Source organism: Engystomops pustulosus, chromosome 9 (assembly GCF_040894005.1).
Source record: "Engystomops pustulosus chromosome 9, aEngPut4.maternal, whole genome shotgun sequence".
Lineage (NCBI taxonomy): Eukaryota > Metazoa > Chordata > Amphibia > Anura > Leptodactylidae > Engystomops > Engystomops pustulosus.
Genome location: NC_092419.1, coordinates 4,247,289 through 4,535,646, shown reverse-complemented (window position 1 = coordinate 4,535,646; position 288,358 = coordinate 4,247,289). Strand labels below are relative to the sequence as shown.

Sequence of the window (288,358 nt, the reverse complement as noted above, 5' to 3'; positions counted from 1 at the left end):
TGTTTACAGCCTGATCTCCCAGGAGACCTCCCCGCTGGACATCTTCTCTCACTTCCTTGGAACCTCGCAAATTATCTATAACTGCACCTTCAGCTCCTGAGATACGACCAACTATACCCTGGTCTCTACGTACCTACTTCCAGACTGCTACTGCAGCCCCTGCGGGCAACCTGAGTGCTTTCTCCAGCCTAACCCCGTAACACTATTATTGTGACACCCTGTACCATGTATCATCCATAACATGTGATATTATTACACTGCAGACATCCCGACCCCTCCTGACCCTGTACCATGTATCATCCATAACATGTGATATTATTACACTGCATACATCCCGGCCCCTCCTGACCCTGTACCATGTATCATCCATAACATGTGATATTATTACACTGCAGACATCCCGTCCCCTCCTGACCCTGTACCATGTATCATCCATAACATGTGATATTATTACACTGCAGACATCCCGACCCCTCCTGACCCTGTACCATGTATCATCCATAAGATGTGATATTATTACACTGCAGACTTCCCGGCCCCTCCTGACCCTGCACCATGTATCATCCATAACATGTGATATTATTACACTGCAGACATCCCTCCCCTCCTGACCCTGTACCATGTGTCATCCATAACATGTGATATTATTACACTGCAGACATCCCGGCCCCTCCTGACCCTGTACCATGTATCATCCATAACATGTGATATTATTACACTGCAGACATCCCGGCCCCTCCTGACCCTGCACCATGTATCATCCATAACATGTGATATTATTACACTGCATACATCCCGGCCCCATTTCTCTGGGTCTCATTTCAAAGCTCAAAATCCATCTCTCTGGGTCTCATTTCAAAGCTCAAAAATTTTTTTACGTTCATGTCTTTTAAGCATAAATCTCCTCTCAAATCGTCCGCTTTGGCCGTTCTATATATATTTGCATGTGCTCTGCATGACCCTGTCGTATTCCTGATCATCCTCCTTAAGACTGGGATCCCTCCTGGGATCTTTCACAAGGTGAATAATGCGGAGATCTAGAGCAATAGTGGCAAAAGAACAGAAAAATCTAGAATTCCGGCTGCCTCCATGACCCCGTGCCTGTACCTGTCACAAGCCATATTCCCGAAAGTGGAATTCTAACATTCTCCATAACATTTGGAACGATTATGACCCTCAGGTGGGGGAGGGAGAGTGCAAGATGGTGGTGAACACAAAGCGGGACTCTCCGCAAAGACCTTCATACTGGGCACGTAGGGGTCATCACTCAAAACTTCGACAAGAGAAATTGTAATAGAAGGAATTCAGGAAGTAGCAGGAGATTCCAAAGCAAACACCCGGAGTAGAGGTGAGGAGCGAAGCCCAAGAGAAATTATGGATCTTTCAATATATAAAGCTCAGCAGAAGGTTTTCTTCATGAAAGCAGATGATAATACAGATGCAGCCAGAAGAAAGGATAATATTCAGTCCTTCTATCCAGATTATAGGACAAGATCTTCTCACCTGGTTCTCCGTAGAGTCATCCAACAGCCACTTTCTTTCTCTCCCGATGACACGGAATGGGTGACTCTCCATCTAACACTCCAGTCCATAAATCTGCCATCTAAACTGGAACATTTCCTTGTTTCATACAAATTAACAATGAGATCACTTCAGGCAGCAGAGTAATAATTCTTGGGAATCAATTATCCTGGACTGTAGAGTGGAACGTGACATTGTGTACAAGACTTTCCACGGCTTCTACAAGATGAAGTCTGGAGATTAGAGATTAGATTACAAAGAGTTAAATACGAGAGTGGTGCCAATTACTCGCCGGAGTGGCGGGTTCCAGGCGCGGTAACAGAATCTCTGATTGTTGATGTTACGTTTATGTAACCAAACATCTGTTATCATGACCGTGACGCCAAAATTGTCATTCCAATCTTGTCTCACCTACACATATCAGGAGCTCATAAAAAGTGGAATATCATTTACCATAAAGTATTCACCCCAAATATAAGGAAAGTAATAAAAAAAATAAAAGGCTGGTGACCTCATCGCTCCACTGATATCATTGTCGTGAGACCTCACGATTCCCCAGAAAGCTGTTGCTTTCACCCATTGCTCTTTGTAGACAACTTTGCAGCTGAGGGTCCTGAATGGAGCTGGATCTTACTGTATTTGCACCGATGGCTTTTCTCCTCCTTCGAATGGACGCGGATCAGGATAAAATGTATCGATATGTTATCATAGGGGCACATTTACTAAGGGTCTGCACATCACATTTCCGTCAGGTTTCCTGACTATTTCTGTTTTGCGCTGCATTTAACAGGGGTTTTGGTGCACACAATTGGATTTTGGCGCTATCGCGCCAACTTTAATGGAACACAAGTCGGGGTGCGAAGCGTGGGATGTAAAATTCAAATTGTGTCGGAAGACAATACACTCACATACACCGGGAAGAAGGTGAACTCCGGGGACCTGAGCGGGGAAGCGACACATTCAGGATATCGGGTGCACGATCTTAGTGACTCCCCGCACAGCGCATTATACACGGACCATGCACTTACATGCACCAGGAAGAAGAAGGTGAACTCCGGGGACCTGAGCGGGGAAGCGACACATGCAGGATATCGGGCACACGATCTTAGTGACTCCCCGCACAGCACATTATACACGGACAATGCACTTACATGCACCAGGAAGAAGAAGGTGAACTCCGGGGACCTGAGCGGGGAAGAGACACATGCAGGATATCGGGCGCAGGATCTTAGTGACTCCCCGCACAGCGCATTATACACGGACAATGCACTTACATGCACCAGGAAGAAGAAGGTGAACTCGGGGGACCTGAGCGGGGAAGCGACACATGCAGGATATCGGGCGCATGATCTTAGTGACTCCCCGCACAGCGCATTATACACGGACAATGCACTTACATGCACCAGGAAGAAGAAGGTGAACTCCAGGGACCTGAGTGGGGAAGAGACACATGCAGGATATCGGGCGCAGGATCTTAGTGACTCCCCGCACAGCGCATTATACACGGACAATGCACTTACATGCACCAGGAAGAAGAAGGTGAACTCCAGGGACCTGAGTGGGGAAGAGACACATGCAGGATATCAGGCGCAGGATCTTAGTGACTCCCCGCACAGCGCATTATACACGGACAATGCACTTACATGCACCAGGAAGAAGGTGAACTCCAGGGACCTGAGCAGGGAAGCGACACATGCAGGATATCAGGGGCAGGATCTTAGTGACTCCCCGCACAGCGCATTATACACGGACAATGCACTTACATGCAACAGGAAGAAGAAGGTGAACTCCGGGGACCTGAGCGGGGAAGCGACACATGCAGGATATCGGGCGCAGGATCTTAGTGACTCCCCGCACAGTGCATTATACACGGACAATGCACTTACATGCACCAGGAAGAAGAAGGTGAACTCCAGGGACCTGAGTGGGGAAGAGACACATGCAGGATATCGGGGGCACGATCTTAGTGACTCCCCGCACAGCGCATTATACACGGACAATGCACTTACATGCACCAGGAAGAAGAAGGTGAACTCCAGGGACCTGAGTGGGGAAGAGACACATGCAGGATATCGGGTGCACGATCTTAGTGACTCCCCGCACAGCGCATTATACACGGACAATGCACTTACATGCACCAGGAAGAAGAAGGTGAACTCCAGGGACCTGAGCGGGGAAGCGACACATGCAGGAAATCGGGTGCACGATCTTAGTGACTCCCCGCACAGCACATTATACACGGACAATGCACTTACATGCACCAGGAAGAAGAAGGTGAACTCCGGGGACCTGAGTGTTGAATCGCGGCATACTTCCTGTTATGTTTGAGCCCCACCTAATATTACAGGGGTCCTGTAGTGCTAAGGTTAGAAACTTATATTTCCATTGATTCCGCTAGAAAAACCTTCTGTATAAATTGGTCAGAATTGCCTTAAAACATATTTATAAAAGAAACAGTTTCCACCTCATCGATTTACTGCTTCTCCTGCTGCAAAGTCCGTTCACCAATCACTAGGTGGATCTTTTCCCATAAAATTTCAAGAATCTAGGGACTGAACGTAGACCTGTTCTGTGCCTGGAGGGAGGATGTGTGAGATGCCTCACATGGGAGCTGAGCTGCAGTGTCTTCTCTTGGCCACTATGTGGCTTACACCTCTCTATGGGGTATCATGGGAAGGCAGGATCGGGAGGGTGGAGCATCAGTCCAAGCGTCGGAGACCCCAAGGTGTCAGAACTAGTGATGGGTCGTTAGAGAACGAGTCGGCACAAACCCCACCCCTAAACAGCTCACCACGCCCTTTTTAACCCCGATAATATCAGGTTAAAAGTGGAGTGGTGTGTGGCGTCTGACTGGCCTGTGGCTCCCTATTATATATTTAAGGATCCAGAAGAGCCGGCTGTTCTTAGTGAGCGGAGCCTAATGAGCCAGATCACTAAGAAGAGCCGGAATTCCCATCACTTGTCAGAACCATGCTCCACACCTTAGAAATGTGTCTGTGTAATGCTCCTTAGTCTCTGAGTCTAAATCTGATTTTATCTGAGCTATTTGGGTCAATGGACGATAAAAGATCCCCCACCCCTGGGCGACTCTATCCTTAAAATAGCTCAATATCACACTAGTGGAGGTCCAACCCCTGACCCCCAGAGAGATCAGCTGACAACAGCTACAGCGCCCCCTGGATTGCATCATATGGGGAGTCCGAGAAAGAAAGAAATCCTCTCTTCCTTCAAGGACTCAATGTAACATCTGATACAAAGGGGCAGATTTACTTACCCGGTCCATTCGCGATCCAGCGGCGCCTTCTCTGCGGTGGATTTGGGTCCGGCCGGGATTCACTAAGGCAGTTCCTCCAACGTCCACCAGGTGGCGCTGCTGCGCTGAAGTCCGGTGAAATGCACTGAAGTTCACCGGCCTATTCCTAGTGAAGGTAAGTGCAAGCTCCGTGACACATTATTTTTTTTAAATGCGGCGGTTTTTCTGAATCCGTCGGGTTTTTGTTCGGCCACGTTCCCCAATTTCCGTCGTGTGCATGAGAGCGCCGATGCGCCACAATCCGATCGCGTGCGCCAAAATCCCGGGGCAATACAGGGAACATCGGCGCAAATCGGAAATATTCGGGTAACACGTCGGGAAAACGCGAATCGGGCCCTTAGTAAATGACCCCCAATGTGTTCATCTTCCAGACCTGATTCACGACTAATATATTATTTATTAACTAATTATTCTATATTAATTATCAAAGAAACTGATTGATGTGGATTCCTGACTTTGATATAATTAGAGGATTAGACGCGCCCAGAGACATAAATAGGATGATTCATATGAGAATCCGGAAGGTTCCACGATCTGGGAGCTTCTCCTATCAGTGGCCTTGAGCTGAGTTATTTATGAGAGGATTGTCACTTGGGTCTGACAGTCCCGTCCTGCGCCAGATTTATAGCGTTCTCTGATACTGGTGGATAGATCGGGTGCAGAGATTTATCAGGGCTTTACTGCAGCTTCCTGACGTTCAAGCCTTGAAATAGTCACAAATCCTTGCACATGGCTAGAAAGTGCGGCTATTTACCCCTTTATGCCCCGGCCGATGGCGGAATGGTGCGGCACACTGGGTGTAGCCTGCGCCAGGACCTGCTGCAGCTTGTAGCGCAATAGAAACTGACGCTCTGCCGACTGATAAATTAGGCAAGGTGGGGGGGGGCGGACATCCCCCCCTTACATACCTACTGTAGGTGCGAGACGGGTTTATTTTATTAATGTTGTCATTTGGAGTCGCCTTCAGCTAATTCAGTAAAAATGGGGAAAAAAACTCCAACTCTATTTGTTATAAAAATGTATTTTATTTATCTATCTGGTTATGGGATCTCGATGGGAGACGTTTGATGGGACGTTGATCCTGGGAGTCATTCTGGCTGCTGAGCATTTTCCCCACTATGGGCCAATCTACAACAACCGTATAGAATTTGCACATTTTTTCTGGATGAACAATAGGTTTGTCTTCTCCCTGTGCTGGGGGGGGGGGGGGAGAGGCACTTTTCATTCTGTGCACCCTTCTGGACAATCGCAGCCTGTTACTGTTTGCTTCCTCTATGACCCCCTACGTGGCTTTCCATAGAGCATGATCTCTTTGCTTTTTATTATGTGATCAGGATGACAACTTTTAGCATCTAGCAATGTATTTCTAGACAAAGCTTCACAATACAATGGGGTTAGTACTTGTCCAGACCGGGGCTCCCCTGTGGATCGTATGTCAAGGGAAGGGGTTTCCAATGAGTTACAAGTAAAAGTGAATTGTAAGTTCATATCATTACAGTTCTAGAAGGAGAGGAAGTCGCTGATTGACCCTGGTCCCGAATTCCAGACCAAGAAGCTGCCGTCAACATATTTCCCGTACCACACTGCGACATTTCCAAAACGATTGTCATGTATTGTCATTATCTGGATACAGATCACTTTCTTCCAAAAAGCCAAGTATACAATGGCCACCATGGGTAAGAATATTGCCACCAGGGGGCAGCCTTATCTGTGCACAAAACATTAATGGTAGACTGGATCCCGACTCCCCATTCACGAAAGAAGACCTGACCGGGGGTGCACAGGTGGAAACTAAAATTAATTAAAATTGTGAAAATGTTCCCCAGGGACTTGTATGACCTCATGGGGGGAAGTGCTCGATGTGTACACAAAACTTGCTATGAAAAGGAGACGCAACGCCGGTCATACGAGCTAAAAATGGACCCTTATTCCGGCTCAGGTCCTTGATCGGAGGGACGTGTGATGATACGGGGATTAGTTTGTAGCTGTTTGATGGCTTTATGTTCACGTAAGGTGAGGTCACCAGGGACCGGCACTTTGTTGCATCCTGGAACAATTCTATTTCAGGAGTTTCTGGTGTTAATGGGATAGAACGAAGGGTTCCTGACCGTGACCGGAGCAGAGGTGCTCAGGGAAGGTGCTGAGATGGGTCCATGTGCTGTATCCACTTACAACATATTCGGGGAGATCTATCAGCACCTTGTCTGGTTTCTCGCGCTGCTACGTCTACTTTTTAGTCTCAGTTCAGACTTTAAGCCACAATTATCACGGCTCGCACGCCTCAACACAATTGTGCATGGATTTACCAGAGGCTCGGATTTCAGATTCCTCCTCATCCAAACTGTAACAGAAGAAATGTCTCCACATCGTATTGTAAAGAAGTCATGTCCTGGAAGTCCTGGAAGTCCTGCGAGAGAAAGGCTGTGATATAACAGCAAGGATCAGCGCTCAATGCCAATCAGCAGCTGCGAAAGCCAATACATTGACAGCGACTGTCCACTCTCTATAAGGAGGGGAACAACCCCACCTCCTACACACCTCCTACACTATATACACTATATACACTACCTATACTGAACCAGACTGCCCACTTTATGATGATCACTGCCGTTTAAATAGGATACAGAGACTGCTTGAGATAATAGAAAGTTTCTATCTAACCCCTAGTGCTTCATTACCATCAGTACAGGCCAGTCCTTAATCTACACTGTTCTATATGATTCTGCTTCTGAATGAGAAGGAGGAGTGTCACAGGCAAATACAGAAGCTACTGGAGCGAGTAGTAAGCTTCTATCTTACCCCAAGTGGATTGCTCACACCCAAACAGATGAGTAAGTCTCCGCAATGTCCTATATAATCCTGCTGATGATTCGGAGGACGGATAGGGGCTACAGGAGTTAAAAGTAAGTTTCTATTTCACCCTAAGTGCTTTATACACACCAGATCACGTCAGCTATACTGCCCTACGTATCCTGCTGATGATTCTTAGGGCGGATAGAGGCTACTGGAGATAAAAGTAAGTTTCTATCTCGCCCGCAGTGCTTTATACACACCAAATCATGTCAGTACTTAGCTATACAGCCCTACATTTCCTGCTGATGTTCGTGAATGAGAATGAGGTGAGTCACATGCAAAACCAGAGGCTGCAAGAGATGATAGTAAGTTACCCTAAGTGATTTATTCCCATTAGCACACGTCAGTGATTCTCCATAATGTCCTTTATGACAATTCTGAGTGACTGTGTAGAAATGCAGGAAGCTTCTATCTCGCCCCTTGTACTTATCTATATCTATGTCCTACATGATCCAGCTGATGCAAATACAGAGGCTACTCTAGATTATAGTATCTATCACGCCCCAAGTGATTTCCTCACCCCAGTACATTGCGCCTCTCCATAGTGTCCTACATGATTCAGCTGAGTGAGGAGAAGTGCAGGCACGGACAGGGGCTGCTGCTAGGAATAGAAAGTTTCTATCTTACCCCCAGTGCTTTTCTGCTATCAATGTAGGTCAGTCCTGTAAATGCATTGTCCTACAGACCCTTCTGATGGAGAGGGTTATGTTACAGATTATCCTCTCCGTGTGCAGTGTATGGGGGACATGATTGTAGCCGGTCTCCAGGTGGAGGGAGGACTGTAAGTCTTCTGCTGGTGCTTGGTACCTTCCTCAGGCACAGACATTGTGATCCTCCAGTCACTCTCACAAGACCTGCTTGTTTTTGCCCTCGGGAATGTTCCAAAAAGTGACTCCTGGAAGGTGCGGTCCAGGATTTATGGATGTGATTTATCAGGTTGTTAATCTGTAATCTGCATGTAATTAGCCGTATGACCTCTGACATTAACATACACAGGATACACAGGATACAGACGTCCTGAAATACTCTGCGCTGCTGGGGGAAGCCTGAGCCTTACACCGTCCACAATGCAGAGATATTATAGATATATTACTTAAATACTCTGCGCTGCTTTTTCTTATGATCTCGGAGCGAGCTGTGTGACTGCGGATGTCATAGACTAATAATTCATCTCTCTCATCGCAGCAGCCGGACAATGATCAGCGGTTACTCCGCACTACAGATCCCCGCTGGTAACGTCTGTCATCACCCCCCCCCCTCCACCTCCACTTATTCACTGTTACTAGTAGAACGTGTCATGGTGTGGGGGCCGCTGCCTTGTCACGTGACTTGCGCTGCGACTGAATGGGTTAATTTAGCCCACTCAAACTTATGATCACCTTTCACTCAGGACACAAATTGAGCATAAATCCCCCCCCCCCCCCCTCATAAATCTCCAGCACCAGATGTTACCCACTGTCACCACTTACTGTATTTATACTGGGACCAATAAGTATCTACAACCATTCTTGCTTCTCAAGCAGACACCTTGTTACACCACTAGACATGCACACTCAGCTCTCTAGCAGTCACCTTGTCACACCACTAGACATGCACACTCAGCTCTCACCTTGTCACACCAATAGATATGCACACTCAGCTCTCTAGCTGTCACCTTGTCACACCACTAGACATGCACACTCAGCTCTCTAGCAGACACCTTGTTACACCACTAGACATGCACACCCAGCTGTCTAGCAGACACCTTGTCACACCAATAGATATGCACACTCAGCTCTCTAGCAGTCACCTTGTCACACCTCTAGACATGCACGCTCAGCTCTCTAGCAGTCACCTTGTTACAGCACTAGACATGCACACTCAGCTCTCTAGCAGACACCTTGTTACACCACTAGACATGCACACCCAGCTGTCTAGCAGACACCTTGTCACACCAATAGATATGCACACTCAGCTCTCTAGCAAACACCTGGTCACACCACTAGACATGCACACTCAGATCTCTAGCTGTTACTTGTTACACCACTAGACATGCACGCTCAGCCATCTAGCAGTCACCTAGTTACACCATTAGACATGCACGCTCAGCTCTGTAGCAGACACCTTGTCAATCCACTAGACATGGACACTCAGCTCTCTAGTAGACACCTTGTTACACCACTAGACATGCACACTCAGCTCTCTAGCAGACACCTTGTTACACCACTAGACATGCACACCAGTCCTTTCTCAGGAAATGCAGCTCACCCTTTTGTAATGTTGTTCCATGGCATCTGTGCCGAAACAAAGACCCGATGAGGGTTGGAGTGCTGTTCGCGATATCAGCTGGGTTTTGCCGAGGCTTAGGAGATTCAAAAATGAAGAGGTGATCGCGGCACATCCATTAAACGTAAATTCTTCTTTATTGGTAACTAGTTAAAAGCATGAGAAATGGTAGGGGTATCACCTACGCGTTTCAGGCACTCCCGTGCCCTTAGTCATGGCATATACTCCCATATACAAATACAACTCCCAATCCCAAACCTTAGGGGGCGTGTTCCTCCATGCCGCGGTGACGTCACGTGACAAACGGAAATCCGGTACACCACGGCAACGGGACACGCATCCTTCAGGTGAGCCTAATTAGGACTTCAAGTTACACAAATGTTATTGCATGCATCAATTAGAAAGACACATGTTCAAAGTGACATCGATAATCGAGTATACATAAGATATATCGACAAATAACGCGATTACATATGTAGGATGATAGTGTATGCGAAGGGACTGAATCTAAGTATTACATGTATAGATATGAGGTGGAGGGGCAGGGAACAGGTCACGGGCGAATAGTCCAGACCAAAAACCAGAGAAAAATAGATGGCAATCTATCCACGTGACGTCACCGCGGCATGGAGGAACACGCCCCCTAAGGTTTGGGATTGGGAGTTGTATTTGTATATGGGAGTATATGCCATGACTAAGGGCACGGGAGTGCCTGAAACGCGTAGGTGATACCCCTACCATTTCTCATGCTTTTAACTAGTTACCAATAAAGAAGAATTTACTTTTAATGGATGTGCCGCGATCACCTCTTCATTTTTGAATCTACACTTTACAAGGCTATGAGTTCGCAGAGCAGACAGGGACCAAAATTAAAGTGAAGTCTTTAATACAAATAAAGCTTGTTCACTGCTTCTAAAAGATAATAAAGGAAAAGAATCACAAAATAAAATGACACAATGCGGCAAAACAGAAATTACAAATAAAAGTAAATCCTGATTCCCTGGAGGTGGGGGAGATACGGGACCCCCCAGCTTGTCCGGCCGCCCCCATAGAGTGACCCCCATTACCTGCATCTCATATTCTCTTACATCTTCTCAGTTTGGTTCAAGTTTGAGAACCTCCTATTGATTAATTAGTCCACAGGGTCATTCAGGATTGGACAAAGTGTTAATGAGGGGGAGGGTCCAGGAATATTTAAACAGTACTTAGTGCTGAGGTCAGAGGTCATCAGGCTCCAGGATGTTGTAAAAGCTGCCGGACGCTTCCAGAGATGCCGATTGTCATAGAGTTCAACAAAGTTAATAATTGCCTAATAGTTAAACAAATCTTATACATTACAGATTAATATTTCCGTGAAAAGGCTCAGTACAAAGATCCTTCAAGCTCAGCAAAGAAAACAGCGGGTTGCGTAAGTATTGGTTCCCCTGGTATAATGAGGTTATTATGGGACTGAGGACCTAGGTCTGGTAACGACATGTGGACTGCAGGGACTAATGACATATAATAATATAATTCACACAAATAAAGTGCATCCACAGGACCTGCCCAGCAGGTGGCGCACACGAGGCGATGCACCGGGAGTCTCACAACCGCCCAAAACATTTATATGAAAGACAAGACTAAGACAAGAAACAGAGAAAAGAGGACCAGGGGTATAACCACCGTGATGGCAGGGGCTGCGACCACAACCGGGGACGGAGGGAGATCACTGTCACCCAGCTGACAGGCTGACGGTCATTAAGAGGGGAAAAGAATCCACTGATAACAAGGACACACAGGCAGAGGAAAGGCTCCGGGACATTTCATTATTTAGAGGAGGCTGCTGGACATTTTATTAATGAGGGGAGGCTGCTGGACATTTTATTAATGAGGGGAGGCTGCTGGACATTTCATTAATGAGGGGAGGCTGCTGGACATTTCATTAATGAGGGGAGGCTGCTGGACATTTTATTAATGAGGGGAGGCTGCTGGACATTTCATTAATGAGGGGAGGCTGCTACTGGACATTTCATTAAGAAGGGGAGGCCGCTACTGGACATTTCATTAAGAAGGGGAGGCTGCTACTGGATATTTCATTAATGAGGGGAGGCTGCTACTGGACATTTCATTAATGACAGGAGGCTGCTACTGGACATTTTATTAATGAGGGGAGGCTGCTACTGGACATTTAATTAGGAAGGGGAGGCTGCTACTTGACATATGATTAATGAGGGGAGGCTGCTACTGGACATTTCATTAAGAAGGGGAGGCTGCTACTAGACATTTCATTAGGAAGGGGAGGCTGCTACTGGACATTTCATTGATGAGGGGAGGCTGCTACTGGACATTTCATTAATGAAAAGATGCTGCTACTGGACATTTCATTAAGAAGGGGAGGCTGCTACTGGACATTTCATTAGGAAGGGGAGGCTGCTACTGGACATTTCATTAATGAGGGGAGGCTGCTACTGGACATTTCATTAAGAAGCGGAGGCTACTACTGGACATTTCATTAATGAGGGGAGGCTGCTACTGGACATTTCATTAAGAAGGGGATGCTGCTACTGGATATTTCATTAGGAAGGGGAGGCTGCTACTGGACATTTCATTAATGAGGGGAGGCTGCTACTGGACATTTCATTAATGAAAAGATGTTGCTACTGGACATTTCATTAAGAAGGGGAGGCTGCTACTGGACATTTCATTAGGAGGGGGAGGCTGCTATTGGACATTTCATTAATGAGGGGAGGCTGCTACTGGACATTTCATTAAGAAGCGGAGGCTACTACTGGACATTTCATTAATGAGGGGAGGCTACTACTGGACATTTCATTAATGATGGGAGGCTGCTACTGGACATTTCATTAAGAAGGGGGGGCTGCTACTGGACATTTCATTAAGAAGGGGAGGCTGCTACTAGACATTTCATTAGGAAGGGGAGGCTGCTACTGGACATTTCATTGATGAGGGGAGGCTGCTACTGGACATTTCATTAATGAAAAGATGCTGCTACTGGACATTTCATTAAGAAGGGGAGGCTGCTACTGGATATTTCATTAGGAAGGGGAGGCTTCTACTGGACATTTCATTAATGAGGGGCGGCTGCTACTGGACATTTCATTAATGAGGGGAGGCTGCTACTGGACATTTCATTAAGAAGGGGATGCTGCTACTGGATATTTCATTAGGAAGGGGAGGCTGCTACTGGACATTTCATTAATGAGGGGAGGCTGCTACTGGACATTTCATTAATGAAAAGATGTTGCTACTGGACATTTCATTAGGAAGGGGAGGCTGCTATTGGACATTTCATTAATGAGGGGAGGCTGCTACTGGACATTTCATTAAGAAGCGGAGGCTACTACTGGACATTTCATTAATGAGGGGCGGCTACTACTGGACATTTCATTAATGATGGGAGGCTGCTACTGGACATTTCATTAAGAAGGGGAGGCTACTACTGGACATTTCATTAATGAGGGGAGGCTACTACTGGACATTTCATTAATGATGGGAGGCTGCTACTGGACATTTCATTAAGAAGGGGAGGCCGCTACTGGACATTTCATTAATGAGGGGAGGCTGCTACTGGACATTTCATTAATGATGGGAGGCTGCCGCTGGACATTTCATTAAGAAGCGGAGGCTACTACTGGACATTTCATTAGGAAGGGGAGGCTGCTACTGGACATTTCATTAATGATAGGAGGCTGCTACTGGACATTTCATTAGGAAGGGGAGGCTGCTACTGGACATTTCATTAATGAGGGGAGGCTGCTACTGGACATTTCATTAATGAGGGGAGGCTGCTACTGGACATTTCATTAATGATAGGAGGCTGCTACTGGACATTTCATTAATGATGGGAGGCTGCTACTGGACATTTCATTAAGAAGCGGAGGCTACTACTGGACATTTCATTAGGAAGGGGAGGCTGCTACTGGACATTTCATTAATGATGGGAGGCTGCTACTGGACATTTCATTAATGAGGGGAGGCTGCTACTGGACATTTCATTAATGATGGGAGGCTACTACTGGACATTTCATTAATGATAGGAGGCTGCTACTTGACATTTCATTAATGAGGGGAGGCTGCTACTGGACATTTCATTAATGATGGGAGGCTACTACTGGACATTTCATTAATGATGGGAGGCTACTACTGGACATTTCATTAATGAGGGGAGGCTGCTACTGGACATTTCATTAATGAGGGGAGGCTGCTACTGGACATTTCATTAATGAGGGGAGGCTGCTACTGGACATTTCATTAATGAGGGGAGGCCGCTACTGGACATTTCATGAATGAGGGGAGGCCGCTACTGGACATTTCATTAAGAAGGGGAGGCTGCTGCTGGACATTTCATTAATGAGGGGAGGCCACTGCATATTATATATATATATTATAGTAGTAATATTCTTGTTCATTATAAGTAAGTAATAGTCATTTTAGTGGTTATACTTCTGCACTTGATAGACTTGTTATTATTGTAACTGAATTATTAATTTATATTCTATTATGTAACAATTGTGTAACTTATATTCTGTTCTTATCTTTCCTTCTGTTTTTATCTTTGTATTTATTATGTTCCTCTGAGCAGGTAGTGATGATGCGTCATACGCTGTGTGTAATCTTCAGTAGTTATTGCTGTACACAGCGCTGGCAGATTCCTTCTCTCACGTCATGTACCCTCAGTACTGTAATCTTCACATCCCGTGTTTCCCCAAATATAAGGCTGTGGGGCTCATTTACTAAGGGTCGCAGATCGGGGATTGCACGGCTTGCACAGGTATTTTAGAGATGTCTGCACTGGGATTGTGTTGCACGCGATCGGATTGTGGCTCAGCTGCACTGCTTTCATGCGGCAGAAATCGGGGGTGGGCTGTGGAACGATCCAACAGATTCGGACTGAGTGCAGGATTTAACTTTCAAATTGTTGTTGCAAGCCAAGCACTTACTTGCACCAGGAAAAAGAAGGTGAACTCCGGGGACCTGAGCGGGGAAGCGACACATGCAGGATATCAGGCACAGGATCTTAGTGACTCCCCGCACAGCGCATTATACATGGACAATGCACTTACATGCACCAGGAAGAAGAAGGTGAACTCCGGGGACCTGAGCGGGGAAGCGACACATGCAGGATATCGGGCGCAGGATCTTAGTGACTCCCCGCACAGCGCATTATACATGGACAATGCACTTACATGCATCAGGAAGAAGAAGGTGAACTCCGGGGACCTGAGTGGGGAAGTGACACATGCAGGATATCGGGCGCAGGATCTTAGTGACTCCCCGCACAGCGCATTATACACGGACAATGCACTTACATGCACCAGGAAGAAGAAGGTGAACTCCAGGGACCTGAGCGGGGAAGTGACACATGCAGGATATCGGGCGCACGATCTTAGTGACTCCCCACACAGCGCATTATACACGGACAATGCACTTACATGTACCAGGAAGAAGAAGGTGAACTCCGGGGACCTGAGTGGGGAAGTGACACATGCAGGATATCGGGCGCAGGATCTTAGTGACTCCCCGCACAGCGCATTATACATGGACAATGCACTTACATGCACCAGGAAGAAGAAGGTGAACTCCAGGGACCTGAGCGGGGAAGTGACACATGCAGGATATCGGGCGCAGGATCTTAGTGACTCCCCGCACAGCGCATTATACATGGACAATGCACTTACATGCATCAGGAAGAAGAAGGTGAACTCCGGGGACCTGAGTGGGGAAGTGACACATGCAGGATATCGGGCGCAGGATCTTAGTGACTCCCCGCACAGCGCATTATACATGGACAATGCACTTACATGCACCAGGAAGAAGAAGGTGAACTCCAGGGACCTGAGCGGGGAAGTGACACATGCAGGATATCGGGCGCACGATCTTAGTGACTCCCCACACAGCGCATTATACACGGACAATGCACTTACATGTACCAGGAAGAAGAAGGTGAACTCCGGGGACCTGAGTGGGGAAGTGACACATGCAGGATATCGGGCGCAGGATCTTAGTGACTCCACGCACAGCGCATTATACATGGACAATGCACTTACATGCACCAGGAAGAAGAAGGTGAACTCCAGGGACCTGAGCGGGGAAGTGACACATGCAGGATATCGGGCGCAGGATCTTAGTGACTCCCCGCACAGCGCATTATACATGGACAATGCACTTACATGCACCAGGAAGAAGGTGAACTCCGGGGACCTGAGCGGGGAAGCGACACATGCAGGATATCGGGTGCACGATCTTAGTGACTCCCCGCACAGCGCATTAAACACGGACAATGCACTTACATGTACCAGGAAGAAGAAGGTGAACTCCGGGGACCTGAGTGGGGAAGTGACACATGCAGGATATCGGGCGCAGGATCTTAGTGACTCCCCACACAGCGCATTATACACGGACAATGCACTTACATGCACCAGGAAGAAGAAAGTGAACTCCGGGGACCTGAGCGGGGAAGCGACACATGCAGGATATCGGGTGCAGGATCTTAGTGACTCCCCGCACAGCGCATTATACACGGACAATGCACTTACATACACCAGGAAGAAGAAGGTGAACTCCAGGGACCTGAGCGGGGAAGCGACATATGCAGGATATCGGGCGCACGATCTTAGTGACTCCCTGCACAGCGCATTATACACAGACAATGCACTTACATGCCCCAGGAAGAAGAAGGTGAACTCCGGGGACCTGAGCGGGGAAGTGACACATGAAGGATATAAGGCGCAGGATCTTAGTGACTCCCCGCACAGCGCATTATACACAGACAATGCACTTACATGCAGCAGGAAGAAGAAGGTGAACTCCAGGGACCTGAGCGGGGAAGCTACACATGCAGGATATCGGATGCACGATCTTAGTGACTCCTCGCCCAGCGCATTATACATGGACAATGCACTTACATGCACCAGGAAGAAGAAGGTGAACTCCAGGGACCTGAGCAGGGAAGTGACACATGCAGGATATCCGGTGCACGATCTTAGTGACTCCCCGCACAGCGCATTATACACGGACAATGCACTTACATGCACCAGGAAGAAGAAGGTGAACTCCAGGGACCTGAGCAGGGAAGCGACACATGCAGGATATCGGACACAGGATCTTAGCGACTCCCCGCACAGCGCATTATACACGGACAATGCACTTACATGCACCAGGAAGAAGAAGGTGAACTCCGGGGACCTGAGCGGGGAAGCGACACATGCAGGATATCGGGCGCAGGATCTTAGCGACTCCCTGCACAGCGCATTATACACGGACAATGCACTTACATGCACCAGGAAGAAGAAGGTGAACTCCGGGGACCTGAGTGGGGAAGGGACACATGCAGGATATCGGGCCCAGGATCTTAGTGACTCCCCGCACAGCGCATTATACACGGACAATGCACTTACATGCACCAGGAAGAAGAAGGTGAACTCCGGGGACCTGAGCGGGGAAGCGACACATGCAGGATATCGGGCGCAGGATCTTAGTGACTCCCCGCACAGCGCATTATACACGGACAATGCACTTACATGCACCAGGAAGAAGAAGGTGAACTCCAGGGACCTGAGCGGGGAAGCGACACATGCAGGATATCGGGCGCAGGATCTTAGTGACTCCCCGCACAGCACATTATACACGGACAATGCACTTACATGCACCAGGAAGAAGAAGGTGAACTCCAGGGACCTGAGCGGGGAAGCGACACATGCAGGATATCAGGTGCAGGCTCTTAGTGACTCCCCGCACAGCGCATTATACACGGACAATGCACTTACATGCACCAGGAAGAAGAAGGTGAACTCCTGAGACCTGAGCGGGGAACGACACATGCAGGATATCGGGCGCAGGATCTTAGTGACTCCCCGCACAGCACATTATACACGGACAATGCACTTACATGCACCAGGAAGAAGAAGGTGAACTCCAGGGACCTGAGCGGGGAAGCGACACATGCAGGATATCAGGCGCATGATCTTAGCGACTCCCCGCACAGCGCATTATACACGGACAATGCACTTACATTCACCAGGAAGAAGAAGGTGAACTCCGGGGACCTGAGCAGGGAAGCAACACATGCAGGATATCGGGGCAGGATCTTAGCGACTCCCCGCATAGCGCATTATACACGGACAATGTGAACTCCAATGGCCGGGTATGTAAATGTGCCCCAATGTTTTATTCATCCTTGAACAAGAATTCACAATTATTGTTTATTGAACATTATATTTCTCCAGACTCTGAATTTCTTGTGACTCCATTTCTATTGGAATCATTGGCCCTGATCTCTCATGTTTTGCGATAGAACTTTCCTACAATGACCCTTTTTGTCCGTGCAGCTGCTTTTATCGCATTGGGGGGATTGACTAATACTGGCGCAAGCACGACTGTCGGCATCGGAGATCAGTCTCCGGAAAGCACAGCCCGATGTATTAAAGTGGCGCACGGCTGTAAGTAAATAATGGGTAGACGTAATAATCAGTCCATAAAAATGCCGACATCAATGAGATGTGCGCCAAAATCTTACATGGACTGCGCCTTAAATTTGCTCTCTGACCATTTTTTTCCTGGTCTACCGTGCGGCGAAATTTGCGCCTAAAAATTTGACAAAATACACACAAATGTGACGGATAATGTGGAAAAGTTAGGCCACGCCCTCTTGCGCCAAAAATAGACAGAGGAGTCGGGATAGTCGGAAACTGCTGTTCTTTCTGGCGAAAACTAATTATAAATGATCCGCAACAATTCTGCGCCAAAAAAAAAACAAAATATCCCGGCATTTTTTAGGCGCAGAGACGATGATACATCTGCCCCCTTGTATCGCAGCGGTCAGGGTTTTTATCCTATGATTTCTTCCCTCATGTCAGAACCTCTTGTAATATCTAAATAATCTACTAATCCTAACGTACGGCGTGCGGGGAGCGGCAGCAATGGCGGCCGCTGGGTCTTATTTTCGGGGGAGACCTTATATTTCTAGATCTTATTTTCGGGGAAACATTGGAAGTTGAACTATTTAAATAAATTGTTTTAATTTTGTGAATTTTTCATTGGTGACTTTCACCAAAACGGACTTCCCCGGATGCATCCTAAACTCCTGACCCCGGTCTGTAGTGGGAACCAGAGGTTTTCCGGACCGAGAAGTCGCTGAAGATAAGATCTCACCGATACGAGACCGGAGATTATCCTAATCCCGTCTTCAGTCTGATGGGAGCCGCTGATTGGTCACGTTCCTCCACGTCCTCTTTTTTTTAAATAATGGCAAAGTTTGGGTGAGTTTTTTAAAACATCACGATGATTAAAACTAAAGCCTCTAAAAATACTTGTAACTGTAAAAAACATACACAATGAATATATATAATACATAACGAAAACTTCCTCCCTAACTCTCCCCTCTCTATGGTTTTTATTATATTTGCAAATATGCACTAAAATTCCCCCAATATATACAGGCAGTCCCCGGGTTACATACAAGGGAGGTTCTGTATACTGTATATATTCGGAACCGTATACTTTATAATTGTAGCCCCAGACCAAAATTTTTTGGTCTCTATGACAATTGGACTTTAAAAATGTTGTGTTGTCATAAGAACCAGGAATAACAATGAAGCTTCATTACAGACGCCTGTGATAACTGTTACAGCTGATCATTGTAGCCTAAAGTCTAAATTATAGTTACTTACCAACATCCAGAGGTCTGTTTGTAACGAGGGGTCGTCTGTAAGTCAGGTGTTCTTAAGTAGGTGTCTTCCAGTATATATATATATATATTCCCCTTCGCAGTCAGTTTTTGGCTTCTCCGACCTGCGCACCATTTTGGGCGTGTTGGGGGGGGGGGGGGGCAATCAGGGGCATGAACACCCGTCCCACATCTCTTACTATAATTACTAGAATCTCCTCAAGAAAACCAGCGGAGACTAAAGCCAAAAACTCAGACAGTTCGGGCCAATAGAGTCAACAGGGGGGACTTCAAGACTGGCACTCAAAACGTCAGTCTAAAGGAATTTCGTGCAATGGGACGGAGATCTGTGCTACAGCCTCTGCCAGTTTTCCTGCAGAATCTATAGTAGATGTGGTGGGCCAGACATTCACGCCCGGACACCAGCCGCCCCTCACCTGACACACCCAAAGGGATGTATCGGGAGGGGGAGATTCATGCGCCTAGGGAAGGACTAACACAGGTCAAACAGCGGCCATTTTTAAAGACGCCATCTTAGAACCAAGTTGGAACCAAGGGCGACATATGACACTGCAAGGTGTCTCCATACTGTTGGACCATACATAATCAGATGTCTCCATAATTCAGTGGCTTACATATTCATGCCTCTCCACATTTTTGATCTATAGATATAGTGTCTCCAAACTTTTGGGCCGTTCATATTATAACCTCTGTCAACGTTTGCAATATACATATTGTGATGTCTCTATAATTTTGGACCAGAAATAGTCGTGTCTCCCTGTTGGACCATACATAGTCATGTCTCCATGTTGGACCATACATAGTCGTGTCTCCCTGTTGGACCATACATAGGCGTGTCTCCATGTCGGACCATACATAGTCGTGTCTCCATGTCGGACCATACATAGTCGTGTCTCCAGGTTGGACCATACATAGTCGTGTCTCCAGGTTGGACCATACATAGTCATGTCTCCAGGTTGGACCATACATAGTCGTGTCTCCATGTTGGACCATACATAGTCATATCTCCCTGTTGGACCATACATAGTCATGTCTCCATGTTGGACCATACATAGTCGTGTCTCCATGTTGGACCATACATAGTCATATCTCCCTGTTGGACCATACATAGTCGTGTCTCCATGTTGGACCATACATAGTCGTGTCTCCATGTTGGACCATACATAGTCGTGTCTCCCTGTTGGACCATACATAGTCGTGTCTCCATGTCGGGCCATACATAGTCATGTCTCCAGGTTGGACCATACATAGTCGTGTCTCCATGTTGGACCACACATAGTCGTGTCTCCATGTTGGACCATACATAGTCATGTCTCCATGTTGGACCATACATAGTCGTGTCTCCCTGTTGGACCATACATAGTCATGTCTCCAGGTTGGACCATACATAGTCGTGTCTCCCTGTTGGACCATACATAGTCATGTCTCCAGGTTGGACCATACATAGTCGTGTCTCCCTGTTGGACCATACATAGTCGTGTCTCCATGTTGGACCATACATAGTCATGTCTCCAGGTTGGACCATACATAGTCGTGTCTCCCTGTTGGACCATACATAGTCGTGTCTCCCTGTTGGACCATACATAGTCGTGTCTCCAGGTTGGACCATACATAGTCGTGTCTCCCTGTTGGACCATACATAGTCGTGTCTCCATGTTGGACCATACATAGTCGTGTCTCCCTGTTGGACCATACATAGTCGTGTCTCCGTGTTGGACCTTACATAGTCGTGTCTCCAGGTTGGACCATACATAGTCGTGTCTCCAGGTTGGACCATACATAGTCGTGTCTCCAGGTTGGACCATACATAGTCGTGTCTCCAGGTTGGACCATACATAGTCGTGTCTCCAGGTTGGACCATACATAGTCGTGTCTCCAGGTTGGACCATACATAGTCATGTCTCCAGGTTGGACCATACATAGTCATGTCTCCAGGTTGGACCATACATAGTCATGTCTCCAGGTTGGACCATACATAGTCGTGTCTCCGTGTTGGACCTTACATAGTCGTGTTTCCAGGTTGGACCATACATAGTCGTGTCTCCAGGTTGGACCACACATAGTCGTGTCTCCAGGTTGGACCATACATAGTCGTGTCTCCAGGTTGGACCATACATAGTCGTGTCTCCAGGTTGGACCATACATAGTCATGTCTCCAGGTTGGACCATACATAGTCGTGTCTCCAGGTTGGACCATACATAGTTGTGTCTCCCTGTTGGACCATACATAGTCATGTCTCCAGGTTGGACCATACATAGTCGTGTCTCCCTGTTGGACCATACATAGTCATGTCTCCAGGTTGGACCATACATAGTCGTGTCTCCCTGTTGGACCATACATAGTCGTGTCTCCATGTTGGACCATACATAGTCGTGTCTCCCTGTTGGACCATACATAGTCGTGTCTCCATGTTGGACCACACATGGTCGTGTCTCCCTGTTGGACCATACATGGTCGTGTCTCCATGTTGGACCATACATAGTCGTGTCTCCCTGTTGGGCCATACATAGACGTGTCTCCCTGTTGGACCATACATAGTCGTGTCTCCCTGTTGGGCCATACATAGTCGTGTCTCCCTGTTGGGCCACACATAGACGTGTCTCCCTGTTGGACCATACATAGTCGTGTCTCCATGTTGGACCATACATAGTCGTGTCTCCATGTTGGACCACACATAGTCGTGTCTCCATGTTGGGCCATACATAGACGTGTCTCCATGTTGGACCCCACATGGTCGTGTCTCCCTGTTGGACCACACATAGTCGTGTCTCCATGTTGGACCACACATGGTCGTGTCTCCCTGTTGGACCATACATAGTCGTGTCTCCATGTTGGACCATACATAGACGTGTCTCCCTGTTGGACCATACATAGTCGTGTCTCCATGTTGGACCACACATAGTCGTGTCTCCATGTTGGGCCATACATAGACGTGTCTCCCTGTTGGGCCATACATAGACGTGTCTCCCTGTTGGGCCATACATAGACGTGTCTCCCTGTTGGACCATACATAGTCGTGTCTCCATGTTGGACCACACATGGTCGTGTCTCCCTGTTGGACCACACATAGTCGTGTCTCCATGTTGGACCACACATGGTCGTGTCTCCCTGTTGGACCATACATAGTCGTGTCTCCCTGTTGGACCATACATAGTCGTGTCTCCATGTTGGACCATACATAGTTGTGTCTCCCTGTTGGACCATACATAGTCGTGTCTCCGTGTTGGACCTTACATAGTCGTGTCTCCAGGTTGGACCATACATAGTCGTGTCTCCAGGTTGGACCATACATAGTCGTGTCTCCAGGTTGGACCATACATAGTCGTGTTTCCAGGTTGGACCATACATAGTCGTGTCTCCAGGTTGGACCATACATAGTCATGTCTCCAGGTTGGACCATACATAGTCATGTCTCCAGGTCGGACCATACATAGTCGTGTCTCCGTGTTGGACCTTACATAGTCGTGTCTCCAGGTTGGACCATACATAGTCGTGTCTCCAGGTTGGACCATACATAGTCGTGTCTCCAGGTTGGACCATACATAGTCGTGTTTCCAGGTTGGACCATACATAGTCGTGTCTCCAGGTTGGACCATACATAGTCATGTCTCCAGGTTGGACCATACATAGTCATGTCTCCAGGTCGGACCATACATAGTCGTGTCTCCGTGTTGGACCTTACATAGTCGTGTTTCCAGGTTGGACCATACATAGTCGTGTCTCCAGGTTGGACCATACATAGTCGTGTCTCCAGGTTGGACCATACATAGTCGTGTCTCCAGGTTGGACCATACATAGTCGTGTCTCCAGGTTGGACCATACATAGTTGTGTCTCCAGGTTGGACCATACATAGTCATGTCTCCAGGTTGGACCATACATAGTCATGTCTCCAGGTTGGACCATACATAGTCATGTCTCCAGGTTGGACCATACATAGTCGTGTCTCCATGTTGGGTCATACATAGTCGTGTCTCCATGTCGGACCACACATAGTCGTGTCTCCAGGTTGGACCATACATAGTTGTGTCTCCAGGTTGGACCATACATAGTCATGTCTCCAGGTTGGACCATACATAGTCGTGTCTCCCTGTTGGACCATACATAGTCATGTCTCCAGGTTGGACCATACATAGTCGTGTCTCCCTGTTGGACCATACATAGTCGTGTCTCCATGTTGGACCATACATAGTCATGTCTCCAGGTTGGACCATACATAGTCGTGTCTCCCTGTTGGACCATACATAGTCGTGTCTCCCTGTTGGACCATACATAGTCGTGTCTCCAGGTTGGACCATACATAGTCATGTCTCCCTGTTGGACCATACATAGTCGTGTCTCCATGTTGGACCATACATAGTCGTGTCTCCCTGTTGGACCATACATAGTCGTGTCTCCGTGTTGGACCTTACATAGTCGTGTCTCCAGGTTGGACCATACATAGTCGTGTCTCCAGGTTGGACCATACATAGTCGTGTCTCCAGGTTGGACCATACATAGTCGTGTCTCCAGGTTGGACCATACATAGTCGTGTCTCCAGGTTGGACCATACATAGTCGTGTCTCCAGGTTGGACCATACATAGTCATGTCTCCAGGTTGGACCATACATAGTCATGTCTCCAGGTTGGACCATACATAGTCATGTCTCCAGGTTGGACCATACATAGTCGTGTCTCCGTGTTGGACCTTACATAGTCGTGTTTCCAGGTTGGACCATACATAGTCGTGTCTCCAGGTTGGACCACACATAGTCGTGTCTCCAGGTTGGACCATACATAGTCGTGTCTCCAGGTTGGACCATACATAGTCGTGTCTCCAGGTTGGACCATACATAGTCATGTCTCCAGGTTGGACCATACATAGTCGTGTCTCCAGGTTGGACCATACATAGTTGTGTCTCCCTGTTGGACCATACATAGTCATGTCTCCAGGTTGGACCATACATAGTCGTGTCTCCCTGTTGGACCATACATAGTCATGTCTCCAGGTTGGACCATACATAGTCGTGTCTCCCTGTTGGACCATACATAGTCGTGTCTCCATGTTGGACCATACATAGTCGTGTCTCCCTGTTGGACCATACATAGTCGTGTCTCCATGTTGGACCACACATGGTCGTGTCTCCCTGTTGGACCATACATGGTCGTGTCTCCATGTTGGACCATACATAGTCGTGTCTCCCTGTTGGGCCATACATAGACGTGTCTCCCTGTTGGACCATACATAGTCGTGTCTCCCTGTTGGGCCATACATAGTCGTGTCTCCCTGTTGGGCCACACATAGACGTGTCTCCCTGTTGGACCATACATAGTCGTGTCTCCATGTTGGACCATACATAGTCGTGTCTCCATGTTGGACCACACATAGTCGTGTCTCCATGTTGGGCCATACATAGACGTGTCTCCATGTTGGACCCCACATGGTCGTGTCTCCCTGTTGGACCACACATAGTCGTGTCTCCATGTTGGACCACACATGGTCGTGTCTCCCTGTTGGACCATACATAGTCGTGTCTCCATGTTGGACCATACATAGACGTGTCTCCCTGTTGGACCATACATAGTCGTGTCTCCATGTTGGACCACACATAGTCGTGTCTCCATGTTGGGCCATACATAGACGTGTCTCCCTGTTGGGCCATACATAGACGTGTCTCCCTGTTGGGCCATACATAGACGTGTCTCCCTGTTGGACCATACATAGTCGTGTCTCCATGTTGGACCACACATGGTCGTGTCTCCCTGTTGGACCACACATAGTCGTGTCTCCATGTTGGACCACACATGGTCGTGTCTCCCTGTTGGACCATACATAGTCGTGTCTCCCTGTTGGACCATACATAGTCGTGTCTCCATGTTGGACCATACATAGTCGTGTCTCCCTGTTGGACCATACATAGTCGTGTCTCCGTGTTGGACCTTACATAGTCGTGTCTCCAGGTTGGACCATACATAGTCGTGTCTCCAGGTTGGACCATACATAGTCGTGTCTCCAGGTTGGACCATACATAGTCGTGTCTCCGTGTTGGACCATACATAGTCGTGTCTCCAGGTTGGACCATACATAGTCGTGTCTCCAGGTTGGACCATACATAGTCATGTCTCCAGGTCGGACCATACATAGTCGTGTCTCCGTGTTGGACCTTACATAGTCGTGTTTCCAGGTTGGACCATACATAGTCGTGTCTCCATGTCGGGCCATACATAGTCGTGTCTCCCTGTTGGACCATACATAGTCGTGTCTCCGTGTTGGACCTTACATAGTCGTGTCTCCAGGTTGGACCATACATAGTCGTGTCTCCAGGTTGGACCATACATAGTCGTGTCTCCAGGTTGGACCATACATAGTCGTGTTTCCAGGTTGGACCTTACATAGTCGTGTCTCCAGGTTGGACCATACATAGTCATGTCTCCAGGTCGGACCATACATAGTCGTGTCTCCGTGTTGGACCTTACATAGTCGTGTTTCCAGGTTGGACCATACATAGTCGTGTCTCCAGGTTGGACCATACATAGTCGTGTCTCCAGGTTGGACCATACATAGTCGTGTCTCCAGGTTGGACCATACATAGTCGTGTCTCCAGGTTGGACCATACATAGTTGTGTCTCCAGGTTGGACCATACATAGTCATGTCTCCAGGTTGGACCATACATAGTCATGTCTCCAGGTTGGACCATACATAGTCATGTCTCCATGTTGGACCATACATAGTCGTGTCTCTATACTTTTAGACCCCTGTCTATTCTTCCCAATCTTAATATGTTGTTCTCTACTTTTCCTTCTTAGACTCTTATCAGCTCTACGTAACCTTCTCCCTCCTAAATGTTCAGCAAATATTGACAAAGTACTAAAGATTTTCTTATTCTCCTCCATTAACTCTATAAAAGAATATAAACTCTTGATATGTGACAGCTTGTGAATCCGGTTTATCCGACCCATCCCTTTAAGGATCGGCCCATATTCCCTACATATCCCAGAATTACTGCAACTGCAACTTTGTAACGTTAGAAAACTGATCACCTCACAAATGATTAGATAACCGGTGTGGTCATCAGGCTCGCGTTATATAATAATCAATATCCAATCAATGATTTCTATGTAACAGCCCTAAATGTTCAACATTTTCCCCAATCATACACTTGGGACAACCTCGTCTCACCCATAGACCAGGTCTTCATCTCTCCATAGAAATTACATACCAGATTGACTGAACTAGGGTAAACTCATGGACTTCTGTGGCAGTCGGAAAGTAAATCGGCTCAAAAAATTATAAAACAAGAAGTTTTAGTTTTGTATTTGCCGTGGATACAATATTAATTTCATATAAGTTACATAAATATCAGGATTTATAGGTACACAGTGATCTTATGCAGTAACAATAAAGTTATTTCATGGAGCTTTTAGTTTAAGTTGGGTTTTTACCATTGTCTTTGCTGAGTGGGCTTCTATGGTGGTTGGGTGGTCTCTCGTTCTCGGACCATTCGTCCTTTATTATCTCCAAAGTCATATTTCCCTGTTCCTTCTTGGATCTTACTGGCAAATAACCAAACACACTCATGGCTTCCTTACATAATAGCTGAATTTGGTGGATAAAATTGAAATCTGCTTTAGTCCTCCACCTCCCGATAACCTTTGAGGACTCTCTGGAAAAGGTCATGAATTGACCAACCCCCCGAACCTCTTCATGAGTGATGTTATACATCCATTGTTCCATCTCCTCTGTTAGTGGGAGCTCTGAAAAATCATAGATTTGTTTTATACTTTCCACTGGAAATCTTGCCAAATCCTCATGGCGGATGACCATGTAGCGGCCGCTTAGGGACACCCTGGCCAGTTTATTCATGGCGACTTGAGCTTTACAGATCTTTCTCATGACTTCGTTTATGCTGCTCATGCCCTTGGAAATGTTTTCATTTTTTAGTATGATACGGTTATCGATATCAAGTGGGAAGCTCTTCCTTGATAAGGCGACTGCTCGTGGGTCCCTCACGAGATGGATAATCCGGAGATTGAGCTCAGGGTCTCTTAAAAGTGGAAGAAGGACGGAAAGATCCAGGATCCGAACAGTTTTCATCACAATATGAGTATATCTCCGACAGGCCTCCGCCATTTCATCCAGTGTAGAGTTGACACAACGGTAAAAACACGATTCCCTATCGTAACCCTCAAATGGAATAAAGGCGGAGCAAGACGGAGGGCTACAGAGAGCACGACTTTCCGCAAAAAACTTCATCTCAGAAATGTGCTTCCCGCCCTTCGGGAGATAATGGCGGAGAGGAGACACATCACAGGTCAAGAGAGAACGCAGGAGATCCCTCACTGGATACGCAAGAAGTTCAGCACTCTGGTCCCGCAGTTTCATCCAGACGCTATGACCCGGCTCGAAGAGGTAGAAGACATCCTTGTGGTGATTGAAGATCTGCCCAAGGAAAGAAGAGCCAGATCTCCAGGAAGAGACGGCGATGACATGGACGGGCTTTGATTTGATATAAGAGAGGGAAGAGGAACAAGAGGATTTGCTCGACAGGAATTGTGAGACGTATAACAGGAAAAAAGGAGTGGTGAGTAACAAGAAACTAAGACGAAAGCGTAGAGACATCTCCTGCGAGAGTCAAGGAATCACGGACCCTGAAGAAAACGAGGAGCAAGAAGAGCGAGGCATGAGAAGCTGAAGAGACTGCGGCACCAGAGACACCCATGGAGAGAAGGAAGGAGGAGACAAGTAGGAAGAAAAAAATCCACAAAAACAAAGAATTAGTGAAGCAATCAAAATAAAAAACTGCAATAAAAAGGTTTTGTAAGGAGAAAATCCAGACTTTACCTTGAGATGTCAGAGCGGGCAGATGCAGGCGACTCTGTGTGCTGACAAGTGTCAACTGCAGGAGCGCGAGATAGGAGGACGGGCAAGGACACCCGGACACATATTGCTCTGTTACGTCACACTGCGACTTTGTTATCTTTTTTATAATGGATTTACAGTCAGTAGGGAATGATGCACACCATCAGATCCATAAAAAGTGTACTTTTTATTATCACTAGGCAAAGCGTATGTGGGGATTTGTCCCTGGGGAGATGTGTAATCTTATACCTTTGTGTGTGTTGTTAGCAGCAAGACTATAAATTATAGCTGTCCACTCCAGAACTGTAAATGGGGGAGAGTCCTCACACTGCTGTGCTCTGTGCTCTCTGCAGCCAGTGTTATGTATTGTCCCTGGAGAGATGTGTAATCAGACCTCACACTGCTGTGCTCTGTGCTCTCTGCAGCCAGTGCTATGCATCATCCCTGGAGAGATGTGTAATCAGCCCTCACACTGCTGTGCTCTGTGCTCTCTGCAGCCAGTGCTATGCATCATCCCTGGAGAGATGTGTAATCAGACCTCACACTGCTGTGCTCTGTGCTCTCTGCAGCCTGTGTTATGTACTGTCCCTGGAGAGATGTGTAATCAGACCTCACACTGCTGTGCTCTGTGCTCTCTGCAGCCAGTGTGATGTATTGTCCCTGGAGAGATGTGTAATCAGACCTCACACTGCTGTGCTCTGTGCTCTCTGCAGCCAGTGTTATGTATTGTCCCTGGAGAGATGTGTAATCAGACCTCACACTGCTGTGCTCTGTGCTCTCTGCAGTCAGTGTTATGTATTGTCCCTGGAGAGATGTGTAATCAGACCTCACACTGCTGTGCTCTGTGCTCTCTGCAGCCAGTGTGATGTATTGTCCCTGGAGAGATGTGTAATCAGACCTCACACTGCTGTGCTCTGTGCTCTCTGCAGCCAGTGTGATGTATTGTCCCTGGAGAGATGTGTAATCAGACCTCACACTGCTGTGCTCTGTGCTCTCTGCAGTCAGTGTTATGTATTGTCCCTGGAGAGATGTGTAATCAGACCTCACACTGCTGTGCTCTGTGCTCTCTGCAGCCAGTGCTATGCATCATCCCTGGAGAGATGTTTAATCAGCCCTCACACTGCTGAGCTCTGTGCTCTCTGCAGCCAGTGTTATGTATTGTCCCTGGAGAGATGTGTAATCAGCCCTCACACTGCTGTGCTCTGTGCTCTCTGCAGCCAGTGCTATGTATCACCTCTGGAGAGATGTGTAATCAGACCTCACACTACTGTGCTCTGTGCTCTCTGCAGCCAGTGCTGTGCATCATCCCTGGAGAGATGTGTAATCAGCCCTCACACTGCTGTGCTCTGTGCTCTCTGCAGCCAGTGCTATGCATCATCCCTGGAAAGATGTGTAATCAGCCCTCACACTGCTGTGCTCTGTGCTCTCTGCAGCCAGTGCTATGTATCACCTCTGGAGAGATGTGTAATCATACCTCACACTGCTGTGCTCTGTGCTCTCTGCAGCCAGTGCTATGTATCACCTCTGGAGAGATGTGTAATCATACCTCACACTGCTGTGCTCTGTGCTCTCTGCAGCCAGTGTTATGTATTGTCCCTGGAGAGATGTGTAATCATACCTCACACTGCTGTGCTCTGTGCTCTCTGCAGCCAGTGCTATGCATCATCCCGGGAGAGATGTGTAATCAGACCTCACACTGCTGTGCTCTCTGCAGCCAATGTTATGTACTATCCCTGGAGAGATGTGTAATCAGCCCTCACACTGCTGTGCTCTGTGCTCTCTGCAGCCAGTGCTGTGCATCATCCCTGGAGATACCCTTCAATGCTTCTATAGACAGTAATATAATAATAAGGGGAGCTCAGAGATTCCTGAGGATGAAACCTCTGCCATCAGCGGTGATAGAGAGATGTATAGATAGAGGCACAACCATCGCACTGCTAGTGGCCTCGTGCCTGGGGCGCAGCACCTTCTTATGTATACAGCACCCCAGTAATGTCCTAGAGAGATAGGAGATAGATAGATAGATAGATAGATAGGAGATAGATAGATAGATAGATAGATAGATAGATAGATAGGAGATAGATAGATAGGAGATAGATAGAGGCACAACCATCGCACTGCTAGTGGCCTCCTGCCTGGGGCGCAGCACCTTCTTATGTATACAGCACCCCAGTAATGTCCTAGAGAGATAGGAGATAGATAGATAGATAGATAGATAGATAGATAGGAGATAGATAGATAGATAGATAGATAGATAGGAGATAGATAGATAGGAGATAGATAGAGGCACAACCATCGCACTGCTAGTGGCCTCCTGCCTGGGGCGCAGCACCTTCTTATGTATACAGCACCCCAGTAATGTCATCGATAAATTATAGATAATACATAGATGACAGACAAATAGACCATATAAATAAACATAACACATATATTTCTATACCTGTGCCCTGTGTGATATATCTGAGAGGGGCATATAATGGACATATAAGGGAGGAGCAGAACTCCATCCTGTGGCCACTACTGGGCCGTGATGTCTCCGGAGGCCACCGGACCAGACATGAGGTCACCAGGATTACACATGGTACACGAAGGCTGTGACAGAGTTTGCCCTGAATTCATCTTCCACAAACAGCGAAGGAGGGCAGAGGGGAGGTTATAGTGGATTTCCTTCTGTGGATATGCAACATCACCCACCGGGGCCTTTCTTCTGTGATTGTAGACATCCGGGGCCCAGAATACCGGAGTGGCTGGCGGTTGCGGCCTAGGGCACGCTGTGGTCACGGTGCTTGGTATGGGGACCGGAGGGTTGTCCTACAGCCTGGCAGCTCTCCAGCAGGTTGTGTGTGCAAGAAATAAGGAGGGAGAGGCTGATGTACTGGTTTTCCCTGGTGCATCCCCTGAGTGTCTGTAGTATATGTCCCTGGATGACAGATGGGGAGCCCATGATGGTGAAGCAGTCTGATCCAGGGATCACACGGAGGCACATTGTGCACATCAACTCACAGTTCTTTATTGGAACTTCAACAGGAGGCAACGGCCAAACATCAGTAACAGGCTCAGCAGGCTGGAAAGCTGGTAAGAGGTAGCTAGGTTAGCAGGAAGGTGCTCACAGCCTGGTAACAACTTCAGGCTGGGCTGGTAGATGGAGCCGAGTCCGGACAGTGGACCTCTGCTCTGGGGCTTAGTCTCCTGACTGCGCTAAGCTGTCAGGCAGTGGCCAGAGACTCCTCTGCTTTCTGTGTGACAGTGGCTTCTGCCGCACAGCCAGGTGCTACACTCTCCTCTGCTTACTCCAACTGACTCCCTGAGTCTGACCATGAGCTCCCGCCTACAAGGGGTTTTATACTCCCCTAGTGAGGTGGCAACACTTTCCAATCAGCTTCCAGATTGCTCTACAGTAAGAAAACACTAGATCATTGGTTACATACAGTTGATATGTTAACTCTTGCCCTCCCAGGCAGTGGTCTCAGGTGCAATTACAAAGTTCCCCACTTTGGTAGACCTCCTATCGAGGTGATCAGTCTCCCCGGGCAGCTTACATGGAGAGGGCACTATTCGCTATCCAGTCTATGCATTGGCAGGGGTGTTGCAGATATGTCATAGATACCTCTGATCCAGAAGTCCCCACTGCTGCCCATTGGCCTGGCATGGAGGATAGAGACTCTGGATGGGATCTTGCTGCACATTTAGATGTAGGGTCTGTAGACCCTGCACACTTGTAGGTCGGTGAAGCCGGTGTCCCAGCTGCTCTTATAAATACAGGACTGGAGATAACTCTGGGGACCATGCAGACGTACCATTATATGGGGGAGACCTTCTTGGGAAACCCTTGGGAGCATTTTTCCTACAGCTGGAAGCCCGTCCATGAGAGGTGACACATGTGGCCGCAGGACACTGTCCCTAATTTCAGTACTAGGGGTGACCAATTGTCCTATGTCATGGCTCCTCACATCATCACACCAGCAGGGGGCAGTGTAATGGACACTATAATGGCCGAGGTATTGACATAGGAGTGTAATGAAAGGGCTACATACGTCTAGATTGTAGATATTGGGGCACATTTACTTACCCGGTCCAGTCGTGATCCCGCGGCCCGTTGTCTGATGTGGATTCGGTCTGGGGGGATTCACTAATGTGTGCCCGATATCCTGCATGTGTCGCTGCTGCGCAAAGGCCCGCCGGAGTTCACCTGCTTCTTCCTGGTGCATGTAAGTGCTATTCTTGTGACACAAATAGTTTTTTAAATTCCACGGTTTGTCCTATAGCCACCAAAGGTTGTCCAATGGCGCCAATTCGCCACAATCCGATCGCGTGCACCAAAAAAACGGGGCAATTCGGCGCAAATTGGAAATATTGGGGAAAACCCGATGGAATGACGGCCGCAGGACCCCTAGTAAATGAGCCCCAATGAATCCACTTTACTGGTGGTCTCTGTGGCTTTGTGGAGCGGTCCACTACTTGTGTGCCCTATTGTAACCCAGATGGTGGACAGTTCCAGCCGCTTCTCTCTGTGTCCCTTCTTTATCATAAGTAGACTTCACTAAGGACCCGTGGGGTCGATTAAAGCAAGGCCGGAAATACATGGCCGGACCCATCGAGATTGGCAAAACCTTCTGACTCTGACCCAATATCAAATGTTTAGGGAAACTAGGGGGGGGGCATGTTGAGTTTCGAGAAGCCTAAATATCTGCTTCTTGTTTAATCCTCTCCTCTAAAAAAGCCAAACGTCCAGGCGGGATGTAGGGTCCAGGCTTATTTTGGGGTCACCTCATTCCTTGTGATGTGCGGCTTTTGTTGGGATAATTGATCAGTATGAAGGTCAGAATCTGCTCCATGGACACAATGCACTGCGGAGTCCATCCCAATGTAGTCGTCTGTTTGGATTATTTCGAGGTTTTTGGACCACGATTGTGAACATTAGATGTTTCTGGAGCGCGGCTACAGCTACAATTGTATCCAATCGCGATGATTCTGTGTCCGATCTCCATGACAACTTGGGTTCCGTAGTTTTCACACTCCATCGTTTATAAACTTTTCACTCCGTGTTATCAGAAGCCGCAATAAACAGGACACATTATTAACAGCCGCTTTACGCACGCGGGACATTATAGCTCCAAAGGTCCCGACTGAAGTAGATAATTAGCTGGTGGGTTCAGGAGTTTATGGTCTGATATTTGAAAAATGTGTAATTTCTGGTAGAAATGCAGCTGCACAAAAGTCGCCCCTCGATGGATAAAGACGCGGTCACTCACAGGAGCACCTCTTCTCCCCCACTGTGTGCTGAAACCGGAAGCTCTCCTGCACAGTGTAACAGCCTGTGAAGCTACAGCATGGAGGGGCTCTGGTAATGAGAGCCTTCTGGCCCATTAGCATAATTATAAAACTTGATTTTAGAAGGAAGGAGGCCATGTACAACAAATATAAGATAATAGTAATGTCCCTGGTTTATCCAGGATTTATTTTGATGGTAGATTTCCTTTCAAATATTTAAACCTCCTTTAAACATGGGGGTTGTATACATGGGGGGTATATACAGGCTATATACAGGTTATATACAGGCTATATACAGGTTATATACAGGTTATATACAGGCTATATACAGGTTATATACAGGCTATATACAGGCTATATACAGGCTATATACAGGCTATATACAGGTTATATACAGGCTATATACAGGTTATATACAGGCTATATACAGGCTATATACAGGTTATATACAGGCTATATACAGGTTATATACAGGCTATATACAAGCTATATACAGGCTATATACAGGCTATATACAGGCTATATACAGGTTATATACAGGTTATATACAGGCTATATACAGGTTATATACAGGCTATATACAGGCTATATACAGGCTATATACAGGTTATATACAGGCTATATACAGGCTATATACAGGCTATATGCAGGTTATATACAGGTTATATACAGGTTATATACAGGTTATATACAGGCTATATACAGGCTATATACAGGTTATATACAGGCTATATACAGGTTATATACAGGTTATATACAGGCTATATACAGGCTATATACAGGCTATATGCAGGTTATATACAGGTTATATACAGGTTATATACAGGCTATATACAGGTTATATACAGGCTATATACAGGTTATATACAGGTTATATACAGGCTATATGCAGGTTATATACAGGTTATATACAGGTTATATACAGGCTATATACAGGTTATATACAGGCTATATACAGGTTATATACAGGTTATATACAGGTTATATACAGGCTATATACAGGTTATATACAGGCTATATACAGGTTATATACAGGCTATATACAAGCTATATACAGGCTATATACAGGCTATATACAGGCTATATACAGGTTATATACAGGCTATATGCAGGTTATATACAGGTTATATACAGGTTATATACAGGCTATATACAGGTTATATACAGGCTATATACAGGTTATATGCAGGTTATATACAGGTTATATACAGGCTATATACAGGTTATATACAGGTTATATACAGGTTATATACAGGCTATATACAGGTTATTTACAGGCTATATACAGGTTATATACAGGCTATATACAGGCTATATACAGGTTATATACAGGCTATATACAGGTTATATACAGGCTATATACAGGTTATATACAGGCTATATACAGGTTATATACAGGCTATATACAAGCTATATGCAGGCTATATACAGGCTATATGCAGGTTATATACAGGTTATATACAGGCTATATACAGGTTATATACAGGTTATATACAGGTTATATACAGGCTATATACAGGTTATATACAGGCTATATACAGGTTATATACAGGCTATATACAGGCTATATACAGGTTATATACAGGTTATATACAGGTTATATACAGGCTATATACAGGTTATATACAGGCTATATACAGGTTATATACAGGCTATATACAGGTTATATACAGGCTATATACAGGTTATATACAGGTTATATACAGGTTATATACAGGCTATATACAGGTTATATACAGGCTATATACAGGTTATATACAGGCTATATACAGGCTATATACAGGCTATATACAGGTTATATACAGGTTATATACAGGTTATATACAGGCTATATACAGGCTATATACAGGCTATATACAGGTTATATACAGGTTATATACAGGTTATATACAGGCTATATACAGGTTATATACAGGCTATATACAGGCTATATACAGGTTATATACAGGCTATATACAGGTTATATACAGGCTATATACAGGTTATATACAGGCTATATACAGGTTATATACAGGTTATATACAGGTTAGATACAGGCTATATACAGGTTATATACAGGTTAGATACAGGCTATATACAGGTTATATACAGGTTATATACAGGCTATATACAGGTTATATACAGGTTATATACAGGCTATATACAGGTTATATACAGGTTAGATACAGGCTATATACAGGTTATATACAGGTTATATACAGGCTATATACAGGTTATATACAGGCTATATACAGGTTATATACAGGCTATATACAGGTTATATACAGGCTATATACAGGTTATATACAGGTTATATACAGGCTATATACAGGTTATATACAGGTTATATACAGGCTATATACAGGTTATATACAGGCTATATACAGGTTATATACAGGTTATATACAGGCTATATACAGGTTATATACAGGTTATATACAGGCTATATACAGGTTATATACAGGCTATATACAGGTTATATACAGACTATATACAGGTTATATACAGGCTATATACAGGTTATATACAGACTATATACAGGCTATATACAGGTTATATACAGGCTATATACAGGCTATATACAGGCTATATACAGGTTATATACAGGCTATATACAGGTTATATACGGGCTATATACAGGTTATATACAGGCTATATACAGGCTATATACAGGTTATCATGATGATGTCTGCAGCAGTAAATATTATGAAATCCTATTGTTTGACGCGACCAAATCCTTCTCAGGTTCCCCTCTATACAATGCAGGTTACGGAGGATCACACCCATCATTGTACAGACCCAGTCACCCGGGGACTACACTGATACCGTCTGAGGGAGACGTGTGATATCTGGCAGCGGCCGATCACAATGTCAACAATAAGCTCTTATCTGATGTAGAACATGGTAAAGGTGTAATATCCGTGTAAGCGCAGAGAGATGGACGCCGGAGGACGCACCTTCACCCTGATGTGGGGGGGGGGGGTACAGTCAGGACCAGGGGGGCGGCACGTCTCAGGTAATGAAAGTTTATTTATCGAAAGGACAAAAACAGAATAATTTGGCGACTGCTGCCTTTATTTTTATAGTTGGATTATGGTCTCTTTATCTATTAGACCAACTTTTCTCTGATTTGACTGAGGACCTTCAAAGATGGCCCAAATTATGGGAGTCCGAACGCCGCCTTTTCGTCGTGTTTCGCGATTCTTTTCCGTTTTGCTCTGAATTGCCCCAGGTTTTTTGCGCACATGATCAGATTGTGGCGCATTGGCCCCGGCTTGCATGGGACAGAAATCGGGGGGCGTGGCCATCGGACAACCCGACTGATTCGGACAAACCGCGGAATTTAAAAAGCAAATTTTGTCGCTAGAACACGCACTTACATTCAGAAGGTGAACTCCGGCGGACCTTAGCGGGGGAAGCGACACATGCAGGAAATTGGACGCACGGACCTTAGTGAATCGCAGCAGCTCCGAATCCTCGTCGGACAACGCACCGCGGGATCGCGACAGGAGCGGGTAAGTAAATCTGCCCCAATGTCTTTCACTTAGAAACCAATTAAGGAGCAACTTTCATTTTTCAGAAATCTAAGCTGCGTTGTGACTGGATAACAGTTTTATAAAGTTTTCTCAGCTTGTCTGGTCATACGGACTGGGAAAGGGATAGGCAAGACAGGCAGCTGCCTAAGGGGTCAAATCCTTATATTATCGCCAACTATTAACCATATCGAAATGTGGATAATGGTGGTGATTTTGGTAGATGTTTACGGATGCATTGGTGGAGCTGGATGCATGGGGCACATAGGGGGGGGGTCTTCCATTAGCCATGAGGTCTTCTGCTCTACCGAAAACACTGGCCGTTCTTGTCCCCTTTGGTTTAACCCATGCTAACCCGCACCCCACCCTGAAACATCCACAGTGATGGAGTTCAGCCCAGGCCGGAGTGGAGTGACTGACCCGGGGTACATTGCTGCACCTTAGTACTTGCTGTTGATATGACACGGACTTCTATAGAGTTTGTGGGGTGTCATCAATGTGCAGTATATAAGAGTGTGTGTAATTTTACTCTACAGCTGTAGATCACTGTGTATTATTTATTGCTTCTCTTTACCTTTGACTTTATAACCTCCATATCTTATGAAATCAATGTCACTATAATTAACATAAACAATGAGAGCTGCAAGAAACTATAAAACAAGTTCCATTATGAGAACAACATCATATCAGTAAGAGAGGCTGCAAATCTATATAATGTCTTCTTTATAGTGAGGGAGGCAGCACTAACTGTGCCTTTATCACCTACAGGAAGGCAGCACTATCTGTGTCTATATCACTTACAGGAAGGTAGTACTATCTGTGTCTACATCACAGGGAAGCAGTACTACATGTCCTTATATTACTTTTGGGAAGACAGTATTGTCTGTGTCTACATCACTTACAGAAAGGCAGTACTATCTGTGCCTATATCACCCACAGGAAGGTAGCGCTATCTGTGTCTACATCACTTATGGGAAGATAGTATTACCTGTGTCTACATCACGTACAGGAAGGCAGTAATATCTGTGTCTATATCTCTTACATGAAGGTAGTAATATCTGTGTCTATATTTCTTACAGGAAGGCAGTACTATCTGTGTCTATATTTCTTACAGGAAGGCAGTACTATCTGTGCCTATATTTCTTACAGGAAGGCAGTACTATCTGTGTCTATATTTCTTACAGGAAGGCAGTACTATCTGTGTCTATATTTCTTACAGAAAGGCAGTACTATCTGTGCCTACATTACTTATGGGAAGATAGTATTACCTGTGTCGACATCACTTACAGGAAGGCAGTAATATCTGTGTCTATATTTCTTTCAGGAAGGCAATATACTAACAACCACTATAATCTTGTACCAAAATGGAATGAAAAATAAAAAAGTTAAATAAAAACTAAAAAATTGATGTTTCACTAATTATTTAATAAGTAAAAAAACAAGTAATGAATGGAAGTCTATGGTCAACATATCCCCCTCCTATTCTGGTCCCTGCCATCTCCCCCTCATAGTGTTGCCTCTCATCTTACCTTCATATTGTGGCCCCTCATCTCATGACCCCTGTCATTTGCCCCTCATGTTGTGGCCCCTCTCATCTCCTCCAGATATTGTGGCCCCTCTTATCACCAATCATATACTGTCCTCTCTCATCCCCCCCCTTATATTATGGCTTCTAATCTCCCCCTCATATTGAGGCCCCTCTCACCATCCTTCATATTGTGGCCCCTCACATCTCCTCATATTGTGACCCCCCCCCCCAGCATCATAATTGGGTTGGAGTCAGCAGGTGTCAGGTGGGTGGGGATTTAGAGGATATTGGGGGTGAGGTCAGCAGGTGTCAGGTGGGTGGGGATTTAGAGGATATTGGGGGTGAGGTCAGCAGGTGTCAGGTGGGTGGGGATTTAGAGGATATTGGGGGTGGGGTCAGCAGGTGTGAGGTGGGTGGGGATTTAGCAGGTATTGGGGGTGGAGTCAGCAGGTGTCAGGTGGGTGGGGATTTAGAAGGTATTGTGGGTGGAGTCAGCAGGTGTTTCGCCATTACACTGGTGGGTCAGTGCGAGTCTGGACATTTACAAGAATGAACGGCAGTAATGCTTAGAGACTCGTGTAATAACTTACTGTTTATTTAACCATAAAAACTGAAATGCAGACAGAAAATTTACTACATCTGATCCTGTGTCATGTGTGGCCTTTGCCTCAGACCTGGTTGTTCCCGTCAGGGACACGTCGTCCGCGCCGGGACAATGTATATTTATTCTCGGTTTACGAGTCTTACTCATCGCCTTTCAAGGTCTGTAGTCTCCCGCACTCCCGCTCCCGCACTGGGATCTTTTTATGCCACATTTTTTATAAATTTTATTGAAACTTTTCTTATAAAAATAAAGGGCAGAGTAAAATGTAAACACCTGACGTCTCCAAGTAAATTTACTCAGGACGTGTCAGGAGGATCACAGGAGCTTTCACCGATGTCAAACATGTGATAGGATGAGGCCCCCGACCTCCTCCCATTACAACATGTGAGAAGCGAAGGCACCGATCCTTCTACTTACCTCCCCGTAGTGGTAACACCTTAGTCACTGACTCCTGTAGGGAGCAGACCTGACCCCACATTGCCCGGTCTAGGGAGCAGGTCTGTTACTTACACATTGGGGGTCATTTACTAAGGGCCCGAATTGCGTTTTTACAGCGGTTACCCGAATTTTTCCGTTTTGCGCCGTTTTTTCCTCAATTGCCCCGGGGTTTTTGCCGCACGTGATCGGATTGTGGCGCATCGGCACCGGCGTGCACGCGACGGCAATCGGGGGCGTGGCCGAACGAAAACCCAACGGATTTGGAAAAACCGCCACATTTTAAAAAAAAAGTGTCGCTGGACACGCACTTACCTGCACCCAGCAACGGATTGTGAGACCTCGGCGGACTTCAGCGCAGCAGCGACACCTGGTGGACGTCGGAGGAACTGTCTTAGTGAATCGCCAGAAGACCCGAATCCACCGCAGAGAACGCGCCGCTGGATCGCGAATGGGCCGGGTAAGTAAATCTGCCCCTGAATACATTGTTATTTAAAGGGTTTGTGCCCTTTCCGGACTATAAACGGATAATCAGGGGATGACAAGTTCTCAGATCTCCTCCGGACTTTCTACTCTCCTGATTACCGAGGACGAAGTCTCCGAGGAGCCAATAAATCCCGGACCGATCCCCTGCAGCCATAAATATCACTAGCGACACAACCATTTCAGGAAAGACCCAACAGTCGGGATGACTGACGCAAGGAGTCCCAGGAGCAGAGCGGAGCCCCTGGGGGGGGGGGGGCTCTTTATGCCAAACATCATCAAAACTGGGTTTGTGTTGGGGGAAATTAAACTTTGCACCAATGATTCTTCACCACATTTAATAAGAGGGGAGGGGGGCAGAGCCCGCACTGATGTCCCATTATACTCCTCCCTACTACCTGTAGTGACCCCTGACCCATTATACTCCTCCCTACTACCTGTAGTAACCCCTGACCCATTATACCCCTCCCCACTACCTGTAGTAACCCCTGACCCATTATACTCCTCCCTACTACCTGTAGTAACCCCTGACCTATTATACTCCTCCCTACTACCTGTAGTAACCCCTGACCCATTATACTCCTCCCTACTACATGTAGTAACCCCTGACCCATTATACTCCTCCCTACTACCTGTAGTAACCCCTGACCCATTATACTCCTCCCCACTACCTGTAGTAACCCCTGACCCATTATACTCCTCCCTACTACCTGTAGTAACCCCTGACCCATTATACTCCTCCCCACTACCTGTAGTAACCCCTGACCCATTATACTCCTCCCTACTACCTGTAGTAACCATTGACCCATTATACTCCTCCCTACTACCTGTAGTAACCCCTGACCTATTATACTCCTCCCTACTACATGTAGTAACCCCTGACCCATTATACTCCTCCCTACTACCTGTAGTAACCCCTGACCCATTATACCCCTCCCCACTACCTGTAGTAACCCCTGACCCATTATACTCCTCCCTACTACCTGTAGTAACCCCTGACCTATTATACTCCTCCCTGCTACCTGTAGTAACCCCTGACCCATTATACTCCTCCCTACTACCTGTAGTGACCCCTGACCCATTATACTCCTCCCTACTACCTGTAGTAACCCCTGACCCATTATACTCCTCCCTACTACCTGTAGTAACCCCTGACCCATTATACTCCTCACTACTACCTGTAGTAACCCCTGACCCATTATACTCCTCCCTACTACCTGTAGTAACCCCTGACCCATTATACTCCTCCCTACTACCTGTAGTAACCCCTGACCCATTATACTCCTCCCTACTACCTGTAGTAACCCCTGACCCATTATACTCCTCCCTACTACCTGTAGTAACCCCTGACCCATTATACTCCTCCCCACTACCTGTAGTAACCCCTGACCCATTATACTCCTCCCCAATACCTGTAGTAACCCCTGACCCATTATACTCCTCCCCAATACCTGTAGTAACCCCTGACCCATTATACTCCTCACTACTACCTGTAGTAACCCCTGACCCATTATACTCCTCCCCACTACCTGTAGTAACCCCTGACCCATTATACTCCTCCCTACTACCTGTAGTAACCCCTGACCCATTATACTCCTCCCCACTACCTGTAGTAACCCCTGACCCATTATACTCCTCCCCACTACCTGTAGTAACCCCTGACCCATTATACTCCTCCCTACTACCTGTAGTAACCCCTGACCCATTATACTCCTCCCCACTACCTGTAGTAACCCCTGACCCATTATACTCCTCCCTGCTACCTGTAGTAACCCCTGACCCATTATACTCCTCCCTACTACCTGTAGTAACCCCTGACCCATTATACTCCTCCCCACTACCTGTAGTAACCCCTGACCCATTATACTCCTCCCTACTACCTGTAGTAACCCCTGACCCATTATACTCCTCCCCACTACCTGTAGTAACCCCTGACCCATTATACTCCTCCCCACTACCTGTAGTAACCCCTGACCCATTATACTCCTCCCCACTACCTGTAGTAACCCCTGACCCATTATACTCCTCCCCACTACCTGTAGTAACCCCTGACCCATTATACTCCTCCCTGCTACCTGTAGTAACCCCTGACCCATTATACTCCTCCCCACTACCTGTAGTAACCCCTGACCCATTATACTCCTCCCTACTACCTGTAGTAACCCCTGACCTATTATACTCCTCCCTGCTACCTGTAGTAACCCCTGACCCATTATACTCCTCCCCACTACCTGTAGTAACCCCTGACCCATTATACTCCTCCCTACTACCTGTAGTAACCCCTGACCTATTATACTCCTCCCTGCTACCTGTAGTAACCCCTGACCCATTATACTCCTCCCCACTACCTGTAGTAACCCCTGACCCATTATACTCCTCCCTACTACCTGTAGTAACCCCTGACCCATTATACTCCTCCCCACTACCTGTAGTAACCCCTGACCCATTATACTCCTCCCTAATTCCCGTAGTAACCCCTGACCCATTATACTCCTCCCCACTACCTGTAGTAACCCCTGACCCATTATACCCCTCCCCACTACCTGTAGTAACCCCTGACCCATTATACTCCTCCCCACTACCTGTAGTAACCCCTGACCCATTATACTCCTCCCTACTACCTGTAGTAACCCCTGACCCATTATACTCCTCCCCACTACCTGTAGTAACCCCTGACCCATTATACCCCTCCCCACTACCTGTAGTAACCCCTGACCCATTATACTCCTCCCCACTACCTGTAGTAACCCCTGACCCATTATACTCCTCCCCACTACCTGTAGTAACCCCTGACCCATTATACTCCTCCCCACTACCTGTAGTAACCCCTGACCCATTATACTCCTCCCCACTACCTGTAGTAACCCCTGACTCTTACTCTGCTGTATTTAGAGGCTCAGCTGGTTATAAACTTACTATAATGATCTCTTCCTGTAATAACAATTACAATCTTATAACGTCGCTGCTCTGCAAAACATTAACATCTAGAAGTGGACAGTGAGTCGTCATCCTACATGGTGAATGGTACTGATTAATATGGTGCAATGTATAACTGATATAGATACACAGTATACAGAAATACAGGAACCAACCCACACAGTTATACAGAATAAACCTATACAGCTTGACTGTATGGTAAGTAAAAAGCGCCCCTCAAGCCGATCCAACTTGTGGGAGGGGCTTCTGGAAGCAGGGAGTGAAATTTCTCCTCTTGCAAATTACCAGCTATAGGCTAAAGGTCAGCAATGCTGGAAGTGCAGCAAAGAAACATTGGGGCACATTTACTTACCCTTCCCGTGGAGTTCACAGAAAGTGCATTGTCCGTGTATAATGCGCTGTGCGGGGAGTCACTAGGATCCTGCATCCGATATCCTGCATGTGTCGCTTCCCCGCTCAGGTCCCCGGAGTTCACCTTCTTCTTCCTGGTGCATGTAAGTGCATTGTCCGTGTATAATGCGCTGTGCGGGGAGTCACTAAGATCCTGCGCCCGATATCCTGCATGTGTCGCTTCCCCGCTCAGGTCCCCGGAGTTCACCTTCTTCTTCCTGGTGCATGTAAGTGCATTGTCCGTGTATAATGTGCTGTGCAGGGAGTCACTAAGATCCTGCGCCCGATATCCTGCATGTGTCGCTTCCCCGCTCAGGTCCCTGGAGTTCACCTTCTTCTTCCTGGTGCATGTAAGTGCATTGTCCGTGTATAATGCGCTGTGCGGGGAGTCACTAAGATCGTGCACCCGATATCCTGCATGTGTCACTTCCCCGCTCAGGTCCCCGGAGTTCACCTTCTTCTTCCTGGTGCATGTAAGTGCATTGTCGGTGTATAATGCGCTGTGCGGAGAGTCACTAAGATCGTGCACCCGATATCCTGCATGTGTCGCTTCCCCGCTCAGGTCCCCGGAGTTCACCTTCTTCTTCCTGGTGCATGTAAGTGCATTGTCCGTGTATAATGCTCTGTGCGGGGAGTCACTAAGATCGTGCACCCGATATCCTGCATGTGTCGCTTCCCCGCTCAGGTCCCTGGAGTTCACCTTCTTCTTCCCGGTGCATGTACGTGCATTGTCCATGTATAATGCGCTGTGCAGGGAGTCACTAAGATCCTGCGCCCGATATCCTGCATGTGTCACTTCCCCGCTCAGGTCCCCGGAGTTCACCTTCTTCTTCCTGGTGCATGTAAGTGCATTGTCCGTGTATAATGTGCTGTGCAGGGAGTCACTAAGATCCTGCGCCCGATATCCTGCATGTGTCACTTCTCCGCTCAGGTCCCCGGAGTTCACCTTCTTCTTCCTGGTGCATGTAAGTGCATTGTCCGTGTATAATGTGCTGTGCGGGGAGTCACTAAGATCGTGCGCCCGATATCCTGCATGTGTCGCTTCCCCACTCAGGTCCCTGGAGTTCACCTTCTTCTTCCTGGTGCATGTAAGTGCATTGTCCGTGTATAATGTGCTGTGCAGGGAGTCACTAAGATCCTGCGCCTGATATCCTGCATGTGTCGCTTCCCCGCTCAGGTCCCTGGAGTTCACCTTCTTCTTCCTGGTGCATGTAAGTGCATTGTCCGTGTATAATGCGCTGTGCGGGGAGTCACTAAGATCGTGCGCCCGATATCCTGCATGTGTCACTTCTCCGCTCAGGTCCCTGGAGTTCACCTTCTTCTTCCTGGTGCATGTAAGTGCATTGTCCGTGTATAATGCGCTGTGCGGGGAGTCACTAAGATCGTGCGCCCGATATCCTGCATGTGTCGCTTCCCCGCTCAGGTCCCTGGAGTTCACCTTCTTCTTCCTGGTGCATGTAAGTGCATTGTCTGTGTATAATACGCTGTGTGGGGAGTCACGTAGATCGTGCGTCCGATATCCTGCATGTGTCGCTACCCCGCTCAGGTCCCCGGAGTTCACCTTCTTCTTCCTGGAGCATGTAAGTGCATTGTCCGTGTATAATGCGCTGTGCGGGGAGTCACTAAGATCGTGCGTCCGATATCCTGCATGTGTCGCTTCCCCGCTCAGGTCCCTGGAGTTCACCTTCTTCTTCCCGGTGTATGTAAGTGCATTGTCGGTGTATAATGCGCTGTGCGGGGAGTCACTAAGATCGTGCGTCCGATATCCTGCATGTGTCGCTTCCCCGCTCAGGTCCCCGGAGTTCACCTTCTTCTTCCTGGTGCATGTAAGTGCATTGTCCGTGTATAATGCGCTGTGCGGGGAGTCACTAAGATCGTGCGCCCGATATCCTGCATGTGTCGCTTCCCCGCTCAGGTCCCCGGAGTTCACCTTCTTCTTCCTGGTGCATGTAAGTGCATTGTCCTTGTATAATGCGCTGTGCGGGGAGTCACTAAGATCCTGCGCCCGATATCCTGCATGTGTCGCTTCCCCGCTCAGGTCCCTGGAGTTCACCTTCTTCTTCCTGGTGCATGTAGGCACTAGATCTCCTGACACAATTTGAAAGTTAGATGCCGCGCTCAGTCCGAATCAGTTGGATCGTCCGACGGCCCATGGAAGCAGTGCAGCTGCGCCACAATCAGATCATGTGGGACACAATCCCAGCGCAGACACCTGTTAAATATCTGTCAAAGCTGAGCAAATGCCAAAAACCGTGAACAGTCCGACGAAAGTGCGATCTGTGACCCTTAGTAAATGAGCCCCATTCTCTCATGAAAGTCTGAAGGAGAAAATGATTATTTCAAAGAAAAAATAAAGAATTTCGAACCGTTTCTATTCATTTTAAAGTCATTTGAAAAATAGAAGTCTGACTTTTCATGGAAAATACAAAATATATACTGTATATATGTATTTATGATTCATTAGGTCGGGTATTATTCTGCATTGTGTGAGGGTCCTGAGGGGGTTACTATTATATGTAGTGTACCCCATGCAGACTGCACATATTTGCTACTAGTTCTCCCTTTTTGTTTTCATTGTTTGTGACTATTGTGTTGGTGACGGATATTATTGATATGATAATATATTTATTCTTTGTGCTCATATTGGGGGGGGCTCTCTGCAATTTTCTAAACATGTTGCATTTTGTGAACGTCATGTCAGCAAGAGAGGCTGCATTTATAAGAAGGCAGTACTATCTATCCCTACATTTATTTACAGGGAGGCAGTACTATCTATCCCTACATTTATTTACAGGGAGGCAGTACTATCTATCCCTACATTTATTTACAGGGAGGCAGTACTATCTGTACTTACACCATATACAGGAAAGCGAGGCAGTACTATCTGTACTTACACCATATACAGGAAAGGGTGGCAGTACTATCTGTACCTAGATCATATACAGGAAAGGGAGGCAGTACCATCTGTACCTGCATTACTTAGAGGAAGAGAGGGGAACGCAGTACTATCTGTACTTACACCATATACAGGAAAGGGAGGCAGTACTATCTGTACCTAGATCATATACAGGAAAGGGAGGCAGTACTATCTGTACCTGCATTACTTAGAGGAAGAGAGGGGAAGACAGTACTATCTGTAGCCCGAACATTTATAAGAAAATATGGGAAGGTAGCACTATCTGTATCTGCATCAGGATGAGAAAGGAAGGCAGTACTATCTGTGCCTATATTATTTATGTAAAGGATTAGTAAAAACTCATTTGTTGTTGGTTAGAGACTTGGTAATAACTTACTGTTTATTTAAAGGGGTTGTCCCAATACAGAAACTTAATGTCATTCATTTTAGGATAAAAAGTGATACAATTTTCCAATATACTTTCCGTATCAATTCCTTACAGTTTTCTAGATCTCTGCTTGCTGTCATTCTTTGGAAAGCTTCTATGTTTACTTCCAGTGGACAGAAGTCTTACCATGGTCACACAGATGCACGGCTCGTTATATCACACAGGTGCACAGCTCGTTATATCACACAGGTGCACGGCTCGTTATATCACACAGGTGCACGGCTCGTTATATCACAATGGTGCACGGTTCGTTATATCACACTGGTGCACGGTTCGTTATATCACAAAGGTGCACAGCTCGTTATATCACACAGGTGCATGGCTCGTTATATCACACAGGTGCACGGCTCGTTATATAACACAGGTGCACGGCTCGTTATATCACACAGGTGCACAGCTCGTTATATCACACAGGTGCATGGCTTGTTATATCACACAGGTGCACGGCTCCTTATATCACACAGGTGCACGGCTCGTTATATCACACAGGTGCACGGCTCCTTATATCACACAGGTGCACGGCTCGTTATATCACAATGGTGCACGGTTCGTTATATCACACAGGTGCATGGCTCGTTATATCACACAGGTGCACGGCTCCTTATATCACACAGGTGCACGGCTCTTTATATAACACAGGTGCACGGCTCGTTATATCACACAGGTGCACAGCTCGTTATATCACACAGGTGCACGGCTTGTTATATCACACAGGTGCACGGCTCGTTATATCACACAGGTGCACGGCTCCTTATATCACACAGGTGCACGGCTCGTTATATCGCACAGGTGCATGGCTCCTTATATCACACTGGTGCACGGCTCGTTATATCGCACAGGTGCTCGGCTCGTTATATCACACAGGTGCACGGCTCGTTATATCACACAGGTGCACGGCTCGTTATATCACACAGGTGCACTGCTCGTTATATCACACAGGTGCGCGGCACGTTATATCGCACAGGTGCACGGCTCGTTATATCACACAGGTGCACTGCTCGTTATATCACACAGGTGCGCGGCACGTTATATCGCACAGGTGCACGGCTCGTTATATCGCACAGGTGCACGGCTCGTTATATCGCACAGGTGCACGGCTCGTTATATCGCACAGGTGCACGGCTCGTTATATCACACAGGTGCACGGCTCCTTATATCACACAGGTGCACGGCTCGTTATATCACACAGGTGCACGGCTCGTTATATCACACAGGTGCACGGCTTGCTATAACACCCAGCGCTGATTACTCTCTGTTATACTAATGAGCTGCGCACCTGTGTGACCAGGGTCAGATTCTATCCACTAGAAGTAAACATGGAAGCTTCCTATAGGATGACAGCAAGCAGAGATCTAGAAATCTGTGAGGAACTGATACAGAAAGTATATTGCTAAATTGTATAAATTTTTATCATAAAAACAATAACAACAATTTGCTGAAATGGGAATATCCCTTTAACAAAAAAAATCTAAAATGGCAACATAAACATTACATTTACCTTCAGTTATTTATCTGCTGTGTTGGTCTTTGTCCCAGTCCTGGTTCCGCTCATCAGGGACACGTGTGCCCTATGACCTCTGATGGACACGTCTCGGAGAGAGCCACGTGGTTCCCCATAGGTCGTACAGCGGTTTACTAAGACGACCAATCACCATTCAAAGATTTTCGTCTCCTGCAAATTATAGAATTTTATCTCTCAGATTTCCATAGATTTTATGGCCAATGTTCTCATAAAAATATAGGGCAGAGTATGATGATGTCTTCAGGTAAGTACATAGCGATGCACGTACTGAAGATGGCAGTAAACTTTATGAAGGTAAAGCTTGTGATAAGATGCGACTTTCCTGCCTTATTTTATGGGGATGAGCAGACAAATTGCCCCAAATTACCAATCATAAACATGTTGTGTTCGCTGCATTGCCGAGATTACGGGGACAGAATACAAGGTGTAAGTGACTTGGTGTGATACATTTTTAGTAAATACTGAAATACTAAGGATATATTTTCTAGATGGTCTAGAAAAACATCTTGAAAACATCTACAGTTTTTGGTTATAGTTGATGCTAGAAAAGAAGCAGAAAAACCGCGGCCCATCTAAGGTATCTAAGGACGGGATCCCTGAAAAGGTCCAGATCAGGGATTCTGGAGGTCGTCAGATCCTTCTACTCACACCTCTTGGGCAGGAAGGATCTGGATCGGGATGTGATGTCGGCTTTCCTGGCTGAAACTGTCCCTGAGCCAGGAGTAGATCCTTCTCTTGATGTTTTGACAGAGATGATCAGGGAAGAGGAAGTCAGCCTGGCGATTGAAGGGCTCGCCCTCAAGAAATCGCCGGGTCCGGATGGCTTAACATCCGAGTTTTATAAGACCTTTAAGGACGCCTTGGTTCCCCTCTTGACTGAGGTATTCAATGAGTGTCTTTCCTCGGGCGCTCTGCCGAAGTCAATGAGGAGGTCAGCCCTGATCATCCTGCCAAAGGGTAAGGACCGATCTCGTGTTGAGAACTGGCGTCCCATAGCGCTTCTCAATACGGACAGAAAGGTTTTGGCAAAGGTGCTGTTTAATCGGCTGGTGCAGTTTGCACCCCGGCTCCTTTCGGGGACCCAGCACTGCTCTGTTCCAGGCCGCAGTACATTTAGTGCTGTGCTTTGTGTCCGGGAGGCAGTGGAGCAGGGCAGGGCTGGTAACTGGAAGGGGTACTTGCTGTCCTTGGATCAGAACCAAAACATAAAGCGAGGGGTGTGGGCATAAAGTCTCTATCACAAGAACCCCCCCCCCCCCTGCTATTTACATATAGGACAGCCAAAATATTGAATACTAAAAAAATAGTCAGATAAATGCCAGACAGACAGATTTTATTAAGTAAACAAGTAAACGGCAATACAAAAGCAGCAATAAGAGTATAAAAACAGCGAGTGCCAAAGTAATCACAAGATCATAAGTCAATTGGAAGAATCGGACCTGGTACATAGGACATGATAACAGTCAGAGCCTTGTATAGAGATCCCAACAATTATAGGGAAACATAATACCTGATATGGAGTTAGCACTGAGACATAGTTACCTACACCAGTCAGACAGGCACACGCTGTACACCCCCACACGTGTACCGCAAATAGCTTTATCAAGGGGAGTGTCTAAAGTTACACTGGGTGAGGCTTATATATAAGAGTCCACCAATAGGAGAAGAACATGAATTAGGCTAAAGTTATATACTCCTGTGCAGCCACGAGGTGCAGGCAATTGTGAGAGAGTGAGCTGGATGACAGAGATTGCGAGACAACGTGGCATACCACGGGATACTACGGCTGCAGCAGCGAGAGTAGGCTGCGCATGCGCAGTGCCTCCGCAGGACATCGGACCCGGAATGATTCAGCGCTGCCGCAATACAGGAGGAAGGGATTGACAGGTAAAGTATATGGGGATATAAGTGAGCAGAGAATAACCAGTTGTATGGGACAGCAATGGCCAGTAGGGGGAGAGCATCTTATTGTGTAGTGTGCCTTGTATGCAAATAACGCTGGGAAATAGAACCCGAGGCAGCAAAAACATGATTAAAGTGACAAGTGCATCGATTACAAAAATTCTGTATATATATACGATTTACATATGTCTTATATGCAGATAATGCTATAATTACTGATAAAGACGACAGCCTCATAAATAAAGTGACAAGTGCATAAATTACAAGGGATATATATATATATATAAATACAATATCAAATAAATCCATACTGTGCATAATAGCATAACAAATACAATATAAGGCAGCGCAGCCGTCCAAGTGCACATACATCCTAAACTTACTAAAAAGAGCAGATAATGTCATACTGTCATAATTGGACGTAATAACATGGAAATCCTGGATGTGTTATTCAATGTAGACCAGTGATTTTCAACCTTTTTTGAGCCGCGGCACACTTTTTATACTTAGAAAATCCTGGGGCACAACACCAACCAAAATAGCACAAAATGACACTAAAACAGTCATAAAAGGCCTCCCTTTACTAATAAAAAAACCCTAGCACCCTCCCTTTACTAATAAAAACCTCTAGCAGCCTCCCTTTACTAATTAAAAGCCCCTAGCGGCCTCCCTTTACTAATTAAAAGCCCCTAGCGGTCTCCCTTTACTAATTAAAAGCCCCTAGCGGCCTCCCTTTACCAATTAAGAGCCCCTAGCGGCCTCCCTTTACTAATTAAAAGCCCCTAGCGGTCTCCCTTTACTAATTAAAAGCCCCTAGCGGCCTCCCTTTACCAATTAAGAGCCCCTAGCGGCCTCCCTTTACTAATTAAGAGCCTCTAGCGGTCTCCCTTTACTAATTAAGAGCCCCTAGCAGTCTCCCTTTACTAATTAAAAGCCCCTAGCGGCCTCCCTTTACTAATTAAGAGCCCCTAGCGGTCTCACTTTACTAATTAAAAGCCCCTAGCGGCCTCCCTTTACTAATTAAGAGCCCCTAGCGGTCTCCCTTTACTAATTAAAAGCCCCTAGCGGCCTCCCTTTACTAATTAAGAGCCCCTAGCGGTCTCCCATTACTAATTAAAAGACCCAAGCGGCCTCCCTTTACTAATTAAGAGCCTCTAGCGGCCTCCCTTTACTAATTAAAAGCCCCTAGCGGCCTCCCTTTACTAATTAAAAGCCCCTAGCGGCCTCCCTTTACTAATTAAGGGCCCCTAGCGGTCTCCCTTTACTAATTAAAAGACCCAAGCGGCCTCCCTTTACTAATTAAGAGCCTCTAGCGGCCTCCCTTTACTAATTAAAAGCCCCTAGCGGCCTCCCTTTACTAATTAAAAGCCCCTAGCGGCCTCCCTTTACTAATTAAAAGCCCCTAGCGGCCTCCCTTTACTAATTAAGAGCCCCTAGCGGCCTCCCTTTACTAATTAAAAGACCCTAGCGGCCTCCCTTTACTAATTAAAAGACCCTAGCGGCCTCCCTTTACTAATTAAGAGCCCCTAGCTGCCTCCCTTTACTAATCAAAAGCCCCTAGCGGCCTCCCTTTACTAATTAAAAGCCCCTAGCGGCCTCCCTTTACTAATTAAAAGCCCCTAGCGGCCTCCCTTTACTAATTAAAAGCCCCTATCGGCCTCCCTTTACTAATTAAGAGCCCCTAGCGACCTCCCTTTACTAATTAAGAGCCCCTAGCGGCCTCCCTTTACTAATTAAAAGACCCTAGCGGCCTCCCTTTACTAATTAAGAGCCTCTAGCGGCCTCCCTTTACTAATTAAGAGCCCCTAGCGGCCCCCCTTTACTAATTAAAAGGCCCTAGATGCCTCCCTTTACTAATTAAAAGACCCTAGCGGCCTCCCTTTACTAATTAAGAGCCCCTAGCGGCCCCCCTTTACTAATTAAAAGGCCCTAGATGCCTCCCTTTACTAATTAAAAGACCCTAGCGGCCTCCCTTTACTAATTAAGAGCCCCTAGCGGCCCCCCTTTACTAATTAAAAGGCCCTAGATGCCTCCCTTTACTAATTAAAAGGCCCTAGAGGCCCCCCTTTACTAATAAAAAGCCCCAGCCTACCTTTACTAATAAAAAAAAAAGACCCTAGCTTCCTTCCCTATACAAATAATAACCTTATATACTTACCCTTGATGTCTTCTTCCGAGTACCTTCACTCCTAATGGCGATCCGCCCATCTTCTGTAGCTCCTGCACCACGCGGCCCATGTCACGTGACATGGGCCGCGCTACACAGGGGCTCCCCGCGGCACACAGGTTGAAAATCACTGATGTAGGCAATGATGGGACCATCTCTTCCAGAAGGAAACTTCTAGTAATGCTCTTCTACATGCCCAGTCGTCTCACCCATCCCTATTGGGCAGTTCTTACGGATACGACGCATTTGTTCGAATGACTCGACGTTTGAACTCCAGGCAGCAGATCTACGACATCGCTTTGAAGAACGTGGATACTCGGAACGCTCTAAAAGAAGAGGTTATATGAAAGACAAAAAGACAGGACCTCATCATGACAAAATCAGCAAAACGCACCAATGGGGACATCGTCAGGTTTATAACAACTTACAATTCGCAATGGAAGAAAATCCAAGGGACCCTCTCCAAGTATTGGCACCTCCTGAGGATTGATGACACTTTACATGAATTCACATCCTCGCATCCGTCTGTCACGCACCGTCGTTCTCCGTGATCACCTGGAGAGCAGTATTCACAGAGAACCAGCTAACAGGATTTTTGGGTCCAAAGGCCCCAAATGGGGGAGTCACCCCTGTGGTAACTGTGTGGCATGCACGAATATGGAAACAACTTCATGTTTTTTTTTACTCCAACAGGCAGAAAGAGTATAAAATCACACACTCTATTACAGTGATGGCGAACCTATGGCACGGGTGCCAGAGGTGGTACTCTGAGCCCTTTCTGTGGGCACCTGTGCCATCACCCCAGTGCAGAGTTCGCCAGACAGGACTCAAGGCCTCCTGCAGTCCCAGGCAGCCCAGAACCCTAGAAGGAAGCTACAGTGATAATCCAAAACTTCTTCTCCTTATTTCTACTGTATTGGTGTCCTCAGGTGCATATACAATTTAAACATGTAACAGAGCAGGGAGTCATAAGTTACTGCTTAAATTGTCGAATCGGCACTTTGCAAAAGATGTTTGGGTTTCGGTCGTAGTTTGGGCACTCAGCATCTAAAAGGTTTGCCATCACTGATCTATTACATGCACTACCTTTGGAGTCATTTACTTTGCAATTTGCCCGTGTGGACTGATCTATATAGGACTGACCACAAGACAACTGAGACGCAGGGTCCGAGAACACGTACTTGGTATAGAGGTGCTCCAGCACTGAATGGATCCAACGATTAGCTATTTCCATTTCTACTTGAAGAAGGGTGTTCCGCCCGAAACGCGTTTACAGTTTTTGGAATAAACTATTTAAACTTACCAGAAGACTCTCTCCATAATAGCGCCGTGCCAGCCTTTTTCTTGGTTTTCTAACCCCATCTTATACTTGGTATTGAGGCAGCGAAGGATGAACAGGGTTCGGGCAGTCTGAAAACAATACCACGCCATTTCAAGGAATATCATCAGTGCTCCCAATTCAAGGTAAGGGGGATCGACAGGGTCATTATAGACCCTAGGGGGGGGTAACTGGAAACGTGCCTTAGCCCAGGAAGAGACAAAGTGGATTTTCCTTTTAGATACGGTATCCCCAAGGGGCTTGAATGAGAACCTTAGTTTTGTCCCATACTTGTAAAGTATCTACCCTCCATTCCACTTAGCTGTGTTCCTCTTTTAATAACTGTTTAGTGTCTAGGTTTTAACTGTGGTATTTTATTGTAGTATTGTTACTAATATATCTCTTTCTTTCCATTTTTTGTCTATTTTTCTATCTTTCTTTTTGCTTTTTCTTTTCCCTTAGAAGTCTCCACCAGATACCTGCTTGGAGAGATGTACCATGGATGTCCCTTCCATGCTTATTTATCAACTCTGCTGGATATTCTCTCCCCCACCCCCCCTATGTCCCCTTAAACATTAATATTTTTACTTAGTTTCACTGCATGGCACTTTTTGTGCTTTGCACTTTTGCACCTCACGTCACCGAGTTTTATTTGCATTCACATATTTTATTTGTATAAACTATTTTACTATTTCACATGTATTAAATATTTTTTAGTATGACATTATCTGCTCTTTTTAGTATGTTTAGGATGTATGTGCACTTGGACGGCTGCGCTGCCTTATATTGTATTTGTTATGCTATTATGCAAAGTATGGATTTATTTGATATTGTATTATTATATATATATATCCCTTGTAATTGATGCACTTGTCACTTTATTTATGAGGCTGTCATCTTTATCAGTAATTATAGCATTATCTGCATATAAGACATATGTAAATTGTATATATATACAGAATTTTTGTAATCGATGCACTTGTCACTTTAATCATGTTTTTGCTGCCTCGGGTTCTATTTCCCAGCGTTATTTGCATACAAGGCACACTACACAATAAGATGCTCTCCCCCTACTGGCCATTGCTGTCCCATACAACTGGTTATTCTCTGCTCACTAATATCCCCATATACTTACCTGTCAATCCCTTTCTCCTCTATTGCGGCTGCGCTGAATCATTCCGGGTCCGATGTCCTGCGGAGGCACTGCGCATGCGCAGCCTACTCTCGCTGCTGCAGCCGTAGTATCGCGTGGTATGCCACGTTGTCTCGCGATCTCTGTCATCCAGCTCACTCTCTCACAATTGCCTGCACCTCGTGGCTGCACAGGAGTATATAACTTTAGCCTAATTCATGTTCTTCTCCTATTGGTGGACTCTTATATATAAGCCTCGCCCAGTGTAACTTTAGACACTCCCCTTGATAAAGCTATTTGCGATACACGTGTCGGGGTGTACAGCGTGTGCCTGTCTGACTGGTGTAGGTAACTATGTCTCAGTGCTAACTCCATATCAGGTATTATGTTTCCCTATAATTGTTGGGATCTCTATACAAGGCTCTGACTGTTATCATGTCCTATGTACCGGGTCCGATTCTTCCAATTGGCTTATGATCTTGTGATTACTTTGGCACTCGCTGCTTTTATACTCTTATTGCTGCTTTTGTATTGCCGTTTACTTGTTTACTTAATAAAATCTATGTGTCTGGCATTTATCTGACTCACTATTTTTTTAGTATTCAATATTTTGGCTGTCCTTGGATCAGGCAAAAGCGTTTGATCGGTTTAAAGGGGTTTTCCCATGATCCTCACATTTCAATCCCCCAGTGATGTCAACACAATAAAGATCATTTTAACCCCTTACTTTACAACTTTACTCAGTTTTCTCGCGTCTGACAACTTATCTGAGGAAGGGGGCGTGACCCCCAAAACGTCACAGCTCAGGCTCGTAGCACTTTCGGGAGGCGTCTGAAGGAGTAGCGGACTATTACTAGGCTTATGCGAGTATTGGAAGTAAGTTGATTTACCCACGGAGTCTTTTGGTCTAAAGAGTGCAAGCAGTTAGAACACCACTAGGAAAAAAATTTACTGACTATTTACTGAAAATGTGAATGTTCTATGAAGAATTTTCAAGTAAAAAAATATATTTATCGTGATAACTTTTGTGATCAATTTTGCTCTTGGACACTATTCACTTGAAGCGTTATGGGGTAAGAGGAGAACTCCTAGTCCTAGGCCACAGTTCAAGATTATATTATCTCCACTGTTTGCATGTTGCCAGAACCCCTCTGGACTCGGGTCTACAGTCTGTTCCTCCAGCTGTTATGGGGGAATAGGCTGAACCTAATCAGGAGTGAGGTTACTTACCGCACAAGGAGGGTTGTGTATGGTCAACCCTGTGGTGTTCCTAGTGAATACCTTTCTTAAGATCAATGTAGCAAACCTCTGGAAAGAGAGGGCTCCTCCGTGGGTATACTCCTGCAGGGGATGGGCTCCTCCGTGGGTATACTCCTGTAGGGGATGGGCTCCTCCGTGGGTATACTCCTGCAGGGGATGGGCTCCTCCGTGGGTATACTCCTGTAGGGGATGGGCTCCTCCGTGGGTATACTCCTGCAGGGGATGGGCTCCTCCGTGGGTATACTCCTGCAGGGATGGGCTCCTCCGTGGGTATACTCCTGCAGGGGATGGGCTCCTCCGGGGGTATACTCCTGCAGGGGATGGGCTCCTCCGTGGGTATACTCCTGCAGGGGATGGGCTCCTCCATGGGTATTCTCCTGTAGGGGATGGTTTAGGCCTTTCTTCCCGGAATGGGAGACAGGGGGGGCAAGATAAGGATCTCCACACACCGCATGGGCATCTTCCGGCTTACGCTACCACGGTTCTGAAGGTGATTCGCCGGTGGGGTCTGGGATTGTGGGAGATCCTTGACAAGAGGGTTCTGTTGACCCATTTCCAGAAGCCTCTGACCCTCAGGGATTGCCCAAGTCGGGATCTGGGGGTAGGTTTGAGTTTGTTGAATTCTATCAGGATCCCCTTGAAGTTTTGGGACGTGACTTGGCGCTGCTTCCATGGAAAGCTGTGTGTGAGGGACAATCTGAAGTGTAGGAGCTCTGAGGAAAGGGGTTGTCCCCGGGAGGAGTGCGGTGGCCTGCTGGAGAGCATGGACCACTTCCTGCTTCAGTGCCCCTTTAACACAGAGGTGTACAACCGGGTGGGCGCTTCCATCCATTGGCCCGGGTTGGCCGGTCTCTCCTATGCGGAGTGGGCCTATGGAGCATTCAGAGGCCTGGGTGGCCGGGACCGCTGCACGTTATTCCTAGTTAGTCTATTGGTCAGGTAGCACACGTGGAACGCACGGTGTTTAGTATCAACGCAGCGTAAAATCCTCCCGGTGGATGAGGTGGTTAGGAACATTCTGGGTGACCTGGTGAAGGTGCGCTCTCTGGAGTATGAGAGGCTGGGCACGGGGAGGGCCTCTCTCCTTAGTGTCCCTTAGTCTGTCCTCTCCCTCCTGGTGAAGGTGCGCTCTCTGGAGTATGAGAGGCTGGGCACGGGGAGGACCTCTCTCCTTAGTGTCCCTTAATCTGTCCTCTCCCTCCTGGTGAAGGTGCGCTCTCTGGAGTATGAGGGGCTGGGCATGGGGAGGGCCTCTCTCCTTCGTGTCCCTTAGTCTGTCCTCTCCCCCCTGGTGAAGGTGCGCTCTCTGGAGTATGAGAGGCTGGGCACGGGGAGGACCTCTCTCCTTAGTGTCCCTTAGTCTGTCCTCTCCCTCCTGGTGAAGGTGCGCTCTCTGGAGTATGAGAGGCTGGGCACGGGGAGGACCTCTCTCCTTAGTGTCCCTTAGTCTGTCCTCTCCCTCCTGGTGAAGGTGCGCTCTCTGGAGTATGAGAGGCTGGGCACGGGGAGGACCTCTCTCCTTAGTGTCCCTTAGTCTGTCCTCTCCCCTCCTGGTGAAGGTGCGCTCTCTGGAGTATGAGAGGCTGGGCACGGGGAGGACCTCTCTCCTTAGTGTCCCTTAGTCTGTCCTCTCCCTCCTGGTGAAGGTGCACTCTCTGGAGTATGAGAGGCTGGGCACAGGGAGGACCTCTCTCCTTAGTGTCCCTTAGTCTGTCCTCTCCCTCCTGGTGAAGGTGCGCCCTGTGGAGTATGAGAGGCTGGGCACGGGGAGGACCTCTCTCCTTAGTGTCTCTTAGTCTGTCCTCTCCCTCCTGGTGAAGGTGCGCTCTCTGGAGTATGAGAGGCTGGGCACGGGGAGGGCCTCTCTCCTTAGTGTCCCTTAGTCTGTCCTCTCCCTCCTGGTGAAGGTGCGCTCTCTGGAGTATGAGAGGCTGTGCACGGGGAGGGCCTCTCTCCTTAGTGCCCCTTAGTCTGTCCTCTCCCCTCCTGGTGAAGGTGCGCTCTCTGGAGTATGAGGGGCTGGGCACGGGGAGGACCTCTCTCCTTAGTGTCCCTTAGTCTGTCCTCTCCTCCTGGTGAAGGTGCGCTCTCTGGAGTATGAGGGGCTGGGCACGGGGAGGGCCTCTCTCCTTAGTGTCCCCTTAGTCTGTCCTCTCCCCTCCTGGTGAAGGTGCGCTCTCTGGAGTATGAGATGCTGGGCACGGGGAGGACCTCTCTCCTTAGTGTCCCTTAGTCTGTCCTCTCCCTCCTGGTGAAGGTGCGCTCTCTGGAGTATGAGAGGCTGGGCACGGGGAGGGCCTCTCTCCTTTGGAGGGGGTTCTCCTTTAGTGTCCCTTAGTCTGATGCTGCACAGTAGATTTTTGTGTTCTGGGCATGTAGTGATGTAGGGTTTGCAGGCGCCGAACCTGGGCTTTATGTGGTTTAGATTTCTTCATGATAATGTGTGTATCTGGTGTGCAGTATGTATAACTGTATATACTTATATGTAGTATAGTTCATGTGTATATAGGTAGGTTGGTTTTGGGGTGTAGGGATTAGGTTGGGAGGGGGGGTGGAGGGATTTGGACACTATGATCCTGGGCACTGGTCTGGACTATATAATAACTATATATAACACAAACTTTGGATGTTAGATCAGTGTCTGGGTTGGAGGCTGATGGGGATTTAGTTATTTAGATGTATTGTTTTTGCTGTTTATTGTTTAGTTAGGGGTGGATCTGAGTGAAAGTTTGGGCTGTTTTCGTGGCGAGTGTGTGGCTGGGCCGGGAGATGTTTTGTTTATTTTAAGGAAGTTTCTTTTAGTTTATATTGTTGTTTGTATTTATTTTGCCAGAATTTATGTCGATTTATGTTCGTTATTGTAATGTTTTTCTTTTTTATAGAAAATAAAAGATTTGCAGGATCGGTGATGTCATCTATCTGCACAGGGCGGGTCATTGATCAGAGATTTTCCTGGCATAAAAAAGTCTTGAAATAGTCGCATTTAGGTTTTTTGAGACTTTCCAGTGCTAAAACGTCTCGCAGGACGGTTTCCACCTCTTCATTAATCTGATGTAAACATAGAACTACTGCGAGTGCAACCCCGTGCAGGTTCAGGACTTGGGACTTTTGCTGGGACAATTTATGCATTTTGAGACTTTTTGGGGACTTTAAAAAAAAAATTGCAGACAGAAAATAGACCATAAGAACATTTAGGACCAACTACAACAAACTAACCCTGTATTATTATGTATTATTAAACAGGTCTCTAGGGATGATGTCTGAAATCAAGAAATATCGGAGAGAAATACAGGAGGGGCCGTGCACTACAATGATCGGGGGTCCCATCGCTTCTGTGAGGCTCAGCTTCTATTTCCATGAGGATCCGCATCTCTCTGGCGCCATCTACTGACCCAATGGGGTATGACACATCATCTCCAGTCCTATAGAATTCTAATTAAAGGGGAAGTCTTCTCCTTTTCAGAGTCTCAGATATTACAGACATCCACACAGCAGCCCCAATAATATTAGAATTATTGCTATCAGGGGCGTAGCAGCCACGATGGGGCCCACAGTGTCAGGGGGCCGCAGCATCTGGGGCATTGGGTGCATGTCTGTATATGGTATGTATCATCTATAACACTGACCCCCACAACCCCCCATAACACTGACCCCCCCAAAGCCACCCATAACACTGACCCCCCCAAAGCCACCCATAACACTGACCCCCACAGCCCCCCCATAACACTGACCCCCCACAGCCCCCCCCCCCATAACATTGACCCCACAGCCCCCCATAACACTGACCCCCCCAAAGCCACCCATAACACTGACCCCCCCAAAGCCACCCATAACACTGACCCCCACAGCCCCCCCATAACACTGACCCCCCACAGCCCCCCCCCCCCATAACATTGACCCCACAGCCCCCCATAACACTGACCCCCCCAAAGCCACCCATAACACTGACCCCCACAGCCCCCCAGGATTATGTCACCCCCGGCTCCTGTCCCTTCTATTATCAGATATTTTCTCAGATTTTCTCAGTCACTTTTTAGGACATATATTGAGGGTTTATGAGGTGACATTTCATCCAAAACGCATATTTAGGCCAACCCCCCTCCCACTTGCGTTTTGTATGCTTTTAAAAACGCGCCGAAAACACCACATAGAAAACCGTCTTCCTGCGTTTATTTCCCACCTTCCGGTCCCGCCTCCGCACTTCCGGTGTCCTCCGCTAGGGGCAGTGTGAGCCGCAGCCTCGGAGATTCTTTTGCATACCCAGCCGCCATGTTGTGGTTGGCAGAGCCCCGTCCTCCAGCGTGATGACGTCACTGGCCGCGGCGGGAGGTATAAAAGCCGCTCGCTCCTAGACTTCAGATCTCTGCGGCTTCTCCTACAATCCGGTGCCATCAGCAGCGTGGTGTGCGGACAGCGGGCGGCTCTCAGCATGGCGGAGCTCAGGGGCATCTGCTGGGGTTATCTGCCCCTCTATGGACCTCTGCAGGGCGGATGACGTCACACAGGTAGTCCATGGACAGGTCCACCTGGAGCCTCTCTGGTGATGGCAGAACTTACCTGCTGAGCGGGACTTTGAGGGACCTGGTTATCTTGGGTTTAGGTTAGTTTCTTGTGTTTCTGAAGCATTTTTAAAAATTTTGGTTACATCTTGGGGTCAGAACATGTTATGTCCTGGTTACTTGTGGGATTTTGAGTCCTTATTCTCTAGTAGGACACTTGTACATGGAGGGGTAAGTTGTGGTCACCTCCGCAGGAGCATCATGTAATGATGTTGTGTCTTCTAGGTTGCTCCTGAGCCATGATGGAGCCTGGTCTTTCTCTGACATGTCCTGGTGCCAGTAGAGGTAAGTGTCCCCAGGGGTGATCCAGAACATTTGTGGGCTTTGTGATCTGGATACCAGTGTTGGTCCAGTTCTCCGCACAAGGTCCTCTAACCTGAGATCTTGTGTCTTGGGTTTTCTCCTCCTTCCTTGGTCCCGATGAGTAGAAGTCACTTTCTGAGCCTCTTGGAGACGATGTCCATGAGATGACAATCCTGCAATTATGATGGGACCAAGGAACCAGAACCCTTCACACTTGTGTTCTGGTAGGACCTTGTCTCTATGTAATGGTCTTCATGCTGCACTCCTCTTACAGACATCCAGGCTACGAGGGGAACATCTCATAGAGGTCTCAGTCTTCAATCCTCCTGCGTCCGTCACCTTGGACAGTTTGATGAATGTCAGCTGAAGCCTGAACCGAGATGTAGTCACTGGTTGTTCCATCTTCAGCGATGTCCTCAGCTCAACGCTAAGCGAGTGCAGGTCAGTGCCTCCTGATTGACAGTTTTGTACTAAGATGTCTTCCAACTACCAGTCATTCACAAGAAATAAACATTGAGAAGATATGGGATCCTCTAACCCAGCGGTTTTTAACAAGACATGGGGGGGGGTCGCCTAAATCCATCAGAGCCATAATGTTATTGTGCATTGTAGTAGTTATATTCCTGTACATAGGGGCAGTATTATAGTAGTTATATTCCTGTACATAGGGGGCAGTATTATAGTAGTTATATTCCTGTACATAGGGAGCAGTATTATAGTAGTTATATTCTTGTACATAGGGGGCAGTATTATAGTAGTTATATTCCTGTACATAGGGGGCAGTATTATAGGAGTTATATTCTTGTACATAGGGGGCAGTATTATAGTAGTTATATTCCTGTACATAGGGGGCAGTATTATAGTAGTTATATTCCTGTACATAGGGGGCAGTATTATAGTAGTTATATTCCTGTACATAGGGGGCAGTATTATAGTAGTTATATTCTTGTACATAGGAGGCAGTATTATAGTAGTTATATTCCTGTACATAGGGGGCAGTATTATAGTAGTTATATTCTTGTACATAGGGGGCAGTATTATAGTAGTTATATTCTTGTACATAGGGGGCAGTATTATAGTAGTTATATTCCTGTACATAGGGGGCAGTATTATAGTAGTTATATTCTTGTACATAGGGGGCAGTATTATAGTAGTTATATTCTTGTACATAGGGGGCAGTATTATAGTAGTTATATTCCTGTACATAGGGGGCAGTATTATAGTAGTTATATTCCTGTACATAGGGGCAGTATTATAGTAGTTATATTCCTGTACATAGGGGGCAGTATTATAATAGTTATATTCCTGTACATAGGGGACAGTATTATAGTAGTTATATTCCTGTACATAGGCTGCAGTATTATAGTAGTTATATTCCTGTACATAGGGGGGCAGTATTATAGTAGTTATATTCCTGTACATAGGGGGCAGTATTATAGTAGTTATATTCTTGTACATAGGGGGCAGTATTATAGTAGTTATATTCCTGTACATAGGGGGCAGTATTATAGTAGTTATATTCCTGTACATAGGGGGCAGTATTATAGTAGTTATATCCCTGTACATAGGGGGCAGTATTATAGTAGTTATATTCCTGTACATAGGGGGCAGTATTATAGTAGTTATATTCCTGTACATAGGGGGCAGTATTATAGTAGTTATATTCCTGTACATAGGGGGCAGTATTATAGTAGTTATATTCCTGTACATAGGGGGCAGTATTATAGTAGTTATATTCCTGTACATAGGGGGCAGTATTATAGTAGTTATATTCCTGTACATAGGGGGCAGTATTATAGTAGTTATATTCCTGTACATAGGGGGCAGTATTATAGTAGTTATATTCCTGTACATAGGGGCAGTATTATAGTAGTTATATTCTTGTACATAGGGGGCAGTATTATAGTAGTTATATTCTTGTACATAGGGGGCAGTATTATAGTAGTTATATTCTTGTACATAGGGGGCAGTATTATAGTAGTTATATTCTTGTACATAAGGGGCAGTATTATAGTAGTTATATTCTTGTACATAGGGGGCAGTATTATAGTAGTTATATTCTTGTACATAGGGGGCAGTATTATAGTAGTTATATTCTTGTACATAAGGGGCAGTATTATAGTAGTTATATTCCTGTACATAGGGGGCAGTATTATAGTAGTTATATTCTTGTACATAGGGGCAGTATTATAGTAGTTATATTCTTGTACATAGGGGGCAGTATTATAGTAGTTATATTCCTGTACATAGGGGGCAGTATTATAGTAGTTATATTCTTGTACATAGGGGGCAGTATTATAGTAGTTATATTCCTGTACATAGGGGGCAGTATTATAGTAGTTATATTCCTGTACATAGGGGGCAGTATTATAGTAGTTATATTCTTGTACATAGGGGGCAGTATTATAGTAGTTATATTCCTGTACATAGGGGGCAGTATTATAGTAGTTATATTCTTGTACATAGGGGGCAGTATTATAGTAGTTATATTCCTGTACATAGGGGGCAGTATTATAGTAGTTATATTCTTGTACATAAGGGGCAGTATTATAGTAGTTATATTCTTGTACATAAGGGGCAGTATTATAGTAGTTATATTCCTGTACATGGGGGGCAGTATTATAGTAGTTATATTCCTGTACATGGGGGGCAGTATTATAGTAGTTATATTCCTGTACATGGGGGGCAGTATTATAGTAGTTATATTCTTGTACATAGGGGGCAGTATTATAGTAGTTATATTCTTGTACATAGGGGGCAGTATTATAGTAGTTATATTCCTGTACATAGGGGGCAGTATTATAGTAGTTATATTCCTGTACATAGGGGGCAGTATTATAGTAGTTATATTCCTGTACATAAGGGGCAGTATTATAGTAGTTATATTCTTGTACATAGGGGGCAGTATTATAGTAGTTATATTCTTGTACATAGGGGGCAGTATTATAGTAGTTATATTCCTGTACATAGGGGGCAGTATTATAGTAGTTATATTCCTGTACATAGGGGGCAGTATTATAGTAGTTATATTCCTGTACATGGGGGGGGGGGGGGGGGGGGGCAGGATTAGAAAGGTTGAGAACCACTACTATAGGTGAAGATCGTTATGTCTTGGGTTTCTCCTCCTTCCTTGGTCCCGATGAGTAGAAGTCACTTTCTGAGCGTCTTGGAGACGGTGTCCATGAGATGACAATCCTGCAATTATGATGGGACCAAGGAACCAGAACCCTTCACACTTGTGTTCTGGTTGGATCAGGTCTTTATGCTGCACTAAGAATTGATGAGAATTTTTTTTTTCTCGTAGGCTTCAAGAGGAGCTTCTCGAATGACGAGACGCATGTCAACTAAAACCTCATCCAACCCTGTGACACTTGTGAGTTTATAGATTTGTCCCTCTTCTCTTTCCCTCTTGCAGTGATGTGACTTCTGATGCCATCTGATGCTTTGTGCTGAATCTCAGAGGCTGTTACTGAGCAAGACCCAACCCTGCACCCCCTGGCTTCATGGGGAAGTGCTGCCCCCACTGGTGGGATGACCCGGCCACACAGCGGTGAATCCAGGCCATAAACTTGTGCATCACATCTGATCATCCCTGGTGCCTCCCATGTGTCCATCATGAAAGCTTCATAGTTATTGATGTCATATTTAAGGGTTAATTCACATTCAGTTTCGGGTGCATTTTTTGTAGCCAAAATCAGGTGTGGATAATGAGTGAGAATTGTTACTCATCCATTGTCACTCCACTCCTGGTTTGGACATCAATCTCAACCTGTTCACACACAAAAAAAGTAACATTTTAGTAGTAAAGTCTGATCTGTTACTTCCACTGAAATCTTTCTGGACTTTTCCTTCCTAATGTGCTGGTTCTGTTCTTCCAGGTCTGTATCTTGTGTCTTCACCTCACGCTTGGGTCTGGCAGCTTCATCTTCACCGGAGCTGAACTGGCGGCAGAGTCCAGTCCCTTGAATATTCTGTAGCATCGAGGCTTCGCTGAGCCCGGGTCCTGCCCCCGGATACAGATGTTTATGGTTCATGTATCAAATATCCTCAATATTAAAAATACTTTATAACTAATGAAGGTTGTTTTCTTGGATGCTTGGGTCAGGGGTCTGGTGCCTGGTGCCATTGAGGAAGTGTTGCTCTGATCTGATTTATATTGTGCTGCAGAATAGATGTGATGCCCCTGGGGGGCTGTGAGGTGCAGCCTCTTGTTTCGCAGGGATCATGACATGGGTGCACTGTATCCCACGGTGCAGGTCTGACCTATCTGTGAGGCCAGACCCTTGTGTAGGAGGTTTTGGGTGATGCCTTTAAGAGCCGCCGTCCACACATTGCTTTCTGCTAATATCTGCCTCTGGCCGGAGCCTTTAAGTCCTGTTCTGGCTTCAGCTGCTCTTCTTGCCATGGAGGGTTCAGCTGTTGTCTCCCTGTATAACTGGTCAGAAGCTCCATGCTTGGCTGCTGGGACTGGAGAAGTGATGGGGCCCATGTAGTGTAGAAGACCCAGGTAGGTGCCCCCACCCTGTGCCTCATACTAGATGTTATGCAGATCATCTGTATCACAACCAATGTATCACAGAAGTCTAGATTTGTCACGCGTGCGCTCCCCCCATGCCCCCCCCCCCCCCCTTGACCAATTGCATTTAATCTGGAGTTATAAGGTAGCATGCAAACTGCAGGCAGTGGTTGGGATGGAGTTAAATAGCAGCTGCCTCTGCAATCTGCTGGACTGTCTGCAGTTTTGCATCATCTCCAGCAGGTGGCGTCTGTGATCCATCCCATCAGGATTCATCATGTTGACACAATGTTGATAACAGAAGAATGTAATGAAAATAGTAATTATCTCATAAACCGCCGCACATTAATGATGTGTAATTGTTATGATGCGCTTAGCCGTGTCTCACAGGTAGGAAGGTGCAAGGGAGAAAGAAAGCAGAACCCGGAGCTATTAACCAGACTGCAGCTTATACAGACACTGCCCCCTACAGGGATATAACTACTATAATACTGCCCCCTATGTACAGGGATATAACTACTATAATACTGCCCCCTATGTACAGGGATATAACTACTATAATACTGCCCCCTATGCACAGGGATATAACTACTATAATACTGCCCCCTATGTACAGGGATATAACTACTATAATACTGCCCCCTATGCACAGGAATATAACTGCTATAATACTACCCCCTATGTACAAGGATATAACTACTATAATACTGCCCCCTATGTACAGGAATATAACTACTATAATACTACCCCCTATGTACAAGGATATAACTACTATAATACTGCCCCCTATGTACAGGAATATAACTGCTATAATACTGCTCCCTATGTGCAGGGATATATAACTACTATAATACTGCCCCCTATGTACAGGAATATAACTACTATAATACTGCTCCCTATGTACAAGAATATAACTACTATAATACTGCCCCCTATGTACAGGGATATAACTACTATAATACTGCCCCCTATGTACAGGAATATAACTACTATAATACTGCCTCCTATGTACAGGGATATAACTACTATAATACTGCCCCCTATGTACAGGGATATAACTACTATAATACTGCCCCCTATGTACAGGGATATAACTACTATAATACTGCCCCCTATGTACAGGAATATAACTACTATAATACTGCCCCCTATGTACAAGAATATTACTACTATAATACTGCCCCTATGTACAGGAATATAACTACTATAATACTGCCCCCTATGTACAGGAATATAACTACTATAATACTGCCCCCTATGTACAAGAATATAACTACTATAATACTGCCCCCTATGTACAAGAATATAACTACTAAAATACTGCCCCCATGTACAAGAATATAACTACTATAATACTGCCCCCTATGTACAGGAATATAACTACTATAATACTGCCTCCTATGTACAAGAATATAACTACTATAATACTGCCTCCTATGTACAGGAATATAACTACTATAATACTGCTCCCTATGTACAGGAATATAACTACTATAATACTGCCCCCTATGTACAGGAATATAACTACTATAATACTGCCCCCTATGTACAGGAATATAACTACTATAATACTGCCCCCTATGTACAGGGATATAACTGTTACAACATAAAATATTAGATAAATGTGCTTATACTCCTGTGATTTATCTGCAGTGTTGGATCGATGCTTATAACATCTGATCCCTGTATCTGTAATGTTCCCGATGCAATGGAAAGTGCTCCGCTGTCCTCGGAGGTAATTATATCCAAATAGGTGTTCCAGGACCAAGCAGCGGAGTGAAACTTTCTTCTTTGATCCAGTGAGCAGAATCCTTTTTTGCCCTTTTTCATGGACACTAACATGTGGTACAAACAAGATTAGACTCATCAAACATTTGCTTGTACTGTATTTAGAACACATCATTGCCTGAATCTATGGAGAATGTGTGAGCAGTGTACACGATACACTAATACTACATACTCGTACATCCAGTACTAATGATACTCAATCTACTCACTCCTTGTGGTACTTATATTGTGCACACATTGGGGCACATTTACTAAGGGTCCGAATCGCGCATTTTCGTTGGTTTTCCCGAATATTTCCGATTTGCGCCAAATTGTCCCAGGAATTTGGCGCACATGATCGGATTGTGGCGCATCGGCGACGGAAATCGGGGGGCGTGGCCATCGGAAAACCCGTCGGATTTGGAAAAACCACAATTGAAGAAAAAAAATTTGTGTCGCAAGAATAGCACTCGCGTGCATCGGGAAGAAGCAGGTGAACTCCGGCAGACTTCAGCGCAGCAGCGACACCTAGTGGAAATCGGGCGCACGACCTGAGTGAATCCCAGCAAGCTCTGAATCAATGTGGGACAACGTGCCGCGGGATCTGGTAAGTAAATGAGCCCTATTCTGTGCTGTGATCCCAACAGACATGAGAGCAGAACCTCCCCCCTCCCTCTCTGACTCGACTACTGCAGGAGAGAAAGCGGAGCAGCTCCGCGTGTCTTCCATCCTTGTCTGGCGCCCCCTTGTGGTGCTCCCTGGGCGGTTACACGTCCCGCCCAATGGTAGAAGCCGTGATCACACATCACATTTAGTCTTTGCTTCTCCTTTCTTAGTATTGATGTTATTGGGAAAGAATGGAAAAAGCCTCTGTAAGAAAAGTTACACGTCGTGTTTCTTACACGTACTGCTCATATATGAACTTTTATTTTAAAAAATAATAAAATTGATTTATTTTACGAGGCATTAACTTAATTCATCTGTGTTATAGAGATAATGATGGCAGAATTATGGGGAAAAGCTCTGGGCAGGGAGGCAGAAGCCACGCCCACATTGCACTTGCAAACTGATTTGCATATTCGTAAAAATATGCAAATCATATTTGCAACGTCTTTGCTCGGGGACGTTGTGGAAACTACTACAAATAGTTGTTATTTTTTCGTAAATTTTTTTCCTTGTCCAGAAATCCCGTCTCTTCTCAACCTACTCAAGGTCATATCCGTATTCCGTGGATTGCGCAGGACTGGACCCCCCCGAGCCTTCACCCGAAACGCTCCAATTATAATCCTCCTTAAAAGATCAATAATAATCTGAAATGATTGATCAGCAGTCGCGCCGACGCCTGTCGCTCATAGTCCCCGATCGATATCCGCTCTGTAAAAACAAGTTTTTCCCGTGCACGCATTTGGAATTTTAATTGGGAAGAGATTTTCAGATCCATCTCGTTTTTTGGGACTGTGGACTACATCACTGAAGCCACCTTAGTGTTCCACAAAAATATAGAACCCTCCTAGCACCAACATGGTCCTCAGTCCTTGCCTAAAGATGGTCTCTGAGATCCACCAAATACCAACCCCAGGAAATGGACCCTAAAGTCCTTCATATTGGCCTCGTCTTCTGTAGGACCTCTGGGCCCATTATTGTTTGAAGTCCTCTTCTCACAAGACTAAAATTCATTTCACCAAATGGTATGGTCCAAAATCTGCTCCACTTCATGGTGGAAACAGTGGTTGGACCCATTAATCCAGATTTTTTAAGGATACTATGTTTTTTCTGGCATTGGTGGGATGGACAAAAAGTGTTGAGTATTAGACGTCAAAAACATCCGAAGGTCAACCTCCTTTTGTTGGAATGAACTGTTCCTACAGCCAATCTTATTGAGCAATCTCTCTTGTGGACCATTGAGATGAAGACTACCCTTGAAGACCTTTGGCTATTGATGGTGCCTTCACCTGTCGGGGTCAGTGGGGACTTGGCTAAATTGTTAACGATAAAAAAGACATTCCTGGACCGACGTAGTAAAACGGGAAGACGGGTTGAGAAAATTTCACCTGAAATGTGTAGAGGGGCTCGTAGGTGTCAACATCGTAAAATGAAAGCTTTCCATTCTCATAGTCTAAATATGTTCCAACTCTCTGGATTCGTCGAGGTCCACGTATTCCTTGGCCATTGAGTAAACCAGGTTGATGCAAGGTCGTTTTTTGGGAACATAAAGTAATTGGCTCTGGAGGTGTAGAAAGCCCAAAGTAACCGTCCACCGTCCCTCTCATAGCCCAGATTCCAGTTTCTGGACACTCCCGTTGTCCTCCTGTCCTTCTCACAGTCTCTAGAGCCACCCCTAGAGACCAGAATTTTCCATTTTGCTCCTGGACTTCTGTCTCCCAGTAGTGGGTGCCATTTCGGTAAGATGTCTGGCCAAGTACACAGGGCTCTGTGTCAAACCTCTCGTCATTTTCAGGAACGTCTTGAGAAGTTCCACTAGATACGATGTGGTGGCCGTCCGGAGAGACGATGAGGCTGGAGTAAGCGGTGAGAGGATCAAACAAGACGGTTTCTGAAATTGAGGAAGAAAGTTGCAAGATAAGTTGAAAGATGTGACTATTTGTGTACGGAAAATATAATTCGCTTTGGATGATCTTGGATATTATGGATGGAGGGATTTGACATGATGGATGAAGATGTCCTCATGTCCTCCATGGCTATAAGCCTCCAGCAGAGATGTCTGGCTGTGGCTTTCTCCTTTTTCCCTATTCAGAACACATGGACACTTATGTATGTATGTATGTGGGTGCGTCCGTGTCCGCTAAAGAAATATACACCGTTGCGTTTACAGTCACCAAATTTTGCAGTCCGCTCTCTGTGACTTGGAGAACGTCATAGACTTGGTTTGCACCCCCGCTTTCCAAAATCCACTTATTACCCACCATATACAGGAGCCATTGTCTGCTGCTGCTGTGGCAGGAGAGTGAGTGCATGACAGAGAGACAGGTGGGGAGAGTGCATGAGCGACAGAGAGACAGGTGGGGAGAGTGCATGAGCGACAGAGAGACGGGTGGGGAGAGTGCATGAGCCACAGAGAGACGGGTGGGGAGAGTGCATGAGCGACAGAGAGACAGGTGGGGAGAGTGCATGAGCGACAGAGAGACAGGTGGGGAGAGTGCATGAGCGACAGAGAGACAGGCGGGGAGAGTGCATGAGCGACAGAGAGACAGGCGGGGAGAGTGCATGAGTGACAGAGAGACAGCCAATGAGTGTGAGTGACAGAGAGACAGACAGGGAGAGTGAGGGAGAGACAGGGAGAATGCATTAGTGACGGAGAGACAGGTGTGGAGAGTGCATGAGCGACAGAGAGACAGGCAAGGAGAGTGCATGAGCGACAGAGAGACAGGCGGGGAGAGTGCATGAGCGACAGAGAGACAGGCGGGGAGAGTGCATGAGCGACAGAGAGACAGGCGGGGAGAGTGCATGAGCGACAGAGAGACAGGCGGGGAGAGTGATAGATATTTTTTTGTTAACCAATTCTATTTTGTTCTAACTAAGTGCAGTTATTTACTTTCCCGGGCAATGGCGGGATCTACAGCGAGTATCTCATAGACTGTGTTTAACTGAGGTGAGTGGAAGGGGACCATCGGCCATTCAGGGCTGTGGGCGAGTGTTGTGCCCTACTGGATGTTGTGTGGACCACTCACCTCCTGTGGCTCAGGAAACCTGTGTGTTTAGGGATTGTCTATGAAAACAATAACTAATAGACCTTGTGTAAGGATCCAGAACGTCAGACCAGAAGTATTGAGCCTGGGAGATGGAGTTCCCTTTATATGCCAAGTAACGCATCCACCATAAGGAGGGATCGACGCGATTAAGTTACCGCGTCAGCAAAGTAGGCGAATCACATCACCCCCCAAAAAATCCAAAAAATCCTGAATGTGTAATGTTGCCTATTACTATGGAAGACCCTGGAAGTTCTGGAGGATGGTCAGTGGAGCGGGTCAGGTCCACCCTACAAGACACGGCCTATTTGTGGAGAACTTCCAGGGTAATAACATAAATGAGGTCATAGAAAGTGAAGGCACATTCCAGGAACAGAAATCCAGAGTAGTAGCTGTACATTAATGGACGTGGTCACCCACCTTTCCTGATGGATATTTTTCTCCATTCTAAAAATAAAACACAAAGACAGAAAACGGAATTAAGAATAATTTTTCTGCCGAGCCCAAGTCTCCTGTATCCGCTGACTAATGGCCGAACCGCGGCGCGTAACATCAGATTCTAAAGTGTTACCTGATCAATATATCGACGAGGTCACGTGGCCGGTGAACAGTGAGTGGGAATAATTAATGATACGACGCTCGCCAGGAAGCAACGAGATGATGGGATGGGTGAATGTCGGCCATTTTGAAAAAGGATACAACGTAACGTGTTGGAGGATTGAAATATGAAAATCCCTTTAATGTTGTGACCCCTTTTATTTCATGACATTTTCTATTGATCCGATCCCTTCAACATGAACAACGAACAACGTTCTACATAGAATTGATAAAAAAGTTTTACCGGTTTCTCTATTCAGCGACTCTGAAGAGCAACGGGCCACGTTTACTAAGGGCCACGTTTACTAAGGACCTTTCGTGGCTGCGCTGCCTCCATGTGACACAAATTAGGGGGCGTCCGGTGCTCAGTCGGATCGAGTGCCGTATTTAACATGCAAATTGCGTGGCTCACCCTATGTTAAAGGTGCACCACAAAAAGTTGGTTTACTCAGTGGGGCCGGTGCAGGGAGCGGCACATTCATAATTTTGGTGAATCTGTCACACCCATCATTATACACGGGCAGAGAACTTTTAGTAAAGTTTCTCCCGATGTGTCTCCACGGTTACAGACTACAAACGTAGTCATCTCATACCCAACTTCCTGTGGCCTCTTTTTGTAGGTGTGCAGTGACTGGTGATTGCTTGTAGTCTGTTACCACGGAGACACAGAAGTCTGAATAAGAGCTGCGGACACAAAACTTTACAGCAGAAGTTGCAAAGTTTTTTGTGTTTCAGCTGATTAAATCCCAGTTACAAAAATTCCAATAATCAGATTTTAGTCTTTTGTGATGTGGGAATTGTGGAATGAAATGGAGCGGCGGATACTCACCAACTTCCCATTGTAGTCGCTCTGAAAATATAACAGATTACATGTCAGATTGCAATGTATGAGACTAGACACAAGGTGATGCAGAACTAAGAGGAGATTAGGGTCTGTTTAGGGACTGACACTCCCAGGACCCCCATGGGGTTTTCCGAAATTCACAGAAAACTTCTTTACGATATTGTCTTTTCCCAATTCGCCAATAAGAATCTAAAATTTGTTGAATTAGTTGCACAGAATTTTAAAAATATGACAGCGCCACCCTGGTCCCCAGGTTATGTACGGTATTGCAGCTCAGCCCCTATCACTTCCATGCAGATGAGCTGCAGTGCAAGAGACTCTGATACATACAAGATCATGGCAGACGCAAGAGACTGAAGTATAGAAGGACCTTGTACAACCTTATACTGTGTGATGGAGATGATCGATCCCTTGCACCACCTTGTGTGGAGGAGCCGGAATTCTAGATTTACAGGGACCTCCCTAGTGGTGAGTGACTGCATTACATACAAATACTGTAAAAAGTTCACACGATGGAAGTCGTGGGAAAGGAGACTCCAGCATTCAGGTAGGTGAAGGTTAGCGGTGACCAATGACTTCCTGCAGGTGCTGACGAAGAACCGACAAGATACGGAGAAGCAACTTCCGCTGATCACCGGGTCTATACATTCAGAACCTATAGGGTCGGTTTATAGATAGTAAACCCCTATAAATTAGGCCACTATAGGACACCATAGTATGGGGGGAGGGGGGGGGGCATGTGTCCCTCCTATTGCTTCCTTTTTCTTTTCTTTTTTCTGCGATTTTTTTTGTGTGACTTTTTGCAGTCTGAGACTTTTTTAGGTGCAGCATGAAGCAGCGACCAGCGTTATCTGCCCCCGGGATATGATGCAGGGGCCGGATTTATCTTTGTAGCCCGGATGTTTGATCAACTTGTGCGACGTTTGGGCTTGGAATTGTCCCATTCTTGTGCCTGATAAATCGCAAAACAGAGCGCACTAGACCCAGGGGCTCATGTATCAGAGCGCACTAGACCCAGGGGCTCATGTATCAGAGCGCACTAGACCCAGGGGCTCATGTATCAGAGCGCGCTAGACCCAGGGGCTCATGTATCAGAGCGCGCTAGACCCAGGGGCTCATGTATCAGAGCGCGCTAGACCCAGGGGCTCATGTATCAGAGCGCGCTAGACCCAGGGGCTCATGTATCAGAGCGCGCTAGACCCTGGGGCTCATGTATCAGAGCGCGCTAGACCCAGGGGCTCATGTATCAGAGCGCGCTAGACCCAGGGGCTCATGTATCAGAGCACGCTAGACCCAGGGGCTCATGTATCAGAGCGCGCTAGACCCAGGGGCTCATGTATCAGAGCGTGCTAGACCCAGGGGCTCATGTATCAGAGCACGCTAGACCCAGGGGCTCATGTATCAGAGCGCGCTAGACCCAGGGGCTCATGTATCAGAGCGCGCTAGACCCAGGGGCTCATGTATCAGAGCGCGCTAGACCCAGGGGCTCATGTATCAGAGCACGCTAGACCCAGGGGCTCATGTATCAGAGCGCGCTAGACCCAGGGGCTCATGTATCAGAGCGCGCTAGACCCAGGGGCTCATGTATCAGAGCGCGCTAGACCCAGGGGCTCATGTATCAGAGCACGCTAGACCCAGGGGCTCATGTATCAGAGCGCGCTAGACCCAGGGGCTCATGTATCAGAGCGCGCTAGACCCAGGGGCTCATGTATCAGAGCACGCTAGACCCAGGGGCTCATGTATCAGAGCGCGCTAGACCCAGGGGCTCATGTATCAGAGCGCGCTAGACCCAGGGGCTCATGTATCAGAGCACGCTAGACCCAGGGGCTCATGTATCAGAGCACGCTAGACCCAGGGGCTCATGTATCAGAGCACGCTAGACCCAGGGGCTCATGTATCAGAGCGCGCTAGACCCAGGGTCTCATGTATCAGAGCGCGCTAGACCCAGGGGCTGATGTATCAGAGCGCGCTAGACCCAGGGGCTCATGTATCAGAGCGCGCTAGACCCAGGGGCTCATGTATCAGAGCGCGCTAGACCCAGGGGCTCATGTATCAGAGTTTTTCGGCTGCCACTTTTTCAGGTTTCCTGAAGTCGGCTACTTAATCGTTACAATGTATCTTGGGTTTCCCCTTTGTGACACATGTGATGAGATGTTTAGTGTCACTTCTGCAACTTTTTGTGACTTTTTAGTCCCAAATAGGAGTTTACCAAAAGTAACTCTGGGTCTAGCGCGCTCTGTTCTGCGACTTATTACTCGCAAGAATAGGAAAATTCCAAGCCCAAGCGTCGCACAAGTTGATCAAACATCCAATCTACAAAGATAAATCCGACCCCTGCGCTAAATCCCGGAGGCAGATAACGCCGGTCGCTGCTTCATTCTGCACCTAAAATGTCTCAAACTGCAAAAAGTTGCAAAAGAAAAAGGAAGCAATAGGAGAGATACATGTCCCCACCACAGAGTCGCTGTTGGTAAACTCCTATTTGGGACTGAAAAGTCGCTCACCACAAAAGGTCACAGAAGTGACACTAAACAGGAAACTCATCACATGAATCACAAAGGGGAATAACTTAAGATACATTGTAATGATTCAGTAGCCGACTTCAGGAAACCTGAAAACCTGTCAGCCGAAAAACTCCGATACATGAGCCCCTATAAGTACTTCTGAGGTTGTGTTGACCCAGTTGATTGGTTTCGTCTTGAGGAACACAAGGAGAAGGCAAACTACACTAAACTGCATAGTTTATCTTCTCCACGTGTTCCTGAAGAGGAAACCAACCAATTGAACCAACACAACCCTGACTTTTTATATACAGAAGACAACGTTCCCATCCAAATAATAAAAACTCAACACATGTGGATTCTACCAGAAGACTTAGGGTGATGCCACACGTGGCGTTTTGGTCCGTTTTTCCCAATTATCTTAATAGATAAACAGGTTGTAAGTAGCCAAATGCATGGTAAACGGCCAAAACGGACTGAAAACGGATGTTTAAAAACGGAACAAAAACGCCATGTGTGACATCACCCTTAGAAGGAAGATTGATAGGAGTTGAAGCTGTAAGGGCTGCATCCAGGTGTCTCCAAGTTAAGAAGTTTGTCTGAAGCTTGTGTGGGTCACAGTTGCGCAGTTGTAAATCGTGTACAATGTGCACTTACCTATAGTTAGATCCTTCTCCTCCAGCCGTGTCTCTGCAATAATAGATAAAGTTGACCTTAAAAATTGGTTATCACAGATGAATCGAAGGCTTGGAGGCGTGAAGAGACCTCCTGACTCTCTCATCATCTCGCTATGACTGCAGCTTCTACTATGGATCATCATATGTTGGAGAACGATGACTTTGGGTCTTACGTATAAATTTCAGTTTCTACTTTACCATTTTTCTTCTGCTTTGAGGAGAAGAGCCAGGCCATGAGTGCAGAAAGAGCGAGAGTGACTATTAGGAGTAACCCGAAGACAATGGCCCAGGGTGAGGTGCGGGGAAACAAGGCATCTGTAGGATAACAAAAACATGAAAATGTTTTTATAATTCGCACATTCCAGGTTTAGGTCAAACCCAGAAACAAAAGCCAAATGATCTCAGCGTGGCACCCGTGTCCTGGACAGACCAACAGTGGGCCACACTCACAAACCTGAGACTTTCACGTATGATCCGGTCTCCTTCATTGTCACCGGGTGTCTCAGTCCACAGTAGACCTGACCCTCCGAGGAGCTGTTCAGGAGAATGCTACTCTTGACACGGAGGAGTTCTGTCTTGTCTGTGTCTGTTTCTAGTTCTGTAGGTTCAAATTCGCCATTTTCCTTCTTCCAGAACATTTCAGGTTTAGGAAACCAACCATCAGAGGAGCAGGAGATGACCACAGAGCTGCCCTGAAGAGCAACAGCTATAAGGGGTGGAGAGCCCAATCCTACGAGGGATAGATGGAGACTCTCATTGTTATGGGTAAAACTCAACCATGTTACTAAACTTGGCCACATCTAGTGGTCTACACACTGATCCACCCCACCTGGTCGTGATTTACCCTAAACTAGGCCAATGGTTTTGTGCAAACATCTAAGGACACCCTTCCTGCTTCCTGGAATTGTGGGAGTAAGTAGCAGCCAGGTTTGCTAATCAAATGGTAATGATTTATTGATCATCAGCAAGAATGACCACCTGTATAAAAGCAGAACTTGGTTCAATGAACCAATGAAGAGAAGGCATCTGCCCTGACCTTACAGGAGTGGTTGTTGCTGCTCATCTTTCTGGGAATAGTTATTAGACCAATTCCAAATAATCTGAAGTCCATCGTTGTACAATGAAACTAATAACAGCGGAGAATCTTTCCAGGAGTGGATGAGCCGGCAAAATTCATTTCATGGTCAAACAACAAATACCAATAGCTACATCTCAGACTTTACTGGACCTTCTATTTCTGATGATAGGACTCGCTATTGTGATGGAAATCTGTCTCTGACCTCATCCAATGTGGTCTGTGCCTTGGAGGAAACATACCACCACGGATCTACCTATTATCAAATTTTCTGAAGAGGCTACTGGGGCGTGGATTAGCCGGAGCTGAGGCTACCCGGTGCAGCTACTCCCGCCCCAGGAGCCTCTTGTGTTCCACCTACCCTGACATCTTCATTGCGCAGCTCCTGGTAGCTGCACGCACTCGCCAGAGAAGCTGGGTTCTGCGCATGCACACTGCTGACCCACAGTGTGCGGTCTCAGCTCTGAAGCCGGAGTTTCTGCGCATGCGCAGAGCCCAGCTTCTCAGATGAGTGCGCAGCTACCAGGAGCTGCGCGGTGAATGTCAGCGTAGGTGGAACACAAGAGGCTCCTGGGGCGTGGAGTAGCTGCACCGTGTAGCCTCAGCTCCGGCTACTCCACGCCCCAGTAGCCTCTTTAGAAAATTTCAATATTGTGCAAATTTAAATTTACACTTAGGGGCCACAGATCTAATAGGTAGATCTGTGGTGGTAGGTTTCCTTTAAATTATGGAACATGTTGATCCCAACATTGAGCTTCACCGCACCCCCTCCTGCCCTCTCCTGTTCTCTCCTGTCCTCCCCTGTCCTCTCCTGTCCTCTCCTGTCCTGCCCTTTCCTGTCCTCCCCTGCCCTCTCCTGTCCCCTCCTCTCCCCTGTCCTCTCCTCTCCTGTCCTCTCCTGCCCTCCCCTGTCCTCCCCTGTCCTCTCCTATCCTCTCCTATCCTCTACTGTCCTCTCCTGCCCTCTACTGTCCTCTCCTGTCATCTCCTGTCCCCTCCTCTCCTCTCCTGTCCCCTCCTCTCCTCTCCTGTCCTCTCCTGCCCTCCCCTATCCTCTCCTGCCCTCTCCTGTCCTCCCCTCCCTTGTCCTCACCTGTCCTCCCCTTTCCTCTCCTGTCCTCCCCTGTTCTCTCCTGTCCTCTCCTCCCTTGTCCTCCCCTGTCCTCTCCTGTCCTGTCCTCTCCTCCCCTGTCCTGCCCTCTCCTCTCCTGTCCCCTCCTCTCCTCTACTCTCCTGTCCTCTCCTCTCCTGCCCTCTCCTCCCCTGTCCTCTCCTGCCCTCTCCTGTCCTCTCCTCTCCTGTCCTCTCCTCCCCTGTCCTCTCCTCCCCTGTCCTCTCCTCCCCTGTCCTCTCCTCCCCTGTCCTCTCCTCCCCTGTCCTCTCCTGCCCTCTCCTGTCCTCTTCTTTCCTGTCCTCGTCTCTCCTCTCCTGTCCTCTTCTCTCCTCTCCTGTCCTCCCCTATCCTCCCCTGCCCTCTCCTGTCCTCCCCTGCCCTCTTCTGTCCTATCCTGTCCTCTCCTACCCTCCCCTGTCCTCTCCTCCCCTCTCCTGTCCTCTCCTGTCCTCTCCTCTCCTGTCCTCTCCTCTCCTCTCCTGTCCTCTCCTGTCCTCTCCTCCCCTGTCCTGTCCTCTCCTCCCCTGTCCTCTCCTCCCCTGTCCTCTCCTCTCCTCCCCTGCCCTCTCCTGTCCTCTCCTGTCCTCTCCTGTCCTCTCCTCTCCTGTCCTCTCCTCTCCTCTCCTGTCCTCTCCTGTCCTCCCTCCTCTCCTCCCCTGTCCTCTCCTCCCCTGTCCTCTCCTGTCCTCTCCTCCCCTGTCCTCTCCTGTCCTCTCCTTTCCTGTCCTGTCCTGTCCTGTCCTCTCCTCCCCTGTCCTCTCCTCTCCTGTTCTCTCCTCTCCTGCCCTCTCCCGCCCTCCCCTGTCCTCTCCTCTCCTCTCCTGTCCCCTCCTCTCCCCTCCTCCCCGGTCCTCTCCTCCCTTGTCCTCTCCTGTCCTCTCCTGTCCTGTCCTCTCCCCTCCTCTCCTGTCCTCCCCTGTCCTCCCCTGTCATCTCCTGTCCTCTCCTCCCCTGTCCTCTCCTCTCCTGTCCTCTCCTGTCCTCTCCTCTCCTCTCCCCTCTTCTCCTGTCCTCTCCTATCCTCTCCTGTCCTCTCCTGTCCTCTCCTCTCCTGTCCTCTCCTCTCCTGTCCTCTCCTCTCCTGTCCTCTCCTCCCCTGTCCTCTCCTGTCCCCTCCTCTCCTCTCCTCTTCTGTCCTATCCTGTCCCCTCCTCTCCTGTCCTGTCCTCTCCTGTCCTCTCCTCTCCTGTCCTCCCCTGTCCTCTCCTCTCCTGTCCTCTCCCCTCCTATCCTCTCCCCTCCTATCCTCTCCCCTCCTATCCTCCCCTGTCCTCCCCTGTCCTCTCCTCCCCTCTCCTCTCCTGTCCTCTCCTGTCCTCTCCTGTCCTCTCCTCCCCTCTCCTCCCCTCTCCTCTCCTGTCCTCTCCTCTCCTGTCCTCTCCTCTCCTGTCCTCTCCTCTCCTGTTCTCTCCTGTCCTCTCCTCTCCTGTCCTCTCCTCCCCTGTCCTCTCCTGTCCTCTCCTCTCCTGTCCTCTCCTCTCCTGTCCTCTCCTCTCCTCTCCTGTCCTCTCCTCCCCTGTCCTGTCCTCTCCTCCCCTGTCCTCTCCTCCCCTGTCCTCTCCTCTCCTCCCCTGCCCTCTCCTGTCCTCTCCTCCCCTCTCCTGTCCTCTCCTCTCCTGTCCTCTCCTGTCCTCTCCTCTCCTCTCCTGTCCTCTCCTGTCCTCCCCTCCTCTCCTCTCCCCTCCTCCCCTGTCCTCTCCTGTCCTCTCCTCCCCTGTCCTCTCCTGTCCTCTCCTCCCCTGTCCTCTCCTGTCCTCTCCTCTCCTGTCCTGTCCTCTCCTCCCCTGTCCTCTCCTGTCCTCTCCTCTCCTGTTCTCTCCTCTCCTGCCCTCTCCCGCCCTCTCCTGCCCTCCCCTGTCCTCTCCTCTCCTCTCCTGTCCCCTCCTCTCCTGTCCCCTCCTCTCCCCTCCTCCCCGGTCCTCTCCTCCCTTGTCCTCTCCTGTCCTCTCCCCTCCTCTCCTGTCCTCTCCTCTCCTGTCCTCTCCTCTCCTCTCCTGTCCTCTCCCGTCCTCCCCTGTCCTCTCCTCTCCTGTCCTCTCCTCCCTGTCCTCTCCTGTCCTCTCCTCTCCTGTCCTCTCCTCTCCTGTCCTCTCCTCTCCTCTCCTGTCCTCTCCTCTCCTGTCCTCTCCTCCCCTGTCCTGTCCTCTCCTCCCCTGTCCTCTCCTCTCCTCCCCTGCCCTCTCCTGTCCTCTCCTCCCCTCTCCTGTCCTCTCCTCTCCTGTCCTCTCCTGTCCTCTCCTCTCCTGTCCTCTCCTGTCCTCCCCTCCTCTCCTCTCCCCTCCTCCCCTGTCCTCTCCTGTCCTCTCCTCCCCTGTCCTCTCCTGTCCTCTCCTCCCCTGTCCTCTCCTGTCCTCTCCTCTCCTGTCCTGTCCTGTCCTCTCCTCCCCTGTCCTCTCCTGTCCTCTCCTCTCCTGTTCTCTCCTCTCCTGCCCTCTCCTGCCCTCTCCCGCCCTCTCCTGCCCTCCCCTGTCCTCTCCTCTCCTGTCCCCTCCTCTCCTGTCCCCTCCTCTCCCCTCCTCCCCGGTCCTCTCCTCCCTTGTCCTCTCCTGTCCTCTCCTCTCCTGTCCCCTCCCCTCCTCTCCTCTCCTCTCCTGTCCCCTCCTCTCCTGTCCCCTCCTCTCCCCTCCTCTCCTGTCCTCCCCTGTCCTCTCCATGGTCCTGCAGCCTGTGTTCCGGACCTTATATTCGGGAATCCGTTGCTCCCATCTTGGGTTGATATGACCCCCACAGACTGACCCACAACATTCAGCTGCACCGCTTCTTCTTCGTAAATTCCTGTGGTGACGTTTTCCACAAAGCAGTGATATTCCCCGGCATCAGAGAGTCGGACACTGCGCAGGAGGAGGGATAAGTCCCCGGTGTCGGGACGGCCCTTCAGGAAGGCTCTGCCCCGGTAATCCGGGCTCTGCTGCTGACGACCCTCGCTGCCATCTTTAAGGAGGAAGACGACGTTATTATAAAGACTGTGGAACCAACGGACCTCGAGCCCAACCGCGGGCTGCCCTGGGGTGAGGGTGCACGGCAGGAGAACGTCTGACCCCACCTCCGCCACCAGACTCCGGACCGAAGAGTGAACCTGGAACAGCCCTGGAAATAGAGGAGAGATGAAGACTGGGGGCTAAGGGAAAGGGAACCTGTCAGCAGGAGTGACCATACACACTGCAGCCAGTGGTAAGAGACGGGTGTAATCAGACCTATGTGTGTGCTGTTAGTAGCAGCAGGACTGTGATATACAGTTATATATTCCAGTATTGTAGCTCCTCACACTGCTGTGCACTGAGCATCTGCTCTTAGATTGTTCTTAGATTTTAGTAATAGCTATGGCAGGCTTCTAGTTGAATACTAAAGCCTTAATCCAGAGGATAGGGCCTGGGGGGAGGTTTAGCGCTAAGGGCACAGCAGGGTGAGGAAGGACCCGTAGTACAATTCTGAAATATAATTCCATGTTTTACCGTCCCGCTGCTCCTAACAACATACACAAAGATATGATTACACATCTCTCCAGGGACAGTGGATAACACTCAGGGCTCAGCAGTGTGAGGACACATCTTCCATTGCACTTTGAGAAGTTACAATCCTGGAATGTAAATCCATAAATCACAGTCCAGCTGCTACTAACAACATGCACAGCGGTCTGATTACACATCTCTCCAGGGACAATACATAACACAGGCTGCAGAGAGCACAGAGCACAGCAGTGTGAGGTCTGATTACACATCTCTCCAGGGACAATACATAACACTGGCTGCAGAGAGCACAGAGCACAGCAGTGTGAGGTCTGATTACACATCTCTCCAGGGACAATACATAACACTGGCTGCAGAGAGCACAGAGCACAGCAGTGTGAGGTATGATTACACATCTCTCCAGGGACAATACATAACACTGGCTGCAGAGAGCACCGAGCACAGCAGTGTGACGTCTGATTACACATCTCTCCAGGGACAGTACATAACACTGGCTGCAGAGAGCACAGAGCACAGCAGTGTGAGGTCTGATTACACATCTCTCCAGGGATTATATATAACACTTGCTGCAGAGAGCACAGAGCACAGCAGTGTGAGGTCTGATTACACATCTCTACAGGTACAATACATAACACTGGCTACAGAGAGCACAGAGCACAGCAGTGTGAGGTCTGATAACACATCTCTCCAGGGACAATACATAACACTGGCTGCAGAGAGCACAGAGCACAGCAGTGTGACGTCTGATTACACATCTCTCCAGGGATTATACATAACACTGGCTGCAGAGAGCACAGAGCACAGCAGTGTGAGGTCTGATTACACATCTCTCCAGGGACAATACATAACACTGGCTGCAGAGAGCACAGAGCACAGCAGTGTGAGGACTGATTATACATCTCTCCAGGGACAATACATAACACTGGCTGCAGAGAGCACAGCAGTGTGAGGTCTGATTACACATCTCTCCAGGGACAATACATAACACTGGCTGCAGAGAGCACAGAGCACAGCAGTGTGAGGTCTGATTACACATCTCTCCAGGGACAATACATAGCTCTACATAAAATCTGCTGACACCCACATTATTATCTGTATCTACAATCTCACTTCTGAAACATAGTGAACTGGGAAACTTTCCAAATTATTCTAAGTAGGTTCGCGCCTATCAGAAGTTAGATACAGGGCAGGGGAACCTTAGATACACAGCACAGTAGGGTATACTGCTTAGATACATGGCCCAGCACAGTTTAGCAGCAGTATTATATTACATAGCACAATAGGCAGGATGACATATAGTTGACTTAGATACAGCAGCTTAGATACAATGCTGTAATTTAAAGGGGTTTTCCATGGTAACATATAAATAACCGACAACAACAACCCGGCGCCCGGCAGCTGCATGGAGGCAATACCCAACCTGCGCTGATGTACAAGATGGTAACTAAAGGGTTACTCCAGCTGTCTATAGATAAGAGAATATACACAATAACACAATGGGGCATCTGTGGCCCCGAAATGTCCTGAATGAAGGGCTCCAGATCTCATCATCTTAATGCACTGCAACCGTTGTTCACATATCGCCATACACTGCCCACATACCGCCATACAGTGCCCACATACCGCCATACAGTGCCCATATACCCCCATACAGTGCCCACATACTGCCATACAGTGCCCGCATACCGCCATACAGTGTCCACATACTGCCATACAGTGCCCACATACCCCCATACAGTGCCCACATACCGCCATACACTGCCCACATACCGCCATACAGTGCCCACATACTGCCATACAGTGCCCACATACCGCCATACACTGCCCACATACCGCCATACAGTGCCCACATACCGCCATACACTGCCCACATACTGCCATACAGTGCCCACATACCGCCATACACTGCCTACATACTCCCATACAGTGCCCACATACTCCCATACAGTGCCCACATACCGCCATACACTGCCCACATACTCCCATACAGTGCCCACATACCGCCATACACTGCCCACATACCGCCATACACTGCCCACATACCACCATACACTGCCCACATACTCCCATACAGTGCCCACATACCGCCATTCACTGCCCACATACCGCCATACACTGCCCACATACCGCCATACACTGCCCACATACTCCCATACAGTGCCCACATACCGCCATACACTGCCCACATACCGCCATACAGTGCCCACATACCCCCATACAGTGCCCACATACTCCCATACAGTGCCCACATACCGCCATACAGTGCCCATATACCCCCATACAGTGCCCACATACCGCCATACAGTGCCCATATACCCCCATACAGTGCCCACATACCCCCATACAGTGCCCACATACTGCCATACAGTGCCCACATACTCCCATACAGTGCCGCATACCGCCATACAGTGCCCACATACCCCCATACAGTGCCCACATACCGCCATACAGTGCCCACATACTGCCATACAGTGCCCACATACCGCCATACAGTGCCCACATACCCCCATACAGTGCCCACATACCCCCATACAGTGCCCACATACCGCCATACAGTGCCCACATACCCCCATACAGTGCCCACATACCCCCATACAGTGCCCACATACCGCCATACAGTGCCCAAATATCCCCATACAGTGCCCACATACCCCCATACAGTGCCCACATACTGCCATACAGTGCCCACATACTCCCATACAGTGCCGCATACCGCCATACAGTGCCCACATACCCCCATACAGTGCCCACATACCGCCATACAGTGCCCACATACTGCCATACAGTGCCCACATACCGCCATACAGTGCCCACATACCCCCATACAGTGCCCACATACCCCCATACAGTGCCCACATACCCCCATACAGTGCCCACATACCGCCATACAGTGCCCACATACCCCCATACAGTGCCCACATACCCCCATACAGTGCCCACATACCGCCATACAGTGCCCAAATATCCCCATACAGTGCCCACATACCCCCATACAGTGCCCACATACTGCCATACAGTGCCCACATACTCCCATACAGTGCCGCATACCGCCATACAGTGCCCACATACCCCCATACAGTGCCCACATACCGCCATACAGTGCCCACATACTGCCATACAGTGCCCACATACCGCCATACAGTGCCCACATACCCCCATACAGTGCCCACATACCCCCATACAGTGCCCACATACCGCCATACAGTGCCCACATACCCCCATACAGTGCCCACATACCCCCATACAGTGCCCACATACCGCCATACAGTGCCCAAATATCCCCATACAGTGCCCACATACCCCCATACAGCGCCCACATACCGCCATACAGTGCCCACATACCGCCATACAGTGCCCACATACCCCCATACAGTGCCCACATACTGCCATACAGTGCCCACATACCGCCATACAGTGTCCACATACCGCCATACAGTGCCCACATACCGCCATACAGTGCCCACATACTGCCATACAGTGCCCACACACCCCCATACAGTGCCCACATACCGCCATACAGTGCCCAGGACTGATGAGGGGCGGTGCCAGAACCCAGAGTAAGGGGAGGAGCGCTACTTTTAAAAAAAGTTTTAAAAAGTTAAGGCTATTTCAAGAGGTTTTATGTATTTTTTATAAAATGGACGGCTCCTTTAAGACGCATCGTTAGTGTCAACTTTAGAAAGTTTTAAAATATGTGAGGTCCCTTTAAGAAAAGAGCAGTGGAAGCAGCAGGTGCCCCCCCCCCCCCATGTGCCGGACCCCCGGGAGGTTACCTGAGGCTGCGGGGACCAGCAGCAGGAGCAGCGTCTCCATCCTCTGTGATTTGGGGTGATCCTCCCCCTCCTCCTCCTCTCACTCACTTTATGTCCTCATTTCATTTCCTCAAACAGGAGGAGCGCATGATCAGAGTGTCGCAACCAGGAACGAAACACCAGATGAATGGGGCGAGAGCGGAGGAGATGCAGGGACCCAGGCTCTACCTGCTGCTGGCGACTGCTGCCGTCTCAGGTACCGTAACTTATGCACCATCGTGCAGTATTATAGAAGGGCTCCGGCTCCTGGACTGACACCGATCACTTCCCAGAGCAGAGACTTTACTACCATAGAACAATATAATGATATATACCCACATAATACCGCCATACGTAATAGTGCTGTATACCGTAGAAATAACACACAAATGCAGGACCTAAATAATACAGCCATACAGTGCACAAATACAACAGTATTACCAACTACAATAATAATACCGCCATACAGTGCCCTAGTAATAGTCCTGTATCATGCAGATATAATGCCCCAATACACTGCACCAATACTACGGTATGATCAATTACAATAATAATACCGCCATATGTAATAGTGCTGTATACCGTAGAAACAACACACAAATATAGGACCTAAGTAATACAGCCATACAATGCCCAAGTAATAGTCCTGTATCCTGCAGATATAATGCCCCAATACTACGGTATGATCAATTACAATAATAATACTGCCATATGTAATAGTGCTGTATACTGTAGAAATAACACACAAATGAAGTGCCTTAATAATACAGCCATACAGTGCACAAATACAACGGTATTACCAACTACAATAATAATACCGCCATACAGTGCCCTAGTAATAGTCCTGTATCATGCAGATATAATGCCCCAATACACTGCACCAATACTACGGTATGATCAATTACAATAATAATACCGCCATATGTAATAGTGCTGTATACCGTAGAAACAACACACAAATATAGGACCTAAGTAATACAGCCATACAATGCCCAAGTAATAGTCCTGTATCCTGCAGATATAATGCCCCAATACTACGGTATGATCAATTACAATAATAATACTGCCATATGTAATAGTGCTGTATACTGTAGAAATAACACACAAATGAAGTGCCTTAATAATACAGCCATACAGTGCACAAATACAACGGTATTACCAACTACAATAATAATACCACCATACAGTGCACAATGTATAATATAATACAAGTACTAGTCCTACATCCTGCAGATGTAATGGCCCTATACTACAGTACACACACTAGTGTATAGTACATAAATAATACAGCCATACACTGCTCAAATGATAATACCGCACAGTGTTATAATAATAGTATTATTTACTGTAGGCATAATGTGTCCAAAAATAATACAGCTATACTGTGCTCAAACAATAATACCCTATGTAACCAAAATAATAGTGCAGAATACAGATGGGCAAAAATACATAGAAAATACATACCAGCTCTACATAACACATAAATAATACACCAATAAGATGCCCAAATAATATTATATTATTTACCAAAAATATTCCCCCGTCCTACTGAAATGTCACTGCCTACAGCACAGAACATTCAGAATATAGCCATACGGCGCTCATACCGCTATACCATACACTCTTCTGATATAATGCTATAGTGTCTCTATAATATTACCTAATACATAAATAATGCAGCCATATAGTGCACGAGCAGAAATCAAGCACCAATAAGACGCTGTCAGTGATATTACAGACATAATACATAATGACTGACACAGGACCTGCATCTCATGACTGACACAGGACCTGCATCTCATGACCGACACAGGACCTGCATCTCATGACCGACACAGGACCTGCATCTCATGACCGACACAGGACCTGCATCTCACGACTGACACAGGACCTGCATCTCATGACCGACACAGGACCTGCATCTCATGACCCACACAGGACCTGCATCTCATGACCGACACAGGACCTGCATCTCATGACCGACACAGGACCTGCATCTCATGACCGACACAGGACCTGCATCTCATGACCGACACAGGACCTGCATCTCATGACCGACACAGGACCTGCATCTCATGACCGACACAGGACCTGCATCTCAGGACCGACACAGGACCTGCATCTCATGACCGACACAGGACCTGCATCTCATGACCCACACAGGACCTGCATCTCATGACCCACACAGGACCTGCATCTCATGACCCACACAGGACCTGCATCTCATGACCGACACAGGACCTGCATCTCATGACCGACACAGGACCTGCATCTCATGACCGACACAGGACCTGCATCTCAGGACCGACACAGGACCTGCATCTCATGACCGACACAGGACCTGCATCTCATGACCCACACAGGACCTGCATCTCATGACCCACACAGGACCTGCATCTCATGACCGACACAGGACCTGCATCTCATGACCGACACAGGACCTGCATCTCAGGACCGACACAGGACCTGCATCTCATGACTGACACAGGACCTGCATCTCATGACTGACACAGGACCTGCATCTCATGACCCACACAGGACCTGCATCTCAGGACCGACACAGGACCTGCATCTCATGACCGACACAGGACCTGCATCTCATGACCCACACAGGACCTGCATCTCATGACCCACACAGGACCTGCATCTCATGACCCACACAGGACCTGCATCTCATGACCGACACAGGACCTGCATCTCATGACCGACACAGGACCTGCATCTCATGACCGACACAGGACCTGGATCTCATGACCGACACAGGACCTGGATCTCATGACCGACACAGGACCTGCATCTCATGACCGACACAGGACCTGCATCTCATGACCGACACAGGACCTGCATCTCATGACCCACACAGGACCTGCATCTCACGACCGACACAGGACCTGCATCTCACGACCGACACAGGACCTGCATCTCACGACTGACACAGGACCTGCATCTCATGCCCGACACAGGACCTGCATCTCACGACCGACACAGGACCTGCATCTCACGACTGACACAGGACCTGCATCTCATGCCCGACACAGGACCTGCATCTCACGACCGACACAGGACCTGCATCTCACGACTGACACAGGACCTGCATCTCATGCCCGACACAGGACCTGCATCTCACGACCGACACAGGACCTGCATCTCATGACTGACCCAGGACATGCATCTCATGACCCACACAGGACCTGCATCTCATGACCCACACAGGACCTGCATCTCATGACCGACACAGGACCTGCATCTCATGACCGACACAGGACCTGCATCTCATGATCCACACAGGACCTGCATCTCATGACCGACACAGGACCTGCATCTCATGACCGACACAGGACCTGCATCTCATGATCCACACAGGACCTGCATCTCATGGCCGACACAGGACCTGCATCTCATGACCCACACAGGACCTGCATCTCATGACCGACACAGGACCTGCATCTCATGACTGACACAGGACCTGCATCTCATGGCCGACACAGGACCTGCATCTCATGACCGACACAGGACCGGCATCTCATGACCCACACAGGACCTGCATCTCATGACTGACACAGGACCTGCATCTCATGACCGACACAGGACCTGCATCTCATGACCGACACAGGACCTGCATCTCATGACCGACACAGGACCTGCATCTCATGACTGACACAGGACCTGCATCTCATGACTGACACAGGACCTGCATCTCACGAATACACAATGGTTATCAGTTACTAGAGTTTATACCGCTATAAGCGTTCACATAGCGCCGCGCTCCTTATACTACATGTCGTATGGAATCTCTTCTCTACTCTCCACCGTTCCCCAGTAATCAATGTCATTACCTGCCGCTCTCTACTGTCAGGTGGGTGGAGCCCAAATGAAAGTGGAATAACAAACACTCCGCTCCAATGTCAGTTTTTCTTTCTGAACAGCGCCACCTGTGTCCATAGGTGATGTTCGGTATTACAAGTGATTAGCACTGGGCTGCAGCACCTGGAATAACCGGTGATTTCGCTCTATTATTCTATTATTAAGAGCTTCCTAATTAATAAGAGAAGTTTCCTGTAATTGTGTAACTGCCCGAAGGGAAACTCCAGGCTGTGGTCGCTGCGTGCATGTACCTTGTGGTGACATCCGTGTCCATGGAGCCACCGACAGCCTCCTGCGACGGAGGGAAAGTTTATCCCGCTGGCAGAAAAAGCAGAAACTCCTGTAACAATAAAAGCATTGTGACATCAGATGCAAGTGAGTGAGTGAGCGTAAGCGCGAGCGTGCCAACAGGCCTGAGCTACAAGATACAGAATAAGAAAGCTTTAAAAACACAAACACTATCGTGATCAGCCATGTAGGAAGAGGATAGACATGAAGGCAACGTCCTAGCCAGCAGGAGATGCCACCTGTGAGCTGACGGTCTGACATTGTAAGGTGGTGGGGGCCCTGGGGCACGTGCCCATGGAGCCAACCCTATAATCGGCCCCCTTCTCTGCTGCTCCATTCATCTCTATGGTGCTGGAGGAGTTCAGCTGCACTCGATATAGACAGGGAATTGAGCAACAGTCCGTCCCACTGCTGCATTCACCTGGGATACAACAGACCCCCGTTCTTGTGCCCCTTTAACACTGCAGCCTCTTTTATTTCTCCATTTCCAGAACTGCATGGAGCTTGTTATCTTTGGGACTGGTTGTGCTCTCTACTGCCGCCATGTAATGTTCCCTGCCATGTACTGGGAAGCTGGAAAATAAATTCCAATTCAGCAGAATTCACCAAAAAATACATTTTTCCATTTTCTTATGTGTTTAGTTTTTAGCTTTCATTGTGCGGGTCCAGATGACTCCTTCCCTTTAATCTTTGGGTCGGTTCTGTGACATAAAGTTTTGTTATGTTTTTATACCTTCATTCAGTGAGGCCCCTCATGTTCTCCTTCCCCCCTCACTGTGTCTCCCTCTCCACCCTCACCTCACAGTCAGCAGCCCTCTCATCTTCCACAGGCTGATGTCTGTACAATGCTTTACCGAGCGGGTCACATGATCATGACATCATCACAAATCCTGCAGGGAAACGCAGTGTATCCACTGTGCAACACCCCTGCCAATGCAGGATTAAATCTAGTGCTATGAAATCCCTCTCCATTCAATAGGGTTTTCTCTACGGCCTGATCAACCTGGATATCCAACCGGCCGTCTCTATCCTGTTGATGTTCCTGCTGTTTTGGCCGATGCCGAGTTCCAATAAATGAACCGTAAGTCGAATGCTTTACCAACTGTGATCCCTCCACCGGCGCCCCATTCACCACCATCAGGGATCATTGGGGCTGCCCCAGGGAGAAACCTACATCTTCAGCCTCTCCCTCCATTTCTTGTACCTTCCCCCTGCTGGAGACCTGCCAGGCTGTGGACAAGACCTCTGCTCCCTGGTATCCTGGTAGTGCTAGGCCACGCTCAGCCAACCACTCAGGGCTCTGCCTTCCTGCAGCCACGAAAAAAGCTAGGCCCGGTGGGGGATTTTGCAACTGCACAGGTTTCATTGCATTTTTGCCGCAGGCTCAATACTAGCCCCCAAGATGCCACCCCCGTCATCCAGCAGGGGCCTTAGCTGGTCATAATATAGGCGGGAGCCCAGGGCCCCAAGCCTTCTAGGGTCCCATGGCCACCCATAAAATTTTTACTGAGAAATCCTCCTACATCTGTTCCTGCTCTCAATACACATGTACACAAGAGCCAATTCAGGACGTTTGAAGGTCCTTCCTAAGGTCCTAAAATTGCAGATAGGAAGCTGCAGAAGGGACGCCTCCTCCATTCCCCAATAAGCTGATTCTAGCACCAGATGTAGGAAGTGATTCCAGACTTGTAGGGGCCATAATATTCCTACAGCCCAGGGCCCAGGGGCAGCCTTATCCGCCCCCAGCATGAGCGGAGCAGCCCTGGAGGCAGCTGGACGAGGATTGAGGAAGATAAGAAGAGAGCAATACAGGACACGCTGATAGAGGCCGCCATCTTGGAGACGATCAGTGGTCCTCTTATTGCTCCTTCATGATGCTTCAGCTTCCATCACAGATGCCCCAGGGGGTAAACAGCTGGGGTACAAGAGCCTAAAATATCAATAGGAGGCCATCTGTTTCCACGTGAGGCCTAACAGGTTAGATGAGTTTTGTAGAGTTTTGGCTCACAGACCCAACAGATATCACAGACGGGTCATGACATGTTTATAGATTCCTGTGCTCTCTAATATTTAGGTTTTACCTCCCGAGAGGATGAATTCTGTGACCTATAATCACTATAGACAATACAATATCCATTGTCTACAAAGGGGCGGAGCCCTTATTATTAAAGAAGATCATTCACCAACTCAGGACAACTCCACCAACTCCAACTATATGGACCCTCTGGTTCCAGTTCTTTCTGGCCTCCACCGCTCCTTAGCAAATAATACAGTTTTGGACTGTCCCACCAGAGAATCAGAGGATCCCCCGGTGGGCCCATAGATACAAAAGAAAGCAACCTAATTTGGAGAATGGTGGGTTCTTTTTCGTGGGGGATGATGAAGGGAAGGCACCCAGAATAATTTTATCTCATGTGCCCAAGGAACCCCAGGCCAACCAATGTCATTATTCTCAGATATCCAGATGGCCGGGCCAGATCGTCTTCATGCTTTGGCTGGGGATCGTCGCTCCTGTGGTTATCATGTATGGCGACAATTTTAAGGGAACTAAGTTAACATCAGCACCAATTGTAGGTGTTAAATATTGGGGGGGGGGGGATAAGCTGAAATCCCGGTTAGGGTCATCATTATTTAGGACACATTAGATCTTTTTGACTGTATTTTGGGACTTGTATTATATGATTTTTATTTGCAATTTGTGTTAAAAACCTGATGCAAAATTTTGCCAAATTATGTTAAAGTTGCACATAAACATCTCCTCTACAATAGTTTCCATGCGGCAGAGATCTTACCGGATGTGATCATGTCTGTGCGGTGCATCTTCTCGGCCAGGAGGGGGCAGCAGTGGCGGTGGAGCTCGGGATCACGGAGTTTGTACGTTGCTTTCATTCCTTTGCGTTATTGGATGATTTGACTTTCTTTTCGTTTTTTACTATATAAAGCAGTGATGGCAAACCTTTTAGACACCGAGTGCCCAAACTACAACCAAAACCCACGGATTTTTCGCAAAGTGCCAATGCGACAATTTAAGCAGTAACTTCCCTGCTCTGTCACAGGTTTAAATTGCATAGGCCCCTGAGGACACCAATACAGTAGAAAGAAGGTGTAGATCATTGTAGCTTCCTTCTAGGGTCCTGGGCTGCCTGGGACTGCTAGAGGTCTTGAGTCTGGTCTGACGAACTCTGCACTGGGGTGATGGCGCAGGTGCCCATAGAGAGGGCTCTGAGTGCCACCTCTGGTACCCGTGCCATAGGTTCGCCACCACTGATATAAAGGTTTTCTTAATAATCAGATAAGGTCAGGACGGGAGGATGTGATGGTCCGTCCCCAGAGCAGAACTACAAGTATAAGGAAGCCCCCTGGGGTCTGCACTGTTGTTATTTTTAGGGGTCCTCTTTTAGTCGATATTATAATGGGCTCTTCTTGCCCCCTTGGTGCCAGGGTCAGTCCTGTCATAGGAGGATGGAATTTTCCATTCTAGTTTTCTGGATGCAGTGAGATCCTATTGACTATTCGGGAGGAGCATACACAGAGGAGGCACCGGGACTGGGCACCCGGTCACAGCGCCTCCCTGGCGGCTCCTCTGATGGATCTCCCCCGTCACACGGCGGCGCTGGCAGCCATATCAGCCCCCACTGATAGCAAAAACTGTGCAAATACCGGCAGGAGGGCGACAGCTGGGACTACAAACTTTATAAGATCAGAGAATCCTGGAGGGGACAATCAGTGTGAGGTTCTGCAGCAGCTGTGGTGTGAATGTAGAGGTTCTACAGCAGCTGAGGTGTGTATGATGATGTCCTGCAGCAACTGAGGTGTGTATGTAAGAGGCTCTGCAGCAGCCGAGGTGTGTATGATGATGTCCTGCAGCAACTGAGGTGTATATGTAGAGGTTCTGCAGCAGCTGAGGTGTGTATGTAGAGGTTCTGCAGCAGCCTAGGTGTGTATGTAGAGGTTCTGCAGCAGCCGAGGTGTGTATGTAGAGGTTGTGCAGCAGCTAAGATGTGTATGTAGAGGTTCTGCAGCAGCTGAGGTTGTGTTGCAGCCTTTGTCCTTTGATTTGCCTTGGCGCGAGTTTTTCCACTGACGTCGCTCATGAATAGATTTCGCTTCTTTTTACTATAAATCCGTCTTATTGATAATGAAATTGAGAGTAAAATGCGGATAAAATAGAACAATGACGAGAGTAAGGAATAACTCCGGATGTGGAGCTGGAGATGTCATTATCCGGACCCCTCATCACCATCTTCCTCTCGGTGACCGTGTCATTACGTCCCCTCCCGATGTGTCATTATCCCCGACAATCAAGTGTGAGAGGAGACGGCGCGTCCTGCAGCTGCGGAGCTCAGTGTCTGCACAATGTCCTCATCAGGAGGGGCAAAGGTCCGGCACTAGGACCTCACACGAGGTCCTACAAGGCTCCTTCTGCTAAATCTTTACACCTGTCTGCTAAATCCGGGACAAGATGTGATATGGCGGAATGTGACGTTCCTGATAAATACCCGGACGCCCTTTATTCTCAATGTATCATCGATGTCGTGTTCAGACTGGAAGATCCATTTGCAGGATCCTTAGAGCTTGTACATTTGTGTGTAACAGTCCGGACTCTAGAATTTCCCATATTTAGTTATAGTATAAAATATTGTCACACTGTCCAGAGAATTAGTGCTGTATACTGTCCAGGTACACAGTCCGACGAAAGTGCAACGCACAACCCTGAGGGTGATGCCACACGTGGCGTTTTGAACCCGTTTTTGGTCCGTTTTTATGCAGCCCGTCCAAAAACGCATGCGTTAAAAAATGGATGCGTTTTCGACCAGTCTTAATTAAGATAATTGGTCAAATCTGACAAAAACGCATGCGTTTTTTAACGGACTGCTTAAAAAAGGACCAAAAACGGGTTCAGAACGCCACGTGTGGCATCACCCTAAGTAAATGAGCCCCATAGTGTTTATTAGTGACTCCTCTGACAATGTTCCGAGCTGGGAACCTCTTCCTTTTGTTGCAGATGTATCAGTGTAATGTAACAATGTAATGTAACAATATAATATAACAATGTAATATAACAATGTCATGTAACAATGTCATGCAACAATGTGACGTCCTGATCCTCCATCTGTATAAGATAAGAATTCCGGCAGTTTCTGGGGCTGAGGGCAAACAACAAAGAATGTTCCAGAATGTTATAAAAAATCTTGTTTTGTGGAGTAAATGTCGAGTATTTCTGTGGCCATAACTGACATACCTGACACTGAGCGCAGACAGAACCGGTTACACCGGACCAGCGCTGGCGACTTCTACTCATCCTGACTATGGCCAAGACCCGTCACACAGAGACAAAGGAAACCCACAGGGATAGAAAGGGCGACGCCATAATATAACGTTATCACAACCTCAGGGAGACCTGAATATCCCATCAGTCCTCTGCCTAATGGAACGACATTTCTTGTTATACTGAAAGCCTGCGCTGTGTCCTGCGGGATTATCTGAGATCCCAGATTATTGAGCTCTGGATGATTAGATGTTACGTGCTTTAGGCATGTGGATTACAGAATATTCTAGATTATAGGGATGTGGATTACAGAATATTATAGATTATTGGGATCTGGATTACATAATGTTCTAGATTATAGGGATCTGGATCACAGAATATTCTAGATTATTGGGATGTGGATTACAGAATATTCTAGATTATAGGGATGTGCATTACAGAATATTCCAGATGACAGGTATCTGGATTACAGAGTATTCTACATTATAGGGATCTGGATTACAGAATATTCTAGATTATAGGGATCTGGATTACAGAATATTCTAGATTATAGGGATCTGGATTACAGAATATTCTAGATTATAGGGATCTGGATTACAGAATATTCTAGATTATAGGGATCTGGATTACAGAGTATTGTAGTTTATAGGGACCTGGATTAAAAAATATCACAGTTTTCTGTGAACTGTAGATCAATTCTGTAAACCCTCGTGACTGTGTATCCGTGTCTCCGCCTTGCAGATGATCAAATCTTTCAGATTAGAAGGTTTTGGTTTAACTGAAATTCTAGATTATAGTACTGTAGAGGAAAATGTGTTTATCAAACTCTCTAGATTATAGGGCCTGGTAGTGGATTATAATATCAGAGATTTGGGTGGCAGCCTGGGGCGCGATGGTCCTGGGGGATCGATTGCATCCAAATCAATCACCAAGTTTGGTCCTGCCCTATGGATATGATGAAAGAAGAACAGATGGTCCTCCAGCCCACCAGTCCTCATACACATGCACCCATACACATGGTGTACTGGAATCATTCCAGGACCTGTAAAGGTCCACCAACGGTTCTAGTTCCCTAGAATATAGGGTCCTGATCAGACATTCTGGATTATAAGGATGTGGATTGGAGAACGACAAATAATAAGAAAGGACATTTTAGATGATAGAACCATGAATGATAAGACGTTCTAGATTGTAGAAGTCTTGTTTGTCGAGCTCCAATGATTCCAATTTACCAGATTGGGAGTCACCATCGTCAGCCACCAATCCGGCAATATGTCTGGGTCAAGCGGCAGAACCGTGATGGCAAACCCGAAATCCGACCATCAGAGCCACTCATGTCTATATATAGAGAGAGAGGAAGAAAGTCCAAGCAGCACAGTCTGCACAGTGAGTGCAGGGGTCCTGGGACTGGGCCTGAGGTCCCTCAGCAATATATACAAGAAAGCGGGCAGCACTCCAAATTGTGATGAAGAATGGTGTAGATTCTTTATTCCATAATCAGCAACAAAACAGCGACGTTTCGGCTCCAAGGAGCCTTTTTCAAGCCGTCTATACAGTGTAAATGGCAGTGTTATATACATAAACCCGTGGTCACATGACCAAGTGATCCACGCCCACCACATTACCATATTTGTGATATAAAACTCTGATATACGTACAATTCATTAATATACAATGAACATGTGCATTCAATAAAATATACAAATATATACAACATTAGGGAGGTCAATATTTAGAAAAAAGCTTCTGGAAGTGTTCTCCCTCGGGTGTCTAACACTGACCTCACATGTGAGAAGAAAAGTGCAATCGTGCTTCTGTCCAAAAAGGGATTAGACGCTGTGCATGTTCTCCAGGCGTCTCCCTGTAATAGCTATGTCCCTCGATCTCCATATACTTGAGGAGACCTGATGGCGTGCGTTCCAGCATGCGTTCCACTAGACCTCTTGCTCCGCGATATGTATATAACACTGCCATTCACACTGTATAGACGGCTTGAAAAAGGCTCCTTGGAGCCGAAACGTCGCTGTTTTGTTGCTGATTGTGGAATAAAGAATCTACACCATTTTTCATCACAATTTGGAGTGCTGCCCGCTTTCTTGTATATATATAGAGAGAGAGAGATACATGTATATTCTGAATCGTAGGACTCCGGTTCTGGACCATAGGATCGTGGAGATAAATTATGGAACTTAATTAATTGGGTTTTCCAGTTTTCTGCAAAGGAATATCATTTCTGTGTTTTGTATTGTCCCTTCAAGTTGATCCCGTCCTCTCTGTTGTGGCGGCTTTTGCCCGATGTTGGGCACCTCCAGGGGCCACGTGGTTCCTCTCTATAGGTCCCATTGTCGTGGACTCGGGTGGGCGCTGCATTTATTGATCTGTCTGGTATGAAATCTACAAATGTAGATATAAGCAACTAAAAATATGTCAGTAAATATTGAGCTTGTGTGAGGTCCGGCGTAGGGTGTATCCGGAGATAAGATCCACCGTCTCACAGGCAGAATCCTTATCCTTCTGTATCTACACAAAGGTTACTGCTCAGAACATGTCCCCCAAGTAAGAACCCAACTTTCTATCAGTCCTGCTCATACATGCATGGTGGGCCTCCACATAGGAACTGCACAGTACTACTACTCCTATCCTGTATATATGGACACAGAACAGTACTACTACTCCTATCCTGTATATATGGGCACAGCACAGTACTACTACTCCTATCCTGTATATATGGACACAGCACAGTACTACTACTCCTATCCTGTATACATAGGCAAACCACAGTACTACTACTCCTATCCTGTATACATAGGCACAGCACAGTACTACTACTCCTATCCTGTATATATGGGCACAGCACAGTACTACTACTCCTATCCTGTATCTATGGGCACAGCACAGTACTACTACTCCTATCCTGTATATATGGACACAGCACAGTACTACTACTCCTATCCTGTATATACACAGCACAGTACTACTACTCCTATCCTGTATATATGGGCACAGCACAGTACTACTACTCCTATCCTGTATATATGGGCACAGCACAGTACTACTACTCCTACCCTGTATATATGGACACAGCACAGTACTACTACTCCTATCCTGTATACATAGGCACACCACAGTACTACTACTCCTATCCTGTATATAAGGGCACAGCACAGTACTATTACTCCTATCCTGTATATATGAGCACAGCACAGTACTACTACTCCTATCCTGTATATATGGGCACAGCACAGTACTACTACTCCTATCCTGTATATATGGACACAGCACAGTACTACTACTCCTATCCTGTATATATGGACACAGCACAGTACTACTACTCCTATCCTGTATATATGGGCACTGCATGGTACTACTACTCCTATCCTGTATACATAGGCACAGCACAGTACTACTACTCCTATCCTGTATATATGGGCACAGCACAGTACTACTACTCCTATCCTGTATCTATGGGCACAGCACAGTACTACTACTCCTATCCTGTATATATGGGTACAGCACAGTACTACTACTCCTATCCTGTATACATAGACACAGCACAGTACTACTACTCCTATCCTGTATATATGGGCACAGCACAGTACTACTACTCCTATCCTGTATATATGGGCACAGCACAGTACTACTACTCCTATCCTGTATAAATGGGTATAGCACAGTACTACTACTCCTATCCTGTATATATCTACACAGCACAGTACTACTACTCCTATCCTGTATATATGAGCACAGCACAGTACTACTACTCCTATCCTGTATATATGTACACAGCACAGTACTACTACTCCTATCCTGTATATATGTACACAGCACAGTACTACTACTCCTATCCTGTATATATGGAGACAGCACAGTACTACTACTCCTATCCTGTATATATGGGCACTGCATGGTACTACTACTCCTATCCTGTATACATAGGCACAGCACAGTACTACTACTCCTATCCTGTATATATGGGCACAGCACAGTACTACTACTCTTATCCTGTATATATGAGCACAGCACAGTACTACTACTCCTATCCTGTATACATAGACACAGCACAGTACTACTACTCCTATCCTGTATATATGGGCACAGCACAGTACTACTACTCCTATCCTGTATATATGGGCACAGCACAGTACTACTACTCCTATCCTGTATAAATGGGTATAGCACAGTACTACTACTCCTATCCTGTATATATCTACACAGCACAGTACTACTACTCCTATCCTGTATATATGAGCACAGAACAGTACTACTACTCCTATCCTGTATATATGTACACAGCACAGTACTACTACTCCTATCCTGTATATATGGACACAGAACAGTACTACTACTCCTATCCTGTATATATGGGCACAGCACAGTACTACTCCTATCCTGTATATATGGACACAGCACAGTACTACTACTCCTATCTTGTATATATGGACACAGCACAGTACTACTACTCCTATCCTGTATACATAGGCACAGCACAGTACTACTACTCCTATCCTGTATATATGGGCACAGCACAGTACTACTACTCCTATCCTGTATACATAGGCAAACCACAGTACTACTACTCCTATCCTGTATACATAGGCACAGCACAGTACTACTACTCCTATCCTGTATATATGGGCACAGCACAGTACTACTACTCCTATCCTGTATCTATGGGCACAGCACAGAACTACTACTCCTATCCTGTATATATGGACACAGCACAGTACTACTACTCCTATCCTGTATATACACAGCACAGTACTACTACTCCTATCCTGTATATATGGGCACAGCACAGTACTACTACTCCTATCCTGTATATATGGGCACAGCACAGTACTACTACTCCTACCCTGTATATATGGACACAGCACAGTACTACTACTCCTATCCTGTATACATAGGCACACCACAGTACTACTACTCCTATCCTGTATATAAGGGCACAGCACAGTACTATTACTCCTATCCTGTATATATGAGCACAGCACAGTACTACTACTCCTATCCTGTATATATGGGCACAGCACAGTACTACTACTCCTATCCTGTATATATGGACACAGCACAGTACTACTACTCCTATCCTGTATATATGGACACAGCACAGTACTACTACTCCTATCCTGTATATATGGGCACTGCATGGTACTACTACTCCTATCCTGTATACATAGGCACAGCACAGTACTACTACTCCTATCCTGTATATATGGGCACAGCACAGTACTACTACTCCTATCCTGTATATATGGGCACAGCACAGTACTACTACTCCTATCCTGTATATATGGGCACAGCACAGTACTACTACTCCTATCCTGTATACATAGACACAGCACAGTACTACTACTCCTATCCTGTATATATGGGCACAGCACAGTACTACTACTCCTATCTTGTATATATGGGCACAGCACAGTACTACTACTCCTATCCTGTATAAATGGGTATAGCACAGTACTACTACTCCTATCCTGTATATATCTACACAGCACAGTACTACTACTCCTATCCTGTATATATGAGCACAGCACAGTACTACTACTCCTATCCTGTATATATGTACACAGCACAGTACTACTACTCCTATCCTGTATATATGTACACAGCACAGTACTACTACTCCTATCCTGTATATATGGACACAGCACAGTACTACTACTCCTATCCTGTATATATGGGCACTGCATGGTACTACTACTCCTATCCTGTATACATAGGCACAGCACAGTACTACTACTCCTATCCTGTATATATGGGCACAGCACAGTACTACTACTCTTATCCTGTATATATGAGCACAGCACAGTACTACTACTCCTATCCTGTATACATAGACACAGCACAGTACTACTACTCCTATCCTGTATATATGGGCACAGCACAGTACTACTACTCCTATCCTGTATATATGGGCACAGCACAGTACTACTACTCCTATCCTGTATAAATGGGTATAGCACAGTACTACTACTCCTATCCTGTATATATCTACACAGCACAGTACTACTACTCCTATCCTGTATATATGAGCACAGAACAGTACTACTACTCCTATCCTGTATATATGTACACAGCACAGTACTACTACTCCTATCCTGTATATATGTACACAGCACAGTACTACTACTCCTATCCTGTATATATGGAGACAGCACAGTACTACTACTCCTATCCTGTATATATGGGCACAGCACAGTACTACTACTCCTATCCTGTATATATGGGTATAGCACAGTACTACTACTCCTATCCTGTATCTATGGGCACAGCACAGTACTACTACTCCTATCCTGTATATATGAGCACAGTACTACTACTCCTATCCTGTATATATGAGCACAAAACAAAAATCTAAAAGTAGATGTTTCAGTTCTCCGGTCTCCAGGCAGTGAGTCATATGACTGGTTACTCGGCTGTAAGCGGTGATGGATATTCTTCCAGCTGACCTCCCGCTGCAGGAGAGAGAACAGTGACAGCAGGGGAGGCTGACAGGCGCAGCATGGAGCCCCCAGCCCGCGGCACAGGCACAATGTACTGGGAGCAGGAGCGGCTCTTTATCTCATCCTCCTGTCAGCAGATATGATGAGGTGCTCGGTATCGGGCCGGCGCTGACACCTCCGCAGTCTCATCACATCATCGATCCGAGAATATCAGATACATGAACACAGACGCCTGAAGACACGAGGAGAGATTGTACAAACAATGGAGCGTTCTACAATATACACATAAGTCATAGGATTGTAGCTTCTCTGAGCGCACCCGGCGCGGGTCCTCACACTGCTGTGCTCTTTGCTCTGTGCAATAAGATATTACATATCTTCTCTGCTTTAAGAGACTGCTGTAGTATTCAACCAGAAGCTAGCACAGAGTGGAGGAGCTGTGATCCAGCTCAATGCAGAGAACCAAGAGCACAGCAGTGTCGGGACACACCTTGGAAACTACAATCGATTCATATTAGATGACTCCATCATATACGGCTCCAATATATACGGCTCCATCATATACGGTATGTGGACACTTGCTATACAGAGAGGTATCTGTCGTGGATAAAAGGATCAGTCTCTTGAATTCCTGTCTCCCTATTGGATGAGATTTAGGGGAGAGTCTGGTGCCCCATACACATTAGATGGATGGATGAGCCCGACAAATTTGGTGGCTTTTGCCAGTTTTAGACATTTTGGTTGTTGGTTTCTCCCATTCCGATGACCTTAGACTGGATTTACTTGTATCGATGTCATTAAATAGTTACACAATGTATTTTATCTTCTTGCAGGAGAATTCCACCTACAGACACAGGACACTACACAGGTGGCAGCAGTGGGGTCACATACTTTCTTGCCGTGCACCTTGGCGTCTCCGCAGAGTCTCTCCGAGTTGCGGTTGCACTGGTTCCGCTCTCTTTACCACTCCACAATATTCTTACTGGATGCCGGGAAGGAGAACAAGGAGCAGCAGAGCCCGGAGTATAGTGGGAGGACATCTCTCCGGTCTAATCCGGAATCCGGGGACCTGACCCTGGAGCTGCACAATGTCAGCCTCTCAGACGCGGATACGTATCACTGTTTGGTGGAGAACATCACCAGTAAACGGTATAAGGAGGCGGTCACAGACCTCAATGTCATAGGTAAGTGTAAGCGGATGGCCCTACAAACATTAGTGTAGAAGGTCCCATCAAGAGCCCCATCATCCAGGGGTAAGTCCGATGTGGTTACCAAGGCTTCCTCCAGGATAGTCCCACCACCCGTAGACCTTCCATGATCTGTAGATCCTGTTTTGTCATGAAAGTTTTCATCCTTAAATCAATTGTTCTCTTCAGTCAACTGGTCTTTTGTCCATGGTGTCTCTTTTGTTGCAAATGAAAGTTTTTGGTAATACTTTGTTATACTGCACATTTGTATAATGGAGCTGTCACGGTTGCTCCCACGATCCATGTCTCAGATCGCAGGTGCACCCGTGCTCCGCTACCTGCCGGTCCCCGTCCCCCTGCCCTCACTTACCTCTCCTGGCTCCTGTCTGTGCTCTGGCTTCTGGTGTGTAGGCCGCACGCTCCTTCCCTGCAGGCACACACTCCCGCCACTAGGGGGCGCGCGTGCGGACTTCTCAAGCCTTAAAGGGCCAGCGTCCTCCTGATTGGCTCCTGCTAATCCGGCTCGCCCTTATAATCCGGCACCTTACTTCACTGCCCGCCGGATCTTCTCCTAGGATCTCCTATGCCAGGCTTCCCTAAGCCGTTCCTGTGGAAGAGAAAGCCCATTAGCGTTTCCAGACGCCTCCGTGTCTCCTGTCTCCAGCGTTACCAGGGTACCTCCATGTGCTCCTGCCATCCTGTCTCAAGTTTTCAGTCTGCCTGTGTGCTTCCTGCTCTGTCTCCCAAGGCTCCAGTCCAGCGGTGTCTCCAGTCCGTGCCAGCGTTACTAGTGTTCCTCTGTGTTGCTGCTGTTATCCCAGGCTTGGACTGTTTCCTGCACATCCCTGAACCTTGGCTGCCACCGCGGGCCTCATTCCATCTCCTGCGAAGGTCCATAGGGTCCACTGCTCCACAGACTCCTCCCTCCGGACTCTTCCCAAAGAGACTTTCAGTTCTGTTGTCTGTGTGACCTGTTACAGGAGCCCAGTGCCCAGTACGACATGATTGGCATCTGGTAGACCCTATTGACCATAGAAGTGACTTGAAGCCCTGGAGCCCCCATGCAGGACCTAACCCTCACATAACATGCGCCATTTATCAGATCATAATCAAGTGAACCTTGATCTTCCTCTGTAAGTCCCTATATGCCCCTAGCATTGACTTATAATAATGGTCTACTGGTGGCCAATGGACATCATTGCTGTGGGTCACCTCTTCCTGTTCTCTGTAACCTTCACAGACCGTGACCTCAGCGTTTCCCTTAAAACCCTCTCTCTCAGCCATCAATATAAAAAATCCTCCATTGAAATCCTTTTAGAAAAAGAAGTCAAATCCTGGAGAAGTGGCACTTTGGGTTGATGCCTGTTGAGTTATAAGTTGTTGATAACACAGAATCTGCATCTGACGTAGATGTGAACGTAGACGTCTATTTTTAGCTTCAAAAATATTTATTGAAATGCAACACGAAAGCTATAAACAGAAAAGGTGTAAAGTGTCACCGAATAAACGAAGATACAAAGATTCCAGGAAAGGAAACAAGGTACAAAGTGACTCCACATTACAGAGGAGAGTAAGGGTCTTCCATGTAGACCCTCAATCCATCTGGTGACCAGGAAAGAATCCAGGTCACCTACATTTAAGAGGAGGCATGAGGAGGTCGTTATCAAATATCCACCCAAAGGGCCTGTACAGGAGGTCCAGTGTGTGGGCAAGTCCACCACACATGATGGGTGTCTCCTGCAACCGCACACAGTAGAGAGACGTCAGGGTAGATACAGTCCAGACCAAGGAACCAGGTGGGTTCTGTTACAGGTTCTTGTTAAACGGAACAGATTGAGGCTTAAATCATCTCTTATCAGTTGAAAAATTGAATTTGTGGACCTGAAACGTGTTGTGATTCCTGACTTATGATAATAAAGGATCACCTGTCCCTCATGCTGATGGTTACGTCTTGATCTAATATGCAGGAACCACAGGAGACCCCAGTGATGGGCTGAATGTATCTGAATTATGTTTCATTAATAATTATCTCAAACTTCCAATAACCTTCAACTTATGTTTATTGACCAACCAGGACCCTGACGAATGTTTTGTTGGACAATCTTTCATATCCTTCAAAGTGTCCACTCAATGCGAAGCTTTTCACCTACTCTGACGTCTCAAAAACATTCAGTGAAACTTTCTTTGTTTTCTCAGATAGTTTTTCCAGGTAGCTGAACATTTTTGGAGTGGAATGCACTTGTCAGACTAGAGTACAACCACCTACACGAGAAGGTTCAGGAGGAGTTGGGCAGAGGTGTGGTCAGGTATCTTCATACGGAGACGGATGTTGGGTTTCCGAGCCCTGGCACGTTACATCGTGTAGGTGGAAGGCACAGAACTGGCGCTGGCAGTATTCTCATCCTGAATGTCTTTGACTTCAAGTTCCTGACACAGTCACAAGTGACTTGACCTCAGACCAACAAAATGTTCCAAAAAAACCTCCAAATATGCAAGAATTGACAGGAAACTACTTATTTCCTGGAAGGTTTCCAGTTTTAGACATGTTTTTCAGAATATGATTGGTGGGAGTCATAGTAGGGCATTGTAGGGTTACTGTATGTTAAGGAGGCATCTGGTATCTTACCTTAATAATGGACCCTGGTCTTATTTTCCTATCTAGTAACTTACAGACAAGTGGATTCGTTTCCACATATCTACAGCCAAAGAAACTGGGCGTCCCCTCCTTTGTATGGACCACCCTACTAATTCTTAACTCGCTCTTTGAGAAAATGATCCTATCAGGCAGCAGCGGCATGAGGGACACACAACCAAGAAAATGGGTCAGATATATTGACGACAGCTGCAGACTGACCTACCTGCGGCGTTACCGTCTAATATTCCTGGAAAGCCATTGTCCCTGGTGGTCTAGGTCACTGTAGAAATGCCTATTTATTAATGTATCCAGATCCATCGAGGGGAATTACTTGTGTCCGTGTTGGGCTTAGTTAGGGTTAATACATATTATTGTATACAAATTACATTGACATTTTTTATTCTTGGATATCATTGTGGGCAGGATAGTATTTTGGATGGTTTAAGGATGACATTATGTTCCTGGTGGTCTACAATGGTGACGAGGTTATTGGTAAGAATTGTGATGGTCTAGTGATGGGATCGTCTTCTGGGGGCTTCTTCCCACTCCAGGCTCCGGTGCTGATGTTACTCCAGTGATGCTACATTGTGGCTGAGAACTGAGCTTTAACATAATCATCTTGTTCCACACAAACCTCCCATCTCCTCAATGCACCATAATCCATCCACTTAAAGAGAACCCGTCATGCAAAATAACCCCCCTAAACTAAATATATTTTCATAAACTGCCATTAGAGAGCATTGCCTCTATCCCTTCATTGTCCCTCTACATGCCTGTAACCCTAAGCAATGAGGTCCTAAAGCTGTATGCAAATGACCTGTGAAATGTCCAATGAGTCATTAGCATGTTCAAGCTGTCCACTCTATTCATGAGTGGGAGGCACAGCCACACCCCCAGTGCATGACTGACAGCCTGTATAATGATGTGAGGCTGTATAATGATGTGCTTCCTGGTGCTGGCGCCCCCTGCAGCCTGTGTGTGTGTGTATAGGAGAGATACAGCAGCTCCAGGCAGCCATGTTACAGCAGAACATGTCAGATTCATGTGTAGCTGATGTCTGTGTCTCTCACCTGTATATTAGGAGGATGCAGCATGTCAGCAGATGCAGCACACACACTAGCAATGCTTTACTATACATTACACACAGACATGAGCAGGGGGAGGAGAGGGGAGGGGTAACAGGGGTGACATCACTGCCTCTGACCATGTGACCAGCCTCATTTACATGATAAAAAATAGATGATTTTACAATGATTAATGTATGAAATAACTAGATAAAGGCTGGGATGGGATCCTTGTGAGCTGATCCAACAGGTAGAGGTGACAGGACTAGTGGCAGAGACCTGATGACAGGTGTCCTTTAAAGGGATCAAGATCCATAATGATGATTGCAGTCATGGGGTCATTCACCTCTGCCGATACTTTGTATAGATTCACTCCTGGACATTCATGGATGTGCAACATCCCCCACCGGGGCCTAGCCCTTGAGGTGAGGCCTGGAGACAGCCGGGGCCCGCGGTACCGGAGTGGCTGGCGGTTGCGGCCTAAGCACGCTATTGTCACGGTGCTTGGTACAGGGGAACCGGAGGGCTGTCCTACAGCCTGGCAGGTCTCCAGCAGGGTGGTGTTGGCAAGAAATGATGAGGGAGAGGCTGCTATAGCGGATCTCCCTGGGGCAACCCTTTGGTGTCTAGAGTATGAGTCTCTGTGTGGTGGACAGGGTGCCGGTGATGAAGGCAGGGGTAGTAGCAGGGACCAGACGGAGGCAGAAGTTGAAGAAAACAACTTACAGTTCGTTTATTGCAACCGGCAGGAACTGCAGAAACGTGCCTTTAACAAGATGGTGGAGTACTGGAGAGGTATTTGGAGGGAGCCACAGGATGTAGTTCACCAGCCTGGATGTATAGGGCAGGCTGGGAGGCAGCTGGGTCCTTAGAGGAGGCTTCAGCTCGGTCCTGGATCTCTTCAGGTATCACCCTTGAAGGTAGGATGATACCCCTTTCCTCACTACACTAACTCTAGTCTTATCTTCCACTTCAGGCAGGGGCTAGGCTCTTCCTGCACTGGTCTGGTATGCTAGAGACTCTGAGCTGCTGCTCAGCTAACTACTCTCTGCTTGTGTCCTACAGACCCAGAGGGCCTGACTAGGACCGGTCTCTCTCCTGAGAGAGATTTCTCTCTAAGAACTCATACTGGAATCCTCCAGAACATTCCTGGCCAGAGGTTTTATTACCTCCCTTTGGTCAGGTGGTGGCTGCTCCTCCAATTACCTCTCAGTGCACAAAGACAGGATGTAACACAGACATTGGTGGACATAATTACATCACAGATTAACATCTGCCTTGCCAGGCAGGATTAACCACTGCAATTTCCCCTTGATCCTATAAGGACCATGTAGTGTAATGTGGTGTTACCTACAGATGGGACGTATTCGCAAGCACTACCTCGCCATTGCATCGGCGAGGGTGTTGCATACCCCGGGGGCAATTGAAAGAGCCGCCCTCGGCTCGACTATAGATGTTTTGGGGCACAGAGGGGGCTAAGGGCACTTCTGGGAAGTGCAGGCTATGTGAGGTGTAGGGACAAACCGCCCATGGTCCTGGAGACAGGCACCTGGGTTGGTGTCGGACTAAGACAAAAATGTAGCTGTATGACAGTTGGTCGCTGACGCCATTAAACCGAACTGTACAGTAGGAAAGGTGTGGTGTCATGTCCTGTAATCCACTCCTTGCACCAAGGCCTGTATATTTGCTTGATCAACGCTTCTTCCCTGGCGGCAATTATATAAGGTGTCTATCTGCATTGCATGAGCATATGCGACACGAGTACCTCCTGACTGGCATCCTTACCCATGTATGAGTGGCATCCAGGTGCTAACTGTGTAACACCCCCGGTCCCCGTAGGACCCGCAGTTTACGGACTACCCCCATGTGCAAACCTCAGTTTGAGGGATCAGGTAGCGGTCAGTGTTTACATAAAAGACGGTCCGACACAGCCACACTACAACCTGAAAAGCCTATGAAAGGGTTAATGCAGACTACTGGCAGATATGACAGTGTGCAACAGGTTAGCAAAATCACATTGGCTTAGCAGCCCAATGGGTACACATCTTATAACATAACGTTACAGAGGTAGATAGGCTACGCAGGGTAGCAAGATAAAATGTCTCTTTTCCTGCAAAGAAAAGGCATAAAAAGTGCAAGCAGAATGTCCATACCTAAAAAGGAAGGCATTAAGTGCAAAATGATAAGTCAATAGACATAGCAACTTTTCCCTGGTAGTATCTGGCAAAAGTCTCTCAGAAGGTCTCTAATAACAAAGTCCATCTTCTGGGTACAGCCCTTGATGTGGGGGAAAAGTGCAATGAAGAAGCAAAGGGTCTCCTCTTTTTGGAGAGGGACAGAGTCCTTTGAAGAAACTCTCTGCTGTGGCAGAGGAAGGGTGCTATCATAGCACATGACAATGTATAATCTTTTGACTGAGATAAATAAGGGTAAGAGTCTCAGGACTGTCTCTGGCTCTTTGGGGAAAATGGAGATATACACAATATTTACAATGGACATAGTACCTGGAGAGGGCGACAGCCCTTCAGGGATTAGTCAGTATCGCTGGGTTCAGCAAAGACAGGATCCAGCTCCTGCAGGGAATCCTGTGCACCCTCAGCGGGAGTAGGTGCCGGCTGGGGACACCCAGTGGCAGTAATGGGTACTGCAGGTGCAGCAACATCCTCCGGACCTTCAGGGGGAGGAGCGCTGTCGCCCGGGGTGTCGGCTGTTCCAGCCGGGGGCTCAACTGAGCCAGGGACCACAGAGGGGTCCAGGAAAAAATAAACAGAGTCCAGCGGCCGCGCCGCGGCTCCTTCCAGCTCCGGTTCTTCCGGGGCCGGGTCATCGCCCCATTGGTAACCGGCAAGGGGGGATGTGGGCCTAGACGGAACCTCCGGACAAGGTTCGCTAGCCGGGATGTCTTCTCCCACAGAAGAGCCGCGGGACCTGGCAATGCTCCCGGCAGGGGAGCCGGTGGGGGTGGCGCCCTGTATCATGCCCGGCCCATGGATGGCAATGGGACCCGTACTCACAATTACTGTGGATGGGGCATTCACGTGGGTCACCGCCCGGGGACTTGCAGCCGAGGAGGAAGAGGTGTTCGGAGACTCCGGCCACTCGTCGTCCTCATACCAGTCGTCCTGCGGGAAGTAACGGTCCTCGTCGGAGTCGGGGATCCGGATCACGCCAGCCGCCCAGGGTCCTCGAGGTCCTTCCTGCAGGGAGAACTCGATGCACTCTCCCGGCTTCAGGTTGTGCAGGCTCTCCGGCAGATCAGGCCTCTTGACGGACCAGCGGGGTATAAATACTTCCCGTCCGGTGTAGTCCTGGGTGGCGAAGCCATAGCCCTTCTGCTTGTCGAAGAACCGGACCATGCCGGTGGTGCGATTCTTCTCGACCCAAGCTCCAGCTGTAGATCGACCGGCCATATACCGCTGGGCCTCCTTCTCTCTGCGTCGCTGGTCCGAGACAGCGTCTCGGAGTCGCCGGCGGGCGGCCTCACCTCGGCCTTGAGGCTGCGGAGGTTTCGGTGCTGGTGCTCGTGGCTCCGGTTCAGGCTCGGATCTCCTTGGGCGACAGGTAGGTGCCGGCACAGGAGCAGGAACCACCGGAGGGTCAGGAACCACCACATCGGGGCTAGCAGGCCGCGCGGCCGGAGTAGTAGGCCTCGGAGCAGGTGGAGCGGCAACACTAGGCCCAGGCGTTGGCTCAGCAGGAGTCGGGGCCTCCCAACGTGGCGACTCCACGTGGACCCGCGGTACCGGGATGGTAGCCGGGATAGGGACGAGGAACCGCCCGGGTGGGATTTGATACTGCGTCACCGTTTGGTAACATGTCCTGGTGACGAAGGCCCGAGTCAATCCTCGGTGCAGCCGATGTCCAGCGGAAGGTCTTCGGACGGGCTGCGCAGAGACCACCACCATAGTCTCTAGGACGTCATAAAACTCCGGACGCTCCACAGGAGGGAAAGGCGGAGGACCCCACATAGCGTTGTCCTCTCTGTCCAAAGTCCACTCCAGTTCTGGCGCTTCTCTGAGGCAGGGCAGGAAGTCCGCCTCGAGCCAGTGGGAGGAGCCCGAGTCCTTCCCGCCAAGAGCTGTGGCGGGCTCTAATTTTTCCTGCGCCACAGGAGGCGGGGTTCGCGCGCTTCGCGCGTGGGTGGAGCTTGATGCGTCATCTGGGTTTCCCGCCAGTGAAGGTTTTGGCGGGCTGGAATTATTTGCTGCGCCACAATTCCTGAGGTAAAAATCTTCAGGCGCGGCAGCGCCGGATGTAGCAGAGCTGGTACAGTTCTTGCCAGGATTAACCTCTGGAGTGCGGGAGCGGCGCTCGACAGCACGTGGCAGCAGTATAACACAGTTCATTCCAGAAACACACAAGTCCTTGGGCCTAAACCCGGATGGCAGCAGGGTTAGGCAGCACAGTCTTTTAATAAAGGAAAGTCTTTAATGCCGTAATAAGGCACAGAAGTCTATATCCTGTTCGTGACGCCACTTGCAACATCCCCCACCGTGTCCTAGCCCTTGAGGTGAGGCCTGGAGACAGCCGGGGCCCGCGGTACCGGAGTGGCTGGCGGTTGCGGCCTAAGCACGCTATTGTCACGGTGCTTGGTACAGGGGAACCGGAGGGCTGTCCTACAGCCTGGCAGGTCTCCAGCAGGGTGGTGTTGGCAAGAAATGATGAGGGAGAGGCTGCTATAGCGGATCTCCCTGGGGCAACCCCTTAACGTCCCGAGTGTGAGTCTCTGGGTGATGGACAGGGTGCCGGTGATGAAGGCAGGGGTAGTAGCAGGGACCAGACGGAGGCAGAAGTTGAAGAAAACAACTTACAGTTCGTTTATTGCAACCGGCAGGAACTGCAGAAACGTGCCTTTAACAGGTGGAGTACTGGAGAGGTATTTGGAGGGAGCCACAGGATGTAGTTCACCAGCCTGGATGTATAGGGCAGGCTGGGAGGCAGCTGTGTCCTAGAGGATGCTTCAGCTCGGTCCTGGATCTCTTCAGGTATCACCCTTAAAGGTAGGATGATACCCCTTTCCTCACTACACTAACTCTAGTCTTATTGCTCCACTTCAGGCAGGGGCTAGGCTCTTCCTGCACTGGTCTGGTGTGCTAGAGTCTCTGAGCTGCTGCTCAGCTAACTGCTCTCTGCTTGTGTCCTACAGACCCAGAGGGCCTGACTAGGACCGGTCTCTCTCCTGAGAGAGATTTCTCTCTAAGAACTCATACTGGAATCCTCCAGAACATTCCTGGCCAGAGGTTTTATTACCTCCCTTTGGTCAGGTGGTGGCTGCTCCTCCAATTACCTCTCAGTGCACAAAGACAGGATGTAACACAGACATTGGTGGACATAATTACATCACAGATTAACATCTGCCTTGCCAGGCAGGATTAACCACTGCAATTTCCCCTTGATCCTATAAGGACCATGTAGTGTAATGTGGTGTTACCTACAGATGGGACGTATTCGCAAGCACTACCTCGCCATTGCATCGGCGAGGGTGTTGCATACCCCGGGGGCAATTGAAAGAGCCGCCCTCGGCTCGACTATAGATGTTTTGGGGCACAGAGGGGGCTAAGGGCACTTCTGGGAAGTGCAGGCTATGTGAGGTGTAGGGACAAACCGCCCATGGTCCTGGAGACAGGCACCTGGGTTGGTGTCGGACTAAGACAAAAATGTAGCTGTATGACAGTTGGTCGCTGACGCCATTAAACCGAACTGTACAGTAGGAAAGGTGTGGTGTCATGTCCTGTAATCCACTCCTTGCACCAAGGCCTGTATATTTGCTTGATCAACGCTTCTTCCCTGGCGGCAATTATATGGTGTCTATCTGCATTGCATGAGCATATGCGACACGAGTACCTCCTGACTGACAACCTTACCCATGTATGAGTGGCATCCAGGTGCTATCTGTGTAACACCCCCGGTCCCCTAAAGACCCGCAGTTTACGGACTACCCCCATGTGCAAACCTCAGTTTGAGGGATCAGGTAGCGGTCAGTGTTTAACATAGAAAGACGGTCCGACACAGCCACACTACAACCTGAAAAGCCTATGAAAGGGTTAATGCAGACTACTGGCAGATATGACAGTGTGCAACAGGTTAGCAAAATCACATTGGCTTAGCAGCCCAATGGGTACACATCTTATAACATAACGTTACAGATAGATAGGCTACTCAGGGTAGCACGGTAGCAAATGTCTCTTTTCCTGCAAAGAAAAGGCATAAAAAGTGCAAGCAGAATGTCCATACCTAAAAAGGAAGGCATTAAGTGCAAAATGATAAGTCAATAGACATAGCAACTTTTCCCTGGTAGTATCTGGCAAAAGTCTCTCAGAAGGTCTCTAATGACAAAGTCCATCTTCTGGGTACAGCCCTTGATGTGGGGGAAAAGTGCAATGAAGAAGCAAAGGGTCTCCTCTTTTTGGAGAGGGACAGAGTCCTTTGAAGAAACTCTCTGCTGTGGCAGAGGAAGGGTGCTATCATAGCACATGACAATGTATAATCTCTTGACTGAGATAAATAAGGGTAAGAGTCTCAGGACTGTCTCTGGCTCTTTGGGGAAAATGGAGATATACACAATATTTACAATGGACATAGTACCTGGAGAGGGCGACAGCCCTTCAGGGATTAGTCAGTATCGCTGGGTTCAGCAAAGACAGGATCCAGCTCCTGCAGGGAATCCTGTGCATCCTCAGCGGGAGTAGGTGCCGGCTGGGGACACCCAGTGGCAGTAGTGGGTGCTGCAGGTGCAGCAACATCCTCCGGACCTTCAGGGGGAGGAGCGCTGTCGCCCGGGGTGTCGGCTGTTCCAGCCGGGGGCTCAACTGAGCCAGGGACCACAGAGGGGTCCAGGAAAAAATAAACAGAGTCCAGCGGCCGCGCCGCGGCTCCTTCCAGCTCCGGTTCTTCCGGGGCCGGGTCATCACCCCATTGGTAACCGGCAAGGGGGGATGTGGGCCTAGACGGAACCTCCGGACAAGGTTCGCTAGCCGGGATGTCTTCTCCCACAGAAGAGCCGCGGGACCTGGCAATGCTCCCGGCAGGGGAGCCGGTGGGGGTGGCGCCCTGTATCATGCCCGGCCCATGGATGGCAATGGGACCCGTACTCACAATTACTGTGGATGGGGCATTCACGTGGGTCACCGCCCGGGGACTTGCAGCCGAGGAGGAAGAGGTGTTCGGAGACTCCGGCCACTCGTCGTCCTCATACCAGTCGTCCTGCGGGAAGTAACGGTCCCCGTCGGAGTCGGGGATCCGGATCACGCCAGCCGCCCAGGGTCCTCGAGGTCCTTCCTGCAGGGAGAACTCGATGCACTCTCCCGGCTTCAGGTTGTGCAGGCTCTCCGGCAGATCAGGCCTCTTGACGGACCGGCGGGGTATAAATACTTCCCGTCCGGTGTAGTCCTGGGTGGCGAAGCCATAGCCCTTCCGTTTGTCGAAGAACCGGACCATGCCGGTGGTGCGATTCTTCTCGACCCAAGCTCCAGCTGTAGATCGACCGGCCATATACCGCTGGGCCTCCTTCTCTCTGCGTCGCTGGTCCGAGACAGCGTCTCGGAGTCGCCGGCGGGCGGCCTCACCTCGGCCTTGAGGCTGCGGAGGTTTCGTTGCTGGGGCTCGTGGCTCCGGTTCAGGCTCGGATCTCCTTGGGCAACAGGTAGGTGCCGGCACAGGAGCAGGAACCACCGGAGGGTCAGGAACCACCACATCGGGGCTAGCAGGCCGCGCGGCCGGAGTAGTAGGCCTCGGAGCAGGTGGAGCGGCAACACTAGGCCCAGGCGTTGGCTCAGCAGGAGTCGGGGCCTCCCCACGTGGCGCCTCCACGTGGACCCGCGGTACCGGGATGGTAGCCGGGATAGGGACGAGGAACCGCCCGGGTGGGATTTGATACTGCGTCACCGTTTGGTAACATGTCCTGGTGACGAAGGCCCGAGTCAATCCTCGGTGCAGCCGATGTCCAGCGGAAGGTCTTCGGACGGGCTGCGCAGAGACCACCACCATAGTCTCTAGGACGTCATAAAACTCCGGACGCTCCACAGGAGGGAAAGGCGGAGGACCCCACATAGCGTTGTCCTCTCTGTCCAAAGTCCACTCCAGTTCTGGCGCTTCTCTGAGGCAGGGCAGGAAGTCCGCCTCGAGCCAGTGGGAGGAGCCCGAGTCCTTCCCGCCAAGAGCTGTGGCGGGCTCTAATTTTTCCTGCGCCACAGGAGGCGGGGTTCGCGCGCTTCGCGCGTGGGTGGAGCTTGATGCGTCATCTGGGTTTCCCGCCAGTGAAGGTTTTGGCGGGCTGGAATTATTTGCTGCGCCACAATTCCTGAGGTAAAAATCTTCAGGCGCGGCAGCGCCGGATGTAGCAGAGCTGGTACAGTTCTTGCCAGGATTAACCTCTGGAGTGCGGGAGCGGCGCTCGACAGCACGTGGCAGCAGTATAACACAGTTCATTCCAGAAACACACAAGTCCTTGGGCCTAAACCCGGATGGCAGCAGGGTTAGGCAGCACAGTCTTTTAATAAAGGAAAGTCTTTAATGCCGTAATAAGGCACAGAAGTCTATATCCTGTTCGTGACGCCACTTGCAACATCCCCCACCGGGGCCTAGCCCTTGAGGTGAGGCCTGGAGACAGCCGGGGCCCGCGGTACCGGAGTGGCTGGCGGTTGCGGCCTAAGCACGCTATTGTCACGGTGCTTGGTACAGGGGAACCGGAGGGCTGTCCTACAGCCTGGCAGGTCTCCAGCAGGGTGGTGTTGGCAAGAAATGATGAGGGAGAGGCTGCTATAGCGGATCTCCCTGGGGCAACCCCTTAATGTCCCGAGTGTGAGTCTCTGGGTGATGGACAGGGTGCCGGTGATGAAGGCAGGGGTAGTAGCTGGGACCAGACGGAGGCAGAAGTTGAAGAAAACAACTTACAGTTCGTTTATTGCAACCGGCAGGAACTGCAGAAACGTGCCTTTAACAGGTGGAGTACTGGAGAGGTATTTGGAGGGAGCCACAGGATGTAGTTCACCAGCCTGGATGTATAGGGCAGGCTGGGAGGCAGCTGTGTCCTAGAGGATGCTTCAGCTCGGTCCTGGATCTCTTCAGGTATCACCCTTGAAGGTAGGATGGTACCCCTTTCCTCACTACACTAACTCTAGTCTTATTGCTCCACTTCAGGCAGGGGCTAGGCTCTTCCTGCACTGGTCTGGTGTGCTAGAGTCTCTGAGCTGCTGCTCAGCTAACTGCTCTCTGCTTGTGTCCTACAGACCCAGAGGGCCTGACTAGGACCGGTCTCTCTCCTGAGAGAGATTTCTCTCTAAGAACTCATACTGGAATCCTCCAGAACATTCCTGGCCAGAGGTTTTATTACCTCCCTTTGGTCAGGTGGTGGCTGCTCCTCCAATTACCTCTCAGTGCACAAAGACAGGATGTAACACAGACATTGGTGGACATAATTACATCACAGATTAACATCTGCCTTGCCAGGCAGGATTAACCACTGCAATTTCCCCTTGATCCTATAAGGACCATGTAGTGTAATGTGGTGTTACCTACAGATGGGACGTATTCGCAAGCACTACCTCGCCATTGCATCGGCGAGGGTGTTGCAGATGACTACATTCAATCTAAAGATCCGGCTCTAATTCTTTGTCATTAATGAAGCAGAGATATGAGGCTACGGCTAAGGCTCCTTACATTGTAGTAATAGTTGTTCTACAGCGTCAATTTAGAATAGAAAGAACCAGGGGTGTGGACCTTCTGTGGACCATGAATTGTATTTGACCTGAGAAACTTCTAAAGGAGTTGCCCCATGGTATAGACACTTTAACCCCTGTACAGGTGTCACCTCGTGACAGCAGGTCCCACACTTTGGTAACAGAACAGCTGAGGATATGATATAAAGTGATCTCACTGTCACTACCTGGAATCACCCTATAAACAGCATAAAATAGAATAATTGACAATAATCTTTAGACTCATTTGTTACTTTCGGCCACTTTCCTCGACTTTGGTCGTTTGGTCTCAAGAGCCTCAGATTAAAGGCTTTGGGCCAGAAATGAGATATAATGACCCCGGATACTGAGCACAGGACACAGGCTGTAGCTATAGGGGGAGGAGTGGGGGCAGTCGCCTGCTGGTCCTGCTGTCTGGAGGGGGAAACAAGTGTCATTTAGGAAGCAACAAATATTATATGGCACATGGTATGAGGGTTAAGCTGAGCCTAAAATTACATTTAATGAACCCAGACATTGGAAACAGCTGGAATTTAGCTGTAGGGGTGCAGGGGTAGCAGGCACACTCTGGTCCTGGTGTCTGGGGGAAACAAATGTCACTAACACACAAGAACCTACCTGCATTATGAGGCACATTGTATGTAGGATTTAGGTGAATGAAATTTAATCACCACAAATACCGGGCATTGGAAACAGATGTGACCCTTCCCATTACCACAGTTATAGGATGCACAGCTATAGGATGCACAGCTATAGGATACACAGCTATAGGATGCACAGCTATAGGATGCACAGTTATAGGATGCACAGTTATAGGATGCACAGCTATAGGGTGCACAGCTATAGGGTGCACAGTTATAGGGTGCACAGTTATAGGATGCACAGCTATAGGGTGCACAGCTATTGGGTTCACAGCTATAGGATGCACAGCTATAGGGTGCACAGTTATAGGATGCACAGTTATAGGGTGCACAGTTATAGGATGCACAGCTATAGGGTGCACAGCTATAGGGTTCACAGCTATAGGATGCACAGCTATAGGGTGCACAGTTATAGGATGCACAGTTATAGGATGCACAGCTGTAGGATGCACAGCTATAGGATGCACAGCTATAAGGTGCACAGTTATAGGATGCACAGCTATAGGATGCACAGTTATAGGATGCACAGCTATAAGGTGCACAGTTATAGGATGCACAGCTATAGGATGCACAGTTATAGGATGCACAGTTATAGGATGCACAGCTATAGGATGCACAGTTATAGGATGCACAGCTGTAGGATGCACAGTTATAGGATGCACAGCTATAGAATGCACAGCTATAGGGTGCACAGCTATAGGATGCACAGTTATAGGATGCACAGCTAAAGGATGCAAAGCTATAGGATGCACAGTTATAGGATGCACAGTTATAGGATGCACAGCTATAGGATGCACAGTTATAGGATGCACAGTTATAGGATGCACAGCTATAGGATGCACAGCTATAGGGTGCACAGCTATAGGATGCACAGCTATAGGGTGCACAGTTATAGGATGCACAGCTATAGGGTGCACAGTTATAGGATGCACAGCTATAGGTTGCATATCTATACGATGCACAGTTATAGGATGCACAGCTATAGGGGTGCACAGTTATAGGATGCACAGCTATAGGATGCACAGTTATAGGATGCACAGCTATAGGATGCACAGCTATAGGATGCACAGTTATAGGATGCACAGCTTTAAGGTGCACAGTTATAGGATGCACAGCTATAGGAAGCACAGCTATAGGATGCACAGTTATAGGATGCACAGCTATAGGGTGCACAGCTATAGGATGCACAGTTATAGGATGCACAGCTATAGGATGCACAGCTATAGGATGCACAGTTATAGGATGCACAGCTATAGGATGCACAGTTATAGGATGCACAGCTATAGGGTGCACAGTTATAGGATGCACAGGTATAGGAAGCACAGTTATAGGATGCACAGTTATAGGATGCACAGCTATAGGATGCACAGCTATAGGGTGCACAGCTATAGGATGCACAGTTATAGGATGCACAGCTATAGGATGCACAGCTATAGGATGCACAGTTATAGGATGCACAGCTATAGGATGCACAGTTATAGGATGCACAGCTATAGGGTGCACAGTTATAGGATGCACAGTTATAGGAAGCACAGTTATAGGATGCACAGTTATAGGATGCACAGCTATAGGATGCACAGTTATAGGATGCACAGCTAAAGGATGCAAAGCTATGGGATGCACAGTTATAGGATGCACAGCTATAGGATGCACAGCTGTAGGATGCACAGCTATAGGATGCACAGTTATAGGATGCACAGCTATAGGATGCACAGTTATAGGATGCACAGCTATAGGATGCACAGTTATAGGATGCACAGCTATAGGGTGCACAGTTATAGGATGCACAGCTATAGGTTGCATATCTATACGATGCACAGTTATAGGATGCACAGCTATAGGATGCACAGTTATAGGATGCACAGCTGTAAGGTGCACAGTTATAGGATGCACAGCTATAGGATGCACAGTTATAGGATGCACAGCTGTAAGGTGCACAGTTATAGGATGCACAGTTATAGGATGCACAGCTGTAAGGTGCACAGTTATAGGATGCACAGCTATAGGATGCACAGTTATAGGATGCACAGCTGTAGGATGCACAGCTATAGGGTGCACAGCTATAGGATGCACAACTATAGGATGCACAGCTATAGGATGCACAGCTGTAGGATGCACAGCTATAGGGTGCACAGTTATAGGATGCACAGGTATAGGAAGCACAGTTATAGGATGCACAGTTATAGGATGCACAGCTATAGGATGCACAGCTATAGGGTGCACAGTTATAGGATGCACAGGTATAGGAAGCACAGTTATAGGATGCACAGTTATAGGATGCACAGCTGTAGGATGCACAGCTATAGAATGCACAGCTATAGGATGCACAGCTATAGGATGCACAGCTATAGGATGCACAGTTATAGGATGCACAGCTATAAGGTGCACAGTTATAGGATGCACAGCTATAGGGTGCACAGTTATAGGATGCACAGCTATAGGATGCACAGTTATAGGATGCACAGCTATAGGATGCACAGCTATAGGGTGCACAGTTATAGGATGCACAGCTATAGGGTGCACAGTTATAGGATGCACAGCTATAGGTTGCATATCTATACGATGCACAGTTATAGGATGCACAGCTATAGGATGCACAGTTATAGGATGCACAGCTATAAGGTGCACAGTTATAGGAGGCACAGCTTTAAGGTGCACAGTTATAGGATGCACAGTTATAGGATGCACAGGTATAGGATGCACAGTTATAGGATGCACAGCTGTAGGATGCACAGCTATAGGAAGCACAGCTATAGGATGCACAGCTATAGGATGCACAGTTATAGGATGCACAGCTATAGGATGCACAGTTATAGGATGCACAGCTATAAGGTGCACAGCTATAGGATGCACAGCTATAGGATGCACAGTTATAGGAGGCACAGCTGTAAGGTGCACAGTTATAGGATGCAAAGCTATAGGATGCACAGTTATAGGATGCACAGCTGTAGGGTGCACAGCTATAGGGTGCATAGCTATAGGGTGCACATATATAGGGTGCACAGTTATAGGATGCACAGCTATAGGATGCACAGTTATAGGATGCACAGCTGTAGGATGCACAGTTATAGGGTGCATAGCTATAGGGTGCACAGATATAGGGTGCACAGTTATAGGATGCACAGCTATAGGATGGACAGTTATAGTATGCACAGCTATAGAATGCACAGCTATAGGATGCACAGCTATAGGATGCACAGTTATAGGATGCACAGCTATAGGATGCACAGCTATAGGGTGCACAGTTATAGGATGCACAGCTATAGGGTGCACAGTTATAGGATGCACAGCTATAGGTTGCATATCTATACGATGCACAGTTATAGGATGCACAGCTATAGGATGCACAGTTATAGGATGCACAGCTATAAGGTGCACAGTTATAGGAGGCACAGCTTTAAGGTGCACAGTTATAGGATGCACAGTTATAGGATGCACAGGTATAGGATGCACAGTTATAGGATGCACAGCTGTAGGATGCACAGCTATAGGAAGCACAGCTATAGGATGCACAGCTATAGGATGCACAGTTATAGGATGCACAGCTATAGGGTGCACAGCTATAGGGTGCACAGCTATAGGATGCACAGTTATAGGATGCACAGCTATAGGATGCACAGCTATAGGATGCACAGTTATAGGATGCACAGCTATAGGATGCATAGCTATAGGAAGCACAGCTATAGGATGCACAGTTATAGGGTGCACAGCTATAGGGTGCACAGCTATAGGGTGCACAGCTATAGGATGCACAGTTATAGGATGCACAGCTATAGGATGCACAGCTATAGGATGCACAGTTATAGGATGCACAGCTATAGGATGCACAGTTATAGGATGCACAGCTATAGGGTGCACAGTTATAGGATGCACAGGTATAGGAAGCACAGTTATAGAATGCACAGTTATAGGATGCACAGCTATAGGATGCACAGTTATAGGATGCACAGCTGTAGGATGCACAGCTATAGAATGCACAGCTATAGGATGCACAGCTATAGGATGCACAGTTATAGGATGCACAGCTAAAGGATGCAAAGCTATAGGATGCACAGTTATAGGATGCACAGTTATAGGATGCACAGTTATAGGATGCACAGCTATAGGATGCACAGTTATAGGATGCACAGCTATAGGATGCACAGTTATAGGATGCACAGTTATAGGATGCACAGCTATAGGATGCACAGTTATAGGATGCACAGCTATAGGGTGCACAGTTATAGGATGCACAGCTATAGGGTGCACAGCTATAGGTTGCATATCTATACGATGCACAGTTATAGGATGCACAGCTATAGGGGTGCACAGTTATAGGATGCACAGCTATAGGATGCACAGTTATAGGATGCACAGCTATAAGGTGCACAGTTATAGGAGGCACAGCTATAGGATGCATAGTTGTAGGATGTACAGTTATAGGATGCACAGCTATAGGATGCACAGCTATAGGATGCACAGCTATAGGATGCACAGTTATAGGATGCACAGCTATAGGGTGCACAGCTATAGGGTGCACAGCTATAGGATGCACAGTTATAGGATGCACAGCTATAGGATGCACAGCTATAGGATGCACAGTTATAGGATGCACAGTTATAGGATGCACAGCTATAGGGTGCACAGTTATAGGATGCACAGGTATAGGAAGCACAGTTATAGAATGCACAGTTATAGGATGCACAGCTATAGGATGCACAGTTATAGGATGCACAGCTGTAGGATGCACAGCTATAGAATGCACAGCTATAGGATGCACAGCTATAGGATGCACAGTTATAGGATGCACAGCTAAAGGATGCAAAGCTATAGGATGCACAGTTATAGGATGCACAGTTATAGGATGCACAGTTATAGGATGCACAGCTATAGGATGCACAGTTATAGGATGCACAGCTATAGGATGCACAGTTATAGGATGCACAGTTATAGGATGCACAGCTATAGGATGCACAGTTATAGGATGCACAGCTATAGGGTGCACAGTTATAGGATGCACAGCTATAGGGTGCACAGCTATAGGTTGCATATCTATACGATGCACAGTTATAGGATGCACAGCTATAGGGGTGCACAGTTATAGGATGCACAGCTATAGGATGCACAGTTATAGGATGCACAGCTATAAGGTGCACAGTTATAGGAGGCACAGCTATAGGATGCATAGTTGTAGGATGTACAGTTATAGGATGCACAGCTATAGGATGCACAGCTATAGGATGCACAGTTATAAGGTGCACAGATGTATGATGCACAGCTATAGGATGCACAGCTATAGGTTGCATATCTATACGATGCACAGTTATAGGATGCACAGCTCTAGGATGCACAGCTATAGGATGCACAGTTATAGGATGCACAGCTGTAGGATGCACAGTTATAGGATGCACAGCTCTAGGATGCACAGCTATAGGATGCACAGCTATAGGATGCACAGTTATAGGATGCACAGCTATAGGATGCACAGTTATAGGATGCACAGCTATAGGAGCACTCTGATCCTGGTGACACACAAGAAGCAGCTATTACTGTACGGCGCAGGATGCGTCGGCTTCAAGCGAGACTAATATGAGATGTAAAGATCCCATAGAACAGACAAAAGCTCTTTCCCATGGTCCTGGTGTCCGAGGGAGAAAAAGCCATATAAGAAACTATCCGCGTTATATGGCAGCTGGTCGGGGGTTTGTTATTTTACATTGAGGTTTAGGAACATTGCAGAAAGTTGAGCAGAATTTATGATTTCGCCTTAGAAATCCCTCTCTGTATATTCCTGGTGTATGATGGACGGAAGAAGCAGAAAATCAGCAATAAATATTTAACGTGACATTTTACCTCCTCACAAGACGCGTAGTTCATGCTAAAGAGATGTAAAGGTTCTCTCCTCCAAAAACACAACGTGATGAGCGAAAATCAATAATGCAGGAACCACCAAGCGCTGCGCCTCCGCGGGCGACTCCTCCATGAATCCCAGGCAGAAAGGGAAAATTCAGGCTTATAGGAAGTCTTATAGGATGTCTTATAGGATATCTTATAGGATGTGTTATAGGAAGTCTTATAGGAAGTCTTATAGGAAGTCTTATAGGATGTCTTATAGGATGTCTTATAGGAAGTCTTATAGGAAGTCTTATAGGATGTCTTATAGGAAGTCTTATAGGAAGTCTTATAGGATGTCTTATAGGATGTCTTATAGGAAGTCTTATAGGAAGTCTTATAGGAAGTTTTATAGGATGTCTTATAGGAAGTCTTATAGGAAGTCTTATAGGATGTCTTATAGGAAGTCTTATAGGAAGTCTTATAGGATGTCTTATAGGATGTCTTATAGGAAGTCTTATAGGAAGTCTTATAGGAAGTTTTATAGGATGTCTTATAGGAAGTCTTATAGGAAGTCTTATAGGATGTCTTATAGGAAGTCTTATAGGAAGTCTTATAGGATGTCTTATAGGAAGTCTTATAGGAAGTCTTATAGGATGTCTTATAGGATGTCTTATAGGAAGTCTTATAGGAAGTCTTATAGGAAGTTTTATAGGATGTCTTATAGGAAGTCTTATAGGAAGTCTTATAGGAAGTCTTATAGGAAGTTTTATAGGATGTCTTATAGGAAGTCTTATAGGATGTCTTATAGGAAGTCTTATAGGAAGTCTTATAGGAAGTCTTATAGGATGTCTTATAGGAAGTCTTATAGGATGTCTTATAGGAAGTCTTATAGAAAGTCTTATAGGATGTGTTATAGGATATGTTATAGGATGTCTTATAGGATGTCTTATAGGAAGTCTTATAGGAAGTCTTATAGGATGTCTTATAGGAAGTCTTATAGGAAGTCTTATAGGAAGTCTTATAGGATGTCTTATAGGAAGTCTTATAGGAAGTCTTATAGGATGTCTTATAGGAAGTCTTATAGGAAGTCTTATAGGATGTCTTATAGGAAGTCTTATAGGATGTCTTATAGGAAGTCTTATAGGATGTCTTATAGGAAGTCTTATAGGATGTCTTATAGGAAGTCTTATAGGATGTCTTATAGGAAGTCTCATAGGAAGTTTTATAGGAAGTCTTATAGGACGTCTTATAGGATGTGTTATAGGACGTCTTATAGGATGTGTTATAGGAAGTCTTATAGGAAGTCTTATAGGATGTCTTATAGGAAGTCTTATAGGATGTCTTATAGGAAGTCTTATAGGAAGTCTTATACAAAGTCTCATAGGAAGTTTTATAGGAAGTCTCATAGGATCTCTTATAGGAAGTCTCACAGGAAGTCTTATAGGATGTCTTACGGGAAGTCTAATAGGATGTCTTATAGGAAGTCTTATAGAATGTTTTATAGGAAGTCTTATAGGAAGTCTTATAGGAAGTCTTATAGGAAGTCTTATAGGAAGTCTCATAGGAAGTTTTATAGGAAGTCTTATAGGATGTCTTCAAATGGGGAAGAGGATATTATTTTCTTCTCACTTTCTACATGTGGGTCGCACTGTGTGTATTGTAGTCCTTATGCTCCTTCTATGTGTTTGTCCTCTTCTCCTCTTCTCATTGGATCTCACCTCTTCGCTTTCCATGTTCTTCAGGCTTAGGCTCCGTCCCTGTCTTGGGGGTTTCTTTGGAAGATGATTCCATTGCAATCTCTTTCGACACGTCAGACTGGTTCCCACTCCCGGTAATGCGCTGGACCATTAATGGTGGCAAAGTGGAGACCTATGACCTGGAGATACACAACCAGACCAATGGCCTCTACCAGGTCAGGAGCAGAATCTTACTGAACCGCTCCAGCGACGGACATGTCTACGGAGCCGTGCGGCATCCAGTCACTGGGAAGGAAGTGGGCGTCCATATGGAAATTGCAGGTAGGTCTCATCTTCTTGGTAGGTCACAGCCAGTCACCACCCGTCAGTCTTTGTTACTCTTTTTCTTGTTACCGTCACAGTTTTTGATTTATTCCATTGTACAAATCCGTCTTTGTGTCTCCAGGTGACGTGTTCCCGCGCCTTTCATCGTGGTTGTTCGCCTTCGTCTTCATCCTGGTGATATTGACCGCCGGAGCCATATTTTCTTCTTTTTACCTTTGGAAGCAGAAGAGTCAAAGAGGTGGGGCCTAAGGCTGTTGTCTGGTTCTAATTCTCAAATACCCTGTTGTGGCTGTTCAGGTCCCTTAGTGGTGGGAACCTCATGTTCTGGATCTTCCTCTCACGGTGTAGAGCAAATACAAAGAGGATCTTCTACTCTGGAGAACCAAGAACCCTCAGGTCTTCCACAGACCACTCACTGATAACAGGCAACGTGTAATTCTACCTGCTCCCAGAGGTGGCGCTGTAGGAGTAATAGGAGGGACATGATGTCTGTGATAAATAGTCATGATCTGTGGGCTGACCAGGTGCATATCACGTTGCCATCCAAAGATATTCCTGGAGAGCAATCAGGTCCCATAATCATTAGTGGCCATGGGTATTATCTAATTAAGGAAATCCTAGTCCACTAGTCATCGGTCTGACTGCATTCTCTGACTCTGACCACACTTATAGCAACATTCATTCTAATCTCATACTTGTAGCTTTAAGATAAGATTGTTGACAATTTATGAAGCCTAATCTTGTTTTCTCCCTCTGTTGTAGAGGAACTCACTAGGACCATAGGTGAGTATTGATATGATGTTTCATTGTAGGATAGAATTCCAGTATAATCCCTGGTATGTAGCCGGGTACCTACCTAATGTGGTCTATGTTTGTACATAGGTGATCTGGCCTCTGAAGTCGGTAAGTCTCTTGTTACAAGACATAGATAATAGTTTTAAAATTTTCAAAAAAATCTGTGTGACTATAGAATAATTCCATAATTCCTGTGATGATCTATTATACCACAACTAACTTCCCATCTGCATATTGTAATACGTGAAGCTTGTTGACCTACTCAAGTGGTCTAGGTCTCCTGTTTCTGCCTGGTCTCCTGATCCTTCTATTCCTGGAGTGGTCTGTTCTTTCTGTTCCTGCCTGGTCTCCTCTCCTTGCACTGATCTCCTGCTCCTGCACTGGTCTCCTCTCCCTGCACTGGTCTCCTCTCCTTGCAATGGTCTCCTGTTCCTCCTGCTCCTGCACTTGTCTCCTGCTGCTGCACTGGTCTCCTGTTCCTGCACTGGTCTCCTGCACTGGTCTCCTGCTCCTGCACTGGTCTCCTGCTCCTGCACTGGTCTCCTCTCCTTGCACTGGTCTCCTGCACTGGTCTCCTGCTCCTGCACTGGTCTCCTCTCCCTGCACTGATCTCCTGCTCCTTCACTGGTCTCCTCTTCCTGCACTGGTCTCCTCTCCTTGCACTGGTCTCCTGCACTGGTCTCCTGCTCCTGCCCTGGTCTCCTCTCCCTGCACTGGTCTCCTGCTCCTTCACTGGTCTCCTGTTCCTGCACTGGTCTCCTCTCCTTGCACTGGTCTCCTGCACTGGTCTCCTGCTGCTGCACTGGTCTCCTCTCCCTGCACTGGTCTCCTGCTCCTTCACTGGTCTCCTGTTCCTGCACTGGTCTCCTCTCCTTGCACTGGTCTCCTGCACTGGTCTCCTGCTGCTGCACTGGTCTCCTCTCCCTGCACTGGTCTCCTCTCCTTGCACTGGTCTCCTGCACTGGTCTCCTGCTCCTGCACTGGTCTCCTCTCCCTGCACTGGTCTCCTGCTCCTTCACTGGTCTCCTGTTCCTGCACTGGTCTCCTCTCCTTGCACTGGTCTCCTGCACTGGTCTCCTGCTGCTGCACTAGTCTCCTCTCCTTGCAATGGTCTCCTGTTCCTCCTGCTCCTGCACTGGTCTTCAGTCCTTGCACTGGTTTCCTGTTCCTGGACTGGGCACTCTGCCCAATTTGTCCCCCCATAAAAATTGTGCTCACTTGTTTATTTTTTATCTTATCTACCAAGTATTTCCTTTTTTCCATTTTAGCCTGGCGAACAGCAGTTATGACTCCAGGTAAGTGGGCATATTCACCTCTGGTGGTTTTTGACCCATTAAAATTTTACTTGAATTTCACACTCTTTTTTTTAGAATACATCACATTATGCCCTGAGACTGCCCACCCGGAGCTATCCGTTTCTTCCGACCTAACAACACTGATAAATGAACCACCAGGGGGTGATCCTGTTCCAAGTAACTCCCGTTTCGAGACCGAGCGTAGCTGCCTTGGCCTTCCTGCCTTTTCCAGTGGCTGCCATTACTGGGAAGTTGAGTTAGGTGGTTGCCTTGAGTGGGCAGTCGGCGTGGCTTCACCTGAGGTGCGGAGAAGAGGACATGCCTACATGTTTAGTCCAGAGGAACATATTTGGTGTATTTCCCGTTTCATGCAAGACTTTAAAGCTCTCGACACTCCAGAAGCTTCTCTTCCAGAGGGGGTGGCACAAATGGACCGGGTTGGGGTCTACCTAAACCTTTCCAGATCCCGGGAAATTACTTTCTATAATCCAAGAAATTGGGAGAAACTTTATACATTTACAAACGTTGGACGAACCAGCGGGACGGTCTTACCCTTTTTCTGGTTGGGCAAAAATGGAAACAGAGTGAAGTTAACGAGTCGAGACAAACGATAGGTCCAAGAAGGGGATGATGGGAAGGGGAACTCTAAGATGGACATCACATCTACAGACAAACTGGAAGGTTTGTTGCAATATAAACTAGAATTGCACATAACTAAATGGATGAAAAGAAGAAAAAGGAAATTGACGTTTTGTGAAACTTTGTGACTTTTGAATTGAAATTCAGCATTTGGAAAGTTCATCATGACTTCCGTTTGGGAAAAATAAGCCCCCAGAGGGACAACGTTTTGGTTATGTTGATGCCACATTGTTGATGTGTTCTACTATATTGCACTGATGTATCAAATAATGGCGCCCGTGTCCCATGAAAGGGTCGACCCGGGAGACAAATTTAGGGCATAGCCATAGGAACCAATGGAGTCAGTAGTCATAGCTTCTATTTCCAAGCAGTCTTATCATTATGAGGTTCTGTTACTTTGGGTCACTGTACCAAGGCCTTTTGCCATAGGGTTTGTTGGATGAGGTTATAAAAAGGGTTATTGGGTTGGAACTAAAAGGATAACTCAGTGATGGGGAGTAGTCCCTAGCCCAGTGGTGGCGAACCTATGGCACGGGTGCCAGAGGTGGCACTCTGAGCCCTTCCTGTGGGCACCCAGCACAGAATTTACCAGATAGGACTCAAAGCTTCCTTCTGCAGTCCAAGACACAGCAGAGATCAATAGATTACTGCTCAAATTGTCATGTTGGCACTTTGCAACATAAAAGTGTGTTTTGTTTGTAGTTTGGGCACTCTGTATCTAAAAGGTTTGCCATCACTGCACTAGACCAAAAAGCAGGACCATGATAATGAGGATGGAGGTGCTTTAGGTCTGTACCTTAAGGCTGGTACCTTATCTAAGAGACTTGTGTCTCTATTGAGGTTGTCTCTGTATAGAAGATGGCACTCGGTCCAATTTGATAATAAACGCTTTTATTCTTGTACCAATCCACTTTAATACATGACGTTTCGGTCAAATTGATAATTGACCGATACGGATTATACTGAATAGCGCTTGTAGGTTCAAGAGATGGAAGCAGTATTGGACCCTGCTGGCTGTCAGCCATATTCTGGTCTCTGTGCCTTTGGGTCCGAAGCGATGGATACCGCTTCCATCTCTTGAACCAACAAGCGCTATTCAGTACAATCCGCATCTGAGGAAGGTCAATGTGACCGAAACGTCATGTATTAAAGTGGAATAAAAGCATTTATCAAATTGGACCGAGTGCCATCTTCTATATTCTCATGTACATATGGGGTTGGGACTCTAGTTTGGGGTTGGGACTCTAGTTTGGAGTTGGGACCCTAGTTTGGGACCCTAGTTTGGGGTTGGGACTCTAGTTTGGGGTTGGGGCTCTAGTTTGGGGTTGGGGCTCTAGTTTGGGGTTGGGGCTCTAGTTTGGGGTTGGGACCCTAGTTTGGGACCCTAGTTTGGGGTTGGGACTCTAGTTTGGGGTTGGGGCTCTAGTTTGGGGTTGGGGCTCTAGTTTGGGGTTGGGACCCTAGTTTGGGGCTCTAGTTTGGGGTTGGGGCTCTAGTTTGGGGTTGGGACCTTAGATTGGGGTTGGGGCCCTAGTTTGGGGTTGGGGCCCTAGTTTGGGGTTGGGACCTTAGTTTGGGGTTGGGACCCTAGTTTGGGGTTGGGGCCCTAGTTTGGGGTTGGGACCCTAGTTTGGGGTTGGGACCTTAGTTTGGGGTTGGGACCCTAGTTTGGGGTTGGGGCCCTAGTTTGGGGTTGGGGCCCTAGTTTGGGGTTGGGACCTTAGTTTGGGGTTGGGACCCTAGTTTGGGGCCCTAGTTTGGGGTTGGGACCCTAGTTTGGGGTTGGGACCCTAGTTTGCTGCCATCCAGTACTATAAAGAGAGCTGTGGAATTCCTACAAAATCTATTGAGGTTGTAACAGTTGTAAGATTTGTAATACAAGGAATTTGTTGTTAGTGAATGAAAACATTTCATCAGGGTCACGACTGCTCCCTACGGCCCAGAAATATTTGGGTTCTGATGTTAAATAAGAAGGTGATATGAAGGGGCCCAGTTCTGTACAGTTACACTAAGGCCCAATAACTCCAGGATTAAAGGACTCCTCTACTTACACATTATATATATAAAATATGCTGTGAATTATCCGACATTACACAGGACAGAAATATTATGTGTCACCGACATTGTGTATTTTAAATAAAGTTTTCAGTAACACTTTGGAATCTTATGTTATTCCTTATTTTTTAATCTGTTTTTTTATCTCCTGATTGTATACTGTCGTATTATTCGTGTGTACAGGGGCGGCCATCTTGTCAGAGAATTTAGATCCCACCCCAGAACCTCCCCTGCCCCTCTGGGGACTGCCCACTTTCAATAAGGTTTTCTGCTATTGGACAAATGTATCAGGATTGTTGGTGGAATATCTAGACTGATGGCTGGAAGCCTCCGAGGGTTCAGAGGTCACGTGTGAGCCCCTTATATTAGCCAGATCTGAAGGTTGTAGACTCAGCGGGTGATATCATCAGGTTGTTGTGATGTCACAGCCGGTGTGTAATACATTGTGTATCCATATCACGTATGACATCCTCTTCTTATCAGCCTCGTGTAGATAACGTCTTCTTAATCCCAAGTTGAGGCATTTCCGATTCGATGACTGTCGAGCAATCTGCATTGTCACGTCCAAGACGTACCTGAGGCTCTGCCTACAGCCGGATGTCACATCCCACAGCAGCAAATCACTAGATCCCTGAGCAGATACGTAGCAGACCGTTCCGGTTATTCAGGAAGAGTCGGGCCCCGAGACAAAGATCTTATAAACAAATGCCTAATTAGGAGAATTACAGCAGAAGACTCACTTTGCATATATTTGCATATCTGTGTCCTGAGCCCGGGGCTCATATTCTGCTCACAACCGGTGATAAGATGCTTCCGGATGTTCCTACAACTCCTGACCTCATCTCATGTGCATCTGAGGGACCAGGGCTGGTGGGGAGGCTGCACCCCTGACCCCAGCATCAGGACCCCACTAGGATTCCGGGCCCCCACTAGGATTCCAGGCCCCTGACTGGCCAATTCCTACTGATGGTCCTGATGTCAGGGTCAGTGATGTAGATGATACGTTTTTGCTTTTTGGATTTTTTTTTTGTAGTTTTTGGGAAATTAAAACATTGCATCAAAAACTAACTTAAAAAACATTTAACTCCTCAGTGATTAAGAGCTGGAGATTCCAGAATATAATACATTCCTACCAGACATTGTGCCCAGCTGCCTCCTGTAATGATGGGAGGGGGTAAATACTCGCGGACACTTATGTGCAGCGCTCTAGGGATTTAGGGAAGTCACGGGGGCTTAGAGGTAATTCTGGGGAATTTACCAAAATTATTACTAATGTAGTACCACCCCAGACCACCGGGAGTGCAATTCTGCAAAACCTGTGAGAGTTACATTGTAGCGGATGAGAGTTGTATTTTACCGGTTGAGAGTAATAGTAAGCGGAATGGAGGTTACATTGTGCAGGCTGAGATGTGTATGATGGGAGTTGTCCTGTGTATGATGAGAATTGTCCTGTGTATGATGGGAGTTGTCCTGTGTATGATGGGAGTTATACAGTACAGGGTGGGATTTGTACTGTGCGTTGACCAGTCGGACGCTCCCACCTGAGTAAACTGGAACATAACACAGTGAGTGACGCAGGAGCCACGTTCACACCATCACCTACATGACATTACACAGCTGCAGCTGCGGCACAGTGTGTCAGTTTCACATTTTGTCCTACTTTGTTGGTGACTTTTGGTGAACCAAAAAAATTGAAATGCACTACAAATCCTTCTAGAATCAAAATAATCACTGTGGCCCCCACCGGGTAGTGGACCCCATCACCTTCCCCCCAGCGCTGGGTCCTAAAACCCTCCACCCTATGTAGGTTTGTGCTTGTATTCTTCCCCGTTATCAAGGTCTCTGCTCTCACTGCGAGGCCAAAAATCTGCCCCAAACCTAATACTGGGCACAGCTGAGGGTTTGTTCCAACTGTCTCCTTCTTGTGCAAGTTAAACGCATTATCAGCTCCAACTTTTGGAAAGTTTTGTTACACTGTATCAGTCTGGAGTTAAGATTCCCTGGACCGGATACAATTGTAGTAAAGCTTCATACGGCTTAATAGAAGGAACCGTTCAGTATAATAGACATCCTGAGACTTGTAGTGCCCCTCTGCATTGGATGTGAGTGCTGCAGATCCAGGATATAAGTGGGAGGTCCAGGTCCGTGGGCCAGGGGCGGTACCGTGCCTGCGTCACTGGGACAATTGCTATAGGTGACAAGTCCCTTATCAATGCACCTGCCAGGAGAGGGAGTGAACGCGGAACAGCGCAGAACCTGCACTAGGTGAGACTTCCAGACGGACAGGTTGGGCGAGATTCCCTCAGCTGCACTGGGCCAGATTAGACAGCCTGAAAAACTGTCCGTAAAAGCTAACAGACAGTCACACGGAGGAGACGCAGTGCGGGACGAGGACACCTGAGAGATGAGCGCGGCCAAACATACAGCAATGTAACATCCGCACCCGGAGACAGCGAAAGGTGAGAGACGACAATAGAAAGGATCAGAGGGAAGGAGATAAGAGAGATCGGAGCGGCCGGTACCAGCACCCAACGCCATCTGCAAATAGAGAGCGGCCCGCCACATCCTCCACGGACTGGATGACCCACACAGGGGGCTCAACATGTAAAAAATATATATATCATTATTTAATTTTGCATTTTTATTTTTTTATTTTTTGATCTTATTTTAGTTTTATTCTTTCACGTAATTTTGAGGATTTCCCGTTTTCTTTATATGACATTTTTTTTTAATTAGTTCTTTTATACGATTGTGATGATCCCGTGTTGGGTTTATTATTATTATTTTATCATTTTTAAAATAATGTTATTTAATCTTTTCAATATTATTCATGTTTTTTATACTTATGATTTTTGTTTTACGCTTTTCGGTATTTTACCGTCATTTTTACATTGTTGTCACTTTATTTTATTACTTGAAAAAATCTATATTTTTCTGTTTTATTTTTTTAATTGGATTTTTTTTTAATATTTTTATATAATTTGTGATTTAGGTTCATATTTTTTAGCCATACATTAGACACACCCATCTATGTATATGTATAGAGCTATGTACAGAAAGGGCGATCCTCTGCCCACAGATGATAAGACGATACATGATATACATACAGACATAGCAGTTTGTGGTTGGTCACACTGTGCAGTTACATGGGACTGCAGGTAAATCTGTTAGTACTGATATCCAATGTTGCTGGATGTGCTGCCTATAATGTATAAAGGAATTAAAATAAGCTGCAATACCAGACACAGCCTACATAGAAGGGTGGCGCTATCTACCTCACACCTTCAGGAAGCTCATCCAATTATTAGTTTGTGGCAGTAATAGATGTGACTTATATACATAGAGAAAGCCTAATATATACCTGTTGATGTCAGGGCATGCTGGGGGTTGTAGTTTTGCAACAGTTGGAGAGTTTTTTTAAATCTGATCTGCACTGTAATTAGCCTTGTCGGACTGGCCCACCAGGGGATCAGAGGATTCTCCGTTGGGCCCAGACTCTAACCTCGTACTGGACCCCATAGTTACAGCAGAACCTACTTTGGAGGCAGGTGGGGTCTTTTTTCTTAGGGGATGAGAAGAAGAATTTAATCTTTTGGGCACAAGGAACCCCAGTGACAAACTGCTACTTAGAATATGTTATCGAAATGAATAACGAAATGAAAGTTTTTCATGGTAATTTATGATGTTTGATCTCTCCCCAGATCACGTATGACTTCACTTTACCATGGAGGACGACCCCCCATCTTCCAGCTTTGATGGTGATGGCATCTCAGAATGTGTCATCTGCTTCACACCCTATGACACCCTCTTCCATCTTCCCAAGGTCCTCACCTGTGGCCATGTCTTCTGCCTGGAATGTCTGTCTAGAATCACAGTAGGCTCCACAGAACCAGAATCTCTTCCTTGCCCAATATGTCGGGTGCCGACATCAGTGCCACCGAAGAAGGGTCCACCGGCACTGTCCACCGACAAGGACTTACTGAGAAGACTCAACAGATCCCTTACTTGTCCTGCACCTTCTTTGAGATTCAGTCGCAAAAAGGGGCGCTTGTATGTGCCACAAAACAACTCGGTCAACGTCAGCTCCGTCAGTCTAAGTGTGGACCTCGGGCGCCCACCACCGGACCCTCATTCACCTCGAAGACTCTGCCAGCTCATGAGGTCGGGAGGTTGCGTCTTCTATGGCTCAATCATTTTAATTGTGGCCCTTACGATTGCCCTGATCCTGGCTGGAGTCTATATTTTCTACCTTCTTCCATGGCGTTACAATAATTCTGCAGTGACACCTTCGGGGCCCGGTGGCTACAATCAAACGTACACAACAAATACCACAAGCAACTATAGGCCATAAAAGTCTCCACCAGGGAATACATTTCGTCATGAGTATAAATAGGACTGTGTATCCTTGAAAAACCAAACTTGCACTCTTCGTGGTGTCTCGATATGGTGGGATGTCCAACTTTTTGAAGGAAGGATCGTCGGGCATCTGTATGAAGCATGTGTTTGTGGAGTCTTCCTCGCGCCTCAGGTCTGCTGATGTATCACGAGAGATAATCTCTTCGTTCTTGCACTGTTGACAGTAATTTCTGACTCCTATAATTAGTAAGTAATGATGTACAACGTTTCAGACATTCCTACGTGTCCCATCGAAGTATTCCTCATGCGGACACCACTGTGTAACAAGGCACGGTGCCATGGATGAGCCACGACGAGCCAAGGGCTGAGACACTCTCTCCTTAATAACCTCCTGCCTCGTAATGAAGAATTCCTGCTTCAAATTAAGCATCTAATTCAGGCCACAAATCATAGACTTTGGACCCTCCATGTGTTCCGTGAAGAACTTCTACCTTCTCAGCATTGGCTTCGGGGGAAAGCCGTTTGTAGTTATATTACAAGTGTATGACTTGCTGCTATGGCCATCACGATCTAGAACTAGGAATTGGTATTGTTCTAAGTCAGGAAAAAAGAAGACCCCATCTTGGTTTGGGTGATGGGACACAGGGACGTGATACCTGCTTTCCACAAACTTCGGCAAGTTCTTCCCCTCCTCAAGGCGTGTGGAGTTAGTAAGCCCCATACAAGTCATAGAGGTTGGAGAAACTGACCTTTAAGGGGACATTCCTTCTCCATCAGCCCTACAATAGTCTCTGAGGGTCCTATAGGTGTCCTATAGATGTCAGGACACATTAGGGGGCAGTCAGTATATCACATAAGGCTATAAGGATATTCATCAGGTCCACTTTGTGTTCCCACAGAAGATGTCAGAGATGTCTAAATTACACTGAGCCAAGCCAAGGACCCCTGTGTAGGCTTTAGGTGGTCGCCTCATCTGCTTTGTAGACCAGCCTGAAAAATATCATGTCACACAGCATGTAGAGCAGGAGGCCACGTCTAGGCTAACAGAGAAGGTCTGCAAACCTAAAGGAGACACTACTCTGCTCCAGAGGTCCACGTTACTCTACAAGTGATGGCTAATAGTTGCGGGTATTATGGCCACATGTTAGTTCAGGAATCGTATAATTGTCCTACAGACAGAAGTACAAGAAACAGGTAAAATATTTGCAATTTCAAATGCAACTCACTACCTCATAGTGTAACGTTCTGCCCTCACCTCTGCTGGACACATTACTGGTAGACAACATTAGGAGGTCATAGTTACAACCATCTCAGGGTCAACCCATAAACTTACGGGTTTACAGCCTAAATGACTGTGAGGCACCTAGAGCCCCGGCTATTGACTTTTCTAGGGAGCAATCAGGAGAAACCATGGAAAGAACCTTGAGGGGGTGATGGAGCAGGTCAAAAGGTCAAGGGTCTATGGCCCCAGAGATTAGTAAGTAATGGTCACCCCATACTATGCTCCATGATGATAGTGAAGAGTGGTCTAGGAAGCAATCAGGAGAAACCATGGAAAGAACCTCGAGGAGGTGATGGAGCAGGTCAACAGGTTGAGGGTCCATGGCCCCAGAGATTAGTAAGTAGTGGTCACCCCATACTGTGCTCCCAGATGATAGTGAAGAGTGGTCTAGGGAGCAATCAAGAGAAACCATGGAAAGAACCTCGAGGAGGTGATGGAGCAGGTCAAAAGGCTGAGGGTCCATGGCCCTAGAGATTTATCAGTAGTGGTCACTATTTTCGGGGAGCATAGTATGGGGTGAAGGGTGGTCTAGGTGAACCATACATATTGTCGTTACATGTAGTCCATGTCCTGTTGGCCTCTCGCCCCCCGCTGACTGTATTACCGTACGCATGTGCCCAGTTTGCCTACACTGTGAATAAAGTCATGGGGCGGGTGGAGTAAATGGATGTATATTTGGTCCAGGTCTTGTTGTTTTGGGGGTTCCCTCTATCCCCAGCCCTGAAAATTGCTGCACTTGGTATCAGAACATCTGGAGCTGTGATCAAACATCAGAGCCTCAATATCTTGTCATTGGGGTCAGTCGCCTACAATAAAATTTAGGCCACAACCTGTACGGAGGGGAAATGGGGCTGCTCCTTGTGGCAACCAATCAGAAGCTAGCTTTAGTGTTCTGACTGCCACACTCAAAATGAAAGCTTGATTCTGATTGGTGTTGGGGGAAGCCATATTGAAATCTTTTTGAAGGAGCCTTCAGTGGTTCTGTCAGTCATGTCTGTCTCAATATAAAAAAATAAAGCCAAAAATGTTACAATATCCTTTCTGTGTCTGTATTAGTTCTTCTTTATTGCTCTAAACGATGGTGGTAGTAGTAGCTATTGCTTCCATATGATCGAGGATACATCACATTACCCCCTCCCCATCTTTTTGTTTCGTATAGTTAAAGCCGTTACCAATTAGTTGCTTGATGTAATACCGGGTGCAGCCACTATGGGATGTATGGCGCTGTGACGAGGCCACAGGGAGGACCAGTGCAATCCTAGACGCAGGTCAGTGTGAGAAATTAGGAGGATACTTGAGGAGTCTCGGCTCTTACATTGTGGATCCCCAGTTTATGCAGGGGCCCCCCACCATTGTGTAATCCTGTATCGGGGGCCGTGTAGGGATCAGCTCCCTAAAGCGACTCATCTGTTATTACTGAGAAGACATTTACAACACCAGGGACTGTATACATATATATATATATATATATATAACCCTCCCTCCGTGTTCCCATAGAAAGGGGAACTATCTTCATTTCCCTCTGGGATGGCGCCGCTTATCTCCCAGACCATCAGGGCGGCCGCCCGTACACCGAGATCCGGTCCATACAGGATCCATAACACCGAGTGAAAGGAGAAGCCCTGCAAGTTTCTAATATACTTATGGGGTATTGATTTCTCACCTTAAACTCTCTGCTTGCTGGAAATGAATGGAATTGATGTGTCCATTCACTGTCAGCAAGCAGAGATCTTCCCTGCACGTGGAGGATTTGCGTCGCCTTCCCGTGTGTCAGCAAATCCCTGGCAGTGAGTGACTCAGGCCTCAGCTATACCATAAATCAGTCTCCCAGATCCCACATTATATCGGATCCATCCGCGACGTCCAATACACAAATGTCATTAGTCAAAACGTAATCACACAAATTATCTCCAATTACCCCCAGGCCGATCCTCAGCGATTGGCGCTCGTGGTGTGACACAAGGGCAGACGGGGCTCAATGATTAACAATTCTCAGCCATTAGTCAGCGACTAATATGGAATCACAGAGCAGACACACGGACAGGAGATACAATGTATCACAACGTATCTCCCACCGAGAGGAAGCAGGAAGTGATGTCATAGAATGATAATGACACGTACACATCTATACTTTATATACTGGCAGTGTAAACATCTATACTTTATATACTGGCAATGTCTATCCTGTATATACCAGCAGTGTACACATCTATCCTATATATACCGGCAGAGCACACGTCTATCCTGTATATACCAGCAGTGTCTATCCTCTATATACCGGCAGTGTACATGTCTATCCTGTATATACCAGCAGTGTCTATCCTGTATATACCAGCAGTGTCTATACTGTACATACCAGCAGTGTCTATACTGTACATACCAGCAGTGTACACATCTATCCTCTATATACTGGCAGTGTACAAATCTATCATGTATATACCAGCAGTGTCTATCCTGTATATACCAGCAGTGTACACATCTATCCTGTATAAACCTGCAGTGTCTATCCTGTACATACAAGCAGTGTACAAATCTATCCTATATATACCGGCAGTGTACACGTCTATCCTATATATACCGGCAGTGTACACATTTATCCTGTATATACCAGCAGTGTACACGTCTATCCTGTATATACCTGCAGTGTACACGTCTATCCTATATATACCAGCAGTGTACACGTCTATCCTATATATACCAGCAGTGTACACGTCTATCCTGTATATACCTGCAGTGTACACGTCTATCCTGCATATACTGGGAGTGTACACATCTATCCTGTATATACCAGCAGTGTACACGTCTATCCTATATATACCAGCAGTGTACACGTCTATCCTGTATATACCTGCAGTGTACACATCTATCCTGTATATACCTGCAGTGTACACATCTATCCTGTATATACCAGCAGTGCACACATCTATCCTGTATATACCTGCAGTGTACACATCTATCCTGTATATACCAGCAGTGCACACATCTATCCTGTATATACCTGCAGTGTACACATCTATCCTGTATATACCAGCAGTGCACACATCTATCCTGTATATACCAGCAGTGTACACGTCTATCCTGTATATACCAGCAATGTCTATCCTGTATAAACCAGCAGTGTCTATCCTGCATATACCAGCTGTGTCTATACTGTACATACAAGCAGTGTACAAATCTATCCTATATATACCTGCAGAGCACACATCTATCCTGTATATACCAGCAGTGTACAAATCTATCCTATATATACCTGCAGAGCACACATCTATCCTGTATATACCTGCAGTGCACACATCTATACTGCATATACCAGCTGTGTCTATACTGTACATACAAGCAGTGTACAAATCTATCCTATATATACCTGCAGAGCACACATCTATCCTGTATATACCAGCAGTGTACACGTCTATCCTGTATATACCAGCAATGTCTATCCTGTATATACCAGCAGTGTCTATCCTGTATATACTGGCAGTGTACACATCTATCCTGTATACACCGGCATTGTCTATCCTGTATATACCAGCAATGTCTATCCTGTATATACCGGCAGTGTGCACGTCTATCCTGTATATACCTGCAGTGTCTATCCTGTATATACCGGCAGTGTGCACGTCTATCCTGTATATACCGGCAGTGTGCACGTCTATCCTGTATATACCGGCAGTGTCTATCCTGTATATACCAGCAGTGTACACATCTATACTGTATATACCAGCAGTGTCTATCCTGTATATACCGGCAGTGTCTATCCTGTATATACCAGCAGTGTACACATCTATACTGTATATACCAGCAGTGTCTATCCTGTATATACCAGCAGTGTACACGTCTATCCTGTATATACCGGCAGTGTACACGTCTATCCTGTATATACCGGCAGTGTGCACGTCTATCCTGTATATACCGGCAGTGTATACAGGGTTAACCCTATACATACCTCTCAGCCTGTAGTGTCTGGAGTAATGGGAGACAAAGTGAAATAAAATCTCCTCTCGTTTATTTATTGCAATCTCCAATCACAGTTTAGAAAACATTTTGTAAGTGCGGGGGGGGGGGGGGGGTCGCCGGTGAGTGCGGGTGACACTGGGTGATCCCTGAGGGGGGACAGACTCGGGGGGGAGGTGTATATCATGGGGGGAGCATAAGGTGCCTAATACATGAGACATCCAGAGACACAGAAAGAGAGTGCTGGAAGAGACAGACAGAGACAGAGTGAGAGACATCCTGGGGGGGGCACACAGTGTATAGACAGTAGATATGAGACTGCGCCCCCCGGAGGGCGACTACTTGTATAACAGGTGCACGCGGCTGCCGTCACAGCTGTTCCTGCCCAGTTTGTCGCCCCCTTCAGCCACCAGGCACCTGGCCAGGGGGAGTCCGGGCTGGTACAGGGAGGAGACGCCCCCGGAGGAATTGGGGTAGTGATTGTCGGAGCAGTTTTCTCGCGTCGTCACAGACTGTTTCTTACGAGACCGCAACTGCTGGCGCAACTCCATGACCCGCTCTTCTTTCTACAAGAGAGGAAAATATCCACAATAAATCTCCGCCCACATGCATAATTACCATAATGCCGTTGTCACGGCCCCGCCCCTTTTACTATAATGACTGAATATTACCATATAATCCCTATGTTATACCGACCACTAATCCTTAGGAAACAGTAACTACTAACTCTACAGCAGGTAGAGAAGGGTTTCTAAAAACAGCCCTGGTGGTCTAGGGGAGAGAGGAGCCTCGGGTATCTACAGCAGTAAAGGGATTGATATGTGTGTTGCTGGGGTCCTTAGCAGAGAAGGGTTACTGCCTGGTCCAGAAGAGGGAAAGGGTTAATGTTTGCATCCCTGGTGGTCTAGGGCAGCGAAGAGATTGCTTACACTATATGACAATGGTAATATAAAGGGCATCCCTGGTGGTCTATCGCTGGGTACATGTGAATGTCTACATCCCTGGTGGTCTATCGCTGGGTAGATGTGAATGTCCACATCCCTGGTGGTCTATCGCTGGGTACATGTGAATGTCTACATCCCTGGTGGTCTATCGCTGGGTAGATGTGAATGTCTACATCCCTGGTGGTCTATCGCTGGGTAGATGTGAATGTCTACATCCCTGGTGGTCTAGTGCAGTGAAGATTCCAGACACTAATGTCTGCATCCCAGGTGTCCAAAGCAGGGTAACAGTGAATGTCTATATCCCTGGTGGTCTAGAGTTGTATACTATCTAGAGAAAAGAATGTTTGGTGGTCTCAGGCAGTGCAGAGATTACTGTCATCCAACCTGGAGGTCTAGGGTAATGAAGAGGATAATGTCTACATCCCTGGTGGTCTATCGCCAGGTAGATGTGAATGTCTACATCCCTGGTGGTCTACAGCTAAGAGATAACTGCCAGGATCCTTGCTTATCTAGAGCAGTGAATTAATATTTGTATTGTTGATGTACTTGAAATGTGAATATCTACATCCCTGGTGGTCTGGGGCATAGTAAATGTTACCGCCATGATCCTTGGTTATGTAATAAAGAGATAGTGGTGGTCCTTAGTAGATAGCAGTCCCTGGTGGTATAGGGGAGAGAAAGGGATGATGTTAGTATCCCTGGTGGTCTAGAGCAGTGAAAAATAAATTACAGACACCATCTTTAGAAGTGTAGGGAAATGTTAAAGCTCAGCTGCTCTCCAGATGGTCTAGGGGAGAAGGGTTGAAGACCTGAAGTCATCAAGGTGACACCCCCAGGCCCATTGCAGGCCGCACAGCTGTAGGTTTGTTACTCCTGACTGGTTTCTAGGTCGTATTCCGGGGAATTTCCATGGACATCATTAAAGGAGAACATCAATGATGACCCTAGAAGCCACCACTGGAGAAGGTCCAGGAGGTCCAGGAGGTCACCTCGGCAATGATCCGGCCCAGCTCCTGGTTCTCTCTCTCCAGCAGTCGGGACTTCTCCTCCTCGTTATTGTTGGTGGATGATCCCGTCTTCAGGGTGTCCTGCTGCTCCGACTGCCACTCCCCCCTCGTTATGAGACGTCTCATCTACAGAGAACAAGGGACATGGTGAGACCCCCACACCCGGCGATGGAGGGATTTCTCCTCTAGTGGAAGGACTTTCCTTAAAATTAGAGGGACTGTGTAGTGTTGGGTAAAGACCCTAACCCTGCTGTGCTCTGAGTGCTCTGCACTGCAGTGCTAGATGGCCCCTCCCCCTGTCCTGAGACACTGCTATAGAATACACCTGACAAAGCTTTTACTAGAGGGGAGGGAGGTGTGGAGCACCTCATTGCAGAGAGCCAAGAGCACAGCAGTGTGAGGATACGCCCACAGAGCACAAGGTGCAGGCATGAAAAACAATGACAATTTATTTATTTTGTCGAAATGCAATGGGGGCATATCCTCACACTGCTGTGCTCTTAAACTTAGACTTCCCCTGTAACAGGTTTTTTTAAAAATACTACTTTAATCATCGGAGGGGCACTGGAGTTTAATGCATAGAGCACAGCAGTGTGAGGACACATCCCCAGCGCTCTAAGAGAAGATACAATCCTAGTAACGACATACACAAAGGTATGATTACACATCTCTCCAGGGACAATACATAGAAAGCACAGAACCCAGCAGTGTGAGGTCTGATTACACATCTCTCCAGGGACAATACATAGAAGGCACAGAACCCAGCAGTGTGAGGTCTGATTACACATCTCTCCAGGGACAATACATAACACTGGCTGCAGAGAGCACAGAGCACAGCAGTGTGAGGTATGATTACACATCTCTCCAGGGACAATACATAGCACTGGCTGCAGAGAGCACAGAGCACAGCAGTGTGAGGTCTGATTACACATCTCTCCAGGGACAATACATAGCACTGGCTGCAGAGAGCACAGAGCACAGCAGTGTGAGGACACACCCCAGGTGCACCGGCTGCAGTCTGTATGGTCACATCACTGCAGAAGGAGACAATGCTCCTTAAATAATGCTGACACCCTGAGAAGTGGTCCGATCCCCTCAGTAGACGCGTGCGTTCTCCGGGCATCTGCCTAACCCAGATCCTTCATCCACACAGTAAGAGATGAGAACTGCTCCAGACTCTAATGACTTTACACCACTTCAGCCTACACCTGGCATTGAGCCGAGTAATAACTAAGGGGTTCACATACTTTCTCCAGCTGTAACCGACATGAAGCCAAAATCTTCTCAGTTCATTTGTCGCATCAAGACACCGGTGAAGCGAGAGTTAAATGTGTCTGGCAGGAGATCGGGTGATATAAGGAGAAGAAGCTGCCGTCTCCTCCTCCCTCCAGGACCATCAATCTTCCCCCAACCCTCCTGTGGTCTCCAGGCCTCACATTCCCAACCACTTATCTGGCTGATAGGTAAGTGATGTGTAACCATAGATGTGCTGGAGCGTACTGCTAATACCAACACGGAGGGGATCGGGTGATACACCCCCGCCAATACATAGGCTGGCTATTAGTAGCGCATAGCGCCCTCTCCAGGTTAGGAGCTGTCAGAGGGAGTCATGAACCCTCTTGTAAGTGTTTAGCACTGGGTCAGTATGTAATAGCAGCTGTAGCCTCTGCCTGGACAGGCAATAGTTAAATGGGTGTAAGATGTTAACCAATCATGTGTCTGTATTGTAAACTGGAGTGTGATTGGAGAGGAGCAACCACCTGACCAGGGGGGGTGTGTATAAAACCCCTGTGCAGGGGGAGCACATGGTCCAGAGCTCATGGTCTTTCCACAGAGCAGAGTCAGATCTGCATCCTAGCTGCATCTGCCACCGGGCCGGTGCACTATTCCTGAGGACCCTCTCCACGACCACTCCAATACCAGATCTACTGTTAACCATTTAGGCCCGTTGCCTGCAGTTGTTTAATAAAGAATTGTGAGTTATTTTGCACAACGTTGCCTCTGTCTGATCCCTGGATACGGCTGTCACCACCACGGGCTTCCCCATCCATCACCCAGGGCCCTATCTTACAGACACTAAGGGGTTGCCCCAGGGAGATCCAGTACCTCAGCCTCTCCCTCCATATTTCTTGCACACACCACCTGCTGGAGAGCTGCCAGGCTGTAGGACAGTCCTCCGGTCCCCATACCAAGCACCGTGACACTAGCGTGCCTAGGCCGCAACCGCCAGACACTCCAGTATTCTGGGCCCCGGCAAGATCAAGAACTCACATCCATCCGGAAGAAGAAGATGAACTCCAGCGGACCTCGGTGCAGCAGTAACACCTACTGTATATGGGGCGCATGACCTTAGTGAATCCCGACAGACCCGAATCCTCGTCAGAGAACGCGCTGCGGGATCGCGACTGGACCGGGTAAGTAAATGAGCCCCATAATGTACAAACATGACATTACTTAATCCAATGACAAACTTGTCAATAAGCAGAATTGTGATTGCAGCTCTGAAGTTTATTACAAGCAGTGTATAACCTGCGTATAATCACCCACGTTTCGAATGTCTCTTACCTTAGGAACAAATAACACCACCAGAGTGATGTACGCGGAGAAGACAATGGCTAAAGACGAGAAAGCGAAGGAGGCGTCCTGCTGGCTGCTGAGGATCATGGTGACAGGCGCAGTTATCAGGCACAAGACCTGCAGAATAGAAACAGCAGGATACGATCATTCATGCCACATACATATATGGCCCTGTATCCTCACACTGCTGTGCTCTAAGCTCTGTGCACGGAGCTGCTCCACTGCCTCTCTCTCCTCTGCTCCAAGTGATTTTTGTACAATTTAAACGAGAGCCAGATACAGCTTTTACTCTGAGCTTAGTGGCTTTTACTCTGAGCTAAGTGGCCGTGGAGTTGCTGGATGCAGAGAGCCAAGAGCAGAGCAGGGTGAGGACGCGCCTCCAAATCACATGAAGAAGCAACAATCCTGGAATCTTGCTGCTACCGACAATATAGACAAAGGTGCAGTATTGTTACACTATAGGTTACTCTATACGATATATATAGGTTACTGTAAAGGGCTGATACCTATGGAATTTACTTTTTGCATGGTCCAACCCGCTGACGGTTTCCCTTTAAATTTTTTTATTTTGTCGCACTTCACCTCGACCTCATTACGTTTGTTATTAACCCGGTTATGTCAGGTCTTGTCAGGTCGGTCGTCAGCGGCTTAAGGTCAGACATTGTTTTTTTCTTTGCAGATTTAAGACAAAAACAACATTTGTTTTTTTTAAAAAATGAGTCACGAGCGTCAGCGATTCAGGAGACGAGCAAAGAGCTATTGTAGGACAAGAAGCTGAGTAATGTTTAGTGAGCGCATTCAGAGACACAAGGAAGTGAAAAGTTTCTGAGGACAATCCCCGTGTCGTGACAATGTATCTAGTGAGGACAAGCACAATAAAGCGCAAATCCACAACAAGAAGCTTAAAGGAAATTTACCAGCACAATCCACAACCATAAACCAGGGACATTACCCATAGATCCCGACACCGGGACTGTGGGATCTTCCTATATCTGTTATCCATGGCCTCTGTCCTTCTAACATCAACTTTTACAATTAAGCGAATAGGCCAAAAGGGTTCCTGAGGGGCATTACAAGAGTCTCTCCGTGCTGTAGCTTCACAGGCTATTACACTGTCTGCCCTCCTGCTCCCTCAGCACTTCCCCCTCCCCTTATCTGCTGTAGGGGGAAGCGCTCCTGCACCGTATAATAGCCTTGAAGCTACAGGAAAGAGGGTCCCTGGTACAACCCCAGGAGCCCTTCAGGCTCATTGTCATAATTTTAAAAGTTGATTTTAGAAGGGAGGAGGCCATGGATAACAAATATAAGATTCCCACAGTCAAGGTGCTATCTGGATCAATGAGTAAGAGCCCCTAGTTTATCATGATGGATTTTCATGGTTGATTTCCAACCTGTCATCAGCTCTTACAACAATAAACTACCAGCTCCCTCAAGCTAAATATAAAATATTCTTTCTAGCATTTCCTCTTTCTCGCCTATAGAAAAATTGCCTCCAAATGAGCAGAGAAGAGTCACTTTTTTGCTGAGGTAAGTCACACTAAGTAGCTGGGAAGGCATCACTTATGATGCTGCTTATTTTGGACTCTATAGCAACTATAACCATGCTCCCTGTGTAATTTTAAAGATGAGAAACTCAACTTTCCATACGCAAGAGGATCTGTTTGCAAAAATTACCTGAAATTGAATCTAAAGCTCATTCCCAGAGAAGAAATGCTGATGTGTCTTCAAAGCTGAGATTCTCTCCTTTACAGTGAGAGAATCTCAGGGATCTAGGTGTTGTAAAGTCCAAGATAGCACCCGAAATGACGTTCCCCTCCAGCCTCTGCGCCTGACTCATCTCAAGCAATACATGACCCTTTCCAGCTCATTTGCATATGTGGTTAGCGGTGATTTTTATGTTTATGTTATATTATATGTTGTGTTTTATAAAAGATTATCTATATTTCTCGACCAGAGGGGTTTGTAAGAGCAATGATGAAAATTCTGGTGACAGGTTTCCTTTAATATCCTCTGCTCTTCAGGATTCAGTTTTGGTTGTATCCTCCACATTCCTCCGTCTCTGCGTATTATATGCAGGTTTGAGGTGGTTGATTTGGCACTGACCCATGTGTCACTCTATAAATTGTCTCGTCTTTTCTCCACTCACTAGAACTTTGCTTAAAGGGGTTTGTCCATGAAACAGAATTCTCAAATTTTAACCCAATAAAGATAATTTTTAACCCCTTACTTTACAATTTGCTGTTTTTGCTCCTATCACTGAGTGATGGTCGGTGTAAGACTCCAGAGTGTGAGTGGGGACTCTCTGAGCAGAGTTCCCTCTGTGCTATGAGATGCTGTGAGCTGACAATGTGCTTAGATTATCAGGGTCCAGGGTTTATATACACTTTTATTTAGCTGAGATGAGTCAGATGAGGTCCATGAGATGGATATAACACATATTGACACTATCAGCTCTGCTATCTCACCTATAACACACACAGTCAGTTCTGCTAAATGCCCCCCTCCAAGATAAAGACCTTATCTGTTTGCAATTTGAAGAGTAAGTCTCTGCACGCTGCTGCTTGCCGGCAGGAAGTGCCTGTGTCTGAGCTGGTCTTGTAATGTAGGGGGGAGGGGCAGAAGGCAGAGAGCACTGCAGTGTGCAGACAGGAGAAGCTATTCATGAGAAGAATCTGACCATAGTCAGAAGATTTACAGTCGGATCCCAGGGGCGTCCGATTGTATACACCAGGACTGACAGAGACAGGTTGGAATTATATCTGTGAAATGCTGGATTTTTGTTAATAACAGTGAATTCGAGAATGTGTATTTTGTTATTCTGAGTACATTTAAGAATCTTGTCTTTGTGGGAAAACCCTTTAATCTCAACCAAAACTGCAGAATTCCTCTCATCTCTTTTTCCTCTTCACAATACTCACAGCAACATTGTAGATGGCCATCCCCACCGCCCGGTGGTCATTGATTTTCTCAGTGGAGACGCTCTTTGTTTCATAAGCTAGAAAAATACCGAGGAGGAGCAGAAGACCTTTGGAGCCGTAGACAATACCTGAGACAAGCATAGAAGACAATGGATTCACAAGGTGAGACATCGAGAACATGAAGAGTAAAGACTAGAGGAACCTCAGTGTCTAAGTGACATATCTGTGCCAAACTATGGTGCACCGTGGCCCACAACCTGAAGATTGTATCTCCACCAGCTTCTTCGTTTAGCCTTTTGGGTTTGTAGCCCCCATATTAATCCGAGTTGCCTTCCCCTCAGATGTATCCAAATAAATGAGTGACTGAGAGTGGAGATCCCCCAATATACCCACCGAGCCATGTGTTCATCTTTACGGAGCTGCAGTGCTCCAGCTGAGGTAAGATGAGGACATCAAGGTCTCCACGAGGTTCTTCTTTAGTGAACTCCTAGGATTTATCATCAAAAAATATATATTCAAAGAAGTGGAAGATATAAGACTTCTTAAAACGTCGGATTGGTTGGCCTTTAGAAGGATAGAGTAGGGAGTCTTAAAGGTTATTCTCCAGAGAGGATGTCTAATGACGACCACCCTTTCCCATATGTCCTATTAGATTATCATCTGACCGGACAGTCAGCTGATCAGTGTGAGTTTGGCTTTTGAAGCCTCCTGTGATCAGCTATCATCTATAGGAGCTGCTCTGGTGGAGGAGGCATGGCCAGAGTATGGGAAAGTGAAGGTCTTACCTCAATAGTACGCTGAAGAGGATCCACTATCTGCCAGATCCCAAAGGTTATTACATCCAGGCCCAGGAGAAGTCCAACTGTACTATACAGCTTCCAGGGCTCCAGGGTCTGTGACTGCTGTCAAAACACAAAATATACAATCTTATATATAAATCTGCGTGTATGTGCGTGTGTAGGTTAGTCCGCTAAAGGAATCTGCACCGCGATATTCTGATACTCCAGTCACATAAAGAGCTGCTATCTGTTTACCTTTGTATCATGACAGCAGCTCTGGATGTGACAGGAGTAGCAGTATTCCATTATAATGTATCTGATACTCCAGTCAGTATCACCTCTGCAAGTACATCAATTCTCTCCCACAATCCCTTGCTCTAAGAGAAGGAAACAGTGACTATTAATGTTTAAGCTTGGTGGTTCATAAATAGAATACCAGATTTAAAGGTGAGGACTGACACAGGGGCAGAGCAATGGGAGAGTGAGAGCTATCAGCACTTATGGGTGCTTAAAGAGAACCTACCACCACGAATCTACCTATAAAGGTAGATCGGGTGGTAGGTGGATGTAAGGGACGTGAGGAGAGCTCTTTTTAGAGCTAATCCTCACGTCCCGCTAACTTTTGGGAAACTTTATTGACCGAATATGTAAATTTAGTTATGCAGCTACTGGGGCGTGGAGTAGCCGGCACGAGGCTACACAGCGCGGCTACTCCACGGCCCAGTAGCCACATTACTCCTCCTACCCTGTTGTGTGCGGCGCGCAGCTCCTCATAGCTGCGCGCCCTCGCCCGATATGATGGCGTTCTGCGCATGCGCAGAACGCCGGCTGAGCAGTCCCAGCTCCGAGGTCGGAGCTACTGAGCATGCGCAGTAGCCGGCTTGTCAGACGAGGGCGCGCAGCTACGAGGAGCTGCGCGCTGCACACAACAGGGTAGGAGGAGTAATGTGGCTACTGAGGCGTGGAGTAGCCGCGCTGTGTAGCCTCGTGCCGGCTACTCCACGCCCCAGTAGCCGCATAACTAAATTTACATATTTGGTCAATAAAGTTTCCCAAAAGTTAGCGGGGACGTGAGGATTAGCTCTAAAAAGAGCTATCCTCACGTCCCTTACATCCACCTACCACCCGATCTACCTTTATAGGTAGATTCGTGGTGGTAGGTTCCCTTTAAAGGGGTTTTCACAGGAAACATGTTAGGACCTATCCTATATGTAGGGCCTGACTTGTTTATCGGTGGGGGTCACAGTGAAGAGACCCCCAAAGATCATAAGAACAGGGGGGATGTCGAATGGGTGTGAGCGGAGCAGCCGGCTGTGCATGTCCATTCTGCTCCATTCATCTCTATGGAGCTGACGGAAATTGCTGAGCGCCGCGCATCACTGAGTTATTTCATAGTGTTGACTTATTACGTGAAAGGTGTAGAAGTTCTGATTTATCTCCAAGTGCTTAAATATCATCTCAAGCCACTGACTTGTTATCTCAGAACCTTCAAGTGTTCATTTACAACTTTTCCTTATTTTCTCAGGGCTTGAAGTAATTACACACAGCATCACACGTTCCATCTGGATTGGGCATGAAAATGCAGGGGAACGGGGAAGGGGCTCGGCAGAATCGCTTACACGTTTTAATAGAAACGCATGGGATCTGTAACAAACTGTGTTTAGCACACCAGGCGCTTGTTGCCAATCACATGCTTTTCTGTGATCGGGCCCATCTCCCCGTTCCGTCTGGGTTGCATTTTGAGGCACAACTCAGATGGAACGTGTGAATACAGCCTTAATATAACGAGGACAATTACCATCACAGCTTTAGCTTTAGAGATATTGGGACTTTTATATGATCTCTGAGTGCTGATAATTATCACAAGCTCTGACTTATTAAATTAGAAACCTGACACTTATTTGACCTCCGCCTGTAATTTTAGAATTTATGACATAATTTTGGCGCCTTTGTCCGCACTACAATACTGAGAGTCCTGCGAGCCCTGTGTCGCCCTCTAATGGCGGCTCTGGTTGTTTCTGGAAATGATCCCTATTAGACGTGAGAGGGATGAGGGTCTGTCTGGCCCGGTGATGACCCTCGGGGATCTCTAGGGGCTTTCGTTCTTTCTCAGTAATCACCAGAATCCATTAGGGGAATTGCTATGAGCGGAGAGATTATTTGTCCGTCATTTCATCTTTTCTATTGGAATTGTATTTTATTCTGAAGTGTTTGTTAATGATGATTTCTGCCCTGAGATCCCTCGGTATATGAGTACATATTAGCCATGCTGCTGACAGGCGTGATATCTCGCCGCGTCTCCTACGTGAGGTGTGCTGACAGAATCAGGTTAAGAAGTGCGCTGTGCGATCAGGCAGGACAGTTTCGCTCTGCTACGTCTGGATCTCTGTGGACAGACCGGGCCTAGGGCTTCCTTACGAGACATACACAAGTGTCAGGGACCGGAGCATCGATTCCAGGTGCGCTGTCACATCGGGGCAGTCTGGGCGCCTCGCTAATATGAAATCACAAGGCTGTGAGGAAAGTCGCTGCGTCTACGTTGTCGGAATGGATCGCGCAATGTACTACTTATGTGACTGACTGCAATGGGATAAAAGGGGTACATTGTCCTATTTGGGCTGGTCCCTGACTCATTACTGCCAAGTAATCTTTGTGATTGACATTGGCACCACTGCTCTCTGTCTGCTAAGGGTGGCGGCACACGTGGTGTTTTGAACCCGTTTTTAAGCAGTCTGTTAAAAAACGCATCCGTTTTTGACAGTTTTTCCCAATTATCTTATTCAAGATAATTAGAAAAGGACAAAAACAGTCAAAAAACTGATGCGTTTTCAAAAAATGCATGCGTTTTTAACGAACTGCTTAAAAACGGCCTAAAAATGGGTTCAAAATGTCACGTGTGCCGCCGCCCTAATATGCTGCTGTCTGTCAGTCTTTACTGCATTTTTCGAATTCTATTCATGAACTAAGGAGCACTGTGGGATTATTTGTCCCCTGTCCCCATCCCTGTAATCGTCTTTACCATAGACACATTTATTAAAGCGTTTGCGCCAGTTATCTAACAACAAGAGCCCGGAGTCTATATTTTTGGGTTTAGTTAATCGTCTTGTCACCCACTGCCACCAATCAGAGATTAGCTTTCATGTTATACACCACTCTGTAACATGACAGCTGTGTGGGCATCCGTTGCTAAGGTAACAAGGCCACTTTAATGACCGAGGCCTACTACACCTGACCAAGCCTTCTGTAGGAGTTCAAATGAAAACTTTATAGACAAAGGACAATAACTTCAGAGACCCTACAACCCTTCTCAGATCTGGAACCTTCTATCCAGAGAACATATTTTCTGTATAGCAGGGACTATTTATCATATAAACTCGGGCGCCAGAGACAAAAGTTGAATTTTATAGGAAGTCGCGCTTGGGATTATGTACTGCTGATTACATTCCCCAGAGATTTATCAAAGAGCCAAAAAACATTATCTTAAAGGTGACAACTACAGTGTAATGAAAAAAGGCAAAATTGGAGATTTATGACCCTATAACGGCGCGGTGCGGCACGGCATGCAACGCAACAAACTGGAAGCCGCTTACTGAAATACATTAATAACCGTCCAAGACAAAGTGGCCGTCGTACAGGAAATGAGGACATTAGTGAGATAAGCCCTTATAAATCACCGCTATCCTAATAACCTAGAATGCTGCGCTCCAGCCCGGAGACATGGCCGCCGCGATAAGGAAGAGAAGATGAAGACGGTTATATACAGTGCTCCGAGCCGACATATATATATCCTATAATAAAACACAAATATTGCACTATATGGTCCATCGCACCATCTTTATCACTATTGTATAGGTCATCCGAAATTAGTCATGGAGACCCCAAGATGCAGAGATTGTCATCACCAGGATTATAGGAGGGGAACATGAGGCTCATGTCACGGCAATATCTGTAAGTGCAGTTCTATGGCTGCCATGAATTGTTTTTTTCCTGAAACATGTTGGTGTTTGTTACTGGACCGTTATAACAATGCTTGAATAAGAAACTGATTTTAACTACTTTTGGATACTGAACCAAAATTTCTTCATGGATTTACATTTAATTCTTGTACATAGGGGCAGTATTATAGTAGTTATATTCCTGTACATAGGGGGCAGTATTATAGTAGTTATATTCTTGTACATAGGGGGCAGTATTATAGTAGTTATATTCCTGTACATAGGGGCAGTATTATAGTAGTTATATTCCTGTACATAGGGGGCAGTATTATAGTAGTTATATTCCTGTACATAGGGGGCAGTATTATAGTAGTTATATCCCTGTACATAGGGGGTAGTATTATAGTAGTTATATTCCTGTAAATAGGGGGCAGTATTATAGTAGTTATATTCTTGTACATAGGGGACTGTATTATAGTAGTTATAATATTGTACATAGGGGGCAGTATTATAGTAGTTATATCCTTGTACATAGGGGGCAGTATTATAGTAGTTATATTCTTGTACATAGGGGGCAGTATTATAGTAGTTATATCCTTGTACATAGGGGGCAGTATTATAGTAGTTATATTCCTGTACATAGGGGGAGTATTATAGAAGTTATATCCTTGTACATAGGAGGCAGTATTATAGTAGTTATATCCTTGTACATAGGGGGCAGTATTATAGTAGTTATATTCCTGTACATAGGGGGCAGTATTATAGTAGTTATATCCTTGTACATAGGAGGCAGTATTATAGTAGTTATATCCTTGTACATAGGGGGCAGTATTATAGTAGTTATATCCTTGTACATAGGAGGCAGTATTATAGTAGTTATATTCCTGTACATAGGGGGCAGTATTATAGTAGTTATATTCTTGTACATAGGAGGCAGTATTATAGTAGTTATATTCTTGTACATAGGAGGCAGTATTATAGTAGTTATATCCTTGTACATAGGGGGCAGTATTATAGTAGTTATATCCCTGTACATAGGGGGCAGTATTATAGTAGTTATATCCCTGTACATAGGGGGCAGTATTATAGTAGTTATATTCCTGTACATAGGGGGCAGTATTATATACTTTATTATCATTCATATGCCCGGTATTCTAGTTGTGTAATATATAAGGCTTAGGTTCTCACAGACACAATAGACAGATCCAATTGCCTTCCTCCACATCTTTGGCAGCTCATACATATTTCATATCTCAGCAGGGGGCGCCACAGAGCATCAGCGTTATTCTCCTGTGCTATAGAGAATCAGTAAATTTCTGCTGCATCCTGGAGCTTGATGGGAGTGACGTTCACAAATCTAAAAAGTGAATGCAGAATATCAACTGCATCTGCAAGGGTTAAGAAACACGGGCTGAAACTGCACTTTAATTAAGATTTAAAGGGGCAGCCGTGCACTCTGGGTAACAATTAGGAGGCTGATTATCAGTAATTGGTTTTCTGGGTTTTTCCCACTGTGCCAGAATCTATCAATGGCAAAGATTGTGACAGATGCCGCAGCACAAAAGGCTCCGATAGAAAGAAACAGCTCAGCAAGTGCTTCATAGATGGATAATAATAGCCCAAGAACCTGGTGCAATCCCCTCCAAGCACAAGCGCCCCCCTCCCCGATCCACTCCAAACACAGGTGCCCCCCTCCCGATCCCCTCCAAGCACAAGCGCCCCCCTCCCGATCCCCTCCAAGCACAAGCACCCCCTCCCGATCCCCTCCAAGCACAAGCGTCCCCCTCCCGATCCCCTCCAAACACAAGCGCCCCCCTCCCGATCCCCTCCAAGCACAAGCGCCCCCCTCCCCGATCCCCTCCAAGCACAAGCGCCCCCCTCCCCGATCCCCTCCAAGCACAGGTGCCCCCCTCCCCCGATCCCCTCCAAGCACAAACGCCCCCCTCCCGCGATCCCCTCCAAGCACAGGCGCCCCCCTCCCGCGATCCCCACCAAGCACAGGTGCCCCACTCCCGTACCCTCCAAGCACAGGTGCCCCCCTCCCCGATCCCCTCCGAGCACAGGCGCCCCCCTCCCCCGATCCCCTCCAAGCACAGGCGCCCCCCTCCCCCGATCCCCTCCAAGCACAGGCGCCCCAATCCCCTCCAAGCACAGGCGCCCCAATCCCCTCCAAGCACAGGCGCCCCCCCCCTGATCCCCTCCAAGCAAAGCAGCCCCCCCCCCGATCCCCTCCAAGCACAGGCGCCCGATCCCCTCCAAGCACAGGCGCTCCCCCCCTGATCCCCTCCAAGCACAGGGGCCCGATCCCCTCCAAGCATAGGCGCTCCCCCCCCCCCTAAACCCCTCCAAGCACAGGCGCCCCCCCCCCTGATCCCCTCCAAGCACAGGCGCTCCCCCCCCCTAAACCCCTCCAAGCACAGGCGCTCCCCCCCCCCTAAACCCCTCCAAGCACAGGCGCTCCCCCCCCCTGATCCCCTCCAAGCACAGGCGCTCCCCCCCCCCCTGATCCCCTCCAAGCACAGGCGCTCCCCCCCCCCCTGATCCCCTCCAAGCACAGGCGCCCCGATCCCCTCCAAGCATAGGCGCCCCGATCCCCTCCAAGCACAGGCGCTCCCCCCCCTGATCCCCTCCAAGCACAGGCGCCCCGATCCCCTCCAAGCATAGGCGCCCCGATCCCCTCCAAGCACAGGCGCTCCCCCCCTGATCCCCTCCAAGCACAGGCGCCCCCCTCCCCGATGCCCTCCAAGCACAGGCAACCCCTCCCGATCCCCTCCAAGCGCAGGCGCCCCCCTCCCCCGATCCCCTCCAAACACAGGTGCCCCCCTCCCGATCCCCTCCAAGCAAAAGCGTCCTCCAAAATCCCTCCAAGCACAGGCCCCCACCCCATCCTCTCCAAGCACAGGCGCTTCCCCCAAAGCCCTCAAATCACCCCCCCCCAAGGTGCAGGCAGCAGAACTTTAATGCTGCTGAGTGCATCTCGGAGGGATGTGAGACACAGAGATGAGAGGAGAAGGAGACACGAGGCCCCGGTATGACCAGAGGGGACAGACATAGGATGAGATGATGGCAGCGCACCAGGCACCGGGTGCTGCAGCCAGATGTTATATGTCAGACTCCATCTCTCAGGATTGTTCCTCTATATTAGGTCTGATCACCGTCATCTCCTCCGCCATCCATCCTCATGATGAGGTGCCATGCTAATGATCCTCAATCCATACACCCGACGTGTGATCCCGGGGAAGAGGAGGAGGAGGGGGAGGGGAGCACGTGTGAAGATCCTACATCGCTGTCTGTTACCATGGAAACACAATGCAAAAGGAAAATATAACTCCCAGCCCCCCCCCCCCCCCACCTCCTCAATAGTCTGATTCTCCCCCGTCATCTTCATCCCGGGCACCGAGCTCCCAGACCAGAGAAACACTAAACCCGAACATTGTATTATAGTAGTTATATTCCTGTACATAGGGGGCAGTATTATAGTAGTTATATTCTTGTACATAGGGGGCAGTATTATAGTAGTTATATTCTTGTACATAGGGGGCAGTATTATAGTAGTTATATTCTAGTACATAGGGGGCAGTATTATAGTAGTTATATTCTAGTACATAGGGGGCAGTATTATAGTAGTTATATTCCTGTACATAGGGGGCAGTATTATAGTAGTTATATTCTTGTACATAGGGGGCAGTATTATAGTAGTTATATTCTTGTACATAGGGGGCAGTATTATAGTAGTTATAGTCCTGTACATAGGGGGCAGTATTATAGTAGTTATATTCTAGTACATAGGGGGCAGTATTATACTAGTTATATTCTTGTACATAGGGGGCAGTATTATACTAGTTATATTCTTGTACATAGGGGGCAGTATTATAGTAGTTATATTCTAGTACATAGGGGGCAGTATTATAGTAGTTATATTCTAGTACATAGGGGGCAGTATTATAGTAGTTATATTCCTGTACATAGGGGGCAGTATTATAGTAGTTATATTCCTGTACATAGGGGGCGGTATTAAAGTAGAAATATTCTAGTACATAGGGGGCAGTATTATACTAGTTATATTCTTGTACATAGGGGGCAGTATTATACTAGTTATATTCTTGTACATAGGGGGCAGTATTATAGTAGTTATATTCTAGTACATAGGGGGCAGTATTATAGTAGTTATATTCCTGTACATAGGGGGCAGTATTATAGTAGTTATATTCCTGTACATAGGGGGCAGTATTATAGTAGTTATATTCCTGTACATAGGGGGCAGTATTATAGTAGTTATATTCTTGCACATAGGGGACAGTATTATAGTAGTTATATTCTTGTACATAGGGGCAGTATTATAGTAGTTATATTCCTGTACATAGGGGGCAGTATTATAGTAGTTATATTCCTGTACATAGGGGGCAGTATTATAGTAGTTATATTCCTGTACATAGGGGGCAGTATTATAGTAGTTATATTCCTGTACATAGGGGGCAGTATTATAGTAGTTATATTCCTGTACATAGGGGGCAGTATTATAGTAGTTATATTCCTGTACATAGGGGGGCAGTATTATAGTAGTTATATTCCTGTACATAGGGGGCAGTATTATAGTAGTTATATTCCTGTACATAGGGGCAGTATTATAGTAGTTATATTCCTGTACATAGGGGGCAGTATTATAGTAGTTATATTCCTGTACATAGGGGGCAGTATTATAGTAGTTATATTCCTGTACATAGGGGGCAGTATTATAGTAGTTATATTCCTGTACATAGGGGACAGTATTATAGTAGTTATATTCTTGTACATAGGGGCAGTATTATAGTAGTTATATTCCTGTACATAGGGGGCAGTATTATAGTAGTTATATTCCTGTACATAGGGGGCAGTATTATAGTAGTTATATTCCTGTACATAGGGGGCAGTATTATAGTAGTTATATTCCTGTACATAGGGGGCAGTATTATAGTAGTTATATTCCTGTACATAGGGGGGCAGTATTATAGTAGTTATATTCCTGTACATAGGGGGGCAGTATTATAGTAGTTATATTCCTGTACATAGGGGGCAGTATTATAGTAGTTATATTCCTGTACATAGGGGCAGTATTATAGTAGTTATATTCCTGTACATAGGGGGCAGTATTATAGTAGTTATATTCCTGTACATAGGGGGCAGTATTATAGTAGTTATATTCCTGTACATAGGGGACAGTATTATAGTAGTTATATTCCAGTACATAGGGGCAGTATTATAGTAGTTATATTCCTGTACATAGGGGCAGTATTATAGTAGTTATATTCCTGTACATAGAGGGCAGTATTATAGTAGTTATATTCCTGTACATAGGGGACAGTATTATAGTAGTTATATTCTTGTAGATAGGGGCAGTATTATAGTAGTTATATTCCTGTACATAGGGGGCAGTATTATAGTAGTTGAATTCCTGTACACAGGGGGCAGTATTATAGTAGTTATATTCCTGTACATAGGATGCAGTATTATAGAAGTTATATTCCTGCACATAGGGGGCAGTATTATAGTAGTTATATCCTTGTACATAGGGGGCAGTATTATAGTAGTTATATCCTTGTACATAGGGGGCAGTATTATAGTAGTTATATTCCTGTACATAGGGGGCAGTATTATAGTAGTTATATTCCTGTACATAGGGGGCAGTATTATAGTAGTTATATTCCTGTACATAGGGGGCAGTATAATAGTAGTTATATTCCTGTACATAGGGGTCAGTATTATAGTAGCTATATTCTTGTACATAGGGGGCAGTATTATAGTAGTTATATTCCTGTACACAGGGGGCAGTATTATAGTAGTTATATTCCTGTACATAGGAGGCAGTATTATAGTAGTTATATTCCTGCACATAGGGGGCAGTATTATAGTAGTTATATTCTTGTACATAGGGGGCAGTATTATACTAGTTATATTCTTGTACATAGGGGGCAGTATTATAGTAGTTATATTCTAGTACATAGGGGGCAGTATTATAGTAGTTATATTCTAGTACATAGGGGGCAGTATTATAGTAGTTATATTCCTGTACATAGGGGGCAGTATTATAGTAGTTATATTCCTGTACATAGGGGGCGGTATTATAGTAGTTATATTCTAGTACATAGGGGGCAGTATTATACTAGTTATATTCTTGTACATAGGGGGCAGTATTATAGTAGTTATATTCTAGTACATAGGGGGCAGTATTATAGTAGTTATATTCCTGTACATAGGGGGCAGTATTATAGTAGTTATATTCCTGTACATAGGGGGCAGTATTATAGTAGTTATATTCCTGTACATAGGGGGCAGTATTATAGTAGTTATATTCTTGCACATAGGGGACAGTATTATAGTAGTTATATTCTTGTACATAGGGGCAGTATTATAGTAGTTATATTCCTGTACATAGGGGGCAGTATTATAGTAGTTATATTCCTGTACATAGGGGGCAGTATTATAGTAGTTATATTCCTGTACATAGGGGGCAGTATTATAGTAGTTATATTCCTGTACATAGGGGGCAGTATTATAGTAGTTATATTCCTGTACATAGGGGGCAGTATTATAGTAGTTATATTCCTGTACATAGGGGGGCAGTATTATAGTAGTTATATTCCTGTACATAGGGGGCAGTATTATAGTAGTTATATTCCTGTACATAGGGGCAGTATTATAGTAGTTATATTCCTGTACATAGGGGGCAGTATTATAGTAGTTATATTCCTGTACATAGGGGGCAGTATTATAGTAGTTATATTCCTGTACATAGGGGACAGTATTATAGTAGTTATATTCCAGTACATAGGGGCAGTATTATAGTAGTTATATTCCTGTACATAGGGGCAGTATTATAGTAGTTATATTCCTGTACATAGAGGGCAGTATTATAGTAGTTATATTCCTGTACATAGGGGACAGTATTATAGTAGTTATATTCTTGTAGATAGGGGCAGTATTATAGTAGTTATATTCCTGTACATAGGGGGCAGTATTATAGTAGTTGAATTCCTGTACACAGGGGGCAGTATTATAGTAGTTATATTCCTGTACATAGGATGCAGTATTATAGAAGTTATATTCCTGCACATAGGGGGCAGTATTATAGTAGTTATATCCTTGTACATAGGGGGCAGTATTATAGTAGTTATATCCTTGTACATAGGGGGCAGTATTATAGTAGTTATATTCCTGTACATAGGGGGCAGTATTATAGTAGTTATATTCCTGTACATAGGGGCAGTATTATAGTAGTTATATTCCTGTACATAGGGGGCAGTATTATAGTAGTTATATTCTTGTACATAGGCGGCAGTATTATAGTAGTTATATTCCTGTACATAGGGGGCAGTATTATAGTAGTTATATTCCTGTACATAGGAGCCAGTTTTATAGTAGTTATATTCTTGTACATAGGGGGCAGTATTATAGTAGTTATATTCCTGTACATAGGGGGCAGTATTATAGTAGTTATATTCCTGTACACAGGGGGCAGTATTATAGTAGTTATATTCCTGTACATAGGAGGCAGTATTAAAGTAGTTATATTCCTGCACATAGGGGGCAGTATTATAGTAGTTATATTCTTGTACATAGGGGGCAGTATTATAGTAGTTATATTCTTGTACATAGGGGGCAGTATTATAGTAGTTATATTCCTGTACATAGGGGGCAGTATTATAGTAGTTATATCCCTGTACATAGGGGCCAGTATTATAGTAGTTATATTCCTGTACATAGGGGGCAGTATTATAGTAGTTATATTCCTGTACATAGGGGGCAGTATTATAGTAGTTATATTCCTGTACATAGGGGGCAGTATTATAGTAGTTATATTCCTGTACATAGGGGGCAGCATTATAGTAGTTATATTCCTGTACATAGGGGGCAGTATTATAGTAGTTATATTCCTGTACATAGGTGGCTGTATTATAGTAGCTATATTCTTGTACATAGGGGGCAGTATTATAGTAGTTATATTCTTGTACATAGGGAGCAGTATTATAGTAGTTATATTCCAGTACATAGGGGGCAGTATTATAGTAGTTATATTCCTGTACATAGGGGGCAGTATTATAGTAGTTATATCCCTGTACATAGGGGCCAGTATTATAGTAGTTATATTCCTGTACATAGGGGGCAGTATTATAGTAGTTATATTCCTGTACATAGGGGGCAGTATTATAGTAGTTATATTCCTGTACATAGGGGGCAGTATTATAGTAGTTATATTCCTGTACATAGGGGGCAGCATTATAGTAGTTATATTCCTGTACATAGGGGGCAGTATTATAGTAGTTATATTCCTGTACATAGGTGGCTGTATTATAGTAGCTATATTCTTGTACATAGGGGGCAGTATTATAGTAGTTATATTCTTGTACATAGGGAGCAGTATTATAGTAGTTATATTCCAGTACATAGGGGGCAGTATTATAGTAGTTATATTCTTGTACATAAGGGGCAGTATTATAGTAATTATATTCTTGTACATAGGGAGCAGTATTATAGTAGTTATATTCCAGTACATAGGGGGCAGTATTATAGTAGTTATATTCTTGTACATAAGGGGCAGTATTATAGTAGTTATATTCCTGTACATAGGGGGCAGTATTATAGTAGTTATATCCCTGTACATAGGGGGCAGTATTATAGTAGTTATATTCCTGTACATAGGGGGCAGTATTATAGTAGTTATATTCCTGTACATAGGGGGCGGTATTATAGTAGTTATACTCCTGTACATAGGGGGCAGTATAATAGTAGTTATATTCCTGTACATAGGGGGCAGTATTATAGTAGTTATATTCTTGTACATAGGGGGCAGTATAATAGTAGTTATATTCCTGTACATAGGGGTCAGTATTATAGTAGCTATATTCTTGTACATAGGGGGCAGTATTATAGTAGTTATATTCCTGTACACAGGGGGCAGTATTATAGTAGTTATATTCCTGTACATAGGAGGCAGTATTATAGTAGTTATATTCCTGCACATAGGGGGCAATTTTTATTAGTAAAAAACAAACATAAATACAGAAATACTTTTTCCATCAAAATAAATCATACATATTCATAAAAATAAAATGTATATTAAATATAACTTAAGAGTCCATTTTGGCTGAAAGGGAAACAAAGAAAAAACAGAAAAAAAACAAAAACAAATGCATCCACATTATATAATCGGACATATTTCAGTCTAGATGGATGTTCCTCCAGAGTGTTATATTCTCCCCCTTTTTCCTGACCTCTAGTGACCGGATCCACCTGAGCTCGGACATTATGAGGCTTATGGCCTTATTATGATGGAATGGCTCGCTATGTATGGACACTCTGGTTCTCATGTGCCAGTGATAGTACTTGATGACCTGGATCACTATGTACATGGTCTCCCGGTCGATGTTACTTACAGTAGGTGTCACGCCATAGAGGATCTCTGGGTACCTGAGGGACTGCAGTGATGGGATTCTTAGCTTGTTGGAAATGTCCTGCCAGATGTTCCGTCCACCCCAGCACTGAGAGATAAAATGGACCATAGTCTCCTCTGTCTGACACCCGAGGGGACACATACGATCAGTCACACTTAGGAACTTTAGATTTCCCCTGACAAACAGTTTCCCCTGTAATGAGAGCCAGGCAATGTCACAGAACTTATAGGGCAGCCTCCGACCATTCATAAACCTCAAACTGTCCTTTAGGGTGGTGGTTGGACAGTCTGGAAGTGCCAGCTGCAGAGAGTAGAAAGTCCTACAGACTCTGGAGTACAGATCTTTCCTGGTCTTACTTTCAATAAAAGACTTGTCTATCCCCCATTTCCTTAAACACCTCAGACCATATACCAGATACTGGGGGAGGAAGCCAGGAGTCCATCGGCCCCTCTTGAGACTGCCGCCTCGCACCCAAGATTCTGCAGAAGGCAATATCCAGTCCCTGACACTACTTACCCACAGGAGACCATTATTTGAGTCCAGGCTTCCAAAATTTACTTTCAGAAACATGGAGTCAAAAAAGACCCTTGGATTTAACATATCCAGTCCACCCTCTCTCCTCTGCAGGTAGGTGATCCCTCTTTTTACTGGGTTCAACCTGTTCCCCCATAAAAGCTGGAAGAACAGGCTAAAGAGCCTAGCGGAGAAAGATTCTGGCAAAGGAAAGACAACAGAGACGTAGAGGAAGACAGGGACCAGGTAAGTCTTCATCAGAGTAACCCTTTCTCTATAGGTCAGCCTCCAGTTCTTCCATCGCTGAACCTTTACATTTCCGGTATCCAACTTCTCTTCCCAATTTAGTATGGAATTATCTTCCCTCCCAAATTTAACCCCAAGGATTTTAATATGGGTGGAGGCCTTGGCGAACTGTGGCAGATCAAAGCCAGGAGCAGTATCCAATGTCCAGAAAGCTTGACTCTTCTCAAGGTTAACCATAGACCCGGAGGCCTCTGAGTAACTTCTGATGGCTGCAGACAACATCTCCACCTCATGAGGCTCAGATATCACCACAGTCACATCATCCGCGTAGGCAACAACATCCAGGGGCAAGCAATGGGGGACCGGCACCCCCCGAAAATCACACCGCTGCAGTGATCTCAGGAACGGATCTATAGCGAACACATACAGCAGTGGACTCAGAGGACAACCTTGTCGCACCCCCGCCTCTACCCCGAAAGTGTCCCCCTGCCAACCATTGATCAGAGGAAAGCTCTTCGCCTCTCTATACAAAGTTCTCAGCCAATCCACAAATTCTCCCGGAATACCGTACTTTGATAAAGTGGCCCATAGATAATCGTGGTCAACCCTGTCAAAGGCTTTAGCCTGGTCCAGACCTACAACATATCTCCCACACCTCAGAGCTTTACATCTCTCAAACATCTCTCTAATCGAGAGGACTGCTCCAGAGATGTTCCGCCCTCTTACTGTGCCGTACTGAGAGCCTGCCAACAGTGCCGGGGACAAACAGACTAATCTAGAAAACAGAATTTTTGCCAAAATCTTCCTGTCAACATTCAAGAGGGCGATCGGCCTCCAGTTCTTGATGTCAGTAGGCTCTTTCCCTTTGGACAGCAGGATTAACGATGAGACCCTCATGGATGGAGGCATCAGGTGATTTTCTAGACAATTTCTGTAAACATCCATGAGGATTGGAGCTAAGAGGTCTCTGAACTTCTTATAAAATTCTGCTGTAATACCATCAGGACCTGGTGCCTTCTTCAGATTTAACTTATCAATGGCCTCTTTTATCTCCTCCACCGTTATTTCTGCTGTCAAAGGAGAAAAATCCAAATCTCTAGTATCAGGGCCTGGAGTTGCCTCCAAGAATTGGGTCACTTTTTCCTTATCCAAAGCTTTCTTCTGAAACAAGTCAGTATAGTACGATCTCACCACCCCCAGGATTCCCTCCCGAGACTCTTGTAAAACACCCTGGGAGTCAGTGAGACCTGCGATCAGTTTCTTCTCCACACGCTCCCGGCAATTCTCAAATGGATCAGGTGCCCCTCGGGTGCCATAGTCCCTCTCCACTACCAGGGAGGTGTACCTACTGTACTGATACTGCCTTATCTCAGATTTCAGCCGGTCAATCCTTTGTTGGTCATCCCCACCCGCCGAATAGAGTGACTCCAATTCTTTACGCAGTCTCAGATACTGGCTGTACTTACTTCTCCCCTTCTTAATTGACAGTCTCTGCAAGAGGGATCGGATCTCCTCCTTGACGTCCTCCCACCAGTCAGCCATGTTATTATAAAAATCTACTCTGTCCAGTTGATGCTGAAAGAAAGAGGAAATGTATTCTTGGACAGAATCATCATCTAACAGACCAGAATTTAGTCTCCACAGCCCTCTACCAACATCAGGATACTTAGAGGCACCCAAACAAAAATATAAAGCTGAGTGATCGGAGTATGGGACCGTTCTTTCCCTTCTTTCCCTTATGGCTTCAGTAGGACTTACCAGAGCTAGATCTATCCTGCTGCTGCGTCCTGCACAGGTGTAAGTGAACTTGGGACTCCTACCACCCTCTACAAAAACATCGGACAGGCCAGCCTGCTGAATAATACTATTTAGGACCTTACAGTCCCTGGTAAGGGGCCTACTGTTCCTGTCCCTGGTGGTAGTGGTGGCATTAAAGTCCCCAGCCATGATGACAGGAATAGATGTGAACAGATATGGCTTCACATCATTAAAAAGCTGAGTCCTTTCGGTCACTGTCTGTGGGCCATAGATGTTAATGAGCCGGAGTCTTCTACCTCTGATGGTGACCTCTAGCAGCAGGCACCGTCCCATCGATATCTCAGTGAGTCTGTGGACGGTGACATTGTGGGTGTTAAACAAGATGGAGACTCCGGCATAAGGCTCCACAGCCAGCGACCAAAAGGAAGGACCAGACTGCCAATCTCTCTCCGCCTCTCGTATGAGACCCAAGGTGTTTAATCGGGTCTCCTGTAAGAAGAACACATCGGCCTTGAGATACTTTAGATGATCATACACAACATGCCTGGTCCTTCTAGCTCTAATGCTATTCACATTACTGGTGACCACAGTAAGATGGAAGTGCGCCATCATAAAAAGAAATAGAAAGACCATCCCCATCATCATAGATCAGAGTCAGAGTTGTTTTCCTGACTACAAGTTTCCATATCCCAAACTGACTGAGACTCGGCATTAAGCGGTTTCCTTTTTGTGGGAGGATCTCCCCCTGGGTCGTCATCATATTCCTCCATCATACGTTGCAGCTCTCGATCTATCTCCTCCTCCCCATCTGACTCGGACAGTACGCTGTACCTATTAGTGGTTACAGTAACATCAGCCTGACTCTGCACTTTCATTTTTGAGGGTTTTTGGACGGTGGTCCACGCACTCTCAGGTTTTCTGGTGCTTTTATCCTTCTTCCTCTTTTTAACACTATTATTTTCCCTTGTGGTTGGTATCAGTTCAGGGGAAGAGACGGGCGCTGGCTGCTCTATAGGCTGCTCCACTACCTCCATGTCTCCCTCTGTGTTACCTGTCCCTGGATGGTCCGGGGCAGCACCACTAATATCCGGGGTCTCTGGTACTGTGCACACTGACCCTGACAATAGGGCCTCCTCCTCCTGCTCCTCCTCTGGTACATCTGCCCCTTCCATCAGGTCTTCATCGGGGAGGTCCCTACAGATGTTGTGCCAGGCATCAGGGCAGTCCCTATGGGGGTGACCGATCTGACCACAAAGGTTGCACCTGATGGTCTTGCAGTTGGCGCTCACATGGCCGAGGTCCCCACACAGGGTGCACTTCACTGTGGTGCAGTTACTCGCCACATGACCGGATCTTCCACACTTAAAACATAACCTGGGCTGACCAAAATAAAAGCATACACCCTTCTCTCTACCGATAAAGAAGGAATTGGGGAGGTGATGGGTGACGTTCTGGTTCTGATGTAATTTAACCAGGACCCTCCACCCCCCGGTCCAGATCCCATCCTCATCCCTGGTCTTGGTCATGTCTGACATGAGGGTGCAATGTCTCTTAAGCCAGGTAATGATATCCTGAGGGGGGACAGACTCGTTCCAGAACATGATGGTGACAATTGCAGTATCTAGTTTGGAGATGGGAATAAAACTAAACTTACTCCATCCCTCAGTATCTCTGTAGCGGGGTTGTTGAGCCCAGAACCGGTCCAGATTAGACATCAGCTTGAAACTAATGTCATACCCCTGTCTATCAGGAAGATTTATTACTGCCAGGATGTCGGCTGGCTGGAAACCCATCTGGGTGCACAACATATCCCTGACCACATGCCTCCTGTCAGGCAGATCCTCCTTCGCCCCTCTGTGCCTAAACCTGACAACATTCCTCCTCTTGAAGGCCTGGCCGGTGTAATGGGTGCTGGAGGAGAAAAATGGGGAACCCCGACTCCACGCATTCCCTGATGACTGACCCCTGTCCTGCTGTGGGGGATGTGTTGGCTGCGGACCATCTGCACTAGGGCCCTGCTGACCACCCGGACCATGGGGCACTGCTGCCTGTGGTGTGACTAGTGGGGGGAACTCCTCAGCTGTAGATTGTCCCTCACCCTCCACAACAACATCAGTGCTATCTGCGTCATTAGCTGCCATAGACTGCACTGGAGATGACTCCTCAGCTGGGACATTATTATGCACAGAAACATCAGACATATCAGAAACACCAACCACAATATTAGGCACATCAGCAGCATCATTAGTATCAGCATTAACCCCTTGCACATCACAGTCCTGAATGTCCTCCCCAGAAACATCCTGCACAGCAAAGTCCTGTGGAGAAACACCCTGAGGTGCCATGGTGTTACCTTCAGGTGCGAGTCCTGAGTCCTCCTGCAGTTTGCCTTGTGGTGTTTGCACAACTTCACTGCTGTCATCAGGTCTGCTTACTGCTGGGACTTGTGGTGCCTCACCAAGGGTTGCTGGGACTTGTGGTGCCTCATCAAGGGTTGCTGGGTCTTGTAGTACCTCACCGTGTTGATATCTTCTTTTGTATACTTCTCCCTCCTCAAAAAGAAGAGTTGCCGGCTGCAGTACTGGCCTTACATGGGACTGCTGGGTCTCAGACCTTGATGTTGACGCAGACATCTTGTCAAACCTCTGCTGGTTCCTGTAGGTCTCTCCAACTGGTCCCATTTGGTCAATAACAGACTCCATCTCCCTCACAATGTCAGAGAGCTGTTTGGCCAGGGAGTCCAGCTTGTTATCCAGCAGGGCCTGCTTCCCCGGGTTTGCTGTCTTTAGCATATATGTACAGTCTATTTGTTTTTGCAGGTACAGCTTTTGTTTTTGTAAAGCGTCCATCTTCCTCACCAGTGCTGGGATCTGAGCGGCCAGCTGGAGCTCAGGTGATGGCTCTGGGGGCTGCAGTTTGCTGCTTTGGAGTTGTTCTGACTTGGTTGCAGGCCTGGATCCTGTAGCCGCACTACCACCACTCTTTCCTGGTAACAGACCCTGTGACTTTGGTGCAAAGTCCTGTGACTTCTGGTGTTTGGAAGCTGCTGTTACTGCTCGTGGGTCACAATCTCTTGCTGGGTGACTGGGTCCCAGAGGTCTTGCAGACACAACATTAGTAGCACCTTTGGGTCTTTCCTCATGGCCGCCTTGCATCTCCTTCCCAGCCTGCATTCCCCCAGACCTGGTGCGCTCAGCTGGTAACATCACTCGCTGCTTCAGGTTCTCCTGGATGGTCTGTCTCTCCAGCGATGTCCTCCTCTGCCTGCCCGGGGTGGAGGTGGATTGTCCACCTGAGGCCTGGGATGGAGGCTGCTGCTCACTCTGCATGTTCCTTGCTTTTGGACTTTCAGGCACTTTAGCTTTACTCACAGGTTCTACAATCATACTTGCAGGTTGTTTCACCAAGTTCTCACCTGAAACTGCTGGTTTTTCCACATCAAATTTCTTTGTAAAACTGGAACTGTTCACATTTGTTCCTTTCACGGAGTCTTTTGAAATCACATTGGTTGCTTGCACTGGCTGAGTAGTATTCACCAGATTAGGCCTAGAAGCCTGGGCCTTGCATGGGGAGCTTCCCCACCCAGGGTGGCCCCGCCCTGGGCTAGCTCCAGACATCCAGAGAGATCAGGAGCTCAACTAGCACACAACCTCACCTCTAGGAGGCAGGATTATAGTAGTTATATTCTTGTACATAGGGGGCAGTATTATAGTAGTTATATTCTTGTACATAGGGGGCAGTATTATAGTAGTTATATTCCTGTACATAGGGGGCAGTATTATAGTAGTTATATTCCTGTACATAGAGGGCAGTATTATAGTAGTTATATTCCTGTACATAGGGGAGAGTATTATAGTAGTTATATTCCTGTACATAGGGGGCAGTATTATAGTAGTTATATTCCTGTACACAGGGGGCAGTATTATAGTAGTTATATTCCTGTACATAGGAGGTAGTATTATAGAAGTTATATTCCTGCACATAGGGGGCAGTATTATAGTAGTTATATTCTTGTACATAGGGGGCAGTATTATAGTAGTTATATTCCTGTACATAGGGGGCAGTATTATAGTAGTTATATTCCTGTACATAGGAGCCAGTATTATAGTAGTTATATTCTTGTACATAGGGAGCAGTATTATAGTAGTTATATTCCTGTACATAGGGGGCAGTATTATAGTAGTTATATTCTTGTACATAAGGGGCAGTATTATAGTAGTTATATTCCTGTACATAGGGGGCAGTATTATAGTAGTTATTTCCCTGTACATAGGAGGCAGTATTATAGTACAGGCGGTCCCCTACTTAAGGACACCCGACTTACAGACAACCCATAGTTACAGACAGACCCCTCTGCCCACTGTGACCTCTGGTGAAGCTCTCTGGATGCTTTAAAATAGTCCCAGATTGCAATAATCAGCTTAAAATTGTGTGCAATGAAGCTTTATTGATAATTATTGGTCCTATTACAGCAAAAAAATTTGAAACTCCAATTGTCACTGGGGCAAAAAAAAAAATTGTTGGGAACTACAATGATAAAATATACAGTTTCGACTTACATACAAATTCAACTTAAGAACAAACCTACAGTCCCTATCTTGTATGTAACCCGGGGACTGCCTGTAGTTATATTCCTGTACATAGGGGGCAGTATTATAGTAGTTATATCCCTGTACATAGGAGGCAGTATTATAGTAGTTATATTCCTGTACATAGGGGGCAGTATAATAGTAGTTATATTCCTGTACATAGGGGGCAGTATTATAGTAGTTATATTCTTGTACATAGGGAGCAGTATTATAGTAGTTATATTCTTGTACATAGGGGGCAGTATTATAGTAGTTATATCCCTGTACATAGGGAGCAGTATTATAGTAGTTATATTCCTGTACATAGGGGGCAGTATTATAGTAGTTATATTCCTGTACATAGGGGGCAGTATTATAGTAGTTATATTCTTGTACATAGGGGGCAGTATTATAGTAGTTATATTCTTGTACATAGGGAGCAGTATTATAGTAGTTATATTCTTGTACATAGGGGGCAGTATTATAGTAGTTATATCCCTGTACATAGGGGGCAGTATTATAGTAGTTATATTCTTGTACATAGGGGGCAGTATTATAGTAGTTATATTCCTGTACATAGGGGGCAGTATTATAGTAGTTATATTCTTGTACATAGGGGGCAGTATTATAGTAGTTATATTCCTATACACAGGGGGCAGTATTATAGTAGTTATATTCCTGCACATAGGGGGCAGTATTATAGTAGTTATAATCTTGTACATAGGGGGCAGTATTATAGTAGTTATATTCCTGTACATAGGGGGCAGTATTATAGTAGTTATATTCCTGTACATAGGAGCCAGTATTATAGTAGTTATATTCTTGTACATAGGGAGCAGTATTATAGTAGTTATATTCCAGTACATAGGGGGCAGTATTATAGTAGTTATATTCCTGTACATAAGGGGCAGTATTATAGTAGTTATATTCCTGTACATAGGGGGCAGTATTATAGTAGTTATATCCCTGTACATAGGAGGCAGTATTATAGTAGTTATATTCCTGTACATAGGGGGCAGTATTATAGTAGTTATATCCCTGTACATAGGAGGCAGTATTATAGTAGTTATATTCCTGTACATAGGGGGCAGTATAATAGTAGTTATATTCCTGTACATAGGGGGCAGTATTATAGTAGTTATATTCTTGTACATAGGGAGCAGTATTATAGTAGTTATATTCTTGTACATAGGGGGCAGTATTATAGTAGTTATATCCCTGTACATAGGGAGCAGTATTATAGTAGTTATATTCCTGTACATAGGGGGCAGTATTATAGTAGTTATATTCCTGTACATAGGGGGCAGTATTATAGTAGTTATATTCCTGTACATAGGGGGCAGTATTATAGTAGTTATATTCTTGTACATAGGGGGCAATTTTTATTAGTAAAAACAAACAAAATACATTATACATTATCAGAATTTACAATAAATCATATATCAAAATTACATTTGTAATAACTTAAATGTCCATCACTGGTTTAAGGGAAAAAAAAGTCAGAAATAAACAGAATTACATGATGCATCAGTATAGACTTATGTTCCTCCATAACTTCCTATTCTCATCTTTTTTCCCTATCTCTATGTATCTGATCCACCTGAGCTCAGACATGATCAGTGTGACTGCGGTCATGTGCTGGAAGGTCTCATTGTGGATGGAGACTCGGGTCCTGTTGTGCCAGTGGTAATACTTTATGATGGTGATAATGAGGTACATGGTCCCCCGGTCAATGTCCGTTATGTGTGATGTTACCCCATAGATTATATCTGGGTATCTAAGAGACTGCAGACGTGGTATATTCAACATGCGGGACACCTCCTGCCATATCCGCCTCCCTCCCTGGCACTCGGTGGTAAAGTGCTGCATAGTCTCCTCCTGCTGACATCCTAAGGGGCACAAACGGTCAGAGACGCTCAGGAATTTTAAATTTCCTCTGACGAAAAGCCTCCCATGCAGAGACAACCAGGCGATGTCAAAGAATTTGGCTGGAAGCCTCGGTCCATTAAGGAACCTCAGACTCTCCTGCAGGGTGGCCGTTGTGCAGTCCCTCAGAGCTGGCTGTAATGTATAGAATGATCTACAGACACTGGTATAGAGGTCTTTCCTGGTCCTACTCTCCAGATATGTCTTATCTATTCTCCACTTTTTCATGCACCTGAGACCATACTCCAGATACTGGGGGAGGAAGCCAGGAGTCCATCGACCCCTCTTGAGACTGCCGCCTCGCATCCAAGACTCTGCAAAAGGCAATATCCAGTCCCTGACACTACTTACCCACAGGAGACTGTTATTTGAGTCCAGGCAGCCAAAATTAACTTTCAGAAACATGGAGTCAAAAAAGACCCTTGGATTTAACATATCCAGCCCACCCTCTCTCCTCTGCAGGTAGGTGGTCCCTCTTTTTACTGGGTTCAACCTGTTCCCCCATAAAAGCTGGAAGAACAGGCTAAAAAGCCTAGCGGAGAAAGATTCTGGCAAAGGAAAGACGACAGAGACGTACAGGAAGACAGGGACCAGGTAAGTCTTCAGCAGAGTAACCCTTTCTCTATAGGTCAGCCTCCAGTTCTTCCATCGCTGAACCTTTGCATTTCCGGTATCCAACTTCTCTTCCCAATTTAGCTTGGCATTATCTTCCCTCCCAAATTTCACCCCAAGGATTTTAATATGGGTGGAGGCCTTGGCGAACTGTGGCAGATCAAAGCCAGGAGCAGCATCCAATGTCCAGAAAGCTTGACTCTTCTCAAGGTTGACCAGAGACCCGGAGGCCTCTGAGTAACTTCTGATGGCTGCAGACAACATCTCCACCTCACGAGGTTCAGATATCACCACAGTCACATCATCCGCGTAGGCGACTACCTTCAAAGGCAAGCAATGGGGGACCGGCACCCCCTGAAAATCACACCGCTGCAGTGATCGCAGAAACAAGTCTATGGCAAACACATACAGCAGTGGACTCAGAGGACAACCTTGTCGCACCCCAGCCTCTACCCCGAAAGTGTCCCCCTGCCAACCATTGATCAGAGGAAAGCTCTCAGCCTCTCTGTACAAAGTTCTCAGCCAATCTATAAATTGTCCCGGAATACCGTACTTTGACAAAGTTGCCCATAGATAATCGTGGTCAACCCTGTCAAAGGCTTTAGCCTGGTCCAGACCTACAACATATCTCCCACACCTCAGAGCTTTACATCTCTCAAACATCTCCCTTATCGAGATGACTGCTCCAGAGATGTTCCGCCCTTTTACTGTGCCGTACTGAGAGCCTGCCAACAGTGTCGGGGACAAACAGACTAACCTAGAAAATAGAATTTTTGCCAGAATTTTCCTATCAACATTCAAGAGGGCGATCGGCCTCCAGTTCTTGATGTCACTAGGCTCCTTACCTTTGGACAGCAGAATAAGGGAGGACACTCTCATGGATGGAGGCATCAGGTGATTTTCTAAACAATTAGTAAAAACATCCACAAGGATTGGAGCCAAGAGGTCTCTGAACTTCTTATAGAATTCTGCTGTAATACCATCTGGTCCTGGTGCCTTCTTCAGATGTAACTTATCAATGGCCTCTTTAACCTCCTCCTCTGTTATTTCTGCTGTCAAAGGAAAAAAGTCCAAATCTCTAGTGTCAGGGCCTGGAGTTGCCTCCAAGAATTGAGCCATTTTCTCTTTATCCAAAACCTTCTTCTGAAATAACTCAGCATAGTAGGATCTCACCACCCCCAGGATACCCTCCCGAGATTCCTGTAAAACTCCCTGGGAGTCAGTGAGACCTGTGATCAATTTCTTGGCCACACGTTCCCGGCAATTTTCATACGGATCAGGGACGCCCAGTTTTCCGTAATCTCTTTCTATTACCAGGGACGTGTAGCGGCTGTACTGATACTGCTTTATTTCAGATTTCAGTCGGTCAATATTTTGTTTGTCATCCCCGCCCGCCGAATACAGTGACTCCAATTCTTTCCGCAGCTTGAGATACTGGCTGTACTTACTCTTACCCTTCTTCACTGACAGTCTCTTCAAGAGGGACCTGATCTCCTCCTTGACGTTCTCCCACCAGTCAGATATGTTATCATAGAAGTCTACTCTCTGGAGCTGGTCCTGAAAAAGGGAGTGGATACAATTCTGGACATAGATATCATCCAGGATGCTGGAATTGAGCCTCCATAACCCCCGACCAATATCAGAGCGGTTAGTGGCTCCTAGGTGAAACAGTAGGACAAGATGGTCAGAATATGGGACGACCTTCTCGCTTATACCACTAACATTCTCTGAGGGACTCACAAATGCCATATCGATCCTGCTGTGCCTGTCAGCACACGTATAGGTGTACCGAGGCTTCCTCCCGTCCAAGGTAAATACATCACGTAGATGGGCCTGTGATATTATGCTCTGTAGGACCCTGGAGTCTCTAAGCACTGCTCTGCCCGAGGACCGGTCACCTGAAGTCATTACAACATTAAAGTCACCCGCCATTACTACAGGGATCGAGGTAAATAAATGCTGCTTCACCTCATTGAACAGCTGGATTCTCTCTGTCACTGTCTGTGGGCCATAGATGTTGATCAGCCGGAGCCGCCTACCATGGATGGTCACTTCCAGCACCAGGCACCTCCCCATAGCGACCTCCGTCAGCCTGTGCACCGTCACGTCTGTGGTGTTAAACAGTATGGCGACCCCGGCGTACGGCTCCACAGCCAGTGACCAGTAAGAAGGACCAGACCGCCACTCACGCTCAGCCTCACGGAGATGCCCCAAGGTGGTCAGACGGGTCTCCTGCAGGAAGATGACATCCGCGTCCAAATATCTTAGGTGGTCATATACAGCGTGTCTGGTCCTTCTTACTTTAATGCTGTTGACGTTGCTAGAAGCAACTGTTAGAGAGAACCCAGCCATTATAACCAAAATAAGCAAAGCAGCGACCCCCATCATCATGAGTCAGAGTCATCCTCCCCCTGTCTTCCACCAGTCTCCATGTCTGACTCCTCAGCAGCCTCTACAGGAGGGGGCTTCTTTTTAGTTGGAGGATCCCCTGTGTCCACCTCACACTCATTTTGAATGCGCTGTAACTCTCTCTCATAATCCCCATCCGACTCTGACAGAGCATCATATCTGTTAGATAGGACCATGACCCCGGCATCACCACTGGCTTTTCTCCTGGTTTTTGGGCCTAAATTACAATCTTCCTCAGGTTTACGAGAGGATTTATCTTTTTTTTTCCTCTTGTTCTTCTTTGACTCCTCAAATTCAGATAGTGTTACAGAGGTGGCTGCCTGAGGCTGGCCCCGAGTGACCATCTCCATATTCCCCTGATTGCTGTCTGACTGCTGGGGTTCTAGTACTGTCTCACCTGACCCCTCCTGTACCTCCCGCCTGGTCAGAATTTGCCCTGACACCAAGGCCTCCTCCTCTAAGGCATCTGCCTCCTGCACCATTTCATCATCTGACAAGTCCCTGGCGATGTTGTGCCAGGCCTCCGGGCAATCCTTGTGTGGGTGGCCCATCTCTCCGCAGAGGTTACATCTGACTGTCTCACAGGTGGCACTGAGATGGCCGACCTCCCCACACAGGTTGCATTTTGCCACTGTGCATATTTTGGCCACGTGACCGATCTTACCACACCTAAAGCACTTTCGTGGTTGTCCGGGATAGAAGCAGACGCCCTTTTCTCTACCTATATAGAAGGAGTTGGGGAGGTGCAGGGTGATATTGTTATATTGGCGCAGTTTTACCAGCACCTTCCACCCTCCAGTCCAGATACCGTCAGTGTCCCTGTTCTTAGTGAGGTCAGACAGCAGATCACAATGGCGCCTAAGCCACACCAGAATATCCTGGGGAGGAACAGACTCGTTCCAGAATATTATATTAACTACCACGGTATCTAGCCTGGATATGGGGACAAAAATAAACTTATTCCAGCCGTCGGTGTCCCTAAGCCGGGGGAATTTATCCCAGAACCTATCCAGACTTGACATTAGCTTAAAGCTGACATCGTAGCCCTGTCTGTCTGGCAGGTTAATGACCGCCAGGATATCATCAGGCGTGAACCCCATCTGGCTGCACAGGAGATCCCGCACCACAAACCTCCTATCTGGTAGATCATCCTTGGTGCCTCGGGTCTTAAAGCGCACCACGTTCCTCCTCTTAAACGCCTGCCCGGAGTAGTGCGCGCCGGAGGTGAAGGAGGGAGCGCCGCGGCTCCAGGCGTTTTTAGGAGGTTCCTGACGGGGCTCACTACGGGAATTGGGGGGAGGGTCTGATCTAGAGGGACCTGACTCTACTAAGGGGCTTGATGTTAAAGGGGGGAAGTCACACACATTATCTTGTATAACCCTCTGCCCCCCATCCATGTTTTCCTGCGGAGGCTGCACATCCCAGATAGACTGAGGGTCCCCTCCATCCCCCGACCCCTCAGGTATAGCAACAGTGTCCCCAGTCCCTAGCACAACAGAGTTTTCCTGGGTCACCGCATCACCCTGACCCATAGATGCAAGTTCACCATTAACAGACACTGCTGGGACTTGTGGTACTACAGGTCCATGCACCTGCTCTGGGACTGCTGCAGAGTTCTGCGGCTGATCTTGTCTCTGTCCTTTCTGGAACGAGAAGCTCGCAGGCCTGAGAACCTGTGTAACACGCGGGGAGACATCTGGGGGAACGGAACCAGCTTGTGCTGTAGGGGCCCGGGGCCCAGAGTCACAGCTCTGTCTCTGCTGGGAGAAGCGCTCCTGGTTCCTGTATGACTCGGCCAGGGGTCCCATCCTCTCCAGGACACAGTCCATATCCCTGACCACCTGTGCCAGCTCTATGCCTAGTCCCTGCAGCTTGGAGTTATACAGGGTGCTGCTCTCAGGGTGTGCAGTTCTAAGAGAGTACATACAGTCAATTTGCATCTGCAGCATTTTCTTATGGTTAGTCAGCTCCCCCATCCTCCTTACCAGAGTCGGTATCTCCTCCGCCAACTGCAGCTCCGGTGCCCGTGCGGTCTCCTTCCCCTGCTGTGCTGGTCGGGGTGCAGCTCCAGATGGTTTGGGTGCACCTGTCTCCTTCCCAGGCTTGTGGCTTGCACTTGCAGGGGCCTGTTCACACTTAGCAGTGCTCATGGTAACAGTCTGCGGCTTTACTGCTGACCTGGTGCGGCCTGTGCAGGCCATGCTGGACACCACATCCCTCTGCTGCAGGTTTTCTTGCAGGGTCTGTCTCTCCAGAGACGTTCTCCTCTGTCTGGGTGCAGGAGTGGGGGGCTGTGCACCTGCTGCTGATCTCTCACTCTGCTGCATCACCTGTGCTCCTCCACGCTGGCTGGTCATAGAACTTGCTGCTTTCACTGCAGTATTCATGTTCAAGTCTTTCTCTTTCTCCAATACAGCGACATCACGTCCACAATCTTCACTGTTCATGACTTTGGGATTTGCATCCCTAACAGAAAGTTTTTGGGAGTTCACTCCCGGTGTAGGCCTGGAAGCCTGGGCCTTGCTTGGGGAATCTCCCCACCCAGGGTGGCCCCGCCCTGGGCTAGCTCCAGACATGAGGAGGGTCAAGAGCTCACACCACACACAACCTCACCTCTAGGAGGCAGGATTATAGTAGTTATATTCTTGTACATAGGGGGCAGTATTATAGTAGTTATATTCTTGTACATAGGGGGCAGTATTATAGTAGTTATATTCCTGTACATAGGGGGCAGTATTATAGTAGTTATATTCTTGTACATAGGGGGCAGTATTATAGTAGTTATATTCCTGTACATAGGGGGCAGTATTATAGTAGTTATATTCCTGTACATAGGGGGCAGTATTATAGTAGTTATATTCTTGTACATAGGGGGCAGTATTATAGTAGTTATATTCCTATACACAGGGGGCAGTATTATAGTAGTTATATTCCTGTACATAGGGGGCAGTATTCTAGTAGTTATATTCCTGTACATAGGGGGCAGTATTATAGTAGTTATATTCCTGTACATAGGGAGCAGTATTATAGTAGTTATATTCCTGTACATAGGGGGCAGTATTATAGTAGTTATATTCTTGTACATAGGGGGCAGTATTATAGTAGTTATATTCTTGTACATAGGGGGCAGTATTATAGTAGTTATATTCCTATACACAGGGGGCAGTATTATAGTAGTTATATTCCTGTACATAGGGGGCAGTATTATAGTAGTTATATTCTTGTACATAGGGGGCAGTATTATAGTAGTTATATTCCTATACACAGGGGGCAGTATTATAGTAGTTATATTCCTGTACATAGGGGGCAGTATTCTAGTAGTTATATTCCTGTACATAGGGGGCAGTATTATAGTAGTTATATTCCTGTACATAGGGAGCAGTATTATAGTAGTTATATTCCTGTACATAGGGGGCAGTATTATAGTAGTTATATTCTTGTACATAGGGGGCAGTATTATAGTAGTTATATTCTTGTACATAGGGGGCAGTATTATAGTAGTTATATTCCTATACACAGGGGGCAGTATTATAGTAGTTATATTCCTGTACATAGGGGGCAGTATTATAGTAGTTATATTCTTGTACATAGGGGGCAGTATTATAGTAGTTATATTCCTATACACAGGGGGCAGTATTATAGTAGTTATATTCCTGTACATAGGGGGCAGTATTCTAGTAGTTATATTCCTGTACATAGGGGGCAGTATTATAGTAGTTATATTCCTGTACATAGGGAGCAGTATTATAGTAGTTATATTCCTGTACATAGGGGGCAGTATTATAGTAGTTATATTCTTGTACATAGGGGGCAGTATTATAGTAGTTATATTCTTGTACATAGGGGGCAGTATTATAGTAGTTATATTCCTATACACAGGGGGCAGTATTATAGTAGTTATATTCCTGTACATAGGGGGCAGTATTATAGTAGTTATTCTATTTATTTTAATTAATAATATGGTGTTATTGTTCAGGTCCATATTTGAGGAAACTCTTGAGATCACTTTCCACTTTCTTAAAGCTGAGCCATTATCATCTCTTTGGATTATAACCTTTCAAAATAGAGACCCCCAAAGTGCCAATTAGGGAACTATAAATAGCTTCCCCCTCTGAGCTCGCTCACGTGATTTACTCTTCGCTGCTTGGCTCCTTAGAAACACCAGAAGCTCTGCTCCCTACGAGTCCGGGATGAGGTTGGGTACTCGGCTCTTACGGCTCTTCAGGGGTCGTTTATTGAGTGTAATTGCCTTGGACATTGTACGAATCATCTAATATTGAGTGTTTTCACCTGACAGGTTCCTTTAAGGTTTTATGTACATTATTATGATATGGATCTATATTACAAATAGCAAACAAAGGATATTTTTGTTCTTCCTTATGTTATTTTATGGAGGTTCTCTCCCTCTTATCCCATCATGCACTTGTCCATCCTCTTGATGCTCCTGTATCAGAGTAGGAGCGTCTTATCCGGGTGTAGAGGTCATCACTCCACATACTTTTCCTAGTTGCCTTTTCTTAATTAAGATCCATTGATTTTAGGATCTAACCATTTGTGGAGAAATAAGATGGGTTCTTCTATACAACCAGTGCAAACAAATCAGATTGTGCTGCTCAGATAAGCAGGGGCGGGGCATAGCTCTGGGGGCGCAGAAGTAAGTCCCACCCATGCACAGCGGACGCAGCATCATGTTGTGCCTCTGTTGGCCTTAATTCGAACCTCCCACTCGCATCTCCAAGACTTCGAGCTGCACCCATTCTATGGAATGCTCTGCCCCGGACTATCAGACTAACACCCAAGCTCTTTAGGCAGCCTGTAACACTTGCTAACTGCATGAAGTCTAAACTCTCTTTACCAACCCGTCCTGTGTCCTCCTTCCATCTGTTATTCAGCAACCACCAGACACCGAGCTCCAGGCTTCTCTTTGGATTACTTTATGTTTCTGGGTGGTATTTGGGCAGTAAGGGGGGCGAAGTTTGATGCTGCTGGGGTGGTATTTGGGCAGTAAGGGGGGTGGAGTTTGATGCTGCTGGGGTGGTATTTGGGCAGTAAGGGGGGTGGAGTTTCATGCTGCTGGGGTGGTATTTGGGCAGTAAGGGGGGTGGAGTTTGATGCTGCTGGGGTGGTATTTGGGCAGTAAGGGGGCGAAGTTTGATGCTGCTGGGGTGGTATTTGGGCAGTAAGGGGGCGGAGTTTGATGCTGCTGGGGTGGTATTTGGGCAGTAAGGGGGCGGAGTTTGATGCTGCTGGGGTGGTATTTGGGCAGTAAGGGGGGCGGAGTTTGATGCTGCTGGGGTGGTATTTGGGCAGTAAGGGGGCGGAGTTTGATGCTGCTGGGGTGGTATTTGGGCAGTAAGGGGGGCGGAGTTTGATGCTGCTGGGGTTGTATTTGGGCAGTAAGGGGGGCGGAGTTTGATGCTGCCGGGGTGGTATTTGGGCAGTAAGGGGGGGCCGAGTTTGATGCTGCTGGGGTGGTATTTGGGCAGTAAAGGGGGTGGAGTTTGATGCTGCTGGGGTGGTATTTGGGCAGTAAGGGGGGGGCAGAGTTTGATGCTGCTGGGGTGGTATTTGGGCAGTAAGGGGGCGGAGTTTGATGCTGCTGGGGTGGTATTTGGGCAGTAAGGGTGTGGAGTTTGATGGTGCTGGGGTGGTATTTGGGCAGTAAGGGGGGCGAAGTTTGATGCTGCTGGGGTGGTATTTGGGCAGTAAGGGGGCGGAGTTTGATGCTGCTGGGGTGGTATTTGGGCAGTAAGGGGGCGGAGTTTGATGCTGCTGGGGTGGTATTTGGGCAGTAAGGGGGGCGGAGTTTGATGCTGCTGGGGTGGTATTTGGGCAGTAAGGGGGGCGGAGTTTGATGCTGCCGGGGTGGTATTTGGGCAGTAAGGGGGGGCCGAGTTTGATGCTGCTGGGCTGGTATTTGGGCAGTAAGGTAGGCGGAGTTTGATGCTGCTGGGGTGGTATTTGGGCAGTAAAGGGGGTGGAGTTTGATGCTGCTGGGGTGGTATTTGGGCAGTAAGGGGGGGAAGAGTTTGATGCTGCTGGGGTGGTATTTGGGCAGTAAAGGGGGTGGAGTTTGATGCTGCTGGGGTGGTATTTGGGCAGTAAGGGGGGGGCAGAGTTTGATGCTGCTGGGGTGGTATTTGGGCAGTAAGGGGGGCGGAGTTTGATGCTGCTGGGGTGGTATTTGGGCAGTAAGGGTGTGGAGTTTGATGGTGCTGGGGTGGTATTTGGGCGGTTAGGGGGGGCCGAGTTTGATGCTGCTGGGGTGGTATTTGGGCAGTAAGGGGGGCGGAGTTTGATGCTGCTGGGGTGGTATTTGGGCAGTAAGGGGGGCGGAGTTTGCTGCTGGGGTGGTATTTGGGCGGTTTGGGGGGGGGCGGAGTTTGATGCTGCTGGGGTGGTATTTGGGCAGTAAGGGGGGGCAGAGTTTGATGCTGCTGGGCTGGTATTTGGGCAGTAAGGGGGGTGGAGTTTGATGGTGCTGGGGTGGTATTTGGGCGGTTAGGGGGGGGGCAGAGTTTGATGCTGCTGGGGTGGTATTTGGGCAGTAAGGGGGGGCGGAGTTTGATGCTGCTGGGGTGGTATTTGGGCGGTTAGGGGGGGCGGAGTTTGATGCTGCTGGGGTGGTATTTGGGCAGTAAGGGGGGCGGAGTTTGATGGTGCTGGGGTGGTATTTGGGCGGTTAGGGGGGGGAGCAGAGTTTGATGCTGCTGGGGTGGTATTTGGGCAGTAAGGGGGGGCGGAGTTTGATGCTGCTGGGGTGGTATTTGGGCGGTTAGGGGGGGCGGAGTTTGATGCTGCTGGGGTGGTATTTGGGCAGTAAGGGGGGCGGAGTTTGATGGTGCTGGGGTGGTATTTGGGCAGTAAGGGGGGGCGGAGTTTGATGCTGCTGGGGTGGTATTTGGGCGGTTAGGGGGGGCGGAGTTTGATGCTGCTGGGGTGGTATTTGGGCAGTAAGGGGGGCGGAGTTTGATGGTGCTGGGGTGGTATTTGGGCGGTTAGGGGGGGGGCAGAGTTTGATGCTGCCGGGGTGGTATTTGGGCAGTAAGGGGGGCGGAGTTTGATGGTGCTGGGGTGGTATTTGGGCAGTAAGGGGGGCGGAGTTTGATGCTGCTGGGGTGGTATTTGGGCGGTTAGGGGGGGGGCAGAGTTTGATGCTGCTGGGGTGGTATTTGGGCGGTTAGGGGGGGGGCGGAGTTTGATGCTGCTGGGGTGGTATTTGGGCAGTAAGGGGGGTGGAGTTTGATGGTGCTGGGGTGGTATTTGGGCGGTTAGGGGGGGGCAGAGTTTGATGCTGCTGGGGTGGTATTTGGGCAGTAAGGGGGGGCGGAGTTTGATGCTGCTGGGGTGGTATTTGGGCGGTTAGGGGGGGCGGAGTTTGATGCTGCTGGGGTGGTATTTGGGTGGTTAGGGGGGGGGCAGAGTTTGATGCTGCCGGGGTGGTATTTGGGCAGTAAGGGGGGCGGAGTTTGATGCTGCTGGGGTGGTATTTGGGCGGTTAGGGGGGGGGCAGAGTTTGATGCTGCTGGGGTGGTATTTGGGCAGTAAGGGGGGGCGGAGTTTGATGCTGCTGGGGTGGTATTTGGGCGGTTAGGGGGGGCGGAGTTTGATGCTGCTGGGGTGGTATTTGGGCAGTAAGGGGGACGGAGTTTGATGCTGCTGGGGTGGTATTTGGGCAGTAAGGGGGGCGGAGTTTGATGCTGCTGGGGTGGTATTTGGGCGGTTAGGGGGGGGCAGAGTTTGATGCTGCTGGGGTGGTATTTGGGCGGTTAGGGGGGGGGCGGAGTTTGATGCCGCTGGGGTGGTATTTGGGCGGTTAGGGGGGGTGATGTAGTTTGATGCTGCTGGGGTGGTATTTGGGTGGTTAGGGGGGGGGGCAGAGTTTGATGCTGCCGGGGTGGTATTTGGGCGGTTAGGGGGGGTGACGTAGTTTGATGCTGCTGGGGTGGTATTTTGTGTTCTTTGTGCTTGGTGTTACTGGGGTTAGTTTTTTTGTGTATCTGGAGCTTCTATGATGGTGGTCTAATGTCTGGCCCCTTTCACTTTATCCGTGTGACAATGCGGCATTCAGAAAAAGTTCTGTACCCTGCATTGGATCAGCACCATTACCAGCACCACCAGTCCATTCTCCTCTGCCTAACTTTATAATGCAGCTGTAATGTTATTTTTCCTCTTATTGCCCTCCTGACCCAAGGCGTTCGTCTATAACCCCCCCCCCCCCCGACATCTCATCAGGATGTGCTGACACGGTGCGCTCTGGCGGTTCTCCGCAGGAGAGGCCTCCTTACAGACAGAACCACTTTCCCATGGCCGCTCTCCGCATGTAATGAGAGGGGGCGGCTGCTTCATCAACTAATATTATAATAATAATAATTGCTATTAACTCCCTTTATGTCTGTAGGATGGACAGCCCCGTGCGCGGGATTTATGGGCTCCGGCTCACTGGAGCACGCTATTGAATTCTCCCACGTCCCACTCCTGGAAAGCGAATTTATATGAAGTCGATTAACTTTACAGTTTTTTTTTGGCATGTGGGAGGAAACCCTATGGGACATCCTGTACCAACCCAAGGAGATCATTCGTTATAATGTAATATGCAAATGCAGTTCTGGATCCAGTGATATTCCCTATAGCGTAACCTACAGAGATGAGACACACAATCCACTCTTCCTATCTATTTGGGAGGAACCAAAAAAAATAGGTAAGTGGCCAACAGACTGGAGACCAACAAATGGGATACCCAATGCAAACCCAGTGTAAGGTTTTTTTTTACAAACCACTGGACACCAGGACAAAAAACTCCCCATCAGGATGAAGGATTGTAAACCAAGTACACTGACATACTGGTGTGCGCCCCCACTGGTGCTGACGTACTAGAGTGTGTCCCCTCCGGCAGGATCTGCTTTTCTTTTATCTTCTTTTAAATTATGCAAATAAGCCTGAGGGGCTTTATGCTCCATAGATGTTAATGGAGCCTGGAGCCCCCTCAGGCTCATTTGCATAATTATTTCAGTCTTTTTTTTCTTAAAAACAAGGGCATAGGACCCTTTAAGAAGAGTGGATCCTACCAGAGGGGGACACACTAGTATGACAGTGCGCTTGGTTCACAATGATCCTGGTGGTAGATGTCCTGTAAATAGGACAATAGAGCAATAGACACTAAACCAATGAAGACCAAGAAACTAAACTTAGACACCAGAACGTGAGGCACCCAACCAATGAAGACAGGAATAGGGAGCAAACACCTACTGGACACCAAGAACCAAGGAACTAGACAACCAGACACCGGAATGTGGGGCACCGCAACCCTGGACACGAAGAAACAGAACCCTCGATAACAGAACGTGGAGAACCAAACCCATGGATACAAGTTCATAGTCAAAGGACAACATGAAATATGACACTAAAGCAATGGACACTAAACCACTGAAGACCAAGATCTAGAGCAACATGGACACCAGAATGTGAGGTACCCAATTAATGGACAAAATAAATGGACATCAAGAACTGGACACCAGAATCTGGGGCACCAAATTATGGACCCAGAGCAATACTGCACTGATATACTGGACGTTCTTGAATGATTGGAGTCCCTCAGCACATGACCTGAACTATGGAACCCCGGAGATCTGGTGGACACAGATGATGAACTTGGGGGTCGAGGGGCTTTGTGTCTTGCTTTCCGTATCTTTAGCCCTTTCCTGGTGATTCCCGTGGTGTCGGAGCTCTCTGGGGATCGGTGGTATTAATATAATATATTGTAAGCGATACTTTATCTCATTAATGAATAAACATTCGCCGCCGCTTTGATCTCAACAGCTGAAACATTGCCAAAAACAATATGTATTTCTAAAGATGCAAAAAGTTCCCCAGAGATGATCTGAGATCCCTCGAAGGCAATTGTATCCACCACTGTCATCTCCACTCGTCCTCCACTGCAAACAAAACATTAACCTGAAGGAGCACGCTATGATGTCATCAGAACGTGGCGGGGACCACTAACACCTATCACATGGTCACGTCCTCTTGGGTTCCATCCCAATTTCTGAACCAGTCCTAGATCCAGCATTGTCAGATGCTGATGGACATCACCACCACTGGCCTATCACTTTGCCTAAATATTTCCATACTATGTTCCACGGAGGAAGCTCAAACCACGATCTATGTAGAGAACCACAAATCAGGATAGCCACAGAACACGACAGGAACCATAACACAGCGTAAATCCTTATCACAGCCTCTTGGGAGACTCCACCCCATGTGATATCTTTCCAAGCATTGCTCGCACTCTGGTTTCTCAAGGATTTGAAGGACCACTTCTATGTCTTCATATTTTGATGGACACCACCATTACCAGTGTACCATTTGGCTGAAAACTTTCCACCCTATTCCCAATCGAGGAAGCAGCGATTGGCCACCATAGAACCAAATATTCCTCCAGTTGTACAAGGCTCTTACCCAATAATGAACCCAAGAGGACCCTCCAACCTTGAAACCCTTTTTGGTTGCCATGGGTTACATTTCTACAGGTAGATGAAGGGTGGGCCCCCAGAATCATTTAATCTGGTGGTCTCTAAGTCCAACACTATGAAGTATCCCAACCTATGGTCTATGTAGACGATAAGATCATATGGACAGTATCAGGAAAGCCATTGACCACCACCATCAGAAGATGATAGACACCAGGAATAATTCTAGTCTTGTCTTCATCACACCCTACAGTGGTCCTTCCCAAACAAAGAGACCCTGCCCAAAGTGATATCTTTCCACTCTCATGGATCCATCCTAGACTCAACGTCGTTAATCTTTGATTGTCACCCCCATAACCTATCACATTGCTCAACCATTGATGGTCGATGATCTTACCTAAATTTGCCCAACTCGGGAGCCCACTTTATATTCTATTTGGTGCACAACGCTGGTTCAGAAGAGCTGTAGACCACCACCAGGTTAATTCTCCCCACAGGCGTGACATAATGAAATAATCACGTCCCCGCAGTCACACGTCTTTCTGCCAGCCATTAAATTACACCAATTTTCCATGTATTTAGCATAATTACCAGCGAGCCCATCATTAGGAACCTTCATGCAATTAAAATTAGCCGACGTGTCAACCTTCCCGCGTATCATTAGTTACTGGTATATCAGACCAGGCGCCTATAGCGTCACATAGTGAGAAGAATGTGCAGAGCTCATTACAAATCCATCAATCACCCGTGAAACGTGTAAAAAAATGTAACAATACTTGATTTAGATACGTGGCGTTACAAGATAAGATAAGGCCATGGCAGTCGATACTTGTGCTTGTCACTCACTTTTCAACAAACTTTACATACATCAAAAGTACAAGTAAAGAGAAACACAAAGAGGGTCTGCTGCAGCTAATAGTAAGTTTTCTATCTCACTCCATGTGCTTTATTCACATCAGTAATGGTCAGTGCTGCTCTATACTGTTCTATAGGATCCTGCTGATGCTTCTGAGTAAGAAAGGAAAGATGAGGGCAAAATTAGAGGAAGCTGCAGCTAATATTAAGTTTTATATCTGACTTCAAGTGCTTTTTTTAACATCATTGCAGGTGAATACTTCTCTACAATGTCCTATATGATTCTGCCGATGTGTCTGAGCAGGAGGGAAAGATAAGGGAAGAATTGGAGGCAGTTCTATCTAATAGTAAGTTTTTTATTTCACCCCCAAATGCAGGTTAATAGAACATAATATAATGTTCTATAAGATCCTGCTGATGCTTCTGAATAACAAAGGAAAGAAAAGGACAGAAACTGAGGCTGCTGCAGCTAATAGGGAGTTTTCTATCTGACTACAAGTGCTTTATTCAAAACAGTGTAGGTCAATACATCTCTATAATGTTCTATATGATCCTGCTGATGCCTCCGAGTAAGTTTTCTATCTCACTCCCAATTGCAGGTTAATACTTCTCTATAGCGTTCTGTAAGATCCTGCTGATGCTTCTGAGAAAGAAAGGAAAGATAAAGACACAAATTGGGGCTGCTGCAACTAATACTAAGTTTTGTATCTGACTCCAAGTGCGTTATTCACATCAGTGCAGGCCAATACGTCTCTCTAATGTCTTATATTATCCTGCTGATCTATCTGCATGAGAGCGGAATGACACAAGCACAGACAGAGGCTGCTGCAGCATACAGTAAGTGCTATATATCTAGCTCCAAGTGCCTAATTCGCATCAGCACAGGTCACTACATCTCTATAATGTCTTACATGACCCTGCGGATACTTCTGCATTAGAGCAGAGAAACACAAACACAGGTGGAGCAAACAGTAAGTTTTATATCTAACTCCAAGTTTCTTATTCACATCAGTACAGGTCACTATATCTCTATAATGTCCTATATGACCCCGGTGATGCTTTTGAGTGACAGAGGAAGCTATAGAGCAGATTCTCCTCTACTTTTGGGGAGAAATCATTACAGCAAATCTCTAGCCACCGGCTCTTACAAAACTCGAAATTAGATATGGAGCCTCCAGTGACCAAAACATCCAGGAATAAAGTAATGTAACAGTCACAAAGAGAAAACTCCTCATGCAAACACACACTGGACAATGAGAGACATAAGCAGCAATAAAACAGCGCCACCTAGAGTCCAAATTTCGGCAAAAATTTCTATTTTCCAATTTGGATTATCGGCCGCCACCATACGAGACGTGTATAAAGAAGGCTCCGGCTCTGCCCCAGGCGCAGAGGAGGAGGATATATCATTCAGTCCAGGTTTTCTTACCTTCCTTCTCTCCTTTTTGTCATCCTTTTTGGTGAAGGCCGTATGGATCCACCAGATCTTGGTGAACATGCTGCCGTACGCCAGGCTGAACCCGAGACCCAGGAGCCAGAGGCGAGCCTGCGGGGCACAGGAGAAGATGGCGGAGGTCAGAGGACGACCTTAGAGGGAACATCATCTATATATCAGTAGTCTGACCCCTGCGACTCTACAGATATTGTCAAACTACATCTCCCAGCATGCCCTGGCTTCTGTTAAAGGGGCTGTACAAGATTAGAAATAAAGGGCTGCTTTCTATCCCATGCAGCGCCACCCCTGGGCGCAGGTCATGTCTGGTACTGCAGCGATGAGATGCAATACTGCACATAAACATGTGAAAAGCGGGTGCGTTTATAAGTCATGTACAACCCCTTTAAATGTTACAATCTCTCTTGTAGTAAAACTTGGGTGACAACTATAAGTACTCCCAATTCAATGGGGATATCTGCCAATAACAATAACACTCCCTCCGAAAGTGTGACAGCTGGGTGACCGCCAATATATCCAGCTTTCCTGCATTCCTGAATAACACATCTGGTTACTTAAAGGGAGTGTGTCTGCTCCACCACAAGTGAAAGCAGCTTTACGGGGCGCAGTGTATGAGTCACCGGGGAAAATTTATCAGATGTGTCTGAGAGCTAGAACTGGTATAATTGTCCCTGGCAACCAATCAGAGCTCAGCTTTCATTTTCCCACAGGTGTCTATAAAATGACAGCTGAGCTCTGATTGGCTGCCATGGGCAACAAGAACAGTTCTGCTCTCAGACACATCTAATAAATTTGGGCAACAAGAACATCAGATTCATCCGATTCTGATGAATCTCCCCCGTACTACTGCTCCTGTCCCTAAGATCTTTCATTTTGTAGAAAACTAATTATTTTTTACCCTTTAAGCTTCTCAGCGCACCAGGGGCGGGGCTGTGACTACTAGTGCGCCTCCTTTTCTCCTACAAGCACATTATTTCTATGGCTGTTTTTAATAGTTGTGTAAGATGCAATATTTGGGGTGCATCAAAAGAAGAAAACGCTGGCACCAGTAGTCATAGCTCCGCCCACAAATAAATTTGCATAAATATAAAGAGATAATTTTGTCTACAATGACAGATAACTGGGAAACGGGAAAGGCCCCTCCTCCATTGCAGCCGGACCCTCGGGTTGTTGCTGTGATTTTGGAGACAGGGGAGGGGGGCGCTCATAGCCCGGAGCAGGGCACATCCTCATGCACCTACCTGGCACACCAGAGGGAAGTGCCACGTCTCTATGTGATGCCCATCCAGGCCGAGGGGGAAGACAGCGGCCAGAGCCAGGATGCAGCCAGCGGCCGTCACGTCGTTCAGATGGGGCTGAGAGTTCTGGATGTACCTGCAGGGGGAGAGACGGACGACACATGAGATCCCAACGAGCTGCCAATCACTTACTGTCAGGAGCTGCTCCCCAGGGATGTAGCAGAGCTGGATCCGTCATCACGCTCCGATGTAACTGCAGCGAAGCCTCAGCTGCGAGAAGTATTAGGACCGGAGGAGCATTAAACAAGAAAGTAACAGCAAGCAGAGCCGTTGAAAATGTTGGGGCGGTATTGTGGCTTAAAGGGGATACCGCATACACATAACGGGGGATAACTTGCCAATTGATAGGGGTCCGACTAATTATATGACTGTGGGTCCCATTACCCTGTGTATCCTAGGAATGTGCTGTGAAACCCGCCAGTGTAAAGGAGTTAAAAAATTAGATTTCTGTGAGACACAGCGCCACTCCAGTCCGCTGGTGGTTTGTGGTATTGCAGCTATACTCGTAGAGGGGTTGTCCCAAGTGTGAACATTTCCCCCCATCGTCAGGACAGTGAGTGACATGCTGAGGGGCAGGGGCACTGGGACCCCACCAATCCCAAGTAAAGAGGGTGGGGGTCCCACCTAGGATCAGTAGGGGGTCCGACCGATCAGCTATATTATAGGGGATAATATCTCAGCTTGAGACAGCCCTTTTATTAATGAAGAACCTGCAATACCAGACACAACCTGAGAACAGGTGTGGCGCTGTTTCAGGAAATAAGCAGCCACGTTTTCCTAATCTCTGACCTCCCCTTTAAGTGGACAGTTTGTTGGATCAGGAGCATCATGAGTGAATGTCTCCGTCCACCCGACTTACCTAACGTGACTATTGTAGATGTTGAAGGACAGACAGACAAATCCCAAGAGGATCCCGAGCCCGGCCAGAACCGAGACGGAAATGAAGAGTTTCTGAGAGACGTATCGGAAAGTGATGATCACCTTGGTGTGATCGGCGGGAGGAGAGCCACCTAAAGACAGGGAGGGGGAGGGGTGAGAACACGAGGAGTTAAATATAGAGGGACGAAAATAATCCCAGGTGATAAAATATGTGCGAGAACGTGAGGAGGCGCGAACACGCTCACCGATCCACTTGTCATTGTTGTACCAGGAGAGGTTGTCCTTGGTGCTGTCATAATAACCAATCTTCTTGTAGACACCCCCTAGGGGACACAAGGGGTTAAGTGGTTAGAGCAGGGGACCTCCTGGAGGGCCTTAATGGTGTCAAGATGTCTGATTATTGTCTTTAAAGGGAACCTGTCAGCAGCTGTGACCATACAGACTGCACCCAGTCAGACCTTTGCATATGCAGATGGGCTGTGACATATGGATTGATATTCCAGGATTTTTCCAGGAGCACTAGGAGCGTGTTCTCACACTGCTGTGCTCTGTGCTCTCTGCATCCAGTTTTGGGTATTGTCCCTGAAGAGATGTGTAATCAGACCTTTGTGTAATCAGCAGGACTGTGATATATAGATTTATATTCCAGGATTGTACCAAGTGCACTGGAGGTGAATCCTCACACTGCTGTGTTCTTAGCTCTCTGGATTGAGCCACTTAGCTAAGCAGTCCCCCCCCCCCTCTTTTCTGACTATAAGGGTCACTCAGAGCGGAGGGGACACATGCAGAGAGCACAGAGCGCAACAGTGTGAGGACACAGTTCACTTGGAGAGGTAACAGCTGCTGACACATTCCCTTTATTCGTGAAGCTTGATCGATGCCTGGCCATGCACATTAGTTGGCTAACAAACTGATTTCCATGGTCTTTACTGCAGCGATAAGTGGCAACAGATGTATAGAGGCTCCGCTTATCTCTCTGGTTATACAAAATAAATTACATCTGTTCATGAAACCTAATGCGTTTCCATCACCAGGTCTCAGAGTGCTCCTCGACCCCTGTCCTAAGCACCAGGTCTCATATTGAGGTGTCCATCCCCCCCTCGGCTTAGCCGCTTATCACCTTCTGCTCCTCTGTGGTCTCCTACCTTGTAGCTGTTCTATGAGTGTCCAGGCCATACGAGACCCACTGGCATCAAAGACTACGTGCCCCTAGGAAGAGAAGGAGATATATGAAGGATGGTGATGTACCAGGTCTACATGATCTCCAGCCTCACGTCTCCACCATCACCCGGAGGGGCAGAGATCGGCGTCTCCGCATGGAACAGGAGTGATAAATTCCCCCGGCACAGAGGGACAGTCAGCAAATACATGTTCTAAAAAAACAGATCAATAGCACAGAACATGCGGCTTTTCTGACGTATTGATCCGTCCGTCATGGAGATTGTGCGGAGGAAAAAGTATTGCCTTCTCCATGCTCAGCGCACGGCCATCTATCACTCCTATGCGGAGATTGTAATCCTGCGGCCAATGGGATGTTCTAGCTTGGTTTACACACAAGGAAGTGCGATGTAGGGACTGACACAGTTCATGAGACCCCTCCACTTAAAGGGGATACGTGCCTTCTTCTGGAGCATGGGATGGACTTGATGGACCTTTGCCTTTATTCAAACCAATCTATTATTATCTTCATTTACCAAGAATGGAACTAATATACCCAAAACAAAAAATCCAAAAACTGTCAGTGTAGCCTCCTAAACGCCATGGAGAAGTCATATAGAGAATATTGCCATATTGGGGCACATTTACTTATGGTCCAAACGCCGAATTTCCGTCGGGTTTCGCGATCCTTTTCCGTTTTGCGCTGAATTGCCCCAGGATTTTTGGTGCACGTGATCGGATTGTGCATGCGACACAAATCGGGGGGAGTGGACGTTGGACAACCCAACTGATTCGGACAAACCGCGGAATTGAAAAAGCAAATTGTGTCGCAAGATCAGCAGTCACATGCACCGAGAAGAAGTGTGAACTGGACGCACAATCGCGGCAGCTCCAAATCCTCGTCGGACAACGCACCTCGGGGATTCGCGACAGGGCGGGTAAGTAAATGTGCCCCATTGTCTTCTCCATGGAGCCTTAGTATATGCTGTTGATTCCTGATCTCCCTATAGAAATGTGACCCCAATAGCGGCACCACGTAACGCCACGAAAGGCCATACATTAGGCAGTGATTTGTCTATTCACAAGGCACCTGCAGATTAATCATGAATCAGTTCTTCAGCGCAAGGAAAGAGACATCATTCTCCTGACTAAAAAAATGATTAAACCAAAAAGATAAGCGAGGAGGAGGAGGAGGAGGAGAGTCAATCATGGAATAACCACTCGTCAAAATAAATCAAAAACCAAATGATGAATGCAGGAGACTCACTGAAACACCGTCGAAGGAGGATGAATTCATGGCCTTGTAGATCTCCCGGCTGATGTTATCATTGTTATAGTTGAAGTCTTCTAGACGCAGTGCTTTCTTCGATAACTCATACGCCGTCTTGTTGAGGGCAAGGGCAAGTGCCCATATTGCATCATAGGCAAGAGGAGCCTCCTGTAGACCTCCTACCCCCTCTGGGTCCTTGCCAAGACGTTTTTGAAGCTTGTCCATAAACTCTTGGGATGTCTACAAGGAACAGAAGGAAACCGCTTATGTCAAAGAAATCCCTAGATCACTAATAGGAAGACAGAGAAACGTAGAGAGCTCTAAGTTACCATATTGGAGATGCCACGCGTGTTCTCAGGGTTCAACATGACTATTTCTGTGGTTACGTGGCCCTCTACAGCTCGCGTCATCTCTTCTACAGTGCAGTTTATAGCCGGGTCCGGAGTCTTGAACCAGTTATCAGCGTACCAACCAATCAGAAACCACACATACTTCTTACCGAAGAGGCGCTCTTTGTAGACCTGGTGGAAGAGGACATTTTTGTCATTTAAAGTGGAAACGCTGGGCAAAAAATTTGATGAAAATTGATAGTAGACTCTGAGAACAGAAAGATATCATGAAGGAAGAGAATAGACAAGCGGATCTAAGAATAAACGAGCCGCGCACAGGAAATAAGGACTGTCTAATTTTACCTCACAAAAGACCTTCCGTGCCTCGGTTTCATAGAAGAGTCCAACGATTATTCTAGCATCCTGTCTCTGCAAAATCAGATCAGGACAATAACAGAGAAGCCGAATATTGGAAAAAGCAAGGAGGGAAAGTGAGAAGAAACCGTCATGGGGAATGGAGCTGAGAACAGTCATTTAATGATCTTTATTGACCATGTAAGGAGTCAATCACCGTGCTGCAGTCCTAAGGTGAGTCTCCCGGGAAGGACAACACGCTCAATCAATTCTAATTCCTACCAGCAGGAAGCTCCCGAGTGGCATCTAAGCCGACACTAGTCCATACCTTGAGATTCTTTACTGGAACGGTCGGGTCAGAGAAGAAGCTCTGGCGGAATGTGATTTCGATGCCAGCTTCCTTCACTCGTTCCTCCAGGTCATCCAGAGTCTAGATGGAAGGGAAGGAATTAATCAACGAGGTCTACTGAAAGGTGGAACGCGTGCTATAATTATAGAGAGCTCTGGGATTGCCATGGAGGAGTCCTGGATTATTAAGATGATAATGAGCTGGAGGATATTGTAAGACGGCCATCGTCATATCCTCTCACCTGGCTTTAAAGCTTGGGAGATAGACCGATCCTTCATCTAAGTGTATAAACACCGAGGAACTTTAGTGGTCAAATGATTTGGGCTTAATTATTTTTTAATACTGTGAGAGGATCTAGAACAACATTACATGGAGATGATGGTCTATTTGCTATTTGAATGGCCCTTTTGTCAACCCTGAGGTCTGTGCTCGGAGATGGTGGAGCTCCTCGAGTTCAGGCCAAGATGTACACGTCAATTTGGCAACATGAACAATAGACATAAACAATTTTTTTTATGTCCATTACGTTCTATGGTGAGATTTTTGGGTTACACAATGATTCATTCTGATCTCTTTGTACTCGTCACTCACAGAAGTAAAGACCTCGGTGGTCTGCTGAATGGTGGCAATCTTAGTCCATCCCCACTTTTTGAAAAGTTGGACCCTGGTCGGATTGTGTAAGGTTGCTGAAGGATGTGTGCGGAAGAAGGTTGGGAATCTTTGACGGTTTGAGAGCGCCGGTGAACTTGAGCCGTAAGAAAGCTGAAAGGTGAAGAGATGAATTATATAAGACTATGGGCAGGAGAGGTCTTCAAACACGGAGATATGGAATCAGGGGGGAAACATCATAAAAGGGTACAAGGAGGTTACCCAGTGATCACGGAAGATAAGAGCAAAATGATATTGGGCAAAGATTTTACGTCAGGGGAGAACGGTGGTGAGTGATCAAAAGAGCAATAACGTAGAGTGATAGAAGATCAGCCGATAGGAAGGAGGGATAAGAGAAGCATCGGAGGGATAAGAGAAGCAACTATAGCACAGAGGAGAGGAAGAAAAGTACAGACGAGGTTGTACCAGATAAAGTGAGACAGAGAAGGAAGATGGAAGGACATGAAGAGAAAGGGATGAAAGAGGGAAGGAGGAAGGGTAGATGAACAATAAGAAATGGGAGGGAGAGGAATTGAGGATGGAGATAAGAGGGTAAGAGAAAGGTAGGATAAGAACATGAAGATGAAGAGCTATAAGGGAGGATGACTAGAAGGCAAGTGGAGATAATGAAAGACGAGTGGTGGGTTACCGGGGGTCTGCAGGTCAGAAGAAAAAGGATGAGAAGAAGAAGGAACAAAGGATGGGAATGGCAGAGCGGAGAAGTACAAGCAAGAAGAGAGGAAGAAACTGAGAAGGAGAAGATGGAAGTGACAGAAGTGGAGGAATGTGAGGAGAAAAGACAACAAGACCTACAAAAACAAGTGAGGTGGAGAGAAAAACAAAGAAAGTGAGACAAGCATCATGGTCCCGAGACATGTCCTCACCACGATGAGATGCCACATGCGGGCCGCCTCTGCCACCAGAGTGGAGACACTACTGCACCCGGGCATCAGCATGATCTTTATGGGGTCATTGTACAGCAACTCATACAGGTGGCGCGTAGCCTGGCCGGGGTCACACTAGAGAGGACAGAGGGAAAGTCATCAGGTAAGTCCTGACCAACACTGGGAGACAGGTAGACAGTGAGGTCCTCTCCCCCTCAGCCTCCTGCCTGTGTGTCTCTCCCCATCTGTCTCTTTCTCTCCCCCCTCTCTCTGCCCATTCCTCTCTCTCTCTCTCACACTCTCTCCGTCTATCTCTCTTCTCCGGAATATTTTACCCTTTCCTCCGTTGCCGTGGTAACAGTGAGAGAGCTGAGTGGAATAATGAGAGCGCAGGGGGTAATCCTGTGAGAGAGCCCGGCTGCACCCCCTGCGCTCTCTCCCCCCTCAGAGATCATCTTAGTAAAGGTCACAGCGGCTGTGCCCGAGCCCCCCGTGGTGGTCTCACTTTCCCCTCCACCGTCATGGCCGTCTCTCACTTTTCCCCTGCTGTCATTCTCGCCTCCTCCTCACTTTCTCTCGCTCCTGCACTTTTGTTCTTCGCCCCTCTCACTGTTATTTTTGCATCTTTTATACTTTCCCCCTCACTTATTTGTTTTGTAGCTTTTCCTGAGGCGTCGTCTCACATTATTACTGTCACTTACTCTCTCTCTGGTGACATCTATTAAAGCCGTGTCCGTGGCTGTCACTTACTACCTGACAGATGTTAGATACCGGTGTAGTATCCTCCAGAGCTTTACCTAGGGCAACGGCTCAGATCACTGCCCCTACTCCTCATCTAACTATGTCAAAGTGCCTAGGTACCCCCTCCCACATGCCCTGAGACCCCCCAGTCCTGGCTGCAACCCTGGAACCCATAAACCTCCTCATTTGTAATAACACTAAATTTAGTTAACCCTTTGCCCATACCCCAAGTGCGACAAACATCATCACTGCCTCCACCATCATCACTGACTCCAACACCATCATAATCACTGCCAACACCATCACCATCACCACTGTCATCACCATCACTGTCACCACCACCATCATAATCACTGCTCCACCACTATCATAATCACTGCCATCACCACTGTCATCACCATCACCACTGTCATCACCATCACTGTCACCACCACCATCATAATCACTGCTCCACCACTATCATAATCACCACCATCACTGACTCCAACACCATCATAAATCACTGACACCAACACCATCACCATCAGCACTATCACCACCACCATCATAATCACTGCCAACACCATCACTGATTCCAACACCATCACCACTGTCTCCACCATCATCACCACCACTGTTACCACCATTATCACTGACTCCAACAGCATCACAATCACTGCCTCCATCACCATCATAATCACTGACTCCAACACCACCACCATCATCACTGACTCCAACACCACCACTGTCACCATCGTAATCACTGCCTCCACCATCATCACTGACTCCAACACCACCACCATCACCACTGTCTCCACCATCACCACCATCATAATTACATCCTCCAACACCACCACCATCAACACCATCATCACTGCCTCCACCAACACCATCACTGACTCCAAAACCACCACCATCATCATCATCAATGCCTCCACCATCACCACTATCACCACCTCCATCACCACTGCTCCCACTACCACCACCAACCCCTCACCAGCACTCACCTGGCTGTCATGGTGAATAAGTCGAAGTTCATATTCCGGCAGTATGTCCCTTCTGTTGTTGACGTCTTCCAGGGCCATCTGTGCGGCTGGGTGACAGGCCTGTCCCCCAGGCCATCCCCCACTCATGGGGAAGAGAGCGCCCACGTGCAAGGCTTTCTTACCTGAGACCGCATCACATAGCAAAAGAGTCAGCACAGGCACACAGAGAGACAGAGACATGGCCAGTGGGGGAGACATCATCATTGGGGGAGTGGGGAGAACTGGGGTAACAGGAGGCCTGAGAGACGAGGTATAAATGGAGACATTGTACACGTAGATACAAGGGAAAGAAGTGCAAGAGGGTTAAAAGGTGCGAGAGTGCAAGTGCTGGGGGCAGGAGGGCGCAGGCAAAATACACCAAAAATTATTAAACAGATGGCAAAGACTGTAAAGCACAAAGATCAACAGGACGCAGAGAGAACAGGTGGAATGGAGAGAGAGCGCTCAATTAGACTGTCAGGATGGAGAGATGCGGGGAAGCAGGGAATGACAGGGATCAGTGAATGCAGAAAGAATGGGAAATTAGGAATCCGGTGAGACAGCTAGCGACTAAATTAGACAGGCAGCGCTAGTGCAGCGAGACAGCCCATGGATGTGGCAGGAGAGCGCCGCAGCATCTGCACGATTCCTGATTTAATTCTGCAGTCTAGAGAACGACAGAGAGATGGAGAGAGCGAGCAGGAGGAGGAGACACAATGATGTCACCCACGCCGAAGGGAGCGAGGGATTACAAAGAGAATAGGAAATGAGAGAGAAGGGGAAAGGAGGGGGCCGTGACAGGGGCAGGGGGAGATACAATGGATACAGGACAGAGGTGACAAGCAAATGACAGCTGATGGAGAAGGTGCCAACGCGATACCATCAAACCAGACACAGAGATGGATGTAGCAGAGCCAAGGCACTCAACAAACTCTTTACCACTTGATTGTGGACTTAATATTTCCCCAAGTTAAGAAAACGCTGAACAATTATCTGTAATTATATGAAGAACGGAAGATAACACAAGGATTTCATGATGAGCTGTACCAAATTACAAACTCTGCTCCGTTAGATCCCTCTAGAGTTATCATATAAGAAAAACCAAGATGGAAAAGTTCCAAAAACCTTGGAAAATATACATTTGGAGCAAAACTCAATCCCAGACACAAAGGAGAAGAGTTTAGGAAACTTTAAGAAAAACCAAGCATAAATATACAAGTATGTGTCAATGAACATATGTTACACCCCTGGAGAACGGACTAGACCATAGAATGGATCCAGAGGATCCAGGAGAACCTACGGAACCTGCGCTCATGGCTCAAGTTTTATCTCATTTTGGAAAGAAACCAAGTTCAAGAGGGGGAGACCCTCAAAGAAATCTCCACCATACAATACAACACTCCACAAGTTTAACCAATTGACGGAGCATTGATTGATAGAAGATTGTCCACATATCTCTAAGATACAAGGCATGAAGAGATGAAGTCACCTTCTACAGGTTCTAGAACCTGAAATCCACAATTACAAACTATTTTCTATCAAATTCTCGGCAGTCACTGAAGACGTTGAAGGGATTGTGGCTTCTCTCTAAAGATAGAATTGTGAAAAGACCATTGAGAAGCCTGAAGACCACAATGGATGAATGAACACTCAGGGGGAACGCTATTCATATGGTCACCAGGACCAATGTGGACGCACTGAATAATAATCAGAAGGGATGGGGGGAATAAGGAAGATATAGGAGAGATGGAAGGTGACGTTGAGGAAGAGGGATAATAAGGAAAAGAGAAGACATGAGGGCGGAAAAAGCGGAATAAGATTATGAAGAAAAAGATGGAGAAGTAGAAGAATATCATAGAAGAAGAGCAAAGGAGGAGAGGTGGAGTAGGAAGAATAAAAGTGGAGAGAAAGGGTGGGATAAAGAAGAAGAAGGAAAAAGAGGAAGAAGATAAAGAGACAAGAGAAGAAGAAGAGAACGAAGAGAATCCAGGAGGATGGAATAGGAAGGTGGTGGAGAGAAAGGGTGGGATGAAAAAGAAGAAGGAAAAAGAGGAAGAAGATAAAGAGACAAGAGAAGAAGAAGAGAACGAAGAGAATCCAGGAGGATGGAATAGGAAGGTGGTGGAGAAGAAGAGCAGAGGAGGAGAGGTGGAATAAGAAGATGAAAAGTGGAAGAAAACAATGGTAGAGGAAAGGTGGGGGGATAACGATAAAATAAAGGAGAAAATAGAGGAGGGGAGGAAGATGAAGAAGGTGGTGGAGAGGAAAGGGTGGGATGAAAAAGAAGAAGGAAAAAGAGGAAGAAGATAAAGAGACAAGAGAAGAAGAAGAGAACGAAGAGAATCCAGGAGGATGGAATAGGAAGGTGGTGGAGAAGAAGAGCAGAGGAGGAGAGGTGGAATAAGAAGATGAAAAGTGGAAGAAAACAATGGTAGAGGAAAGGTGGGGGGATAAAGATAAAATAAAGGAGAAAATAGAGGAGGGGTGGAAGATGAAGAAGGTGGTGGAGAAGAAACACCATGAAGTAGGAGAAGTGATGGGCGAAAATAGTGGAAACCCCCAAAAAATGATGAAGGAGACAGAAAGCAAGAAAGGCTAAATGTAAGACAAAGAAGAAAGAGAAGAAGCAGAGGATGAAAAGAAAGAGGAAGAGGAGTGATAGAGGATGAAGGAAATACTCATGGTGATCATCCAGGAAAAAGAGGAAGAAGAGGGAAAGAAAACTGGTGGAGGAGATGGAGACAACGAGGAGGATGGAGAAAGAGAAGAAGAAGATGAGTAAAAAGCAGGAGTAAAAAGAAGGAATAAGAAGGTGATGGAGGAATCATCATGATATTAAGTAGATATGGGAGAGAAGAGGAAAAACAGAGAGAAACATGAGAAAGGGAAAAGGACGGAAAGGGAAACAGATGAAGGGGAGGAAAGGGGGAAAAGCAAAATACTCATGAAGAGAAAGAAGAAAGCCAAGATGGTGAAGAAGTAAAGTCAGATGAGGGAGGGACATAAAGAGGGGATGAAAAAGGAGAACAAGTATAATAAGAAGAAGAGGAAGACAAGATGAGGGAAACAATGACACAGAAGATGGTGGAAATAAGAAGGATACGGGCAAGATCATGCGAGAAACAGAAAGAAGAAGAGGAAAGGATGGAGGGAGATATGAAGAAGGAGAGATGAAGGGAATGCTAGGGGTTAGTATTGGAGATGTTTGTATGGAATCCTAGACGTCATCAGCTAAAAGTTCCGAAAATCCCGTCCCCTCCTCCTTCCACATCCAACATCAGCTCCGCAATCTGCACCAGAAGCAACGAGTCGGGGAAAACGCCAGATGTCAGCAGATAGTTTACAAGACTCCAGGAGACTCTCAGTCCTCCTGTGTGACACTTCCTCTAAGACCCCGGAGATATGGGTGTCACACATAGAGGGAAGGGTCCGCAGCAGAGGGTGACCCCCAGAATAACACAAGAGCAGAAGGTACAGAAGATGAAAGAAGCCCCATACATGGTCATCCCCTCCCAAGCTCCTGCCTTCACTCAGTTTGTATTTAGGTCAAAGGGATTTTTGCAGAATCTTCCACAATCTCATGTTCATGGAGAGAAGTAAGAAGTGTTACTAAGAAAAGAGGAGTAGTTACATTCCTGTACATAGAGGGGCAGTATTATAGTAGTTACATTCCTGTACATAGAGGGGCAGTATTATAGTAGTTATATTCCTGTACATAGGGGGCAGTATTATAGTAGTTATATTCCTGTACATAAGGGGCAGTATTATAGTAGTTATATTCCTGTACATAGGGGGCAGTATTATAGTAGTTATATTCCTGTACATAGGGGGCGGTATTATAGTAGTTATATTCCTGTACATAGGGGGCAGTATTATAGTAGTTATATTCCTGTACATAGGGAGCAGTATTATAGTAGTTATATTCCTGTACATAAGGGGCAGTATTATAGTAGTTATATTCCTGTACATAGGGGGCAGTATTATAGTAGTTATATTCCTGTACATAGGGGGCGGTATTATAGTAGTTATATTCCTGTACATAGGGGGCAGTATTATAGTAGTTATATTCCTGTACATAGGGAGCAGTATTATAGTAGTTATATTCCTGTACATAAGGGGCAGTATTATAGTAGTTATATTCCTGTACATAGGGGGCAGTATTATAGTAGTTATATTCCTGTACATAGGGGGCAGTATTATAGTAGTTATATTCCTGTACATAGGGAGCAGTATTATATTAGTTATATTCCTGTACATAAGGGGCAGTATTATAGTAGTTATATTCTTGTACATAGGGGGCAGTATTATAGTAGTTATATTCCTGTACATAGGGGGCAGTATTATAGTAGTTATATTCCTGTACATAGGGGACAGTATTATAGTAGTTATATTCCTGTACATAGGGGGCAGTATTATAGCAGTTATATTCCTGTACATAGGGGGCAGTATTATAGCAGTTATATTCCTGTACATAGGGGGCAGTATTATAGTAGTTATATTCCTGTACATAGAGGGGAAGTATTATAGTAGTTATATTCCTGTACATAGGGGGCAATATTATAGTAGTTATATTCCTGTACATAGGGGGTAGTATTATAGTAGTTATATTCTTGTACATAGGGGGCAGTATTATAGTAGTTATATTCTTGTACATAGGGGGCAGTATTATAGTAGTTATATTCTTTTACATAGGGGGCAGAATTATAGTAGTTATATTCCTGTACATAGGGGGCATTATTATAGTAGTTATATTCCTGTACATAGGGGGCAGTATTATAGTAGTTATATTCCTGTACATAGGGGGCAGTATTATAGTAGTTATATTCCTGTACATAGGGGGCAGTATTATAGTAGTTATATTCTTGTACATAGGGGGCAGTATTATAGTAGTTAAATTCTTGAACATAGGGGGCAGTATTATAGTAGTTATATACTTGTACATAGGGGGCAGTATTATAGTAGTTATATTCCTGTACATATATATATTCCTGTACATAGGGGCAGTGTTATAGTAGTTATATTCTTGTACATAGGGGGCAGTATTATAGTAGTTATATTCTTGTACATAGGGGGCAGTATTATAGTAGTTATATTCTTTTACATAGGGGGCAGAATTATAGTAGTTATATTCCTGTACATAGGGGGCAGTATTATAGTAGTTATATTCCTGTACATAGGGGGCAGTATTATAGTAGTTATATTCTTTTACATAGGGGGCAGAATTATAGTAGTTATATTCCTGTACATAGGGGGCAGTATTATAGTAGTTATATTCCTGTACATAGGGGGCAGTATTATAGTAGTTATATTCTTGTACATAGGGGGCAGTATTATAGTAGTTATATTCTTTTACATAGGGGGCAGAATTATAGTAGTTATATTCCTGTACATAGGGGGCAGTATTATAGTAGTTATATTCCTGTACATAGGGGGCAGTATTATAGTAGTTATATTCTTGTACATAGGGGGCAGTATTATAGTAGTTATATTCCTGTACATAGGGGGAAGTATTATAGTAATTATATTCTTGTACATAGGGGGCAGTATTATAGTAGTTATATTCCTGTACATAGGGGGCAGTATTATAGTAGTTATATTCTTGTACATAGGGGGCAGTATTATAGTAGTTATATTCTTGTACATAGGGGGCAGTATTATAGTAGTTATATTCCTGTACATAGGGGGCAGTATTATAGTAGTTATATTCTTGCACATAGGGGGCAGTATTATAGTAGTTATATTCTTGTACATAGGGGGCAGTATTATAGTAGTTATATTCTTGTACATAGGGGGCAGTATTATAGTAGTTGTATTCTTGTACATAGGGGGCAGTATTATAGTAGTTGTATTCTTGTACATAGGGGGCAGTATTATAGTAGTTATATTCCTGTACATAGGGGGGAGTATTATAGTAGTTATATTCTTGTACATAGGGGGCGGTATTATAGTAGTTATATTCCTGTACATAGGGGGCAGTATTATAGTAGTTATATTCCTGTACATAGGGGGCAGTATTATAGTAGTTATATTCCTGTACATAGGGGGCAGTATTATAGTAGTTATATTCCTGTACATAGGGGGCAGTATTATAGTAGTTATATTCTTGTACATAGGGGGCAGAATTATAGTAGTTATATTCCTGTACATTTTGAACATCAATTCATTCTGTTCTCTAGTCTTAAGAAATTTAGCAGGTACCAAAAACTAATTTCAGCTATGACAGGAATTGCCTTTTAGGTCATTGAGAGGGGAACTCCAGGAGTGGAGACATTTCTCGTTGGCTTTGGCTTTTGGTCTACTCTTGTGCAGAGCTGCTCCGCTGAATTGTCGGCCGTTCCCCCTTGTGTCACACAGCAGCAGGGGTTAATTACTAATTAATTAGCTAAACATATCTTGTGCGGGTTGCTGAGGCTGCTTTACTGCAGAGAGGTGCAGACCACAGGCGGCCATGTTTAATAACCGGGAGGAGGAGTCTTGGTCCTGTAAAATGGCTTCTGGTTGGGAGCAGCCTGTATGTTGTCTCTGAGTGCTCCGGGCGCCGGACTCAAAACCAAAAAGCATTCACTGACCTAAAGCCACACCAGATCCTCCTGATATAACCTAAGCAGCCACGTAGTATAGCGGTGATATAGGAGGGGTCAGGGGTACATGTAGTATAGCAGTGATATAGGAGGGGTCAGGGGTACATGTAGTATAGCGGTGATATAGGAGGGGTCAGGGGTACATGTAGTATAGCGGTGATATAGGAGGGGTCAGGGGTACATGTAGTATAGCGGTGATATAGGAGGGGTCAGGGACTATGTAGTATAGTGGTGATATAGGAGGGGTCAGGTGTACATGTAGTATAGCGGTGATATAGGAGGGGTCAGGGGTACATGTAGTATAGCGGTGATATAGGAGGGGTCAGGGGTACATGTAGTATAGCGGTGATATAGGAGGGGTCAGGGACTATGTAGTATAGCGGTGATATAGGAGAGGTCAGGGGTACATGTAGCATAGCGGTGATATAGGAGGGGTCACGGGTACATGTAGTATAGTGGTGATATAGGAGGGGTCAGGGGTCCATGTAGTATAGCGGTGATATAGGAGGGGTCAGGGGTACATGTAGTATAGTGGTGATATAGGAGGGGTCAGGAGCCCATGTAGTATAGCGGTGATATAGGAGGGGTCAGGGGTACATGTAGTATAGCAGTGATATAGGAGGGGTCAGGGGTACATGTAGTATAGCAGTGATATAGGAGGGGTCAGGGGTACATGTAGTATAGCGGTGATATAGGAGGGGTCAGGGGCCCATGTAGTATAGTGGTGATATAGGAGGGGTCAGGGGTACATGTAGTATAGCGGTGATATAGGAGGGGTCAGGGGTACATGTAGTATAGTGGTGATATAGGAGGGGTCAGGAGCCCATGTAGTATAGCGGTGATATAGGAGGGGTCAGGGGACCATGTAGTATAGCGGTGATATAGGAGGGGTCAGGGGTACATGTAGTATAGCGGTGATATAGGAGGGGTCAGGGGTACATGTAGTATAGCGGTGATATAGGAGGGGTCAGGGTCCATGTAGTATAGCGGTGATATAGGAGGGGTCAGGGGTACATGTAGTATAGCGGTGATATAGGAGGGGTCAGGGGTACATGTAGTATAGCGGTGATATAGGAGGAGTCAGGGACTATGTAGTATAGCGGTGATATAGGAGGGGTCAGGAGCCCATGTAGTATAGCGGTGATATAGGAGGGGTCACGGGTACATGTAGTATAGTGGTGATATAGGAGGGGTCAGGGGTCCATGTAGTATAGCGGTGATATAGGAGGGGTCAGGGGTACATGTAGTATAGCGGTGATATAGGAGGGGTCAGGAGCCCATGTAGTATAGCGGTGATATAGGAGGGGTCAGGGGTACACGTAGTATAGCGGTGATATAGGAGGGGTCAGGGGTACATGTAGTATAGCGGTGATATAGGAGGGGTCAGGGGTACATGTAGTATAGCGGTGATATAGGAGGGGTCAGGGGTACATGTAGTATAGCGGTGATATAGGAGGGGTCAGGGGTACATGTAGTATAGCGGTGATATAGGAGGGGTCAGGGGTACACGTAGTATAGCGGTGATATAGGAGGGGTCAGGGGCACATGTAGTATAGCGGTGATATAGGAGGGGTCAGGGGACATGTAGTATAGCGGTGATATAGGAGGGGTCAGGGGTACATGTAGTATAGCAGTGATATAGGAGGGGTCAGGGGTACATGTAGTATAGCGGTGATATAGGAGGGGTCAGGGGCCCATGTAGTATAGTGGTGATATAGGAGGGGTCAGGAGCCCATGTAGTATAGCGGTGATATAGGAGGGGTCAGGGGACCATGTAGTATAGTGGTGATATAGGAGGGGTCAGGGGTACATGTAGTATAGCAGTGATATAGGAGGGGTCAGGGGTACATGTAGTATAGCAGTGATATAGGAGGGGTCAGGGGTACATGTAGTATAGCAGTGATATAGGAGGGGTCAGGGGTACATGTAGTATAGCGGTGATATAGGAGGGGTCAGGGGCCCATGTAGTATAGTGGTGATATAGGAGGGGTCAGGGGTACATGTAGTATAGCGGTGATATAGGAGGGGTCAGGGGTACATGTAGTATAGTGGTGATATAGGAGGGGTCAGGAGCCCATGTAGTATAGCGGTGATATAGGAGGGGTCAGGGGACCATGTAGTATAGTGGTGATATAGGAGGGGTCAGGGGTACATGTAGTATAGCGGTGATATAGGAGGGGTCAGGGGTACATGTAGTATAGCGGTGATATAGGAGGGGTCAGGGTCCATGTAGTATAGCGGTGATATAGGAGGGGTCAGGGGTACATGTAGTATAGCGGTGATATAGGAGGGGTCAGGGGTACATGTAGTATAGCGGTGATATAGGAGGAGTCAGGGACTATGTAGTATAGCGGTGATATAGGAGGGGTCAGGAGCCCATGTAGTATAGCGGTGATATAGGAGGGGTCACGGGTACATGTAGTATAGTGGTGATATAGGAGGGGTCAGGAGCCCATGTAGTATAGCGGTGATATAGGAGGGGTCAGGGGTACATGTAGTATAGCGGTGATATAGGAGGGGTCAGGGGTACATGTAGTATAGCAGTGATATAGGAGGGGTCAGGGGTACATGTAGTATAGCGGTGATATAGGAGGGGTCAGGGGCCCATGTAGTATAGTGGTGATATAGGAGGGGTCAGGAGCCCATGTAGTATAGCGGTGATATAGGAGGGGTCAGGGGACCATGTAGTATAGTGGTGATATAGGAGGGGTCAGGGGTACATGTAGTATAGCAGTGATATAGGAGGGGTCAGGGGACCATGTAGTATAGCAGTGATATAGGAGGGGTCAGGAGCCCATGTAGTATAGTGGTGATATAGGAGGGGTCAGGAGCCCATGTAGTATAGCGGTGATATAGGAGGGGTCAGGAGCCCATGTAGTATAGCGGTGATATAGGAGGGGTCAGGGGACCATGTAGTATAGTGGTGATATAGGAGGGGTCAGGGGTACATGTAGTATAGCAGTGATATAGGAGGGGTCAGGGGACCATGTAGTATAGCAGTGATATAGGAGGGGTCAGGGGGCCATGTAGTATAGCAGTGATATAGGAGGGGTCAGGGGTACATGTAGTATAGCAGTGATATAGGAGGGGTCAGGGGTACATGTAGTATAGTGGTGATATAGGAGGGGTCAGGGGTACATGTAGTATAGCAGTGATATAGGAGGGGTCAGGGGTACATGTAGTATAGCGGTGATATAGGAGGGGTCAGGGTCCATGTAGTATAGCGGTGATATAGGAGGGGTCAGGGGTACATGTAGTATAGTGGTGATATAGGAGGGGTCAGGGGTACATGTAGTATAGCGGTGATATAGGAGGAGTCAGGGACTATGTAGTATAGCGGTGATATAGGAGGGGTCAGGAGCCCATGTAGTATAGCGGTGATATAGGAGGGGTCAGGGTACATGTAGTATAGCGGTGATATAGGAGGGGTCAGGGGACATGTAGTATAGCGGTGATATAGGAGGGGTCAGGGGTCCATGTAGTATAGCGGTGATATAGGAGGGGTCACGGGTACATGTAGTATAGTGGTGATATAGGAGGGGTCAGGGGTCCATGTAGTATAGCGGTGATATAGGAGGGGTCAGGGGTCCATGTAGTATAGTGGTGATATAGGAGGGGTCAGGAGCCCATGTAGTATAGCGGTGATATAGGAGGGGTCAGGGGTACATGTAGTATAGCAGTGATATAGGAGGGGTCAGGGGTACATGTAGTATAGCAGTGATATAGGAGGGGTCAGGGGTACATGTAGTATAGCGGTGATATAGGAGGGGTCAGGGGTACATGTAGTATAGCGGTGATATAGGAGGGGTCAGGGGTACATGTAGTATAGCGGTGATATAGGAGGGGTCAGGGGTACATGTAGTATAGTGGTGATATAGGAGGGGTCAGGGGTACATGTAGTATAGCAGTGATATAGGAGGGGTCAGGGGTACATGTAGTATAGTGGTGATATAGGAGGGGTCAGAGGACCATGTAGTATAGCGGTGATATAGGAGGGGTCAGGGGTACATGTAGTATAGCGGTGATATAGGAGGGGTCAGGGGCCCATGTAGTATAGTGGTGATATAGTAGGGTCAGGGGTACATGTAGTATAGTGGTGATATAGTAGGGTCAGGGGTACATGTAGTATAGTGGTGATATAGGAGGGGTCAGGGGTACATGTAGTATAGTGGTGATATAGTAGGGTCAGGGGTACATGTAGTATAGCGGTGATATAGGAGGGGTCAGGGGCCCATGTAGTATAGTGGTGATATAGGAGGGGTCAGGGGTACATGTAGTATAGCAGTGATATAGGAGGGGTCAGGGGTACATGTAGTACAGCAGCCATAATCATAGATGTCTTCAGGAGGGGCCTAAGCGCCACAGTATTAAAGGGATATTCTTGTCTGGGCACACACATTCAGTTTCATTAATCTTCCATATATAAACATTTCTTCAATTGGATGTTATTAAAAAAAAATGTTTCTGTGTGAAGATAATTTCCCATAAAGGTCGCCATGTTGTCCCTTAGAAACCAGATAGCTTCTTCGGGTACGACCACCTCACACTCTGGCAGCAGTGGCCAGACTTGGGCTATAGAGTCCTGCCGGACCACCAGGATTCAGCGATCATTACCACAGGACGGCTGTGGGACCTGCAGTAACTCCCGGACATTCTGTATACAAAAACCTTTTGTTTCTTTGTGTACTCACTCCAGCAGAGGTGGTCGTATCCGAGGAAGCTATCTCGTTTCTAAGGGACAACATGACGACATTTATGGGAAATTATCTTCACACAGGAACATTTTTTTTAATAACATCTAATTGAAGCAGTGCTGCTTGGTATTTGGGGTGCAGATTTTCTAAGGGGGTCAGTAGCAGTGATCCTTGGTATTTAGGGTGCAGTTTTGATGAGGGGGTTGGTAGCAGTGATGTTAGGTATTTGGGGTGCAGTTTTGATAAGGGGGAGTCGGTAGCAGTGATGTTAGGTATTTGGGGTGCAGTTTTGATAAGGGGGTCAGTAGCAGTGATGCTTGGTATTTAGGGTGCAGTTTTGATAAGGGGGGTTCGGTAGCAGTGATGTTAGGTATTTGGGGTGCAGTTTTGATAAGGGGGTCAGTAGCAGTGATGCTTGGTATTTAGGGTGCAGTTTTGATAAGGGGGGTTCGGTAGCAGTGATGTTAGGTATTTGGGGTGCAAATATTTGGGGTATTTTGGGGTTGGTAGCAGTGATGCTTGGGGAGCAGTTTTGATGAGGGGGGGGGGTCGGTAGCAGTGAAACTTGGTATTTGGGGTGCAGTTTTGATGAGGGGGGGTCTGTAGGACTGATGCTTGATATTTGGGGTGCAGGTTTGATGAGGGGGGTCGGTAGCAGTGATGCTTGGGAGCAATTTTGATGAGGGGGGTCTGTAGCACTGATGCTTGATATTTGGGGTGCAGGTTTGATGATGAGGGGGGGGTCGGTAGCAGTGATGTTAGGTATTTGGGGTGCAGGTTTGATGAGGGGGGGGGGGGGGTCGGTAGCAGGGACTCTCTCTATAAGGACCCCGTACTCGTGCTGTCTGTGTGTTTCTGCAGTTCTATGATTCAGAGCTGAGATCTCGGACGTGTGATGAGCGTCAGGATTTCATTGGTTCTCCTCGCGTCATCTGATACTGCAGCAAAAAGCTTTAAACTCCCGGACTTACTGCATAATATCCAAGTGTAAGAACAAATGTAATGACATTACAGCGCAGGTTCTTAACCCCGTCTTCTCAGGGACTCGCTTCCCGTACTGCAGGTGAAGTCAGGCCAATACACACCAGGCCTTAAAGGGCAAGTCCATCGGAAAAAATATCCCACTGCACAGTCTGCCCCTGGGTTCCCTGCGCTGCAGTCTGACGTTTCTGTATGCAACAATCACTGAGTCCTAACACTAAGGGAAGCGAAACGTCTTATCTGAGCTAATCACATTATAAGGGAGTCTCCAGCAGTTTTAGCATCTACATTCCCCTTAGACCCTCATTAGGAGCAAAAAATTACACACTAATCAGACTCTGTTGCCCCATACCATAGGTCACAGCCTGTGCCTGAGGAGGACCCTCTGTCACACTGGTAGGTCACAGTATGGGCCTGATTAGGACCCTCTGTCACGCAGGAAGGTCATATTGTGGGCCCATCGGAGGACCCTCTGTCACACTGGTAGGTCACAGCCTGAGCCCACTGGAGGACCCTCTGTCACACTGGAAGGTCATAGTCTGGGGCCCACCCGAGGACCCTCTGTCACACTGGTAGGTCAGAGCCTGGGCCCACCGGAGGACCCTCTGTCACACTGGTAGGTCACAGCCTGAGCCCACTGGAGGACCCTCTGTCACACTGGAAGGTCATAGTCTGGGGCCCACCCGAGGACCCTCTGTCACACTGGTAGGTCAGAGCCTGGGCCCACCGGAGGACCCTCTGTCACACTGGTAGGTCAGAGCCTGGGCCCGCCGGAGGACCCTCTGTCACAATGGTAGAGGTCTGCATGACCCTATTTTTGTTGCTACACAGTGATCTAACCATACAGTATGCGAGCAGCAGAAAAAGTTTTGAATGTAGAATTATATAGAGGCCCCTGCACAAGTCATATCCTAGCGCACTGACATATTGTGGAGAATTTGCAGCGCGACAAGAAAAATGAATGGAATTGCAGTAATGAAATGCTCCATTGGGTCCGTTATAGAACGGATGTCAGCGGGGGAGGGGGAGCAGTAACGTCAATCTCCTCCGCGTCCACCGAGCTGCATTTCACTCCAGGAGCGGGACACCGGTGGGAATCAACCCGTCCAATTATATCATCGAGGAGCACAGCCCGCGTCTACATGTGTATACACGGCCCAGGAGCGCATACAGCAGGAAGACGGACTACCGGGGAGCGTCATGTGACGCATCATAAATCACATATATATAGATGCGGCGGATGGAGGACGCGGCGGAGCGCTACCTAATGAGCTCAGGGCATTGCAGACGAGTCAAGGAGACGAGGAACCCACTAATGGATATCATGTACAAACAATCTCTACCGGGGACATTCTTTTCATCCTATAGATACGTAATGTCCAAACAAACATTCAACAAGGTCAAACGTACACAGACCGGGGGGCTCAGAGAACCCCACGAAAACATGGGGGCGAGGCATTGGCTAATAAAAATTACTTGACCCCCTTAGGGCATTCGGGGGGATTTTCTTGCTCGTGAAACATACAGGCAGTTCCCGGGTTAAGTACAAGATAGGTTCCTTGGGTTTGTACTTAAGTTGAATTTGTATGTAAGTCGGAACTGTATATTGGATTTTTTCAATTTTTTCTGTAATGGGACCAAGGATTATGAATAAAGCTTCATTACAGACACCTTACAGCTGATCACTGCAGCCGGGGACTATAGTAACATCCAGAGAGGTCACCAGAGGTCACAGGGGGCAGAGGGGTCCGTCTGTAACTAGGGGTCCGCCTGTAAGTTGGGTGTCCTTAAGTAGGGGACCGCCTTGTATATGGGAATTTTGACCCAATGTTAAGTAGAGATCCCAGGGCCTGGACAGAGTTTTGGGTGCTCATTACACCCAGTGGGGAGCTCTTGTATACGGATATCAGAAATGTGGGAACATTTTAAAGGAATTGTCCAGGATATGATTCTTTCCCTCAGGGATAGCGTCCTCCTTCCAGTATTGGGCACCATTACGCAGTTTACTAATATCCATACCATAGAGCGCCCAATTAGTACCAAAAAGTGTTGTGCCCCAAAACTGCCGAAACAACTGCAACCGGAATATTCTGCAAAAATGTCAACCACTTAAAGGGGTTGTCTCGTGGAAGACACTGATTCCCTATCCACATGACAGGGGAGAAGTACCTGATCCTTTGGGGTCCACCACCTGGATCCTCAGGGATCAGGAGAATATGTGACTGTTGCGTTTACATGATTGGCGCTAGACTCCATTGGAGCAGCTCATACAACAATCTCACAACAGCCCGAAAGTGGAGCGCCGGCCATATGTAGGCATTCACAGGTCCCTGTAGTCAGACCCTGTCTTCCATCGGACAACCCCTTTAAGACCTTGTCTGTACATTTCTGCAGTATATGGCGGCGCGGCGTAGAACGCTGTTATTTAGGTAACATTTCTGACATATTCTGGAAGTTTTTGAGTACAACACTCTATGATCTTTATTATTAACTATAAAACAGCGCCCCCCACTGGGAGGGAGGACACTAAATTTGCGACGCCACCCAGCGTAGATAAGGTAATACCGAGCTAAAACATAAACAGCTCCTTACATAGGATCATTTTCCCTGAACGTTAAAGGGGATGTCTAGGTTTATATCTCTTCCTAGCAGACACACTGCCCCCTTTGCCTTCAGGCCGTGCCTGGTATTGCAGCTCTCACCGCCATTCACAGCCTCTTATATCTCGTCTCATTAAATAACGTCAATGTGGTTTTTTTTCCATGACGACCTCTTGTGGTTGCGTTTCGTCCGCCGTTTGATGTCCTTCTAATTGTAAAACACGATTGAATATTTATGAGTTTCCTCCACTGGTAAATTACATCCCCCGGTTCGCCGTATGGGGCCTGGATATTAATAATTTACACGTCAGTCATTCGTATTGACCTTGTGTAGATTTCTAGATATTAATAAAATCACTTCTAAAGAGGAGGTTTTATTCGGAGCCAAAAAAAAACCCAGTATCTCAATCATCTAGTAATAAAATCCCTTTAATTATCCAGTCAGTCACCTTTAAACCCTCTGCAGCCCCCTATATCCTGTATACAGGAGGTTCATTACTTTATCACTATTAGAAAGGGGAAAGACAGTGAATTTTTTTTTTAAATACATCTTATAAGTCAAGAGCTTTTGCAGCTGCTGCCTGACACTGAGCGCAGCAATGGACGACAGGACTGTCAGGACCTTCTGTTATACCGATAGACCCCAAAGTATAACCCTCCGAAAAGATGGGGGAACTGTAGCCCCAAAGGACAAGTGCTGGCCGTACATTTCATACACCCCCAGAGGTTTCAATGGCTGACAAGTATTACACCCTGCTGTGCCCCGAAATCACAGGAGGAACCGTAAAAGGGGTGAAACAAAATTAACAAGTTTTAAAGTATATATCTATAAAAATATACAGCAACCAATCACAACAAAGCTTACATGTCACATTCTACCATTGGAAAATAAAAGCTGCGCTGCAATTGGTTGTTAACGGCAGATCAGAAAAATCAATAGCAACCAATCACAACGCGGCTTTAATTTTGTATTCTAGTCCTGAAAAAGTGAAAACAGAAATGATTGGTTAACCTTGGGGGGGAAAAAAAACTAAAACTATTCACAAGTTTATAAAATGAACACACAGGGGGATTTATCAGAAGTGTCTGAGGTAAAACTGTCCTAGTTGCCCATGGAAACCACTCAGAGCTCAGCTTTCATTTTATAAACAGCTGGTGGAAAATGAAAGCTAAGCTCTGATTGGTTGCCATGGACAACATTGATAAACGAGGCCTAATGAGTTTTTTTGTTCTTTTTACTTGTTTTACTAGAATATTGCAAGTTTTGCTTGTTGTGCCTACTCAGTGGGTGGGGCTTATTATACAGGCAGTCCCCAGGTTATGTACAAGATAAGTCCTGCAGATTTGTTCTTAAGTTGAGTTTGTATGCAAGTTGGAACTGTATACTTTATTATTGTAACCCCAGTCAAAAATTTTTTGGTCTCTGTGACAATTGGATTTTAAAAATGTTGGGTTGTCATTAGAACCAGGAGTAACGATAAAGCTTCATTACAGACGCCTGTGATAACTGTTATAGCTGATTATTGTAGCCCAAGGCTAAAGTACAATAAATTACCAATATCCAGAGGCCCGTTTGTAACTAGGGGTCGTCTGTAAGTCAGGTGTTCTTAAGTAGGGGACCGTCTGTATTTGCATACAATGTATGTAGTGTTCAGCCCATTTTGTGGGTATTTGCAGGTCCTGCCAGGACCTTAATCTTATATTCATGAATACTATCATTAGGTCCTGGCAGGGAGATTGCTCATGGACAGTTAGAGATCATGTGACCAAAAAGACAGGAGGTTTCACTAAACAGGTCAAGAAAGTGGAGCAAAACTATTACTAGATGTATTGTGGTGACTTACCTAATATCCTGCCCCACCACACACAGACACATTACAAAAAACATGAGGTAAAGTGGCCAACCCCTTTAAGAATACCTCCCAACCTTAACATACTTAAAACGCCAGCAAAATGAGCCAAATTAGGTAAAGTGGGCAAAAACTTTAGAGGAGTCTCCCCATGATGCCGCACTTCTTATACAGAATCTACAGACAGAGGAGGAGCTGGTAAACCCCTTTAAGGACGTGCATCATGTGACCCGGCTACGGCTCAAACATCAAACTCAGCTCTGCTACACCTATCACCCTCCAGCAACGAGCTGCAGGTCATGTGACATCATGTCCTACAATATGGCGCCACTCAAGACTCTGCTCAGTCCAGGAATGACACGGAATGAAAAACAATGGGAAGCAAAATATCAGAAAAATGAACAAGGGAAACGCAACACGGAGGAGGAGGAGGCACAAGATGGAGGCACACACACGGAGGGACATGCAGACTTACGTGACGTGTCCGAGCGTCTGACTGCAGCGTGAGCCAAAGAGACAAGAGACAGCTGGTTAGAGAGATGAGAGCGTTAGTGACAGTCATGACCAGAGCTCAGGGGCCCCAAACACCAGGGTGCCACAGTGGATGCTAACAACCAATCAGATTATTGCACTTACTGCAGGGTTACATCGAGAGCTGGAAGCCGATTGGTTGCTCGCTCATATGTGTACCAAAGCATTGACATGTATGTACTGTAACAGGCCGGATACAGGACCCCCGTGTGAGTGTACATCCCCTTAAAGGGGGTCTATAAGTAGAGCTACAAACACTGACAATACAAAGGGCTTCCATTTCTGACATTTGTAACCGCAGCTGCAGAGAGACAGTGATTATTTACACTGGCCCCGTGCAGGATCGATTAGTCATGTCTGTTGTGTGTGGACAGGACAGGAGGACTCCTGGAGCAGACGTGACCAATCGATCAGGTCAGGATCACAGCTGCACACACAGCGGATTATTACATTTTGCTCTCCAGCTATTACACATCTCAGGGCATGCTGGGGGTTGTAGTCTTGCACAGTGTGTGGATGAGGCCCTGGCAGTGTATATATCAGGGTGACTTATCAGATAATGTAATAAGACGCGACACCAGCGGATGGAAATCACTTTTATTGCTGCAGCCGTAGATTACACTGGAAATACAAAGCGGATTAATGGTCACAGAGCGGGAAGAAAACTTATACAAGAGAGACCCCTAGTGGTCACTGCCGGAACTGCTAATACTTACCACAGCTGAGCATTTGTTACAGTTGTATCCGGGCTACAGAACCCAAACCTCCCTAATATCAGGATAATTTGTAATAATCAGTGCGGGTTCATAGCCTCCAACCTGCTTAAAGGGAATGTGTCACCCTGCTGTGCTCTGAACTCTCTACAGTCTGAGTCTAAGTTATGTATAGGTCCTGGATGTGTAATCAGACCTTTGTGTATGTTCTTAGTAGCAGCAGGATATATATGCTGTGAAGGAAACCGTGACATTTCAGACTCCTGAAGGGTACGCAATGTCACTTAGTTAACCTTTTATAGACACTCCCAGAACGCACGGGTGCTGAGAGGCGCAGGAAGTGATTTAAAGTCGTCCACACAACTTCCGGATACGGCCCAACAATAAATCACAGCCCGGAATGGCTATAAGATCCCTCTCACCAGCCTCAGTGAAACAGAACCTTATCAACCCAATTGAAGCTGCCACCAGTTCTCCTTTAATATAAGCCCAGCCTGTAACGGGATTATACAGGGTGAGGAACCAACCCGGTAGCATGTATATGAGCAAAACAGGGACGTTTGGGTTCAGTATCGAGATAAAAGAGCAATGCAGGTTAAATTTGATATTTAATTGCCTTAAGGGCAGACTAGACTAATATTACACACAATAGATATATACAGTAAACAGACTGCAAATACACAGGTAGCACTACAAGTCTCAGCAGTTTAGTAAGTTAGTTACCTTGTGTGTGGGCCTAATAGGGATGGATAGTCCACACTTTAGGATCCTCCCTGCGCTTGGTGATGGCAAATTGTTTCCCCCAGGTGAAAGACGATGCGGCCTTAGAGGTGCCTGATTATATCAGGTGCAGACACACCTCTGCCCACCCAACAGGAGGGATTATGGGTCCCTCCTACCTGGTACTACAACCAGAGCCCTGGAAAAGCCATAGCTCCTCAAGGGAAGTCCTAGGGTCGTGGTTCTGGTATCATTGGATCCGGGTAAATCTCTGGATCGCATTGATACCAAACCTGACCCATTTGCTATGGCCCTACCCAAGGGTGCTAGAGCCCCAGGAATTGGACCACTGTGATCTCCTGAAGATAACATATCCAAATATGTAGTTGCCTTTGGGCTGAGATGGACCAGAACTGTCCCTATTCAACCTATTGGTTTAAAAGTTGTTATGGCTCTTTGTCTCCCGTTTGAAAATTGGGGTGAAAATCAGCTGGAGCCTATAGAGACAGCGTGACTGGGGAAATTCTTAGAATTTGAGAAGGATAAGGCCCCCCTACCCCTGGTCACATTTATTACATATGCATTTATATTCCAGGATTGTAGCTTCTCCAAGTGCACTGGGGCTGTGTCCTCACACTGCTGTGCTCTGTGCTCTCTACAGCTTATGTTATACTTGCACATCTCTCCAGTGACAATGCACATCTTTGGGTATGTTGTTAGTAGCAGCAGGACTGTGAAATATGGATTAATGTTCTCCAAGCATACTGGTGGTGTTTCCTTACACTGTGGTGCTCTCTGTATTGCGTTATATATTGGGGCGTCAAAATCTGTGTAAACATATGTTTGTATGTGTTGTTAGTAGCAGCAGGACTGTGTGAGATATGGATTTATTCCCAAGACTACTCTAGATGTCTATGCTCACACTGCTATGTCTATGCTCACACACACTGCTCTGTGCAGCCAGTGTTAGGAATTGCCCCTGGGGAGATGTGTAATCATTCCTCGGTCTATGCAGTGAGTAGCAGCAGGACTGTTGTTGTATAGATTTTGTTTCCACAATCATTCTGCCACCTGAGTTGTAAAATTGTAATTCCTCATTAAAGAAAATGGATCAAGACTCAGGATAGTAAGACTTACCAGTTGTGTGCAGCAGGGATGTCCTCTCCACAGACCATTCACTGGCCTCACAGCCGGACACTGATGAGACCAATGACAGCTCGCAGTGTGCACCGGCTGTGCAGTTAGAGCAGACTCCTCGTTATGACTAATTTTGTTTAATTTTGACAACCTGGGCCGAATGTGAAGTAGTTTTGATCATCCCTTTAAGACCACATAAGGTTCAGTCATTAAGGCTTTGGTCACAGGTGGCGGTTTGAACCTGTTTTTGGCCCGTTTTTAAGCAGAAAAGGCATCCGTTTTTGACAGGTTTTACTAATTATCTTAATTAAAACGCATGCTTTTTTGACGGACTGCTTAAAAACAACATGGATTGGTCAAAACGCCACATGTGACGGCAGCCTATAGGGTTCAGATGATGGATCTTGTAACGTTCCAGGGACAGTGATACACGATCCATTACCCTGAGCCTGTCGGGAGATGATGAGAGTTGCAGTTTTCCCGGCCCCGGACATACACATCTCCCAGCAATAGAGGGCAGCAAAACACTAGGAATCCCCAGAGCGATGTAACTGGTGACTGCGGGGCCTCTACAAATTCGGGGGCCACTCACAGGCACAAAGGGCAGTTATGTCATTCACTAAAATAGGGAGTGAGGGGCGGAGCATGACAAGAGTCACTTTGGTGTCGCGCCCTCAAGCCCAGACCTCATTTATAACAGAGCAAAAAGTTTTAGGACTTATTCTCCCTTTAACAGCGCGGACAATATAGAACCTGCATATCCTCTCCCCACCCTTCCTCTTCGGGCCTCACCTTGGCAGGTAGGTTTGGGGTGGTCCCACTTCCCAGACTTTGTGCACATGCTGTGGCTGGATCCCACCAGTAAGAATCCGGGGTCACATCTGAACCGGACACTTGTCCCCTCTATGGGAACACGACCCAACACGTTATGTTCTACATCTCCGTTCTCCAGCTTCAGGTGCATCCGAGGGCAGGTGGGGACTGCGGAGAGAAGAGACCCGGTAACAACACGGACCCCACCACATCAGGAAACATTACAACAACCCCCAATAATATTAGGAGGCACCAAGTATCCTCATCATAGGCTGTAAGCTCTTGTGTCTCCCCTCATCCTCATAGACTGTAAGCTCTTGTGCCCCCCCTCATCCTCATAGACTGTAAGCTCTTGTGCCCCCCCTCATCCTCATAGACTGTAAGCTCTTGTGTCACCCCCTCATCCTCATAGACGGTAAGCTCTTGTGCCCCCCCTCATCCTCATAGACTGTAAGCTCTTGTGTCCCCCCTCATCCTCATAGACTGTAAGCTCTTGTGTCCCCCCTCAACCTCATAGACTGTAAGCTCTTGTGTCCCCCCCTCATCCTCATAAACTGTAAGCTCTTGTGTCCCCCCTCAACCTCATAGACTGTAAGCTCTTGTGTCACCCCCTCATCCTCATAGACTGTAAGCTCTTGTGTCCCCCCCTCATCCTCATAGACTGTAAGCTCTTGTGTCCCCCCCTCATCCTCATAGACTGTAAGCTCTTGTGTCCCCCCCCTCATCCTCATAGACTGTAAGCTCTTGTGTCCCCCCCCTCATCCTCATAGACTGTAAGCTCTTGTGTCCTCCTCTCATCCTCATAGACTGTAAGCTCTTGTGCCCCCCCTCATCCTCATAGACTGTAAGCTCTTGTGTCCCCCCTCATCCTCATAGACTGTAAGCTCTTGTGCCCCCCCTCATCCTCATAGACTGTAAGCTCTTGTGTCCTCCTCTCATCCTCATAGACTGTAAGCTCTTGTGTCCCCCCCCCTCATCCTCATAGACTGTAAGCTCTTGTGTCCCCCCTCATCCTCATAGACTGTAAGCTCTTGTGTCACCCCCTCATCCTCATAGACTGTAAGCTCTTGTGTCCTCCTCTCATCCTCATAGACTGTAAGCTCTTGTGTCCCCCCTCATCCTCATAGAATGTAAGCTCTTGTGTCCTCCTCTCATCCTCATAGACTGTAAGCTCTTGTGTCCCCCCTCATCCTCATAGACTGTAAGCTCTTGTGTCCCCCTCATCCTCATAGACTGTAAGCTCTTGTGTCACCCCTCATCCTCATAGACTGTAAGCTCTTGTGTCCCCCTCATCCTCATAGACTGTAAGCTCTTGTGTCCTCCCCTCATCCTCATAGACTGTAAGCTCTTGTGTCCCCCCTCATCCTCATAGACTGTAAGCTCTTGTGTCCTCCCTCTCATCCTCATAGACTGTAAGCTCTTGTGTCCCCCCTCATCCTCATAGACTGTAAGCTCTTGTGTCCCCCCCCCATCCTCATAGACTGTAAGCTCTTGTGTCGCCCCTCATCCTCATAGACTGTAAGCTCTTGTGTCCTCCCTCATCTTCATAGACTGTAAGCTCTTGTGTCCCCCCCTCATAGACTGTAAGCTCTGGTGTCTCCCCTCATCCTCATAGACTGTAAGCTCTTGTGTCAACCCCCTCATCCTCATAGACTGTAAGCTCTTGTGTCACCCCCTCATCCTCATAGACTGTAAGCTCTTGTGTCTCCCCTCATCCTCATAGACTGTAAGCTCTTGTGTCCTCCCCTCATCCTCGGACTATAAGCTCTTGTGTCACCCCCTCATCCTCATAGACTGTAAGCTCTTGTGTCACCCCTCATCCTCATAGACTGTAAGCTCTTGTGTCACCCCCCTCATCCTCATAGACTGTAAGCTCTTGTGTCACCCTCATCCTCATAGACTGTAAGCTCTTGTGTCACCCCTCATCCTCATAGACTGTAAGCTCTTGTGTCACCTCCTCATCCTCATAGACTGTAAGCTCTTGTGTCTCCCCCTCATCCTCATAGACTGTAAGCTCTTGTGTCACCCCCTCATCCTCATAGACTGTAAGCTCTTGTGTCCCCCCTCATCCTCATAGACTGTAAGCTCTTGTGTCACCCCATCATCCTCATAGACTGTAAGCTCTTGTGTCCTCCCTCATCCTCATAGACTGTAAGCTCTTGTGTCCTCCTCTCATCCTCATAGACTGTAAGCTCTTGTGTCCTCCTCTCATCCTCATAGACTGTAAGCTCTTGTGTCACCCCTCATCCTCATAGACTGTAAGCTCTTGTGTCACCCCCTCATCCTCATAGACTGTAAGCTCTTGTGTCACCCCCTCATCCTCATAGACTGTAAGCTCTTGTGTCCCCCCCTCATCCTCATAGACTGTAAGCTCCTGTGTCACCCCTCATCCTCATAGACTGTAAGCTCCTGTGTCACCCCCTCATCCTCCAGCAGGGGGAGCACCCTCTCCCCTCTATAGTAGTGCAGTGGGTGGGGTCTCCTCAGGCAGGGCAGGTCCCAGGTAGGTGGTCAGGGCAGGTACTTACCGCATCGGCTCGGCTTGTCCATGTCTGTCCATGTTCCGTCCCGTTGACACTTTCGCACTTTTGGCCCCGAGATCTCGCGCTCCCCGCGGCAAACAAACTCAATCTCATAATCCACAGGGAGATATTCCACGGCCTTTACCTGCGAGAGGGTCAGACCCCGATAACGGATCCCCCCATCCCGAGGGGGGTGGATGATACGGCAGCCTGCGGAAAACGGGAGAGGGAAACGGGTGAAACCAAGGAGAAGCTTCTGTACCACCGGACATCTCTATCATCCCCCTGGTCCTCTCTGTATATCCTGACATCTCTATCACCCCCCTGGTCCTCTCTCTATATCCTGACATCTCTATCACCCCCCTGGTCCTCTCTCTATATCCTGACATCTCTATCATCCCCCTGGTCCTCTCTCTATATCCTGACATCTCTATCACCCCCCTGGTCCTCTCTCTATATCCTGACATCTCTATCACCCCCCTGGTCCTCTCTCTATATCCTGACATCTCTATCACCCCCCTGGTCCTCTCTCTATATCCTGACATCTCTATCATCCCCCTGGTCCTCTCTCTATATCCTGACATCTCTATCACCCCCCTGGTCCTCTCTCTATACCCTGACATCTCTATCACCCCCCTGGTCCTCTCTCTATACCCTGACATCTCTATCACCCCCCTGGTCCTCTCTCTATATCCTGACATCTCTATCACCCCCCTGGTCCTCTCTCTATATCCTGACATCTCTATCACCCCCCTGGTCCTCTCTCTATACCCTGACATCTCTATCACCCCCCTGGTCCTCTCTCTATACCCTGACATCTCTATCACCCCCCTGGTCCTCTCTCTATACCCTGACATCTCTATCACCCCCTGGTCCTCTCTCTATATCCTGACATCTCTATCACCCCCCTGGTCCTCTCTCTATACCCTGACATCTCTATCACCCCCTGGTCCTCTCTCTATATCCTGACATCTCTATCACCCCCCTGGTCCTCTCTCTATACCCTGACATCTCTATCACCCCCCTGGTCCTCTCTCTATACCCTGACATCTCTATCACCCCCCTGGTCCTCTCTCTATATCCTGACATCTCTATCACCCCCTGGTCCTCTCTCTATATCCTGACATCTCTATCACCCCCCCTGGTCCCCTCTCTCTATCCTGACATCTCTATCACGCCCCCTGGTCCTCTCTCTATATCCTGACATCTCTATCACCCCCCTGGTCCTCTCTCTATATCCTGACATCTCTATCACCCCCCTGGTCCTCTCTCTATATCCTGACATCTCTATCACCCCCCTGGTCCTCTCTCTATATCCTGACATCTCTATCACCCCCCCTGGTCCTCTCTCTATATCCTGACATCTCTATCACCCCCCCTGGTCCTCTCTCTATATCCTGACATCTCTATCACCCCCCTGGTCCTCTCTCTATATCCTGACATCTCTATCCCCCCCCTGGTCCTCTCTCTATATCCTGACATCTCTATCACCCCCCTGGTCCTCTCTCTATATCCTGACATCTCTATCACCCCCCCTGGTCCTCTCTCTATATCCTGACATCTCTATCACCCCCCTGGTCCTCTCTCTATACCCTGACATCTCTATCACCCCCCTGGTCCTCTCTCTATACCCTGACATCTCTATCACCCCCCTGGTCCTCTCTCTATACCCTGACATCTCTATCACCCCCCTGGTCCTCTCTCTATACCCTGACATCTCTATCACCCCCCTGGTCCTCTCTCTATATCCTGACATCTCTATCACCCCCCTGGTCCTCTCTCTATATCCTGACATCTCTATCCCCCCCCTGGTCCTCTCTCTATATCCTGACATCTCTATCACCCCCCTGGTCCTCTCTCTATATCCTGACATCTCTATCACCCCCCTGGTCCTCTCTCTATATCCTGACATCTCTATCACCCCCCTGGTCCTCTCTCTATATCCTGACATCTCTATCACCCCCCTGGTCCTCTCTCTATATCCTGACATCTCTATCACCCCCCCTGGTCCTCTCTCTATATCCTGACATCTCTATCACCCCCCTGGTCCTCTCTCTATATCCTGACATCTCTATCCCCCCCTGGTCCTCTCTCTATATCCTGACATCTCTATCACCCCCCTGGTCCTCTCTCTATATCCTGACATCTCTATCACCCCCCTGGTCCTCTCTCTATATCCTGACATCTCTATCACCCCCCTGGTCCTCTCTCTATATCCTGACATCTCTATCACCCCCCCTGGTCCTCTCTCTATATCCTGACATCTCTATCACCCCCCCTGGTCCTCTCTCTATATCCTGACATCTCTATCACCCCCCTGGTCCTCTCTCTATATCCTGACATCTCTATCCCCCCCCTGGTCCTCTCTCTATATCCTGACATCTCTATCACCCCCCTGGTCCTCTCTCTATATCCTGACATCTCTATCACCCCCCCTGGTCCTCTCTCTATATCCTGACATCTCTATCACCCCCCTGGTCCTCTCTCTATATCCTGACATCTCTATCCCCCCCCTGGTCCTCTCTCTATATCCTGACATCTCTATCACCCCCCTGGTCCTCTCTCTATATCCTGACATCTCTATCACCCCCCTGGTCCTCTCTCTATATCCTGACATCTCTATCACCCCCCTGGTCCTCTCTCTATATCCTGACATCTCTATCACCCCCCCTGGTCCTCTCTCTATATCCTGACATCTCTATCACCCCCCCTGGTCCTCTCTCTATATCCTGACATCTCTATCACCCCCCTGGTCCTCTCTCTATATCCTGACATCTCTATCCCCCCCCTGGTCCTCTCTCTATATCCTGACATCTCTATCACCCCCCTGGTCCTCTCTCTATATCCTGACATCTCTATCACCCCCCTGGTCCTCTCTCTATATCCTGACATCTCTATCACCCCCCTGGTCCTCTCTCTATATCCTGATATCTCTATCACCCCCTTTTGTACGGCAGATTTTCGGGACTTGTTCCTCCTATCTGGGAGTCTTGGTCCCGTCCGCTCTCACCTGTTGTGCTGTTATTCACTGATCCGTAGACAGGAGACAGCCAGAAAGCGAAGAGAAGAGGGAGACGGCACAACATCTGCAACCAAAGAGACCACAGCAGAGAGTAAGAGACTGATAGAGGAGACAGACGGGAGGGCGAGACACTTGGAAAGTCCAGATGAGGACGAGAACCGATGTCTGAGGCCTTATCAATATTCTGTCCCCCCAGGATTAGACCCTACAGGGTCAGGGGTCAGATTCGGGGTAGCATGACCCGTGGATGTTATCAGCTTATAACACATACCGCCATATAGTGCTGCCCGGACCACAGCATCCTACCTCATCTAACCACACAGCGATGTCTACATAACAATGATAAAGGCAAACAATATGCAATATACCGCCATATAGTGCTGCCATACAGTGCTGCCATACAGTGCTGCCCGTGCCAAAGCTTCCTACCTCATGTAACCGCACAGCAATGCAATGCACTATACCGCCATATAGTGCTGTCATATAGTGCTGCCCATGCCACAGCTTCCTACCTCATGTAACTGCACAGCAATGCAATATACCGCCATATAGTGCTGCCATATAGTGCTGCCATACAGTGCTGCCATACAGTGCTGCCCGTGCCACAGCTTCCTACCTCATGTAACCGCACAGCGATGTAATGCACTATACCGCCATATAGTGCTGCCATACAGTGCTGCCCGTGCCACAGCTTCCTACCTCATGTAACCGCACAGCAATGCAATATACCGCCATATAGTGCTGCCATATAGTGCCGCCCTTACCACAGCTTCCTACCTCATGTAACCGCACAGCAATGCAATATACCGCCATATAGTGCTGCCATATAGTGCTGCCCGTACCACAGCTTCCTACCTCATGTAACCGCACAGCGATGTCTACATACCAAGGCAAACAATATGCAATATACCGCCATATAGTGCTGCCATACAGTGCTGCCATACAGTGCTGCCCGTGCCACAGCTTCCTACCTCATGTAACCGCACAGCAATGCAATGCACTATACCGCCATATAGTGCTGCCATATAGTGCTGCCCGTGCCACAGCTTCCTACCTCATGTAACCGCACAGCGATGTAATGCACTATACCGCCATATAGTGCTGCCATACAGTGCTGCCATATAGTGCTGCCATATAGTGCTGCCATACAGTGCTGCCATATAGTGCTGACATATAGTGCTGACATATAGTGCTGACATACAGTGCCGCCCGTGCCACAGCTTCCTACCTCATGTAACCGCACAGCAATGCAATGCACTATACCGCCATAGTGTGACCAGATAATCTACTAGTATAACAGCGCTATACAATGTCTAGGTAACATTCAGCAGAGACGACTATTGTGCCCGAGGGGCCGCACAGGCCACACCCCCCGCAGGCCGCCCTAGGGGTCCCCCCCCATGTTGCGGCCTATCATGAGCCCCTCATGTCCCGCACCACTAGGTTATACTCACTTTGTCTTTTATCGCAGAGAGAGAAGTGTCCTGTAGCGCTCACAGCCGTGTCTGTGTCACATGATGAGCATCATCCAATACTGCGGCTGAGAAGAGATCACATGACCACAGCGATAAATACATAAGACAGTGTATGATACATTGGGGGTTGTAGTGCTCTATGTATATGGTGGTCGGGTCATGATGGGGGTTGTAGTGCTCTATGTATACAGTGTAATAGGATTGTATTATGGTCATCTTCAGTGTTTTGTTATGTAAGGGTTATGCTAGGGTTATGTTAGGGTTAGGGTTATGTTGGGGGTTGTAGTGCTCTATGTATATGGTGGCCGGGTCATGATGGGGGTTGTAATGCTCTATGTATACAGTATGACAGCTTGTCATATGAAGTGTTCTAGGCATGTTGAGAGTAATAGGATTGTATTATGGTCATCTACAGTGTTAGGGTTATATCGGGGGTTGTAGTGCTCTATATATATGGTGGTCGGATCATGTTGGGGGTTGTAGTGCTCTATGTATATGGTGGTCGGATTATGACGGGGGTTGTAGTGCTCTATATATATGGTGGTCGGATCATGTTGGGGGTTGTAGTGCTCTATGTATATGGTGGTCGGGTCATGTTGGGGGTTGTAGTGCTCTATGTATATGGTGGTTGGGTCATGTTGGGGGTTGTAGTGCTCTGCGTATAGAATATAATATATTATGTCAGGCCCGGGGTTGGGTCATGTTGGGGGTTGTAGTGCTCTATGTATATGGTGGTCGGGTCATGATGGGGTTTATACTGCTCTATGTGTATGGTGGTCGGATCATGTTGGGGGTTGTAGTGCTCTATGTATATGGTGGTCGGATCATGTTGGGGGTTGTAGTGCTCTATATATATGGTGGTCGGATCATGTTGGGGGTTGTAGTGCTTTATGTATAGAATAAAATATATTATGTCAGGCCCAGGGTTGGGTCATGTTGGGGGTTGTAGTGCTCTATAATTATGGTGGTCGGATCATGTTGGGGGTTGTAGTGCTCTATGTATATGGTGGTCGGATCATGATGGGGGTTGTAGTGCCCTATGTATATGGTAGTCGGGTTATTTGGGGCTTGTAGTGATCTGCGTATAGAATATAATATATTATGTCAGGCCCAGGGTTGGGTCATGTTGGGGGTTGTAGTGCTCTGCGTATAGAATATAATATATTATGTCAGGCCCGGGGTTGGGTCATGTTGGGGGTTGTAGTGCTCTATGTATATGGTGGTCGGGTCATGATGGGGTTTATACTGCTCTATGTGTATGGTGGTCGGATCATGTTGGGGGTTGTAGTGCTCTATGTATATGGTGGTCGGATCATGTTGGGGGTTGTAGTAATCAGGAAAGTATATTTTTCTTCCTCTGGAAAACTCTAACACAAGGGCAAACGTCTCGCGTTGCGCGGCGGCTGGGAAATACAATCTACATCCGGAGGCGTCAGGGGCCGGCGCGGCTCGTATGAAGGAAGGAACTGCTGACAAGTGTGAACAGAGTTTAACTGACTGCTCCCCCCTATGTACCCCATGTCACCCACAGAGGTGAAGCTTATACCTACCACCCCCCATGTCCTGGGCTCCCGACTATAACATACAGTACCAGTATACAGGGGGTGTAGTATACAGGGGGCTGGAGTGATGGATACAGGGGGCCGGAGTGATGAACACAGGAAGTGTAGTGATGTATACAGGGGCTGGAGTGATGTATACAGGGGCTGGAGTGATGTATATAGTGTGTAGGTGCTGTATACTTCTCGGTGTATTGCTGTATACAGGGGCTCTAGTGCTGGATACAGGGGCTCTAGTGCTGTATACAAGGGGCTCTAGTGATGGATACAGGGGCTCTAGTGCTGGATACAGGGGCTCTAGTGCTGGATACAGGGGCTCTAGTGATGGATACAGGGGCTCTAGTGATGGATACAGGGGCTCTAGTGCTGGATACAGGGGCTCTAGTGATGGATACAGGGGCTCTAGTGATGGATACAGGGGCTCTAGTGATGGATACAGGGGGTGTAGGGATGGATACAGGGGGTGTAGGGATGGATACAGGGGCTGGAGTGATGTATACAGGGGCTGGATACAGGGGGTGTAGGGATGGATACAGGGGATGTAGTGATGTATACAGGGGGTGTAGTGATGTATACAGGGGATGTAGTGATGGATACAGGGGGATGTAGTGATGGATACAGGGGGATGTAGTGATGGATACAGGGGGTGTAGTGATGTATACAGGGGATGTAGTGATGTATACAGGGGGTGTAGTGATGTATACAGGGGATGTAGTGATGGATACAGGGGGATGTAGTGATGGATACAGGGGGATGTAGTGATGGATACAGGGGGTGTAGTGATGGATACAGGGGGATGTAGTGATGGATACAGGGGGATGTAGTGATGGATACAGGGGGATGTAGTGATGGATACAGGGGGTGTAGTGATGTATACAGGGGATGTAGTGATGTATACAGGGGGTATAGTGATGTATACAGGGGGTATAGTGATGGATACAGGGGGTGTAGTGATGGATACAGGGGGTGTAGTGATGGATACAGGGGGTGTAGTGATGGATACAGGGGGTGTAGTGATGGATACAGGGGATGTAGTGATGGATACAGGGGATGTAGTGATGTATACAGGGGGTATAGTGATGTATACAGGGGGTATAGTGATGGATACAGGGGGTGTAGTGATGGATACAGGGGGTGTAGTGATGGATACAGGGGGTGTAGTGATGGATACAGGGGGTGTAGTGATGGATACAGGGGATGTAGTGATGGATACAGGGGGTGTAGTGATGGATACAGGGGGTGTAGTGATGGATACAGGGGGTGTAGTGATGGATACAGGGGGTGTAGTGATGGATACAGGGGATGTAGTGATGGATACAGGGGATGTAGTGATGGATACAGGGGGTGTATTGCTGTATACAGGGGATGTAGTGTTGTATACTCCTCGGTGTATTGCTGTATACAGGGGGTGTAGTGCTGTATACAGGGGATGTAGTGCTGTATACACCTCGGTGTATTGCTGTATACAGGGGGTGTAGTGCTGTATACAGGGGATGTAGTGCTGTATACTCCTCGGTGTAGTGCTGTATACAGTGTGTAGGTGCTGTATACTCCTCGGTGCAGTGTATACAGCCTGTACCTGCTCTGGGTGTGGACAGTCTCCGGATGCTGCTCTCTGCTCCCCGTCTCTATGTGCTGTAGTCGGGGCTCGGCCTCATGGTCGGTGCCGTCTCCTGCCGTCTCTCTCAGGCCTTGTCCATGCGATGGCTCAGCAGACAGGATGTCTCCGGCTTCCAGGCTGTCTCATCCTCCTCCTCCTTCTCTCCAGAGCTGTCTGTCTCTCTCCTCCCTTCTCTCCTCCCTCCTCCTCCTGTCTCTTTATATCAGCCTCCCCCTGAGAGACAGTCAGAGAGGAAGCCACACAGAGAGACAGTCAGAGAGGAAGCCACACAGAGAGACAGTCAGAGAGGAAGCCACAGAGAGACAGTCAGAGAGGAAGCCACAGAGAGACAGTCAGAGAGGAAGACACTGAGAGACAGTCAGAGAGGAAGAAACAGAGAGAGAGACAGTCAGAGAGGAAGACACTGAGAGACAGTCAGAGAGGAAGCCACACAGAGAGACAGTCAGAGAGGAAGCCCTAGAGAGAGACAGTCAGAGAGGAAGCCCTAGAGAGACAGTCATCACAAAGAGACAAACAGAGAGAGAGACAGTCAGAGAGGAAGCCACGGAGAGACAGTCATCACAAAGAGACAAACCGAGAGAAAGACACATTGAGACAGTCAGAGAGGAAGCCACAGAGAGAGAGACAGTCAGAGAGGAAGCCACAGAGAGAGAGAGAGACAGTCAGAGAGGCAGCCACAGAGAGACAGTCATCACAAAGAGACAAACCGAGAGAAAGACACATTAAGACAGTCAGAGAGGCAGGCACAGAGAGACAGTCATCACAAAGAGACAAACAGAGAGAAAGCCACAGAAAGAGAGACAGTCAGAGAGGAAGCCACAAAGAGAGACAGACAGAGAGGAAGCCACACAGCGAGACAGTCAGAGAGGAAGCCAGAGAGAGACGGTAAGAGAGGAAGCCACACAGAGAGAGACAGTCAAAGAGGAAGCCACAGAGAGAGAGTCAGAGTGGAAGCCACAAAGAGAGACAGTCAGAGAGGAAGCCACAGAGAGAGTGACAGTCCGAGAGGAAGCCACAAAGAGAGACAGTCAGAGAGGAAGACACTGAGAGACAGTCAGAAAGGAAGCCACAAAGAGAGACAGCGGGAGAGGGAGAGGATCTACACTGGAGATGGGGAACAACCGAGGAGTATATAGAGGATATACAGAGAGGTGGATACAGGAGTATATAGAGGATATACAGAGAGGTGGATACAGGAGTATATAGAGGATATACAGAGAGGTGGATACAGGAGTATATAGAGGAGTACAGTCACGGCCATAAGTTTTGAGAATAAAACAGTAAATGGACGGCACTCTGTAGGTGTGCGGTGCTCCGGGTACGGCCTCGGTCTTAATGTAAATTATAGAGGAGATCCCGGAACTCGCCAAATACTTGCAAATATATTTTTATTGTAAGATTAACTTACAGCATGTCCACTCCCTGCACCTCCTGCAGGATATCCGTCTGTCCCCCAGTCCTCAGCGTCCACTCCCTGCACCTCCTGCAGAATATCCGTCTATCCCCCAGTCCTCAGCGTCCACTCCCTGCACCTCCTGCAGAATATCCGTCTGTCCCCCAGTCCTCAGCGCCCACTCCCTGCACCTCCTGCAGAATATCCGTCTGTCCCCCAGTCCTCAGCGCCCACTCCCTGCACCTCCTGCAGAATATCCGTCTGTCCCCCAGTCCTCAGCGTCCACTCCCTGCACCTCCTGCAGAATATCCGTCTGTCCCCCAGTCCTCAGCGTCCACTCCCTGCACCTCCTGCAGAATATCCGTCTGTCCCCCAGTCCTCAGCGTCCACTCCCTGCACCTCCTGCAGGATATCCGTCTATCCCCCAGTCCTCAGCGTCCACTCCCTGCACCTCCTTCAGGATATCCGTCTATCCCTGATGGTTTCTGGAGAGAAGCGGCTTCTGTGCTGCCCTCCTGGACACCAGGCCTTGCTCCAGGAGTCTCCGCAGTGTCACAGTGCGTGCAGATGCCTCACACCTGCTGTTGCCATTCCTGAGCTCTGCGATGCTGGGAGCCCCATCCCCAAGCTGAGACACTTGTAAGAGACGCTCCTGGCGCTTGCTGGTCCTTCTTGGGCTCCTGGAGCCTTTTTGGTAACAATGGAGCCTCTCTCCTTGGATTCCTTGATGATGCGATAGATCGGTGACTGAGGTGCAATCTTTCTCGCTGCGATACTCTTCCCTGTTTGGCCAGTTTTGTGCAGTGCAATGATGACTCCACATGTTTCTTTAGAGATAACCATGGGTAACAGAAGAGAAACAATGATGCCAATCACCAGCCTCCTTGTAAAGTGTCCAGGGGTGGGATTGTTACTTACTCCTGACAGATTGTCCCCCAGCCCTGTCCCCATCAGCCCCCGCACCTGTGTTACTGGAGACATCACTGACACCATGGCAGCTGCTCCGCCTAAGGCGCCTGCAATGAAGGGGAAATGTGTTTTGGGGGAAAGAATTCATTTTCTAGGCAAATATTGACTTTGCAATTAATTGCTGCTAAGCTGATCGCTCTTTATAAAATTCTGGAGTAGATGCAGATTATCATTATAACACCTGATGCCGGAGACTTTGTAACAATTACCATTTGTATCATTCTCAAAACCTTTGGCCATGACTGTATATAGAGGATATACAGAGAGGGGGATGGAGAAGTTTATAGAGGATATACAGAGGGGGATAGAGAAGTATATAGAGGGTATACAGAGGGGGATGGAGAAGTATATAGAGGATATACAGAGAGGGGGATGGAGGAGTATATAGAGGGTATACAGAGGGGGATGGAGAAGTATGTATAGAGAGAGGAGTATATGGAGGTTGGCTGACCCCTCCCGTGCCCCCACGTTTAGAGGCTGGAGGTTCCCCCTTATTCTTACCAGTGAGGCTGTAGCTCAGTCACATTGTGAAGCCTCAGATTCTCCATGTGATTTGGGTCTGGACTGGACATTGCACACACGTGGATCTGCTTCCATTGTAGTTACTGGAAGGTGAACCAAAATCTTCTCAAAATCAGGTACAATTCAAGGGGCAGGAACATTTGTGTTGGACTTTGCATGATAAATGTGGTGTATGATGGGACTGAGCACCTTAGCGCCCCCTGCAGTGCAGAAATGTGTGTCACGTGATGAATATTGCAGCTGCGCCAAAAAGCGGTCGGGTACGACACGTGACACTTCTTAAATACAGGTGCGAGCAGTTTGCACTAGAAAGAACCTGCAAAGTCCGGCAGAAAACTGGCGCAAGGGCCTTAGTAAATGAGCCCCAGTGTCTGATTGTGTCAATAAAGAACAAAAACTGAATTTGGGAGGATGCACTGGAGGTTCTGCACACACAGACAGTACAGAGGAGTGTGATGTTAAAATGTTGGAGTGATGAAGTATTTCATAGGGCAGATAAGTCATTTTTGATGTAGTGTCCCTTTAAGGGCACTAATACGTGAGTGTCACAGCGGAGTAGCAGGAGACTCTGGGAAGCCAGAGATGTCACAGGAGCAGGAACACGTCACCAGCTGAGCCCGTCTGATCACCAGCCGCCCCCCCGCTGCTTCTGCACCTCAGGTGTCCGCCACAAATGTCAGTCCCTGCAGAGTCGCCTGTGGTCCTGCAGGATGTGGGTCACGCTGCAGCGCGCTACAACGTATTCCATGTTGTGAGATAAGAGATGACAGCGGAGCCGCACGATCAGCGGATTCTTACATCTATCCTTATCCTCGCTTATACAGGGAGCAAATGTGCCGATTCATGTCACTATGTCATGATATTGCAGGATCTGATACAAAGTTACAAAACCTCAGCCTAATTTCACAGACACCACGGGCCCCATGCTTTCTCGCAGAGCATTATCACCCAAAACACAGTAACCCCTATTGCCCTCGCTCATATCTTCAGGACAATCGCCTCCTGTGATGCTTCTTCTCCCTAGGAAGCACTAGCACGATGGGGACCTGCTGAGGCATCTAGATTTCAGCAGGTTTCCTTAATTTTCATTTCTTCCTTCACAAAGTTCCATGACGACCCTGGATGGTCCCAACCACAAATCTGTTCCGACCTCTGTTTGCCCTTGACTATCCTTTGTCTGACTCCTGACGCTTTGCACCACGTTTTATACTTTTCTCTTGTTCCTTCACGTCTCTGACCTGCTGTGATAACCCTGTCCCAACCACAAATCTGCTCTGACCCTGACCTCCACCAGAACGCTCCTCCTTCCTGACCTCCGCTTGCTCTCGACTATCCTTTGTCTGAGTCCTGACGCTTTGCACCACGTTTCCTCCTTTTCACTTAGTCCTTCATATTTCTTACCTGCTGACCTTCTATGATGACCCCAGCTCGTCCCAACCACAAAGCGGCCCTGACCATAGCTTTCCTCTTGCCCCGACCTCTGTTGTCTCTTGACTATTCTTTGTCTGACTCCTGATGTTTTGCACCAGGTTTCCTAATTTTCACTCGTTCTTTCACGTTTCTGACCTGATGACCCTAACTAGTTCCACAGTCCCAACCACAAATCTGCCCTGATCAGAACTTTCCTCTTGGCCTGACCTCTGTTTGCTCTTGACTATTCTTTGTCTGACTCCTGATGTTTTGCACCAGGTTTCCTAATTTTCACTCGTTCTTTCACGTTTCTGACCTGATGACCCTAACTAGTTCCATAGTCCCAACCACAAATCTGCCCTGATCAGAACTTTGCTCCTGCCCCGACCTCTGTTTGCTCTTGACTATTCCTTGTCTGATTCCTGAAGCTTTGCACCAGTATCTCAGGCTGTCATCTGTACCAGGACTGGTGTAGTCTAGAACGGGGTTGAAGAGAGGCAAATGATAAGGCATCTTCCCTTGGCGAGTCACTTGTCAGGTGGCATCGTAGGTCCATCACCTGCTGCTTGTGACGTGTGGTTGCTTCCTTCCATCAGTCGTGTATTGAGAGATGACCCATAAAGTTTATATTTTGGCCCATTGGGGACTTCTTACGGCCAACTCCTTTAATGTTACTCCCACCGTTCCTGACCAATCATTGTAAATACTTTTGTCTCTCTACTATCATGTGGGCGTCGTCTATTCCATCCTAGGACCACCCACCTGACAGTAGATGGTCTTATTAGCATACTGGTTACAGAAACAGTGAGGCCTATAGGGAAGATTCCCCTGGAAGTGTCTTAAAGGGTTATTCACATCTAGGACATCACTTAGGTAGCTGTAGATATTTGGGCTTCACCTTCAGAATCCACATTTTACCCCATGGTTACAGAGATGAAGTGACCTTTGTGAGAACGGGAATCCCACAAAAGTATAAAGAGTGAGGAGAACATGTGCAGCCATGGGGAGTCTAGCAGGGGAGCGCCCTTTTAAGAGGGTACAGTTAGGCTATGGTACGTGGCCGACCTGGGGGCTATTATTAGATGCTCAGAGATGGCCCAAAGGCATCCAATCACATCACAGTGATGCTGGTTTATACAGGGAGCCCCCTCCCACTATTAAACCACTTAGATGCTTCAGTCTGTATTAACGCAACATCTCAGGCCTTAAAGGGGGTTGTCCCACAGTCTGATGTTCTCCTCTATAATCACAGGCTTGGAGGGAGGTCCCATTCCTCTTGATGGGGCCACATCCTCCTCATGACAGTTGGAGTCATACCCCCACCAATCCGCTCCTGCAGACACATTGCCCCTCGTGTGCCCGGGCCACCCCCTGGAAGAGTAGATTGTGATGTGCAGGGGTCCCTCACGTGATCCGATCGATGCAGATACAGGACAGAGGTTCCATCACTTACCAGACACAGAGACACCACAACGTATTTATTGAGAGTGACAGAGCGCTGCATCAAACGGAGACAGTTCTCATAGCAGCGAGACGCCTCCACAGTCCTCGTCGCCTCCTATGTCCTCCGTACTGACGAAACGTTCTGCTGTTCCGGCTACAAATACTTCCCTAGACCTAGAAGCCTCCTGCTGGATGTCCATGGATCAGACGCCCTCTCTCTGCGCCAGTCTGTAGTCTCTTCCTCCACCATATAATGGTATGATACATGAAGAGCCCCTTCTGTCCCCCATAAAGCTGCACCAGTCCCCCCCCCTCCCCGGCTCACAGACTTACGCTCCTGTTATGTCTGAACACCCCTGCACTAGCTCTCCCCCCTCCTCGCTCTCGGCCATTGCTGCTCTCTCCCTCCTCCGGGTCGGTGTCCCTACCATCCAGGCTGGTCACGTCACTCAGACCCCTCAGGTGCTCCACGGAATCGCTTTTCTGCAAGTCGGATGCGATGGTCTGCAGGCTGAGGAGGGAGACAGTGTCTGCCGGTGGGCCCATCTCCCCTTCTGTCATGGATGTGGGGGCTTCGGCTCCTAGAGGCGGGGTCCGAAGAGTTAAGAGTGGCCCGTGTGTGCGCCGGGCATGGATCTCTTCACTTATCAGCTCCAGATTACGCAGCGTCCCGGAATATCGCAGCTTGGCCTGGGACACCTTGACCTCCAGAGCGGTGACCCGAGCCTTGTGTTCCTGTAAGGAATAGAGAATGACAACTCAAAATCCTTCAGGAACTACAACCAGAACCTGCAGATTTATGTCATGAGACTGAAGTACGGGGTGTGATAAGCTGCGGCCGCTCGGATTGTACCATGTGGATTTCTGTAGGGCGTCGTGCACACACGTGATCTGCGCTCTAGGTAGAATGGGCTTTATGGCTTATACTGGCAGGCGAGCGCTGTGCACTGCCAACCACAGGATATCACCCACGAGACTGCGGGCAAATGCTCTACTTACCCGCCCTCCACAGGGAGGTGTAATGTCTGCACACTGTGATGCAGAGTAAACAGGGAAGATAATGAACCGTCTTATTAAAGGAGATGGTGGCCAGGGGAGGAGGATGATAAAAGTATTATAATTCATACACTCGCCTACCCAGTTCCATTGCCTCTGGTCTGGGGCTGGCAGTGGTGAGGGTCATATGATCACTGTGGACCAATCACTGTCCTCAGAAGTCATATGATCAGTAAGAGCCTCACCATCAGTGACATCACCACCCATGCACATGTGACCAATCACTGGGGAGCCTCACCACTTCCTGTTTGGAGAGGAAGTAAAGGACCAGGGGCTGCAGCGATGGAACAGAGTATTGGGAGTGGGTGAATAACCCACTGTGAGAGGTGTAAAAGAAGGGATATCTACTTAACTTGAAAAATCCTTGATTTTATATGGTCTAAAAGTGTTTTTTATAATTGGAAATTAATTTTAAATAAAAGCCTCAGTCCCTGGATGTGAAGTCTCCGTCCCTCATCCCTTTGTGGGGTGACAGAGCGACTCTCACCTCTAACACGGTGTTGAACTGCGCCTTCAGTTCGAAGTAAGGACGACTCTTGATGATGACGCGTTTCAAGCTTTTCTGCAGTGTCTGAACTTTGGCTTCGGCTTCGTGACACTGACGAGTGACTCTCTGGTGCTCGTACTCGCTGCGCAGCCGCTCCTCCTCCGCCTCATTTACCTGCGACCCGGGGACAGACAATGGGTGAAACAGGAAAGTCCACAATCCATGAAGTAGCGGATTATCCACTAGTTGTAGCTCAGTCTACACTCCCCATAACTTTACCTGCCTCAGAGACATCCTTCTAGAGATCCCCCAATATGCTAAAGGAGCCACCTATCATATCTACTAGTGGACCCATGGCCACCCAAACCACACCAGATTTTATACTCAAAAAGAGTATAGAGCTCGGCGGGTGTTCCCTGCGCGCGGGGAGCTGCAGAGTCAGAGCTCGGCGGGTGTTCCCTGCGCGCGGGGAGCTGCAGAGTCAGAGCTCGGCGGGTGTTCCCTGCGCGCGGGGAGCTGCAGAGTCAGAGCTCGGCGGGTGTTCCCTGCGCGCGGGGAGCTGCAGAGTCAGAGCTCGGCGGGTGTTCCCTGCGCGCGGGGAGCTGCAGAGTCAGAGCTCGGCGGGTGTTCCCTGCGCGCGGGGAGCTGCAGAGTCAGAGCTCGGCGGGTGTTCCCTGCGCGCGGGGAGCTGCAGAGTCAGAGCTCGGCGGGTGTTCCCTGCGCGCGGGGAGCTGCAGAGTCAGAGCTCGGCGGGTGTTCCCTGCGCGCGGGGAGCTGCAGAGTCAGAGCTCGGCGGGTGTTCCCTGCGCGCGGGGAGCTGCAGAGTCAGAGCTCGGCGGGTGTTCCCTGCGCGCGGGGAGCTGCAGAGTCAGAGCTCGGCGGGTGTTCCCTGCGCGCGGGGAGCTGCAGAGTCAGAGCTCGGCGGGTGTTCCCTGCGCGCGGGGAGCTGCAGAGTCAGAGCTCGGCGGGTGTTCCCTGCGCGCGGGGAGCTGCAGAGTCAGAGCTCGGCGGGTGTTCCCTGCGCGCGGGGAGCTGCAGAGTCAGAGCTCGGCGGGTGTTCCCTGCGCGCGGGGAGCTGCAGAGTCAGAGCTCGGCGGGTGTTCCCTGCGCGCGGGGAGCTGCAGAGTCAGAGCTCGGCGGGTGTTCCCTGCGCGCGGGGAGCTGCAGAGTCAGAGCTCGGCGGGTGTTCCCTGCGCGCGGGGAGCTGCAGAGTCAGAGCTCGGCGGGTGTTCCCTGCGCGCGGGGAGCTGCAGAGTCAGAGCTCGGCGGGTGTTCCCTGCGCGCGGGGAGCTGCAGAGTCAGAGCTCGGCGGGTGTTCCCTGCGCGCGGGGAGCTGCAGAGTCAGAGCTCGGCGGGTGTTCCCTGCGCGCGGGGAGCTGCAGAGTCAGAGCTCGGCGGGTGTTCCCTGCGCGCGGGGAGCTGCAGAGTCAGAGCTCGGCGGGTGTTCCCTGCGCGCGGGGAGCTGCAGAGTCAGAGCTCGGCGGGTGTTCCCTGCGCGCGGGGAGCTGCAGAGTCAGAGCTCGGCGGGTGTTCCCTGCGCGCGGGGAGCTGCAGAGTCAGAGCTCGGCGGGTGTTCCCTGCGCGCGGGGAGCTGCAGAGTCAGAGCTCGGCGGGTGTTCCCTGCGCGCGGGGAGCTGCAGAGTCAGAGCTCGGCGGGTGTTCCCTGCGCGCGGGGAGCTGCAGAGTCAGAGCTCGGCGGGTGTTCCCTGCGCGCGGGGAGCTGCAGAGTCAGAGCTCGGCGGGTGTTCCCTGCGCGCGGGGAGCTGCAGAGTCAGAGCTCGGCGGGTGTTCCCTGCGCGCGGGGAGCTGCAGAGTCAGAGCTCGGCGGGTGTTCCCTGCGCGCGGGGAGCTGCAGAGTCAGAGCTCGGCGGGTGTTCCCTGCGCGCGGGGAGCTGCAGAGTCAGAGCTCGGCGGGTGTTCCCTGCGCGCGGGGAGCTGCAGAGTCAGAGCTCGGCGGGTGTTCCCTGCGCGCGGGGAGCTGCAGAGTCAGAGCTCGGCGGGTGTTCCCTGCGCGCGGGGAGCTGCAGAGTCAGAGCTCGGCGGGTGTTCCCTGCGCGCGGGGAGCTGCAGAGTCAGAGCTCGGCGGGTGTTCCCTGCGCGCGGGGAGCTGCAGAGTCAGAGCTCGGCGGGTGTTCCCTGCGCGCGGGGAGCTGCAGAGTCAGAGCTCGGCGGGTGTTCCCTGCGCGCGGGGAGCTGCAGAGTCAGAGCTCGGCGGGTGTTCCCTGCGCGCGGGGAGCTGCAGAGTCAGAGCTCGGCGGGTGTTCCCTGCGCGCGGGGAGCTGCAGAGTCAGAGCTCGGCGGGTGTTCCCTGCGCGCGGGGAGCTGCAGAGTCAGAGCTCGGCGGGTGTTCCCTGCGCGCGGGGAGCTGCAGAGTCAGAGCTCGGCGGGTGTTCCCTGCGCGCGGGGAGCTGCAGAGTCAGAGCTCGGCGGGTGTTCCCTGCGCGCGGGGAGCTGCAGAGTCAGAGCTCGGCGGGTGTTCCCTGCGCGCGGGGAGCTGCAGAGTCAGAGCTCGGCGGGTGTTCCCTGCGCGCGGGGAGCTGCAGAGTCAGAGCTCGGCGGGTGTTCCCTGCGCGCGGGGAGCTGCAGAGTCAGAGCTCGGCGGGTGTTCCCTGCGCGCGGGGAGCTGCAGAGTCAGAGCTCGGCGGGTGTTCCCTGCGCGCGGGGAGCTGCAGAGTCAGAGCTCGGCGGGTGTTCCCTGCGCGCGGGGAGCTGCAGAGTCAGAGCTCGGCGGGTGTTCCCTGCGCGCGGGGAGCTGCAGAGTCAGAGCTCGGCGGGTGTTCCCTGCGCATGTGGAGCTGCAGAGTCAGAGCTCGGCGGGTGTTCCCTGCGCATGTGGAGCTGCAGAGTCAGAGCTCGGCGGGTGTTCCCCGCGCATGTGGAGCTGCAGAGTCAGAGCTCGGCGGGTGTTCCCCGCGCATGTGGAGCTGCAGAGTCAGAGCTCGGCGGGTGTTCCCTGCACATGTGGAGCTGCAGAGTCAGAGCTCGGTGGGTGTTCCCTGCGCATGTGGAGCTGCAGAGTCAGAGCTCGGCGGGTGTTCCCTGCGCATGTGGAGCTGCAGAGTCAGAGCTCGGCGGGTGTTCCCTGCGCATGTGGAGTAGTATGTTTAGAGCTCACTGCTAAGAGATACTTCCTGCTTATGGAGCTGCAGAACGCAGTGGATATTCTCTGTTTGTGGTGGGTCAAAGTTCAGAGGGTGCTCACTGATTACAGAGCTGCACGTTTCGTGCTGTAACCTCGGAGCCCAGTGGGTGTTCCCTGTGCTCTCTTCTCCTGCCTTCTTTCAAAACTATAAACCCAAAGTCAGTTTCTCCTCCTTCCCTCACACTGACATTTTTTGGGAGGGAAATAATATCCAGTGTAACCTGCTGTACACCCAGACCAGTCCTGACCTCAGAGGCCTCTACAAGGTGCACATATCCTCTAAGCGGCAGAGTTAAGGAGGGATCTGTGAAGCATTGGCTGTAAGTGGGGACACCTTTGGATCAGCGTTGGTTCCCTCTCACCTTGCAGGTTGCATGGTTCAGCATCTCCTGCCATGTTGGGTCCAGACGGTTCTTGTCGGCAGTGACTCCTTGCTCTGCAACAAACACCATCTCCCGGGCGGCGGCGTGCATGCTGACCGCCCTCTCGTACCGCAGGGCTGCGCTGTGCGTGTCCTGCTGGGCCTGGGGGGAAAGAAAGGAAAGATCATACCAAAAGCCCAAGCCCATGTTGTGAATGCTCTCTACTGTTCACTGTTATCAGCCTGGTGCTATATAAAGATGCATTACCTGTGCATTAGGATCAGACAGACATTTTCCCATTGCACAGATGAATATTTCATGTCGCCCCCTCCCCCCTCCGCAGCAGTGTACCTCCTTGGCCAGTCTCCGGGCTTCATAGTACGGTCTGGCTTTTTCGATGCAGGCGCCAAGCTGAGTAGCCAAAGCGTTGAGTCGTCTGGCGGACTCTGTCAGTATCCGGCGGTAGGCAGTGCGGGCATCCTGCAGGGGGCAGCACGTACAATGTCAGTGTCTCTGATAGGGGGGGGGGGGGGGAGAGAGGGATGGGTGATGGCGGAGCGCGCCACTTACATCCAACTGCAGCTCCAGCTGGTTAATCTCCTCGCTCGCCTGGTTCAGACGCTCCAATTCTTCCTGAGGAACACAAGACGAGCATCAGCAGGGGAGACGGAGGGAGAGGAAGAGGAGGGGGGGGGGAGCAGATGACAACCGCAACGCAGAGCAACTAAACGGAACAGCACCGCAGCTCCTCCGGGCTGGCAGGGGATCCTGCTCCAGGGACCCCCAGCAATGAGATTGAAATCCAGTGTCTCCATCATCAGAGGACCCCCGCTGCCCCCACACATAGTAGATGGTCACATATATGTAAGATGGGAAGCGATTCCCTCTGATCCCTGATGTGCACTGGGCTCGGCTGAGCATGCATGTACCAAGGCTGAGCACGCATGTACCAAGGCTGAGCACGCATGTACCAAGGCTGAGCACGCATGTACCAAGGCTGAGCACGCATGTACCAAGGCTGAGCACGCATGTACCAAGGCTGAGCACGCATGTACCAAGGCTGAGCACGCATGTACCAAGGCTGAGCACGCATGTACCAAGGCTGAGCACGCATGTACCAAGGCTGAGCACGCATGTACCAAGGCTGAGCACGCATGTACCAAGGCTGAGCACGCATGTACTAAGGCTGAGCACGCATGTACCAAGGCTGAGCACGCATGTACCAAGGCTGAGCACGCATGTACTAAGGCTGAGCATGCATGTACCAAGGCTGAGCACGCATGTACCAAGGCTGAGCACGCATGTACCAAGGCTGAGCATGCATGTACTAAGGCTGAGCATGCATGTACGAAGGCTGGGTGCAGGGGACAATGCTGCAGCAGGACATTTCTGGTGGGGATCACGGTAGAAGGTCGGGGGACTGACGCCCTGTGCTGCATACCCTCCTCCGCTCCCGGGACCTGCACTCTCCCTCATCTATTATGTATCCCCCTCCAGTAAGTGCCCAGCCAATCCCTGCGCCTCCTCCCTGCCCCCCATGTTTAGGAGCCATTACTAGTCTAGGGTCTACTTCTGGGAATGATTTTGGGGACCTCTCAGATCACCCCTTACTGGTAATGTGCCTGCCACATCAGGGTGGTCCCAGGTGCCCCCTCCATACATCTACCTGTATCCGGGGGTCCAGCTCCTCCTCGCCCTCGTCTTTCCTCTTCTCGCCCGTCTTTTCCGTTGGTTTCTTGATGTCGGCTTCGCTGTGTTCTGGCAGCTCAGCATGAACGCCCCCTTCACCCTCCGCACCGGGCGTGGGCAGCCGCTCCTCACAGGGGGGCCCCTCCGTCACCTCCATCACTGCAGCGCTCAGCTGTGCATCGTACCCCGAGACCTGGGGAGCAGGAGCGTCACAGCAACACCCCAAAATACATTATACACCCCGAGAGTATATACGCAGGGCTCTATCTATAGGGTGGGGGGGGGCCCTCTCTCCCCATCAGGCGCTATCTATAGGGGGGGGGCGCTCTCTCCCCATCAGGCGCTATCTATAGGGTGGGGGTGGGGGGGGGGCAGGCTCTCTCTCCCCATCAGGCGCTATCTATAGGGTGGGGGTGGGGGGGGGGGCAGGCTCTCTCTCCCCATCAGGCGCTATCTATAGGGTGGGGGGGGGGCAGGCTCTCTCTCCCCATCAGGCGCTATCTATAGGGTGGGGGGGGGCCCTCTCTCCCCATCAGGCGCTATCTATAGGGTGGGGGGGGGCCCTCTCTCCCCATCAGGCGCTATCTATAGGGTGGGGGGGGGGCCCTCTCTCCCCATCAGGCGCTATCTATAGGGTGGGGGGGGGGGCCCTCTCTCCCCATCAGGCGCTATCTATAGGGTGGGGGGGGGCCCCTCTCTCCCCATCAGGCGCTATCTATAGGGTGGGGGGGGGGCCCTCTCTCCCCATCAGGCGCTATCTATAGGGTGGGGGCGCCCTCTCTCCCCATCAGGCGCTATCTATAGGGTGGGGGGGGGGCTCTCTCTCCCCATCAGGCGCTATCTATAGGATGGGGGGGGGGCGCTCTCTCCCCATCAGGCGCTATCTATAGGATGGGGGGGGGGGCGCTCTCTCCCCATCAGGCGCTATCTATAGGATGGGGGGGGGGCGCTCTCTCCCCATCAGGCGCTATCTATAGGGGGGGGGGGCTCGCTCTCTCCCCATCAGGCGCTATCTATAGGATGGGGGGGGGGGGCGCTCTCTCCCCATCAGGCGCTATCTATAGGAGGGGGGGGGGCGCTCTCTCCCCATCAGGCGCTATCTATAGGAGGGGGGGGGGGCGCTCTCTCCCCATCAGGCGCTATCTATAGGAGGGGGGGGGGCGCTCTCTCCCCATCAGGCGCTATCTATAGGAGGGGGGGGGGCGCTCTCTCCCCATCAGGCGCTATCTATAGGAGGGGGGGGGCGGCGCTCTCTCCCCATCAGGCGCTATCTATAGGAGGGGGGGGGGCCCCTCTCTCCCCATCAGGCGCTATCTATAGGAGGGGGGGGGGCCCTCTCTCTCCCCATCAGGCGCTATCTATAGGAGGGGGGGGGCCCTCTCTCCCCATCAGGCGCTATCTATAGGAGGGGGGGGGGCTCTCTCCCCATCAGGCGCTATCTATAGGGTGGGGGGGGGGCTCTCTCTCCCCATCAGGCGCTATCTATAGGGTGGGGGGGGGGGCTCTCTCTCCCCATCAGGCGCTATCTATAGGGTGGGGGGGGGGGCTCTCTCTCCCCATCAGGCGCTATCTATAGGGTGGGGGGGGGGCTCTCTCTCCCCATCAGGCGCTATCTATAGGGTGGGTGGGGGGGCTCTCTCTCCCCATCAGGCGCTATCTATAGGGTGGGTGGGGGGGCTCTCTCTCCCCATCAGGCGCTATCTATAGGGTGGGGGGGGGGGGCTCTCTCTCCCCATCAGGCGCTATCTATAGGGTGGGGGGGGGGGGCTCTCTCTCCCCATCAGGCGCTATCTATAGGGTGGGGGGGGGGCTCTCTCTCCCCATCAGGCGCTATCTATAGGGTGGGGGGGGGGGCTCTCTCTCCCCATCAGGCGCTATCTATAGGGTGGGGGGGGGGGGCTCTCTCTCCCCATCAGGCGCTATCTATAGGGTGGGGGGGGGGGCTCTCTCTCCCCATCAGGCGCTATCTATAGGGTGGGGGGGGGGGGCTCTCTCTCCCCATCAGGCGCTATCTATAGGGTGGGGGGGGGGGCTCTCTCTCCCCATCAGGCGCTATCTATAGGAGGGGGGGGGGAGGCGCTCTCTCCCCATCAGGCGCTATCTATAGGGGGGGCTCTCTCCCCCCATCAGGCGCTATCTATAGGGGGAGAGAGCGAGCCCCCCCCCCTATAGATAGCGCCTGATGGGGAGAGAGCGAGCCCCCCCCCTATAGATAGCGCCTGATGGGGAGAGAGCGAGCCCCCCGCTATAGATAGCGCCTGATGGGGAGAGAGCGAGCCCCCCCCCCTATATACGGGGGGCGCTCTCCCTCCATCAGGCGCTATATACGGGGGGCGCTCTCTCTCCATCAGGCGCTATATACGGGGGGCGCTCTCTCTCCATCAGGCGCTATATACGGGGGGCGCTCTCTCTCCATCAGGCGCTATATACGGGGGGGGGGGCGCTCTCTCCATCAGGCGCTATATACGGTGGGGGGCGCTCTCTCCATCAGGCGCTATATACGGGGGGCGCTCTCTCTCCATCAGGCGCTATATACGGGGGGCGCTCTCTCTCCATCAGGCGCTATATACGGGGGGCGCTCTCTCTCCATCAGGCGCTATATACGGGGGGCGCTCTCTCTCCATCAGGCGCTATATACGGGGGGCGCTCTCTCTCCATCAGGCGCTATATACGGGGGGCGCTCTCTCTCCATCAGGCGCTATATACGGGGGGCGCTCTCTCTCCATCAGGCGCTATATACGGGGGGCGCTCTCTCTCCATCAGGCGCTATATACGGGGGGCGCTCTCTCTCCATCAGGCGCTATATACGGGGGGCGCTCTCTCTCCATCAGGCGCTATATACGGGGGGCGCTCTCTCTCCATCAGGCGCTATATACGGGGGGCGCTCTCTCTCCATCAGGCGCTATATACGGGGGGCGCTCTCTCTCCATCAGGCGCTATATACGGGGGGCGCTCTCTCTCCATCAGGCGCTATATACGGGGGGCGCTCTCTCTCCATCAGGCGCTATATACGGGGGGCGCTCTCTCTCCATCAGGCGCTATATACGGGGGGCGCTCTCTCTCCATCAGGCGCTATATATACGGGGGGCGCTCTCTCTCCATCAGGCGCTATATATACGGGGGGCGCACTCTCTCCATCAGGCGCTATATACGGGGGGCGCACTCTCTCCATCAGGCGCTATATACGGGGGGCGCTCTCTCCATCAGGCGCTATATACGGGGGGCGCACTCTCCATCAGGCGCTATATACGGGGGGCGCTCTCCCTCCATCAGGCGCTATATACGGGGGGCGCTCTCTCCATCAGGCGCTATATACGGGGGGCGCTCTCCCTCCATCAGGCGCTATATACGGGGGGCGCTCTCTCCATCAGGCGCTATATACGGGGGGCGCTCTCTCTCCATCAGGCGCTATATACGGGGGGCGCTCTCTCTCCCCATCAGGCGCTATATACGGGGGGCGCTCTCTCTCCCCATCAGGCGCTATCTATAGGGGGGGGGCTCGCTCTCTCCCCATCAGGCGCTATCTATAGGGGGGGGGCTCGCTCTCTCTCCATCAGGCGCTATATATACGGGGGGCGCTCTCTCCATCAGGCGCTATATACGGGGGGCGCTCTCTCTCCATCAGGCGCTATATACGGGGGGCGCTCTCTCTCCATCAGGCGCTATATATACGGGGGGCGCTCTCTCTCCATCAGGCGCTATATACGGGGGGCGCTCTCTCTCCATCAGGCGCTATATACGGGGGGCGCTCTCTCTCCATCAGGCGCTATATATACGGGGGGCGCACTCTCTCCATCAGGCGCTATATACGGGGGGCGCTCTCTCTCCATCAGGCGCTATATACGGGGGGCGCTCTCTCTCCATCAGGCGCTATATATACGGGGGGCGCACTCTCTCCATCAGGCGCTATATACGGGGGGCGCGCTCTCTCCATCAGGCGCTATATACGGGGGGCGCTCTCTCCATCAGGCGCTATATACGGGGGGCGCTCTCTCCATCAGGCGCTATATACGGGGGGCGCTCTCCCTCCATCAGGCGCTATATACGGGGGGCGCTCTCTCCATCAGGCGCTATATACGGGGGGCGCTCTCTCTCCATCAGGCGCTATATACGGGGGGCGCTCTCTCTCCATCAGGCGCTATATACGGGGGGCGCTCTCTCTCCATCAGGCGCTATATACGGGGGGCGCTCTCTCTCCATCAGGCGCTATATACGGGGGGCGCTCTCTCTCCATCAGGCGCTATATACGGGGGGCGCTCTCTCTCCATCAGGCGCTATATACGGGGGGCGCTCTCTCTCCATCAGGCGCTATATACGGGGGGCGCTCTCTCTCCATCAGGCGCTATATACGGGGGGCGCTCTCTCTCCATCAGGCGCTATATACGGGGGGCGCTCTCTCTCCATCAGGCGCTATATACGGGAGGGCGCTCTCTCTCCATCAGGCGCTATATACGGGGGGCGCTCTCTCTCCATCAGGCGCTATATACGGGGGGCGCTCTCTCTCCATCAGGCGCTATATACGGGGGGCGCTCTCTCCATCAGGCGCTATCTATAGGGGGGGGGCTCGCTCTCTCCCCATCAGGCGCTATCTATAGGGGGGGGCTCGCTCTCTCTCCATCAGGCGCTATATACGGGGGGCGCTCTCTCTCCATCTGGCGCTATATACGGGGGGCGCTCTCTCTCCATCAGGCGCTATATACGGGGGGCGCTCTCTCTCCATCAGGCGCTATATACGGGGGGCGCTCTCTCTCCATCAGGCGCTATATACGGGGGGCGCTCTCTCTCCATCAGGCGCTATATACGGGGGGCGCTCTCCCTCCATCAGGCGCTATATACGGGGGGGGGGCGCTCTCTCCATCAGGCGCTATATATGGGGGGCGCTCTCTCTCTCCATCAGGCGCTATATACGGGGGGCGCTCTCTCTCTCCATCAGGCGCTATATACGGGGGGCGCTCTCCCTCCATCAGGCGCTATATACGGGGGGCGCTCTCCCTCCATCAGGCGCTATATACGGGGGGCGCTCTCTCCATCAGGCGCTATATACGGGGGGCGCTCTCTCCATCAGGCGCTATATACGGGGGGCGCTCTCTCCATCAGGCGCTATATACGGGGGGCGCTCTCTCCATCAGGCGCTATATACGGGGGGCGCTCTCTCCATCAGGCGCTATATACGGGGGGGGGGCGCTCTCTCCATCAGGCGCTATATACGGGGGGCGCTCTCCCTCCATCAGGCGCTATATACGGGGGGCGCTCTCTCTCCATCTGGCGCTATATACGGGGGGCGCTCTCCCTCCATCAGGCGCTATATACGGGGGCGCTCTCTCCATCTGGCGCTATATACGGGGGGGGGGGGCACTCTCTTATTATTTTGGGGTGCTGGTTGTTATGGGTGTGGCCAGTATCTGTGGGAGGAGCTCAGTTCCCTGCTTTGTGGCAGTGTAGTGCTCATCAGGTGAAGGCCCGGGGCTCCTCTCCCTGCACCCGGGGCCGGTGACTGTCAGTCAGGATCTTCTGCTCCGCTTCTCCCCCCTCTAATCAACCACCTACCTGCGCCTTCTTCTTAGGCCATCCTGGGGTAGATCACCCGCCGTGACGTCACGGAGCTGTCAATGACGTCACACAGACCCCGGCGCTGCCTTTTTGTGCTTGTTAGTCCAGTTGCCTGGGATTTAGGCGGCGCCCGTTGGCCCGGAAACGGAAATGGAATCGGGGGTCGCTCCGTACGGCAAGATGGCGGCACAGGGGAGAAGTATTCTTCCGTACAGGAGATGCCGGGAGGGGGCGCAGCGCAGAGCCGTCACTGCTAATGTCATCCTGTGTGATACTGACTGCTGTGTATCTAATCCCATCCCGTCTGATACTGTCTGCTGTGTATCTAATCCTATCCCGTGTGATACTGTCTGCTGTGTATCTAATCCTATCCCGTGTGATACTGTCTGCTGTGTGTCTAATCCTATCCCGTGTGATACTGTCTGCTGTGTATCTAATCCTATCCCGTGTGATACTGACTGCTGTGTATCTAATCCCATCCTGTGTGATACTGTCTGCTGTGTATCTAATCCTATCCCGTGTGATACTGTCTGCTGTGTATCTAATCCTATCCCGTGTGATACTGTCTGCTGTGTATCTAATCCTATCCCGTGTGATACTGTCTGCTGTGTATCTAATCCTATCCCGTGTGATACTGTCTGCTGTGTATCTAATCCTATCCCGTGTGATACTGTCTGCTGTGTATCTAATCCCATCCTGTGTGATACTGTCTGCTGTGTATCTAATCCTATCCTGTTTGATACTGTCTGCTGTGTATCTAATCCCATCCTGTGTGATACTGACTGCTGTGTATCTAATCCCATCCTGTGTGATACTGTCTGCTGTGTATCTAATCCTATCCCGTGTGATACTGTCTGCTGTGTATCTAATCCTATCCCGTGTGATACTGTCTGCTGTGTATCTAATCCTATCCCGTGTGATACTGTCTGCTGTGTATCTAATCCTATCCCGTGTGATACTGTCTGCTGTGTATCTAATCCTATCCCGTGTGATACTGTCTGCTGTGTATCTAATCCTATCCCGTGTGATACTGTCTGCTGTGTATCTAATCCCATCCTGTGTGATACTGTCTGCTGTGTATCTAATCCTATCCTGTGTGATACTGTCTGCTGTGTATCTAATCCCATCCTGTGTGATACTGTCTGCTGTGTATCTAATCCCATCCCGTGTGATACTGTCTGCTGTGTATCTAATCCCATCCCGTGTGATACTGTCTGCTGTGTATCTAATCCTATCCCGTGTGATACTGTCTGTATCTAATCCCATCCCGTGTGATACTGTCTGCTGTGTATCTAATCCCATCCTGTGTGATACTGTCTGCTGTGTATCTAATCCTATCCTGTTTGATACTGTGTGCTGTGTATCTAATCCCACCCTGTGTGATACTGTCTGCTGAGTTGTGTATCTAATCTTATCCTGTGTGATACTGACTGTTAAGATGTGTATCTAATCCCATCCTGTGTATCTAATCCTATCCTGTGTGATACTGCTGACCTTTGTATCTAATCCTATCCTGTGTGATACTGTCTGCTGATCTGTGTATCTAATCCCATCCTGCGTGATAGTCTGCCGATTGGTGGTGTATCCAATGCATGATAGCTGAGATACAGTGTGCTCAGCCTGGTATCTGACTTCTGGAGGAAGCAGTAATGTCAGCCCAGGAGCCTCTCGTCGAGCAGCTCCTCCACTATGATCGCTCCCTTGAAGTGACTGCAGCGCTGTGCACAGTGTAGTGGTCATCTTGGTATCATAGGTTTTGAGTTGAATTACATTAAAGGCAACTTCAGAAGTGCTCCACGGGGCCACCAGGTGTGCGACTCCTAATGATCTCCTATTTCAAATAGTGGAATAGCCCTTTAAATTCCTGATAACACGAACACGCGACCCACTGGGATTTCACAGTAAGTATAATGTGAATGTATCCTGGAAATCTGCAGCGTCTAATCATCCCGCTCCAGAAAAGGAATATGAAAAGCTGGAAATACATTAGTAGGGTTGTACAGTTTGCAAGTTCATCCAAAAACACCCCCCCCCCCCACCAATCCTTAGAATTGGTGGAGCTGCTCCATCCAATATTGTTGGCAATTGCTGAGCACAGCGCTCCCTTTGTGATACACCCAAAGTATAATGACACATGCTCAACCTGTATGTGATAACGGGACCCCTCATTAGCTGGGGGTCCTCTCACTGATCAGTGTAGGATAATCTACGTCTCTGCTGTATCAGGAGATAAACCCAAGAAGAAAGGCTCCATCCAGCTCAGGAGTCCAGAAGCCTCAATGTTCATTATCAAGATAATCCAATAACTAAACGCAGTATAATCTATGCACCTACGTGTCCTGAATCACATGTGGAAGACTCTGGACCCTCAGCTGGATCCTTATACTTTGAACCATCCCCTCTAAAGCAGCAGCTTCCTAAACATCAATGCCCAACTCTGAATAAGCCCAAGAGGGGTATAATATCCAAACCAGCAATAGACTCCTGGCTGTAGGGGGCGCTGTCTCCACATCAGTGCAGGATAGAGGAGCAGCTTATCTATAGGGTGATCTATAGGGAGCTGTCCCTTTCTTGTATTAGAGGCATCGTATTCCTCTGCACACATGATACAGCACTCATCACTCCTTTACACGTAGGTTTCATTAGACAATTTATGTGGCCGTACTATTATCTGTAGGGAACGTGTACTGGAAGCTCCAATTTGAGACAACCCCCCCATCCAGAGTCGGGGCACAAGCTGCAGCTCAAATAACCCACATTAGGGTCTTCTGGACTAGTCTGGTTCTATCCTGAAGCCAAGATCAGGGAGACACTTCACATTCTGTTCTTTTAAACCAAGATCCCCCTCCTACCCACCAACACCTCAAGCATCCTGACATTTTCACCCCAAATTAAGGTTTTCGGATGCGTAAAATCTTGTGACGTGTGACTGCACCCTCAGGGGTGGAAAGTTAGAGGTTTGTCCACATACATTGTGCAGGCGACGGCTCTGCTGTTATGTGCCCAATGAATGAGACTTCAGAATTTCTAGCCAAGACATCCTGAGCGGACAGAGGAGTCACCAATGCCCAGCGAGTTCTGCATCAGGACCGGTCCATCACTTTAGGAGGAGCAGCAGAACCCATGACCCCCTGCACCTCCATCCACACAATTACACGAGACAAAAGTGACCGAAATATTTTTTTATTTGATGTGAAACATGAGCGGAGGTTGGAGACGACTTAACGGTTAGATTTGGCGACTCTCTCCAGTTCATCCTTCTTCTTGATGGCGTAGGAGTTAGAGGAGCCCTGGAAGAGGATAACGAGAGATGTAACACATTCCCTAATACTCTAGGAGGGCGAGTAACACTTATTATGGCGGCACTCACCTTGGCGGCATTGATGAGCTCATCGGCGACACATTCAGCAATGGTCTTAATGTTCCTAAAAGCGGCTTCACGAGCTCCGGTGCAGAGGAGCCAGATGGCCTGAGGAGAAGCAGAGCTCAGTCAGGATGGGACAGTGACAGCTACTAGTAGCGGGGATAATACCTCCATCCTATACTAGGACACCCCCGCAGTCATCCCCCACAATGTACCTGGTTGACTCTCCTCAGAGGGGACACGTCCACAGCCTGTCTCCTCACTGTTCCAGCTCTACCAATACGGGTGGAGTCTTCACGGGGGCCGCTGTTGATGATTGCGTTCACCAGCACTTGCAGAGGGTTCTGGAATCGAGAGATGGAAGTATAAGACAGATAAGTCACCAAGTCATCACATTGTGGATGAGATTTAGATGCTCAGTAAAGATGATCCAATAGAAGCTTCCACCACAGGACACTGCGCCTGGTCTACAGAGGGAAGCAACAACATCTGTAGATCCAGAAACTGCAAACATTGTCTGTGCATACCCAGATCTGTGTGCATGTAGGTGCACTAACTGACCAATAGTTTAACATCAGAGGTAACACAATAATTAGTGTGGTCTGGAATCTAATAAGTGGGGTGGGGGGTCCCGGACGCTTCCGCAGACGACATCTAATAATCAATTTCATCTTCAGCAAAATAAGTCTACAGAAGCATGTGGCATGTGTCCTTCCCTGCTAAAGGGGTTAACTGCAGAAACATCATTGCAGCCCAGTAGAAGGGGAGCTGTTGAGGGCAAGCTCTGTGTACAGGCGGCCAAATGCTGGGAAGAAGGGGGTAAAGAGCGTGATCATACACACCCTTGGCCAGTGACCTGCAAGATCCAAGTCATTAGTCACAAGAGCCCAAGAGGGGACAACTAGCAAAGCAGAGTCAGAACAGAAATCTGACATATTACCATCACCACATACAAGGATACATTGCAAATGCATTACAATAGCTGAGGAGAAGAGATTTACCTAATTACATTACTGTTTACATTTGTTGACACTGTTAACATAGTAATGTAATTAGGCAAATCACCTCTCCTCAGCTGTTGTAATGCGCTTCAAACGCAATGCGTGAACACGCCCTTAGACCAAGGCGAACCTGTAGTCTTAACACCTTGTTAAGACTACAAGTTTTGTTGAACTTTTTCATATCAGACATCTACTTCTTACAAAGGACTGAATACCTATAAATTCTTAAAGTCTGTCTGGTCACCATTCATCTCGTGTCACTGAAAATCAAACCTGACGGTCACGATCAGTCGCCCAAACAGTGCATATTGCTGGATCGGTGGCTGAGCCAATCTGGCAAATCGAGGCCCCTAGCAACAGTTCATGGCTAGTATCTAGAGGCTATTTGGCCACCATACAGGTCATATCAAACTAAAATTATTGGTTCCGCTTTTTAGTCAAATTATTTCCCAACCTACAAGGCAAATAGTGATTGACTCAGTGGTCAAGAACACCACCAAGGGCCTGTACATACAGGAGAAGAGCTATGCACATTCTCATCCAGAGACATCAGGCCGCCCTCACCTCTCCGGTCAGCAGGTGGATGATCTCGAAGGCGTGCTTCACGATCCTGACGGTCATCAGCTTCTTGCCGTTGTTCCTCCCGTGCATCATGAGGGAATTTGTAAGACGCTCCACAATAGGACACTGAGCCTTGCGGAATCTCTTAGCAGCATAGCGCCCCCCGCTGTGAGGCAGGAACTTGGCGTACTTCTCCTTCACGGCAATGTAATCCTGGTGGAGCAAGTATACGAGACAATCAGCACCTACATTTATAGTCCTGTACACAAGATGGACACCCTAGACCGCCCCTTTAATTTGGCACATTAGGACAGATCTGCATTGAAGCTGCAACTCCTGAATAGAGACCCAACTTGAATGGACCATAAGTGGCTACTGCTACATAAGGATCTGTCTCCTGGGAATCTACATCAGGGGAAGCTCAGCAGACATTGCCCAAATCTCATGGCTGACAACAAAGACGGGGAAGACATCACTGGTGTCAACTTGTCTCACACAAGAGATCAGACAACTCCTCCGTACACTTCACACGTGTGTGGACCCAAAAAATCATCCCCTGGACTGACCTGTAGGGAGATGTCGCTGATCTGGACGTCATCAGTGCTCCATTTCCCGAAAAGTTTGATTTCAGGGGTCTCAGCCCCGACTGGAGCGGTTTCCCAGTCTGCCATTCTGTAATAAGAGGGAGAGTGGGTTACATATACAGATACATTCTAGGTCACCTACAGATTCAAGAATATATATAACTTTTCCATATAGAATTTCCCTAATCTCAGGGCAGGACTATGGAACCCAGACAAGGCTCCGTGCATCTGCAGCCCATGTGTCACCCATGGAGTCCGGTCTGAGGCTCCCTGTCATCACATAGCGGGGTAACATTACGTTCCCTCCATTATTAGCAAACGCGAGCTTCTCGGCATGTGAACAGCTGCAGCCTTTGTATTAATACGCAAAGTACAATCAAAATATACAGTGTGAATGCAGCCCAAGAGATAGTAGAAGGGAGTATGCGGAGGTTGTATTGGGGTGTGGGCTCTGTCACCCCCTGCACATGGGTTCTCAGTGACGGATGTGTCATTACACTTATCACCAGTTTAATTATTTTTAGTAATTTGCAGTTTAATAAAGGGTCACATGACACAACATGGCAGCCACGAGCACCCCGGCTCCTCCGAGAAAGGGTTAAATAGCCCCCATACTCACTACAAGTTACACCCATGTAATGCAGGGCCAGGCCGGAGCCATGTGGACGGGTCTGAGCTTTCGTTACAGTGTATCACTATGTGACTGACTGACGCCATGTACAGGACACCTTTGCCCGTGTGCTGGCGGCTCCGCTCACGTGTCAGAGGGGGTAACACGGCGGATCACTCCTCCCCACGTGCTCCGCCCGCTCCCCCGCACAACTCCCGGGTGCAGGACCCGGCAGGCGCCGCGGATCCCCGGGTATCACTCACGTGTCTGCTCGCCTGTGTCCTAACCCGTCGGCGCTCGGAGCTGAAAGAGGCCGGGGCGGGGTCTCCTACTCAGATATACAGGGGCCCACACTTCCGCTTAGGCCTGAAGCGCCGCTCTTGCCCTCACTTCACCAGTCAAGACATATACGTTAGGAGCAGAAGCGCCATCTTTACTGAGGGCAACGTCACTTCCGGGCACCATTGCCTGTACGGGCAGGGAGAGTTTCGGAGCGTGCGCAGAAGGAAGGGGCGCCATGTTGGGTGCTGGCGAAGCGGCGTGAGGGGCTCTGAGTGTAGAGCTGCTGACACGTGACGCGCGAGCCATCTTTGACTGGCGCGTGAATCAACTTTATTGATGTGCCACAAGGTGTGAACACTGACACGTTACTGCGCTGTACACTTTAGTTTGTGGTGACTTGTGAGGGGGACGAGGCTGGAGGTCCCCACAGCAGTGACCTCAGCGGCCTCCTCGCCTCACCAGGTGCATGACACATGACTGAAAGCTGCTCTATCTATGACCATGTATCTATGTACAGGTTGTGTGGTGTATACCGGGGCCTAGTTGTCCAGAGTTTGAAATACATTTCTGTTTTCTGAACACAGCGCCTCCCCTGACCAGAGGCAATGTGTGGTATTACATCCAAGCACCTCTCTATACCTGTAATACCAGCAGGAGCCAGGGTCAGGGGTGGCGCTGTTTTCGGAAGAAAGCCGCCATGTATTTCTACCTCCGGACAACCCCTTTAAGTGAAGCTAAGCCGTAACACCACACATAACCTGTAGGTAAGTGACCAGGGATAAAGCATCCGGGGATTGTGCACCAGCTGGACAAGTGCAGGAACGGGCCACACGTCACTAATTTCCTGCAGGTGCCCCCAGCAATGGCTGCTCCTGCCCCTGCGGCATCAGGCTGCATTCACACGGCGCAGTTATCATTGCGCTGTAATGGATTGCGTTTAGTTTGAGGGCTGCGTTCACACGTTCAGTTTTTCAGGTGAAGTTTTGATGTCTAAACCAGGAGTGGAGTGAAAAGAGAGGAGGAGCGGCTTCTCACTGATGATCCTCACCCGATGTCATCCACACCTGCTCCACACCTGCTCTTGGCTTCAAACACTGAGCCTGAAAAACTTTTTTTTTTTTTTTTTAAATCCGGTAACTTTTATTAAAGCCCATACATTGTTACAGTATTCAAGGATACAAGGATCATAGTCTTAGGCCGCGGTCACACGTACCGCTAGGCGTCCGTCATAACGCGACACTAGCGCACAGGGGGAGGTCCTCGGCCCGAACGCACATGCGTTTCCAGGGAAACGCATGCGATTGATAAGCCGATCACATGCGTTTCTCTGATAACGCATGTGCGTTCGGGCCGAGGACCTCCCCCCTGTGCACTAGCGTCGCGTTATGACGGACGCCTAGCGGTACGTGTGACCGCGGCCTTAGGGTGAAGACACACATGGCGTTTTTGGGCCGTTTTTACTAAGTGCTTTTTCAGATCGTAGAAAACGCATGCGTTAAAAAACGCATGCGTTTTTTGAAAATGCATCCGTTTTTGTCCGTTTTTAATTGCGCAAATTTGGCAAACCGAACAAAAACGCATGCGTTTTCAAAAAACGCATGTGTTTTTTTAAAAACGGATGCGTTTTTTAACGCATGCATTTTTTACGATCTGAAAACGCACTTAGTAAAAACGGCCCAAAAACGCCATGTGTGTCTTCACCCTAAGGGTGATGTCAGACGTGGCGCTTTGTCTGCGTTTGCAAACGCAGACAAAGCCACGCCCACCGGGGGCGGCCCGATCGCATTGGCGTTTCCATGGAAATTTAACGCAAAACACCGGCTGCTTGTTCCCGATCGCAGGCGTTTTCAGATTTTGTAGTATTCTGATCACTGCTGCAGCTACATCAGACGCGGTGTGATGTACTGTATCAGTAGCCCCAGAGAAGCGACAGCAAAATGTGCGTCAGGATCTGTGTTGGTGCGGTCGCTCCTGGGTCTCCCGTGCACAGTAATGCAGTCGGGTTGGTATTAGTGTTGGTACGTTTTTTGCCTTTCGCCTCCTGATACGATGTCTTTATATATGCACTTAGTTTGATGCTATATAATCCATGCCGGGACATTACTATAGATTGTTGTACGCACTTTCATTTCTGATGTAATTAATAATTGAGGACCAGGATGTGACCGTGTAATGACCTACCACCACGGTTTGTGTTTTTAGGTCCTAGTGACTTTATTTTATTGTGAATGAATACTTGTATTATTCTTTGGGTTACATTGTGTCAGGTTGTGATGCTGTTATTTTCAGTTTACAATGGCAGCAGAGCCTTTTTGTAGGTGTTATAGAAAACTATAAGGGCGATGCCACACGTGGCGTTTTGAACCTGTATTTGGTCCATTTTTAAGCAGTCCATCCAAAAACACATGCGTTTTTTAACGGACTGCTTAAAAACGGACCAAAAATGGGTTCAAAACGCCACGTGTGGCATCGCTCTTAGGGACGCGTTCACATGTTTGCTTTGTACAGATGCAGTTTTTGAATGTCCAAACCAGGAGTGGAGTGAAAAGAGAGGAGGAGCAGCTTCTCTCAGTGATGATCCTCACCCGATGTGATCCACACCTGCTCTTGGCTCCAAAAACTGCATGTGAAAAAGCAAATGTGTGAATGCACCCTTAAAGTTTTCTGATTAGGGTGATGGCCACACATGGCATTTTGAACCTGTTTTTGGTCCGTTTTTAAGCAGTCCGTCCAAAAACGGGTGCAAAACGCCATGTGTGGCCATCACCCTTAGGCTATATTCACACTGCCGTTGCCCGCCCGTACCGTACCGTAGCGGGCAACGGCAGTGTACGGGGAGAGGAGGAGGAGGAGGAGGTGAGCGCAGCTCCCCCCGCCCCTCTCCATAGGAATTAATGGCGCACGGCGCCGTACTACGGAGAAAGATAGGACAGGTCCTATCTTTTTCCGGGTACGGAGCGGTACGGTGCCGCACGTGTCGGCCGTATATACGTCCTCCATACATCAGTGTGAATGTAGCCTTAGGCTTTAGGCTAATGTGTAGGTGCTGCTGCTGCACTGTATAGTGGCCGTGCTGGGTATTGCAGCTCTTCACCATTGGTGTAATGGATATGACCTCTCAGGCCTGTGAGGCAGAGCTGCTGCTGCACTGTATAGTGGCCGTGCTGGGTATTGCAGCTCTTCACCATTGGTGTAATGGATATGACCTCTCAGGCCTGTGAGGCAGAGGTGCTGCTGCACTGTATAGTGGCCGTGCTGGGTTTTGCAGCTCTTCACTATTGGTGTAATGGATATGACCTCTCAGGCCTCTGAGGCAGAGCTGCTGCTTCTCTGTATAGTGGCCGTGCTGGGTATTGCAGCTCTTCACCATTGGTGTGATGGATATGACCTCTCAGGCCTCTGAGGCAGAGCTGCTGCTGCTCTGTATAGTGGCCGTGCTGGGTATTGCAGCTCTTCACCATTGGTGTAATGGATATGACCTCTCAGGCCTGTGAGGCAGAGCTGCTGCTGCACTGTATAGTGGCCGTGCTGGGTATTGCAGCTCTTCACCATTGGTGTAATGGATATGACCTCTCAGGCCTCTGAGGCAGAGCTGCTGCTGCTCTGTATAGTGGCCGTGCTGGGTATTGCAGCTCTTCACCATTGGTGTAATGGATATGACCTCTCAGGCCTGTGAGGTAGAGCTGCTGCTGCACTGTATAGTGGCCGTGCTGGGTATTGCAGCTCTTCACCATTGGTGTAATGGATATGACCTCTCAGGCCTCTGAGGCAGAGCTGCTGCTGCACTGTATAGTGGCCGTGCTGGGTATTGCAGCTCTTCACCATTGGTGTAATGGATATGACCTCTCAGGCCTGTGAGGCAGAGCTGCTGCTGCTCTGCATAGTGGCCGTGCTGGGTATTGCAGCTCTTCACCATTGGTGTAATGGATATGACCTCTCAGGCCTGTGAGGCAGAGGTGCTGCTGCTCTGTATAGTGGCCGCGCTGGGTATTGCAGCTCTTCACCATTGGTGTAATGGATATGACCTCTCAGGCCTGTGAGGCAGAGGTGCTGCTGCACTGTATAGTGGCCGTGCTGGGTATTGCAGCTCTTCACCATTGGTGTAATGGATATGACCTCTCAGGCCTGTGAGGTAGAGCTGCTGCTGCACTGTATAGTGGCCGTGCTGGGTATTGCAGCTCTTCACCATTGGTGTAATGGATATGACCTCTCAGGCCTCTGAGGCAGAGCTGCTGCTGCACTGTATAGTGGCCGTGCTGGGTATTGCAGCTCTTCACCATTGGTGTAATGGATATGACCTCTCAGGCCTGTGAGGCAGAGCTGCTGCTGCTCTGCATAGTGGCCGTGCTGGGTATTGCAGCTCTTCACCATTGGTGTAATGGATATGACCTCTCAGGCCTGTGAGGCAGAGGTGCTGCTGCTCTGTATAGTGGCCGCGCTGGGTATTGCAGCTCTTCACCATTGGTGTAATGGATATGACCTCTCAGGCCTGTGAGGCAGAGGTGCTGCTGCACTGTATAGTGGCCGTGCTGGGTATTGCAGCTCTTCACCATTGGTGTAATGGATATGACCTCTCAGGCCTGTGAGGCAGAGCTGCTGCTGCTCTGTATAGTGGCCGTGCTGGGTATTGCAGCTCTTCACCACTGGTGTAATGGATATGACCTCTCAGGCCTGTGAGGCAGAGCTGCTGCTGCTCTGTATAGTGGCCGTGCTGGGTATTGCAGCTCTTCACCATTGGTGTAATGGATATGACCTCTCAGGCCTGTGAGGCAGAGCTGCTGCTGCTCTGTATAGTGGCCGTGCTGGGTATTGCAGCTCTTCACCATTGGTGTAATGGATATGACCTCTCAGGCCTGTGAGGTAGAGCTGCTGCTGCACTGTATAGTGGCCGTGCTGGGTATTGCAGCTCTTCACCATTGGTGTAATGGATATGACCTCTCAGGCCTGTGAGGTAGAGCTGCTGCTGCACTGTATAGTGGCCGTGCTGGGTATTGCAGCTCTTCACCATTGGTGTAATGGATATGACCTCTCAGGCCTGTGAGGCAGAGGTGCTGCTGCTCTGTATAGTGGCCGTGCTGGGTATTGCAGCTCTTCACCATTGGTGTAATGGATATGACCTCTCAGGCCTGTGAGGCAGAGGTGCTGCTGCACTGTATAGTGGCCGTGCTGGGTATTGCAGCTCTTCACCATTGGTGTAATGGATATGACCTCTCAGGCCTGTGAGGCAGAGCTGCTGCTTCTCTGTATAGTGGCCGTGCTGGGTATTGCAGCTCTTCACCATTGGTGTAATGGATATGACCTCTCAGGCCTGTGAGGCAGAGCTGCTGCTGCACTGTATAGTGGCCGTGCTGGGTTTTGCAGCTCTTCACCATTGGTGTAATGGATATGACCTCTCAGGCCTGTGAGGCAGAGCTGCTGCTGCACTGTATAGTGGCCGTGCTGGGTATTGCAGCTCTTCACCATTGGTGTAATGGATATGACCTCTCAGGCCTCTGAGGCAGAGCTGCTGCTGCTCTGTATAGTGGCCGTGCTGGGTATTGCAGCTCTTCACCATTGGTGTAATGGATATGACCTCTCAGGCCTCTGAGGCAGAGCTGCTGCTGCACTGTATAGTGGCCGTGCTGGGTATTGCAGCTCTTCACCATTGGTGTAATGGATATGACCTCTCAGGCCTGTGAGGTAGAGCTGCTGCACTGTATAGTGGCCGTGCTGGGTATTGCAGCTCTTCACCATTGGTGTAATGGATATGACCTCTCAGGCCTGTGAGGCAGAGCTGCTGCTGCACTGTATAGTGGCCGTGCTGGGTATTGCAGCTCTTCACCATTGGTGTAATGGATATGACCTCTCAGGCCTCTGAGGCAGAGGTGCTGCTGCACTGTATAGTGGCCGTGCTGGGTATTGCAGCTCTTCACCATTGGTGTAATGGATATGACCTCTCAGGCCTCTGAGGCAGAGCTGCTGCTGCACTGTATAGTGGCCGTGCTGGGTATTGCAGCTCTTCACCATTGGTGTAATGGATATGACCTCTCAGGCCTCTGAGGCAGAGCTGCTGCTGCACTGTATAGTGGCCGTGCTGGGTATTGCAGCTCTTCACCATTGGTGTAATGGATATGACCTCTCAGGCCTGTGAGGCAGAGCTGCTGCTTCTCTGTATAGTGGCCGTGCTGGGTATTGCAGCTCTTCACCATTGGTGTAATGGATATGACCTCTCAGGCCTGTGAGGTAGAGCTGCTGCACTGTATAGTGGCCGTGCTGGGTATTGCAGCTCTTCACCATTGGTGTAATGGATATGACCTCTCAGGCCTGTGAGGCAGAGGTGCTGCTGCTCTGTATAGTGGCCGTGCTGGGTATTGCAGCTCTTCACCATTGGTGTAATGGATATGACCTCTCAGGCCTGTGAGGTAGAGCTGCTGCTGCACTGTATAGTGGCCGTGCTGGGTATTGCAGCTCTTCACCATTGGTGTAATGGATATGACCTCTCAGGCCTCTGAGGCAGAGCTGCTGCTGCACTGTATAGTGGCCGTGCTGGGTATTGCAGCTCTTCACCATTGGTGTAATGGATATGACCTCTCAGGCCTGTGAGGTAGAGCTGCTGCACTGTATAGTGGCCGTGCTGGGTATTGCAGCTCTTCACCATTGGTGTAATGGATATGACCTCTCAGGCCTGTGAGGCAGAGCTGCTGCTGCACTGTATAGTGGCCGTGCTGGGTATTGCAGCTCTTCACCATTGGTGTAATGGATATGACCTCTCAGGCCTGTGAGGCAGAGCTGCTGCTTCTCTGTATAGTGGCCGTGCTGGGTATTGCAGCTCTTCACCATTGGTGTAATGGATATGACCTCTCAGGCCTGTGAGGTAGAGCTGCTGCTGCTCTGTATAGTGGCCGTGCTGGGTATTGCAGCTCTTCACCATTGGTGTAATGGATATGACCTCTCAGGCCTGTGAGGTAGAGCTGCTGCTGCTCTGTATAGTGGCCGTGCTGGGTATTGCAGCTCTTCACCATTGGTGTAATGGATATGACCTCTCAGGCCTGTGAGGCAGAGCTGCTGCTTCTCTGTATAGTGGCCGTGCTGGGTATTGCAGCTCTTCACCATTGGTGTAATGGATATGACCTCTCAGGCCTGTGAGGCAGAGGTGCTGCTGCTCTGTATAGTGGCCGCGCTGGGTATTGCAGCTCTTCACCATTGGTGTAATGGATATGACCTCTCAGGCCTGTGAGGCAGAGGTGCTGCTGCACTGTATAGTGGCCATGCTGGGTATTGCAGCTCTTCACCATTGGTGTAATGGATATGATCTCTCAGGCCTGTGAGGCAGAGGTGCTGCTGCTCTGTATAGTGGCCGCGCTGGGTATTGCAGCTCTTCACCATTGGTGTAATGGATATGACCTCTCAGGCCTGTGAGGCAGAGGTGCTGCTGCACTGTATAGTGGCCATGCTGGGTATTGCAGCTCTTCACCATTGGTGTAATGGATATGATCTCTCAGGCCTGTGAGGCAGAGGTGCTGCTGCTCTGTATAGTGGCCGCGCTGGGTATTGCAGCTCTTCACCATTGGTGTAATGGATATGACCTCTCAGGCCTGTGAGGCAGAGGTGCTGCTGCACTGTATAGTGGCCGTGCTGGGTATTGCAGCTCTTCACCATTGGTGTAATGGATATGACCTCTCAGGCCTGTGAGGCAGAGGTGCTGCTGCACTGTATAGTGGCCGTGCTGGGTATTGCAGCTCTTCACCATTGGTGTAATGGATATGACCTCTCAGGCCTGTAAAGCAGAGGTTCTGCTCGCTGGTGCCGGCTGCCACCAATCTGATATTTCCCGTCCTTACTGGAACTATAAATCCATCCCATGCCCCTTATCCTGCAGCAGAGCAGCTTCTCCCATAGAGATGAAGGATACATGTTACCAGGTCACTTATTTCTTTAATGTTTTGGTTGTTTATTGTCTTTACATCCCAAATCCGTTCTCTACTTCCCGCTAATATTCCCGTTCCTGTATCTCATAGGCACAGCCTCTCTCTCCGGCCCTTGGCGCTCCGCACCCGCAGTCTGGCTGCCGCCCGGTCGATGCTCTCTCCTCGCAGTTTGTTCTCCTGATCCTCCTTTAATTTTATTTGTGTGTCATGGAGGAGGCCGATGCCGTCACGGGTCTTACTGAGAGACTTCTGCAGGGACACGGTGCCCTAAGACGAGAGGAGGACAACAGGTAAGTGAGGGTTAACAGAAGTCAGGGTTTTCTAGGGTACATCACTAGAGTATAAGTAAAGTAATGACTAGTAAAACCTCAAAACCTTGTGTGCGGACACAGTGAGAGCATAGAAACCAAGACAATGCTACAAGACTACTTTTCTAAAATGTTCTTTTTTTCACAAAATATTTTATTTGGTTTTCAATATTCAAATCAAAATTTAAAATCTACTCTCGCGAGTTCTCGTCCTCTTCCTAGGCCGTCACTGAGAGAGGACGAAAGGCCATGTTCAGCACGAGCGCTAAAATCGTCAAGCCTAATGGCGAGAAGCCGGACGAATTCGAGTCTGGCATCTCCCAGGCTCTGTTGGAGCTGGAAATGAATTCAGACCTGAAGGCTCAACTAAGGGAACTGAACATCACAGCAGCTAAGGAGATTGAAGCTGGAGGTGGTAGAAAAGCTATAATTATCTTCGTTCCAGTCCCTCAGCTGAAGTCTTTCCAGAAGATACAAGTCAGGCTGGTGCGTGAGCTGGAGAAAAAGTTCAGTGGCAAGCACGTGGTCTTCATCGCTCAGAGAAGGATTTTGCCCAAACCAACAAGGAAAAGCCGCACGAAAAACAAGCAGAAGCGTCCCAGAAGCCGCACCCTGACTGCAGTGCATGATGCCATCCTTGAAGACCTGGTCTATCCAAGTGAAATTGTGGGCAAGAGAATCCGTGTAAAGTTGGACGGCAGTCGGCTTATCAAAGTCCACTTGGACAAGGCACAACAGAACAATGTTGAACACAAGGTCGAAACATTTTCTGGTGTCTACAAGAAACTCACAGGCAAAGATGTGGTTTTTGAATTCCCAGAATTCCAGCTGTAAAGTGCAACATGATCTAATAAAAAGTACTTCATAAAAAAAAAAAAAAAAAAAAAATTTAAAATCTAGTGGAACATACAGTTTGCATAATAATGGCAACAACATATAATGTCATATAACAAAGACATTGTAATAGCCTCATTTGGCCATGGGTACAATGTGGGGTACAATGAGTCCGTCAAGCGTCACACATAGCCCTGACCTTGCTCCGCGCACAGAGAACACCAAAGTTCAGTCATTCGAACAGCGCCCCGACTCTGACTTTCTCTTTTAGCGCGTCCAGTTGCAAAGCCCCAACACTGAGTTAGGCTACATTCACATTACCATACGGGAGACGTATGCCCATAGACGGCAATGGCCACACAGAACGCGCAGCACCGTACCGCTGCGTACACAGGGAAAAGATAGGACACGTCCTATCTGTCCCCGTGTTACTGCCTGTGCACCATGCATCTCTATGGACAGGGGAGGGGTCACCCCTCATCGCGGCGGATGTAGGGCGGGCCATAGCCGTGCGGCATAGGTTCATCTAAATGCACCCTCTTAGGGTTACAGAAATTCCGCCACATAACCAGAATTGACTCATTGTTAGTATAGTTACACAGGTAAGAAGGTAAGAGTAAGAAGCAAAATTGATATCACCGATAACCCCCCCCCCCATTTTGTGTGTATATGCCTTAGGTGGCATCATGTCTACTTTGTTTACATTCATCAACCACTTTAGTTGTTCTCTCAGCTGTCCTGTGGCAGGCGGTTTCGGGTCCAGACAATTTTGGGGTATACACCTTTTTGCCACTAGGAGAACGACGTGTGGAAGTCTGTGGGAAATCTGTGGCTTAGCATCACCTGGGTCCTCTGAATCATTCTCACCATCAAGTACGTCGTGGAATAGACACTTGGGTGGTAAAAGATTGACATTTTTATGCCATCCTGTCGCAATGTATTTGAGAACTGACCCCAAGAACCCTGTATTTTCCATGCCAGAGATCAGTATGTGGTTGGTTACATTTTGGGAGAGGCTCTGGGTGAGATTGTGTGAAGAGGGGGAAGTTAAAACCATACATCCCGAGTACATAAGTTGAAAATATGTTTCACACCACCTTTCATTGATTATCACCTTCCTGACCTTCTCCCATCCTCTCAGTATTATTTCCTTTGTATCTACTATCATACCCTTGTACAAGGACACAGGTGCTCTTCCCCAAAGGTGTTTACGCAGGTGGCCATACTAATGGTTCAGATTGGCTCTGGGGTGTTCCCAGGACCCCTCTGTGCTCTAAGATTACCGCAGTCACAGTGCCTGGATCTATGAATAAGTGCCCCATGTGCCAATGGTTGTAGAAGGTTTGTGTCACGGTTGCTCCTGCGACCCATATCTCGGGTCAGTGGCTCACCCATGCCCCTCTGTAAGCAAGTGCAGCGCTCGTGCTTCTTATCGCTCCCCGTGCCTGATTCTGGACCTCGCGTCCCCGTCTCTTAGAGTTCTATATAAATCTGCCTCTCCCTGTACACCCTGCCGGATCATCGTGCCTTGTGCCCCAGAGAAAGCTGTTCCATGCCCTGCGCTGTTATTGTGATTTCCCGTTGTGACCCCGATTCCGTTCCTGACTACGCTCCTCTGCTGCCTGTCTTGACCTAATGCTACGCCCCCAACTCTGATCCTCTGCTGCCTGTTCCCGACAACAGGTTTGCCTGACGATTATGTACTTCGCCTTGGCCTCCACCCTGGACAAGCCACACCTGTGGAACGACCTTGTGGTACCACGCGGCGAAAACCGGGTACCACTTAGACTCCAGTCCCAAGTGTCGGCTTATGTCATTGTACGCTTTGGTACAGAGGATCCACTTCCACTGATCCAGACAGTTTGGCTTTACTCTCTCCCTTTTGACCAAGGGTTAATTCTACTTTAAGTAATTCCCCTGCTCCTGAAATATTTTTGTGTGAGTCTCTTGGTAGTGGTGTGTATTGTACTCTACCTGTGAGATGAGGGTGCTCTCTGGAAGTTGGGTTCCCGGATGTCTCTGAAGGATCCTCACCAATGGCCGGTCCAGACGTTCTCGCACAGAGAGATCCAAGCTGGAGACCGGACCCTAATACCATTGAGAAAAGGGGGAAGTTAATGCAGAGTCTCTACTGCTCCTCCATTGGTATAAAGGACTGGGATATCTTCGCTACACCATGTCCACTACATTACATTTATATTCCGGTTTGCAGCTCCCTAGTGCTCAACTTCTACTGTTCTGTCTCGTAGGGAACAGACGTCTCTCTGTGAAGTGTAAGGGGACATTGTCCCGAAATACTCTCCCTGGTAATTCCCCTCCAGTCCACACTGAAAGGTTTCAGCCTTCTAGATGGAGGCATCCTATTTGCTGTCTTCTACTTGACTCCCGTATTCCTGCCCTTTTTCTTGGCTTTCTATCTTGCTCCTGACTTGCTGTACCCCATAAGAACCCCAGCTAGTCCTGACTACACTACAACTTTGACTGTCCTGACCTCAGCCCTGACCGTTCTCTGCCTGATCCTATTTCCTGGTGGTGGCCTGGTATTGTTGTGTAGATCCACTACTTAGGAAGGGTCATTGGGCTGACACCCTGAGGCAGAGGTACTAACCAGTTGTAAATGGTAACCAGTCTCCATCTCATCATGAATTCTCTGCTGTCTTTGGGTCATGTTCCTCACATCTCCAGATGTCAGGGTTAAATCCTCCTGAAACACAAAGGCAAGGGCGTTTCTAAAGGCTTGATTTGCAGTCAAACTGGTTAATCCCTGGTCCGTCACATTACCCAGATGTGGGCACTCTCGTCTGCCTTTTTGCCCAGTGCTTGGGTCACGCTCTCCTTCAGCTCTCGGCGGTTCTCCGGCTTATACCAGTTTGGAGGTTGTATGTTTCTGAATTTTTCACATGTGCTCCGAGCACTTCTTATAGCCGCCTGGCAGTCTATGGTAAGGAGAGAACCATCAAGGTGTGAATCTTATCACGGAGACATGATTTGATTGGTTTTCTGACTAATGTGGTTTAATCTAATACCTGTGTTTTCAGGACCCAGAAACTTGCTACCAATTTGATCTTGAGAATGGTGTCGGGGCCGGGCGTTCTCACTGATAATATCCAAGACTCTCCCCTTTTCTTTACAAAACTCTAAGAGTTTCTGACGATGAGAATAGAGAACCTGCAAGACCAAGAGACGATGAAGTAAGATACAAGACCAAGAGACGATGAAGTAAGATACAAGACCAAGAGACGATGAAGTAAGATACAAGACCAAGAGACGATGAAGTAAGATACAAGACCTAGAGACAATGAAGAAAGATTTACGACTGCAAGACAATGGAGGAAGGCGCGAGGCAACGGAGGAAGGCGCGAGACCGCGAGGCAACGGAGGAAGGCGCGAGACCGCGAGGCAACGGAGGAAGGCGCGAGACCGCGAGGCGACGGAGGAAGGCGCGAGACCGCGAGGCGACGGAGGAAGGCGCGAGACCGCGAGGCGACGGAGGAAAGGCGGCGAGGCGACGGAGGAAAGGCATAACATACGATGGAAGTGGACTGCAATTTTGCAAATCCCATATCTACTGACCTGGAGTTGCCTTGAGATCTCCTGTAGCTGGTTCTCTGAATATCTCTTCAGGTTGTGAAGTCCTTTCTTCTCTTCTTGTAAAAGATGATCCACTTTATCAGGATACTGCAAGCAGAGAAGTATTAGTGACAGATCATGACAAAATGGCGGCCACATCTATGAAGCCAAAGTCTGTTTTAAATGTCAAATAGTTTGGGACATGGCTTCAAGGAGTCTCTTCAGTTGTGAGGGGGCTCATCTATTTGGTTCTGTCCACCATCTTGAAATCTGCTACACTGAATCAAAGGTAAGTTTTTCCAATAACCAGTAGACCAGAAATGTCTCATTGCCACCGATCAAATTAAAAATTACTCTTGTGGTTCAAAGGTTTTCAAACACAGAGATTCTCCACAGATTCTCAGGTTGGTTCACAAAGATGGGATCCAGCACCTTAAGCTCCATGGACACTGCAGTACATTTCATAGCTGTGCGTCACAGGTAACATTCCAGGTCGTTGTTGCCACTTTCTGTGTTTGATATTGCAGATCTCACCTTCACGGACATCTAAACATTCTGGGACAGAGAGATCCAGCCTAGAGACCGGACCTTTTAACATGACCAACTTTGTATAGGAAAAACCTGCCTATGATCTAATATGGCGGCTTTCAAGATGGCAGCCATGTTCTGGACATTTCCTAAAAGATGGCCCCCTCTCCCATTAGTTACTGGGTATTTAGATATCTAATTTTTCTGTTAGTTTCTGATATACATGGGTGTCGTGGGACTATTGACTATTATGTAGGTCCATCTTTGGCCATAGATATTATCTTTATAAGCATCGAGCCCTCACCCTCTCACTCATAGGCCTTGTACTACGTATCTGAGCCGTCTCATTATTTGTCAGGAGGTCTCTTCTTGTGTTGGCATGGGATCTCTCCAGCGTGCTCCTCTGTTTCTGCAGCCTGTGGATGTAGTGGTTTGTCTCGGCCAAGGCTTGTCGCAGAATGGACATGGAGCTGCGGGTTTCCCTCATGTAACCGCAGGCATAAGCATTACAAGTGTCTATAATGAGGTCTCTGTTGAAGGGCGGAGGAGTGGGAAGATATCGTCTACCACTCTTCATCTGGATGTTCTCATCTTCTATTCTCGTTTTCTCTGGAGTATTTCTCGTGGACGGAAGACAAGAAAACGGACGTAACCTCAGATCCTGTGCAAGGCGGATGGTCTTGTATGAGGCATCTCGCCAAGTGGCCGATCCCACTGAGATTTCTGCCATGGGGAGATCAGAGGCTCCTGGAATACAAAATAAAATAACACATCCAATCGTTCTAAAGTTTTAGATAATCATAGAAGTGCTGCCTCTAGTTGTGGCTGCACTCAATTGTTAGATGCTTTTCTCCAGTTTTATCTCGGAAAGATAATGGATTGCATTGGATTATTGGATCAGAGTGCACAGAACTGGAACTGGCAGTAAAAAGATCCAAAAGCAGGATTGTGGCGGCAGAACTAGTAATAAACCCTGGGACAGGTAGACTGACACCAAGAGCGGACCGGGATCGAGAAGGTCCAATATGAAGAAAGAGTAGAAGCACAACTCAAAAACCCGGTAAAACCCCAAATCGGTCCTTTTTGTGCTATGGAGTGTTTTCTTAAACCATTGACTCACCTGGTAAAAATCCGAAATCTTTACCTTCTATCACAGCAAGGGGTGTGGGGGAATGCCAGGTGGTGCAGGGGGGATGCCAGGTACGGTAAAGGATGGGAGTGCTTTCTCAAACCACTGACCGGGTGATTGCCTTCTTGTACATGCTGAGCACCCTTAGACTTCCTAACTATTTGCTGCCGCACAGGTAGTACAGGTTTATCTCTGTCTGCATTGAAGATGTTGGATCAAGCTGATGGGTAGTGCCCCTAGTGCTCTCCAGTACAAGGATCGAGAAATTGATATAAATGCCAGGAGCTAGAACCAGGTACAAGCAAGGACATCAGGAGCAAAGAGGAGCTGGAACAGGGGACAACGCGAGTTCATCATCAGTGGGAGCTCCAGCTCTTCCCCCTCTCTACCAGCACTATAGCGGTAACAGCACCACATCTCATCACTACTCTACCTTCATATATACCTTGCAATCCGTGCTAGATGAAGGTCTAAATGACTGAAACATTAACTTATTTCTTATACTCTTATTTCTTAGTGCCAGGTTTTATCTTCGCTTATATTAGCAGGGGACACCAAGAACACCAAGCAGCTGGAACAAGAGCCACCAAAAACAGCCAGGAACAAGAAGCGGGGACAACAGGAACAATGAGAAATGGGGACAGAGATACAGACACCAGGAACAAGCAGAAGCGAAAAGAATGGAACAAAGAGAACTAGGAACCAGGGACACCAGGAACAACCAGGAGCTAGAACAAGGGACACCGAGAACCACCAGGATTAGGAACCAGGGACCAATGGACACCAGGAACAACCTGAAGCTAGAACAAGGGACAACAGAAACAAGCAGGAGCTGGAAGCCTGGACACCAAGAACAATCAGGAGTGGGAACCAGTGACACGGACACCAGGAACAAGCAGGAGCTAGAACAAGAGATACCAGAAACCACCAGAAGTAGGAACCAGGGACACCAGGAACAAAGAGGACCTGCAACAAGAGACACCAGGAACAAAGAGGACCTGGAACAAGAGACACCAGGAACAAGCAGGAGCTAGAACAAGGGATACCAGGAACCACCAGAAGTTGGAACCAGGGACACCAGGAACAAAGAGGACCTGGAACAAGAGACACCAGGAACAAGCAGAAGCTAGAACAAGGGATACCAGAAACCACCAGAAGTAGGAACCAGGGACACCAGGAACAAAGAGGACCTGCAACAAGAGACACCAGGAACAAAGAGGACCTGGAACAAGAGACACCAGGAACAAGCAGGAGCTAGAACAAGGGATACCAGGAACCACCAGAAGTTGGAACCAGGGACACCAGGAACAAAGAGGACCTGGAACAAGAGACACCAGGAACAAGCAGGAGCTAGAACAAGGGATACCAGGAACCACCAGAAGTAGGAACCAGGGACACCAGGAACAAAGAGGACCTGGAACAAGAGACACCAGGAACAAGCAGAAGCTAGAACAAGGGATAGTAGGAACCACCAGAAGTAGGAACCAGGGACACCAGGAACAAAGAGGACCTGGAACAAGAGACACCAGGAACAAGCAGGAGCTAGAACAAGGGATACCAGAAACCACCAGAAGTAGGAACCAGGGACACCAGGAACAAAGAGGACCTGGAACAAGAGACACCAGGAACAAGCAGGAGCTAGAACAAGGGATACCAGGAACCACCAGAAGTAGGAACCAGGGACACCAGGAACAAAGAGGACCTGGAACAAGAGACACCAGGAACAAGCAGAAGCTAGAACAAGGGATACCAGAAACCACCAGAAGTAGGAACCAGGGACACCAGGAACAAAGAGAACCTGGAACAAGAGACACCAGGAACAAGCAGGAGCTAGAACAAGGGATACCAGGAACCACCAGAAGTAGGAACCAGGGACATCAGGAACAACCTGGAGCTAGAACAAGGGAAACTGGAGATAGAAGCAGGAACAATCAAGAGTCTGAACCAGGAACAACGACACCAGGAACCACCAGGAGTAGGAACCAGGGACACCAGGAATCAGGAGGTGTTGGAACAAGAGACACCAGGAGCTGGAAGCAGGGACACAGACACCAGGAACAAATAGGGAAATTTTACATCTGAAGAAAATCCCTGTTTTTTCATTGGGTTTCTTTTCCATTGTAAGTTCTGTAGGTCCAGTAGTCGGGTAACTAAGTCTCAGAAAGCTTTGGTTGCAGGTAATGGTGACTGTATTTAGTCTGCAGAGGGAAGTGACATCTTGTCTAGACTTGCTCATGGCTCTAGATTGATATAATATGTCCTTAGTTACATACAGAGAATCTGACAAGACTGTGCCAGGAACACAATGTAACTGATACTGACACAATGTCACAGCAAACCAGACACAAAGTAACGTGACCTGCAGCATATGACAGCGCCTGGCCAGGAAGATCTGTAGAAGACTGATAGGTGCACTGATAGCTGTGAATAAATCTAGTTATATGGCCTGACGTGAGATCAATATATATCAGAGTAGGAGCTGGTGAGCGCGGGATATAAAGGAAGCCCTGGACCAGAACTACAACACAACCCGGAGGTGTCAGCAGTAAATAATGATATTCTGCAAAAGGAAAGGATAAATAGATACGAGTCACATATCAGGGGATGCATGATATGACATTCAGGCTGTTTTTGGGTCTCTTTCCGCCTATTTTCTGTTTCCGATTGATTTGATTTTTTTAATTGCTTGCGCCCAAAATAATAATTTTACCGACTTCACTGACTTTTTTTTTTTAAATACAATTTGTGGGCCTGATTTTACAGATTCGGAAATTGCGCTTTTATTTGTCTGTTTGTCTTTTTATTTCTTTTTGGCGCACTTTGTTGCTTGTTAGATGAGGTAAAAGGTCCAAATTTTCAACGCCCTCAGAAACAAGGACACATTAAAGTAGAAATGTGCGTCACAATAATTAGTAAGGAAAATAGGGGCTCATTTACTAAGGGTCCGTTGGACACATTTTCGTCGGGTACCCGACGATTTCCGCTTTGCGCCAAATTGCCCTTGGAATTTGGCACTCGCGAACGGATTTTGGCGCATCGGCGCCGGCTTGCACGCAACAAATGGGGGGGGGCGGGCCATTGGACAACCCGACGGATTCGGACAACGCGCAGGATTTAACATTTAAAATTGTGTCGCAAGACATGCACTTACATGCACCGGGAAGAAGAAGGTGAACTCCGGGGACCTCAGAGCAGAAGCAACGGATGCAGAAACTCGGGCGCACGATCTTAGTGAATCACGCCGGACCCGAATCTTCATCGGACTACGCGACCGGGTAAGTAAATCTGCCCCATAGTTTATTTTTTTAAAAACTTAGTCTGCTGACAGAAATAATTAATCTGCCCCATAGAATTGAAAGGAAAGATACAAGATAGATATGACATAGAGAGATGGGTATGAGATCAATAGAGAAGTGAGATTAGATATGAGATAAATAGATGGAGAGATATGAGAGAGAGAGAGACGCGAGAGGAGAAATATGAGAGAGGAGAGAGAGATGAGAGAGAGATGAGATGGATAGATACAGTATGGATAGATAGATGTGATAAATGTCCTCTAGATAGATACATAATGGCCGTCATCTCTTCTCTCTGAGGCTTGGAGGGGTTTCCCATATATTCCACCAGTTCTTACCAGGTCGTGTGTTCGTTCTTCCTCTGTAGATGGCTCTGATGTCTCCTCCGCCCTGTTGCTGTCTCGCCCGGCCTGTGTGTGTGTCTCTCGGGATACAGTTACTATGTACGGTGTCTCATATTCTCTCCCTATTGATGTCCCTCTAACACAATGTCACGGAATGTCACAGTGTAACAAAGCTGCTCCTGCCCTCGTATCATTAGACCACAGAAAGCCCTGGCGCAGGGTCTGAGCGGCTGCCAGTGTCCTGGTGGAGGGTCCGCAGCCTGCGCTCTACGTGCTGTAAGTCCTGGCAGACAGGGGGCAGGTTTACTACACCACAATCTGATTTTATCACATCATTTACACTTTATTGAAACTTTTACTATAACAGCCCAATATCCGTGCCAATTCATCCAATGATATTCACGCTAAATGGCTCTGTAACCCCTAAAAGGCACGGGTATTTTCAGTAATTTTTGCGTTGCCTCTATACAGAGTACATGCAGCCCTGCAGCAGCACATACAACATTTACTGCCCATGTAACTAAAAACTAGACATTATAAACATTCCAAGACAATCCCAGACCCATTGAAGGGAACCTGTCATCAGCAATTAGCCTAATAAAATACTACCAGTATATTCTCAAGCAGCGTAACGCCTTCTAGATTTTGTTTTATTTCATGACCCAGGGCGGTGGCATCATCCAGAAAATCAACTTTGAAGTCAGATGTAAATTGGTTGTATAAAGTCAAGGAGGCGGAGAGTTTATCACTGAAGTCAAGGAAGGGAGCTCTGAACGTCTCCACCTCTGTGATAGCCAGCTTGGTGCATCCGGCCACCACCATCGATTTTCGTTGGTACAGGCGGTCCCCTACTTAAGAACACATGACTTACAGACGACCCCTAGTTACAGACGATCTTCTGGATGTTGGTAATTACTGTACTTTAGCCTTGGGCTACAATAATCAGCTGTAACAGTTATCACAGGCGTCTGTAATGAAGCTTTATTGTTATTCCTGGTTCTTATGTCAACACAACATTTTTAAAATCCAATTGTTACAGAGACTAAATAAAATTCGCCTGGGGTTACAATTATAAACTAAGCAGTTCCAAATTGCATACAAATTCAACTTAAGAACAAACCTATAGAACCGATCTTGTACGTAACCTATGGACTGCCTGTATACAGAGGCTCAGCATTGACATTGTGTCGACATTGATCACCTGCCATAGCCTGCGGCTGCAGCTGGTATTAGGCTGTACCAGGTGTGTGCTGTCAACGTGACGTCAGCCTCTACATACTGGCAGAGAGGCAAATCATTAGTCCAGGTTTTGATGACATCTGCCTGAACTCTCCCTGCATTCATAGGGAGAACTCTGTAGCTGCACAGTTCTCTGTTTCCCCTCTCTGTATTCATCTTGATGAAACATGAAGTCGTCATTGTTTGTATTCAGGACTAAGATCTAGAGAGGAGAATTACTGCACCTCAGTATGCAGCTACTGTCCACCAGGGACCTCAAAAGTGAATGCACGAGACTATAAACTGTATCACCAGACCCCAAGGGATCCTCACTGTGACAACCCACTGCTCCAAAACACCGGCTATGCAGACAATAACCTCTGACTTAAGCCTTTTTACCGCCGGGGACCCTTACATTAAAGGGGTTTTCCAACTTTTTAAAACCCAAGGCATAGAATACCTTCCAGTACTGTTTACATGGTCACTCGCTTTACCCAATATAGTGGCGGTTTTAGGTACTGCACTGGGCACTTCAACTGTCTCCGCAGCAAAGTCCATGGCATGTGAACACATTCGGAGCTAGAAATGATGAACTTCACAGCCCTGAGCACTATGTACCCTGTGTATCTGTTTGTATCACCGCTAAATATTATGGTTATTTGATGGGCTTCCCCTTTCCTGACGTGACATCCAGACCACAAACTGATCCTGCAACTGGCTACAAAGGCTAAGATGGATCATTGAACTGCCCCGTGTAGGTTTTAATAAGTCCCCTCCACAGTTTGTGGGTTGAGGGTCTTGTTTACACTCCTTAAAGGAAATCTACCATCAGAATCCATCAAGTGATAGACACTTACTCATTGATCCAGGCATCGCGACTGTGGTATCTTATATTAAACTTTTATAATTATGCTAATCATCCAGAAGGGCTCTGGGGAACGTTACTAGATCCCCTCTGTGCTACAACTTCACATGCTGTTACACTGCCTCCCCCTCTGCTCCTCTAGCACTCCCCCTCCTCATGTAATCACACAAAGTGGAAGGGGGGATGTGCTCCTTAACAGTGTAACAGCATGTTAGGCTACAGCGCACACGCAGTGGAGCTCCGGTAACGCCCCCCGGAGGCCTTCTGGCTCATTAGCATAATTTAATTTTGATTTTAGAAGGGTGGAGGCCATGGATAAGAAATACAAGAAGATGCCACAGTCCCGGTGCCCGGATCTATGAGTAATATCCCTGGTTTATCAGGATGGAGTCTGATGTAAGATCTCCTCCTCTAACGATATAGAGCCGCCATTACATCAGTATAATGTTATTTTGTATCTTCTCTTACTCTGGGCTCTGATCCTTCTGAGATTCACCTTCGCGCTGTAATAATTAGCAACATTTCAGTAAATTGGGAAATAAAGAAGAAGCGACACAGTAGGATCCGCGCTGTGTAAACAGCTCATTAATTACCCCTCCGCGGGACTTGTTAATTGGGAAGTGATTATTGCTGTGAAATAACAATCTTAAATGATATTAGAAGTGCAAGTTAATTGCCTGGAGGATTGTGAGGCTCAATAGGAATCATTAGGGAGAATGTGAGAGATGCCGGAAAATGTTAACTGTTTGCCTTGATGTGTTGTGTATGGTGAGGTCACACGTGTGGGGTATCCTATGGTGTAACAATACGCTGTGCTGGTATCTATAGGAAGTCTCTCTGGGTATCTAGACCCATAGATACTCTGCGTTCATGTAGGGCGAACCCATGGCACTGGTTCCAGAGGCGGCACTCCGAGCTGTTTCTGTGGGCACCGGGGGCCATCGCCCCGGAACATCAGAGGGACTCAAGGAATTTTCCTGCAGTTCCAAGCAACTTTAAAGATGCTGCTTTAAAGTGACACTTAGGCTACATTCACACTGCTGTTGCCTGCCCGTATCGTAGCGGGCAACGGCAGTGCACGGGGAGAGGAGGAGGAGGAGGTGAGCGCAGCTCACCCCCGCTCCTCTCCATAGGGATACATGGCGCATTGCGCCGTATTACGGGTAAAGATAAGACAGGTCCTATCTTTTTCCTGGGTACGGAATGGTACGGTGCCGCACGTGTGCTGCACTGTACTGCTCCCGTAGGGCGCCGTGCGCCCATTGCCGTCTATGGAGGATGAATATCGGCCTTATATACGTCCCCCATAAGGTAGTGTGAATGTAGCCTTACTCGGCTACTTGGGACTGTAGAAAGAGGGGAATGTGTGGACAGGGCCAAATTATCTTTAAGGACCTCCTGCTGGATTCTCTGTGTACAGAGGGACACTGGAAAGAAACTGCAATTATGCAAATGTTCCCTCCTTCTTGCTACTGTGTTGCTGTCCCCAGGAGGCCGCTATGATTGAATGTTGTTGAAGAACAGGGAGCAATAAGTTACTGCATTCATTTTTGATTGGCACCTCGCGATAAATGAGGGTTTGGGGTTGCAGTTTGGGCACCCGGGTGCTAATAGGTTCGCCATCACTGATGTAGAGTCTCCAAATGAGGAGAACTCCTGTAACGCTGGTGGTGTTGCTTGCCCAACTCATAGGGTGCCGAACCCAATCCACCATCCCATAGGGTGCCGAACACATTCCCCCACCCCATAGGGTGCCGCATCCAATCCCCCACCCCATAGGGTGCCGCATCCAATCCCCCACCCCATAGGGTGCCGCATCCAATCCCCCACCCCATAGGGTGCCGAACCCATTCCCCCACCCCATAGGGTGCCGCACACAATCCCCTTTGTCCTCTTTTGATTAATCGCACCTTCTTCCATGGTCTCTCGATTATGATTTATTTCTTCCTGCCTGACCTCGGCTTGTTCCTCACCACTCTATACTTAGTCTCCTTAGTGCTCTCTGCCTGACACCTGACCTGGAGTCGCCTACATCCAATGAGAGAGGCCGTGCCCTCCTGACCTTGTGGCAGCGCCCCAGTGACTTTGTTGCTTCTGCTGTGTTAAGTAGATCCGTCAGACGCTGCATGATGATGTCACCTCCCAGCTTCAGTGCTACACACAGGAGGAGAGGAGAGCTGCTGCAGGGGAACAGGGAGAGGTAATGACCTCCATTTATTATTTAAGCAACATCAAGGAAAGAAAGAGATGACTGGGGCACAATATCAGGGGAAGCGGCTAGGGGGATACAGTAGGAGGGAACAGTACTGAGTGATGGTATAATGAGCGGGGAAGTTGCTGGGGTGGTGGTCACAATACGAGAGGGAAATGCTGGAGGGGCAGAAAATGAGAGGGAAATGCTGGAGGGGCAGAAAATGAGAGGGAAATGCTGGAGGGGCACAATATGAGAGGGGGAGATGAGCGGCAGTAAGCAGTGAACTATACTATGTGGGGTAAAGTAAGGAGAGTCCTTGCATCACACACTTCTAAGTTGGGAGGTATGTAGTATGTAGTGGAGACCTGGCTCTTATCCTTGTCTGTACTGCTGTCCTGGTCCTACTGCACCAAGTATTTAATTAGGGACTATTTTGAATATTTCACAATTCTGATATCAAGATACTACATGTCCCCCCTACTCACACTAAAGACTACACCAGGGTCCTATTTGTACAGTAGACAAAATGGCAGGGCATAGTTTGTATGTTCCCTCCATGTTTGCTTGGGTTTCCCCGGGGTCCTCCAGTTTCCTCCCACACGCTGTCGTTGCCCGCTACAGTACAGTATGGTGGGCAATGGCAGTGTGAATGTACTTTGTGACTTACTCGTGTACATGACCACGTGCTTTGGCTGTAAGCGAGCAGAACAAACTGTGGCTAACTGACGACCCGTGCACCAGGAGACCCCACGCATCACTGCACCAGCAACGTGCCGACACTGCAAAAGACGGGGCAAGATACATATTCCTGCAGCCCAGGCAGTCACTTCCTATGGACATTGGGGAGGTGAGCAGCACCTACCCACTGATATCAGACGGCCATTGCCTGTGGCCCACACAATGCACAAAAATGCTCTGACATTGTAAATTATTGTAAAAAAGATAAGGGGAGAGGCTCCGGCCACACACAGAGAATTAGGAGTGACCTGACTGGAGCAGCCAAACTCTGGCAAATACATCTCCTCTATTGTTACATTATATAGATGATCATTCATCATAATCTACTGGGATATCACCAAATCTTGGGGGAAGAAAATTAAAAAAGAAAAAATTTCCATGTTTTTGCACCAAATACAGGCGGTCCCCTACTTAAGAAAACCCAACTTACAGACGAGTCCTAGTTACAAACGGACCTCTGGTAATTGGTAACTTCCTGTACTGTAACTTCCTAGGCTACAATAATCAGCTGTAACAGATATCACAGGCGTCTGTAATGAAGAAATTATTGTTACTCCTGGTTCTTATGACAACCCAACATTTTTGAAACCCAATTGTCACAGAGACCAAAAAAATTTTTGGCTGGGGTTACAATTAAAAAATATACAGTTCCGACTTACATACAAATTCAACTTAAGACCAAACCTACGGAACCCATCCTGTACAATAACTTTATAACAAACCAGGTTTTGGCACTACAAGGCCATAAGATCTTCCCCAGTGTTATATTCTGTTCATTTTGATTGTTTCTATCTATTTTTGGTTGTATCTGTGATGGGGATTTAGTTACATTTTTAGATCTCCTGCTGTAAACCCTTCTGGGTGGTCATAGTCATGGACTGTCTATAAAACCCTGGTGGTGGCCGTTCTGTTGGCTCTCACTGTTGGATTTCTACACATTATTGAGGTGAGTCGTCTTACTCGAGCACGACTTCAAGACGTCTTCTATGTTTCGGGTTGAGCTGTAGATTTCTCGGTGCCTTCTCCAGGATTTTTTTGTTTTGTCGAGTTAATCTTGTGGCAGTGTAAGTAACTTCCCGAGACGCCCGGTCCTCTGTTATGTTGCAGACAAATGTTCTACATAGATCTTTACATAGTGAAATGTTTTACCCACGTAAATGGAACTGCAAAGAAGAAGCTTGGAGTTTAGTATCTGGTGTTTTCCAGATAACAGAGCGGAGGATGACACAGGATGGGTTAGTAGAGAGAGAGAGAGTTGTTGAAGGGACTTTCATTTAGGGAATGTGATAGACTTGCCTATAGAAATGGGTTTTAAGTTCACGTTTGAAACTTTGGAGGTTGAGTATTAGTCTTATAGTCCAAGGTAGGGAATTCCAGAGAATTGATGCAGCTCGGGAGAAGTCCTGGCAGAGTGAGAAGTACAAATTAAGGTTGGATAATAACCTAAGATCACTGGCAGATCAAAGGGCACGGGTTGGGTGATAGAATGAGGTGAGACATGGGGAGGTGCAGCATTATACAGAGCTTTGTGGATGTGAGTTATTGTAAATTGAATTCGGAAGGAGACGGGCAGCCAGTGCAGTGACCGGGACAGACTGGAGGCATTTGTGTAGTTTTTGGTGTGAAAGAGGAGCCCGGCTGCTGCATTAAGAACAGATTGTAGAGGAGAGAGATTAGTGAGTGGAAGATGATTAGTAGGGACAGTAGTCAAGTGGAGAGTGAATGTAATAAGTACCAGGATTGGTTCTAACAATTATTGTCAACTTTTTTAATGGATTCCAACAAAGACATTTCGGCTCCTCTTGTTCTTGTGTAACGAATCGACATCTCTTGGACTCTCTTGCTCTTCCTTTGCTTATTTGAGGGGAAAAAATCCATTGTGAGAGTGATCTGCTGTCACCTTATTCCCCTCGACATCCGAGTGGTTCAGGAGATGCACCTGTTTAATTTTGGGTGAATTTGCCGTTTCCAGTTGTATAGTTTATGTCAATCTATTGTGTCATCTTTAATAGGGATGATGTCATACAAAGGAAACCGGACCCTGGCCACAATCTTCACCATCGTAGGGTTTCAGACACTCCGAGAGACTGAGCTCTTTCTCTTCTGCCTGTTCTCGGTCATGTATGTCATCACTATCGCAGCTCATTTACTCATTATCGGGCTTGTAGCTATCGATAAGCATCTCCATAACCCAATGTACATGTTTCTTCTCAGTGGCAGAAATCGCTTATATCACAGCGACTGTGCCGAAGATGCTCGAACAAGGAGATCTCCCATCATGCTTGTATCCTTCAGTTTTATTGCTTCTTTGCATCTTGGAGCTACTGAGAACTGTCTGCTGGTTGTGATGGGATATGACCGCTATGTAGCCATCTGTCAGCCACTCCGATACACCACTATGATGGCCAAAGGACAAGTTTGGGTCTAACAATCGGAGTGTGGACAAGTGGGTCAATGGCCGCCACCTCTCCTACTCTTTGGGTTGCATCCTTGAAGTTTTGTTATCCCAACCACATCGACCACTTTTTCTGTGATTACGCCCCCCTCCTAAAACATCCAAAGGTGAATTTACATTTACCATTTTGTCTTGGTTTGTAGTTTTGGGTTGCTTTTTTCTAACGTTAGTGTCTTATGCTTTCATCCTCCAACTCGGTCCTGAAAATTCCTTCTGTTGACGGAGAGAAGAAGGCCTTCAGTACCTGCGCTTCACACCTGACTGTAGTATCGATATTCAATGGGACTGTTATCTTCATTTACTTACGTCCCACCTCCAGCACCCGCTTTACCGTTGATAAGGTGGTCTCCATCTTCTACAGTGTGGTGACTCCTCTAATGACCCCCATTATCTACTGCCTGAGGAACGACGATGTAAAAAAAGCCTTGTGCAAGGTCTTACAGAGCTGCGGCGCTTGATATGAGCAATGTCATATGGAAAATGTAATGAAAAGACGACCGTTCTCTGTGTATCAGACAGGGAAAGGGATAAGGGGTGGTATATACTTGTGTTATGATCGCTTACCCGAACTTCCATCCTTTCCACTCTATGGTTGATGATATCTAACGGAGGTATATAGTAAATGGAAACCAAGGTATGGACTGACTTCATCAGGGTATCCAGGTTGTTATCCAAAGGAATGGAAATGGGGATTTTTAGTTAGAGATCAAGAAGGGGGGGACAAAATAAGAAAAGGGCCAGATGTGATAACCAGAAGTCATGCACTAGCTAAAAAACCAAAGGACAAGGCAGGAGCACGGTCAACTTGGATCTCAAATAATCTCCGAATCAAGAGCCATGAAAATAACATATTAGCTTAAGTTTTGCCTTTACATGCCCCTGATTTGTTCTTGTAGTGCAACCTGAAACGGGGAGCAATCCCTGGCCTACACCAGCAGGGTTTCCGTACAGAATAGGAGGCCACCGGTTGTAGGAGTCAGAGCTGGGACTGTGCAAGGTTCAAATTTATCGAAAACACATGGATTTGTACCATTGGGTGGTGACGGCCTGAAGCTTTCCCTACACATTTTAGGTGCTGACCGTATGTTTATTTTGAATATTTCTAGATTTTTATTTTTCAGGCTCATTGAGATCCATCATTTGATATGGAGATACATAAACGGTCTTATGATTAAAGATTAACCCTCCACTGTACTATAAACATAACAAACTAATGGGTGATTGTCAAAAAAAATACCTCTCCAAAATGGAGGTGAAACAAACTAAAACATTTTCGTTGTGTGACTGTATTGATGATAGATGTAAGTGATTACAATACTGTAATGGGAAACTGTCCACTAGTAAGGAGGTTCTAGGACCGTGTTGGGCCACATCTAGTCTGGATATACGGTGAGAGACAACACATATGTTGTCCTTCTTGATTTGCACTAGTAGGTTGAGGAAACGCTGGGTGTTCCTGCGTTTCACTCGTCCGGCAGTGTGAACCCATCTCTCTGCAGTCGGCCATGAACAGCAAGAGTTAACCGCATGTGACTGCGAACGCCTGCTCCTGCAATCTGGGGCAGAGTTCCTCTCGTTTGTGCTTTTCCCTTGGTTCCTGATCTATGGCTTTGTTTACTTGACTATTCCTCTGTATTGGTAATTTTGTCTCTTCTATGCACTCTGTGTTGCAACCTGGACCCTTACTACCCCTCTGAGTTTTAAAATTTTGGTTTCTTTTGTGTTCTGAAGTGACCTAAAGAGGTAACGGCACCCAGTTCCTGGCCACTGATAAGGGTGGATCCAGTTAGTAGGCAGGTGACACTTTGGGGACGGAGGGGGTCCTCTTAACAACATGGCCGCAGGTTGTCCTGACATATCACTGAACTGTTACAAGGGTTGGACACTAAAATCAAAGTTTATCAGTGTTCAGTAGGTACAGTTATCTAATAGGGTCACCCATCCTGTTATTATGCTTATATACTTTAGCCTTCTTATGTTTACAGACCCTTGGGCACTTTCAGTCGGTGGAGCAATAACCGGCACTAATTACTATATTAACGAACACCAAGGACCATGCCAAGGACATCTGCACGCCCTTCAGACAATGTGGAACCACTTCATTGAGGGTTCAACAAAGAGCCACCAAAATGATAAGGGGTATGGAGCGTCTCAGTTATGTGGAAAGATTAAAACAACTAGGTTTATTTAGTCTGGAAAAAAGACGACTACGAGGGGACATGATTAATTTATATAAATATATGAATGGTCCATACAAAAAATATGGTGGTAAGTTGTTCCAAATGAAATCAAATCAAAAGACGAGGGGGGCACTGTCTCTGTCTGGAGAAAACAAGGTTTAATCAACAGAGGCGACAGGGCTCTTTTACAAGGAGAACTGTAAAACTTTGGAATAGCCGAGCTCAGGCGCTGGTCACAGCAGGGACAGCACTATAATTTGCCAGAAGTAGTCTAGATATACTCTCAGGATCATAGTCTTGGGTGTGTTAGGTGGACACTCGGGCATACACGAAAGGCACTGGCCAAGTCTGTTTCCGGCATGGAGTATCCTACCATAGATCTGCAGAACTTAGAAAAATAGTTCTGTAATCACCTCAACTGTGATGAAGACTTTTGGTGCCTGAAAACTCCCAGTACAGCAAAGATTTGGTTATCTGCAACACCCCTGCCAATACATGTTCAGAAGGGTAGTAGCGAACAGTGCCCTCTCCAGGTTAGAAAGGTTCTACACCTGGTCATCAGGGGTTAACAGCGGTAGATCCTGCTTGAGCAGGCAAGGGTTAACTATGCTTAAGTTATCATCCAATTGTATTCCTTCAAGTGAACTGGAGTGTGATTGGAGAGTGAGCCACCACCTGACCAGAGAATAACAAAAGCCCTGGACAGGAAGGGGCAAGTCCTCTTAGGCCCAGGCTCTCACCGCATGAGAAGCTCTTGGAATCTAGCTCCTGACATAGGAGAATCTCTTTACCACCAGCTCTCCCTAGAGAGAAACCTTGCTGATTGTCAGTGACCAGAGAGACAGTGTGACACACACCTTCAGTGCTACACACAGAGCACCCAGGACACAGCTGCAGCATCCATATCTGAACACAGCTACCTCCCAGTCTGCACCTACTACCAGACTGGTGAATCTATTCCTGAGGATCACTCTCCATGACCACTCCAGTAATCCGGAATCTCCAACAATCCAGCATCTGTTACAAGATCGTTTGGCCCGTTGCCTGCAGTTTTTCTAATAAATATTTTGGACAACATTGCCTCCGTCTGTTCCCTGGATACGGCTGTAACACCAAGGGCGCCCCATCCATATCCCAGGGACACATACTACAGACACTCAGGGGTTGCCCCAGGGAGATCCAGTACATCAGCCTCTCCCTCCATGTTTCTTGCACACACCACCTGCTGGAGAGCTGCCAGGCTGTAGGACAGTCCTCCGGGCCCCATACAAAGCACCAGGACCACAGCGTGCCGAGGCCGCAACCGCCAGCCACTCCGGTACTGCGGGCCCCGGCTGCCTCCAGGCACCATGAAAAGGCCCTGTGGGGGTTATTGCATATCCAATGTTAAAAAAGATTAGAAAAAAAATGATTTTTCCTTTTTAAAAAAAAAAAACGATCTTGGTGAAAATTGTCAACCTATGCGTTTTAGCGTTGTGTCTTGTCACGGTTCACTCATTTTAATAAAGTAAAATTTTAAATTTCAATGTGGGTTTAAGAGGTTACTACACCAACCCCCAATCCACAACCCCCCCCCCCCCCGTAGCCTTTTTGACCCCGTAGACATTTTCAGTGCATAGATTGTCTATGCAGAGCGCAGGCTGGCGGCTGCACGGTCTCGGCTCCGGAGGCTTTGCGGACAAATAACCTCAGCTATGAACAAATAGGTTCTGGGGCGCGGAGTAGCGGCGGCTCATGCTACACAGCGCAGCTACTCCATGCCCTAGTAGCCTCTTCAGGAAATTTACATTTTATGGAGATAAAAGATCGGAAACATTCCAGGAGACTAAAGGGTTAGCCCAAAAGACAGCTTGGGGACTATATCTTAGCTAACCCTTAATAGGTAGATCTATGTTGGTAGGTTTCCCTTAAATTTTTGTTATTCCAACCAAATCAAGCACTTTGGTAATTATGCTCCTTTCTAAAGCTCTCCTGTGAGGACACCTCAAAAAGGTGAATTTACATTTACTGTTGCCTCACGTTAGTGTCTTATACCTTCATTATACATTGAGTTGGAATAATGTTGTCTGTGCCTTCAGCACATGCACCTCACACCTCACTGTAGGGTCCCTATTTAATGGGACCCTCATCTTCATGTATATTTGTCTCCCCTCCACCATCCGGTTCACTCTTGATGAGGTGGTATCTATCTCCTATAGTGTGGTGACTCCACTAATGACCCCATCATCATCATCATCAATGACCCCAAGGACCAAGGATGTTAAGAAAGCCGTGTACAAGGTGCTATATGGTTCATATATCATGAAAAATGTTTTCTTGCTTGATTGTGTTTAATGATTAAAATCCATTATACATGGACCTGTAATCATCATCATCATCATCCATCAATCATCATCATCCATCAATCATCATCATCATCCATCAATCATCATCATCCATCAATCATCATCATCATCCATCAAACATCATCCATCAATCATCATCATCAACCATCAATCATCATCCATCAATCATCATCCATCGTCATCATCATCATCATCCATCAATCATCATCCATCAATCATCATCCATCAATCATCATCCATCGTCATCATCATCATCATCCATCAATCATCATCATCATCCATCAATCATTATCATCATCATCGTGGCTTTTATGTATAGTCACCAACATCTACAACGTCTGCAATGCTCGGTACGGATGTTCAAGATCTTTTGCTGTTCGTACTTATGTGAACAAGTGTTTGGATTGTCAGTGTATAATTCTCTATTAAAGATATTAGCAGATATTTCCCTCTATTTGTAAGTCTATTTCCTAGTTTGAAGGATGTTTTGTGGATCTGTTGCACAACGTGAAAGAAAATGTTTTAAAAAAGGCAAATTTCTAAAAATGGGAAATGATCTTCTGTTTGGCACAGATGATACTGAAAAATGTAACTACAATTCATGGGTGTTCACACATAGCGGAAGCACTGATGGCCAAGCTAAGGGTTTACCATTGGGCCACCTTCCCATTTTTCTCCATGGGTAGCATGATGGAAAAACCAATAAAATGCATCATAGAAAGTGAAATTTGAAGTTTTCATATTTTAAAATTTGGCAATCAAAATGATTCAACCTCCGGTCCTTATACTTTCATCCATGTGTAAAAATAAAATAGTCTATAGTCAATTGCCAAATGTTTTTAAAGGGATCCTGTCACCAGGCGACCCATTTTTAGCACTCCCCCAATCCCCTTACTCGGGATTGGCTGTGGAGGAGCAGGGGGCGTCGCAAAGCCCAGTGATGGGTGTTTTCATATATTTGAAAAGGTCACATGGAGAAGCTTTTTCCCAAGGGTGGGGGGGAATTGCTCCTTTCCAGCCCCTCCCAGTGGGCGACTGTCTAGTCACACAGCAGATGCTAATGAAAGGTACAATATAACATATCTTTTTTTTTTCTGTAAAACCAATTTTTAATACACAAACACTTTGGCAGCGTGTGTACTATGCTCTTTGGGGACTGGGGGAGTGCTAAAAAATGGGTCTCCTGGTGACAGGTTCCCTTTAAGATCTTCCCCTACCCAAATGATCTTGTCTTCTTTTAAATTTTAATTCTTAGTTCCTTAAATCTCCTAGTAACAAAAACAAAAAACAGTTCCGCACATTCTAAACACCAGGTAAGTTCCTAGCATGGACCTAAAAAATCTAAATAATACGGGTGTAGCTTGCTCCAGCCCCCTTGTCCATTCGCTGTAGAGAAGAAGCGTGACCAAGACAGACCCCTGACCATTGCTGATTGATTGTTAACGTTAAACCAGTTCTTTAAAGGGAACCAGTCATCAGAAATTGGCCTTAAAAACCATTACCCATTTGTTGTCAAGTAGTTGAACAGCTTATAGATCTTGTTTCTTTCATGGTTCATCTTGGTTGCATCATTCAGTAAATAGACTTTGAAGTTGGATGTATAAAGTACGGGAGAAGAAGAGTTTAACATTGAAGTCAAGCTCTCCCTGACAACTCCTCCCCTGTGATTGACATCATGCGCTGGACTTCAGGACATCTGATCTACATTGAAGGGGTATTTTAAGGCAGGGAAAGCTTTTGACTTCAGTCTTAAACTCTCCGCCTCCTTGACTTCATAAAAGCAAAGAACATCCCACTTCAAAGTTGATTTTCTAGATGATCCGATCACACTGGGCCATGAAAGAAACATCATCCAGAAGGTGCTCAGATTCTTGACAACATACTGCTAGTGGTTTATTAGGTCAATTTCTTATGAAAGATTCAATGAAAACTGGACATCTGTTAATAAAGTCAACAATGGAAATAGAAGGCAAAGCGAAATACATATGTTTCCTTGGAGTTTGTTTTTAAAGTTAGAAAATAGACCCATTAATTGGACCCAACAATCCTGACCAACCCCATAAGAGTAAGAAACAAGTGCAGATGCCCATTTGGAACCAAACTGATAACCATGTGACCCTCAAAAAGATCTCCATCCCGCTCTATGTACATATGCAATTATTTCGGCAAAGCTTGTATTTTTCTCTGGCCCCCACTGTTCACAAGCAAATGTTCCATTAGTTTTCGCAGCCAAAATACTAATGAGTGGACTTCCCCCGGTTCCGTTCCTGACTACGCTACTCTGCTACCTGACCTTTTGCCTCACTTCTGACCTCGATCCTGTGCTGCATGTCCCCGACCACGATTCTGCCTCACGACTCTGTACCACATCTTGGCTGCCACCATAGACAAAGTCGTGCCCGTGGAGCGACCTGGTGGTACCGAGCTTTGCGGCGGGCTCTGGTGAAAACCGGGTGTACTTAGACTCCGCTCCCAGGCTACTGCCCGAAGAGACTTGGCCCCACTAGCACAGAATATTCTTACACGGATCATTATTTATGGCCAGAATGTGTCGCTCTTGGGTGGTATGACCCCGATACGCCCACGTCGAGGTTGTGGAAGTCTAATATTAATCACATGTTACCTTACAAAACTCTGATATTCAAACACAGAAATTGCCCGGATAAGTTCAATCGTATATGAGGAGTCTGGTGCGACTCTACCTGTACCAACTACTCTCCTCGCACCAAGACTCGCTCTCTAACCCTTTGCCTCAGTTACAACCGAAACCAAATGTACACGAAATGCTCGGCAGCCATTTATACCCCTTGGGACCAAAATGGGATTGGGACAAGGGGGAGGGGATGGGGGTGGATACATCTCTTGTTACCCTGGGTAGTTTTCATGCGATTATGTTACACTGTAACCTTAAATAAATATACGGAGTCTGGAAATTTTTGTTTTATTACGTTTAATTTTGTTAATATACAATTTGAAATGTCATTTGTTTTGACCCTTTGCCGGACAGTAAACGTATAAGGCAACTATGGAAATATCCTTTCTGAGAAGTTGATTTTGTACTTGTGAATCTGTATCTCTCACTGTGCACTGATCACCTTCTCCGTGTAATGTCTTTACTTTTATAATAAACAGCGTATAATATTTGTAGCCCCGCCCCCCTTGCCTTCCCCATACATGTCATTGGGGACCAATCCCGAGCAAGTCTGATAATGTAAAATTTGAAGGGACTTTTCATGCTTTTGTTTTGGGATTAAAATGTAAATATCATACGCGAAAGAACTTCAGTTTTTCCAAATTAATGATGTCTTTCTTCAAGTCCCTGTTCCTCAGGGGTTGGGCTTCTGGCCGCATGGGTGGGAGCTGGCGGAAAAGCTTCATGACAGTCGCCCTGGAATCGGTGTGGGTGGTATCTATCACATTTTTGTATTTTGGGTTATTATTTGAGGCTTTAGGTTGCACCTACATTTGGGACACTCATAGGTTAAATATTTTACTGTGCGGTGAGATTGTATTTGTCTCTTCCGGATCCTCCCGGGAGAAGATGTTTGTGTGATAATAATGGACTCATTTGGGGGGCAGAGCAGTTACCCTCTAAGGGGTTCGTCTTCCACCGGGTATAAACGTGTCTGTTACACCGGAGGAGTCAGGATCTCGTTTTGCTCCATGTCTGTGTTTGTTACTTTACTGTATATTTTATATTATTTCTTCTTAACATCAGTCTGAGTTTTTTGATCCTCAATTTTTAAATAGGGGTAAAACCTCTGATTCCTCGCCCCGGGCGTCAGACGTTAGATATGATGGTTTTGTTGTTTGTTTGTCAGAGATTTTAGTCATATCGATTACTTTTCCTTGTTCTCTTTTGTATAATTCTCAAAGCACCGAGTGCAGCAAACTGGCTTTTTATCATCTCTATAAAGGTAACAAAATGATCAATTCTGCATTCAGTCCACCAAAGCAACATGACCCCTCATGCAGGTCCTCAGCGCCCCTACTACTGGTCATACATGAGTGGTGCTATCCTGGACCTCCATCAGCTCCCAAAATTTTTTTGTAAAATTTTCTTTGCCGTCTTTTTTATTTGTTTTTTCAAGACAAATAACAACAATAATAATACAAAACAATGGTGCATATGAGATACAGGACCTTTACAGCATATGGCAATTATTAGTGATGTCGGCAGCTGCACGGGTGGGGGTGGGGGGATCGTTGCGCTCGCCGCGTTGTAACCTACTCCGAGAGAAGTATAGGGATTGAGAGGGACGATACATTACCAGTTCTGTCTCTTAACCGGAAATCTGTCACACAACGTTCTAGTTCTCCTGACGTGTAGGATGAGTAGACCCTGAGGTGCTGAGCTGTGCGCGATCCGTTTTCTCTTTGGCTTGAAGTGGATGTTAAATTTCTGAGTTTCAGATTTTGCTGCCGTTCTTTTTAGCTGAAAGTGAAGTGGATTTAGCTCCATCCATTCCTGGGCTCAGCTCAAAAAACTGCAGCAGCAAGAAAACTCCAAGTACGTCTGTAATCTGGGAGGATTTTATCATCTAACACATCATCAGTTGTAATTAAGAACCATGTCCAACACAGAAATCCATCATGATAAACCAGGGACAGCGACTGTGGGAATCTTCTTATATTTGTTATCCATGGCCAACTTATGCTAATGAGCCAGAAGGTTTCTGGGAGTGTTACTAGAGCCCCTCCATGCTATAGATTCACAGGCTGTTACACTGTCTCACCATCCTCCTGTTCAGTCAGCACCTCCTCCTCGGCCTTCTGTAATCTTCCACAGGGGGAGGGGGGTTCCTGCACAGTGTAACAGCTTTTAAAGCTAAATCACAGAGGTGCTCTGGTAAACTTTTGCCAGAGCCCTTCTGACTCATTAGCATAATGATAAAAGTTGATTTTAGAAGGAAGGAGGCCATAACAAATATAAGAAGATACAGCAGTTCCAGTGCCTGGATCTAGAGGTAAGTGTCCCCGGGTTATCTTGATGGATTTTGATTGAAGATTTAAGGGCTGTCCGCTCTCTCCTCTTCTTTTTTCATTAATAATTGAAGTATTGGCAGTGAGGATTCGGGGGAGAGGAGAGAGTGGAGGGCTTGAGATATGGGAAGTTGGAAATGAAAACATCGCTGTACGCAGACGACATGCTTCTATTCCTCGGCAACCCCTCCAGATCTTCGACTATTATAGAGGAGCTTATCCAGGACTATGGGAAGTTATCAGGCTTGCAGATAAATTGGGCCAAATCGGCTGTGATGCCATTGGGGGAGAATAAATTAGATCTGAAGCTGCCCTTGGAGGTGATAGAGGGTGAAAAATCATTTAAATATTTAGGAATAAATGTGGCAAGTTCTTCAGACGGATTTGTAGAGCTCAATATCCTTCCCTTAATGAAAAAATGGAGGGCGAAGGTTAAAGTGTGGTCAAAATTAAACCTTTCTTACTCTGCACGATTAAGTCTTATAAAAATGGTCTTCCTTCCACAGGCTCTGTATGTATTCAGGGATTCCCCAGGTAAGCTCACAAATCAGATATTTAAAGTGATGGATAAAATATTCGGAGAGTTCTTTTGGGGAGGAAAAACAGCCAGGATTGGAAGGAAATATTTGAGATGCCCTAAAAAGAAGGGTGGGCTATCCCTGCCAGACTGGAGCTCATATGTTCTGGCAGCACAATTAGCGGCTATCCTGAAGGAATCCCCCGGGGCGATCGCTAGATCAGGCAGGATCGCTGTATGGACCTTAGAGAGATAATGGAGACAGGTCATTCCCCAGAGTCAAAAAAGGTCAAAGTGACAGATACATCTTTATATTGTTGGGAAAAAGTGAAGGCGTCGGTCGGGGCAAATGGCTGCCTAGAGTTTTCTCCAATTTGGAACTATATGAATATAAAGGGGGAGAAAATTCTAGGATATAAAGATTGGGGCAATAAAGGGCTGAGGTTTATCTCGCAGCCATATAGAGAGGGAATCTTTAAATCCTTTGAAGTACTGGCTAAAGAATTTAACCTGGGTGCTGGAGATATCTTTAAATATATAAAATTGAGATCGATTTGTAGGAGTCTGAGTATTTACTGTTTGGGAAGTCAGGGAAACACTTGTTTTATGGGTGTTGTGAGTAAAAGGACTTTGTCTAGTGTATATGACACAATAATACATAAAATCACTCAGTTTAGATGTATACAAAAATGGAATGAGGATTTTGGGCAGCACGAGGATGGAGAGGAAGTTTGGAAGTACCGTATTTTCCGGATTATAAGGCGCACATAAAAGCCTTGGATTTCCTTAGAAATCCAAAGTGCGCCTTATAGTCCGGTGCGCCCTATGTATGGCGCAGGGCAGCGGACCATACTTACATAGGTCCCCGCTACCGGAGACAGCAGCTCTCCAGCGGGAACTGCAGACCACGCGGCACGAACAACTTCTGCCGCGTGGTCTGCAGTTCCCGCTGGAGATCTGCTGTCTCGGGGACCTATGTAAGTGTGGTCCGCTGCCCTCCTCCACCTCCCCTTCACCGCTCACCTTCCCCGCGTTCCGCGTCTCGGCGTCGCGTCTCGGCTCGTCCCATTGGGTCTCCGCTCCGCCCCCAGACCTCCGCCACGCCCCCGACCCGCGCCTTATAGTCCGATGCACCTTATATATCAGTGGTTCTCAACCTGTGGGTCGGGACCCCAGCGGGGGTCGAACGACCAAAACCGGGGGTCGCCTAAAGTCATCGGACCTGCAATTTTACTGTTTTTTTTACTGCGAGTTGCATGGTTTGGGATCACCATAGCATGAGGAACTGTATTGCGGGGTCACAGCATTAGAAAGGTTGAGAACCTCTGTTATATATGGAATTATTACATATATAAGGCGCATCGGACTAATGCGCCTTATATTCCGGTGCGCCTAATGGCCCGGAAAATACGGTATGTGATGCAGACTCCAGCTTTTGTATACAATAATGGATCTCACAGAATTTCTCAATTTTTTATAACGCACGGATTACATAGGACACCAGAGGGGATGTTTAGGATAGGATATAGGGGAAGATGATAAATGCATAAAATGTAAATTAGAAAAAGCTGACTGGGCTCATATGTTCTGGAGGTGCCCAAAGCTCTTTAGGTATTGGGAAGAGGTGTTTAATACTATAAATGGAATCTTTAATGCTACAATGGTTGTGGATCCATGGGTTGGGGTTCTGGGGTATGTTAAAAATTTTCAATTGTGCAAAGAGGAGAAAAGGATAATCTCTCAGATGCTCTTCTTGGCGAGAAGGAGTATATTATGTTTTTGGATTTCTGAAAAACCTCCAACATTAGTTTTTTGCAAAAATCGGGTGCATTTAGTAGCCCCTATTGGAAAGAATATGGTATAGCGCCCAGGGCAAAATAAATATACATGAAAAAAGATGGGGGGAAATGGCTAAAATATATGGAGGATTCATCTCCCTAACGAATATACAGCTAAGCTGAAAATATTTATGCAGTTACTTTTTTTTTTTTCTTCTTCTTGTTTGTTCTTTTTGTTTTTTGTGCCTCTGCCTACTCCAGGGTTGGGTGGGAAGGGAGGGGGTATTAGGAGAAGGGGTATACTAATTGTAATTTGTGTAGATATTATGTGGAAATTCATGTAAGAATCTGAAAACTTTGTATTTTTTCTTTTAATGAAAAATTCTGTAATGGTATGACTTATTAAAATATGCCTTTTCAATAAAAAAAAAAAGATTTATTTAAAAATTTTCAACTTTTAAAAACAGTTGTGACATTTGGAGCTATAAAGAAGAAGAGACTCGTCAAAAGGGGAATGTCTTGTAGTTGGGGGATTAGATTTCACCGCTGGAGATTAGGAGAGGATTTTTAATGGCCCTTCTCTTTCAGGTGCCCCGGGTAATTCCATGTCACGACACATCCGTGTGATATCGACTTCCATTCCTCCACAATAAGGAATATGATATCGGCAAGCGGCGTCAATCAAACCATAACCACCATCTTTATCATCGTGGGCTTCGAGACCATACGCAACATGGAAATTTTCCTCTTCTCCCTCTTCTTGAGCATGTACCTGCTAACACTGGCGGCTCACTTTCTCATTATGACTCTCGTGCTACTGGACGGGCATCTTCACAAGCCAATGTATCTCCTCTTGGCCAATTTCTCCTTGGTGGAAGTCCTTTACACCACCGTGACCGTTCCAAAGATTCTTGATGTTCTCTTGACCAGAAACAAAGAGATTTCCTCCTCCACGTGTCTCGTTCAGTTTTATTTTTTCTTTGCTTTTGGTGCGGCTGAGAATTGCTTTCTGGTAGTCATGGGCTATGACCGGTATGTAGCCATCTGTCGGCCACTGTACTACACCACGTTGATGACTAGAAGGTTGACTACGGGGCTGGCATGTGGACCATGGGTGGTTGGCTTTATAACCGCTGCTTGCCCGGCACTATGGATCTCCACCCTCACCTTCTGCTTCCCCAATTACATTGACCATTTCTTCTGTGACTACTCACCTCTTCTGAAGCTTTCGTGTGAAGATACCTCCAGGGGCGAGTTTACATTTTCGGTCATCTCCTGGAGTTTGACCCTCGGTTGCTTCTTTCTTATATTAATCTCTTATGCCTTTATCATCTCGTCTGTTCTAAAGATTCCATCTGCTGAAGGGCAGAATAAAGCGTTCAACACCTGCGCCTCCCACCTCACCGTGGTACTAATCTTTAACGGGACCATCATCTTCATGTACATACGTCCAAACTCCCACGTCAGATTCACACTCGACAAGGTGGTGTCCATTTTTTACTGTGTGGTGACCCCAGTTATGAACCCCATGATATATTGTCTGAGGAACAAAGAGGTGAAGGAGGCTGTCAAGAAAGCCCTACGAAGACTAGTGATTACATGAATGGGGAAAAGACCGGGGTCGTAGGAGAAGGTCAATGGTTTAGTATGGAAACTACTATCTTACCATTTCTGATAGTGAAATCTCTGAGCTCAACGTAAAAAAATAAGATTTAGAGGTTTTATTATTAGAGAAATATTATGTACTTCTGCTTAAAATGGAGAAATTAAAGTTCAGGATCAAAAAATGTGTGTCCTATCTTGTAAATCTGGATATTTTAAAGGGGACGTCTACAAGACTGGCAATTACAGTTGTACATTAAAGTATCTTAAAAGTTAAGTATAGCAACTTGTGCCTAACTAAGAAAAAAAAAAAAGCAATTCTCTCATTTACTATAATTATCTGCAGGTGTTTAGCTGCAAGCAGAGGTGTTACCTTGCCCCCTAGGCTGATCTCCATTTGCCACGCTTTCTTGTTGCCATGGGAAGCCGTATAGTACAGCTAGAGACGAATGGAGACTTGTTGAGAGGGGCTGTAGGACCTGTAGTGATGTCACAAGCATGAGACTCGCATCACAT

At 47.7% G+C, this 288,358-nt stretch overlaps 11 protein-coding genes and 2 long non-coding RNA genes across 16 annotated transcripts; 6 read left to right on the top strand and 7 right to left on the bottom strand.

Moving 5' to 3' along the window:
• Positions 1-27,042: 27,042 nt before the first annotated feature.
• On the bottom strand, positions 27,043-28,329 carry LOC140077123 (carbohydrate sulfotransferase 6-like). The gene has a single exon (XM_072124031.1). The coding sequence runs from the start codon at positions 28,234-28,236 to the stop codon at positions 27,043-27,045; it is 1,194 nt and encodes a 397-aa protein (XP_071980132.1). The 5' UTR covers positions 28,237-28,329.
• A 35,882-nt stretch (positions 28,330-64,211) lies between these two features.
• LOC140076939 (uncharacterized) lies at positions 64,212-65,217 on the top strand. The gene is made up of 2 exons (XR_011849679.1): positions 64,212-64,516; positions 65,022-65,217. It is a non-coding gene; the product is annotated as an uncharacterized lncRNA (long non-coding RNA).
• A 2,310-nt stretch (positions 65,218-67,527) lies between these two features.
• LOC140078009 (butyrophilin subfamily 1 member A1-like) lies at positions 67,528-85,314 on the bottom strand. Its single transcript, XM_072125765.1, has 8 exons — positions 85,182-85,314; positions 80,678-81,028; positions 76,207-76,482; positions 75,951-76,067; positions 75,733-75,765; positions 72,560-72,580; positions 71,554-71,580; positions 67,528-69,980 (listed from the first exon to the last, which is right to left on the bottom strand). Exons 1-8 carry the CDS (start codon positions 85,219-85,221, stop codon positions 69,403-69,405), a joined length of 1,443 nt encoding a protein of 480 aa, XP_071981866.1. The 5' UTR covers positions 85,222-85,314; the 3' UTR covers positions 67,528-69,402.
• On the top strand, positions 80,987-128,994 carry LOC140078010 (butyrophilin subfamily 1 member A1-like). The gene is made up of 9 exons (XM_072125766.1): positions 80,987-81,112; positions 85,299-85,416; positions 101,900-102,250; positions 123,845-124,120; positions 124,245-124,361; positions 124,886-124,906; positions 125,006-125,026; positions 126,187-126,213; positions 126,289-128,994. The coding sequence occupies exons 2-9, from the start codon at positions 85,308-85,310 to the stop codon at positions 126,825-126,827; spliced, it is 1,461 nt and encodes a 486-aa protein (XP_071981867.1). The 5' UTR covers positions 80,987-81,112; positions 85,299-85,307; the 3' UTR covers positions 126,828-128,994.
• A 2,012-nt stretch (positions 128,995-131,006) lies between these two features.
• RNF225 (ring finger protein 225) lies at positions 131,007-134,343 on the top strand. 2 transcript variants are annotated; one of them, XM_072123907.1, is made up of 2 exons: positions 131,007-131,366; positions 132,609-134,341. In XM_072123907.1, the coding sequence occupies exon 2, from the start codon at positions 132,632-132,634 to the stop codon at positions 133,256-133,258; it is 627 nt and encodes a 208-aa protein (XP_071980008.1). In that variant the 5' UTR covers positions 131,007-131,366; positions 132,609-132,631; the 3' UTR covers positions 133,259-134,341. The 2 variants fall into 2 exon arrangements, with proteins under 2 accessions (XP_071980008.1, XP_071980009.1); XM_072123908.1 differs by lacking the exon at positions 131,007-131,366 and adding an exon at positions 131,374-131,511 and having other exon boundaries at positions 132,609-134,343.
• A 4,219-nt stretch (positions 134,344-138,562) lies between these two features.
• GABBR1 (gamma-aminobutyric acid type B receptor subunit 1) lies at positions 138,563-220,036 on the bottom strand. The gene is made up of 22 exons (XM_072124803.1): positions 219,960-220,036; positions 216,956-217,159; positions 214,407-214,595; positions 210,989-211,009; positions 193,790-193,950; positions 192,063-192,197; positions 191,122-191,292; positions 190,510-190,611; positions 190,191-190,256; positions 189,828-190,019; positions 189,496-189,738; positions 188,216-188,279; positions 187,316-187,393; positions 187,051-187,201; positions 186,135-186,267; positions 184,870-184,986; positions 146,728-146,844; positions 146,336-146,429; positions 145,943-146,070; positions 143,013-143,141; positions 140,430-140,573; positions 138,563-139,062 (listed from the first exon to the last, which is right to left on the bottom strand). The coding sequence occupies exons 1-22, from the start codon at positions 220,033-220,035 to the stop codon at positions 138,835-138,837; spliced, it is 2,943 nt and encodes a 980-aa protein (XP_071980904.1). The 5' UTR covers position 220,036; the 3' UTR covers positions 138,563-138,834.
• Positions 220,037-221,422: 1,386 nt separating this feature from the next.
• Positions 221,423-227,504, bottom strand: LOC140077144 (uncharacterized). The gene is made up of 3 exons (XR_011849717.1): positions 227,490-227,504; positions 224,585-224,839; positions 221,423-221,511 (listed from the first exon to the last, which is right to left on the bottom strand). It is a non-coding gene; the product is annotated as an uncharacterized lncRNA (long non-coding RNA).
• A 2,865-nt stretch (positions 227,505-230,369) lies between these two features.
• On the bottom strand, positions 230,370-242,813 carry SH3BP5L (SH3 binding domain protein 5 like). The gene is made up of 7 exons (XM_072123494.1): positions 242,647-242,813; positions 237,077-237,292; positions 235,981-236,043; positions 235,762-235,890; positions 235,411-235,572; positions 231,907-232,080; positions 230,370-231,098 (listed from the first exon to the last, which is right to left on the bottom strand). The coding sequence occupies exons 2-7, from the start codon at positions 237,254-237,256 to the stop codon at positions 230,685-230,687; spliced, it is 1,122 nt and encodes a 373-aa protein (XP_071979595.1). The 5' UTR covers positions 237,257-237,292; positions 242,647-242,813; the 3' UTR covers positions 230,370-230,684.
• A 3,003-nt stretch (positions 242,814-245,816) lies between these two features.
• On the bottom strand, positions 245,817-249,188 carry RPS5 (ribosomal protein S5). Its single transcript, XM_072123716.1, has 6 exons — positions 249,033-249,188; positions 248,142-248,247; positions 247,579-247,788; positions 246,229-246,357; positions 246,020-246,118; positions 245,817-245,939 (listed from the first exon to the last, which is right to left on the bottom strand). Exons 2-6 carry the CDS (start codon positions 248,244-248,246, stop codon positions 245,871-245,873), a joined length of 612 nt encoding a protein of 203 aa, XP_071979817.1. The 5' UTR covers position 248,247; positions 249,033-249,188; the 3' UTR covers positions 245,817-245,870.
• Positions 249,189-256,831: 7,643 nt separating this feature from the next.
• Positions 256,832-288,052, top strand: LOC140077001 (olfactory receptor 6B1-like). Its single transcript, XM_072123826.1, has 2 exons — positions 256,832-257,248; positions 286,829-288,052. The coding sequence occupies exon 2, from the start codon at positions 286,899-286,901 to the stop codon at positions 287,841-287,843; it is 945 nt and encodes a 314-aa protein (XP_071979927.1). The 5' UTR covers positions 256,832-257,248; positions 286,829-286,898; the 3' UTR covers positions 287,844-288,052.
• TEKTL1 (tektin like 1) lies at positions 256,940-270,985 on the bottom strand. Of its 3 annotated transcripts, none has more exons than XM_072123823.1 (8): positions 270,961-270,985; positions 262,503-262,945; positions 261,674-261,778; positions 261,127-261,268; positions 260,882-261,036; positions 260,709-260,804; positions 260,075-260,188; positions 256,940-257,225 (listed from the first exon to the last, which is right to left on the bottom strand). In XM_072123823.1, exons 1-8 carry the CDS (start codon positions 270,968-270,970, stop codon positions 257,043-257,045), a joined length of 1,248 nt encoding a protein of 415 aa, XP_071979924.1. In that variant the 5' UTR covers positions 270,971-270,985; the 3' UTR covers positions 256,940-257,042. The 3 variants fall into 3 exon arrangements, with proteins under 3 accessions (XP_071979924.1, XP_071979926.1, XP_071979925.1); XM_072123825.1 differs by lacking the exon at positions 270,961-270,985 and adding an exon at positions 266,479-266,602; XM_072123824.1 differs by lacking the exon at positions 270,961-270,985 and adding an exon at positions 266,962-267,243 and having other exon boundaries at positions 256,941-257,225.
• Positions 257,467-258,143, top strand: LOC140076720 (small ribosomal subunit protein eS7). The gene has a single exon (XM_072123378.1). The coding sequence runs from the start codon at positions 257,516-257,518 to the stop codon at positions 258,098-258,100; it is 585 nt and encodes a 194-aa protein (XP_071979479.1). The 5' UTR covers positions 257,467-257,515; the 3' UTR covers positions 258,101-258,143.
• Positions 274,000-274,895, top strand: LOC140077484 (olfactory receptor 10C1-like). Its single transcript, XM_072124722.1, has 2 exons — positions 274,000-274,398; positions 274,608-274,895. The coding sequence occupies exons 1-2, from the start codon at positions 274,000-274,002 to the stop codon at positions 274,893-274,895; spliced, it is 687 nt and encodes a 228-aa protein (XP_071980823.1).
• Positions 288,053-288,358: the final 306 nt, after the last annotated feature.

What these genes read in the sequence shown, in the direction of transcription:
- LOC140077001 (XM_072123826.1), top strand. Translation starts at nt 286,899, where the DNA reads ATGATATCGGCAAGCGGCGTCAATCAAACCATAACCACCATCTTTATC.
- LOC140077484 (XM_072124722.1), top strand. Translation starts at nt 274,000, where the DNA reads ATGTCATACAAAGGAAACCGGACCCTGGCCACAATCTTCACCATCGTA. An exon ending in CTATGATGGCCAAAGGACAA is followed by an intron (nt 274,399 to 274,607) that starts GTTTGGGTCTAA and finishes TTCTAACGTTAG; the next exon opens with TGTCTTATGCTTTCATCCTC.
- LOC140078010 (XM_072125766.1), top strand. Translation starts at nt 85,308, where the DNA reads ATGATCAGAGTGTCGCAACCAGGAACGAAACACCAGATGAATGGGGCG. An exon ending in CACAGACCTCAATGTCATAG is followed by an intron (nt 102,251 to 123,844) that starts GTAAGTGTAAGC and finishes CATGTTCTTCAG; the next exon opens with GCTTAGGCTCCGTCCCTGTC. An exon ending in GGAACTCACTAGGACCATAG is followed by an intron (nt 124,907 to 125,005) that starts GTGAGTATTGAT and finishes GTTTGTACATAG; the next exon opens with GTGATCTGGCCTCTGAAGTC.
- SH3BP5L (XM_072123494.1), bottom strand. Translation starts at nt 237,256, where the DNA reads ATGGAGGTGACGGAGGGGCCCCCCTGTGAGGAGCGGCTGCCCACGCCC. An exon ending in CCCGGAGACTGGCCAAGGAG is followed by an intron (nt 235,573 to 235,761) that starts GTACACTGCTGC and finishes CTTTCCCCCCAG; the next exon opens with GCCCAGCAGGACACGCACAG. An exon ending in AGTTCAACACCGTGTTAGAG is followed by an intron (nt 231,099 to 231,906) that starts GTGAGAGTCGCT and finishes TATTCCTTACAG; the next exon opens with GAACACAAGGCTCGGGTCAC.
- RPS5 (XM_072123716.1), bottom strand. Translation starts at nt 248,246, where the DNA reads ATGGCAGACTGGGAAACCGCTCCAGTCGGGGCTGAGACCCCTGAAATC. An exon ending in TCCACCTGCTGACCGGAGAG is followed by an intron (nt 246,358 to 247,578) that starts GTGAGGGCGGCC and finishes TCTCGATTCCAG; the next exon opens with AACCCTCTGCAAGTGCTGGT. An exon ending in AGCTCATCAATGCCGCCAAG is followed by an intron (nt 245,940 to 246,019) that starts GTGAGTGCCGCC and finishes ATCCTCTTCCAG; the next exon opens with GGCTCCTCTAACTCCTACGC.
- LOC140078009 (XM_072125765.1), bottom strand. Translation starts at nt 85,221, where the DNA reads ATGGAGACGCTGCTCCTGCTGCTGGTCCCCGCAGCCTCAG. An exon ending in GGTGCAGCTGAATGTTGTGG is followed by an intron (nt 76,483 to 80,677) that starts GTCAGTCTGTGG and finishes TATCCCTCGTAG; the next exon opens with GATTGGGCTCTCCACCCCTT. An exon ending in AAAAATATCCATCAGGAAAG is followed by an intron (nt 69,981 to 71,553) that starts GTGGGTGACCAC and finishes CCTCAATTTCAG; the next exon opens with AAACCGTCTTGTTTGATCCT.
- RNF225 (XM_072123908.1), top strand. Translation starts at nt 132,632, where the DNA reads ATGGAGGACGACCCCCCATCTTCCAGCTTTGATGGTGATGGCATCTCA.
- LOC140077123 (XM_072124031.1), bottom strand. Translation starts at nt 28,236, where the DNA reads ATGTCTCTACGCTTTCGTCTTAGTTTCTTGTTACTCACCACTCCTTTT.
- TEKTL1 (XM_072123823.1), bottom strand. An exon ending in CAAGGCCTATGAGTGAGAGG is followed by an intron (nt 261,779 to 262,502) that starts GTGAGGGCTCGA and finishes CTCTGCTTGCAG; the next exon opens with TATCCTGATAAAGTGGATCA. An exon ending in AGAGCACCCTCATCTCACAG is followed by an intron (nt 257,226 to 260,074) that starts GTAGAGTACAAT and finishes CTCTCGTCTTAG; the next exon opens with GGCACCGTGTCCCTGCAGAA.
- GABBR1 (XM_072124803.1), bottom strand. Translation starts at nt 220,035, where the DNA reads ATGTTGTGCCGTCTCCCTCTTCTCTTCGCTTTCTGGCTGTCTCCTGTC. An exon ending in ACTTCCCTCTGGTGTGCCAG is followed by an intron (nt 184,987 to 186,134) that starts GTAGGTGCATGA and finishes TGTGCCCCGCAG; the next exon opens with GCTCGCCTCTGGCTCCTGGG. An exon ending in CTCTTCAGCGTACTATTGAG is followed by an intron (nt 146,430 to 146,727) that starts GTAAGACCTTCA and finishes GATAAATCCTAG; the next exon opens with GAGTTCACTAAAGAAGAACC.
- LOC140076720 (XM_072123378.1), top strand. Translation starts at nt 257,516, where the DNA reads ATGTTCAGCACGAGCGCTAAAATCGTCAAGCCTAATGGCGAGAAGCCG.